This window comes from Globicephala melas, chromosome 9 (assembly GCF_963455315.2).
Source record: "Globicephala melas chromosome 9, mGloMel1.2, whole genome shotgun sequence".
Lineage (NCBI taxonomy): Eukaryota > Metazoa > Chordata > Mammalia > Artiodactyla > Delphinidae > Globicephala > Globicephala melas.
Genome location: NC_083322.1, coordinates 75180612 through 75455193, shown reverse-complemented (window position 1 = coordinate 75455193; position 274582 = coordinate 75180612). Strand labels below are relative to the sequence as shown.

The 274582-nt window shown below is 37.1% G+C and overlaps 3 protein-coding genes, 2 long non-coding RNA genes, 1 other non-coding gene and 2 pseudogenes across 20 annotated transcripts; 4 read left to right on the top strand and 4 right to left on the bottom strand.

Moving 5' to 3' along the window:
• Positions 1-33226: 33226 nt before the first annotated feature.
• Positions 33227-180902, top strand: RUNDC3B (RUN domain containing 3B). Of its 6 annotated transcripts, none has more exons than XM_030857039.2 (12): positions 33227-33739; positions 57121-57236; positions 93064-93114; positions 98958-99091; positions 106000-106085; positions 116817-116906; positions 119296-119376; positions 133377-133545; positions 139549-139706; positions 154803-154949; positions 162797-162915; positions 178429-180902. In XM_030857039.2, exons 1-12 carry the CDS (start codon positions 33618-33620, stop codon positions 178572-178574), a joined length of 1419 nt encoding a protein of 472 aa, XP_030712899.1. In that variant the 5' UTR covers positions 33227-33617; the 3' UTR covers positions 178575-180902. The 6 variants fall into 6 exon arrangements, with proteins under 6 accessions (XP_030712899.1, XP_030712901.1, XP_030712900.1 ...); XM_060304714.1 differs by lacking the exon at positions 33227-33739 and adding an exon at positions 93940-94079 and having other exon boundaries at positions 57119-57236; positions 93064-93192; XM_030857041.2 differs by lacking the exon at positions 154803-154949.
• LOC115853584 (sugar phosphate exchanger 3 pseudogene) lies at positions 71943-73420 on the bottom strand (annotated as a pseudogene).
• SLC25A40 (solute carrier family 25 member 40) lies at positions 174159-237045 on the bottom strand. 8 transcript variants are annotated; one of them, XM_060304721.2, is made up of 14 exons: positions 236812-237032; positions 220093-220299; positions 219672-219978; positions 214241-214306; positions 211489-211609; positions 210148-210207; positions 208321-208427; positions 196547-196614; positions 194733-194857; positions 193895-194068; positions 190028-190137; positions 187525-187606; positions 185092-185172; positions 181208-184728 (listed from the first exon to the last, which is right to left on the bottom strand). In XM_060304721.2, the coding sequence occupies exons 5-14, from the start codon at positions 211583-211585 to the stop codon at positions 184616-184618; spliced, it is 1017 nt and encodes a 338-aa protein (XP_060160704.1). In that variant the 5' UTR covers positions 211586-211609; positions 214241-214306; positions 219672-219978; positions 220093-220299; positions 236812-237032; the 3' UTR covers positions 181208-184615. The 8 variants fall into 8 exon arrangements, with proteins under 8 accessions (XP_060160705.1, XP_060160704.1, XP_060160702.1 ...); XM_060304719.2 differs by lacking the exon at positions 214241-214306 and adding an exon at positions 223756-223873 and having other exon boundaries at positions 236812-236935; XM_060304722.2 differs by lacking the exons at positions 181208-184728; positions 214241-214306 and adding an exon at positions 174159-174646 and having other exon boundaries at positions 236812-237045.
• LOC132597793 (uncharacterized) lies at positions 182979-223017 on the top strand. Its single transcript, XR_009565114.1, has 3 exons — positions 182979-183032; positions 185398-185525; positions 219653-223017. It is a non-coding gene; the product is annotated as an uncharacterized lncRNA (long non-coding RNA).
• Positions 237046-237244: 199 nt separating the features above from the next.
• DBF4 (DBF4-CDC7 kinase regulatory subunit) lies at positions 237245-260493 on the top strand. Of its 3 annotated transcripts, none has more exons than XM_030857035.2 (12): positions 237245-237521; positions 238767-238939; positions 245479-245658; positions 247683-247733; positions 248440-248509; positions 248712-248788; positions 249456-249492; positions 250703-250745; positions 253604-253732; positions 254256-254370; positions 257422-257546; positions 259358-260493. In XM_030857035.2, the coding sequence occupies exons 1-12, from the start codon at positions 237476-237478 to the stop codon at positions 260349-260351; spliced, it is 2040 nt and encodes a 679-aa protein (XP_030712895.1). In that variant the 5' UTR covers positions 237245-237475; the 3' UTR covers positions 260352-260493. The 3 variants fall into 3 exon arrangements, with proteins under 3 accessions (XP_030712895.1, XP_030712894.1, XP_060160696.1); XM_030857034.2 differs by having other exon boundaries at positions 250700-250745; XM_060304713.1 differs by lacking the exons at positions 237245-237521; positions 238767-238939; positions 245479-245658; ... (2 more) ...; positions 248712-248788; positions 249456-249492 and adding an exon at positions 249934-250290 and having other exon boundaries at positions 250700-250745.
• LOC132597792 (uncharacterized) lies at positions 238940-264408 on the bottom strand. The gene is made up of 3 exons (XR_009565113.1): positions 264326-264408; positions 262481-262602; positions 238940-238957 (listed from the first exon to the last, which is right to left on the bottom strand). It is a non-coding gene; the product is annotated as an uncharacterized lncRNA (long non-coding RNA).
• On the top strand, positions 256471-256577 carry LOC115853954 (U6 spliceosomal RNA). The gene has a single exon (XR_004039798.1). It is a non-coding gene; the product is annotated as a U6 spliceosomal RNA (small nuclear RNA).
• Positions 264409-271268: 6860 nt separating the features above from the next.
• Positions 271269-273524, bottom strand: LOC115853587 (ATP synthase subunit alpha, mitochondrial-like; annotated as a pseudogene).
• Between the last annotated feature and the right edge of the window lie 1058 nt (positions 273525-274582).

The following is a 274582-nucleotide window of genomic DNA, read 5'->3' as shown; positions in this document are numbered from 1 at the left end:
TTATATGAGAAGAATAAAGTGAATGAAGCCAGAAAAAAAAAAAAAATTAACCTCTTCTGAAACATACCTTTTCACCCTACGTCAAGCAAAACTAATAGGCAAAGATCTACCAAGCAACTCAATCTTTTTTTATTGAGATGTAATTGACACACATCATGTATTAATTTCAGATGTACGACATAATGATTCAATATTTGTATATATTGTGAAATGATCACCACAATTAGTTAACATCTGTCACTATGTATAGTTACAGAATTTTTTTTCTTGTAATAAGAACTTTTAGGCTTTACTCTTAGTAACTTTCAAATATGCAATACAGTATTATTAACGATAGTCAGCATGCTGTACATTACATCTTCATGACTTATTTATTTTATAACTGAAAATTTGTATCTTTTGACTCCCTTCACCCATTTTTCCCACTCCCACCCCCAACCTCTGGTTACCACCAATCTACTCTCTATCTATGAGCTTGTTTTTTTGTTTGTTTTTAAGATTCCACATATAAGTGAGATCAGCCAGTATTTGTCTTTCTCTGTCTGACTTAGTTCACTTAGCATACTGCCCTCAAGGTCATCCATGTTGTCAAAAATGGCAAGATTTCATTCTTTTTTATGGCTGAATAATATTGTGTTCTATATATATATACCACATTTTCTTTATCTATTCATCCATCAATGGGCACTTAGGTTGTTTCCATATCCTGGCTATTGTAAATAACGCTGCAAGGAACATGGGCGTGTATATATCTTTTTGAGCCAGTGTTTTTGGTTTCTTCAGGTAAATACCCAGAAATGGAATTGCTGGGACCATATGGTAGTTCTATTTTTAATTTTTTAAGGAACCTCTATACTGTTTTCCATAAATTTACATTCCAACCTTTAGTACACAATGGTTCCCTTTTCTCCACATCCTCACCAACACTTCCAGACAATTCAATTTTAAATGTAAAGTGTATTTGCCATATAAGTCCCATAAATGGTGAGTTTCTCTCAGTGCATTGAAATATTAGATATTAGATGTGAAACCACCAGTATTTTAGCTACTTTCATTAGTTCTCTTTATCTTACAGCCTATTAAACTACTCACAAATGAATCTTAATTCCAATTCCTTGCTTTTTAATTTCTATAAATGTGTTAATAAATATTTTTATTTCTTTAATGTAGAATTTTCAGAAGTTTTAAATTCTGCCATTAATAGAAAATCCGTTATATGTGTTTCTGTCAGTCAACAAGCATTGACTAAAAATGTATTCTGAAGAATGTAAAGGCTCTCTGGTTGTATATTTAGATGAACATTTATATCCTAGCTCCCTTAACCCTTCATTATCTTTTCAAGCCACTCTTACATTTTATCTATTATGCTTTCACTTACTTTTCCTTCTTCTCCTAAGAAGAGAATTTTTAATTCTTCAGGAGGTTCTTCTTCCCATGACTCTTTTGTTGTAAATCCTGTGTTTTTCTTTCCCTGCTCTCTCCAATAATTCATTTCCCCTATTTCTCCTATCTCTTCTATTTAGCTAATCTGAGCCCGAAATCAAGGTTCACTAGTCTATAAAAAGGAATGCAAATTCACGTTGATGTACTCCATTGACCTGAGCCAGAGAAAGAATACACCTGAAGTTTCAGTCCAAAGAGCAAGACAAATGACAGCTGTGGCAACAATAATCAAGGATCCACACACTCTCCACCCATTTGTGTGTAAGTCATTTCATGCACAAAGGATGTATGACTATCTTAATGACAGGGGACATTGAATGACTGTACCTGCACTCACGCTAGATTACATCAGATTGTTTCTATGCACGCATGCACTTAAAACAGAAGTTCTTAATGTGAGTATATTGCTCTCTAAGGAAGTTATTTTTCCTGACATTGTTTAACCAATGGATGCAACAGCCTTAACTTGGGTGAAATGGTGATCAGAAGACAACGAATTGACTTAATTTAAAACTAAGTGACTGGGGGCTTCCGTGGTGGCGCAGTGGTTGAGAGTCCGCCTGCCGATGCAGGGAACACGGGTTCGTGCGCCAGTCCGGGGAGATCCCACATGCCGCGGAGCTGCTGGACCCGTGAGCCATGGCCGCTGGGCCTGCGCGTCCGGAGCCTGTGCTCTGCAACAGGAGAGGCCACAGCAGTGAGAGGCCCGCGTACCGCAAAAAAAAAAAAAAAAAAAAGGTGAAGAATGGTTGTTTCATAGTGATGAAAGTTATGTCAGTTTTTTTCTTTAAACTTTTCAGTATTTTACAAATTTCTATACTAAAAGTGTATTATTTTTACAATGGAAAAAGTGGTATTTTGTGTAAAGCGTGGAGATGGGAGTAAAGAAGAGGTTCTAGGACCCCAGCTATTGTTATCCATCTTTCAGGGGACGATTGCTGTTTATTAAGGAGCAAACGGCCACATTTAGCGAAGGGCAAAATTAACTGGCTAAAACAAGTAACATGGAGAACTCCCAATATTCTACATTTCTTCAAAAATGTCTATTTCTGAAAATTCCTTTAATGTTTTTAAAGAAAGAGAGAAAGGGGCAAGGGAGAAAGACAGAGGTAAAAACGGAGAGATAGTTCTTTAAGTGGTAAGAAAACATATTGTAGACTGAAATAACTAGCTTTGGTTTTGCCATCCACTCTGTGTAACATGGCTACATTTTATCTAATTGCTGCTTCACTATCAACATCAAAGTGTCATGGAGAAGGTCAAAGACCTAGAGGTACTCTTCCCAACTAACCACCATGTACCTTGACCTGAGGAAGGTAATAAGGAGGAAAGACCATTTAGGGACTTAATTGTCATTCCCCTGAAGAGTGGAGCTCCATGAGGGTAGGAGTCTTGTGTCTTTTTTTTTTTAATTGAAGTATAGTTGATTTACAGTGTGTTAATTTCTGCTGTACAGCAAAGTGACTCAGTTATACACATATAGTCATTCTTTTTTTATATATTCTTTTCCATTATGGCTTATCACAGGATATTGAATATTTTTTTATGCCATACAGCTAGTGCCTAGTACAAAGCACAGTACAGATAGTAGGTACTCAATTTCTGTCTGTTGAATGGACTTAGAGAAATCCCCATTAACAGCATTATTTGACTTTGTTTTGTTTTGTTTTCGGTGTTTTTTTTTAAATTTTTGACCGCACTGCGCAGCATGCGGGATCCTAATTCCCCAACCAGGGATCGAACCCGTGCCCCCAGCAATGGAAGCATAGAGTCCCAACCACTGGACTGCCAGGGAAGTCCCTATTTGACATTTTAAAACATAACCAAACAAATAAAGATAGACGTAACTGGAACAACTATTCCTTTCTTGAGTCTTCTTTTCTTTACTTAAAATTTGTATTGAGCATTGTGTGGCCGGGGCTTTGCTAGATGCTGGTGATGGGAAGAGGAAGGAGCACAGAGTCCCTCAAGTTGTGTACATGTGTTTCCAGGGGTGAAAATTGTTAGCATAATTTTAGTATACACGACGGATGCTTTGTTTTTGTTTTTTACAAACAAACCTGAACTTTGGCATTTAAAATGACCACTATCCTCTTCAAAGCAGGTACCTAAGGAGACTATGAACCAACTTCAATGATGCCTGCCAAGAAATAACATTGTTTGAACTTTGGGGGGGATTTGTCTTCAGATTCTACTCACATACGCTTTGCATGTCCTCAATAGTATCAAATATTGTCTTATGCTGATAAATTTAAGTTTTAGAAACAGGTCATTTGACACTGGACAATGTATTTATTCTTACTGCAACAGAAATTCCTCATTTTTAAAATTAGATAGTGAATGTAGAGCAGTTAGCTTAGTACCTGGATGTCTAAGTTCTGAAGGTTTACTTCTGTTATTCTCATTATTAGTAAGTCAATAGGTGACTTCCTTGAGAGAAGTTTCAGCTAAAAATAAAATACGGCTATAAAGTAACGAGCCCAATTTTCTTGTATGCTTAGCAAATTCGTTCTGAAGATTATTCCTAAATGTAAATCCCTTCAATGTTCAGTGCTTATTTGGTTGAATCACTCCTAGTATATATCCATTTAATCATTTTCTTATTCTGTAGCCAAAGCTTTTGCCCTCAGGCATCAGTGCTGAGGAATTCCTAACACAATAATAATGTTACCTTAAATGGTTTTTGAACTTGCAGAGTTCATAAAAAATGTCACTTCTTTTTTAGTTTTGTAATTACTTTATGATTCATTGACTTTGAACTTGCCTGATCTTAAATGAACTATCTCCTGGGAACAAGGTCAAATCAGTTCAACAAGCTGATGTTCACTCACTTATTTTTTCAAAAAGGTTTTGTATTATTTCGAAAGACAAATCTACTTAAAATATACTTCCACATGGAAGGAGCATGGTGCTAACAGACTGATGGTAATTGGTTAGATCTGATTTTGCAGCTATAACTTAAGTTAGGAAATGTTTCATTTTACATTTGTATGGAGAATTCACTCATGCATCCATTCAACAATATTAACTGAGCACCTTCTGTATGTCATGTGGTATTAAATGTGCTTGGCATCCATCCAGGAACAACAACAAAATCCCTTCCCAGGTAAAACTTACATTTGGTGGAGGGGTAGACAGATCAACAAAAGCATAGAAAATGAGTGATTTAGTATGTTAAAAGGTGGAAAATGCCTTGGAGGAAAACAGAGCCGAGGAAGGAGACTGTACCGGTCAGGGAAAGATTAGAATTTTAAATAGGATGACCTCATGTGACCGAGACAGGATGAAGCTGAGGAAGGTTTTCAGTGATGCAGTTAAGATCTTGGGAATCCTTGAATATTAATGCTTTTAAAATTATTTCTATAAAATAGTTTCTACTCTAGGGTAATTTTCACACTCCAGTGTTTCTTTCTACATTCATGGATGTTTAGGCTTGTAAGAGAATTTAGAGGTCATCTTATGCAGGTCTTTTATGACACTGAGTCTCTGAAATGCTAAGGAACTGGACTGAAGTCCATATAATCAGAAAGAGGGCCATTAACAACATAGGTTTTCTGACACTGACTTTGCTGTTCTTTCTATCATACTGAAAGGGAATTCTAACGGTGAGGATTCAGACAGGCTAGTGTGGGATACGTGTTAGTGGGACAGGTGCAATCAGACTCTAGCTGTTTTACTTCAGCTTTGTGTGAAGTTTCTCCCACTTTGGTTTTATTTTTGTCCTTGACCAGTTATGTTACCGACCAGGGTTCTTGCCCTCCTTAATCAATAGAAATTGATAAGAGGCCCGTCAAGAAATTCAAGCAGGGACTTCCCTGGTGGTTCAGTGGTAAAGAATCCACCTCTTACAAGGCAGGGGATGTGGGTTCGGTCCTTGGTCAGGGAACTAAGATCCCACATGCTGAGGGGCAACTAAGCCCACGCGCCACAACTACTGAGCTCAAGCGCGCATCAGCGAAAGAGCCCACGTGCTACAAACTACAGAGTCCACGCGCCCTGGAGCCTGCGCGCCACAACTAGAGAGAAGCCCGCACACCAAAACGAAGAGCCCAAGTGCACACACACACACAAAAAAAAAAGAAACAAAGAAATTCAGGAGGGGCTTTATTGGAGCTCATGCTGCAGCAGAGGGGAGCGAAAACAAGTAACAGCTTCCCTTGCTTGCTCGCTTGCTCCCCGAGGTGGGGGGAATTGATTCCTTACATGGGGTGAGGGTAGGGATGGGTCCAGGGGTTGGGCCGGAGGGGTGGCTTAGGTAGTTTGCCCACCCTTTTCGTGGCACTGTGTGCAATACCCTGCTTTTGCTTCCGACCCTTCCGAAGTGGCAGCTGGGTTTTTGGTCTCTTTGTATCATGTTTTCTGTAATTTGCCCCAACTGCACATGCACGCAGTTATTTTTAGTCCCTTATAGTTTCTTTGTATTTTGTTGCTCAAGAAGATGTTTGTCCAGGTGCAAACACTGCAGCAAAGTGTCCCAGGTCCCAGGTCCCAGGTCCCAGGTCCCAGCCTGTCTCAGATAGACTTGCCTGTTTTAATCATCATTTTTCAGGACCCAGGAGAAGGGCTATAGGTTCTAGAGTACACTCTTTTTTTAATTTGTTTATTTATTTTGTTTGCATTGGGTCTTCAATGCTGTGTGTGGGCTTTCTCTAGTTGTGTCGAGCAAGGGCTTCTCATTGTGGTGGCTTCTCTTGTTGCAGAACACGGGCTCTAGGTGTGTGGGCTTCTATACTTGTGGCTTGTGGGCTTCAGTAGTTGTGGCTCGTGGGCTCTAGAGTGCAGGCTCAGTAGTTGTGGCACACAGGCTTAGCTGCTCCGCGGCATGTGGGATCTTCCCAGACCAGGGATCGAACCCATGTCCCCTGCATTGGCAGGTGGATTCTTAACCACTGAGCCATGAGAGAAGTCCCCACTCTATCTATGTGCCTTAGTACTGTCTGAAGTCCAATTATCTGGGATTCTAAAGCTGGCCGACTGAGGCCCAGGGTTTATTTTACTGTGCATACTTAAAAATGCATGAAAGAAATATTGCTCATTACAAGTTGTATGTTTGTTGTAATTCATAATTAAATTGTCTATTAAAATACCTTAAATGATATTAACATTTCTAATATTATTAGAAAATGCGGACATAATGCTAACCACACTAGTGTAAAAGAAATTGTAAAACTTGTAATTTATTGCATAACATTTCCTTGAGACACTGATGAATTCTGATTCTTATCTTTTAGTTGGTTTCCCTTGTGTTAGTCCTTCCTAGTGAGGAATTCTGTAATTCTGCCAAACATGTGACTGTATTTTCTCTGTTGCTTGACATAGCATGCCATGACCTTGTAGCTATTGTATTGCTTTTAATTGCCATCATACTGCAGTGTTCTTTTCCAGGAACTGGAAGTTTAATTTACAATTAATATTCTGCTATCACCTCTAGCTTTGTTCCTTTTATTTTATTGATTACTATGCATTACAGTCAAATAGTGCTCACCCAAGCCAAGCATATTATCCTATTACCATCTCATCACATGTCAAAGGCGAGCCTTCTTGCTATCCTAAGTCCAGTTTTTCTCAGTCTCCATCATCTTTGTTACTCTTAAAGACAGTAAATTCTAAAGATGATGCTTTAGAATTGCTACCTGGGTGGCTCAATTCATCTCACATTGAGCCCTGAACTGATCCTGTCCCCAGATTGGCTTCTCTTTCAGATGGGCATATGAGTACCCAGCACCACCATTTACTTCGTATCAGAAACCTGGGGAGAGGGGAGGAGTCAGCGTTGTCACACACACATGCAAACACACACACACACACACACACACACACACACACACACATGTCTCCCTTACTTTCTATGCCAGAATTGAATCCATTTTCTTCTCAACAGTGATAATAGCCTTGTCCAAACCATTATAGCCACTGTACTCTCTTACTTGGGCTACTATGAAAGCTTCCTACCTAGTTTCTCCATATCCATTCTAGAGCATTTCTAATTCACTCTCCATACAACTGCCAAAGTAACTCATAACAGTGCACATATGGGACTTCCCTGGTGGCACAGTGGTTAAGAATCCACCTGCCAATGCAGGGGACACGGGTTCGATCCCTGGTCTGGGAAGATCCCACATGCTGCGGAGCAACTAAGCCCGTGCGACACAACTACTGAGCCTGCCCTCTAGGACCCATGAGCCACAACTACTGAGCCCGTGTGCCACAACTACTGAAGCCCGCATGCCTAGAGCCTGTGCTCCGCAGCAAGAGAAGCCACCGCAATGAGAAACCTGTGCACCACAGTGAAGAGTAGACCCCGCTAGCCGCAACTAGAGAAAGACCCCGCGCAGTTGCAATTTTTGCTCGTTACAAAATGTGTCTTTCCCATTGAGATATAAGCTCTATAAGGGCAGGCCGTCTCTGCTTTGTTCTTCTGTTTCCCAGCAAATGAAGCATAGTGAGCACTCAGTAAATATTTACTGAATGAAGGAATGACTAAATTAATATCATTGCTCGTCCCCTTGCTTTTTCTCTCATTATATTGGGCACTCCTCTTTTTGAATCATCATTCCACATTTGCAGAACAAGACTGCAAGATCTTAGCTGGAAAGCATCACGACGTTCATTTGACATTCTCAGAAAGATTCCTTTAAAGATAAGGAAACTAAGACTCAATGAAGTTAAAAGATTACCATCTTTCTGAGACTATGAAGAAAATAGCACATTAATATATTATTAAAAATGCTTAGGGCATGTCTGAAATTCTTTGTTCTATGTAGATTTGATTCTCAGTTTTGTGTACATGTTGCAAATAAAAACCAGGACATTTTAATTTTATTTATTTATAAATAAAATAATTATTCACGAAAGAATAATTTTTGATTTATGACTCTTTGTATATAAAAATGTTACCAAGGGGGAATTTCCTGGCAGTTCAGTGGATACGACTTTCGCTGCCATGGCCTGGGTTCAATCCCTGGTGGGAGAACTAAGATCCTGCAAGCCATGTGACGTGGCCACAAAAAAAAAAAAGTAACAAAAGTATAAATTAATCAAGTTTAGTTACGCATAGAGCAAATCACCTTTACCGAAGAGAAAGGTTTGGAAGTTTTTGGAGAGTCTTATATGATCAAGATTCTTGACTATATTAGAAGGAATTCCCTGCTCTCTGTCACCACATGCTATGCCCTGGTAATCTGGTGCCACAACAAATACATTATTCACAAAAATTTTAATAGCAGTGCTACAGATGTTTCCCTCAGATTTAAGAATCCCGTAACAACAAAACTTAACAAATATTTATTGAGCAGTTGTATTGAACACACTAGGTATAAAGAGAAATGAGTTAACCCTTGCCCTCAAAAGAGCTCCTAATGTATTGGAGGAAAGCAGGTAAAAATAATGACTAATATTGATTGAGCTCTAAATCAGATGTTTTCACACTTAATCCTGACACAAGTAGGGCTACAGTTATATTTATTTTAAAGAAAAGGAAAATAAGCCTCGGTGAAGTTACAAAGCTATAAAATAGCACCCAGTGGCTGGCAGGACAGAAATTTGAATCCAGGATCCCATATCGAAATTTGAACTTTAGAATCCACATTTTTAACCACTTTTCTATGATTCCTCAGGTTCAGAATGACATTAAGTGTTTAAAAAGCAGAACTGAGATTTTTCTCAGGCATCTATTGTGCTACTTAAGGACATCCTTTTTCTTTTCTCTTTTTTGAGAACCTATATATCCACATTTGATTTTTTTTCCCTAAATAAATCACATAGGTTAATGCTAAATGAAGCTATATTAGAGTTTGAGAGGATGAATATTTGAGGGGCATGTTTCGTTGTTGGAAAGGTACTTAAAATAATCTCCATCGATGTGCCAAGGAAAGCAATTCAAGTTCATGAAAACTTCAAACCAACCTGCACCAGCGATCGTTATATATTGTCAACAGTTTCTTAAAAGTAAAATCAGGCCTGTTAAAACTAGGCAGCTGGAGTGTGTTTGAATGATTTGGTAGGCAGATTTCAGAGCTAGTTTCTGAATGACATGGCTCTCAGCATAGCCTTGGGACATGGGAAGATTGGCAATTAAATCCAGAAGGGTGTTGTCATAGCCTCTATGGGTGGAGTGTGTGTGAGAAGAGTTTTTAATAATTGCTATTAGCTTGAGAGTGATGGCAGGAAACCTTAGTTTATGTGCCTGGATTGTACAATTCCATGTGTTCCCTGATGTTTATTTTTCTCTTCCATATGGTTTATTACAGGATATTGAATATAGTTCCCTGTGCTATACAGTAGGGCCTTGTTGTTTATCTACTTCATGTATACTAGTTTGTATCTGTTAATCCCATACTCCTAACTTCTCCCTCCCGCCCCCGCCCCCCATCCCTTTCCCCTTTGGTAACTGTAAGTCTGTTTTCTATGTCTGTGGGTCTATTTCTGTTTTGTAAATAAGTTCATTTGTATCATATTTTAGATACCACATAGAAGTGATATCATATGATATTTGCCTTTCTCGCTTGATGTTTTCTTGAATGTAGACTCCGAGAGTATCTTGTGTACTGATTCTAGGATCGTGAAGAAACACCAGTATCCTACATGATGAAATTCAAGAATTTAGAAAGGATGGATAAGAAACAAAATCCTGGAGACTTAATTCCCAGTGGATGTCGGTTTACTCAGGGTATTCTTCCTAGAGTCCTTCATCCATAATGCTGGGCTCATGGCAGGATTCATAAGCAAGTATAAAGGAGCTCGCTCTTACACTATGTGGCAGTGAGAAATTTCTACTCCAGGAATCTCAATATTATAATAAAACTTCATGAAAATTTGCCTGATCTGTTCTGATGAGGCAGTACAAACCAGGATATAAATTAAATTAGACTTTAAAAAAGAAAAATACCTCTCCTTTCTAAAGAAGTCTTGTACATCAAAAGGATTTCAGGATTTATGTGGTTATTTCCTTTAAAGGAAGCAAAGGAAGTGTCTAGGGAAATGGGGATAATTGGAAGAATGAGGAAAGACATGGATGCATGTATATTAAGACCTTTTCTTTTTTTTTTTCTTCAACATTCAAATGTTCCTTAAGCCCATAATTTTCACTAATGAGTTGATGGAAGACAATGTTTTTACATAATACAGTGAAGAATATCACTGTCCCAAGCATGGTGTATAGTAAAAAGGAAAATTTCAGCCAAAAGTATAGACCTTTTCTCAAGGTATATATATAGATAGATAGATAGATAGATAGATAGATAGATAGATAGATAGATATAGATATAGATATAGATTCTCCTGGAAATTGGTCTTAGAAAAATAATCCTAAGTACAAAAAGCTTTATGACAAACTTGATTATCATAATGTTATTTGAAGTACAAATAATACACTGGCAAATAATTATTCAACAATAGGGGAACAAAAGTAAATTATGATTTGTGACCACTTTCATATATAAGAGGACTGTGGAATAACATAGCAAGAGTTTACCGTATAAATAAGGAAAAACACAGGATACAAGGTTGTTTTTACCATGTGATTACAATTGTATAATACTGCTTGCACATAATGAAAGCCCTGAATATTTGGGTAAAGAAAACGTGAGTTATTATTTCCAAAATTTAAAAATATGTATGTTCTACTATTCTGTAAGTACAGTAGCATGATGTATCTCTATAATAAGTATGACACTTTTTTCAGACTTTACTGAAAGTAAAACTTGCGCTTTTAGTTTTTGACTTCTACAAAGTTTTATCAGAATACAAGGGATTATCATTTAGAATAAAGAATTTGTATATTTTTAAAAGTCTCTATAATGTCATGTTTTCCATTTAAATATTTGCTTGTATGTTATGTGCAAGGCATTGTGCTATGCACAATGGAATAAAAGAATAAACATTTGATCTTGGCTTTAAGAAGCTCACAAGTAGTGAATAAATAAAATCTTGCCATACAATAACATTTATGTTTTATAGTTAAATTTAGTACAGGGTATACTATGGACAGCCCAGATAACAAATTTTTTTTCTGAGTTATTGAAACATAGACTAAATTTTGCACAGTATAATGGGTGATTTGTCTACTTGTAGATATCAGATCAAGACTTATAGGGATACGTGGAAGTTATTACATTTATGTTTGGTGGAAACTCACATATCCTATGTCTATGTGCACAGTGGAGAATTACCTGCCACCAGAGGCATAGGGGCACCTTGGCCGAGGACACTCCTCCCATGAATGGGTCTCCACTCGGCACTGCCAACGCTTACTTACAAAAACAACAGGATTTTATGGCTGATCAATCCAGACTCTTCTAGTTGATCCCATTTTTTCCCTTAGATTTATTACTACTTTTACAAATATTGACTCTGTGTCTTGCTTTCCTAGCCATATGTTTTAAGGTATTTTGGTATATTTGTATTTTGATCCATTATATATAGGTTTTGAAATTTAACTATCAGAGGGTAATCTGATTTCCAGGTTCAGTGAGAAAACTCCATCACAGCTCTTGAGAACAGACAGCAAATACTTCAAATGCAGCTATTCCCAGTGAATTTTCTCTATATTTTTCTTCTCTTTCTTTTCATCTTTTACCATTTATTTCTCAGAGGTAGCTGAATTATATTAAAATGACTTTATTTTAAAAATTCTTCCTTCAGATATTAAAACCTGAATTTCTTTAATCAAAAATTGGATCTAAGAAAAAGAAGATTCTTTTTTGTTTCTTAACCTATAAAAACTTCTGTTAAATTATCCTTTGGGTTCATCATAATATTTAATAGCATCTATTTGCTTGCTCCCCATTTTAACCAAACTATTCTAAATGGTTTAATAACCTTTTTCTTTATGAAGTTAGTTCTCTACTTAAACCAAAAAAAATTATATTATGATGAAAGGAAAAATCCTGACTGATATTTATGTACTATAGCTTATGGCACGGCCCGGTTTATAGCATTTCAAAGTTCATGCATGACCTTGCATTACAAAGCATTAGATCAAATAAAAATACTCTTCAAGGTGAATGTTCATTGTGTAAGAAGAGTGTTGCAATCTAAAATAAAGCAAACTAAAATGTGCTAAAATTCACCAAGTGTAAATATAATAATTACTATTGGCTTTGCCTTTTATGTTTATAACTTGTTTGTTTCCTCCTGCTACACTGTAAATTCATTAAGGAAGGAGCTCTGTCTATCCTGTCCGCTTCCATAATCCCCAAAAATCTGTGCCCAGAGAAGGGGCTTAATCTGTATGGGTTGAATTAATGAATAAATAAAGTTGGGCTGTGTCGTCCACTGAGAGTTAATGAGAGGCCTAGGAATGAAGAAGGCAAAAATGAGGAATTACTCTAAGAAATTCCACCTGCTCTTTGCCTCTGATCTCAATTCCCTCCCACTCAAATTCCAGAGTGATCTTTCTAAAGTTGCCAGAAAAACAGATCTGACTGTGACACTTTCCTGACTAAAACCTTTCAGTGACTCTCAACTGCCTAAATAATATAGTTCAAGTTCTTTTGCACACAAGGGCTTCCAAATTCTGGCTTGTGTTACCTTTTACAGCCTTCTCTCTTGACACCTCTGCTCCAGTCTTACTTAACCAACTGCAGTTCTGATACCCACATCCTTACTCACCACAGATTTTGTTTAGGCTGTACTCTCTGCTTATAATGTTCTTCCCTCCGAAGCCCACTCACTGAATACCTACTCAGCAAGTCCTTTCCTATCTCCAGCGCTCAAGTAAAATTACTTGTTCCCCCTTCGATGTTCTAATATGTATTGTACCAGGTTTCATTATGAGAGTGCCTATCAATGTGGTTTTTTAAATTAATTTTTATTGTAGTATAGCTGATTTACAATGTTGTGTTAGTTTCTGCTGCACAGCAAAGTGAATCAGTTATACATATACAAATATCCACTCTTTTTTAGATTCTCTTCCCATGTAGGTCATTACAGAGTACTGACTAGAGTTCCCTGTGCTATACAGTAGGTTCTTTTTTTTTTTTCCGTACGCGGGCCTCTTACTGTTGTGCCCTCTCCCATTGCGGAGCACAGGCTCCGGACGCGCAGGCTCAGTGGCCATGGCTCACGGGCCCAGCCGCTCTGCGGCTTGCGGGATCTTCCCGGAGCGGGGCACGAACCCGTGTCCCCTGCATCGGCAGACAGACGCTCAACCACTGCGCTACCAGGGAAGCGCCCAGTAGGTTCTTATTAGTTATCTATTTTATTTTATTTTTTAATAAATTTATTTATTTATTTTTGGCTGCGTTGGGTCTTCATTGCTGCATGCAGGCTTTCTCTAGTTGCGGCGAGCGGGGGCTACTCTTCGTTGCGGTGCGCGGGCTTCTCATTGCAGTGGCTTGTCTTGTTGCGGAGCATGGGCTCTAGGCACGCGGGCTTCAGTAGTTATAGCACGTGGGCTCAGTAGTTGTGGCTCACAGGCTCTAGAGCGCAGGCTTAGTAGTTGTGGCGCATGGGCTTAGTTGCTCCGCGGCATGTGGGATCTTCCCAGACCAGGGCTTGAACCCATGTCCCCTGCATTGGCAGGCGGATTCTTAACCACTGTGCCACGAGGGAAGTCCCTATTTTACGTATAGTAGTGTGTATATGTTGATCCCAATCTCCCAGTTTATCCCTTCCCCTCCCCCGCCCGCCTGCCTCAATGTGTTATAATGACTGGTGTGCGTGCAGGTGATCACTTTGACAGAAGAGGTTGTCATTCATTTCTGTAACCCCAGCATAATACCCAGAATATAATGTGTTCAATAAATGAGTGAATGAATAAAAGGGAGAAAAAGTAGGAAAAGAAAGCTGAGGCTGGTTTCACCAATTCAAAAATAATAATTAAACACCTATAATATGTCAAGCATTGTTTTATATCAGTGAACAAAACCTACAAAAATTTTTTGCACTGATGAAGTCTTACATCATTGTAAGAGGAGATAGAAAGTGAACAAATGGATGAGTGGAAATTATAGTATTAAGATGGTGCTATAGAGACAAACAAATCAATGAAAGAGGATAAGGAATTCAGAGGAAACAGGTTTGCAGTTTGGAGTGGTATTGGGAAAGGCTTCACTGAGTAGATGATTAAAGTAGGTAAGAAAATGAGCCCTGCTCTTATCTGGGGTATAGCAGTGCAAAGGCCCTGAGGCAGGAGCATCCCTGACATGTCCAAGGAGCTGCAGGAAGCCAGTGTGGTCCGAGCAGAGTGACCAAGAGGGCTAAGCGGTAGGAGATGATGTCAGAGAAGTGACAGTGACATATGATTCGGTTCTATAGGGCCTTTTAGTTGGAATGAGAGAGAAAACCATTGGAGGATTTAGAGCAGAGATGTAACATAATCTTATCATTCTGGCTGCTAAATTGAAATCAGACTATAGAGAGGCCATGGGAAGAAGCAGGAAGCCAGTTGGGAAGCTCTTCCAATAATCTGGGTCATCCCAGAGGAGCAGCAGTAGGAGTAATGAGAAGTGTTCAGATTCTGGGTATACTTTGAAGGTACCAACATCAAGATTGTAGACGGCCCTTAAATGTCATGATAACATAATTTGTAGATGTGTGTCATAAAGTTGCTAAAATAGTCTATTAATAAGAAGTAATCAAGGGAGGAAAGGGTAGGAGGGCATGAGGTCATACCAGAAAATCCACAGTTTATAAGTTTGAAAAGGCACATTTATCTAATTTTATATTGGAAAAAACTGATTTTTCAGTACAGATTACAGAAAGTAAAGATCTGCAAAGTCTTCTTGACTGGTGGGGATGGAGAACCCTCAGAAGATTAAGGAAGATGGCATTGAGAGAGAGTCTAGCAATTATCCTTGTTCTTAGCTTTGTTCATGAGTAAGTTCACAGTCAGTAGAAGGTGTAATTTATACCTCTTTGGCTATTGCTTCAGGTAAGTATAACATATTTAAAGGAGAGTAGATTTTTATAGTAATGGGGTAAAAGAACAAGAAGCACCTGCCCTGTAAAATTATGTACCTGAGTGTTATTTATATTTTATATTAGTATCGTCTATTAGAATAATAATGCATCTTAAGTGTGATCATATTCTGGGCTGTTACTGAATTTTTTCGGTTTCTGTATTGTGAAGCCTTGGAAGCCTTGTGCAGTATCAGAATGTAGAAGAAAAGGACGAAGATCATTTGAAATACCCTATCAGACAAACCTGAAGAATGACAGAGAATTCTTTTTATTTATTTATTTTTGGCTGCATTGGGTCTTCGTTGCTGTCCATGGGTCCTCTCTAGTTGTGGCGAGCAGGGGCTACTCTTTGTTGCGGTGCCTGGGCTTCCCATGCGGTGGCTTCTCTTGTTGCAGAGCACGGGCTCTAGGCACACAGGCTTCTGTAGTTGTGGTGCACGGGCTTAGTTGCTCCGTGGCATGTGGCATCTTCCCAGACCACGGCTTGAACTGATGTCCCCTGCATTGGCAGGTGGACTCTTAACCACTGTACCACCAGGGAAGCCTCGACAGGGAATTCGTTGTGAGAAAGAAGAAATGCCTGATAAGGAAGTATAGATATTCTGCGATTTCCCTGATGGCAACATGGTTAAGAATCCGCCTGCCAATGCAGGGGACATGGGTTCGAGACCTGGTCCGGGAAGATCCCACATGCCGTGGAGCCTGTGTGCCACAACTACTGAGCCTGCGTGCCTAGAGCCCGTGCTCTGCAGCAAGAGAAGCCACGGCAATGAGAAGCCCACGCACCACAACAAAGAGTAGCCCCCCGCTCACTGCAACTAGAGAAAGCCTGTGCAGAGCAACGAAGACCCAAGACAGCCAAAAAATAATAATAAAATTAAAAAACAAAAAAAAAGAATCACTTTGTTGTACACCTGAAACTAAGATAATATTGTAAATCAACTATACTTCAATTGAAAAAAAAAAAAACCTGTACATATTGTTAATGAGGAATGGGTAGTGTGATGGTTGATTTTATGTCAACTTGACTGTGTATATGGTCCCCAGGTTAAACATTATTTCTGGATGCGCCTGTAAAGTATTGTGGGTGAGATTAGCATTTGAAGTGGTAGACTCAATAAAATAGATTGCCCTCCTCAGGGTGGGTGGACATCATCCAGTCCACGGAGGGCTTAAATAGAACAGAAGGTGGACAAATGAGGAAGTCACCTCTTTTTTTCCCTGCGTCACTGATGAGCTGGGACTTCTCATCTCATCTTCTCCTGTTCTTGGACTGAGATTTACACCATTGCCTCCTCTAGTTCTCAGGCCTTTGGACTGGGAGTGAATTACTCCACTGGCTTTCCTGGGTCTCCAGCTTGCAGACAGCAGATTGTGGGACTTAGCCTCCATGTTTGTGAGTCAATTTCTCATAGTTAATGTCTGCGCGCACACACACACACACACACACACACACACACACACACTATCATTTCTGTTCCTCTCAAGAGTCCTGACTAATACAGGTAGGGAATGTATATGTGTGGCAAGGTAGAGCAGAGGACAAGCCCACAGGAACAGGATATGGGCAGATTTGGGTTATATGTTCTATCTAATCCATCCCATCAATTAGAGTTCTGCCTGACCCTGCAAACTGGGAGTCAAAAAATTAGTAAAATTAGATTATCTAGAGCTGAAACAGGAGGGAAGGGGGCAGGGCACAACATTTGAAATAATGACATAGCCCAAGGACATGACATAAACTGATTAGAACCAAATGGGTCCAAGATGGCAGACAAGTCAACTTCCACTAGACCTTGAGCCTCAGTATACGCTCACTGTAACACATCAGCAAGCTAAATGACACACCCACAGGCACCATGACAGTTCCAAGACTGACCATAAGGATCAAAAAGTGGACGGTGGCCCAATTCCAGGAAATCCCCACCCCTTCCTGAAATAGCTGGAATACTCCTCCCACTCATTAGCCTATGAAATTACCCACCCCTATAAGAACTGGCAGCCCCTTAATCTGGTGCCTTTCTCACATTCTGAGGTGGCCCCCCACTCTGTCTGTGGAGTGTGTTTCTCTCTAAACAAATCCACTTCTTACCTATCACTTTGTCTCTCACTGAATTCTTTCTGCAATGAGACATCAAGAACCTGAGCTTTGGGCTTCCTTGGTGGTGCAGTGGTTAAGAATCTGCCTGCCAATGCAAGTGACATGGGTTCGAGCCCTGGTCTGGGAAGATTCCACATACTGTGGAGCAACTAAGCACATGTGCCACAACTACTGAGCCTGTGCTCTAGAGCCCGAGAGCCACAACTACTGAGCCTGTGTACTACAACTACTGAAACCCGCGAGCCTAGAGCCTGTGCTCCACAACAAAGAGAAGCCACCACAATGAGAAGCCTGCGCACTGCAACGAAAAGTAGCCCCTGCTCTCCGCAACTAGAGAAAACCTGCATGTAGCAACAAAAACCCAACACAGCCAAAAAATAAATAAATGAAAAAATATATATAAATAAATAAATTTATTAAAAAAAGAAAAAGAACCTGAGCCTCATTAAGTCCTGAAACCAGGTGTGTGATCGCAGTTGGAAGACTGTGGGTTTTGGCCAGGTTCGAGCCCCGATCTGAGTTGAGGCTGGGTTCAAGTCCTGGCATGTGGGTTCAAGTCCCAATCTGAGGTGCACGGTTTCTCCACCACCTAGGAGAGTGTGTCTCACATAGTGGGCAGCTGTGATGGCTAATTTTAACCTGTCAACTTGACTGGGCTAAAGGATGCCCTGATAGCTGGTAAAACATTCTTGTTAGATGTGTCTGTAAAGAGTGTCTACAGAAGAGATTAGCATTTGAATTAGCACGCTGAGCAAAGAAGATTGCCCTCACCCATTGGGCATTATCCAATCTGCTGAGGGCTGGAATAGGACAAAAGAGAAGGAAGGCGAATTCAGTCTCTTTGCTGGAGCTGAGACATGTGAGCTTCTTCCTATAATAAATCTCCTCTTATATCTATCTTTATATATACATATATATACTATTGGTTCTGTTTCTCTGGAGAACTCTGATTAATACGGCAACTAAAAAAATATTTATTGAATGAACAAGAAAGACAAATGTTGCTTTCCCAAGCTATGGAGACCACCAGTTGATCAAAATTCCTATAAGGATTTCAATGGAAATGGTTTGGAGTGGGGAGGTCAATGCCAAATTAACAGACATTTAGCAAAATAAATCTTTTAAGGATTATATTGTTTCTTTCACCACTGCAGTGGGCAAAATCCTGAGATGGCCCTTATGATATCTGCTCCCTGGTGTCACTCCTGGGATTACATTATTGTATGTGGTATTGATGAAAAATTAATCAGTTGACCTAAGAAAGAAATGGAAAATTTTATTCCAGCCTGGAAAAAAATCTGAGGGTTTTACCCTGGGAAGTGTGTCTTAGAAAACTCTGAGAACTGTTCAGCCCTTTAGAAGTCAAGGCACGATTACACACGTTTTCTGAGACAGAGGGCTGTACATTAAATGACGTTTTATTGACAGTTTACACAACCCAGATATGAGCGTCATCATGGCCCTTTACAAGATCATGAAGGAATGTTATCTTTTAAGGAATTCTCTTACTGCTGCTAGGAGAATGTTGCTGTTTATGGTTGAGCAGGTATTTCTGCCGATGGGGAGATCTGGTCGAACGCATGATGCAGATACACAGTGCACAGTAGAAGGGACATAGGAGGCCAAAGGGCAGAGAAAATTTTTTATGTTTAAATTTTTTGGTCTCACCATAAAATGTGAATTTTATTTCACAGTGACATAAGGGATGTTGCAGATACAGTTAAGGTTACTAATCAGTTGACCTTGAGTTAGGGAGATTATCCAGTTGGGCCAAACCTAATTGCATGAGCCCTTTAAAAGCAAAGTTTTCTCCGTCTAGTGTCAGAAGAGGACATCAGAGCTTCAAAGCATGAGAGGGCTTCAGTGTCTGTTGCTGACTTGAAGATGGAGGAAGCCATATGAAAAGGACTTGAGGGACTTCCCCGGTGGTCCAGCGGTTAAGACTCCACACTTCCACTGCAGGGGACACGCGTTCCTTACCTGGTCGGGGAACTAAGATTGTGTATGCCGCGTGGCGCAGCCAAAAAAAAAAAAAAAAAAGAAAAAGACTTGAGAGTGACCTCTAAGAGTTGACAGGAATCCCTGGCCAACAGCCAGCAAGAAAACAGGGACCTCACTCCTACAATGGCAAAGGACTGGATTCTGCCAGCAACCTGAAAGAGCTTAGAATTAGATTCTTCCCAGAGCTTCCAGATGAGCACACAGCTTAGCTGACACCTTTATATCAGCCTTATGAGACCTGAGAAGAGAACTCCGTCATATCGTGCCAAACTTCTAAACTACAGAACAGAGAGTTAATAAATGCATGTTTTTAAGCCAGTAATAGTGTGGTAATTTGTTATCTAACAATAGAAAACAAATATAACCACTTAAACTTTGGCTTCCAAACTCTGCCAACCGTATCTGAGCAGATATTAACCTCTTTATCAAGATGATTTATATGAAACACAATAAATTAAACATAAGCTTGGTAAATACCTGAATGATAATCACAACATTCTTCTTCTCCGTATGTTACTGAGCTCAGGTTCAGCTGCTCACCGCTCAAAAGCCAATAATTGCGGGACAAGTGTCGGTAGAAATGAAAGGTGCTTTATTCAGAAAAGCCGGCGGTCCGGGGTAGAAGGTGAACTCTTCTCCAGAGACCAACTCCGAAGATTCTGCGCAGCCATGACAATTTTTAAAGGGAAAGAGGTGTAACAATCTCAGTTAATCGTTAAGGTAGGAGGTCAGATTCTTCATCATCTTTCCGTTGCATGCAGACCTGCTGACTTCTCCTGATCTCCCTTTGGACACTACCTTGCTCCTGTGGTCTGCCTGCAACTGGATTCTCTCTTGCCACTGTAGTCTGCTGGCACCCATGGGGTCTGCGTGCAAACTTACCAAGGGGAAGCAAGGGATAGACAGCTTAATTCTTCTTAATTAACTACTTAATTCTTCATTCTTACTCCTTCTAATCCAGGAAAGGAATCAACAGGTTAGGCAAGCAATTGTGTACATTCAGTAAAGCAAAAATCAGGAGCTAGGTTAAATATTACCTAGTTACCTAATCATTTTTATGATTAAGGTTTAAGGGGAACAGAAATAGACAAACAGGCAAGGGGCAAAAGAGCTGCTTACACATATGGGCAGAGCAAGCTACAATTATTCTAATGCCCACAACGATAGATTATTATGAGTAGTAGTGTTAATCTCATTCTTTTTTTTTTTTTTTTTTTGCGGTACGCGGGCCTCTCACCGTTGTAGCCTCTCCCGTTGCGGAGCACAGTCTCCAGACGCGCAGGCTCAGCGGCCATGGCTCACGGGCCCAGCCGCTCCGCGGCATGTGGGATCTTCCCGGAGCGGGGCACGAACCCGTGTCCCCTGTATCGGCAGGCGGGCTCTCAACCACTGCGCCACCAGGGAAGCCCTAATCTCATTCTTTTATCAGTCGCTGAGTCTCTGACTCTGTTGTCCTAATCATTAACTGCTTGGGCCTGTTCCTTTGTGACTCTGAGAGGCCTGGGAGACTTCAGCTTTTCTACGAAATCGAGGCAGGAGACATAGAGGGGTTTTGTACTTGGGAGTGACCATGCAGTGTACTGCTCGGTTCCACTTAACTTTAGGTTCATTGGTTGGCACAGGGAAATATACTTGGCTAGAGCTGAAGTATGCAGCTGTCCAATTTTTGAACAACAAGCAGCGATCTTAGTGGTCATAAGGTAGTATATATGTATATATATAATAATATATATTATATATATATATATATATATATATATATATATATAAAATGAAACCGAGCAGGACCCTGTGAGGCCCTCCTGGGTACAAATCCTTTCCGTGTCCTCCCCACCCCCTTTCTTGTTTGTTGAAAATAGGCTTCATTCAGCCTCCTTGACCTTCCCTGAGTTCCAAAGGGCAGATCCTAACATATGCTAATTGGGGAAGGGAGGGAATGCAGAAACAATGGAGGAGCAGTCAAGAAACAATAGTGCAGCAATAAAGCAGGGTCCTGGTTCCTCCTCAAGGGATATATATAATAATACCTTTGAGTTTTTCTGCAGGAGCTAAGGTCCCACTCAGGTGGAGAATGGTAACTTCAGGCTGAGTACAAGATTCCTAGAACACCGCCCTGTTACTTCACCACCAACCAATCAGAAGAAAGTCTGCACACAGTGGTAGATAATGAAGACTCTGACCCCCTCCCCAAATGAATCTCCCTTTAAAAACTTTCATGGTCGAGCAGAATCTTCAGAGTTGTTTTTTGGACACAAGTCTACCTTCTCCCCAGATCGTCAGGGAAAAAAGCAACTTTTCTTTTCTAACCAACATTTGCCTGTTTAGTATTGGCTTTTGAGTGGTGAGCAACCAGATGTGAGTTCAGTAACAATATAATTAACGTGACCCTGAAAATTCAGGGAGGCAATCATTACTGTCATTGTCTTTTTGATATATTTTAAACATGTTTACACAGAATTCAACTGTGGACATAGTAAACTGGTACCAAAATGTATTTTAATTCTCTTAACTTTAAGAATCTCTCAAGGAGAACTTCCCTGGTGGTACAGTGGTTAAGAATCCACTTTCCAGTGCAGGAGACATGGGTTCGATCCCTGGTCAGGGAACTAAGGTCCCACAGACTGTGGGGCAACCAAGCCCATGCGCCACAACTAGAGAGAAGCCTGCTCGCAGCAACAAAGAGTCGGCATGTGATCCTACGTGCCTCAACTAAGACACAAGGCAGCCGAAAATAATAAATAAATAAATTTTTTTTTTAAAAGAAGCTGTCAAGGAGAATTTTCCTGAAAATTGTTTTAAACTTAAGAAGTCTCACTTAGTCTACCTGCAGAAAGAATTAAAGCAATATATATTTTTTTATATCCTTGACATCGTAGTTTAAAATCCTATTTGGAAGTTTGTAAGTAACCCGTTTCTCACTGATGTTTAGCTTTTGCCAAGTATCCCCAAGATGATTATTTTTAAAGATCTTACATTTAAATAAGTTAGATAACTTGCAGAAATATACTTTATAGAATTGGCATTCACACAGTTTTACCTATGAAAATGAATTCTTGATATTAAAGAGATTTGTGTGTGTACTTCACTAACTTCTCTATTAATCTTTCTGTTTTTGAGCTAGTATCTTGCTATTTTATAGTATGTTTTTATATACTTTACAATAGATTTTAATATCTGATAAAGCAAGTCTTCCCTTGTTACTCTCGTTTTACCCAATGATCTCGGCTATATATGCATGTTTATACCACCTTTAGATGAAACTTAGAATGATTTTGCCAAGATCCAAAAATATAAGCCTACTTACTTCATCATGGACAATTTAGTCTTTCTAATAACTTACTAATATAAATAGTAATAATCATAATAATTATATCTAGTGGTTATTGCATATGTACCAAGTGCCTGTCAATATTGTTAGTGCTACATGAATAAACTCAGATGATATAACTGTTTACCTGGAAAACTAAGAGAATCTACTGAAAATATATTAATAACAATAAACACACTTAAAAAGATAATTGTGCAAAATTAAATATCTTTCCTATGTAAAAATTATAACTAGTTAGACATATAATGAAAGAAAAAAAACTAGTCATACTATCACTGGAACTTTACAACAAAAGCTCCACAAGTGAAATAAAAGAATATGCAAGGACATGAAGACACATACCTTGGTCTTAGAACATTGTGAATATTGCAAAGATGTTTATATTTTTTAACATAATCTATTAATGCAGTGCATTCTTATCAGAATTTCTATAGCCTTTTTGGGGAGAAGAATGTGTCAAAATGATTCTAATGTTGTGAAGAACAGACATTCTAAAATTGCCTAAGAACCTTCTGAAATATATTAATTAGGAGATAAGCCCTACTAGATATTTAAAGTAATTATAAGGCTTCAGTACTTATGAAATTTTGGTACCAGTAGCTCACAAATGATAAATCAGAGGATCAGAATAGAAAATCCAGCAATAGACTCAAATATATATAAACATTTAGAATCTAACAAAAGTAGCATTTTATATCAGTGGGAAAGAATGCATTATTTAACACCAGTATCAAACTATCGGTCATTTGGAAAAGTTATGCTTTTTTACCAAATGTCTCTTACACCAAGATAAGTTCTGTAAGTATCAAATATACAAATGCAAAAAATAAAGAAAGAAAGAAAATTAAAAAAGGAAAAACACACTGCAGAAAGATAGGTAAACATTTTTATAATCTAAGCATAAAGAAAAGCTTTTTAAAGCATGAAAACCCAGAAAACATAAAAATAAAAATACATAAATTTGACTATAAAAATACAAAATTTTTGAAAGGAAGAAAACTTTGTAAACAAACACATACAAATAGTCACAGGTGGTGAAAATATATATTGACTGTATGTAGCATGAGCCCATCTGGATAAAATTCAGTACGTATATTTGTATTGTGTGTCTGGAGAGATATCTAGAAAAAAGCTGCTGTGAAACATTTATGCAACATAAGTTCATTGTCTCTGTGGATTTATTATCATGAGCACAAATCTTTATTAGAAATGTAAAATTCTTATTAAAATTATTGCATGATAAATTTAATATTTCAAATCAGTAGGGAAAAGATGAATCATTTAATAAGTAGAATTGGACAAATGGCTAATCATTTGGAAAAAATAAACATATATCCTAATTTCACACCTTCATGTATTTCAAATAGATGAGTTATCTTTTTCATTCAAAAAATATTTATTGAATTTTAAAAACAATGTGCCAGATGCTAAACATAATGAATGTGATATCTGTCTTCCTGGAGCCACAGTGTATAGAAATTTTTACAGAAATACGGTTTTCTGGTTTTTTTGTTTTATTTTTTAAATTTTATTTTATTTATTTTTTTATACAGCAGGTTCTCATTAGTTATCCATTTTATACATACTGGTGTATAGACGTCAATCCCAATCTCCCAATTCATCCCACCACCACCACCACCCCCCGCCACTGTCACCCCAGAAATACGGTTTTAAATGAGAACAATAGATGAACTATTTTTGATGTAAAAAAGAAACCATAAAATATCTTTATAATCTTGGGGGTGGCAAAGGCCTTTCTAAAATGACCAAAGGAAAGACCAATAAAGGAAAAGAACGATTAATTTAATTTATATAAAATATTTTCAACATCTCTCTATACAATAACTCTACAGGCACCATAAACGAGGCAACAGCAAGCTAGAAAAAGTATTTGCTATACATACAATAGACCAATATGATAATCACTATAAAAAGACTCACACTCTTAGAAAAAATGGGCAAAGGACATGAATAGGCAAAGACAAAATATAAGTGACAAATCAGCACATGAAATAAATGTACAATTTCACTACTAATAAAAAAAGTTAAGGGACTTCCCTGGCGGTCCAGTGGTTAAGACTTCGCCTTCCAATGCAGGGGTGTGCAAGTTCAATCCCCGGCCAGGGCGCTAAGATCCCACATGCCTTGTGGCCAAAAAACCAAAATATAAAACATAAGCAGTATTGTAACAAACTCAATAAAGACTTTAGAAGCGGTCCACATCAAAAAGAAAAAAATTTTTTAAAAGTTAAAATTTAAACAAGGGACTTCCCTGGTGGTCTAGTGGTAAAGAATCTGCTTTCCAAAGCAGGGGATGAGGGTTCGATCCCTGGTCGGGAACTAAGATCTCACATGCCTTGGGACAACTAAGCCGCGCCAAAACTTGATTCCAACTACTATATTATTTTAGACAACATCAGCATCGCAACATCTGTATATCCACAATTTCTGCTTTAAGACAAATTGTTGCATACAGTTAGTTGCGCGCCTCAATGAGAGAGCCCGGCTGCTGCAAACTACAGAGCCCACACACTGTGGAGCCTGTGCGCCACAACTACAGAGAGAAAACCCACACGCCACCACTAGAGAGAAGCCCACGCACCACAACGAAGACTCGACGCAGCCAAAAAAATAAATATTTTAAAAATTTAAATAGGATATTGCCCTTTGCTTATTATATGGAAAAACAGCCAAAAGAATGATAGTTCCCAGAATAGGGGAGGGTTTAGGAAAGCTCTTTTACGTACTGTTAGTAGACATGTAAATTGGTAAGACAGCTCTAGAGAAAAATTTAATTTCTAACCATTAAAATTTTCATATCCTTTGACTCAGTACATAGCTGAGTGTATGCAACAATTTCTCTTAAAGCAGAAATCGTGGATATACAGATATTGCAATGCTGACGTTGTCTATAATAATATAGTTGGAATCAAGCTAAAAGTTTAATAATGTGGGGTTGATGGAGTAAATTATGATACAACCACACCACGGAATAGTGTTTTGTTATTATGATGGTGTAGAAGAGTTTTTATTGTCATTAAGATGACATAGAAAAATGTTGATGATGTGTGATAGAAACACAGAAGAGGAGGGGACTGGGTAGAAAACAAAGTTAATGTACTGGAAAATGCTGACAACAGTTCCCTTTGGCACAATTTCCTTTGGCGTAAAGTAATTCAGTTTGGTGCAACATGAGGCTGAGTTTCTAGTTCAAAAAGAATGGTAAGAGGGAGGAGAGAAATGAAAGAACTGCTGCCCTCCCTAAGCTGGTCAGGTGACTTTCTTGCTGATTCCAATGGTGAAATGCATTCTATATTTCTTATAAAGCATTATCGAAGCCTGAGCTCTGGTGCTCTCAACTCCCTGGAGACTGTATTGCACAAGGCATGCAGTTGGTCATTGCCTACCATCCTTCTTGATTCTTAAGTACTCTGTGTGCAAAGCAGGGGTTTTATGTTAAGCCTTACCTGGAGCTACTTTCTCAAAAAGATAGTAAACATGTTAGGAAAAATAATGGACCTTTGCATCTAATAGATCAAGATTTCAATCTCAGCTCTGCCACTTATTTTGTGACTGTGTTACTTAGACTTTCTGCTTCCTTGCTTGTAACTGGGAGAATATAACTACCTATATCAGAGAATGGCTCTGAATATTCATTGATATAACCCATGCAGTGTCTGGAGTCTGTAATTTTTGGTTTATTAACACCGCTCTCCAAGACAAAAAAAAAAAAAAAAACCAGAAGAAGAAAGAACCCATATTGCCCTCCTCAAAGAAACTGTAAGACCAAATCCAACTTGTTTTTATCAACCTTTATTCAAAGAGTAAGCCTTTTCACACAGAACAATTTGTGAGAGCTGTCAAGGTACTCTTCAGCATAGCCTGTAATGCCAGCCTCACCATCCACACCAACATGTTTTGCACTTCCTTGCCCTGGACCTTGTCGGCCACCCTCTTCCATCACGCCCTCTGGAACTTTTGCTGTATGACTAAGACTACCTTGTATCCTCCATGGGTACAATGGAAACATGGATCTCCCATAAAGACTCTGCTTCCCTTGTCAAGCTCTCAAATGGATGTTTTTGTTTTGTTTTGTTTTGAATAATTTCATCCCTTTTATACCTCTGGCCCAGAGGAGTCGTGTTTTTCCTGGTTTCTGCTGCCACTTCTAGACCATTATTTCTCCACCTTCTTGTAAAAAGCAAGCAAGCCAACAAAATTTGCTCTCAATGCTTGAGGCTTAGGTAAGTTGACAGTATTGTTATCTACTAATCTCCCACTTATTTTCACTGAATTATTGACGATAACTGGCTACTGTGTATTCTAAATCCTGTCGTAATTCTGGATGACTTCATAACAACATAAATTGCCATTCAACACTCTGACTTACGAATTTTTTTTTTTTAACCTCTTTTCATCACCAGCTCTACTCCTCAACCTCTCCACTGGTACATATGACCATGGTTACAAACCTTGGATTTTGTCATCACCCATAACTGCTCTAATTCTAAAACTGCTATTCAAGCACATCACTCTCTGACCACAATCTCCAATCTCCGCCCCTACCTTGCTTATCCAACTATATCCGTTATGATTATTCTTCGGACTTAATAGATCATCCAGGCCTTTGATCCTTCTTCTCTACTCCAACCCATCATTTCTCTCTTTTCGTCTTTCCCTCTGTGTCCAACCTAACGTGCTTTAGAATCACACTGTTCATATCCCAAACTTCCTTGTATTTTTGTCTTTTCCTTTTACCCTTTCATAAAGATCTCATTCCTGCATGAAATCAACATTTTCCTTATTACCTGCATGCCAGCAGTCTAATCGTTCTGGGCTGAATGTTGTGTTCATCCCAAATTCATACATTGAGGCACTATCCCCCGCCCCACCCAGTGTGATGGTATTTGGAGATGGAGCCTTTGGGAGGTGATTAGGGTTAGATGAGGTCAGGAGGATGGGTCCTAATAATGGATTAGTGCCCTTCTAAGAAGAGACACCAGAGAGCTTGCTCTCTCTCTCTCTCTCTCCCCTGCTACCCCACCTTCTGCACACAAAGAGGTCTTGTGAGCACACAGGGAGATGGCGCCACCTACAAGCCAGAAAGAGAGTTTTCACCAGGAACCAAATTTGCACCTTGATCTTGGACTTACCAGCCTCCAGAACTTTGAGAAAATAGATCTATATTATTTAAGCCACCACACTATGGTGTTTGTTACGGCAGCCTGAGATGACTAATACACTAATAGTATCAAGGAAAGTCACACAATAGGATGGATATGTCCATTGTAAATTCATCATCGCCAGTCTTAAATAGGTCCTTAAACACTGACCAGGAGTCCTAAATTTCATTAGTCAACTCATTCTACTATTCACTGTAAGATGGACTGTTTGAATCTTTCAGCGGGTGACTTTGTCTTTTAATTTGCAGATAAAGCAGAAGTTACCAGATGGGAACTTCCTCAACCTCTTTTTTTTTTTTTGCGGTACACGGGCCTCTCACTGTTGTGGCCTCTCCCGTTGCGGAGCACAGGCTCCAGATGCGTAGGCTCAGCGGCCATGGCTCATGGGCCCAGCCGCTCTGCGGCATGTGGGATCTTCCCGGACTGGGGCACGAAGCCATGTCCCCTGCATCAGCAGGCGGACTCTCAACCACTGCACCACCAGGGAAGCCCTTCCTCAACTTCTAATAATAAATGCTTAAAACTACTTATGTTTGCACCTGTGCTCCCACCCTTCTCTTACGGTTACAAGTGAGAATTAGTACCTTTAACCGAAGCTCAATCCATGCACCTGTGCCTTGGATCCCAGTGCTCTTCCACATTCTCACTTCTGGTCATTTTTTCTCTCTCTTGCATTTCTAACGTATCCCTCCCAGTGGATTCATTCCATCAGCTTTAAAATGTGCTGAAGTCATTTCCATGAAAAGTAACAACACAACGATAGGGATAAAATACCAATATCCCAAGTGAGGGGTGTGATTCCCACTTCCCACTCCTTTAGTCTCTCCTATTTGGCTTCCACCTTCATCATTCTACTGAAACTGTGCTTAAGGATCTGCAGGAACATTGTGTATAAAAGGAAGCTAGCTATTTGTCCATGATGAGAATGTCAAATATGTTTTCTCGGTCTGTCATTTTTCCTTTGTGTTTATGGTGAAACTTGCTTCATGGATTAAAAAAAATGTCTCTTCAATTTTATCAATCTTTTCTGCTGGGTTTGGGCATACACAGGAAGTCCACTTCTTTGAGGGACTTCCCTGGTGGTCCAGTGGGTAAGATTTCACACTCCTAGTTCAGGGGGCCCAGGTTCAATCCCTGGTCAGGGAACTAGAGCCCTCATGCATGCCACAACTAAGAAGCTCGCATGCGGCAACTATGAGCCTGCATGCCGCAACTATGAGCCTGCATGCCACAGTTAAAGATCCCGCGTGCTGCAATGAAGATCCTGTGTGCTGCAACTAAGACGCTGTGCAACCAAAATAAATACATAAATGTATTTTTTTAAAAAAAGAAAGTCCACTTCTTTGAGATTATAAATGATGCTTTGGTAATCTCTCTGGCTTGTAGTATTGTAGATTTGAAGATATTTTATATGTCACAGTTGTAATTTTGTCTTTTTTTAAAAAAATCTTTGTCTTTTTTGATGGGGAGAACAGGTGATTGGGAAAATGGCGAATGAGTATGATCTGCCCATTCAGTTCTACAGAATTCTTGTAGGTTAAATTTGGCATCTACTGTTTTCATTATTATTATTGTGTATTTTTACCTCTCTGAATAACCTTTGTGCAAATTCTTGGATAAATAAAGAATTGCAATAGGTGCCCAAAAAAGTTCAAAAAGTAATGTGAAGGTTCATGTGGCTGTATAGTATTATTTTACTCTGCACTGCATATAATTGTTTAGTTATCACCAGATTAGTAATCTGGAGAAAGAATGAGACCCAGGACCTATAGCTCAAGATAATTAAGAAAAAAGCTTTAGCACATAAGGCCCCCATGTGGCAGTTTAATGGCACACTGTACATAGAAAAGATGGTTTAAGGCAAAATCTTGTTCAGCAAGTGCCAATGTCAACTGAATCCCCCTAAAAGTAGCATTTGAAAAAATAACATCATCACCTAATCATCTAAGATGGAGTTTTACCAAGTCTTCAGTCATAAATATAAATTCATAGTACAAAAAACATGAAAATGTACTTGAAAGGCTAGAAAGCCAATTTTGAGAATAATGACACCTCACTTTTCTCTATTTGACATGACCACTCATTTTTGTCTTCCTGATAAATGTTTCAGACATATGTATTCTCTGACTCCTGCAGGACAAACCAGCATGGAATTTTCTTGATAACTGATGGCTTTCCACTCTCTTTTCTATGCAGTTTTCTTTTTTTTTTTTTAAACATCTTTATTGGGGTATAATTGCTTTACAATGGTGTGTTAGTTTCTGCTTTATAACAAAGGGAATCAGTTATACATATACATATGTTCCCATATCTCTTCCCTCTTGCGTTTCCCTCCCTCCCACCCTCCCTATCCCACCCCTCCTGGCGGTCACAAAGCACCGAGCTGATCTCCCTGTGCTATGCGGCTGCTTCCCACTAGCTATCTATTTTACGTTTGGTAGTGTATATACGTCCATGCCACTTTCTCGCTTTGTCACAGCTTACCCTTCCCCCTCCCCATATCTTCAAATCCATTCTCTAGTAGGTCTGTGTCTTTATTCCTGTCTTACCCCTAGGTTCTTCATGACATTTTTTTTCCTTAAATTCCATATATATGTGTTAGCATACAGTATTTGTCTTTCTCTTTCTGACTTACTTCACTCTGTATGACAGACTCTATGTCTATCCACCTCATTACAAATAGCTCAATTTCATTTCTTTTTATGGCTGAGTAATATTCCATTGTATATATGTGCCACATCTTCTTTATCCATTCATCCGATGATGGACACTTAGGTTGTTTCCATCTCCGGGCTATTGTAAATAGAGCTGCAATGAACATTTTGGTACATGACTCTTTTTGAATTATGGTTTTCTCAGGGTATATGCCCAGTAGTGGGATTGCTGGGTCATATGGTAGTTCTATTTGTAGTTTTTTAAGGAACCTCCATACTGTTCTCCATAGTGGCTGTACCAATTCACATTCCCACCAGCAGTGCAAGAGTGTTCCCTTTTCTCCACACCCTCTCCAGCATTTATTGTTTCTAGATTTTTTTGATGATGGCCATTCTGACTGGTATGAGATGATATCTCATTGTAGTTTTGATTTGCATTTCTCTAATGATTAATGATGTTGAGCATTCTTTCATGTGTTTGTTGGCAGTCTGTATATCTTCTTTGGAGAAATGTCTATTTAGGTCTTCTGCCCATTTTTGGATTGTTTTTTTGTTATTGAGCTGCGTGAGCTGCTTGTATATTTTGGAAATTAATCCTCTGTCATCTATGCAGTTTTCATCTGTGTTTAAACAACAGTTTCAACTTGAGTAGGGTAAACCTCCTTACAAGCCTCTATGTCACCACAGAGCCAACAAGAAATGTTTGGCAACAAGTGCACTGACCTGGAAAAACCTCCTACTTTTTTTATGTGAAAGATAATGTTTAAAGTCTGTCTGAATTGTTTCTTATAATTTTAATATCTGAATATTTATCGTAGTAAATTAGTTAAGAGAGTTTTTTTTCTACATGTATTTTCATTCTACTATGATTAGGATGAGTGGATGAAAGGGCTCAGTCTTTGCCCTAATGATTTAAAATTTTTTACAACCTTGGAAATTAGTAACCTACAGCTTTAATATACATAACTCTGTTTTAAAAGCATTCCACATAGAGTAACAGTAACCTCCTGTAGTACTTTGTATAATATATAAGAAGTACAGAGGTATCTACACTATATCTATATATCTATTCTATAATATTCTTTGACAGGAACGTCAAAACCAGAGCTGGAAGTTTAATGGATTTTAGAACCACCCAAACTGTAAAATTAGAGTAAAATAATTCCAAATGTGACTTCCAGTTAAATTTAATGAACATTTGCGAACCTGTTCTATGCACAGCACCGTGCTAGGCTCCACAGGGATAGCTGTCAATGAGGATTTCACTCTAAAATCTGCACATATTCATTTGCAGCAACATGGATGGATCTAGAGATTGTCATACTGAGTAAAGTAAGTCAGACAGAGAAAGAGAAATATGATATCCCTTATATGCAGAGCCTAAAAAGAAATGATACAAATGAAGTCATTCACAAGACAGAAACAGACTCACAGACTTAGAGATCAAACTTACGGTTACCAGAGGGGAAGGGGTGGGAAGGGATAGTTAGGGAGTTTGGGTTAGACATGTACACACTGCTAAATTTAAGATGGATAACCAACAAGGACCTACTTAGAGCACAGGGAACTCTGCTCAATGTTATGTGGCAGTCTGGATGGGAGGGGAGTTTCGGGGAGAATGGATACATGTATGTGTATGGCTGAGTGGCTTTGCTGTGCACAAGAAACTATCACAACACTATAATGGTCTATACCCCAATATAAAATGTAAAGTTAAAAAAAATCTGGGCATATTGATGCAAAGAGAGGTGAACGGCCGACCTAGATGAGCACCAGAGAACTCGGGCCGAAGCCAGGACCTCCCTGCTGGTAAGGCCGGAGGGGTGGAGAGGCTCTGGAAAGTGGGCGCTAGGTTCCAAACACTGCCCGGAGGCTCACCGCCCCCCCCCCCCCACTAATTCCGGGGGCACTGCCCAGGACGGGAGAAGGGTGAAAGGAGCAGAGTGTACACTCGCACCGCTCTCGTTCTTCTGTGGGTGGTCAGTCCGGGCTGCAGGCCTTGCTGGGGGCTAGGGTAGGAGCGAAGTGGCGACAAAAATCCCACCACCAGACGCCGCAAGAGGGATGTTCTGCGGGCAGTTTCCCTCTTTGGGCTATCTGTAGCTGTCTACTAGGCCAGGGGAGGGCGGTAGGACAAAAGAAAATCCGCTCCCTTCCTGGGAGTCAGCCCTGGGTCAGGTGCGGGAGCCGGCGCTGCTGCTGGCTTGGCGTTGTAGCTCCGGATGCCACTAGGCTGGGGAGTCGGATTCTGGGAACGGGATCAGCCGTTAGAGCTAGCGATCCCAGCCGTTAGCTGAGCTCCTGGCAAGGGTCGTCAACACGCCCGGAGCAATCCCGAGTCCCGCATCCCACAATCCCCAGGCCAGCTGCGGCGCTGCTCCCCTGAGTGCGGACTGCCTGCGGCTCACCAGCTGAGAGCGCGGGCCGGGAGTCTTGACAGCTGCCCACGCGCCTGGGCGGGGCTCTAGCAGATTGCTTTAAAGATCTGCGCGGCCAGCCCCGCCCCTCGCGCGCTGCGATTGGCTCCAGCTGGGGCGGCGTTGGCCCGATAGAGGCAGGGAGGGCGGGGCTGCGCGCGTGAGGCCCGTGGCTCTCTGCGGTGCCCGCAGCTGGGGAGCCAGTGGCGGCCGAGCGCGGGTGGTTGGGCCTGCGGGGCCGGCGGGCACGCGCCTGCGCGGCCGCCGAGGTCCCTGGGGGAAGTAGGGGAGCTGCTGACGCCGGCCTGCACGCGCCTCCCGGCGGCTGGCGGCGCGCGCAAGGGCGGGGGTGGTGCGTGCGTGTGTGTGGTGTGTGTGTGTGTGTGTGGAGCTCTGGCGCCGAGCGCCAGCCACTAGTCCCCGGGTGCGAATCCCCCACCGTCCTCCACACCCTCCCTCCGTCCCCCCCTCCTTCCCTTCCACCCTCCCGCGGCCCCACGGCCGCAAGCAGAGCGAGAGCCCGGGGAAGCAGGTGTGGGCAGCGGGCGGGGTCGCACGAGACAAAAGGGGCGCGGGGGTCAGCCCGCCATGGCCTCCCGGAGCCTGGGGGGCCTGGGCGGGAACCGCGGCGGGGGCGGCGGCGGCGGCAGGAAGAGCCTGAGCGCCCGCAACGCCGCGGTGGAGAGGAGGAACCTGATCACGGTGTGCAGGTACGGAGCGGCCCGCCGCTTGGGAGAGAAGAGGGGGGGCCGCCGGCGCCGCGGGCTCAGGGTTGGGGCGAGCGCGAGTCCCTGGGGGTCCCGGAGATAACGGGCTGTAGCCCCGGCCGCTACTGCGCCGGGTGTGTCCGCAGCGCAGAGCGTCCAGAGGGGGGCCGGTCTGGGTACCGCCAAGGCCCCGGACTTTACATCAATTTCAGTGCTGGGAGCAGCTGAGGGTAGGGCTTGGGGCGGGGCTGGGGGAGGATTTGTTTCGAATGTGCAATCTAGTGCCTGAGTAAAAGAGGAGGGCAGGGAAAAAGAGCTCTTTCATTTAGTGCGCGTTAAGCTGTTGGGCAGCTTTTAGTAAAGTAATCTTTACTGTGATTGTTTACTGTATTGCCTCAGAATCGGAGTGCGTTTTGTTTGTGTTTTGGCTTGTTTACATATATATTGTCCTTTCGTGCCACAAATATTAAGTGCCTACTACATGCTAGCTAAGTGTGTGTGTGTGTGTGTATCTCCGTCCGTGTCCTCTCCACTCTAAATTGCAGTGTTAGTGCTGTTTCTGCCGTTGAAAGCAAGAGTGGGACTGTCGAGGATACCTAGTCAGTGATTTATTTCAAGATCTGCCTTTCTTTAGTTGTTTTCTAACTGTAATTGTAGTATTCCCTTACTTTAGAAAATGTAGAAACATAAGAGGCGTAATGACTTTCAGCCAGCCCAGTATTCAGAAATAACTAACTTTTAACATGCTGACATTTTCTTTAAGTCTTGTTTCTGGGTATTAAAAAAAATTGAAGTCCTAAGCATTCATTCCTTAGGAACTTCTTTAAACCATTAAGTTGCTGTAAAATTACGTTGTTCCATCAAATCCCTCTTCATCAGCTGTCGCAAATCTTGTAAGATGAGAGAATGATGAGACCTTTTCCTCCTTTGCAATTTATATCTGTATTTTTTTCTTTTCCTTGTGTAAATAATGTCTAGCATCTTAAGCAGAATATAGGTATTTATACGAGGACTATATTCAATAACTTTCAAATATATATTCAAACTTTCAAAATAACAAGTGATTTTTTTGTTTTTTTACCTTAGACTATTACAGCTGTTTGCCCATCTAGCAGGAAGACCTGCCTTACTGACTTATATGGCACTTGGAGTTATAAACAGTAAAATATTAATATGGAATCTGTTGAATTTACCATTTGTGCTGTCTAGCATGCAACCTTTGGAGGAAGATAGGTTGTATGAAATTTTTTTTACATCTAAGCAAATTTCTAAAAATTAGGTAAATAGAACAGTAAGCAAGGCTGATTTTCTTACCTTTACAGGTATTAAAAAGAATTATTTTTTAAAAAGAAGACGTTTTCAGGCAGACCCCAACATATACACTGATTCTTGGGGTGATGTATTTCATAAAGGCTCCATAAGTGTTAAGCTTCACAGGGCAGCGACCATGTCTGCTTTTTGCTCAGTTTTCTTTTTTCTTTCATTCTTCCTACCATAGCATCTGACACTCAGTAAATATTTATTGTATGAGTAAATCCAGTGGAGGGTAACAGTTTCTGTTTTGGGGAGTTTTGTTTTGTAGTAGTGGCAGCTGAAGTGATTTTGAGTGTTTGCAGCATGGTGTTAATTAACCAAATGTTTCAACCTAAAACTTTAAACACCTGGGCTGACATATATTGCTCTGAATCAGTGTGGCCATCTTTGGAATGGTGGATGTTGAAGATTTGGGGTAAAACACAGTACATGGGAAGAGGTTTTATGCTCCACTCATTTTTTAAGACAGAATAAAAACAGATGAGAAAAAAATATCAGTGGAGGGTACTATTCCTTTTGCATCTCCATTTTTGTCACGGCATCAGAGGCAGTTCAGGAGAAGAAAGGGACTTGTACCTCAACCTTATTTAAGATACATATTAAGTTATGTTTTAAGAAATTTCAGTCACATCACACTGATTTGTGTGGACTGTTGTCTGGGCTAGCTGTATTTTTGTTACGTTTATTTGCCTAATTCTTGTTCTCTACTCTGAAGTGAGTATAAGTGCTGACTTTAGTTACAGTTTACATGTAAATTTAGTATTGTAGCTAAAATAAATTTTAATTTCTGTCTTAGATTTCAACTTGTGTATTTATTTATGTGGATAATACTACAAACACTGTTCTTTACATCCAGATAGTTGATGGTGCATATAAATTATTATCCTTGTGTAGTAATGGGATGTATTTGATAGGCTTTGTCTAAAAGCCTTCTATTTTTTGGAAAAAAGTCACTGTAGGCCATTTGGATGTTTTAAGTATCCCCACCTAAATTCAGCAAAATGAGCAAATCAGTATTTATGCATTTCTGTCGGTTTTCACTTTCAGAGTTAACCAAACCCTGGGTATCTCACCCATGTCCCTTAATGAATTTATTTAAAAATTTTTATGTAGCAGATCAGACGTGATTTGGTATTTAAGTTGGGAAGAAGCTGGTTTAGTGGACATATAATTGAGTTCTAAGTTTACTTTGTCATTAATTGTGTGTCCTTTAATAAGCCCATTTTCTAGTTTTCTCATCTGTAAAATAAACTTGGACTAGATCATTGGTAATCTTCAATGATAGCCCTGAAACTAATAATAGTCTTCAAGCAGAATGAGTTTATATTTGGTTTTGAATTTCTCCAAACATGATCAGGGTAATGGTAGACATATGTTTAATGGTAGCTGGATGAGGCATGTGCATTTTTTTCTGTAAACAAAAACATTTTGAATTGTGCCTTCCGTATTGTGACTCTCTGCTGATATTCTGGAAAAATGGAACAGTATAGAAAGCCAAACCAAACCAAAACAAACTCCCCCCACCCCCTGACTATCATTCTATCATATGTATTAATACTTATAGAGTAATGATTTTCATTACCCCTTAAACAGTTTAGGCATACTGTACTCTCAGTTTAGGTTTACAAGCTTATTATGTAACTACACAATTTTTTCAGTTTAAAAACGCCTTATATAAGAACAATATTATTACAGTTTAAACTTTGGAAGTGAGTTATTTTGTTAGGTGGGATAGTCAGGAATTGAATTTTGGTTCATTGTGATTGTGTATGTAATTATTTCATCAGTTGTATTTTTTCATGAACATTTATATATTATAGACTAAGAACACATAGTACTTCTCTCAGCAAATAAGTACTCCTTTATCATATTTTTCACAGATTGTGGTGGAGAGAAAGTAGGTCAGTTGAGATCTCTAAATGTTCCACGCTCAACTCCAAAATATTCATAGACTGACTTTAGTTCTGTGTACCAACTAGTATTTTCCCTGCATATTCTCTACCATTTAGAAAAATTAAATTGTTAAAGTCCTTCAGGATGTTTTTTAACCTTCATTTTTCATCCATAGAAAATCAGGTACTACTCATTTTTTTCTATCATTTTTAAGCTTCATAGGTTATTGAAAAACGTACATATTCCTTTGATTTTAGTTCTGGTGACAAGGAGAATTAAAATATAAATTCTCTTTCTGTGGGTTAACATCAGTTTATGAAAAATAAATTATTAAGATAAACATTTAAATATACATGGATAAATATTTTAAAATAACATTTGTTAAATGTTCAAACCAGTTCTTTAAGAGAAACTCCCCAGACAAAGTCATAAGTTTCCCGTCTTGTGCATGGAAAGGATTGATGAGAGATTGAAAGAGGTAGTATGATGAGCTAAGCACAGTGGAGACCAGTGATGATTTTCAAAATTAAAGTACTTTTAATAACATGTACATAGTTCTTAGTTTTCTATAGGTCAAGATATTATTTCATAACATGAATGTTAATTTAAATAACAGTAGCACCTCATTTTCTCAGTGTTTTTGGGAAATGAGATGCTCATATTTTTCATGTAACTGATGTTTGAGTTAAAATTCTCCTATCAACTGCAGTGCTTTACTCAGCATTTATTGTGGGGTGCAATCTTCCGTATAACTGAAGCTTATAAATTAAGTGTTCCGATTTAAACTACAATAAAGAATATTTTAAACATTTTGGATGAACTCCTTTTAAAAAAGGATTATGCAGGGACTTCCCTGGTGGCACAGTGGATGAGGCTCCACGCTCCCAGTGCAGGGGGCCTGGGTTTGATCCCTGGTCAGGGAACTAGATCCCACATGCATGTCACAACTGAGAGTTTGCATGCCACAACTAAGGAGCCAGCGAACTGGACCAAAGGAGCCAGCCTACCGCAACTAAGACCTGGAGCAACCAAATAAATAAATAAACATTAAAAAAAAAAGGATTATACATTTCCCTACCTTATTTAAAAAAACTCTACGTAGTATAATATAATCCTTATCAGTGACTTTACTCTGGATCTGTTTCCGTGAATATACCCTGTGTAGTGGTTGCCCTTGGAGACTCTTGAGGCATAGAGCTGTTTGCTACATGGCCTCAGAAGATTGTGTGTTTGGAGTTCTTGGTCTGTTTTTGCATTTACTGTCTCCTCCTACCAAGTTAGCTGTTATTTCTTGCAACTCTGCCTGTTTCTACCAGCTTTTTTCTTTGTGCTTCTCATCCTGACTTGCTCATTATAATTGGTTGTGAACTAGGAAAATAGAGAAGTAATTTTATTTATTTTTTTGTTAAAAAAAAAAAAAGTCACTGAGAGGCCTGAGTTCAGTGAGTGAGCTTTAGCACTCTGAACTTCTTAACATTCTGGTTGCTGAATAATCGGGAAAAAAATGATCTATTCCTGTGTTTAAGCAGGGTGGAGGCTTTGCAAATATGTGAAATATTACTGAGTATTATTGGTGGTATAAACCTCTAAATAACTTTAAATTCAGTGACTTACTTTCCTTGTTACTATTGATATTTGCTTGAGAATGCCCTTTTAAGACTGTTCATACCTTGCCTCTCGTGATTATATTTTTGGCTAAAGCTCTTTTAGTCATGCTTTACATAGTAGAACTTTGGGTTGGGACTTTGAGCAACATTACCTGAACTGTATTGCTTCGGAGCAGATTCAGTATCATTTCTAAAGATTCTTAGAGCCCTAGTAGTAGGTTTTCACAATGGAGGTAGGATGATCATCTTACCAGTCAGAGGTAGGCTTCTCAGCATTCACAGAAGGTCATTATCTCTTCCCCTAGCTTAACTGGGTTCATATTCAACTGACAACAGAGAATAGCTCTCCCCTACATGTTTATTAGAGGGTATTATCTTCACTGCTGACTGATAAATGTCAGAAGTCAGGTGAGAGATATGATATTGAGGGGGGAGATATGTGAAGCTTATCCACTATTATATGCAGTCTTACAGGTTTATAAAATGTATCTCTGGATCAGTCCAGATCATCAGAGAGCAGTTGAGTATGTAGACTGCATTGCTTTGCTCTCTCCTATCCCAGTTGCTTTTGCCCCTCTCGTGCATTGATAAGATTCCATCAGCCTACATTGAGGGTCAGCAGAAGAAGCAATTACAGAGGATCTTCTTGAAATTGTTGTCAAGAACATTGTTTATTATGTCAAAAAGTATCTTCTTTGTGAAGATTTTTATGAGAAGTATCTGTCTTTTTTTAGTGCCAAGAATTGTAGCTTTAGGTAGTTGATTTATTTATATCTACTGGGCATGAATGTGTAACTGACAACTTCTCTTTTTCTCATACAGCTATTAGAAGTCTTAGTGTTAAATCTGTGGCCAACCTCTAAAACACGTGTAGAGCATCATAGTGATGTATCAGTATTTAGTCTCATTTCTAGCTACAATTTTTCTGTATGCATATAAGTCAATTTTTATTGACTTATATGCATACAGAAAAAAAGTACACACAGCATAGGTGTATAATGAATTGTTTTTGCAAAGAGAACACAACATTGTAACCAGCACCTAGGTCAAGGAAAAGAGCATTACCCCGAGGAAATGAAATCACTATGTCAGAAAGGTATCTGCACCCGCATGTTCATTGCAGCATTATTTCCAGTAGTCAAGACATGGAAGCAACCTAAGTGTCCATCGATAGATGAATGCATAAAGAAGATGTGGTACATAGATACACAATGGAATATTACTCAGCCATAAAAAAGACGGAAATCCTGCCATTTGCCACAGCATGGATAGATCTTGAGGGCGGTATGCTAAGTGAAGTAAGTCAGAGAAGGACAAATACTGTATGATCTCACTTATATGTGGAATCTTAAAAAAATCATACTCATAGATACAGAGAACAGATTGGTGGTTGCAAGAGGCAGGGGGGTGGAAGGTTAACAGAAGGGTGAAGGTGGTCAAAAGGCACAAACTTCCAGTTTTAAGATAAATAAGTTATGGGAATGTAATAATAATAATAAAAGAGAGTATTACCCAAATCCCCAGAAACCTCTTCCTTGCCTTCTTTCATACTACTCCTATGAAGGGTAACCATTCTCCTAGCTCTCAACACAGTTGTATAGTTTTGCCTTTTTCTGAATTTGAATGTGTTGGGTCTTTGTCGCTGCACGCGGGTTTTCTCTAGTTGTGTTGAGCGGGGTCTACTGTTTGTTGCCTTGCGCGGGCTTCTCATTGTGGTGGCTTCTCTTGTCGCGGAGCATGGGCTCTAGGTGCTCAGGCTTCAGTAGTTGTGGCTCGCGGGCTCTAGAGAGCAGGCTTAGTAGTTGTGGAGCACGGGCTTAGTTGCTCCGCGGCATGTGGAATCTTCCCCCACCAGGGATCGAACCCCTGTCCCCTGCATTGGCAGGCGGATTCTTAAACACTGTGCGACCGGCGAAGTCCATGTACCTTTTTCTATTTAGCTTATTTTGCTCAACATTATGTGTGTGAGAGTCACCCTTTTTCTTGCACGTAACTGTAATTTGTTAATTTTCATTGCTGTATCTTTTTCCATTGTATGAATATACCGCAGTTTATCCATTCAGCCTAATGGACATTCGAGTTGTTTTCACTTTTTGACTATTACTAATTGAATATTCATGAATATGTATTTTGGTGAATATATGTACATATTTCTGTCAGATATATACTTATGAGTGGAGTTCCTGGGTTATATGGCATGCATATGTTCAGCTTCAGTGGATATAACAGTTTTCCAAAGGCGTGGTACCAGTCTGCATAGTAGTGAGCAGTGTACAGTTGACCCTTGAACAATGCAGGGGTTAGGGGTTCTGACCCTCAGCGCAGTCAAAAATCTGCATATAACTTTACAGTGGGCCCTTTGTATCGGTAGTTCTGCATTCTCAGATTCTACCAACCGGTGATTGTGTAGTGCTGTATTTATTGGAAAAAAATCTGCGTAAAAGTGGACCTGTGCAGTTCAAATCCATGTTGCTCAGTGGTCAACTGTAGAAGAATTCCAGTTGCTCTACATGCTCACCAACCCTTGAAGTTTTGTATTTCCCTGATGTCTATTGAAGTTAAGCACCTTTCCATAAGTCTGTTGTCCATTTGGAGAGTCTCTTCTGTGAAGTGCCAGTTCAAGTCGTTTATCATCTGGAATATCTGACTTTTTGTTTGTCTGATGTGTAACTCTTTGCACGTTCTATGTGGGTCTTTTGCTGGATATATTTAAGGCAAGCATCTTTTCCCATTTGGTGGCTTGATTTTTCATTCTCTTTGCAGTGTATTTTTATGAATAGAAGTTCCTAATTGTAAAGTAGTCCATAACTTTCCTTCATGGGTTGCTTATTGTGACCTGAAATTGGCAGTAATGCAAATATTATTCTATTTTCTTCTAAAAGATTTATTGTTTTGCTTTTTTACATTTATATCAACAATCTACCCATACTTGATTTAAGTATTTACCTTAGGAAAATCAGTTTGACCTGTTCCCATTTATTAAAAAGACCATGCTTTCCCCACTACACTCAAGTGTCACATTTATCGGAAGTCAGGTGACTGTTCTGGACCCCCTCTTGTGTTCCATTAGTCTATTTGTCTGTCCTTGAGCTAATATCATACTGGCGTAATAACTATAACTTTATAATATATCTTGATGTTTGGTAATGTAAGTTCTTCAGCTTTGTTGTTCAATATTGTCTGTTCTTGGGCTTTGCAAACTAGATTTTAGAATCAGCTTGTCAATTTCCATTAAAAAATCTGCTGGATTTTTATTAAGATTGCACTTAATCTATAAATCAGTTTTTGGAATTGTCATTTTTATGAGACTTAAATGCAATCCATGAATATACTATATCCATCCCTTCATATATTTAACTATTCTGAAATTTTTCTCGAAGATGTTTTGTAGTTTTGAACATATACATATTATATCTCTTTTTAGATTTGTCCTTCCATATTTGATATGTCTGTATTATTATAATAGATCGTTTAAAAACTTTTTTGGGCTTCCCTGGTGGCACCGTGCAGGGCACATGGGTTTGATCCCTGGTCCGGGAAGATCCCACATGCCACGGAGCAACTAAGCCCGTGTGCCACAACTACTGAGTCCGCACTCTAGAGCCTGCGTGCCTAGAGCCCTTGCTCTGCAACGAGAGAAGCCACCGCAATGAGAAGCCTGTGCACCCCAACAAAGAGTAGCCTCCGCTTGCCGCAGCTAGAGAAAAGCCCCTGCGCAGCAACGAAGACCCAACGCAGCCAAAAATACATAAATAAATTTATAAAAAAAAAAAAAAAACCTTTTCATTTTCTTTCTTTTTTGCTGATACATAGACATGGAATTTACCTTTTAAAATACTGGTCTTGTAATCTAGCAATTTTACCAGATTTACTTATTAAATCTAATAGATTTTCTGCAGTTTTTTGTTTGTTTATTTGTTTTAGCATTCTGAGTACATTGTCATGTCTTGTGCCTGTTTTATTTCTTCCCTTTTTAAACTTTATGTCTTTTCTTTTTTGTCTTACTGCACTGGCTAGGACCACAGTATTACAGAAAGCATTAATAGTTTTACCTTTAAGGAGGATGTTTGCAGTAGGTTTTTTTTTAGTTCCCTTCTACTTGTAGATTGCTGAGAATTTTTATCATAAGTGGATTCTGAATACTCTGTTAACAAATATTTTTTCTATCAAGATGAACGTATGATTTCTCTCCTTTTTTCTTTTTATGTAGTGAATTACATTGATTGACTTTTTAATGCTAAACTACCCTGGAATAAAAAAACTGGGTTGTGCTGTATTATCTTTTTTACATATATTTACATTCAATGAGTTGATATTTTATTTGGGATTTTTGCATATTTGTTCATGAAAGTGATTGGTCTGTGATTGTTCTTTCTTATAGTTTCCTTGTCTCGGTTTGTCGTTAAAATTATCTGACCTTACAAAACAAGTTGGGAAATGTTCTTTTGTGTTCTGTAGAATAATTTGTGTAAGATTAATATTATTTCTTTCTTAAACTTTTGGAAGAATTCACCAGGGAAGAAATCTGAACCGCAAATTGTCTTTGTGGGAAGTCATTTAGTAACAGATTCAATTTATTTAATAGATACTGAACAATTGAGATTTCCTGTTTCTTCTTTTATCAGTTTCAGCGAGTTCTTCAAGGAATACACCGATTTCATGTATGTTATCAAATTTAAACTTAAAACTTTTCTTAATATCCTCTTAATATCTTTCTATTGTTTAAAAATCTGTAGTCATTTTCCATTTTTCTCTCCTGATATTGGTAATCTCTGTTTTTCCCATGTTTTTTTTTCTTACTCGGAGTATATAAATTTTATTAATATCTTCAGAGAACCAGCCTTTGGCTTTGTTAATTTCCTCTGTTGTATATTTCTTAATTTATTGATTCCTCTTCCTGTCTTTATTTCCTTCCTTCCACTTTTTTTAAAGTTCATTTTCTTTTTCTAATTTGAGATGGGAGTTTAAATCATTGTTTTTCAGCCTTTTTCATCTTTCCGTTCTATACATTCTAAGACTGCACATTCCCTTGTTTGACATTGCTTTGAGATAGCAAACAAGATTTAAAATTTGTATCTTCACTATTAATTAGTTTAAAATGTTTTCTACTTTCTGTTGGGATTTCTTTTTTGACTCATGGGTTATTTTAAAAGATGTTTAATTTTCAGACAGCTGAGGATTTTCTATTTTTAGTTATTGAATTCTAACTTAATTCCACTGTGCAGAGAATATTCTAAAAGATTTTAAAGTTTTGAATTTTTATTTATGCTTTTATGATGCAACATATGGTTAATTTTGATAAATATTTTATATGCATTTGAAAAGAATATAAACAGCCCTCTGTATCCACTGGTTCCACATCCGCCTATATGGAGGTCCAACTTTAAGGGACTTGAGCATCTGTGGATTTTGGTATCCTCGGGGTCCTGGAACCAATTCCCCACAGTTATCAAGGGACGACTGTATGCTGTCATTGTTGATTGCATGTATGCCAATTAGGTCTAGTATGTTAATTGTGTTTATATCTTCTGTATCCTTACTAGTTGTTTGTGTGCTTAGCCTGATATTAAGAGAGATGTGTTAAAGTCTATCTCTGTGAGTGTAGATTTGTCTTTTTCTCCTCTTAGTTCTGTCATATTTTTAAAAATTTATTTTCTTTATTATTGTTATTATTTTTCTTTGGCTGTGTTGGGTCTTCGTTGTGGCATGCGGGTTTCTCTCTAGTTGCGGCATACGGTTTTTCACTCTTTAGTTGTGGCGCATGGGCTCCAGGGTGCATGGGCTCTGTAATTTGTGGCATGTGGGCTCTCTCGTTGAGGTACACGAGCTCAGTAGTTGTGGTACGTGGGCTTAGTTGCCCCGCGGCATGTGGGATCTTAGTTCCCCACCAGGGATGGAACCTGGGTCCCCTGCCTTGGAAGGTGGATTCTTTGCCAGTGGACCACCAGGGAAGTCCCTGTCATTTTTTTTGTTGTTGTTGTAAGTATTTTGTTGCTCGATTACTAGGTGGGTGCAGATTTAGAATTGTGATCTCTTCCTAGTGATTTCATTCCTTTGTTACCATGAAATGTCCTTCTTTATCTCTAATACTGTTCCTACCTTAAAGTCTATTTTTTCCCTGCTATTAACGTAGTTAAAACAGCTTTCTTGTTGTTAGCATTTGTATGATGTACTTTTTCCATTCTTTTTTTCCCCTTAATATTTATTTATTTATATAGGCTGTGCCAGGTCTGCGTTGCAGCATGTTTAGTTGCAGTATGTGGGATCTTTTAGTTGTGGCATGTGGACTTCTTAGGTTGCAGCATGCATTCAGGATCTAGTTCCCAACCAGGGATTCAACCTGGGCCCCCTGCATTGGGAGCGTGGAGTCTTACCCACCGGACCACCAGGGAAGTCTCTACTTTTTCCATTCCTAAATTTCAGTATTTCTGGGTCCTTAAATGTAAAGTGTCTCTTGTAGGCAGGGTAGAATTGAATTTTGAATTTTATCTACTGTTTTATTTAGAGTATTTAGTCCATCTCTAATGTTATTACATTTGGGTTTATGGCTACCATTTTACTATTTATGTTCACTTTTTCTCTCTTCTTGTTTTGTTATATATCAGTATTTTTTATTATTTCATTTATTCCACATAGAGTTTTTCTCTCTATGAACTTGTTGGTCATATATTCTTTTCTGTTTTCTATACAGTGGACCCTTGAACAATGTGGGGGTTGCGATGCTGATCCTCCACAAGTCAAAAGTCCACGTGTAACTTTGCAGTCAGACCTCCATACTTGTGATTCTGCAGCCACAGATTCACCCAACCGTGGATCATATACTACTGTAGTATGTATTTATGGGAAATAAATGGTCCATGTATAAGTGGACCTCTGCAGTTCAAACCTGTGTTGTTCAAGGGTCAACTATTCATATATTTGGTTTCTATGCTTTGGGCAGTTACCCTTGATTTATTACATATAATGCAAATTTAAATTTTATTGCCTCTCCAGTAGTGTTAGAACCATTTATCCCCGCTCATCCTAAAACATACTTTTAAATAAATATGGCTCTCATTATGCTGTAATCTAATTATCTTTTTGTCTCCTATTAGATTGTGCATTTCTCAAGTCCAGGAATCATAGTTTATTCAGCATCTGTTTTATTCCCAGCATCTAGTATGTAGTGGGCATGTTTATCAAATGAGGTAATTCTCCCTAACTAGTGAAGAATAATAGCAGTGGACATTTCCAAAATAAGGTTGAAGGTGAATTAAAGAACCATCCTCATTTATTTTTAAACAGTCACCCTAGGGACTAATCTCTAATGATAGTAGAGTTTTAAACATCTAATAGCTTTAGACTCACAGATATAGAGAACAAACTAGTGCAGTGGGGAGAGAGAAGGGAGGAGGAGGGGCAGTATAAGGGCAGGGGATTAAGAGGTATAAACTATTAGGTATAAAATAATCTATAAGGATATATTGTACAACACGGGGGAGATAGCAAATATTTTATAATAACTATAAATAGAATATAACCTTTAAAAACTGAAAACAAATAAAAAGCTTTCAAATTTAAAAAAATCTAATAACTTCAGTAGTAGAATTGTCTATCTAGTTACTGGATAACTTACCTATGTTAAAATATATTACTTGAATATTTTCACTTGTCATTGAGTAAAGAAGAATTGGGTTCCAAAGGGATATGTGATCCAAGTGTACAGTGAAAGTATTCTTTATTAAAATGATTTTAATTGGGAGTTATTTCATATAAGAAGTCAAATGAGATATTTTAAGATGAGAAATTTTCTTGGTTTGAATACTTTGTAATTTTAAATAAATTTTTTAAAATTGTCCTTTTTTTTGAAGATAGTGCTTCAATGTTATTTTTCATGTTGTGCAATCTTGCTCTCATCAGTCTGCTTATACAGCAGGACAAGATGTTAATAATATACTATCTCAGCCTTAAGGTACCTAGATTAACAATTCTATTTTGAAAGAAATTTTGACAGTAGAGGTGGGGAAAATATTTTAAAATATACTTCTCTCCCTTTTTTTGATTTTTACATTGAGCAAAAGTTAAAAAAATGGTAAACACTGCCAAAATAGACTTTTGAGTTTCACAGTATATATTCCAGATGGTTGGAACTTTTTTATTCTGTGTTTCAATAAAACTTTATTTACAGAAACAGGCAACTGGTTGGTTTTGGCCTGTGGACAATCGTCTACAGACTGCTGCTAAATGGATCTATGAAAAGTATTTTTTTCTCCTTACCAAGGAATTTAAAGTATAGAAAAAAATAAAGGGGAAAATACACATGATGGTTGGGAGTTCTTAACTTGCATAAAACTTGAAAAAAGAAGGCAAATTGCTGATTCAAAAAGATTTGGGGGGGGTTCTTTTTTTTTAAATTTAATTTAATTTTATACAGCAGGTTCTTATTAGTTATCCATTTTATACATATCAGTGTATACATGTCAATCCCAATCTCCCAATTCATCCCACCACCACCCCCACCGCCACTTTCCCCCCTTGGTGTCCATACATTTGTTCTCTACGTCTGTGTCTCAATTTCTGCCCTGCAAACCGGTTCATCTGTACCATTTTTCTAGGTTCCACATATATGCGTTAATACACGATATTTGTTTTTCTCTTTCTGACTTACTTCACTCTGTATGACAGTCTCTAGATCCATCCACAACTCTACAAATGACCCAATTTCGTTCCTTTTTATGGCTGAGTAATATTCCATTGTATATGTGTACCACGTCTTCTTTATCCATTCGTCTGTCGATGGGCACTTAGGTTGCTTCTATGACCTGGCTATTGTAAATAGTGCTGCAATGAACATTGGGGTGCATGTGTCTTTTTGAATTATGGTTTTCTCTGGGTATATGCCCAGTAGTGGGATTGCAGGGTCGTACTTCTATTTTTAGTTTTTTAAGGAACCTCCATACTGTTCTCCATAGTGGCTGTATCAATTTACATTCCCACCAATAGTGCAAGAGGGTTCTCTTTTCTCAACACCCTCTCCAGCATTTGTTGTTTGTAGATTTTCTGATGATGCCCATTCTGACTGGTGTGAGGTGATACCTCATTGTAGTTTTGATTTGCATTTCTCTAATAATTAGTGATGGTGAGCAGCTTTTCATGTGCTTCCTGGCCATCTGTATGTCTTCTTTGGAGAAATGTCTATTTAGGTCTTCTGCCCATTTTTTTGATTGGGTTGTTTGGTTTTTTTAATATTGAGCTGCATGAGCTGTTTATATATTTTGGAGATTAATCCTTTGTCCGTTGATTTGTTTGCACATATTTTCTCCCATTCTGAGGGTTGTCTTTTCACCTTGTTTGTAGTTTGCTTTGCAAAAGCTTTGAAGTTTCATTAGGTTCCATTTGTTTATTTTTGTGTTTATTTCCATTACTCTAGGAGGTGAATCAAAAAAGATCTTGCTGTGATTTATATCATAGAGTGTTCTGCCATGTTTTCCTGTAAGCGTTTTATAGTGTCCGGTCTTACATTTAGGTCTCTAATCTATTTTGAGTTTATTTTTGTGTATGGTATTAGGGAGTGTTCTAATTTCATTCTTTTACATGTAGCTGTCCAGTTTTCCCAGCACCACTTATTGAAGAGGCTGTCTTTTCTCCATTGTATATCCTTGCCTCCTTTGTCATAGATTAGTTGACCCTAGGTGCGTGGGCTTTCTATGCTGTTCCATTGATCTATATTTCTCTTTTTGTGTCAGTACCATATTGTCTTGATTACTGTAGCTTTGTAGTATAGTCTGAAGTCAGGGATTCTGATTCCTCCAGCTCTGTTTTTTTCCCTCAAGACTGCTTTGGCTATTGGGGTCTTTTATGTCTCCATACAAATTTTAAGATTTTTTGTTCTAGTTCTGTAAAAAATGCCATTGGTAATATGATAGGGATTGTATTGAATCTGTAGATTGCTTTGGGTAGTATAGTCATTTTCACAATATTGATTCTTCCAATCCAAGAACATGGTATATCTCTCCATCTGTTTGTGTCATCTTTAATTTCTTTCATCAGTGTCTTACAGTTTTCTGCATACAGGTCTTTTGTCTCCCTAGGTAGGTTTATTCCTAGGTATTTTATTCTTTTTGTTGCAGTGGTAAATGGGAGTGTTTCCATAAGTTCTCTTTCAGATTTTTCATCATTAATGTATAGGAATGCAAGAGATTTCTGTGCATTAATTTTGTATCCTGAAACTTTACCAAATTCATTGATTAGCTCTAGTAGTTTTCTGGTGGCATCTTTAGGATTCTCTGTGTGTAGTATCATGTCATCTGCAAACAGTGACAGTTTTACTTCTTCTTTTCCGATTTGGATTCCTTTTATTTCTTTTTCTTCTGATTGCCGTGGCTAGGACTTCCAAAACTGTGTTGAATAATAGTGACGAGAGTGGGCAACCTTGTCTTGTTCCTGATCTTAGAGGAAATGCTTTCAGTTTTTCACCATTGAGAATGATGTTTGCTGTGGGTTTGTCTTATATGGCCTTTATTATGTTGAGGTAGGTTCCCTCTATGCCCACTTTCTGGAGAGTTTTTATCATAAATGGGTGATGAATTTTGTCAAAAGCTTTCTCTGCATCTATTGAGATGATCATATGGTTTTTCTCCTTCAGTTTGTTAATATGGTGTCTCACGTTGATTGATTTGCGTATATTGAATCCTTGCATCCCTGGGATAAATCCCAGTTGATCATGGTGTATCATCCTTTTAATGTGTTGTTGGATTCTGTTTGCTAGTATTTTGTTGAGGAATTTTACATCTATATTCATCAGTGATATTGGTCTGTAATTTTCTTTTTTTGTAGTATCTTTGCCTGGTTTTGGTATCAGGGTTGATGGTGGGCTCATAGAATGAGTTTGGGAGTTTTCCTTCATCTGCAATTTTTTGGAAGAGTTTGAGAAGGATGGGTGTTAGCTCTTCTCTAAATGTTTGATAGAATTCACCTGTGAAGCAGTCTGGTCCTGGACTTTCGTTTGTTGGAAGATTTTTAATCACAGTTTCAATTTCATTACTTGTGATTGGTCATATTTTCTGTTTCTTCCTGGTTCAGTCTTGGTAGGTTATACCTTTCTAAGAATCTGTCCATTTCTTCCAGGTTGACCATTTTATTGGCATAGAGTTGCTTGTAGTAGTCTCTTAGGATGCTTTGTATTTGTCTGGTGTCTGTTGTAACTTCTCCTTTTTCATTTCTAATTTTATTGATTTGAGTCCTCTCCCTCTTTTTCTTGATGAGTCTGGCTAATGGTTTATAAAGTTTGTTTATCTTATGAAAGAACCAGCTTTTAGTTTTATTGATCTTTGCTGTTGTTTTCTTTGTTTCTATTTCATTTATTTCTGCTCTGATCGGTTTCGTTTGTTCTTCTTTCTCTAGTTCCTTTAGGTGTAAGGTTACATTGTTTATTTGAGACTTCTTGTTTCTTGAGGTAGGCTTGTATTGCTCTAAACTTCCCTCTTAGAACTGCTTTTGCTGCATCCCTTAGGTTTTGGATCATTGTGTTTTCGTTGTAATTTGTCTCTAGGTATGTTTTTTTTTTTAATTAATTTATTTATATTTATTTTTGGCTGTGTTGGGTCTTCGTTTCTGTGCAAGGGCTTTCTCCAGTTGCAGCAAGCGGTGGCCACTCTTCATTGTGGTGCGTGGGCCTCTCACTGTCATGGCCTCTCCCATTGCGGAGCACAGGGTCCAGATGCACTGGCTCAGTAATTGTGGCTCATGGGCTTAGTTGCTCCGCGGCATGTGGGATCTTCCCAGACCAGGGCTCGAACCCGTGTCCCCTGCATTGGCAGGCAGATCCTCAACCACTGCGCCACCAGGGAAGCCCTCTAGGTATATTTTGATTTCTTCAGTGATCTCTTGGTGATTTAGTAACGTACTGTTTAGCCTCCATGTGTTTGTGGTTTTTTTACGTTTTTTTCCCGTAATTGATTTCTAATCTCATACCATGGTGGTCAGAAAAGATGCTTGATATGATTTCAGTTTTCTTAAGTTTACTGAGGCTTGATTTTTGACCCAAGACGTGATCTATACTGCAGAATGTTCTGTGTGCTCTTGAGAAGAAAGTGTAATCTGCTCTTTTTGGATGGAATGTCCTATAAATATCAATTAAATCTAGCTGGTCTATTGTGTCATTTAAAGCTGTGTTTCCTTATTAATTTTCTGTTTGGATGATCTCTCCATTGGTGTAAGTGAGGTGTTAGAGTCCCCCACTATTATTATTTTACTGTCGGTTTCCTCTTTTATAGCTGTTAGTAGTTGCCTTATGTATTGAGATGCTCCTATGTTGGGTGCATATATAGTTATAATTGTTATATCTTCTTCTTGGATTGATCCCTTTATCATTATGTAGTGTCTTTCCTTGTCTCTTGTAACATTCTTTATTTTAAGGTCTTTTATGTGATATGAGTATTGCTTCTCCAGCTTTCTTTTGATTTCCATTTTCATGGAATATCTTTTTCCATCCCCTCACTTACGGTCTGTAGTGTCCCTAGGTCTGAAGTGGGTCCCTTGTAGACAGCATATATATGGGTCTTGTTTTTGTATCCATTCAGCGACCCTGTGTCTTTTGGTGGAGCATTTAATCCATTCACATTTAAGGTAGTTATCAATATGTATGTTCCTATTACCATTTTCTTAATTGTTATGGGTTTGTTTTTGTAGGTCCTTTTCTTCTCTTGTGTTTCCCACTTAGAGAAGTTCCTTTAGCATTTGTTGTAGAGCTGGTGTGGTGGTGCTGAGTTCTCTTAGCTTTTGCTTGTCTATAAAGCTTTTGATTTCTCCATTGAATCTGAATGAGATCCTTTCCAGGTAGAGTAATCCTGGTTGTAGGTTCTTCTCTTTCATCACTTTAAATATATCATACCACTCCCTTCTGGCTTGTAGAGTTTCTGTTGAGAAATCAGCTGTTAACTCCTATGGGAGTTCCCTTGTATGTTATTTGTCATTTTTCCCTTGTTGCTTTCAATAATTTTTCTTTGTCTTTAATTTTTGCCAATATGATTACTGTGTGTCTCGGCATGTTTTTCCTTGGGTTTATCCTGCCTGGGACTCTCTGCGCTTCCTGGACTTGGGTGGCTCTTTCCTTTCCCATGTTAGGGAAGTTTTCGACTATAATCTCTTCAAATATTTTCTCTGGTCCTTTCTCTCTCTCTTCTCTTTCTGGGACCCCTGTAATGCGAATGTTGTTGCATTTAATGTTGTCCCAGAAGCCTCTTAGGCTGTCTTCATTTCTTTTCATTCTTTTTCTTTATTCTATTCCGTGACAGTGAATTCCACCATTCTGTCTTCCAGGTCACTTATCCGTTCTTTTGCCTCAGTTATTCTGCTATTGATTCCTTCTAGTGTATTTTTCATTTCAGTTATTGTATTGTTCATCTCTGTTTGTTTGTTCTTTAATTCTTCTAGGTGTTCTTTAATTCTTCTAGGTCTTTGTTAAACATTTCTTGCATCTGCTCGATTTTTCCCTCCATTCTTTTTCCAAGGTCCTTGATCATCTTCACTATCATTATTCTGAATTCTTTTTCTAGAAGGTTGCCTATCTCTGCTTCATTTAGTTGTTTTTCTGGGGTTTTATGTTATTCCTTCATCTGGTACAGAGTCCTCTGCCTTTTCATTTTGTCTATCTTTCTGTGAATGTGGTTTTCCTTCCACAGGCTGCAGAATTGTAGTTCTTCTTGCTTCTGCTGTCTGCCCTTTCGATTTGGGGGGTTTCTGATGTGAAATATAAGAAAAGAAATAAACCTTCTTTCTAATGAACATATACCTGAATACTGTGCTCATTATCATCCATAGTCACTATTTTACATTACATTTGGGGTGGACTGTATCATATCTCCTTGTTGATTATTAACGGTAGGTATTATATTAATGGCAGAGGATCATTACCCCCACACCTTGGTAAAGACTGATAGTGATAATAATATATTATAAGGAATCCTGTAAATTTGGTCTGAAGTAGTGGAAAGAATTCTCTCTTACAACTTGGATACTTATGTTCTTTTAAAAAATATCACTCTTATGAATGACTGTATACTTTTCTGAACCCCTTTTAGTTTAGGTTTTTTTGGCTGTTTTGGGTCTTTGTTGCTGCGCGCAGGCTTTCTCTGTGGCGAGCGGGGGCTATTCTTTGTTGCGATGCGTGGGCTTCTCATTGCGGTGGCTTCTCGTTACAGAGCACGGGCTCTAGGCACGTGGGCTTCAGTAGTTGTGTCATGCAGGGTCAGTAGTTGTGGCTCGCAGGCTCTAGAACGCAGGCTCAGTAGTTGTGGCTCACTGGCTTAGTTGTTCCACGGCATATGGGATCTTCCCAAACCAGGGCTCGAACCTGTGTCCCCTGCATTGGCAGGTGGATTCTTAACCACTGTGCCACCAGGGGAGTGCCCCCCCTTTAGTTTTGAAATGTGATGATGCTGTATGCTTTTATGTACTTTACTTATCTTAAGGTATAATTCCATGTAAAGGGATATAACAATATAGATAAGAAAATCTGGTTTTTGTGAAATGATTTTTTTCCTGAAGCATGTTTGATAAATGGTTAAGATTACATAAGCTTGTTGTAAAGAGATGGGAATACATTTCTTTCCTACTCGATTGCTCTGTGTATATGGGACTATATCTGTGTATATTACTAATGCAGGGCCTAAGTATTAAAGGTGAATCTTCATTCTTTAAATAGTTTCTTTCCAGTAAAGAGTGTACATATTTAACACAGTAAGTTATTTTGGCCTGCAAGAAATTCTTTTTTTATTATTGAAGTGTAGTTGATTTACAATATTGTGTTAGTTTCAGGTGTGCAGCACAGTGATTCAGATATATATATATTTAGATATATATATGTGTATATGTATCTATATATAGATATATACGTATTACTTTTCAGATTGTTTTCCCTTATAGGTATTACAAAATATTGAGTATAGTTCCCTGTTCCCTGTGCTATACAGTAGGTCCTTGTTGGTTATCTATTTTATATATAGTAGTGTGTATATGTTAATCCCAAACTCCTGATTTATCCCTCTGCCCACCCCCTGTTCCTCTTTGGTAACTGTAAGTTTGTTTTCTATGTCTGTGAGTCTCTTTCTGTTTTGTAAATAAGTTCATTTGTATGATTTTTTAAAAATTTCATATATAAACAATATCATATGATATTTATCTTTCTGTGTCTGGCTTACTTCACTTAGTATGATAATCTCTAAGTCCATCTGTGTTGCTACAAATGGCATTATTTCATTCTTTTTTATGGCTGAGTATATTCCATTGTATATACATACTACAACTTCTTTATCCATCCATCGATGGACATTTTGGTTTACTTCCATGTCTTGACTGTTGTAAATAGTCAAGTTAATAGTGCTGCTATGAACATTGGAGTGCATGTATCTTTTTGAATTATGGTTTTCTGAGGATATATGCACAGGAATGGGATTGCAGGATCATGTGGTAGCTCTATTTTTAGCTTTTTAAGGAAAAGTAATTTTATTTTTGACTTTATTGTCACATTTTTTGCTTTTAACTATTTGTTGTTACAATTATGTTACAAACTTATGAGCTGTGGAAGGAATTGATATGGGTGTAATGAATATTGTTTTAAACGTAGTTTTGGTAACCATCTCACCTTTCTTGGTATGTTTCCAAAGGGAAAAAGGTAGTTCCTGCTTTAAGTTTGATGGTTTTAGTCACATTTTTTCTTATTTCTAAGCTAACAAAAATTTCCTTTGGACATTGAAGGTGGGAAAGAAAATCTTTTAAGAGAGAGACATTTCAAAAACCACACTTAATTAAAAGACCCTTTCATGTAAATTTTTGACTTTTTAATTCTTATGTAAAAGCTGTTACTTAGACTTGATTTGGTATTTTTAGACATTCATCAAATTGTCATTTCATTATTTTAAAATCAGTCCTTTTTGGGAAATAGATGACTAATATTGTCATCATTATCAGGAAATAGCTCAGCATCTGTGTGGTGTTTTTTGGATGTATTGAAATTCTTTTTACAGGTTTGGTTTTTATAGCATGTCTTAGTTACTGTGTTATGGAGGAAAAGCTTCTCACTCTTCTGGCATGATGGAACTAGCCACATGACTAGAGAAGTAGATGTTGAGTGGGAAGACCTGGCTAGCTAGAAGTAAAACATGGACTCTAAGGAACTAATTTGCCTTCTGAAGTTTTGATTTGTGTTGACAGGAGGAGAGTAGGCTATAAATGATAAAAGCAATGCTGGGAAACATTATTTTTCTTCATTATTAACCTTGTTAAAATAGAAATTATTTAAAAAGCTTTCTCACCCTTAAAATAGCTTCATGCTTAGAAATAACAGAAATTGTGTCTAATGATATGCTTTGGGATATTTGCACCTTTGTTTTAGTTTTTAGCCAGATACTGAGTTACAAGTAATATAGTGCTCTGAGGTTCACCATTTTAGGTTTTCATCATGCAGATAGTGTCTTCTAGAGGAGACGATGCACTAATAACATGATAGAAAGGCATGTTTTATTGACTACTGATTGATCTGTACATGGCTCTTGATGCTACAGAGATATATGTTACTCTCCATGGCTTTTCCTTCCTATTACATTTACAAAGAAGAAAATTTCTTAGGTGATTTTGTGTTATTCCTGGAGGACAGTAGTGGCTAAAATCTTACCAGGCTGTTACAGGTGGAAATTGAGTTCTATCCTAGCTCGTTTTGATGAAATAAGCACTCTATTATTTTTATCTTTAAATGTCGTTTTCAGTTCATTTCACCTATGTGCTTACTATCTTAGATGCCATGCTTTTTTGAAGTGGTAGATTACTCCTACCTCGGGTGTGATTGCAGAGTTAGATTTCCCATTCCGTTCTATCTGTTAAAGATTAGAGGGAAACATTCAGAAGTTTCCTTCTTTTTAGGTCAAAGGTGGAGGTGGAGACTGTATGGTTTTTGTTTATTCATTTTAGGAACACTTAGCGTTTCATTCTTTTACTGAATAAGAACGTTATACTTATTTATTCTTATTAGAAGTTTGCTGCAGATTGGCAGCACTTTTCTAGTGTATTGTCAATGAAAAGGGCATAGGACACAAAAATGAATTCTTAGTATTGCTAATGTTCTAAATTACAGTGTAGTAAATAAATACGTTTGACTGTTTTTTTCCATTTCCCTATACATAATAACTGGCAGTGAGAGAGTTTTTAATGTTTTGACAAAAATTTGTAAAGGGCACAGAATAATTGTAATTCTTTCCATTGATTATTGGGATCACTTTGCATGATTTCAGCTTGCACAGTCATTTTTATGTGCAAAGGGAGGACTGCCTGTATTTTAGACATTACTCAGTTCTAATATAGTAGTAAATGTTGATAGATATAACTCATATAAACAAATCTCTTTATATTTGCGTTTATACTTGTCTCCTATATTTTTTTGTCCTGATTGAATAAGCATTGCCAATAAGCCTAAAACCTAAGGAACAATTTATACTCCTTTATCTCCCTCATAGTTTACATTTCTAATGATTTAACAACTCTCATCGTTATCCCCTTCTCTTCATACCCTATTGATTGTCTTTACTTAGGCACTCACATATCACCCTTCATAGGCTATGACTGTAAAGGGATGGTATGGTTATAAAGGGATAGCATGAGGGAAATGCTAGGGGCAACAGAACTGTTCAGGATCCGGATTTTGGTGGTGGTTACAGGAAGGGTATACATGTTAAAAATCATAAACTTCCTTTTTGTCTTGCTGTGACGTTGGCCTTTAAATGTTTCTTTGCCACGCCTTCAAAATAGATCTTAAAAATAAATCAACAAGTACTTACAGAGTACATCGTTCAAGGCATTGTCCTATGTGCTGAGGAAGATATAAACACACAGAAGCAATGTTTCTGCCCTGAAGGAACTTATATTCTAATAAAATAGAGTTAGACCACACAAGTAACAGCAGTAAGATAAATTGTACTCATCTCTTAAAGGAAATACCAACAAAATGCTACTTTGTGCTAGGAATCTGTAGGAGGATAATTCTTCATTGAAGAGATGGCATTTAAGCTGAGTCTTGGAAAATGCACTGGTACTTGGCAGTCAAAAATAGAGACAAAGGACGTTCTGAAGAGAAGGAAAAGTATAGTGCACTTTACAGAGTTGTAAGTTTTCCTATTATAGCTCATAAAAACTTGGGATCTACACCTCATGAATACTCACAACCTGTTTTATTCCATTTTGTGCTCGAAACTCTTAGAAACATTTTGGTCTGACGCTGCAGTCTCTTACAAGTAGTATTATGGCTTTCAACTTAATAATTTCGTTCATCTTTCTTATTCTGATTTTACTGGTTCTGTGGACAATGAACTATTTCTAACTCTTAATGTAGTCAACAGATAGTAAATATATAAGTGAAAAGTCTGATATTTCTGTAAAATTTTCTATTGACAGAATGAATTTGAGTAAATGGAGTTTTCAGAATATATAATGTTATAAAGTATTTCTGTAATACTTCTCTCAATTGCTTTCCTCTAGTTTTTCCTATTTAGGTGAATGAATCAAGTCTACTTAAAAGCAATCGTAATCTCTTTTTTTCCATAGGTTTTCTGTGAAGACCCTGATTGATCGGTCCTGCTTTGAGACAATTGATGATTCTTCTCCTGAATTTAACAATTTTGCCGCTATTTTGGAACAGATTCTAAGTCACCGGCTGAAAGGTAATAGCGCTAATGTATTATTTATTCTGCCAACAGCTCTCATATTAACAAGGTTGAAATTTTAGAAACCATACAGTCTGCTGTGTGTAGCAGCCAAGCAGCATCTTGAGAAACATAAAACTGATTTTAGAAGGTCTAATCTTTTGGCTGTGTTCCTGTAAAGAATCTCTATTCTTGGATTTATACCCATTTCCAGGATGCATTAAAAATATTGAATATATTAATTGACACATACAAGAAGCAGGATCACTTTCTATATGTAATTAAAATAAAAGTTTAAATTAAAAGGTAGCCCATCTTCAAAGATTACTAGTTGGTATTTTAATTAGTTTACAGAGAAGCATCCAGGCATTAAGTTTGTTTGCTTAATCTTTTCTTCATTAAACTCAGAATCTTTGAAAATTTTTTAGCTGTAAGTAGGTTAAAAAAGAGCTATGTAAAAGAGATGCTGGACTTTAAAAAAAATAAATCAGTAAATGTATTAATGTCAGAAATGTAAATCTCTTAAAATTTAAAAGGGAAGATGGGAGCTGTGTTCTCTCAGAATTATAAAATATTTTTAAATTAAAAATATACATCTGTAAAACATAGCTGATAACATCAAGAAATATTATGTAGTATAAATTTTCGTAATAATAAATAATAACTTTATCACAATTCCATTATCTAGTTTTCCTAAAGGAGACTTGATCTTAGATGTTTTCACTTAAGTTTTTATTATCTTTACGATCTTAATAGTATAGTAGTTTCAAATAAGTAATCTGTGTGGTAATATAATTTATGAGAATCTCAAATTTAATCTGAAGGTTAATCTGTTTTGTGCTTTTTGATGCTGAAAGCATCAGTTGAGCAGTCCTGTGGGCTTATAACAAATGGTTGGATTTAATAAATGGGGAAACAAAATCTGAATTCATTCAGCCCTTTGCAATTTAAAATGAGATCCGTAAAAATCACTGGTGCTTTTCTGTTAAAAGTTTGTTGTTCTGTATTTTTAAAGGGTTATTTATTTTTCTTATTTTGCTGTTCTGTATTTTCTAAAATTTCTGTCATTAGTGTGTTACCTTTTATGAGAAAATAAGTTTTTATGAATGCAGAGCGTCTGAAAGTATTTTGAAATATTGTCATGGTTACTATATTGTGTGGTGATCGTATTTTAAAATTTTATACATAATCTTATAAATAATACTTTAAAACACATCAAGTACAGCAGAGCTTGATGTATCCTAATGTTCCAAGGATTTTATCATAAGACCTCAATTCCCTTGATTTGGTGTACCATTTAGCATTTAATTCGCTCACAAAATACGTAAACAACTCTAACAGAAAACAATTAGACCGTGTTGATATAGCCGTGCTGAGTTGCGGGGTTGACTAACTACCGCATAAGTGGACCCCTCCTGCATGCCTGTGTGCCATCTTCTGAGTCATGCCTCAGCAAAATACAGATCATAGGCCTTTAGACTTACTTCATCACCATGAATGTTATTTCTGAGAAGCCAGTGAACTACTGTGTTGAGAATAGAATCTCTAGTTGATTTATGGATAAGAATTCCACGAGTATGACAGTAAGACAGTAAGAAAGATGATCCAATGAGGTTTGTGTGAATTTTTTACGCTAGGTAAGATTAATAATTCAAAACATGCTTTTTAAAAAAAGTACCTGTTGGGACTTCCTTGGTGGTGCAGTGGTTAATACTCCACACTTCCACTGCAGGGGGCATGGGTTCGATCCTTGGTCGGGGAACTAAGATCCCGCATGTCAGACATAAATTAAAAAATTTAAAATAAAAAAAAAGTTCCTATAGGCCGACTATGGTGGTCACTGTTATTACTATAGATATGAATTATGAAATGATCTGTAACTCTCAAGATGAGGTAGTTTATTAAAGATTCAAGTGTCTAGAAACTTCATATAATATTGCCCATTTTTTGGTATTCTAATATGTAATAAATTGCTTTTACTTTTGGAGACGTTATGTAATTATTTGGGAGGTTTTTTTGAGTTTTTTGGTTTTTTAAATATTTATTTATTTGTTTTGGCCGCGCCGGGTCTTAGTTGCGGCAGGCGGGATCTTCTTTGCGGCATGTTTAGTTGTGGCATGCAGACTCTTAGTTGCAGCACGTGAACTCTTATTTGTGGCATGCATGTGGGATCTGGTTCCCCGAGCAGGGATTGAACCCAGGCCCCCTACATTGGGAGCATGGAGTCTTACCCACTGGACCACCAGGGACGTCCTGAGAAGTTATATAATTATTTCAATAGTACAGTGTGTTCACTTAAAATTTAGTTATTTTTTATTTTTTTGCGGTACGCGGGCCTCTCACTGTTGTGGCCTCTCCCGTGCGGAGCACAGGCTCCAGATGCGCAGGCTCAGCGGCCATGGCTCACAGGCCCAGCCGCTCCGCGGCACGTGGGACCTTCCCGGACCGGGCACGAACCCGTGTCCACTGCATCGGCAGGCAGAGTCTCAACCACTGCGCCACCAGGGAAGCCCAAAATTTAGTTATTATAACAACTCATTTTTTCAATGTTTTTCTTGATAGAAGTACAAATTTAAAGTGTATAACTTCATGGGTTTATAAGATTTACTTTTCTCTAGCTACTTTTTATTTTTGAAATAAAAGGGTGTTTAGTTTATCAGTTTTTTTTAGAGAAAACCAAAATTCATCCCCAGACACAATGTAGGCTGTGCTGACACAGGTAACGGGGAGAGCTTCATTCATTCTAACAGCCCCATTATTGAAAAAAAAGGAGGCTTTTAAAACCACATATATTAATCTTGTTTGCAGTAATTCCTTAATAAGATGATGATCTTACTTTTCTGGACTATATTTGAGAACTAAGAATTAACACACCACCAAATGTAAAATAGATGGCTAGTGGGAAGCTGCTGCATAGCACAGGGAGATCAGCTCGGTGCTTTGTGACCACCTAGAGGGGTGGGATACGGAGGGTGGGAGGGAGATGCAAGAGGGAAGAGATATGGGGGTATATGTTTATGTATAGCTGATTCACTTTGTTATACAGCAGAAGCTAACACACCATTATAAAGCAGTTATACTCCAATAAAGATGTTAAAAATAATAATAATAAAAACTATTTATTTCCTTTAAAAAAGGAAAAGAAAGAATTAATCACAGAATATAAAATTCAAAGAGGCCTTAGTTCATGTCTTCAGTTCAGTCATTTTTGGACTTTTACTTTAAAGCATACTCCTTCTCTCCAGCCCACTCCCACCTCCCCTAATAAAAGACACTGCAGATGCTAGACATGTAAGCGGAAGGTCTGGTTGAAGCTGAGTAGGGAAATCGGGCATTTTGTCAGCTCGGCAGCAGTCACACCCCAGTTCCACAGCACCACTTCAGGCAGCGCTGTGAATCATAGCTTAAAAATCACTACTCCAGTTTCCCTCCTACTGAAGCCATCCACTCAATGATATTTACAACCTGTGGACATACAGTCTTTGTTTTAATACTTCTGATATTGGGGAACTTAGGACAGTAAAGTAGGGCCATCAATTTTGGGGCAGTTTAGATTGTTAGAAAATTCTTATGTATAAGAAGCCAACTTATATGACTGTGCTTTTCTGCCTCTTTAAAATTGTGGGCCTCATAAATATTAAACGATTGCTATTCTATAATTCTTTCTCCTTAGTTACCCTTTTTCTTTCTTCCAGGTAAAGTGTCTCTAGTTATTTCGATCTTCTGGAACCACTATAGTCTTAGTTATTCTTCTGGTTTATCACTGGTTTACCGAGATCTTAAAATGTGGTACTCAAAGCTGAGTAAAGTGCTTCAGATAGGCTAACTTCTGTAATTTGAGATTACAGTGACTTTTTGATTCCCGCATCACACTTTTGCTCACATTGAAATTAAGGCCAAGTAAAATCCCAAGGCTTTTAAAAAATTGCTTGTTTTATGTTTTAGATTCTCTAAATTAGTTGCCTGAGATCAAGTTTGAAAGGAATAAATGAAGTGTTATTTTCTTCATCATTCACTTTAGAGATAGATGAGGTGGCTATAAAATTGAAATTCTACTTCTGGGAAGATAAAGTGAACATACTTTCCCCTATTTCTCCTACTTACTGTAACCCAAAACCCTGGACCTATAAAACACAAGACTCTGAAAGGTAGGGAGAAGTCTAGGGACTTCAGGACCTTAAGAATGGCATGGTGGTGGGTTTCTTGGATTTTCTGGTTGCTTTACATCTGACACTGAGTACTGGATACGCCAGTAGCTTGCAGACATCAACAAGCACATGTACACACACACAAACACACAGTCTGACAAGGACCTGCTCTTTCTAGCGAAAGGACCAGGAATAGCACAGCCTGGCAAGACAGAACACTTTTAGACAGTATCTGCTCTAGTTTAGTCAAATACCACAGAAAAAGTGTGGCACTACCCCTAGCCAGGCCTGAAGAGGCTGAATGGAGAACCTAGAAGTCCACCCTCATGAGACTGTAACAGGGCACCTCAACACCACCACAGTGTGGTATCAAGAAAGACCAAGCAGAGAGCTGGCACTTCTTCCCTTTTCAGTGGTTGTGAGCCTTCTCTTCCCACCTGCCCCCACAGTGTGTCAGTGGAGAGCCTGGACTTTCATCCCCACCCAGCAGTAATGAGGTTGTGTCAGAAGAGGTGTATTGGAGAGTTATATCTTTGACCATCACCCAGCGGGTGACAAGGCTACCCTCAGTGCATTGTCAGTCAGCCTGTACTCCCACCTCCACCCAGCGGTAATGAGGACCCCTCCTTCAAGTGTCAGTGAAGGCCAACTAGGAAACTTGGACTTCTCCCTCCACTTGCCAGGAATGAAATGTGGTGCCCTCCACCCTCCGACCTTCCCCTGATGGAGCAGTGTCATAGAATGCCAGTTAAAACAGGTTTAGGGACTTCCCTGATGACGCAGTGGTTAAGAATCCGCCTGCCAATGCAGGGCACACCGGTTCAATCCCTGCTCCAGGAGGATCCCACACGCTGCGGAGCAACTAAGCTCGTGTGCCACAAGTACTGAGCCTGCACTCTAGGGCTTGTGAGCCACAACTCCTGAGCCCGCTTGCCCCAACTACTGAAGCCCACGCACATAGAGCCCAGTGCTCCGCAACAAGAGAAGCCACTGTAATGAGAAGCCTGCGCACCACAACAAAGAGTAGCCCCCGCTCTCCACAACTAGAGAAAGCCTGCACGAAGCAATGAAGATCCAACGCAGCCAAAAATAATTATTTAAAACAAACAAATAAACAGAAGGTTTAAATAAGATCATAGTCTCATAACATAGTATGAACATATCCAGGTTTCATTTGAAGATCACTTTTCATACCAAGAACCAGGAAGATCACAAGTTGCGTAACAAAAGACAATAGATGTCAACACTGAAATGATAAAAGGTGGTAGAATTACTGACAAAGATCACAGATCAGTCATGATAAAAATGCTTCACTGAGCAATTCCAAAGACACTTGAAACAAGTGAAAAAGTAGAAAACCTAAGCAAAGAAATAGAAAGTAAAAAGAAGAAGCAAGTGGAAATTTTGATATGGAAAAGTACAAAACTAAATTAAAAAGCTCAGTGGATAGGCTCAACAGGAAAATGGAGGGGAAAGAAGAAAGAATCAGTGAACTGGAAGACAAAACAATAGAAATTTCCTAATCAAATAACAGAGACTCAAAATAATCTAAAATTAGAAATAAGAGACTGAAAAAAAAAAAAAAAAAGCCTCAGGGATCTGTGGGACCGTAAAAAAAGATCTAAAATTCCTGTCATCAGAGTCCTGAAAGGAGAGGTGAAAGAGGAAAAGACTGAAAATGTACTCCAAGAAATAATGGCTGAAATTTTCTCAAATTTGGCAAGAGAGGTAAACATACAGATTCAAGAACCTAAGTGGATCACCGAGTAAATCCAAAGAAATACATGCCACAGCACATTATAATTAAACTTTTTAGAAATAAAGACAGAGAAAATGTTGAAAAGTAGCCAGAGGGAAATGATATCTTGTCTATAAGGGAAAAACGATTTGAATGATAGCAGATTTCTCATCAGAAACCATGGAAGCATTTCTGTCAACTGCTGAAAGTAAAATGTCCACACAGAATCCTATATCCAGCAGAATTAACCTTCAGTAATGAAGGGAATATCTAGACATTCTCAGATGATGGAAAACTAAGGGAATTTATCGCCAGCAGACTTAACTCTAAAACTGTGGCTAAAGAACCCTCTTTAAGCAGGAGTGAGTCATAAAAGAAGGAACTTTTAAAAGGAAAGAAGAAACATGGTAAACAAGAATGTGGGTAAATACAATAGGCTTTCCATTTTATTTTGTAGTTTTCTGTTTGTTTCCTCTGATTTTGGTTTCTCTGTTTCCTTTTTCCTATTTTCCTGTGAGTTACTTGAAAATTTTTTAGAATTCCATTTTTATTCATCTCTAGTCTTTTTGAGTGTATTTCTTTGTGTATATTTTTTAGTGGTCGCTCTAGGTATTACATTATATATACATAACTTGTCACAGTCTGTTAGTGTCATCATTTTCCAGACTGAAATTTAAAAACCTTACCTTTCTTCATAGACATTACTCTCCCTCATCTATAATTGTTTTAGATATTTCCCCTACATGCATTTAGAATTAGTGTTATAATTTTTGTTTCCACCATCAAATTTAATGTAGAAAACTCAAGAGGAAAAGGCAAGTCTGTGGTTTCAGGTTGCTGCTTTGTCCAGCACACAGTCTGGGATAGACAAGGCAAAGGGACTTAACTGCTGTGTCATTTCTTGAGTTCCAAGGTCCCTAGACAATCTTCCTTTTATTCTCCACCTTCAGAATCTTCTTACAGTTTTTTTTTGCGTATAATATCCAGGATTTTTGGTTGTATTTAACCGGAGGAGAGTACATCTACTTTATCTTTTCCGGAACCAGCAGTCTCCTTTAATTTTGTAATGTGAAGAATTGCATCAATAGTTTTTCTAATGTTAATTCATGCATATATACTTGGGAAAAATCTAACTTGAACCTCATGTATTGTTTTAGTATACTTTATTTAGGATTTGGTTTTGATTCTGAGTTTATGAGCAAAATTTGTCATTTTTCTGTTTGGTACTTGTTTTGGTTTTTGTTATCAAGATTATATCACCTCATTAAACAAATGAAGGTGTTTTGTCTTTTATTATTCTTTGGAAGAATTTTGCATGAGCTTGCAATCATCTGTTAGGGAGAATTTGCCAGTAAAAACTGGGTCAAGCAGGGCGGGGCGGTGTGCATGCACAAGTGCACTTTAACAGCTAATTTACCTCCTTTAATGCTTATAGGTCTGTTTAGGTTGTTGATTTCTCTATTCTATGTTCTGTTCTACAGTTGTCAATGTCTTCTATATCCTCTTAATTATTTACTCTCTAGTGAGTTGCCATTTTTCATTTCAGTGTGACACACTTAAAGTAGATGAATTCAACTGTGAATGGTTTAAAAAAGTCAAAGCTCACTGAAGAGATCTAAAGATAAGTCACATATTCATCCTTATGGCATTGTTAAAAGCTAAGATTCTGCTTTTTAAAAAAAACCCACTCCCTACCCTCATTGTTTGCCAGCTGTCCCCCTCCTCTGAACAATAGGGTATACAGTTGTTCTTCAATATCCATGGAGGATTGGTTCCAGGACCCCCTGGATACCAAAATCTGCAGATGCACAAGTCCCTTATATAAAATGGTGTAGCATTTGCATATAACCTACGCACATCCTCCCATAGAGTTTGAATCATCTCTAGATTACTTGTAATACTTAATACAATGTAAATGCTATGTAGATAATTGCCAGCACCTGGCAAATTCAAGTTTTGCTTTTTGGAACTGTCTGGAATTAAAAAAAATTTTTTTTCCGTTCATGGTTGGTTGAATCCATGGATGCAGAGGGCCATCTGCATTTAATTCAGTCTGCTGTTAAAGAACGAAACAAAAGCTCCATTAGTGAATACCTGGTATTATTTTCTACACAGATGTCCCCTTTTGCGTCCCTAATATTGATTATTAGTTATTTTTCTCTTTTTTCATGAGCACTATTGCCAGAGATTTGTTCATTTTATTAGTCTTTCAAATAATTAATTTTTGGCTTTGTTGATTTCCTTCTCTCCAAATACTGCTTTGGCTACATTTACAAGTTTGGATATGTATTATGTTTACTAATATTCATTTTTAAGTAATTTCTACTTTTCATTATTATTTCTTCTTTGGCTTAGTGTTATTTGGAAGTTTAGTTTTAATGTTTCTGAAAATAGCTTTTCATTTTTACTTCTATGTTAATTGAATTATGGTCAGAGAATTTGTTCTGTATGGCAGATTTTTTTGAAAGTTGTAAGATTTGCTTAATGGCCTAGTTTATGATTAGTTTTAATAAATGTTCCATATTGAGAAGAATGTGTATTCTCTAACTGTTGATTATGTTTTTCAAATGCTAGTCACATTTTTGTCAGTTTGATCTGTTGATAACTTAGAAATTTTGAACTATTTTATTATTCTGATGGATTTATCAGGTTATTCTGGTAGATATGTCTCTTTTTGCTGTCTGTATTTTGAGTCTATTTGATGCATTCAGTTTCAGGGTTTTTGTAAATTCCCTTATTTTCTGTTTATTTTTCATTTTTGGCCTCTTAAGTATTTCCGTGGGGTTTTTTGTATGCTTGCTATGTTTAAAAGTGTATCTATTATATTTTATCCAGCATTTCTAATTTCCTTTTGTTTTGTGTTGGGAGGAAAGATTTTCCTATAATTACATGTTTCCCACTTGAAAGACAAATTCTTGCTATTGCTAAAGAGAGTTCTAAAACTTTTTCTTTTCTTTGAAAATTATCATTGCCCTTTGTTGTTGATTTTATAGTGAACAGTTAAACTTAATGGTCAAAATGTATAATGTTGAGGTAAAACAAGTCTGGCACCAATAGTAAGTATTCATTATTTCCTTTTAGATAGTTTCGATTGTCATGTAATTAAAAAAAATTTTAATTAAAAAATACTCAGGTGTATATATCTGTATATTATATATCACAATGCTATAGTAATATATAATCACTACATTATATATATTCATATTTAGGTAATACAGTATATAATGTATTACATATTTTTTTAAGTTTAGATCCTTTTTCCTATTTCCCTTTTTATACATAAATTCACCCATTTCCATCCTCTAGCCCTGGCTTTTAAATACTTTTTTGTTCCTGTAGATACAAGGTTTTTTTCTACTTGACATTGAGGTCTATTTCTGGTTATTACCCACTGAAACTATTACTTGAGTAACCATTTCAATTTCCACTTCAGTGGCGCTCTTCTGTTTCCTCTTTATTCCCTTCTAGCCAGTTCCTAATAAGCTTTTCCTATAGGTGGATTTTCTCCTTCCTCTTCTATGTATTACTGCGTTCTAAACTATCCATTTCAATTTTCTTAGCTCTGGAAATTTTTCTAAGAAAACTTGCCTGATTTTTCTACTGTATCCTTTTTCAGACAGCATGGGTTCTGTTTATCTTATGTCTTTTAGTATGCCGTACACTTTACCATACTATAGCCTTCAAAAAGTTAACTCAACTTATGATGCTAGAGAAGGTGGAGTAAGTCCACTACTACCCTAACTCTCTGTCTTAGCATGCTTGGGCTGACAGGACAAAATGCCACAGACTGGGTGGCTTAAACAACATAAATTTATTTCTCACAGTTCTGGAGCTTGGCAAGTCCAAGACCAAGGTGCTGGCTGATTGAGATTCTGGTGAGAGCTCTTTTCCTGGCTTGTAGATGGTTGCCTTCTTGCTGTGTCCTCAGACGGCAGAGAGAAAGAGAATGAGAGTGCTTTGTGGTGTCCCTTCTTATAAGGACACTAATCCTACAGGATCAGGACCCTACCCTTATGACCTCATTTAACATTAATTACCTCCTTATAGGCCCTATCTCCAAATATAGTCACATTGGGTGTTAGGGTTTCAACGTAAGACTTTGGGGGGAATCAGTTCAGCCCACAGCACTCTTCTACCGATTGCAGTTAAAAACTCTGGACAGAATGCAACAAGCAACTACTTATCTACTTTGGAAAGTAAACAATAGCAGCCAGGTTGGGGAGAGAGATCAAAATCTGAAGAAGAACCATCATAGGAATGAGTGTCCTTTGTATTTTTTTCCCTCCTATATCCTCAGCCTTAACCTGAGGGGCCCTTTGTCTTTAATTGTGCTATGGATGCAGACAACAGCAAAGTCTCCAACAGTAACCTTCTCTTTCTGGCCAGAGTATCTGGAAAAGGTCCCTCTGTGAGCCAGAGAGTATTGAGGCTTCCCATTTTTTCTCTTTTTTCTTGCTGCTTTTCCCCAAGAGCTGCTTGAGTTGCCCAGGATTGTGCCGTAGTGTGAGAGGCTAAAACTCTAAAACTTTTTATTTACATTAATGTTGCAGGAAAAGGAAGGATCTGGGGGCTGGAGTCTATCAGGGAAGAGAGCCCTGGAAAGGGGAATGCCCTAATTCTGTATGTAATGACCAGCATAAGTTCTGGCCTCACACCCAAGAATGTGAGGACTGAGCTAGGATACAAACCACCACCCAAATCCCAGAGCGGCATATATATCGGTAAGGCCCAAAGAAGCATAGCTAAGGCTTTACAAACTGAACTTAAATTGTAACCACTGCCCACATAAAGCAAGAAAGAACTTGGCTATCTGAATCTAACTGGGTCTATTGCCTACCAAAAAAACCCAAAACAAAACAAAAATCAACATATTTTAGGGATTTTAATAGGATTTAGAGTGTCAAGATAATATTTAAAACATCCAATATAAAACTTAAAGTTACTTCACGTATAAAGAACCAGGAAAATATGACCAATTGTCAGAGGAAAAGACAATCAAAGATGCCAATCCCGAGATAAGTTATCAGGCAAAGATGTTAAATCAACCATTAAAACCATGCTCCATGATGTAAGGTAAATATTCTTGAAATGAATAGAAAGATAGAAGTTCTGAATTGAGAAATAAAAACCTCATAAAGGACCACGTGGAAATTTCAGTACATAAAAGCAAAATATCTGAAAACATTTACTAGGTGGGGTTCTATAGCAGAGTGGAGATAATAGAGCTGTGTATGAATTTGAAAATAGATCAATAGAAATTATCCAAACTGAAGAACCAGAGCCTCAGGGACCTGTTGGACAATAGCAGAAGATATAATGTTTGCATCTTTGGAATCCCAGAAGGAGAGGGGCAAGAGATTGGTGCAGAAAATACGTTAAAAAAAAATAAAGCTATAAGTTCCTGGATCTGGGAAAGGAATAAACTTATTGGTCCAAGAAGCTTAGCAAACTTCTGAAAAGGTAAACTCAGAGTTAAGCACTCCGAGATACATCATAACTAAACTTCTGAAAATAAAAGATAAAAAATCTCGAAAGCAGACAGAGAAATATAGTACATTATGTACAGGGAGGAACAATTCAAATGACTATAGGTTTTTCATCAGGAACCGCAGAAGAGAGTGGAAGAACATCTTAAAATTCTGAAAGCAAAGAACTGCCAACTCAGAATTCTGTATGCAGTGAAAACATACCTCAGAGATGAAGGCAAAATAAAGAAATACTCAGATGAAGGAAAAGTAAGAATTGTTACTAGTAGACCTGGTCTAAAAGAAGTGCTAACTAAAGTTCTTCAGACTAAAAGGAGATGATACCAAGGAAACTTAGAACTTTGTGAATGAAGAAAGAGCAACAGAAATGAAGAAAGAGCAACAGAAAATATAGCAGATTTTTTTCCTTCAAGATTTTTAAAATATAACTGTTGAAAGCAAAAATTACAACATTTCTTGAGAGGTTTCAGTGTTTGCATATATAGTGTAAATGACATTTAAAACAAAGAGGGGAAAGTAAAGGGATCTATGTGGTCATATATTTTACTTGAAATGGTAAAATATTAACTGTAAGTAGACTGTTAAAGGTTAGTTTTTTTTTTAATTGGAGTATAGTTGATTTTACAATGTTGTGTTAGTTTCAGGTGTACAGCAAAGTGAATGTTATATGTATACATATATCCGTTCTTTTCCCATATAGATTATTACAGAATATTGAGTCGAGTTCCCTGTGCTATACAATAGGTCCTTATTATCTATTTTATATATAGTAGTGTGTTTATGTTAATCCCGATCTCCTAATTTATCACTTCCCCCGACACTTCCCCTTTTGTACCATAAGTTTGATTTCAAGATCTGTGAGTCTGTTTCTGTTTTGTGAATAAGCTCACTTGTATTTTTTATTAGATTCCACATATAAGTGATATCATATGATATTTGTCTTTTTCTGTCTGATTTACTTCACGTAGTATGATAATCTCTAGGTCCATCCATGTTGCTGCAAATGGCGTTATTTTGTTCTTTTTTATGCCTGAGTAATATTCCATTGTATATATGTACTACATCTTCTTTATCCGTTTCTCTGTCAGTGTACATTTAGGTTACTTCCATGTCTTGACTATTGTAAATAGGGCTGCAGTGAACACTGGGGTGCATGTTATCTTTTCGAATTACGGTTTTCTCTGGGTATATGCCCAGGAGTGGGATTGCTAGATCATATGGTAGTTCTATTTTTAGTTTTTTAAGGGACCCCCATACTGTTCTCCATAGTGATTGTACCAACTTACATTCCCACCATCAGTGTAGAGGGTTCTCTTTTCTCCACACCCTCTCCAGCATTTATTGTTTGTAGATTTTTTGATGATGGCCATTCTGACTGGTGTGAGGTGATACCTCACTGTAGTTTTTTTTTTAAGGTATTTAAAATTTTTTATTTATTTATTATTTTGGCTACATTAGGTCTTTGTTGCTGTGCGCAGGCTTTCTCTAGTTGCGGTGAGCAGGGGCTACTCTTTGTTGCGGTGCATGGGCATCTCATTGTGGTGGCTTCTTTTGTTGTAGAGTATGGGCTCTAGGCACCCGGGCTTCAGGAGTTGTGGCTCCTGGGCTCTAGAGCACAGGCTCAGTAGTTGTGGCGCATGGGCTTAGTTTCTCCACGGCATGTGGAATCTTCCCGGACCAGGGCTTGAACCTGTGTCCCCTGCATTGGCAGGCGGATTCTTAATCACTGCGCCACCAGGGAAGCCCCTTATTGTAGGTTTGATTTGCATTTCTCTGATAATTAGTGATGTTGAGCATCTTTTTGTGTGCTTTTTGGCCATCTGTATGTCTTCTTTGGAGAAACGTCTATTTAGATCTTCCACCTATTTTTTGATTGAGTTGTTTGTTTTTATATTGAGCTGCATGAATATATTTTGTATATTTTGGAGATTAATCCCTTGTAGGTCGCTTTATTTGCAAATATTTTCTCCCATTTTGTGGGTTGTCTTTTCATTTTGTTTATGGTTTCCTTTGCTGTGCAAAAGTTCTTGAGTTTAATTAGGTCACATTTGTTTTTTAGTTTTTTTTTTATTATAAAAGTTTATTTTCCCTTTCTGTGTTTTGTATTTTCCCTTTTTGTCAGTAATGAGCAATTAACTGATTGGGAATCTGCTTGGTTAAATAAATTAGCAAGTTCATAAACACACCACATTTAAGAGTATAGAGCAAGAGGTTGAAAAATATTCCGTAACCCAATGCAAATTAGGCAGTCCTCAAAATTGAACATTTTTCGCCTGTTAATTTCCATAATTTAAAATATATATACAGTATGACCTTAAAATATTGATAATTAGTATAAAATTCACAGCTTTGAAGACATATATTCTACAAACTTCTAAAGAATAGATACCTAGGTATGCCTCAGGCCTTAGTAATCCATTAATGTGATTCAGTGTCACATACTTAACGCTTACAGGGCCAAAAGGTCTTTCTTCTTTCTCTAATTCTAGTCTTCAGCTGAGGTAACGCAAGGAACCCGGTTGTGACACAGATCAATCCTCTGAAAATAGGGCTAAGCCAATTACCTTCCTAGTGGATCCTAAAGTTCCCAGAGAACAAATCTGGGGTTGAGTGCTTTGGTTGTAAGTTACACACTGGAATGTTCACAGTTGAGGTACATTATGGTCCTTGAAAGGAAGACTAAAGACTTCCAGGAGTCAAAGGGAATTCTGAATGAAGACAGAGGAGAGCAAGTTGGCAATCATTTGAAGGTATTTCTGCTTCTGGAGCTGAATGACTTTAGAGCAGATACAGAGTGAGAGCCAATCAGCATGTAGTGTGATTTTTTCCCCACCGTGGTTAACAAAGGGATTCTCTGTCCAAGGCATGCATACACTGGACCTGGCTGGAGTGCTTTATCCGGATTTGATGCGTCAGAGATGAGCCACTCTCTGCAAACTCGTGACCAAGCAAAATGCAACGATCCTTTCTATTTGTGGAGCATGTCGTTGGTACAAACCATGCATGAATGCCTCGTGGTCACTTGGCTTTCCAGGCTGGAGAACTAGGTCCGAGTCCAATATAGCATTTACGGTTAAAAGGATAAACCTTCACAGGCCACCAAAGACACTGGCAGGTTCATAGGCCATTCAGTACATTCAACAATAGCGATAAAAATCATTAATTATTCCTGTAGTGTAGAAAAACAGCCCAGCCTTCACTTTGGTCAGCATCTACGGTGGCTGACACTGTTGAAAGAGGCTTGACAGTCTGAGGTTATGTTGGAGCTCTTAAGACAACCCCAAAGTAAGGTGAATGAAAAGGAATAGTCCTGATGTGTCTCCTATTTTTCTTGTTCTTTTGTGGGCACTGGTCAGTCACTCAATATGCGAGCTTGTCGTCCTTGCGTAAGATAGCATATTTCCCTCACTATTAATGGTGAAATAAATAGAACTGTGCAAATTGTCATAAGAATGAAAAAGTAGAAAACCCACATCCATCCTGGGTTGTCCTGGACCAAAGACACTAAATACTGGCTCACCGCAGCTCCAGTGCTCCCGGTTCCATCAGCTATTCTGTGATGATCGCCAAAGCCTCACTGCTCCCTTGGATCAGCTCTTGATGACCCAGGTCCTCAGAAATAGCAGAGCTAATCATATTAGAAGGTCCACCAATAAAAAATCCTGTGACAGCCGTCAGAAGTGCATTGATAGACTTATTGTTTGGAGAATAACTACATCCAACGAGGGACCCGACTGCCAGAAGCAGACTGAGAGCTAACACCGGGGCTCTCTTCTGTAGCACATAAGAGATGAAGCCTTGCAGAGTTCCACCTATAATTCCTCCAACATTGTATCAAATGGACAGCTTGTCGGCTTCAGCCTCCTTCCATCCGAAGTTATTACTCAGATAAAAGGGCAACCAGAAGAAGAAGGAGTAATTCACTAACTTCAAGCAGGCACAGGCCAGTGAATATGCTATAACTCCGGGAAGGCAACAAGCTTGGTAAAAGCTTATCGCCTTGACTTGGGTAACAGACTTGCCTTCTTGGATTGAGTAATTAGGATCAGCTTCATCTTCATTTTCAGCACCATTAATTAATGGCCTGTGCAAATCTTCTTCAAAATCTTCTGCCTCAATACCTGGGAGACCAATTTCTTTGGGTGACGCGAGGAGTCTAAAGAAGATGATGATCCCACCAGCAAACTGCACAGCCGCTGTCACCACAAAGCCATACTCATAACCATACTGCAGAACAGAAGAAGCTAGACACGGTCCCAAAATATTGCCCACTGAGGCACAGGCACTCCAGAGACCAAAAACAACTCCTCGTCCAGCTTTCCCAAACCATTTGCCCATAACAGTAACCACACAGGGCCAACCAGTGGACTGCAGCAGGCCATTCACGATCCACAGGCTGCAGTACAGCCCCTTGCTGTAGAAATGCAGCCATTCTGTGAGAGTACCAGAGACAAACACCACGAATGCAGAGGAGCACATGCCAAAAGACAGAACCCATCACAAATTAAGCTGATCCCCGACGATACTGCTGATGAAAAGGCCCACAGCGTAGGAGAGGAAAACGGTGTCGAGTGTTCCGAGGAAAAGAATGGCTTCCTCTGCACTGGGAAACAAAAGGTTGCTGCTCCAGATCTCTACAGGCAGTTCAGTTGACTTGTTAAAAGCACTTGGGGTCCACTGCTTAGAGATACTGACTTTGACATTGCTAAGTGTTTTTCTTGATGCATGGAGCAACGAGTAACTGAAGAAGGTGAGCAGGAACATGAGCACATGATGATGGCTGAACCGGGAGAGCAAAGTTCCTCTTTGAAAAATATTTGGCCAGGCCATGTTCCTCCTGACCTTCCTTCTCACCTTGACCTTAAAGTCAGGTGAGGCCAGGCCATGTTCCTCCTGACCTACCTTCTCACCTTGACCTTAAAGTCTGGATAATGAATGGTTTACATCGTTTCTTCTTTCCGAGTCCTGCAGTAGTCGTCGTGCTCCAGCCGGCTGCTCTGCTCACTCCACTGCACCTGCAACCCCGCCACTCACAAGTTTGTTTTTGTTTTTATTTTCATTACTCTAGGAGGTAGATCCAAAAAGATATTGCTGTGATCTATGTCAAAGAGTGTTCCGACTGATTTCCTCTAAGACTTTTATAGTATCTGGCCTTACATTTAGGTCTTTGATCCATTTTGAGTTTATTTTTGTGTATGGTGTTAGGGAGTGTTCTAATTTCATTCTTTTACATGTAGCTTTCTAGTTTTCCCAGCACCACTTATTGAAGAGACTGTCTTTTCTCCATTATAAAGTCTTGCCTCCTTTATCAAAGATAAGGTGACCATAGGTGTGTGGATTTATCTTTGGACTTCCAGCATTGTACATTGATCTATATTTCTGTGTTTTGTGCCAGTACCTTACTGTGTTGATTACTGTAGCTTTGTAGTATAGTCTGAAGTTAGTTAGCTGATTCCACCAGCTCCGTTTTTCTTTCTCAAGATTGCTTTGGCTATTCAGGGTCTTTTGTGTTTCCATACAAACTGTAAAATTTTTAGTTCTAGTTCTGTGAACAATACCATTGGTAATCTGATACAGATTGCATTGCATCTGTAGATTGCTTAGGGTAGTATAGTCACTTTCACAATATTCTTCGAATCCAAGAACATGGTATATCTCTCCATCTGTTTGTGTCATCTTTGATTTCTTTCATCAGCATCTTACAGTTTTCTGAATACAAGTCTTTTGCCTCCTTAGGTAGGTTTATTACTAGGTTTTTTTATCCTTCTTGATGCAGTGGTATACGATATTTTTCTCTTTCTGACTTCAGATGCATTGGTAAATGGGATTGTTTCCTTAATTTCTCTTTCTGATCTTTCATTGTTAGTATATAGGAATGCAGGAGATTTATGTGTATTAATTTTGTATCCTGCAACTTTACCAAATTCATTGAGGAGCTCTAGTAGTGTTCTGGTAGCATCTTTAGGATTTTCTATTTATAGTATCATGTCATCTGCAGACACAGTTTTATTTCTTCTTTCCCAGTGTGGATTCCTTTTATTTCTTTTTCTTCTCTGATTGCTGTGGCTAGGACTTCCAAAACTATGTTGAATAAAAGTGACAAGAGTGGACATCCTTGTCTTGTTGCTGATCTTAGAGGAAATGGTTTCAGTTTTTCACCATTGAGAATGATGTTAGCTGTGAGTTTGTTGTATATGGCCTTTATTATGTTGAGGTAGGTTCCCGCTATGCCCACTTTCTGGAGAGCTTTTATCATAAATGGATGTTGAATTTTGTCAGAAGCTTTTTCTGCGTCTATTGATATGATCATATGGTTTTTATTCTTCAGTTTGTCAATGTAGTGTATCACATTGTTTGATTTGTGTATATTGAAAAATCCTTCCATCCCTGGGATAAATCCCACTTGACCATGGTGTATGATCCTTTTACTGTATCGTTGGATTTGGTTTGCTAGTATTTTGTTGAGGATTTTTGCATCTATGTTGATCAGTGTTAGTGGCCTGTAATTTTCTTTTTTTGTGGTATCTTTGTCTGGTTTTGGTATCAGGGTGATGGTGGCCTCATAGAGTGAGCTTGGGAGTGTTCCTTCCTCTGCAATTTTTTGGAAGAGTTTGAGAAGGATGGGTGTTAGCTCTTCTCTGAATGTTTGATAGAATTCACCTGTGAAGCCATCTGGTCCTGGACTTTTGTTTGTTGGAAGATTTTTAATCACAGTTTCAATTTCATTACTTGTGATTGATCTGTTCATATTTTCTATTTCTTCCTGGCTCAGTCTTGGAAGGTCGTATGTTCCTAAGAATTTGTCCATGTCTTCTAGGCTGTCTGTTTTATTGGTATATAGTTGCTTGTAGTAGTCTCTAATGATCCTTTGCATTTCTGTGGTGTCATTTGTAACTTCTCCTTTTTTGTTTCTAATTTTGTTGATTTGAGCCCCCTCCTTTGTTTTCCGTGATGAGTCTGGCTAAAGGTTTATCAATTTTGTTTATCTTTTCAAAGAATGAGCTTTTAGTTTCATTGATCTTTTCTATTGTTTTCTGTGTCTCTATTTCATTTATTTCTGCTCTGTTCTTTTTTATTTCTTCTACTAACTTTGGGTTTTATTTGTTCTTATTTCTCTAGTTGTTTTAGGTGTAAGTTTAGGTTGTTTATTTGAGATTTTTCTTGTTTCCTGAGGTAAGACTTTATTGCTATAAACTTCCCTCTTAGAACTGCTTTTGCCAGGAGCCATAAGTTTTGGATCATCGTGTGTTCATTGTCATTTGTCTGTAGGTATTTAAAAAAATTTATTTATTGTATTTATTTTATTTTTGTCTGTGTTAGGTCTTTGTTGTTGCATGTGGGCTTTCTCTAGTTGTGGCAAGTGGGGGCTGCTCTTTGTTGCGATGCACGGGCTTCTCATTGCGGTGGCTTCTCTTGTTGCGGAGCATGGGCTGTAGGCACATGGGCTTCAGTAGTTGTGGCATGTGAGCTCAGTAATTGTGGCTTGCGGGCTCTAGAGCGCAGGCTCAGTAGTTGTGGCGCATAGGCTTAGTTGCTCCGCAGCATGTGGTATCTTCCTGGACCAGGGCTCAAACCCATGTCCTCTTCATTGGTAGGTGGATTCTTAACCACTACGCCACCAGAGGAGCCCTCTCTAGGTATTTCTTAATATCCTCTTTGATTTCTTCAGTGATCCATTGGTTGTTTAGTAACATACTGTTTAGCCTCCATGTGTTTGTGCTTTTTACAGTTTTTTTCTTGTAATTGATTTCTAATTTCACAGCATTGTGGTCAGAAAAGATGCTTGATATGATTTCAACTTTCTTAAATTTACCAAGCCTTGATTTGTGACCCAAGATGTGATCTATCCTGGAGAGTGTTCCATGTGCACCTGAGAAGAAAGTGTATTCTGCTTTTGGATGGAATGTTCTATAAATATCACTTAAGTCCATTGATGTAATGTGTCATTTAAGGCCTATGTTTCCGTATTGATTTTCTGTATGGATGATCTGTCCATTGGTGTAAGTGGGTTGTTAAAATCCCCCACTATTGCTGTGTTACTGTTGATTTCCCCTTTTATGGCGTTAGCATTTGCCTTATATATTGAGGTGCTCCTATGTTGGTTGCATATATATTTACAATTGTTATAACTTCTTCTTGGACTGATCCTGTAACCATTATATAGTGTCCTTCCTTGTCTATTGTAACACCTTTATTTTAATATCTTAAAGTCTCTTTTGTCTGATACGAGTATTGCTACTCTTTCTTGTGATTTCCATTAACATGGAATACCTTTTTCCATTCCCTCACTTTCAGTCTCTGTGTGTCTCTAGATGTGAAGTGGGTGGCTTGAGAGCATATATATGGGTCTTGTTTTTGTATCCATTCAGCCAGTCTGTGTATTTTGGTTGAAGCATTTAATCCATTTACATTTAAGGTAATTATTGATAGGTATGTTGCTATTGCCATTTTCTTAATTGTTTTGGATTTGTTTCTGTAGGTCTTTTTTCTTCTGTTCCTCTTTTTGTTCTCTTGTGATCTGATGATGGTCTTTAGTGTTGTGTTTGGGTGGGGTTTTTTTGTGTGTATGTATCTATTGTAGTTTTTTGGTTTGCAGTTCCCGTGAGGTTTTGATATAGCAGTCTATATATATACAAGGTTGTTTTAAGTTGCTGGTCTCTTAATTTCAAATGCATGTCCCATTTCCTGCATTTGTACTCTCCTCTTATCATGGCTGTTGGTTTTGATATCATATTTGTGTGTGGATGATTTCCTACTTTTACTGTATGGCTGCCTCTACTGGTGAGCTTTCACATTTGTGATTTTCTTGTTTTTAGTTGTGGCCTCTTTTTTTTTTTTCCTGCCTACAGAAGTTCCTTTAGCATTTGTTCTAAAGCTGGTTTGGTAGTGCTGAATTCTCTTAGCTTTTGCTTGTCTACAAAGCTTTTGATTTCTCTATCGAATCTGAATGAGAGTCTTGCTGGTAGAGTTTTCTTGGTTGTCGGTTTTTCCCTTTCAGCACTTTAAATATATCATGCCACTCCCTTCTGGCCTGGAGAGTTCCTGCTGAAAAATAAGCTGTTAACTTTATAGGGATTCCCTTGTATGTTATTTGTTGCTTTTCCCATGTTGCTTTTAATATTTTTGTGTTTAATTTTTGTCACTTTAATTAATATGTGTCCTGGTGTGTTCCTCTTTGGGTTTATCCTGTATGGGACTCTCTGCACTTCCTGGACCTGAGTGTTTCCTTTCTCACTTTAGGCAAGTTTTTGGCTATAATCTCTTCAAATATTTTCTCAGGCCCACTCTCTTTCTCTTCTTCTTTTGGGACCCCTATAATGCAAATGTTGGTGCATTTAATGTTGTCCCAAAAGTCTCAAAGGTTAGGTTTTACATTGTAATCCCTAAAGCAATGACTATAGAACAGCTAAGAGATCCAGTAAAAATCCAATAGATAAATTAAAATGGAATGCTGAAAATATTAAAATTACCCAAAGAAGGCAGGGGGAATAAAGGATAAATGGAAAACAATGAAATGGTAGACCTAAATCCAATTGTATTATTAATTACATTGAATATAAATCATCTAGACACACCAATTAAAAGAGATTGTTTGGATTAAAAAAATGTTAATTTTTTAAAAAAACGTTTAATATAGTGATACAGATAGTTTAAAAGAAAAAGATATTTTTATAAAACAGAGCTTTAGGGCTTCCCTGGTGGCACAGTGGTTGAGAGTCCACCTGCCGATGCAGGGGACATGGGTTTGTGCCCCGGTCCGGGAAGATCCCTCATGCCGTGGAGCGGCTGGGCCTGTGAGCCATGGCCACTGAGCCTGCGCGTCCAGAGCCTGTGCTCCGCAATGGGAGCAGGCCACAACAGTGAGAGGCCCGCGTACCACAAAAAAACAAAAACAAAAAAAAACCCCCCAGAGTTTCAAAGAGCAAAAGCTGGTAGAACTGACTGGAGATTAAAGACAGAAAAATCCACAGTTGTACTTATCAACTACAGCACTCTTTTCATGATAATCAGTAGGTCAAGTAGACAGAATATCAATAATACAAGAGATCTGAACAGCATTGTTAACCAACTGACTTGATTGACATTAATAAAACACTCCACCCAGTAACAGCAGGTTGTATGTTCTTTTCAAGGGCAAATGGGACATTCAAAAATATCTTATTCTGAGCCATAACACCAACCTTAACACATTTGAAAGAATTAAAATCATTCAAAATATGTTCTCTGACTGTAACAGACTTAAACTAGAAATTGAGAACGGAAAGATCTGAAAAATCACCAAATATTTGGGAATTTAAAAAAAATTGTAAGTAACTCATGGGTCAAAGAGGAAGTCTCAAGGAAAATTAGCAAGTATTTTGAACTAAATGAAAAATGAAATGCATCATATCCAAGTTTATGGGATGCAGTTAAAGCAGTGCTTAGAGGCATATTTAAGTCATTAAAAGCTTATGTTAGAAAAGAAGAAAGGTTTAAAGTTAATAAGCTAAGATTCCACCTTAAGAAACTAGAAAAATGAGAAAACTAAACCCAAAGCAAGTGGAAAGAACAAAACAATAAAGATAAAAGCAGAAATTGATAAAATTAAAAACAGTAGATAAAACCAATCATGTGAAAGGCTGTTTTTTTTAAACATCAATAAAATTCATAAACCTCTAGTTAGAGTGACCAAGAAAAAGAGAAGACGCAAGTTACCAGTATCAGGAATGAAAGTGGACATATCATTATAGACCCTATATTCAAAGGATAAGTAAATTCTATGAACAGCTCTTAACATAAATTTGACTTGGATGAAATGGACCAATTTCTTCAAAGACAAATCCTAACAAGAGTTACAAAGAAATAGATAAGTTGACTAGGCCTATATCTATTAAAGAGATTGAACAGGTAGTTGAAAACCTTCCAACAAATGAAACTCCAGGCCTACATGGTTTTACTGTTGATTGTGACCAACAACTTAAGAAAGAAATAATAATAATCCCACTCAATCTTTACCAGAAAATAGGAGGGGAGAGAATATTTCCCACTTCATCTTATGAGGTCAGCGTTAGCCTGATGCAAAACTAGACAAAATATTACAAGGAAAGGAAACTGTATACCACTACCCCTCATGGAAATAGATACTGGAATCCTCAATTAAATATTAACAAATCAAGCCCTGGATGCAAGGACATTTCAGTATTTGAAAATCAGTTCATGTATTTCATTTTATTGACAGACTAAAAACATTAATTCATGATAAAACTACTCCGTAAACTAGATATGAGAAGAGAACTTCCTTAAATGGTCTTAGTGCATTTGGATTACTTTAACAGAATACCATAGACTGAATGGCTTATAAACAACAGAAATTTGCTGTGTCTTCACATGGTGGAAGGAGTGAGGGCTCTTTCTCGGTCTCTTTTATAAGGCCCTAATCCCATTCGTGAGGGCTTATGATGTGATAACCTCCTCAGCACCCCACTTCCAAATACCGTCATCTTGGGGATTAGGTTTCAATACTGGGGAGACACAAACATTCAGTAAGATACAAACATTCAGTAGCAGGCATCTACAGATGTCTGCAGCAGGGTTTCTCAACCTTAGTACTATTGACATTTTAGACGAGATAATTCCTCTAAAACTCAACATTGTTAAGATGTCAGTTCTTAACATTGTTAAGATGTCTGTATTGATCGATAGAGTCAATGCACTTTCATAATCTTAGCAGGTTTTTTTGTAGATATCAAGCAGATTCTATAAATGGCTAAACAAAGTAAGTAGAAAAGGCAAAACAATTTCACAAGGGAAGAACAAAGTTGGACACTCAAGCTCTCTGATTTCAAGACGGTCAGGATACAATGATTAAAAGAGTGTGTTATTGGTGAAAGCTTTTACATATAGATCAGTGGAATGGAACAGAGTCCAGAAATAGAGGCACACAAATATGCTTGATTGGTTTTGGCTAAGATGAAGAGGCAATTCACTGGTGAATTGATAATCTTTTTCAACAAATGGTGCTGGAACAATGGGATTACTGTATGTAAAAAATGAACTATGAGTCATACCTCACACCACATACAAGAATTAATTCAAAATGGATCATAGACTAAATGTAAAAGTATAAAAACCTTAAGAATATAAAACATCTTTGTTACATTCAATTAGGCAAACAGATTTTAGATAAAACAATAGAAGCATAATCCATAAAAGCAAAAAATAATGAAGTGTTGACCTCATCAAAATTAATAACTTTTGTCTTCCAGAAGACATTGTTAAGAGAGTAAGACAAGCCATAGGCTGGGAGAAAATAGTTGCGAATCACATATTTGACAAAGGGCTTGTGTCCAGGATATCCCAAGAACTATAAACATGTAATATTATGAAAAGAACTAACCCAATTTAAAAATGGGCAAAAGGTTCGAACAGATACTTCACCAGTGAAAATACACAAATGGCAAGGAAACACATGAAAATGTGCTCATTATCATTAGGTACTTGAGAAGTGCAATTAAAACCACAATCAGGCCCTACTGCACACCTATACTAAGTTCTAGTGGGGATGTGGAGAAACTGGAACTCTCATGTGTTACTGGTGGGAATGCAGAATAGTTTCCCAGAAATCTCACTCCTTTATTCAAGAGAAATGGAAACTTATATTTACACAAAGACCTGTTCATAGCAGCCTTATTCATAATCACTAAAAACTGGAAACAGCCCAAATGTCCTTTATGTGATGACTAGATAAACCAACTGTTATATATCCATACAATGGACAAAGTGAGCGATAAAAGGAAAAAACTTCTTTCTACACACAACAACCTGCATGAATCTCAAATGTATTATGCTAAGTGAGAGAAGTGAAACTCTTAAGGTTAGATACTGTATGCTTCCATTTATATGACATTCTAGAGAAAGCTGAACTATTGTGTCAGACTTCTCTGGTTATCAGGGGTTAGAGTTTGGGGGTGTTGATTATATAGTGTCAGCATTAAGGAGGTTTTTTGGGTGGTTGGAACTGTTATGTGTCTTATGGACATGGTCACATGACTGCTTGCATTTAAAAAAAATCATAGAACTGTATACCAACGGTAAATTTACTGTAGGTTAAAAAATATATTTATAGCTCCCTCAAATTTTATCACTTTCCATTAAAACATATTAAAATGGCAAGGATCCCGCTCTTTCATTGTAATACTTAAAATTACCCCTTATTGATCCCGACTTACTTTAGGAAGTTGAGTAGTTTTTCATAAAGCAGAGTAGAAGGAAACCCCAAGGAAAATTCCTTTACTATCAGCCCTTCACATGTTTCTTGGCTAAATGTAACTCACTTTTCCTCTGCTTTGGAAATGAGTCATAGTGTGAGTTCCCTATACTTTTTCTGGAGCAGATGCTTTAAATTTGACATTGTACTAATGCCCTCCTCTTTTGTCCGTTTTCCCCTAATCTTTTCCACACATACACACCCTATTCTCTTTATCCCTTTCATTCTCTTATTTAGCAGTCCATGTAGGCCCTGTGCTAGGGGATGGGATACGAAGATTAATCAGGCATGCTTTCACATGAAACTCAGTTTTGGAGGGCAAAGGGAGGATACATTAAGAAATAATGATGTATAATATTGTCGTTGAGTCATAGTAGAACTATTAATGAGGGTGATGTAGTGCAAAAGGATGAATAATCCTTTCCGCTTGGATGGGTCAGGGAAGGCTCCACACAAGAAAGGGGTATAAAAGTACCTCAAATAAAAATTAAAATTTCATTTTTTATGGGAGATTGAAAAAAATAAAAATAAATTAAAAAAAAAGAACGACATAATGGCATTTGCAGCAACATGGATGCAGCAAGAAATTATCATACTAAATTAAGTAAGTCAGAAAGAGAAAGACAAATACCATATGATATCACTTATGTGTGGAATTTAAAATATGATACAAATGAACTTATCTATGAATCAGAAACAGACTCACAGACATAGAGAACAGTCTTGTGGTTGCCAAGGGGGAGAGCATTGGGGAGGGGATGGAGTGGGAGTTTGGGGTTAGCAGATGTAAGCTATTATATAGAGAATGGATAAACAACAAGGTCCTACTGTATAGCACAGGGAACTGTATTCAATATCCTATGATAAACCATAATAGAAAAGAATATTAAAAGAATGTATGTATGTATAACTGAATCACTTTGCTGTACAGCAGAAATTAACACAATATTGTAAATCAACTATATTTCAATTTAAAAAAAGAAGCTCGTTAATCATTCTTTTTAAAAATTTGTTAAACTTATTTTCAAGGGAAATGTTATATTTATGTCTATTCACCACCTCTGGACACTAGGAAAATGTTATGTCTATTCACCATCTCTGGATGCTACTTTGGTAAATGCTGTGAAATAAAGTCTGCTTCCTGTAAAAAAAAAAAAAAAAAATCTTGCCCACACATACTGAATTCTTTGTTGATTAAATTACTCTAATCTCCCTTAAAAATGTTAAGCATAAGATATATGTAAATATCAAGAAGGATATCACTTTTCTGGAAGAAAGAACATTTGAAATATTCCAGTCCACCAAAAAACTAATCAAGATAGTGGTATAAAATATCTCAACAATCATTTACATATAGAGTTAACAGTCATTAAAATGCTTATAAAATACAGCAAATGTCTAAAAAATAATTTCATTTTTTAAAATGTCATCTGTGACTTTGATTATAGTAGTGTATTGTAGACCAGACAGTTTAAGAAAAATATGAAATTTAGCAGTAAAGTGGTCAGAAACAATCTTGAAAACAAAAGGAAACAATCTCGTAAACTTCAGCTAGGTGGTGTGGGGATGGAATACAGTAGCGAATTTTGTAAAGGTTATATGGAAAATAACTGATTAAAATGAAAAATCTTCTGAGTATCGTAGAGGACTAAAGCCTATCAATTAGCAATACACTACTAATTGAAGAAAAAATGACCAAATATAATGACATACTATTGAATATATCAAATTTCCTATGAATTAATCTGCTAATTATACTTACTAACATTGGGCTTGCTGACTCACATTCAGTTTAGATTTTCGTCTTGATTCCAAACATTGTTTCCGCATTATACTTATGTACAGAGAATCCTTTTTTTGTTTTTAAATTGGTGTGCTCTAGCCTCATGGGTCTTTTCCTTTTTCTTGACTATACCAGACACATTGCTGTCATAGAGCACCATTGCACTTCTCCTAGATATCCAAATGGTTAACTCCCCATCTGTTTCAAAACTGCTCATTGAAGCCTAAACCCTTCCAGCATATTTTATTTTATTTTATTTTTTAATATCTTTACTGGAGTATAATTGCTTTAGCAGTATATTTTAAATTATAACTCACCTTTCCTCCTTTCACCCCAAGCACTTCTGACCTCTTTTCCCTGTCCTATTTTTTTTTAATTAATTAATTAATTTGTTTTTATTTTTGGCTGTGTTGGGTCTTTGCTGCTGTGTGTGGGCTTTCTCTAGTTGCGGTGAGCAGGGGCTACTCTTCATTGCGGTCTGCGGGCTTCTCTTTGTCGTGGTTTCTCTTGTGGCAGAGCACGGGCTCTGGAGCGCAGGCTCAGCAGCTGTGGTGCACGGGCCCAGCTGCTCTGCAGCATGTGGGATCCTCCCAGGCCAGGGCTCGAACTCATGTCCCCTGCATTGGCAGGCAGATTCTTAACCGCTACGTCACCAGGGAAGCCCCGTCCTACTTTTTTTTTTTAAGTCTTAGCTTCTAACATATTACGAGATTTACTCATTATGATTATTGTTTATTATATTCCTTTACCTCTGCTAAAATGTAAGCTTCGTTAGGGTAAAGATCTTTGTCTGTTTTGTTCATTGATGTATCCCACATTTCTATAACAGTGCCTGGGATATGGTAGGCACATAATGAATATTTGCTGGAAAACAGAACTCTGAGAAATTCCTACTTCTTGAGCCCCAGAGTACTGAACTCTGGGTTGGTTTTTTTGGGCTTTTTTGTTTTTGTTTTTTTCTCTGATAGTATCTGGATTCAGACTCTTAAAATAAGGTAGAACGCCTGTGACTTGACATTTTAGAATTTCTCCAATCCAGTTGAACTGTTATGATACCTAAGCATTGTTCAGGAACACTGGCTTGAACCTCAAAGCTCTTCCTGACTTAAATGATAAACAGTTACCTCCCCATGAGGCCACCTTTTGAAGTGTAGTAATAACACTTTTAGAAACAATGGGTAAAGATAAACCTATCCATTTGGCTTTTGAATTTTCTTTGTTCATTTTTGAAGGTTTTCCAACTTTTGATTCTTGGTTTGCACACAAAATGAGACTTGAATTGTTTCTGTTGTAACATAAGAACACAACTCACCCAATAAAACCCACCTACTCCGGCCAAAAAAATATGATACAATAGATAAGAAAGTGGCTCTGACGGTTACCAAAATTTGGCTTTTAGACAGTGGACAAGGCCACTTTGAACTTGGAATGTACTTCCATTATATACTTGGAAATGTAGGAAACCTTCAGCAGATTTTGTATCTCAGGAAATCATAATATTCAAAAAATTCTTGAAACATCCAGGGTTATATGTAGCATGGTAAATTTGGTTCAGTGTCTTAAATTGTATAGGAAATAAAATTAACCTATATATAATATAGTAAATTTAAGGTTTGGTAGTAACTAAACAACTATGTAGATTCTAAAAACAGAGAACTTTAGTCTCTAAAGCAAGTATGGTTAAAACAAAAAAGGTAACTGGAAAAATTTAAGTGTCACTCAGATTTCCATATTCCTCATGTAGCTTTTTTGATTAAAATCATATTCCTAAACTTTTATTTACTTCTAAGCTTATAGCCCTTATCATTTCTTGTTTTTCTGATGCCTTTTGAAAAACCTCTTTCTTCATTTTAAGATTTTAGCCCATACTGGCCATGTAGACTACTTGACTTTGTTTGTATTCTTGTTAATGTTCTACTATGTTTTAAAAAAAAGAAAGAAAGAAAATTATAAACCTCTAGCACGATTCCTTAATTTAACCCCTTTCTGTATATATATACTTTTTGTGTTCTTGGACTGCCAGTCTTTTTTGGCCTTCCCTCTTACCCCTACTCCATGTAAAAATAACAAGAGGATCAAATATAAAGCCATAGGAAGTATTAATAAAAACTTCCAGAAATACCAGATATAATTGCAGCTGGCAACTTTTTGTATTTCTGTCATGTAAATTATCTGCGTATATACATATGAATGTATATACATAGACAATATGTGTATTTTCTTCGTTATGACCTGTATTTTGCCCTTAGTATTGGCCATATTATATTTTTCCATTTCATTTTGTTTTATTAGTATTTTAAGACTTGAAATTAAATTCAAATAACATAAAGTTCACCATTTTAACCATTTTAAAGTGTACAATTCCTTGGATTTTAGTATTCACAGTGTTGTGAAACTATCACTACTGTCAGTTCCAGAACATTTTCATTACATTAAAAAGGAACTCTAGGGGGCTCCCCTGGTGGCGCAGTGGTTGAGAGTCCGCCTGCCGATGCAGTGGACACGGGTTCGTGCCCCGGTCCGGGAAGCTCCCACATGCCACGGAGCGGCTGGGCCCGTGAGCCATAGCCGCTGAGCCTGCGCGTCCGGAGCCTGTGCTCCGCAACGGGAGAGGCCACAACAATGAGAGGCACGCGTACCGCAAAAAAAAAAAAAAAAAAAAAAAGAAACTCTAGGGACTTCCCTGGTGGTCCAGAGGTTAAGAAACTGCCTTACCATTCAGGGGACGTGGGTTCGATCCCTAGTCGGGGAACTAAGATCTCACATGCTGCTGGGCGACTAAGCCTGCGCTCGGCAACGCCTGAATCCTCGCGCTCTGGAGCCCGTGCGCCGCAACCAGAGAAGCCCACACACAGCAGTGAAGAACCTGCACGCCGCAACGTAGACCCAGCGCACCACAACGAAGACCCAGCACAGCCAAAGTAAAAAAAAAAAAAAAGTACAAAGAAAAGAAAAGAAAGCCCAGTTCTGATTAAATCCCTCTATTTCAAATTCTTAGAATAAAATTAAATTTCTTTACAAAAAAATGTATACCCACTAAGCACTCACTTCCTCTGCTCTCCTCCCCACCATTTCCTGGAAACCACTAATACACTTTTGGTCCTTATGGATTTATTTTTCTAGACATTTCATGTAAATCAAATCATAAAATATGTGGCTTTTATGTTTGGCTTCTTTCATTTAGCATGTTTTTAAGGTTCGTCCATGTTGTACAGGTACGAGTACTTCATTCCTTTTTATGGCTAATATTTCGTTATATAGACACACCACATTTTGTGTAACCATTAACCATTTTAATTAATTTATTATTAATATTATTTAATTATTTATTTTTGGCTGCATTGGGTCTTCGTTGCTGCGCGCAGGCTTTCCCTAGTTGTGGCGAGCGGGGGCTACTCTTCCTTGCGGTGTGCGGGCTTCTCATTGCAGTGGCTTCTCTTGTTGTGGAGCACGGGCTCAAGGCATGCGGGCTGAGCACGGGCTTAGTTGCTCCACAGCTTGTGGGATCTTCCCGGACCAGGGATCAAACCTGTGTCCCCTGCATTGGCAGGCGGATTCTTAACCACTGAGCCACCAGGGATGTCCCTCCATTAATCATTTAATGGACATTTAGATTGTTTCCATTTTTTCTCTTATAACTAGTACTGTTGTAACATTGATGTACAAGATTTTGAGCATCTGTTTTCTATTTCCGTGTGTATATTTCCATTTCATTTTTAAACAAATATATAATATTCCATTGTATGAATGAACCATAATTAATATCATTTTTGCTTACCAAAGTTTTTTACCAAATTTCCCTTTCATAAACATACTGTCATGTATCACTGAAAATTTTTTTACATAGTTTTCTAATTTCTTTAAAATTATTTTATATTAATGATAATAGCTAATGAATTCTTAGAATTGTAATTACTGAAATTAAAGGGTATGCACATTATGATATATATGCTATGTTATGTTTAATATATGTTGCTATATTGTCTATCAGAAAGGTTGTACCAACAATAATATATGTGGTTATTTTTCTCATATCCTCATTATATTATTATATTAATATTTTTAAGTTTTAATTTGGTAAGGGGAAAATATCTTTTTTTGGTCTTCTATTAATATGAAATATATAAAACATTTTGTTATTTTAATTTGTTTTTATTTACAAATGAGATTGAATGTAAGTTCATGTTTATTCATCTTTTTTCCTAATATTTTTATTATGACCTTTGCCTGCTTGTTTTTTTCTTTTTTTTTTTGCGGTATGCGGGCCTCTCACTGTTGTGGCCTCTCCCGTTGCGGAGCACAGGCTCCGGACGCACAGGCTCAGCGGCCATGGCTCACGGGCCCAGCCGCTCCGTGGCACGTGGGATCCTCCCGGACCGGGGCAAAAACCCGTGTTCCCTGCATCGGCAGGGGGACCCTCAACCACTGCACCACCACGGAAGCCCTGCCTGCTTCTTTTGTGGAGTGAGTTTTTTTAATTAGTCTGGAATAGAAAAGCACTAATTATTTACATCATGTGGAACTAGTTTTTATATAACCCATTTTGATCAGTGACCTTTTTTCTCCCTTGATATTAGTCTTCTTACATGATTAATATTGGTAGTTTATTATTTTACTCTTATTTTTCATTTGAGAGTTTATTTCTGTTTTGAAACGTCTGAAATACTTTTCTTATCTTAGTTTTGTAATACTTTATATGGTTTTGAATGTCTAAAATTCTGAAACAGACTATTCCCACATACTTGGTTATTTGCTTCTCTTTGGAGCTATGTGATTGTCATAGTACTCTTAATAACTGTATTTGTTGTAGGCATTTTGGGGTGAAGAGCAAGAAAAGTATCTCAAATATTTGTACTTATTAGGAGAAGCAGACTAAACAGTTTTTATATTTTGTAACCAAACCATAATTTTCAAGGAGTCATTTTAACCTCCAAATTTAAATATTTTTCTTATTTATAGAAGGAGAGATTTATTAATGGTTTTAAACTTTGTTATCCCTGGAGAATTTTTCAAGTTTATTTTACATGAACTTCACTTTCAAAACCCCTTCAAGAATTCCAATTTAGATTTGGCTTCTGAGAGGGAGTACTACATAGAAAGTATTATGAAAAGATTAATTAAATAATAGCTACTATTGATAAAATTGCCCAGGATATTTTTAGTGTTTTTTTTAAATATATGAGAGAGTTAAAAAATTTGTGATTCTACCAGGTAATTCCGAATTCTTGGATTTAGCAGGAATTGATGGTCTCTGATGGTAGTTCATGTTTGTTTATCTGTGTTTGTAGCCCTTTGAGTTTCCGCCAGAAGAATAATGGGACATTTCCAGTTTGACCTTATGATTTTTGCAAATTAGCATAGAGCAACTTACAGTACTTGTAATAATCAAATCATAGTTTATTTTCAGTAATGGAAAGTTGTTTTCTTGAGAAAATTTTTTGTTACATAATTTCAGCAACAGTTTTGATCACTTTAAATGCTCAAATATTGCTCATTTAAAGGAAGTAAATATTTCTCATTTTATAGAACATGGAAAAGATTGCACAATTTAATGGACTTTAATTCATCTTTGGAAAGCATCATAATTTCAGTTCCTACACCTTTCTGATTTTCTAATCTCAATGAGTTGTTGATGCATATAATCTAATATTTTTATTCTTCGTACATTCCTTTTCTTTCAAGTCACTATGACTTTTCAAATGTAAAATATTTGCATGATTTTGGTGCTCAGTTTTTAAAAATTGTTGAATCAAATAGCCAAATACTTTTTCTAATGTACCTAGCATCTACCTGTAAATGGCATTTTAAAGTAAACTTATAAAAAGTTTACGCTGTCATATATAATATTAAATTTTAATTTCAGAAGCTATTAAAAAATGGAAAATGGCTACATAGAAAAGAAGATAATATTGTTTCATTGTTAGCTTAATTACAGTACATAATGCAGTTGTAAATATTGCTTCACTGAATGATTTTTCTCTTACATATAAATACATGGTTGAAGATTCAAAATGTCAAACAATAAGAACTTGCACATTATTATTATCAATGACAGAAGAGAGTATATGCTATCTGGTATTGCTAGTTTAAAAAGAAAACTTGTGAAAATTCTGACTTACTATCTGATCATTTATAATCAGTTTTGTTATTTGCCTTATAAATAGCAGTCAGTTTACAAATCACTCCATCTAGGGATCTTTTCAGGAATCCATCCTGGATCACGTAAAAATAAAGTCATCTACCTGTAGCCTTATTAGCAGAGTATATACACAGAGAGAAAGAAAATTAGACTAAATACAACAAAGGCAAAAGGCTCACCTTCTACATAGTTGTCAAATTTTATCAATCATGATAATGTAGCTCAGTCGTCAAAGAAATCAAAATAATTAGAAAGCTGAAGTTATAACAAGGGCTAACATGAAAAAATGGAATAAATGTCATATTTATGGATTAGAATTATATTCAGTCTTATCACCAAGGCTGATTCATGTGTTTAAAGCCGTGGTCAGGGGGCTTCCCTGGTGGCGCAGTGGTTGAGAGTCCGCCTGCCGATTCAGGGGACGCGGGTTCGTGCCCCAGTCTGGGAAGATCCCACATGCCGCGGAGCGGTTGGGCCCGTGAGCCATGGCCGCTGAGCCTGCGCGTCCGGAGCCTGTGCTCCGCAATGGGAGAGGCCACACAGCAGTGAGAGGCCCGTGTACCGCAAAAAAAAAAAAAGAATAAAGCCATGGTCAGTCATCTTTTCTGTATGATGGCCATTTTCCACCTTAATATAAAGATTATAAAGTTGATTTACTTTCATTTATTTGTTTTTGAAAAGTATATACTTTTTGAGTCAGAAGACACGGTATCTTCAGTATGATTAAGCATTCTTTCATTGCATATCTATTTCTTTTTTAAAAAATATTTATTTATTTATTTATTTTGGCTGTGCTGGGTCTTAGTTGCGGTATGTGGGATCTTTGCATGCAGGATCTTTAGTTGTGGCATGTGGACTTCTTAGTTGTGGCCTGCGGACTTATTAGTTGTGGCATGCATGTGGGATCTAGTTCCCCAACCAGGGATTGAACCCAGGCCCCTTGGATTGGGAGCGTGGAGTCTTACCCACTGGACCACCAGGGAAGTCCCCGCATATCTATTTCTGAGTAGGTTCTTCTTTTGGCTGAAATTTCAGAAACTAACACCTAATATCACAGTATATTATATAATTATAATGGTACATTTGAATGAATTTTGTTCTTGAACAAAACACTTTCAGTTTATTTGGTCTTGTCTCAACTGTCTTAACATCATATATTTTAAATATGTAAAGAAATTTTATGTATTTTATATATTAATATCCTATATTTATATGTGATATTATTTATTTTATGTTATAAATATATTTAAATAAATATTTAATATTGTATACTTTAAAACAAAAGTTTTAATTTCAACTGCAAATGAGAACGTTTTCTAACAAGCACTCCTTGAGCCACTTTGAAATAATGTAAGCTTTGTCGTTCATTTATATATATATTTTGGGGAGCAACTAAGCTAAGACTTTAAATTTTATATGAAAAATGTTTACCTCATTCTCAGTGCATGTTTACTGCCCCATTATTTTTCCTATTTCTAAGGCTGTAGTGAGAACTCATATCCAACCAGAAAAGCCAGCTGACTGATTCTCTCCATGTGTCAGATCTTGTCTGTAGCCAAAGGAGTAGATCAGTATGAGGCTACAGGGAACAGGGGTGTGCTGGGTCTAGGCAGGCTCTCTCTGGGCCTCTCCTTTCCCATCTACAAAATGACAGTGGTGTTGAAATTTGACTACAGATAATTTGGAATCTTGTGGATTGTCATTTGGTCTGGATGCTTCTTGTTGCTTATAACTGACCTAGAGTGAGATATTAAATTATGATTAAAGCAATTAATGCCTACAAATAAGTGAAAATGTTTTAATTGTTAAAATTTTCACATGGTGTTCCATAGCCAGGATCAAAATAACATGCATAACCAGGGCATAAAGGCTAACATATTAAAAGCTTAAAAAAAAAACTAAACTATAAATTGAGCTTCATAATAGATTCAGTAGTTGTTTCCCATTTTGTACCAAGGATTGATTAAGCCATGACATAAATCTGGACATGATACATTTTACTTGATACATTTTTTGAAGTAAAATTACTTTAAGTACAGTTTTCCTGGAAATTGTTTTTACTTTGATAACTTTTGATTACGTAAATGACTACAAGTAAGATACATAACTTTCAAGGCAGAGCTAGTAAATATGGTTTAAACATTAAGAATTGGTATTCTTAATATTTTGAATGAAAAGCATTCTGTTCTGATTTACATTTAATGCGGAGAGATTTTCATTTTGTTTGTTGTAGTTATAGAAAGAGCATTATGTTTTAACATGGGCTTAACTAGGGTACCTTTTGGTTATAGATCCTTTTGGATATGTGTTTCCAAATTTAATATTCATTTACAGTGATACAAATAGGAGGATAGAGGTGAATAGTAGAGACATAGAAGTGACCAATAGCACAGCTATATATATATCTCCTTCCTTTCATTTTTTTTATACACTACTGACTGTGTTTGGTTGGTTGGTTTTTGTTTAGTTTCATAAAGTATTTGGAAAGGTGTGGAACCATGTCCTATGGGAGATTTCAGTGTTTGCTTATGAAACAAAAAGATATCATCTGTCGGGAATATGACTTCAGAAATTTGGCTTTGGAGTTTTCCTGTATAGGAATTGCCAAACAACATAGGCAAGAATTTATAGTACTTTTCCAGATGGTGATTGTTAAACAATAATTGGAAGCTGTAGGAAAAACAGTATTTTGCATGAAGTAGGCATTTAGTCAACGTTGGTTAAACTGAAGAACATTTTACTAGATATTTAAGTGCTGTTCTCATAATTCTGAAAAAAAAAGACATACAAACTTTAACTCTGCTTAGACCAAAAAAAGAAACAACTGCTCTTCAAAATGAATTTTATAACTTTTAGAAAAGTTAACAGTAAAAAAAGTATATTTATTTTTAAAGTTGAAACCTTTCTAAGCCGTATAGTTCAATAAGTGAGTAATTTTTCTAACCAATCGTATAAATTTTGAGGTGCAAAGCTAGCAGATTCAGTCAGGCTTCTTTATGTTTGTCTAAGAATAATGGAGGTGAAAGTAGACAGGGAAAAATAGCTTCTCATTTATTTCTGTGACTTAAAGACATCCTATCATCTCCAATAGAATAGGCTACAGGAACCAACTTGATTTCCGTGCTGAGTAGAGCATGAGCTCAATTCATCTTCATTGAGTTCATTTTATTTATTAGGTAAAAGTGATGTTTACTGCATCAAGATTATGTGTAGCCATCTTATTGGGGCCGTTCAGTTTGCTATTGTAAACTTGATGTCAGGTTTCTTAAATATCTGTGTGTTGTTGTTGTTTATTTTTTTTAAAGAGATTTCCCAAAGTTGCCGATGGCTGGCTCATCTCCAAATACCTCTTCAAGGTACTCTATGCTGGTGATGCCTCCTGCCACTGAGCTGCACGGCAGCATGGAATTGACTTACTGGGGAGGGCTGTATCAGTTAAGTGATCTTTCTTAGTACATTGCATGGGTTTTGCAAAGCTTTCTATTTTTGTTTTTGTTAATCCAGAGGGCAGAACTATGCTTTATGCTAATTTTTAAATCAAAAGCTTTTTGTGAATCCACACAATATAATAATCCATTTGCTCTCCTTCTCCTACATGACCCCTCTATATTTCTATTAAGTTTCATGGTTTTAAGCACAATTTTATTAATCATGCATCTCTGTGTTATTTATATTTTATTATAATATAAGACTTATTGGTTATTTTCTCAGTTTTATAAGTGCTGTGTAGTAATATTTGTATTACATGCAAACTGGGTCTCAGGGAAGCTGTGTGAATTTCTAGAGTTACTCAGTAAAACATACATGGGTGCTGTCAACAGTAACTGTTTCACTGTTCTTGAACCACTAGTGGAAGTATATTTCTTAGTTTCCTTTCTTCCAGGTAGAATATATGCCTTTATTCACTTACTCAAAACTTTTTTATTGAGTTCCTGTTGTATGCAAAGCACTGCTAGGCCTCTGTGCTAATGACCTAGCCTTTTATTATATTTTTCACTTAGAAAAGAAATACATAGTTATTATTTTTAAAGATTACTTATAATAAGAAAGGTAGAAAGTAGAAAACAAATGTCTTCTCATTTCCTCAATCCTGATCCCCACAAACAATCCTTTAAACAATTTAATGTCCCCTATGTATAACCTTAATCACTACTGAAACACATTATTCTTGATTTCTTCAGGGCTACACGTTTATGCGTGGCTCTCTGTGTGGACGTCAGCCCTCGGTACTCTAATTCAGTCTACTGGTATTCTAAGCTTTATGTTAAAAAATGCTGGTGGAAGAAAAAAACAAAACCTTTGAACTCTGCTTGGAAAGATGGTAAAATTACCTGGATAAAAAAGCCTATGAAGTAAAATTCAGTTTTCAGATTTTTGGTGAACCTGGTTATCTTAATATTTTTTTGTTTTGGAAGATTAAGAATTGACTAATTTTTATGGTGTAGATACATACTTTAGATGTTTGTTTGTGATCAATTCCTTACCAGTGAACAAGACATTAATTGTCAGTACCAAAGCGTAGTAATTACATTTTATAGATTAGTGACTGTGATTCATAGTTGCTAAATGATTTACTTGAGGCACCTTGTAAGTAACCTAGTGAGCTAGCTGTATTAAGTACAGTTGAGTATCTAATCTAGACTCAGACTTCTTCAGATCAGCTGAAAGTGTAATTAAAGGGTTTTTTTTAAAGTGTTTAAATTTGTTCTTTTTTTAAAAACATTAACATGAGACTTTATCTAGAAAATTAATCAAGGTCGTAATTTTACTTTCAAACCTGGGTTGTCTGATAAATATAAGCTTCAACTAATAGTAGTACTTTTTAAAAGGAAAAGATTCTGACCTTTTGTTGACATGGGAATTTTCTCTATTCAGTAAAAAGATAGTAGAAAATATTAAACTAATTTTCATAAGTTAGCAGTAAGAAATTTAGGATTGCTGCTATAAAATTTACAGTGAAAAATTAAGTACTGAAATATTAATATATTGGCAACAATAAATCCATAAGTAACCAGTTTCCTTTAAGTATCTGAAACTTTTGCAATATCAGAGTAGCTTATTAAAATTAAAATGGGACTGTATTTTATTGCTTGTCTAGATGAATAGCAGCTCCAAGGTAATAGTCTTTGTTGTTATCATCTAGGTGATATATTGTAGCACTAACAAAACTTAAGCTTGTGAGACCAGTCTTACATTGGCTCTTTACATAGCGAAGTACTAATACAAAGGGTGGAGAAAGGAAGTCACTTAACAGATTCATTTATATTTTATATTATCAAACGATGATGTGTCATTAGCCACTACTAAATAGAGAACCACTTTGGAAAGTTTAGTTCTTGTTTTTAGAAGGTCTCATCTTGCCATAAAATAAGATAAAAGCAAAACACGAGTATATTGCATGATGTGACTATATTATTTAAGTTAGATATCTTAAAAAATATTAAGGTAGGTATCTAAAGTAATATTAAGTTAGGTGTCTAAGTTAAATAAAGAAGAGTAATTTTAGAATAACATTGGATCTTAGAGATCACAGGCCATTTTAAGTTGCTGAAAATGAGGCAGTTTAGTGGGAAAGACATCACGTAGCTGGTTAGTAGCAGATCTTTTAGTCTAGCAAACTTTCATCATTTATTTCTGTGCTTAAAATGCATTAGAGTTGGATTGATGGGTTGGGAATAAGTTTTGAAAAGCTTGTTTAACTTTGTCTTTGGTAAAAAGTCAACTACTAAAAACATATAAAATTGAAAGCACTTTATACACTTACACTTGTCAGCAACGTTAAAAAGAGAATTGTTAGTGACAGCATAATTCTTCTCCTGAATAAAATTTCTTCAAAATGTAGGCTAGTTAGCTTCTTGCTATGTGATTTGCTTTTCTGGTTCTTTTTAAAGGAAATGAGAATATCTTTGGAGTGGTTATTTATTACCTCAATAATTATTTTTAAAGGCATGATCACCCTGTAGCTTTGTTTTTTAATTTTCCTGTTGAATACTGGTTACAGACTAATAGCCCAAGTACATCTTTTGCTAGCAGTTAATCTGTGTTTAAGTAAAAGTGATGTTCGAGTAATAATATCTCAAATAACCAATTGAACACTTCCATTATTTTTAATTAACTTCAACCTTTTTCATAGATGCAGAAATTATTTAATTATTTAAATAAAACCCTAGGATACATGGACAATTTACATGAGAGTTCATTTGGAGGTTCTAACAAGGGACTCTTAACCCACATCCTTCTGAATGTGAAAAATTCAGGGTCTTGATTTAAAAACTTCATTTTGGAAATGATGCACATGAAAGAGAAAGGAAGGCAGAATCAAGTCAAGTCATCCTCTCATCTAGTTTGTTGAGTAGGTAGCAGTGTTGGGAAGATACTACTGGTATACTTAAGGCCCTGCAAGTCATGGCAACATGTCATTTTGTTAATTGTTTAGTTTCTCAGTTCGTTAGCTAGGAAATCTTGTCATTGTCTCTTGGGTGAACGTCTTGTAGACAGCATATCCTACACATAGCAGGAATCCGAAGGATTTAGCGCCCATTCCTTTTCTGTTTAACCTAAGCCTAGACTTTTAGTTTCTCAATATCTTTGTTTCCTCTCCTCCAAAAGGGGGCTCTGTTATATTCTTTTGGTTTTCAACAGCTCTACTTTGAAACGTCTCATAAATTAATTTACTCAGTCATGCCAAACTCATGAGAAGATTTAAAATAAAGTCACCAGAGAAATCTTGTGACTCTCCTTTTGAGGTCCCTGGCAGTGTATGGTACTCCATTTCTTGAGGGAAGTGTGGTAGCTATTCCTCATTTTTAAATTGCGGGACAATCCCAATTAATAGAAGCCAAGGAAAATTAGTCAAGACTAGATTTTAGAGAGGTAAATTTAGAATGGTTGATATGGTAAAAGGTTGGATTAGGGAGTAAATTTTAAAGATTTTTCTAGATTCTAAGCAAGTAATGGGAAAAACTTCACTGTGCATCTCATTCCCACTTTGGAATGCAAGGGGACCTTGGGTCTCTTGACTATTTGTATGATAATAGTAATAACAGTAGTAATCATTGTTAATATTTGTATTAGGCTGTATACTAATTGCTGCACATACATTATTTAATCCTCACAGCAGTATTATCATGTAGATACCACCATTATTGTCAATTTATAGAAGAAACTCAGATTGGTAGAGTGAAGTTAAGTCATTTGCTTAAGATTGCATGTCTAGAAAGTGATATAATTCTGGCCCACCAGGCTCAGAAGCTCATATTCTTACCATTAGGCATCTTGTTTCCTCTCCAAATGGCTAACAAATTGACAACATGAAAATTGCCCCAAAGACAGACTATACTGAGATCCTGTTCTAGGAACTTTTTTTAACTAAAGAAGAGAGGGGGCAAAGAAAAGTGATGGGGAGAGATTGAGAAAAAGAAGGAAGATTATAAACATTCCTATAGATTTGTATTTTTTGGTAGTAAGATTTAATTTTTAAGGAGACATTTGAGTTATATAGATGTTTGAGTAAAGATTTCTAGATGTTTTTGTATTTTTAGTTATTTGTAGACAAAGCTAAATGTATTTGTCCAGAATATTTGATATCTGTAATCTAGCATGCAGACATCTTGATACCAGGTTGTCACTGAGCTGTTTCTGTAAAAAGATACTAATTAGATTTTTTAAATTCAAATTTCTATATGCATTGCAATTAAGATTTTGTTTTGTGCTGATTAACCAGTCGATTTGTTTAGTAAATATTTATTAAATGCCCACTATGAGCCAAGCACTGTGTTAAGTGCTGGAGATAGAATTGAGGACAAACAAGATACAGTCCTTGCCTTAGTGATCTTACCACCTAATATGTGAGACAATCAAGTAAGCAGATAATTATAAGGGTAAGTAAGCTCAGGGTGATATGCCAGCACATAGGGAGGAGTAACTTACTGCAGAGATCACACGTGGCTTACCAGAAGAGGAGCCCTTGGAAGTGTCCTCCATGATGAATAGGGGTTACCTATCATGATATGTGAGCTTTCTGTTGGTTGAGTAACCATACTATTAGAAATACCAGGGGGATCTTTTAAAAAATACCAGTGTGTAGGCCCACCCCCAAAGATTCTGATTATTTAGTTTGGGTGGAGCCCAGACATGAGAACTTTTTAAAAGAAGCCCAGTCATTCTTATGGGCTGCCCTGGTTGGACACCACTCAGATATTTCAGACGTTGTTCCTAAAATGCTGCTTGTGGACGAGAACACTTTAACTCTTTTTGATGTTGCTTAGAGAGAACGTGTTACTGGGGAAAAGAAGATTGAGATAAATATTAACTGAAAACAAAGAAGCAGAGATTTTAAAATATAAAAGCTAATCTTTCTTCATTAAGATTGAACAACTTCCCTAGGTAAGAATAATTATTCCAGACACCTGAAGAAATATTAAGATGTCTCTCATGTCCCATTTAAAAATATTCAGAGTAAAAAATTGTTCCCCTGGACCCACTACTCAAAGTCCTGCATAGAAATATTAATACTAATATAAGATACACACAAAAGAACATTTGTTCTTGAACAATACATAATTACCCAAATCTGGAAGATTAGAATAGTAAATGCCTGAAGGACTTCTCACAGGTTGGTGACTAGAAGAGAGCAGATGAATGACAGTTAGATGAAGGTTTGGTAGAATGGTGGTGAATGGGTGGGGATGATTAGTGAATGTAGGAGTCTCACTGATTATAGGTACTTACAGACCACACATTGTTTCATTTCTTTGAAGTATCCCTCTGAAGAGGAGAAAAAGTGTTGCCTTTTAAGTTTTTTCTGTTTTTCCAAGAAGAGGAAGCTTCAGGATGCAACTGGTGAAGTTTAAATTAACGCTTAACTAGAACCACAAAGAGGCATACCTGTGTGCTCTCTGAAAGACTGTGTTAGAATAACAGGATATTAACCTATAAGAGATTTTTTAGTGTCTAGACCCTTTTTACTTCATTTAATTTAATTTTATTGTTGAGAAAACTATGATCCAGATACATTAAATAAATTGCCCAAAGTAACACAACTAGGTAAAGGTAGAACGGGACCAGACTTAAGGCTTTTTGACCCCAGGTGCCCTTTCCACAATCGCACACTCTACTGACATTTATTTCTCAGAGTTTTATTCTTGAGTTTTGAATTTCTAGTCTAGTTTTATTTTGTATTACAATTTGTCTCCTGAAGGTCAAGTAACCTGGTTTGGTTATGAAAGTCCTCGTAGCTTCTGGGACTATATCAGAGTGGCTTGCCGGAAAGTTTCACAGAACTGTATCTGCAGCATTGAAAATATGGAAAATGTCAGTTCCTCTAGAGCTAAGGTAAGGCATAAATAATAATGTGCAGTATGTGTAATCTAATCCTAAACAATTTTGACCCAAATAGAAAATTTTGAGCTCTTTGCTATATAAAAGCTTTCTTTTCTTTGTTGGAATTAAGCACTTGACCAAATTTAACATCTTTCAGAGGCTTGTTTCATTTTTTATTTTTAGTAGCATGTAGTTATTTTAGAATGCTCTTGAATCTTCACTGTTGCCTTATAAATAGCAGGAAGGTATGAAGCTAGTAACTATGAATTTCTTTTTTGAGAAGCACAGTAAAATATTTCCTAGTCTATGAAGTTTCTACATTTCTTGAATTACCTAAATCAGTGACTCTTAGTGTCCTGCGCTGGCAGTCCATAATGTCAAAACTATTTTCACATAGTACCAAATTGTTACTTGCCTTTTGCACCGGGTTGATACTTGCACTGCTTATGCAGAAGCAATGGTGGGTAAAATTAACTGGTGCCTTAGCATAAATTAAAACAGTAGCATGAAACTACTAGTAGTCATTGAGTTCTTCCTCACCATACATGCAGTCTTAAAAACAAAAACAAAAACCAGTTTCACTTAATGTCCATGATGGTGAAGTAAACATTATTAATTTAATTAAATCTCAAGCTTTGAGAAGCTGTCTTTTTAATATCTTGAGTGACAAAATGGGAAGTATGTATACAGCGTATTGACATGTGATGGTTGTCTCAAGGAAACGTACTCATGCAGTAGTTTGAATTGTTAACTGAACTAGACACTTTTGTCATGTAATACTATTTTTACTTGAAAGAAAAACATTCAAACTATAGCCTTTTTAGACGTAGGCATTTTGTAGACATTTCATAAGTAAAGATGAATGAAGTAAACCTGTTCCTTCAAGAAAAACAGCTTGAGAGTATTTGTTGCCAATGGTAAAATGAAAGCTTTCCAGTAAAAATTAGAATTTTGGAAAACTTGTAGTGTATTCACCATCTTAACTCGATAACTTCCTAGTACTTAAATGCTTTTCTAATAACACTGATGTTGATATTAACAAAAATATATATTATTTAATGGAATGTGTCAGTATTTTGTAGACCTGCATAACTTATATTTTTTATTTTTTTAACATCTTTATTGGAGTATAACTGCTTCACAATGGTGTGTTAGTTTCTGCTTTATAACAAAGTGAATCAGTTATACATATACATATGTTCCCATATCTCTTCCCTCTTGCGTCTGATGTGTGGAATAATAAAATCATGCATGGGTAAAATATCCATTCAAAGTGTAAGAATGTAATACAGTATGAAACATTCATTGATATGGTTATAGAGTCCATGTTGCAATTAACCTTTAAGAAATTATCACTTACTGAGTTTCGATTAGAACCAAAGGAGAATATCATCCACAATTATCTGAAAAGGCTATTAAATGATTCCTTTTTCCAATTATGTATCTGTGTGAGGGTAGATTTTCTTCACATGCTTCAACCAGAACGACCCATTGCAACAGATAGAATGCTGAAGCAGATATCTAGTTCTCTTTTATTAAGCCATACATTAAAGAGATTTGTAAAAATGTAAAACAGAGGTCTCTTCTCTCTAATATTTTTTTTAGGGAAAGATATTTTTTCATAAAAATATGGTTTTCAGTGTTAACATATAATGAGTTCATTATTTTTTTAATAACTATATATTTTTAAAGTTTCCAGTTTTGACTTGTAGTGCAGTGAATATGGATAGATATAACCTATGTAAAAACCCTTTGGAGTCCTCAAAATTTTTAAGATTGTAAAGGTCTGAGCTGGTGACATAAGGTATGTTAGCTTTAGTATAGTAGTTTATTTATTTTTATTGGTTTGTCATAATAACTTTCCTTACCATTTTTGACACTTAAGAATTACAGAATGAAATAAAAATGAAGTAGAAAATAAAGGTTGAAAATATTAGATAGTTTTAAGTCGACATAATTTAATTCAATTCATTATTTGACAATCATAACCTAATAAATTACATGTCTGTATAATACACAAATGTATAACAATCATCTTTCAACAGTGTAGTTTCTAAGTTTATTGTTCCTGTATCCATTTTTATTTAGAAAGATTTTTTTTCTTATGGAAAATTTTTGGTTAGCAAAATTGACACATATATTGAAATTAAATATTTTGTAAAACATGGACCAAGTACCTAAATTTTAAAACAATTTATTTTTACTTTTTTTAATATAATTTTTAAAGGTTACTTTCCATTTACAGTTATTACAAAATATTGGCTCTATTCCCTATGCTGTATAGTGCATCCTTGTAGCCTGTCTTACACCCAGTAGTTTGTACCTTCCACTCTCCTACCCCTATACTGCCCCCCCATCCTTGTTAGGATAAGCAACCTTATCCCTTGTTCCTTCTATGATGTAAATTTAACATATTAGACCAATTTCTGAATATACTACTCACATCAACCATTTACATCCATGCATCCTTCCACCTGATAAATTTTTATTGAGCACCTATACCATGACAGAACTGTGAGTGTAGTCTTTAATACATTCTTATGACTTATGTCCCTAATCCTTCCTAGTTATTCCTGGTCTCATCTTCTTGTTTACTTTTTCCTTGTTCAGAAGCTGGCCTTGTCAGTGCTTTGTCCCAGAGGCTGGTTAGCCAAATTTTCTACTGAAAGAGGCAGAGACAGAGAGAGGGTGTTAATCACAGATACACCAGAATTACCAAATACTAGAACTTTGCAATAAGATATAGTATTGCAGAGAGGTCATTTTTATGTTCATTTTCTATTACTGATTCACAAATCTACCTCCTCTTTTAACTACCACTCGACTTTTCCTATCCCTAGTTCTTTAGTGTGATGGCCCCAAACCTGGAAGTGACACAAACTGGAGGGGCCCTGTAAACACTCCAGGCTTTTATTTGTGACCCCAGAAAGGCTATACCTTGGGAGTAAGGGGAATTCAGATGAAGACTAGCCTTCAAAAGACCTAAAAGCGGTGTCCTTAAGTGGTACAAGTTGATTTTCAAGTACACTGTCTGTCTACCAGAAGAAAAGCAAATCTACTCTAGAGAAAGGTAGCACTAGAGTTGCTACAAATTTTCCTCCACAGTGTCCATTATTTAATCAGAAATCACCAGGTATATACGGAAACAAGATTAAATGAATAAAACTAAGAAATATAAAAAAGACAATTGAAACAGACCTATGGGAGATGCAGATAATGAACTTTTAAGTAATTATGATATAAATAAAGAATAAAGATTAAGAATACTAGAGAACTGGAGTATATAAGAAAATCCAAATAGGAAGCTACAGGATATTCATTCTTATAGAACTTGTACAAAAATCGGTCGTTTGCTAAGTTGTAATTCACCTCAATGTATTTCAGAGGATTGAAATATAAGTATGTTCTCTAACCACAGTAGAATCAATAATAAAAAGATAACTAGAAAATGCTTATATAAGTTGAATTTGAGAAGAATTTCTAAATAACTCATGGATGAAAGAAGAAATTACACATGAAATTGAAAAATATTTGGTAAGTAATGATAATGAAAATATATAAAAAATTATGCTTAGAGGAGAATAGATAGGCTTAAATAGGCTTTTATGTATTTTTTTTAAAGAAAGGCTGAAAAATCAGTGATCAAAGCTTTCATCTCAAGAAGCTTAAAAAAAAGTAATAAACCCAAAGTAGAAGGAAAGAAATAATGAAGAGCAAAAATTCAATTAAATTGAAACAAATGTACACTAGAAGCATATCAACAAAACCAAAAGTTGGTGTTTTTTTAACTAATTAATTAATTTATTTTTGGCTGCGTTGGGTCTACGTTGCTGTGTGCTGGCTTTCTCTAGTTTCGGCCAGCAGGGGCTTCTCTTCATTGTGGTGCGCAGGCTTCTCGTGGCGTTGGCTTCTCTTGTTGCAGAGCACGGGCTCTAGGTGCGTAAGCTTCAGTACTTGTGGCAGACGGGCTCAGTAGTTGTGGCTCACAGGCTCTAAAGCGCAGGCTCAGTAGTTGTGGCACACGGGCTTAGCTGTTCCGTGGCATGTGGAATCTTCCTGGACCAGGGATCAAACCCGTACCCCCTGCATTGGCAGGTGGATTCTTAACCACTGTGCCATCAGGGAAGTCCCAGTTGGTGTTTTTAAAAAGATTAATATAACTGTTAAGTTTCTAGCAAGGCTACTCAAGAAAGAAAAGAAAAAGAGAGATTATAAATTACCAGTATCAGTAATGAAGAAGAGGTAAAACCCATCGACCCTACAGACATTAAAAATCCTAAAAGAAAATATTATGAATAACTTCACACCTATAAATTAAAAAATTTAAATGAAATGGGCAGATTATTTGAAAACTGTCACTTACAAAGCTAACACAAAAAGGAAGAAAGCCTCTGAATATTCTGATGTCTACTAAAGAAATTGACGCTATAATTTAAAATCTTCCCCTTGCAGCTCATTTTTAAATTGAGTTATCTTTTTCTTATGGATTTGTAAGAATTTTTGGCATTCTACAAATGAGATTCTTTTGTCAGATACATATAATGCAAGTATTTTTGTCCACTCTGTGATTTGTCTTTTTACTATCTTAAATGATTACAGTTCATCCCCTGAAATAGGAGGGAAGGTAGAGTGTATGGGTATTAGTTCAATTAGGTTGGTTGGTTTGGTGGCATGAGTTTCCTGTCTTCCAGTTGTGTCTATTTTTTGTTTCTTCATATAGTAAAGTAGGGATAGTATTGTAACCTGACTCACACACAGTTCTTGTGAGGATTAAATATCTTAATGTGTAAAACGCTCTTAAAACAGAGGTAAGCATGTATTAATTACATTCTTAAGAAGTGTTGACTATGTTTATTTTTTGGAAAAACCTTTAGTGGCAAACAAACAAATATTTATGTCTCCCAAACAATAACAGCCACCTTCAGTGGTTCACCATTATCTGATAAAGTCTAAAATCTTAAACCTAATTTTCAGCTTTTCCCCCTTTATGGCCCCAACAAGCTTTGTATCTTCTGTTTCTTTTGTTGAAAGAAAAGAAACTGTTAAAATCAGCACCATTTATTATGACAATATAACAAAGAATTCTACAAACATCTAAGGACAGGAAACTAGGTGCAGCCCAGTTCTGTGTGGATTGAAATTAATAAATCAGGAAGCAGGACTTTCCCCCATATTTCTTATCTTAACAATAGCACAGTCTCCTGTGTCTAACTTTCTCTGGAGAGCAGCTTTTCCCGCTTCTGTTTTAGAATGTAGCTTTTTGATTCAAGCCACTACTACTAGTCTCTGTGTCTTTTAGATGAAATTTTAAGAAACTTGAGACTGGGAGCTCATGCTTGCCTCTTCCTTCCTCTGTTCCAATCTGCTACAACTAACTGTAGGTTTCCCTGGGCTGACTCAGCAGAAACAATGGACTGAGCACAGGGCAAGCTAAGGGATTTTTAGGTTAAAAAAGGTGGGCAAACTGACTGGCATACTAATCACACCCATATCATTTCTTTATTTCCCAACAATACTGCTGCTTGTAGCCTGCTAGGTTGTTCTTTTTTTTTTAATTTATTGTAATTTTTTTTGGGCTGCATTGGGTCTTTGTTGCTGTGCGTGGGCTTTCTCTAGTTGTGGCGAGCGGGGGCTACTCTTTGTTGCGTTGCGTGGGCTTCTCGTTGCGGTGGCTTCTCATTGTGGAGCACAGGCTCTAGGCGCACGGGCTCAGTAGTTGTGGCTCGCGGGCTCTAGAGCACAGGCTCAGTAGTTGTGGCACACGGGCTTAGTTGCTCTGCGGCATGTGGAATCTTCTCGGACCAGGGCTCAAACCTGTGTCCCCTGCATTGGCAGGCGGCTTCTTAACCACTGCACCACCAGGGAAGTCCTAGCCTGCTAGGTTTTTCCACGTCTCGATTAACTCCGTTTTCATCCTTCTGTCCGACAGTTTTGGTGAATTCACTAGAGTTGTAGACACTTCTACAACTGTAGACATTTCAGTGCTTCTTTTTCTATACTGGTAGTCGACCATCATATATATTGGTTAGCGACACCTTTATTCTTAGCTGCCATTGCAGTGTTTTGAATTTCTATATAGTTAATCTTCATAGATTTTCTGGAGATGTGTGAAAGGGTTGAGTGAAAAGGAAAGTAATTGAATTATAAAATTCCCACTAAAAAATATAATCTTTATAGTCTTTCATTCTAAACAAAGAATCCAGAAGAAATGCTTTGGATTATAACAAAACTGGCTAGTCCCAACTATTGAATGATGTTATCTCTTTTCAAAAGTAAAATTAAATTTTTCATATTTTGTTAGAATTGTGTGTTTTCTCTGATTTTGTTCTAGAGTATGCTTCTGGGTGCTTTTGTTGTGCGTTTGTTTTTTCTGGTTTAAATTTTCGGTAATAGTCTTTAGAATATGCTCTGGAGGCACCAAATTCAGTAACTCATGATTTGGATGCATGATAAATAATGAAATTTGGTTGTCTGAAACGTTCCTCTGGAAAGACTAAACAAGTGGTGTGAAGGTGATTATTAATGAGAACGGACTCTTTTCTTCATGTTTTATAAGGGGGCTCATTTTAATTGGCATGTTGATTTGGGCATTGAAGTAAAGAGATATGTCTTGTGATTTCCTTCTATAATTCACAAGAAGTCTGTAACCCAAGTTAAGTCGATATTAATGGTTATGTCCCTTCAGATGCTAGAAAGTTAATCTGACATGATCTACCCTGTACCTTCAGAGAACAAAGTATATATTATATATAATTAAAATTTACCTCATCTTATCTACTTATTTTTTAGTCTTTATCAAATGCATATTTTGAGTTATTCTTTGCATATTAAAATGTTTATATTTTTATGACATAGCAGGCAAAATATATTTTAACTTCTAATTTTTTTTTTCATGTTTGATTCTTTCTTCTTCCTTTTAGGGTAGAGCCTGGATCAGAGTAGCACTCATGGAAAAACATTTATCTGAATACATCTCTACAGCTCTGAGAGACTTCAAAACAACCAGGTTTAAAAGTCCTTTTAATTTTCAATATATATTTAAAAGATTTACCAGAAGACTTAGCAGTAAGAATAGATGAAGACGCATTTGTTTTTAAAGTCCTTGCCTATTTTATTTCCTCCTTTTTGTACTTCTCAGATAAATCCACTGTCTTCTCAGGAAAATGCAGTTTCTCAACTAAACATACATCTTACCTTGGTTTGTCTTTTCAGGCCTCACATTCTGCCTGGAATATCTTTTTTCTGAACAATTTCTGATTCTTACTTTTTCAACACGTGAAGTTTCATTTTCTCCACAGACTTTTTTCTAACCAATTTGGAGAAAAATCTGTGAAATTCCTATAGCATTCTTTCTCTTTCCACACCACAATATTTATTTCTTTAATTCTTATATAATATAATTAATGGTTGCTCAATTGTCTTTTTAGGGCAGTCTATACCAGTGTTCTTCTTGGGTTGTAAGATGGTACATTGTGCAAAACAGGACTTTATTAATTTTTTATGATGGTCAGGAAAAGGTTCATATTAGGACAACAGTCATTCCTACTCAGCTGTGGTCTGCTAATCTATATTTATAGCTTTTGTTAAAGAAACCATTTTTTTTCCATTTCAGTAGTATTTGTAAATGAAAATATTCAATATTTTCAATATCCTAGATATGTACTATTCAATACAGTCACCACTAACCACATGCCACTGTGTAAATTAAAATTGAAATTAAGTAAAATTACTGGGTTCCCTGGTGACGCAGTGGTTAAGAATCCACCTGCCAACGCAGGGGACACGGTTTTGAGCCCTGATCCAGGAAGATCCCACATGCCGCGGAGCAGTGAAGCCTGTGGGCCACAACTACTGAGCCTGCACTGTAGAGCCCACGTGCCACAACTACTGAAGCCCGTGCACCTAGAGCCCATGCTCCGCAACAAGAGAAGCCACCTCAGTGAGAAGCCCGCGCACCGCAATGAAGAGTAGCCCCCACTCGCCGCAACTAGAGAAAGCCCACACGCAGTAACAAAGACCCAGCACAACCAAAAATAAATAAATAAAATAAATTAATTTATTTTTTAAAAAAGTAAAATTACTGATTCAGTTCTTCAGTTGCTTTATCACATTTTAGGTGTTCACTGGCCTTCTGTGGTTAATGGCAGCCAAATTGGACAGCACAGATATAGAACAGTGCTTCATAGCAGAAAGTTCTATCAGACAGCACTGCCTTAGACACTTCTAAATTACCATACTTATTGCTACCTCGTTAATTGTATTTCTTAAAGAAGAGAGTGTCTGTAAACCAGTTTTGACAGAAAATAAGGAATATATATACAGAAATCATGTATCTGGAATCTTAAGTTCATGTCCTGATGCCATATTTGACATTTTGGATTTTGAGAAAATCTGGGCCTTTATTATGACACATTCTTTTAGCTAACTAGCTAATATAGATTACAATATCTTTACTTAGGTGTCTTTATGTTTTTAGGTAATAAAACAATAAATTTTTTATTTGGAAGATACAAAGAGAAAATTATCATTATAAATTTGACCAGGATATAAAGACTTCTAACTCCAAGAAGCATTTGCATAAAGTAAATCTGATATATGCTTATTGAATTCTTTTAAAGCAGTATGATACTCTTGAGATATTTCTAAAGATAGACAGTGAGATGATGATAAACTCTTAGACATTTGAAATAAGTCTTATGCAATGAAACATTTGTTTTATTTATCATCACTAGTAAATACGTTTAATTATGGAAGATAATAAATATTGAAGATAATAAGGCTTCAAAAATAAAAGTAGTATCAGAATCTCATAGATCAAACCTAAAAATCCTAAATTAATGAAATCAAAACCAAGTTTATACCATAATTATCTCCTGTACAATAACAAGATAGTCTTTTCTAAATAGAAATTAAAGCATTAATAATCTCTCTAGGGTTTCCCTGGTGGTGCAGTGGTTAAGAATCCACCTGCCAATGCAGGGGACACGGGTTCAAGCCCTGGTCCAGGAAGATCCCACATGCCGCAGAGCAACTAAGCCCGTGTGCCACAACTACTGAGCCTGCTCTCTGGAGCACGCGAGCCACAACTACTGAGCCCATGTGCCACAACTACTGAAGCCCACATGCCTAGAGCCCGTGCTCCGCAACAAGAGAAGCCACTGCAATGAGAAGGCCACGTACCGCAACGAAGAGTAGCCCCCACTCGCCGCAACTAGAGGAAGCCCGCGTGCATCAACGAAGACCCAGTGTAGCCAAAAATAAATAAATAAATTTAAGAAAAAAAAATCTCTCTAAGTTGTTAGTCTTGTTTCTTAGTTTACACAATTGGGTGGGGTAGAAATAGTACTTGAATAGACTATTTTTAGAGTGAGTAGCTTAAATTTTTTAAGGGAAATCCTTTTTGCCTTGTTTTTAGGTATTAGCTGGGTTTTTTTTGAAAAAAGGAAGTGATTCAGCTGTAAAAAGTTCATGAAGTAAAAATATTCTTGTAACAATATATAAACATATATTACTCAAATAGAAACATGGCTTAGTATATGTTTATACACGCACAGAAATACATCATATTTATATACACAGATACACACACAGTATTTAAATGTGACTATGATGGCTCTGTAATTATCAAGAAATGAAGTAAGTAGTTACTTCAGAACTCTCATCCTAAAAGTTAACTAAAAAAGGCAGTTGCCAGAAGACGAAGTCTTTTTTTTAACTATTTACACTACTTATTTTTTATTAACTGAAATCAAACCAGAGAAACTTAATTATAAATAAATTTGATTGTGAACCCATAGCGAAAACATATGTATTTGGAAGATTACGTTTGTAAAATAACAAGCGTACTTTTAGAAAGAAGAGTTATTCCTTACCTTTTGTCTGGATGCTCCCTGACATAAGCGCTTGTAGAACAATAAAAAATGATCTCTAATTCTTTAGGAGTCTTGAGAGTATCTGAATCAAGTGATTTCTTCTTGTTCTACTCTTCACAGATAGAGAGTAATGAGGTCTTTTAAAATGGTGATACAAGTGTTTACCCCAGTACAGAAGGAGGAGCTACATGAGCTAAGACAGGCAGCTTGAAAGTACTGATCAGTGAAAATCCAAGGATAAGGACTGGGTAGAGGAACTGTGGGGAGCACAACTACGATAAATCTTCTGACGTACGTGACGATCGCTCCAAAGTATTAGAGAAATTCATGTGATCTTTTTGCTATGGTGGAGGATATCTTGGTGAGCAATTGAAAAAATCCTTGAAGAGTTTCACGGTTTACGGATTGGGGTGTTGTTGGGAAAGAGCCAGAGGTGGGAAGTTGGCAGACTCAAGAAGAGAATCCAAGCAAAAAAAAAAAAAGGAATTATTTTGGTAGGTTACTGGGAAAACCTAGAGATAGAGAAGTAAGGTAGAAACTGAATAATTTGCTCAAAGTTTTACTTTCTCCTCACCCGTGGCCTGAAAAATAATTAGAAAAGTTAAGCTAAAGAATACAAATGTGACATTTGAAACAAGATCGAAAATATTCTGGTAAGATTTTGAAGTAACAACTGTGGAAAATATAAAGTAGAGAAAAAATTACTCTGTGGAATCCTGTTTATTACCTTGCAGTTGCACCACAGTACTTCATTTATGATGACAAAAGTAGTGTTCAAAAAACGTTAATCTTCTCGATATGATAGTAGGAGTAAGAGAAGAGGAACGTATAAAGTAAAACTTCAAAATTACTCAGCTGTCACAAAGGGGGAAGAAAAAGGAATGGATAAACACTTTTCTAAAGGATAGAAGAGTAGATGGGGTAGTGATAAATTACCACACCTTTCAAGAACTAAGAAGGTCTTTAGGAATTTGAATGTTTGAAAGTTTTACATTATTAAGATGAAAAAAATACACGTGATTAAAATGTGCTTGTGGACTGCTGCCACACAGCACATATAAAGTTAACTCAAAATGGCTCAGACCTAAAAGTAAAGCTCTTAGAAGAGAACATAGATGTAAATCTGCATGACCTGGGATTAGATAGTAGTTTCTTAGACATGTTACTAAACACCCAAGCAGCAAAAGGAAAATAGATAAATTGGACAGAATCAAAATGAAAGCTTATCGCTTTGAAGAATATCTTCAAGAAAGTGAAAAAACAATCCACAGAACTGGAGAAAATATTTGCAAAGGCTATATCTGATAAGAGACTTGATTGTGAAATATATATGAAGAAGTCTTACAACTCAGTAATAAAATATTTTTAAATTTTAAAATGGGCAAAGAATCTGAATAGACATTTTTCCAAAGAAGGTACACAAATGACCAAGAAACACATGGAAGATGTGTAACATCAGTAGGCATCAGGGAAATGCAAATCTAAACTGCAAGATACCGCTGCGCACCTGCTAGGATGGCTATGATCAAAAGAACATATATGGGCTTCCCTGGTGGCACAGTGGTTGAGAGTCCGCCTGCCGATGCAGGGGACACGGGTTCGTGCCCCGGTCTGGGAGGATCCCACGTGCCGTGGAGCGGCTGGACCCGTGAGCCATGGCCGCTGAGCCTGCGCGTCCGGGGCCTGTGCTCCGCAGCGGGAGAGGCCACGACAGTGAGAGGCCCGTGTACCGCAAAAAAAAAAAAAAAAAGAATATATAATAACAAGTGTTGGCAAGGATGTGGAAACATTGCAACAATTATACATTGATTGTGGGAAAGTAAAATGATGCAACCACTTTGAAAAACAGCCTGGCAATTCCTCATAAAGTTAAACGTAGAGTTACTATATGTCCCAGCACATGAATCCTAGATAAATAGATACAGATATCCAAGAGAATTAAAACCATGTGTTCACAAAAAAAACATGTACACAGATGTTCACAGCAGCATAATCCATAAGAGCCAAAAAGGCGAGAGAACCCGAATATCCATCAACTGATGAAGGGGTAAGCAAAATGTCCATTCCATGCGGTGGAATATTATTCAGCCATAAAAAGGAATGAAAAGCTGCTGCTGCTGCTCTCCTGGTGCTTGCTTATGTGCTTGTTCTGTGGGACCCAGTACCTCATTTGTGAAGTGGTAGCTGAGGAGGATCTGGACCTCGCCACAGCCGATGAAAAGCCCAAGGAGTCAAGACTGAAGACAACAATCATATTAACAATCAAGACAATCTTTTTTTTTTTTTTTTTTTTTTTTGCGGTACGCGGGCCTCTCACTGCCGTGGCCTCTCCCGTTGCAGAGCACAGGCTCTGGATGCGCAGGCCCAGCGGCCATGGCTCACGGGCCCAGCCGCTCCACGGCATGTGGGATCTTCCCGGACCGGGGCACAAATCCGTGTCCCCTGCATCGGCAGGCGGACTCTCAACCACTGCGCCACCAGGGAAGCCCAAAGACAATCATTTTTGTTGTGATGGAATGTGTCTCCTGTCAGAGGCTGCTTTCTTCTAGATCCTATCCCCATTCAGTTCTTCCTTTAGTTATCACCTCTCTCTTTCCTCATCCTCAATCTCTTTCCCATTGCTGGATCATTCCCACCCACGTAGAAGCATATACTGGTATCTCCTACCTTAACAGCAAAAACTTCTCCCTTGAACCTGCATTTCCCTCTCATACTGCTCATTTCCACGTTCTGCTTCATCACCAGACTTCTCAAAAATCTTTATACACACTTTCATCTCCTTACCTGAGAGTCGCTCTTTATTCTCGTCCAGCTTCTGCCTCTCACCACTCCACCAAGGATAATTTTAAAAGAATACCAATAATCCACAAGCTACCCAGACGTAATGTGGACATTTCTCTGTCCACATTGTACTTCCTTGTACAGCTAAAATAGTTGAAAACTTCCTCTTTCTTGAAAAACCTCTCTGCTTTTAACTTATATAGCATTCCCTGGTTTTTCTTTCTCCCTCTGTAGTTGCCCTTCCTCAGGCTTCTTTTACTCTTCACAGCTTCTTAGTGTCAGTATTCTCTGGGCTCAGTCCTCTGTTGTCTACTCTTCTCAGAATTTCATCCATCTCCCTGGAACTTTACCAGCTGTATGGTGGCGGCACCACATTTACCAACTTTACCACCATACCTGCTGTATGGTGGCGGCACCACATTTAAACCTCTAGCTAGATAGTTCAGATTTCTTGATTCCGTGCCCCACCCCATCCTACAACCCCGTTGACCCACTTCTTGGCAAATGGTTTCGCTGCCCTACTTACATGGCTGACGAAGTCAGAATCTGAAATTCATGTTTGATTCCTCTTTCTCCTTCATTTTTTTAAATATAAATTTATTTTATTCTGGCTTCATTGGGTCTTCGTTGCTGCATGTGGGCTTTCTCTAGTTGCGGCGAGTGGGGGCTACTCTTCGTTGCAGTGCGCGGGCTTCTTATCGCGGTGCTTCTCTTGTTGTGGAACATGGGCTCTAGGCGCGCAGGCTCAGTAGCTGTGGCTCTCAGGCTCAGCCGTTGTGGCGCACGGGCTTAGTTGCTCCACGGCATGTGGGATCTTCCCGGACCGGGGCTCGAACCCCTGTCCCCTGCATTGGCAGGTGTCCCCTGCACTGCGCCACCAGGGAAGCCCCTCTCCTTCATTCTTTCCAGTCGTTCCAGTAGCAACTCTTTTCGATCCTATCTCCAAAATTTATCTCGAATCTACCCATTTACCTTTATCGCCATGGCTGCAAGTGTAATGCATACCTTTCTCATCTCTTGCTTATACTCCCCTATTGTCTTCCCAACTGAGATTCCGGTTTGCCCCCTCCCAGTAGCCACCCAGCTTCCAGCCAGTCTTAAAAGTAAAAGGGATCCTGTCAATTCCCACTTTAAACATTGAAATGGTTTCTCATTACTTTAGCCAGCAGGCTCTGCAAATACATTCCCTGGAGTCAGACCCTGGATTCGCCACTTTCTGGCTGTGGAATCTTGGGTAAATTGCTTACTCCCTCCATGGCATAGTATTTGGTGGTAAAGTTAAGCAAGATAATTCACGTAAAGCACTTATAACTGTGCCTGGCACTCAGTAAATGTTTACAATTATTGTTAATGTTATGTGGCCTACAGAGCCCTGGGTGATCAAACTTCTCTGGGCCTAAGGTCTCAGACTAAACACTTGAGAATGTCTTTCCTAATGACTTTCTTCAAAGTTGGGTTCTCCTTTATTTTTTCTCTACCTCAACAACTTATTTATTTACTTTATACTACTTACCATCTCTGATTATCTTTTTTCAGCCTGTCCTCTCCCCTAGACTATAAGCTCCATAAAGAGGGGTCATGTTTACCTTGTTCACCATTTTATCTATAGGATATATAGCACAGTTCTTGCTATATTATGTATTTATTGATAAATATAATTAAAGAATCTCACATTCTTAGCAAGACCTTTTGGAGATTTATTTTTTGGCCAGTTTTTCATCCTGATTCCATTTGACTTAGAATAGAACATTTCTTTATAATGCTGTAATTTGTTTTGTATGTCATGAGGGAGAATCTTCTTTATCTCCTCCCTTCAAGTTTCTTATGTAAGGGCTAAACTGGGGAAGAGAACAAGATGTTGATAAAGAAGTTTCTTTGGTTTATAAGATAAGCTTTCTCATATTTTAATATTGCACTTTTAGTGTGTGGAATAACTTATGACTCAAAAAAGGAAATTTTGAAGCATGATATTGTGCAGTATCAACATCATCTATTCTGATTGTTCACTTTGGATCCCACCCAAAGGATATTTGTTATTGAAGTACCTGAAAGGCCTTAAAATAGTCTTTCAGAATGAACACTAAGGATGGCATTATAGACACATATTTCAACTAAAATTAAATTATATGTGTTAATAAAAAGTATTATTCTTATTAGGGTATTATTTTAAATACTTTTTCTAGTTTCTAATATATTTCTAGTCAACATACAAATAATTGGAAAGAGTATACCTAATAGAAAGTGGGAGCTTTTCTTCCAGACCACAGTAATATCAAATAGTTGCTCACAGTTTTCCTTTGCTTCTAAAATACAAAACTTCTTTAAAGATATAGTCTACTGTATAAATCTTTAAACAGAAGTATTTAATATATTTTTCACCTTGGTACTTTCAATATTTATAATACATTTTTGCAAGTCAGTATGCTCTTTTGGTTAGATCCTGCTCATAAAAATATTTTCTTTAGAACAAAAAATATTTTCAACAAAAAAGGGAATTTTTTTAGTATATACCTTACTATTATTGGATTAGTCATCTTAGGCTTTGCTCTTGGCTCATTGGTTACATAATCTTGGTTATATAAGCAAACTTTATTAATGTTCCAATTTTTCTATGAGATAAAATGAAGAAATTGAAAGCTTACAGTCTTTAGAAGTCTTTGAAAATATTGATAACAAGAATCAGATTTTCAGTCAAAATTATTGATATGTTGGTTTAAGGGAATATAAAATAAATTTTTCCTAATAGCTTCTACCTCTCTAATATACATGAATGAGTGTGTTGTCTTTGATTAATTCTTTGATTAAATGATAGAAATATAATCTTTTGCAGATCACTTAGTATTCTTTTAAATATTGTTATTTTAAAAATTTGTTATCTCAAAGTTAGAAGTACATTTACTGAAAATTTTTTGTTTTTTTAACCAGGACTAATAATGAAAAGTTCAGCATACAATGGACAATTCTCTTAACTAGCCTTTCCTCTTCCATTTTTCCTCCCTTCCCTTCTGTTGCAGTGAAAACTGTTAAATTAAATCAGGTCTTTGCAGCATTATGCTTCATGCTTGGTTTTATTTGAGTGGAATTATTGATTTCACGTATAGCAAGCACTTCACTTATATAGGTTAGCTTAAAAAAATCAGTAGTAAAACAAAAGCCAAAAAACCTCAGTAAAACAATATGATATACACACACATAAATGACCTTTAGGCTTAAAATTTTTTCTAAAAACCAGTTAGTTTTTGTTTCAGGTATTTTTCATTAGTTCCTAATATAATATTAACATTAGGAAACAAGCAAGAATAGTTTTGATCTGACTCCTAGAATGTACTTTAAAACATGGTGGGCTCAAGGTAGCAAATAAAAGTATACCTTTTCTTATATAGGGAAGTACTAGGAATAATGGGTGATTGCCAGTGTCAAAAGCCAGAACAAACACCTGTGTCCCATAGAATGTGGTGGTCTAGAACCACTGGAATCATAGTTCTTCCAGGAGTTGATAAAATATTCAATCAACGGCCGAATTAGCCATTGGGGCAGAGACAAGATCTCAGATATATAGATTTGTCTAAATATCTTTTAGACAAATCTATATATCTTAGATTACCTTTTTGTGGAACACCTCAGTTGAATATGTAGAAATTACTTCCATTTATTTTACTAATCTTTGTTAGGCTGGAACTTTTAGTTTTTCTCCTTTTATGTAAATGAATGAAAACAATTCCCATATTTCCAAGGAAACAGAAAACATCTAATCCAAGCTAGTCTTCCCACCATGTTTGTTGGCAGCCTTACATCTGTCAGAGGGTAAAGAGTCTTTTATTTTTCTTTGTACTCTTTATTCATGTAAAATTCCTTAAGGTCCGTAACAGAGGTTAAATTCTCTTTAAATATTTTTGTTTTAAAAGAAGTATTATGGTTTAATAGAAAATATGCAGAACTTAAAGTAAGAAGGATTGGTTTTCCTCCTTGATAAGTTTATCCACATAAGCTTGGGCAAATTGTTTTAACCTGACTCACTTCTTGGTGGTGAATTTGAAATGAATGACAATTCCTTCAGCATTTACTTCATGGGCTTTGCAATTATTAAATAGTATGATTGTAAAAGTATTTGGTAAACTGTGGACTGTTTCAGTATTGATGCTAGTATTATAAACTTTACATGCAGCCTTTATAAACTCATGAATATGGAAAAGAGCAAGACAAATTTCCTTTAATAAGAAACTTTCCTTTTAGTTAGTGGGGTGTTACAGAGTGGTGTTGACTATGTGTAATATAAATAGTTATAATAATTTAATTATCCCTGTTACTGGACATAAACTAGTTTTTGCATACTATTATTCTTAAAAAGAAGTAAATTCAATGATCTTACATTCTTTTGTGGAAAAATACCTTAAGCCCATATTAAATAATATTTTTTTCAAAATATTTATTTTAAATATTTTAAAATAAAACTTTAGTATTTTAAAAATTAACATTGATCAAAACAGAAAGCTTTCAAGGAATTAGCAAAATAGATTCATATTCACTTTTTGTCAAAGATATGATGAATACTTTTTTTCCATAGGCAGCCACCTTGCTAGCCCATCTGCCCTATTAGTATTGTAGTGTTAAAGGTTATCATAAATTACTATTAATCACACCTTCCTAGTTCTTAATTTAGTTAATAACCTTTGGAATTACAGAAAAACAGAATGTGTGTTTGTGTTTGTTCTATGTATAGAATAATAATCTACCTAGTATTGAAAATAGACCAGTATAAATGACTGTGAATTTACCACCTTTCAGTTGACATTTATATTGCTTCACTCTTAGAGAAAAATGCTAGACACTGTAGACCCCTTGAATGAGTCACTTTGGGGATTCTTTTTAAGAGAGGTATAAGCACTTAGAATGATTTTCTTTGTTACAGTGGCAGCTTTTTTTCCTAAGTATCTGCAAGACTTGAGTGATCCAAGTTTGTTCTTGTTGTGACAAATTAAATAAAATTTAGTTCTTTCTACTTGAGCTTGGGCTCTAAGTGATTTCTGTAGATGAAACTTCAGTCCGTTTTTAATATTTATGTGTTCACCTATGTCATTTTTTAGGAGATTTTATGAAGATGGAGCAATTGTCTTGGGTGAGGAAGCAAATATGCTTGCTGGCATGCTGCTTGGACTCAATGCTATTGATTTCAGGTATTTCATCTACCTATATGCATTATGACTTAAAGTTATTCTACCTCATAATAGTTTCCACTTATGATTCTTTTCTTTCAGTTTTCTAAGTAAAGCACACTGTTGGATATTGATTTGATTTATGTTGTTCCCTTTCGAATGAGATCAGTTTTCTAAATAGGTTTGCTCTCAAAAAAGAGGCTGTCTCAAACTTAGGGAATGAACTGACAACCTTGCTCTCTAGTTTGGGTAAAAAGAAAGCTTGGACCACATCCTGCCAAGCAGAGAAGTCATGCGCTCTGGTAGCACTGAAGGAAGGTTTTGGATCTCATCTCTTAGTATTTTTCAACTACTGCTTTAAAATGAAAAAGAAATACACTAAAAGAAGATTCAAATCCAGAAAGATTTTCATTGTCTCATGTGGTGAGATAAAGAGGATATTGACAGGCTATCTTAGGTATGTTATGTTTCTTGTTTTGTATCTAAAATATTAAAAATTTTGTTAATATTTGCTTTTATTATCAACAAGATGAATTGATTTCAGAATAAGATTACAAGTACTAAAAATGGACATTGTAAGTTCTTTTTAGGTTGATGGCAGCATCCTTTTGCATTTCTTTAATTGATCTAAGATTTTACATTGTACTAAAAGTAAAAGGTTTGTCTAGAATAAGAACTGAAACATGAGAATGAAGGAAGTATTATATGTATATATATATGTGTATATATATACACATATATATATATTTTGTGTGTGTGTGTGTGTGTGGTATGCGGGCCTCTCACTGCTGTGGCCTCTCCCGTTGCGGAGCACAGGCTCTGGACGCGCAGGCTCAGCAGCCATGGCCCACGGGCCCAGCTGCTCCGCAGCATGTGGGATCCTACCGGACCAGGGCACGAACCCATGTCCCCCGCATCGGCAGGTGGACTCTCAATCACTGCGCCACCAGGGAAGCCCTATATTTTTATTGAAATATATCACTTAAATATATCATTAAATATATCACTTAAATATATCACTTAAAATATATCACAAGAATGTTAACAAATAAGTATAAAACTTAAATGAAAATCTAGTTTTCATTTTTAGTTCATTTTTTGAACTAAAAAATAATGCTACCCAGTTTCACTGAGGTTAACTTTTTCTAGTAACTCACTTCTTTTTCAAAATACTTTTCACTTTGTAAGTGTAACTTTCCTCTATTTAAAATTTGATAAGTGGGATTGGGTTAATTAGCTTAATTCTTTATGATGAATGTGATAGATGCAGTTTTGAAGGTTGTCTTTATGATCCCTCTAAGGGTGTTAACTTTTTACATGGCATGTTGCTGGCTCTGTCCAAATACTTTACAACTTCATTTAGTTTTTGGTTGGGAAAAAAAAAACCTGGGTTAAGAATCTAAACTCTTGGCTTATTGTAACCCACTGATAATGTATAGAGAGAAAGTGTCTTAAAGATGCATTAGTAATGTTTCTATAAATGAAGGAAAACCCATGTAAAATGTTGCCACTTTGATTCTTTCCTTAGTCAATTCTGGAAAAATACATACTGCACCCTTGATATTAACATATTAGAACAAGTATTTCAACAGGCACATTTCCCAAAGAAACCAGAAGGTAGTGGTTCCTATATGAATTTTTTTCTTTTTTTTAAATTAATTAATTGTATTTATTTATTTTTGGCTGCACTGGGTCTTCGTTGCCACTTGTGGGCTTTCTCAAGTTGAGGCTAGCAGGGGCTATTCTTCCTTGCAATGCACGGGCTTCTCATTGAGGTGGCTTCTCTTGTTGCAGAGCACGGGCTCTAGGTGCGCGGGCTTCAGTAGTTGTAGCAGGCGGGCTCGGTAGTTGTGGCTTGCGGGCTCCAGAGCTCAGGCTAAGCAGCTGTGGCGCACGGGCCCAGCTGCTCCGTGGCATGTGGAATCTTCCCGGACCAGGGCTCAAACCCACGTCCCCTGAATTGGCAGGCGGGCTCTCAACCACTGTGCCACCAGGGAAGCCCCATGAATTTTTTTCTAATTAGGCGATTTTCTTTTTAGGAGATATTAAGTATCACCTGAGAATTTGTAAATGTGAACAACAAGGCTTCATCTGAAAATTCTCTAGCGATGTCTTAAGAATTTAGTAAAGACGAGGATAGTATGAAATAAATAATGTTTGAACAGATTTCTCAGTAAATTTTACTTTTGCATGATATATTTATGTAACAGTGTTATTAACTCATACAAGCTTTTGTTATTGATATGGAAGGTAGAATATCTTTATGAGGTGTTTATAACAAGTCACATTTAAATTACAAATAAGAAATTCACCTGCAATTTGATGAAACAAATGTCTCTAACAAGAGATTGTTTATAACACTTTGATTTAAATTTTAATGTATTAATATATTTACTGTCTATTGTCTTAGCTTCTGCCTGAAGGGAGAAGGATTAGATGGCAACTTTCCTGCTGTAATAGACTATACACCATATTTGAAGTTTACCCAAAGGTATTTGACATTTTGAAATATGTTATTGAAATCTTAATTTATAATTGAATGTCTTGTGCAATATATTCATCTGATTAAAACTACTTTTTATAAAACATTTATTTCAGTATCAGAGATCATTCAAAAATATAAACTCCAGTTGTGTTTTTAGTGTATATATAAATATATAGTTTTTACATAATTGTAATCCCAGTGTAAATATAGTTTTTAAAAAATAGCGTGTATTTCTACTGCTGTAGTCAATATAATAACTTTAATAGCTCTGTAATAGTCCATTGAGATTACAAAACTATAATTCATTATTTAAATTGTTTTTCATTTATCTCCATTATAATGAAAAGAATAATGAACATTTTTGTGCAAATAAATTTTCCTTTTGTTTCTGTTGTGCATTTATAGAGTTATTCAGGTAAGTACAGTGAAAAATTTTGTGGCTCTTAAAGTCTGTTCTTAGAGTTGTATCAATTTATCCTGCTACCAGTATTTTGTGAGAGTTACGGATTTTCCATAATCTCATCAGCATTGAAAATTAATCAGATGAAATCTATTCTGAAGATCTTCTTGCATAATTGACTTCCCAAATAGAATAATGATCTTTATATACTTCTTTCTTTTTCACATCTTTATTGGAGTATAAATGCTTTACAGTGTTGTGTTAGTTTCTGCTGTACAACAAAGTGAATCAGCTATATGTATACATATATCCCCATATATATCCCCATATTCCCTCCCTCTTGCGCCTCCCTCCCACCCTCCCTATGCCACCCCTCTAGGTCGTCACAAAGCATCGAGCTGATCTCCCTGTGCTGTGCAGCAGCTTCCCACTAGCTATCTACTTTACATTTGGTAGTGTATATGTGTCAGTGCTACTCTCTCACTTCGTCACAGCTAACCCTTCCCCCCTTGTGCCCTCAAGTCCATTCTCTACGTCTGTGTCTTTATGCCTGCCCTGCCACTAGGTTCATGAGTACCACTTTTTGAAATGCCATACATATGCATTAGCATATGGTATTTGTTTTTCTCTTTCTGACTTACTTCACTCTGTATGACAGATTCTAGGTCCATCCACCTCACTACAAATAACTCAATTTTCTTCCTTTTTATGGCTGAGTAATATTCCATTATATATATGTGCCACATCTTCTTTATCCATTTTTCTGTCAGTGGACGTTTAGGTTGCATCCATGTCCTGGCTATTGTAAATAGTGCTGCAATGAACATTGTGGTACATGACTCTTTTTGAATTATGGTTTTCTCAGAGTATATGCCCAGTAGTGGGATTGCTGGGTCATATGGTAGTTCTTTTTTTAGTTTTTTTAAGGAAACTCCATACTGTTCTCCATAGTAGCTGTGTCAGTTTACATTCCTACCAACAGTGCAGGAGGGTTCCCTTTTCTCCACACCCTCTCTGGCACTTATTTTTTCTAGATTTTTTGATGATGGCCTTTCTGACCAGTGTGAGCTGATACCTCATTGTGGTTTTGATTTGCATTTTTCTAATGATTAGTGATGCTGAGCATCTTTTCATGTATTTGTTGGCCATCTGTATATCTCCTTTGGAGAAATGTCTATTTAGGTCTTCCACCCATTTTTGAATTGGGTTGTTTGGTTTTGTGATATTTAGCTGCATGAGCTGCTTATATATTTTGGAGATTAATCCTTTGTCCATTGTTTCATTTGCAAATATTTTCTCCCATTCTGAGGGTTGTCTTTTCGTCTTGTTTACGGTTTCCTTTGCTGTGCAAAAGCTTTGAAGTTTCATTAGGTCCGATTTGTTTATTTTTGTTTTTATTTCCCTTACTCTAGGAGATGGGTCAAAAAGGATCTTGCTGTGATTTATGTCATATAGTGTTTTGCCTGTATTTTCCTCTAAGGGTTTTATAGTGTCTGGCCTTATTTAATCCATTTTGAGTTTATTTTTGTGTACGGTGTTAGGGTGTGTTCTAATTTCATTCTTTTACATGTATCTGTCCATTTCTCCCAGCACCACTTATTTAAGAGGCTGTCATTTCTCCATTGTATATTCTTGCCTTCTTTATCAAAGATAAGGTGACCATATGTGCGTGGGTTTATCTCTCGGCTTTCTATCCCGTTCCATTGATCTATATTTCTGTTTTTGTGCCAGTACCATACTGTCCTGATTACTGTAGCTTTGTAGTATTTATAGTCTGAAGTCAGGGAGCCTGATTCCTGCAGCTCTGTTTTTCTTTCTCAAGATTGCTTTGGCTATTCAGGGTGTTTTGTGTTTCCATACACATTGTAAAATTTTTTGTTCTAGTTCTGTAAAAAATGCCATTGGTAATTTGATAGGGATTGCTTTGAACCTGTAGATTGCTTTGGGTGTAGTACAGCCATTTTCACAATATTGATTCTTCCAATCCAGGAGCATGGTATATCTCTCCATCTGTTTATGTTATCTTTGATTTCTTTCATCAGTGTTTTATAGTTTCCTGATTACAGGTCTTTTGCCTCCTTAGGTAGGTTTATTCCTAGGTATTTTATTCTTTTTGTTGCAATGGTAAATGGGATTGTTTCCTTAATTTCTCTTTCTGATCTTTCATTGTTACTGTATAGGAATGCAAGAGATTTCTGTGCATTAATTTTGTATCCTACAACCCTACCAAATTCATTGATTAGTTCTAGTAGTTTTCTGGTGGCATCTTTAGGATTTTCTATGTATAGTATCATGTCATCGGCAAACAGTGACAGTTTTACATCTTCTTTTCCAATTTGTATTCCTTTTATTTATTTTTCTTCTCTGATTGCTGTGGCTAGGGCTTCCAATACTATGTTGAATAATAGTGGCAAGAGTGGACATCCTTATCTTGTTCCTGACCTTAGAGGAAATGGTTTCAGTTTTTCAGCATTGAGAATGATGTTCGCTGTGGGTTTGTGATATATGGCTTTTATTAGGTTGAGGAAGGTTCCCTCTATGCCCACTTTCTGGAGAGTTTTTATCATAAATGGGTGTTGAATTTTTTAAAAAAATTGTATTTATTTATTATTTATTTCTGGCTGCATTGGGTCTTTGTTGCTGTGCGCAGGCTTTCTCTAGTTGCAGCGAGCAGGGGCTACTCTTTGTTGCGGTGCCTGGGCCTCTCATTGTGGTGGCTTCTCTTGTTGCGGAGCATGGGCTCTAGGCACACGGGCTTCAAGTTGTGGCACACGGGCTTCAATAGTTGTGGCTTGCAGGCTCTAGAGCACAGGCTCAGTAGTTGTGGTGCACAGGCATAGTTGCTCCGTGCCATGTGGCATCTTCCCAGACAAGGGCTTGACCCAGTGTCCCCTGCATTGGCAGGCGGATTCTTAACCACTGTGCCACCAGTGAAGTCTCTGTGATTTCTTTCCTTCTACTAACTTTGGGTTTTCTTTGTTCTTCTTTCTCTAATTGCTGTAGGTGTAAGGTTAGATTGTTTATTTGAGATTTTTCTTGTGTCTTGAGGTGAGTTTGAATTGCTCTGAACTTCCTTCTTAGAACTGCTTTTTCTGCATCCCATAGGTTTTTGGATCGTTGTGTTTTCGTTGTCATTTGTTTCTAGGTATTTTTTAATTTCTTCTTTGATTTCTTCAATGATCTCTTGGCTGTTTAGCAGCACGCTGTTTAGCCTCCATGTATTTGTGTTTTTTACAGTTTTTTTTCCTGTAATTGATTTCTAAACTCATAGCATTGTGGTTGGAAGAGATGCTTGATACGATTTCAATTTTCTTAAATTTTCCAAGGCTTGATTTTTGTCCCAAGATGTGGTCTATTCTGGAGAACGTTCATGTGCACTTGAGAAGAAGTGTATTTTTCTGCTTTCAAGTGTAATGTCCTAAAGATATCAATTAAGTCTGTCTGGTCTATTATGTCATTTAAAGCTTGTGTTTCCTTATTGATTTTCTGGCTGGATGATCTATTGGTGTAAGTGGGATGTTAAAGTCCCCCAGTATTACTGTGTTACTGTCAATTTCTCCTTTTATGGCTGTTAGCATTTGCCTTATGTATTTTGAGGTGCTCCTTTGTTGGGTGCATAAATATTTATAATTGTTACACTTTCTTCTTGGATTGATCCCTTGATCATTATGTAGTGTCCTTCCTCATCTCTTGTAACAGTCTTTAATTTAAAGTCTATTTTATCTGATATGAGTATTGCTACTCCAGCTTTCTTGTGATTTCCGTTTGCATGGAATATCTTTTTCCATCCCCTCACTTTCAGTCTGTGTCCCTAGGTCTGAAGTGGGTTTCTTGTAGATAGCATATATAAGGATTTTGGTTTTATATCCGTTCAGCCAGTCTGTGTCTTTTGGTTGGAGCATTTAATCCATTTACATTCAAGGTGATTTTCGATATGTATGTTCCTATTACCATTTTCATGACTGATTTGGGGTTGTTTTTGTGGGTCTTTTTCTTCTCTTGTGTTTCCCTCTTAGAGAAGTTCCTTTAGCATTTGTTGTAAAGCTGGTTTAGTGGTGCTGAATTCTCATAGCTTTTGTTTGTCTGTAAAGCTTTTGATTTCTCTGTCAATCTGAATGAGATCCTTGCTGGGCAGAGTAATCTTGGTTGTAGTTTCTTCCCTTTAAATATGTCCTGCCACTCCCTTCTGGCTTGCAGAGTTTCTGCTGAAAGATCAGCTGTTAACCTTATGGGGATTCCCTTGTATGTTATTTGTTGCTTTTCCCTTGCTGCTTTTAATATTTTTTTGATAGTTTGATTAATGTGCGTCTCGGCGTGTTTCTCTTTAGGTTTATCCTGTATGGGACTCTCTGAGCTTCCTGGCCTTGATTGACTATTTCCTTTTCTATGTTAGGGAAGTTTTTCACTGTAATCTCTTCAAATATTTTCTCAGTCCCTTTCTTTTTCTCTTCTTCTGGGACCCCTATAATTCAAATGTTGGTGCGTTTAATGCTCTCCCAGAGGTCTCTGAGAGTGTCCTCAATTCTTTTCATTCTTTTTTCTTTATTCTGCTCCCTGCCAGTTATTTCCACCATTCTGTCTTCCAGCTCACTTACCTGTTCTTTTGCCTCAGTTACTCTGCTATTGATTCCTTCTGGAGTATTTTACATTTCAGTTATTGTGTTGTTCATCACTGTTTGTTTGCTCTTTAGTTCTTCTAGATCTTTGTTAAACGTTTCTTATATTTTCTCCATTCTGTTTCTGAGATTTTGGATCATCTTTACTATCATTACTCTGAATTCTTTTTCAGGTAGCTTGCCTATTTTGTCTGCATTTATTTGATCTTGTACGTTTTTACCTTGCTCCTCTGTCTGTAACATATTATTTTGTCATTTCAGTTGTTTTTTTTGATGGTTGGGTTGGGGCTTTATTCCTGTCTTACTGGTTGTTTAGCCTGAGGCATCCAGCACTGGAGTTTGCAGGCAGTTGGGTAGAGCCAGGTCTTGGTGCTGAGATGAGGACCTCTGGGAGGCCTCACTCCAATTAATATTCCCTGGGGTCTGAGGTTCTCCGTTAGTCCAGCAGTTTGGGCTTGGCACTCCCACCACAGGAGCTCGGGCCAACCCTCGGCCTGGGAACCAAGATTCGGCAAGCTGCATGGTGTGGCAAAAAAAAAAAAAAAAAAGCAAGCAGTACAATAACAAAGAATAAAAAATAAAATAAAATTAGAAAGATAAAAAATATATTAGAAAAAATAAAAATATAATTGAAACAACTTCAACAAAGTAAAACAAAACCACAACAGAAAAAAGAAAATAAACAAATAAATAAATAAATTTAAGAAAAGGGAGGGAACAAGCCAAAAGGAGCAGAGCAGTAACAAAGTGTAAAGAATACAATAAAATTAGAAAAATAAAAGATTTATTAGAAAAAATAAAAGTATAAATGAATCAACAACAGGGTAAAATAGAACCCCAACCTAAAAGAAGAAAAAAGAAAGCCTTGACTAAGTGGGGCAGAGTTCAGGCAGAGTTTGGAACATAGGCAGGGGTGGGGTTTAGGGTGGGGCGGAGCCTAGGTGGGGGGTGACATTTCAGCGTGAGGCCTGATGTTTCAGTGTGGGGCAGGGTCTAGGCTCAAGACCCACGCCAGCTGGAAAAGGCTTTGTGGGCGGGGCCTAGGCTGGCGACGTTCAAGTGTAGGGCAGGGCCTCTGCTTAGGCCCCGCCCAGAAGGGGAGGAATAGCACGTCCAAAGAAGGGCCTCTGGCGTGTGGGGTTCCAGAGTTTGGAGGTAAGGTTGTGGGTGAGGGCGTGTGGGTGGGGTTTAGGCCCAGCACGTTGGAGGGGGTCTCTGAGGTGTCTCCAAGCGTAGAGGTAAGGCCCTGGGTGGGGGTGTAGGGGCGGGGCTTGGGTTCTGCGGGCAGGAGGGAGGCTCCGAGGGCAGAGGATTAGGCCCGGGAGCCCAAGAGGCTCCCCGGTGCCTAAGTGGACAGGGAAAGCCTGGCCCCGTTCCCTTCCATTCCTTCACGCCCCTCCCCCACTGTCTCCCCCAGGGTCTCCCCCATCTCGTGGGTGGGTCCCACTGGGTGTAGGAACTCCTCCCCTCCCCCAGCCGCCCCTCAGGGCCGCCAGTCCAGGGCTGCCAGTACTTTCCCGCCTCCACTTCTCCTCCCCCGTCCCTTCCACCCAGGCCCCATGTCCTACCCAGTCGCTGGGGGTTCCTCCCGTCCCCTTAGGTGTCTGTGGTCCCCCACCGGTGCCAGCTAGGTGCCCTAGTTGTGCGGGAGATGCGAATTCCGCGTCCTCCTAGCCTGCCATCTTGACTCTGCTCCCCTCTCTTTATATACTTCTGAAATGTTATGATCAGGCCAAAGCTGTAAGGGAGATAGAGTGAGTAATATATGTATATATGTAATATATGTATATGTACACACAAACATACACACACACCCAAGATACATTTATTGAGTGCCTAAAGAAACTTTCCTAGGGATACATACATGTCAAGACTATAGGAACTCTGTGAACTTCTAAAAAGGAATGCAATCCCTGTATCCAAGATAATCACCATCTAGTAAGAGAAGTCACTATGATTTCAGAGCTAGGAGTGTGAAGATATTTTAGGTGATGAAGGAGAAGGAGGAATAGAGTATTATGGTACAAAGATTTCTAACTTAAGTAAGTAGATCCCTTGGGAAAAGGGATAAGTCTGTTACATTAGATCTAGAAAAGAAATACACCAAGAAGATGTTTTTAACAGGCATAAAATTGTACTCTTTTGGGATATGTTTGGATTATAGGACATTTTGTGAAGATAACGGATAGTTCAAAACAATACTAGTAAAAATGTCAATACCATTTATTGCATGTTTATTATATAGCAAGCATTGTTTTAAGTCATTTACTTCTATTAACTCATTAATCTCCTCAGAAGCCAGTGAGGTAAGCACCACTGTCCTTATTTTTAAATGAGAAAACTGAAACACAGAGAGGTTAAATACCTTGGCCATAGTCACACAGCTAGTTTGTGCAGAGTGGGCCTCAAGTCTGAAATTAAAGAGCAAGATGACAGTTGGAGAGAGGAGTTTGGTCATCAGAATGCAGTTAGAAAGGCTATTTTTAGCGATTTAGGAAATAATTTAAATTAAAATATGAAGAAAAATGTAAATACAGATTTTTCTCTTTTCGTACCTAAGAGACTGTAGTAATTATTACAGTGCTTTTAAAAAGATATGATAATGAAGCCTTCTCATCTGGTGCCCTCAGAATGAGTTTAATGACCTATATTCTGTGTCCCCAGCTGCTTAGCCACTTTTGTCTGATTTTTTTGTGCAATTTCCTCTTTCTTTGATGCACTAATCCAAACATATATGTATAGCTTCCTCTTCTTTGTATACTAAAGGATTCCTACCATCTTGTTATATAAACAAGAAAGGAAATACCAATTCAACCTAGTCGTAACCCAGTTAGCATTACAGACCATGGAGCTTTTCTTTTTAGAAAGATTTAAACTATCCTAATAGTCATAAAGAGCCAATATTTTAAAAATTGAATTACTTCCACCCAAATGTACCTGTAATTAGACACAATTTTTAAAAATTCTATTTGATGCCTCATTTAAGAAACCATAAGAGTCTGTCCCTCCCCAAATTACTGCTTTTAACTTATTTGGAAAATTAAGTGTTTATTGTAGAATAGTTGGAAAGTACAGAAAAGTAGAAAGTAGAAGAAAGCTTAAGTCACTCATCTTACATTTAAGGAGCAACTGCTAGAAGCATTAACATTTTGATGGATAGCTTTCAGCCTTTTCTGTACATAGGAATATTTTTAAATTAAAATGGAAACATAATATACATGTAACTGTTTCCCTTAATACTGTATAATGAACATTGTTGCACGTCTTTAACTGTCCTTCTATAGCATCATTTCCTAAAATAAATAGAATTCATTGTTAGTATAGTATGTTAACCCAGTTATTGTACTTCTGGAGTGCATTTAGTTTCGTCGTATATAGTATTGCAGTTAATATCCTTGTCACTACATCTTTTTATGCAGAACCATCATTATTTCTTTAAGTTAAAATCCTGGAAGTAGGGGCTTCCCTGGTGGCACAGTGGTTAGGAATCTGCCTGCCAATGCAGGGGACATGGGTTTGGGCCCTGGTCCAGGAAGATCCCACATGCCACAGAATAAGTAAGCCTGTGCACCACAGCTACTGAGCCTGTGCTCTAGAGCCTGCGAGCCACAACAACTGAGCCCGCATGCCACAACTACTGAAGCCCGCGCACCTAGAGCCCATGCCCCGCAACAATAGAAGCCACTGCAATGAGAAGCCCTCACACCTCATCGAAGAGTAGCCCCCGCTTGCTGCAACTAGAGAAAGCCCACGTGTAGCAACGAAGACCCAGCACAGCCAAAAATAAATTTAAAAAAAAAATCCTGGAAGTAGAATTTCTAGTATATATGTCATTGAAACTTTTGAAACATGCTGTCAAGAGAGCATGTCCAGAGAGGCCATACTAATGTAGATCCTATCAGCAATATGTGACAGTGCCTGCCTCCACAGTTTCCAACTTAAAGGTGTGGCTAATTCTGTAAGTAAAAAATGATATCCTGTTGTTGTTTCGGTTTGCATTTATTTGATTGCTGGTGAAGTTGAACTTTAAAAAATATTTATTAGCTATTAGTCTTTTGAAATAGAGTTTTATCCTTCTGAAGCTAAATACATGAAATATGTTAAGAGAAAACATCCTAAAATATATTTCATATTTAAAATTGGTTTAATTAAGTTTTAGGTTGTGTACCAGTGAGAAAAGAAAAGTTTTTTCTGAGTTACTGCTTGGTGTAACTTTAAACATTTTTTCCTTGAATGGATTTTAGGCCAAAAAAGTCTAGTAGTAGCCAATGATTATTGGTCTTTTATGATGCCTTCAATTTTTCACTTTAAAGTATAATATTCTAGTAGCTAAGTCTTTATACTTAGAATGATTATTTCCTAAAGAGGTAAATTTCTGCAAACAAAATTGCTGAGTTAGAGAGACCGTAAACGATCCAGCATGCTGTTCAATTGCCCTTCCTAAGCGTAGCATTCCATGTACTGTTGGCTGTCCATATCTGCAGGTTTCACCTCCATGAATCAACCAGCTGTGGATCAGATGTATATGGGACTTGTACATATAAGGGACTTGAGCACCCATGGACTTTGATATCTGGGGTGGCTCCTGGAACCAGTCCTTCATGAGTACTGAGGGACCACTGTACTCTGCCTTTTCCCCCTCTTAGTAGGGAGACGCTAATCATTTGCTACCAAAGGCCAGTCTTTTCGCCTGTGTACTGCATCCCATCCTGTCTTTTCTGTTTAAGGTCTTAGCTCCAGCGGTTGTCCCCTTCCATTAATTTTTCCTTTTCTAGATCTTCCCACACATCACAGCATATAAGCATGTTGTTATTTTCCCCATCTTAAAAAATCTTATTTCCTAACAGTCTCTCTTAGGAAAGAGAGACTTTCCTAACCCCACATTCACTTCTAGCTTTTTCTTAGTACCCCTTCCTTTATTACAAAACCATGCCTCCCTTTTTTTTTTTTTTTGTCTCCATTCACTCTTGAACTATTCATATGAGCTTTAATACCTACCACTGAAACTGCTATTTTCAGAGTCACCAGTAATTGTCTTGTTGCGAAATCCAGGGGTTAGTTTCCTCACCTTACTTGACCTTGGAGCAGTGTTTGATACACATGACTGCTCTTGTCAGCACTCTTCTGCTTTTCCTCCTTTTTACTCCCCTTCACTGCTTTCTCCTCATTTCCCCAACCTCTAAATGTTGGACTGTTTCAGAGATCAGTCCTGAATCATCTTCTCTGTCTGTACTAAGTAGTTTCATCTAGTTTCATGGCTTTAAATACTATCTATGTGCTGCTCTTTCCCAAATATATACTTCCACCTGGAACACTACTCTAAACTCTGAAACTCATACATCCAGCTGCCAAGTTGACACCTCCACTTGGATGTGTAATAAGCACCTCAGATATAACAGGTACAATAATGAACTCCTAATCCCATCACCCCACACCCCCTCACACAAAACAGCTTTCCTTCCTTTAGTCTTTGCCATTCCAAGAATGGTAGTTCTAGCATTCCAGTCATTTATGCTCAAAAACTTTGGAGTCATTGTTGAATTCTCTCTTCCGTAATCCACATACGATCCATCAGCAAATATTTTTGCACCACCATCACCTCCTAAATTTAAACCTGGAGATTTGCAAGAGTCTTCGTGCTCCACCTCTTGCCTCCTGTAGTTTATTTCTCCATAGAGCAGCCAGAGTGATCCTTTTGAACTATAAGTCAAATCACTTCATTCCTCTGCTCACAACTTTCCAGTAGTTTCTTTCCTTCTGACCCGAAGTGAAAAACAAATTCCGTAGTTGATCTGGCCTTCAGTACCTCTCTGACCTCATGTCTTACTCCCTGCCCTGTTACTCACTGTGCTTCAGTAACACTTGCCATCTTGTTATCCCTTGAGCACACCGGGCACACCTGTGCATCTTTCTGTCCTCTACCAGGAGCACAGTCTCTCTCAGATATTTGCATGGCTAGTTCATTCATCTTCTCTAAAACTCAGCTTAATACCACCTTAGTAATGAAGCCTCCACTGAATGTTCTGCCTAAAATAGTGATACCAGTTCCCCTTACTGGTGTGACCTCAAGCATCTGCTTATCATCTCATATTCTCATTTTCTTCATTTGCTGAATGAACCTATTAAATAGTACAGCAGTACCTCATGGGGATATCATGAGGATTAATGAGGTGATGTATGTGAAGTGTTTATATAGTTCCTTGGACCACCGTAGTTAGCATTTATTTTCTTCCTTGTCCTTATAAGGAACTTCCTTGTTATCAGTTCTCCCTTTCTACTCTTGGATTTTTTAATTTATTTTTTGTTTTTTAATTTTTTTGTGTATTCATTGCTTTTTTTCTTTGTTTCCACAAATATATCTATTTATTTATTTTTACTTTCGGCTGTGTTGGGCCTTTGTTCCTGCACACAGGCGTTCTCTAGTTGTGGTGAGCGGGGGCTACTCTTTGTTGCGGTGCGCAGCCTTCTCATTGCGGTGGCTTCTCTTGTTGAGGAGCACGGGCTCTAGGTGCATGGGCTTCAGTCGTTGTGGCACACAGGCTCAGTGATTGTGGCTCACAGGCTCTAGAGCACAGGCTCAGTAGTTGTGGTGCATGGGCTTAGTTGCTCTGCAGCGCGTGGGATCTTCCCAGAACAGGGATGGAATCCATGTCCCCTGCACTGGCAGGCAGATTTCTAACCACTGTGCCACCAGGGAAGTCCCTCTTGGATGTTTTTAAAACTTACTGATTTATTTATCATCTTTCCAGTTTCTATTATTGGTTCAGTTTTGGTAAATTTTATTTTGTTAAAATTTTCAGAATTTTATATCATGATGTTCAGAGAATTTCTTTTAATATCTTTTAAATCTCTTTTCATCTCTAGTTATATTATCTTTTGCTTTTTGTTATTGTAACTTTTATTTTTTTGTCTTTTAAATCATCCTTACCAAAGCTTTATCAATTTTGTTAGTCATTAAGTGTTTGTTTTTCTTTGTTGATCCTCTGTTGTACCTTTGCCATCTAGCTCATTAATTTCTGTTTTTATCTATATTATTTTGTTTCTTCTACCTTCTTTGGGTTTGTGATGATCTTTTCTTACTCTTTTGTAAAATCAGCTTTATTGATGTATCATTAACAAATAAAATTCTGAGATATTTCAAGTGTACATTGTGGTGATTTGATACCGTATTTTGATAATGTATACCTTGCGGAAGGATTTCCCCCGTGTTGTTAATTAACATATCCATCACCTCATGTATTTATCTTTTTGTGTGTGTGTGTGAACATTTAAGTTATACTCTCTTAACAAATTTCAGTTATATAATACAGTGTTATCAACTATAATCACCATGTTTTACAGTAGATGCTCAGACTTTATTAATCTTACAGCTGAAAGTTTGTACCCTTTTACCAACCTCTCCCTATTCCTCCTCCTCGCCCCTGGGAACCATGTTCTAGTCTCTATTACTATGAGTTTAACTTTTTTTTTTTTTTTTAAGATTCTACATATAAGTGATACCTCCAGTATTTGTCTTTCTGTGTCTGGCTTATCTCACTTAGCATAATGCTCTCAGGATCCATCCATGTTGTTGCAAATGGCAAGATTTCTTAACCTCTCATGGCTGAACGGTATTCCACTGTGTATATGTATACACCACATCTTCTTTATCCATTCATTTATTGATGGACACTTAGCTCATGTCCATATCTTGATTACTTGTGCTGCAGTAAACATGGGAGTACAGGTATCTCTTCAAGATTCTGTTTTCATTTCCTTTTGATACATTCCTGGAAGTGGGATTGCTGGATCATATGGTAGTTCTATTTTCAATATTTTGAGGAAACTCCATTCTGTTTTCCATAATGACCGTATCAGTTGACACTCCCACAGCAGTGCACAGGGGTTCCCTTTTCTCCACATCCTCATCAACACTTATCTTTTTTGTTTGTTTGTTTTTTTGCAGTACGCGGGCCTCTCACTGTTGTGGCCTCTCCCGTTGCAGAGTACAGGCTCATGGGCCCAGCCGCTCCGCGGTATGTGGGACCTTCCCGGACCGGGGCACGAACCCATGTCCCCTGCATCGGCAGGCAGACTCTCACTGTGCCACCAGGGAAGCCCAACACTTATCTTTTTGATGATAGTCATTTTTTTTTTTTAAGATGATAGCCATTATGACAGATGTGAGGTGATATCTTGTGATTTTGATTTGCATTTCCCTGATGATAAGTGATGTTGAGCACCTTTTTATGTACCTGTTGGCCATTCGTATGTCTTTTTTTGAAAAATGTCTATTCTATTCCTCTGATTATTTTTCAATCACGTTTGTTTTTTGGCTGTTGAGTTCTCTATATATCTTGGATATTAACTCCTTATCAGATATATGATTTGCAGATATTTCCTCCCATTCAGTATGTTGCCTTTTCATTTTGTTGCTGGTTTCCTTTGCTGTGCAGAAGGCTTTTAGTTTGATGTAGCCCCGCTTCTTTATCTTGCTTTTGCTTTTTTTTTTACTTTTTTTTTTTTTTGGTGTCAAATCCAAAAATCGTTGTCAAGATTGATGTCAAGGGCTTACCCCCATGTTTTCTCCTAGGATTTTTACAGTTTCAGGTCTTACATTCAAGTCTTTAATCTATTTAGAATGATTTTTGTATATGGTATAAGATAGGGTTCCAGTTTCATTCTTTTGATCTACGTGGGACAGTAAAAAGAACACAGCTAGACAGGTCTTCTCAGCACATGTGGAGTTTCTGGTTCTCTTCTTTAGAAGTGTTTTCTCTCTCCTCAGGACATTCTCACAGTTTCTGTGTTAGTGCCCTTAGGTCTGTAAACCTCACTTGAACTTCTGTAGCATCTCTAGGCTTGATGATAATATCATTATTATTGTATAGTCAGTGATGAATATTTTGGAGCTTGCTCACCAGTAGCTTGCAAATACAGAAGTGTTTCTAAAAAATCAAAGTGGAACATATTATGAATTTAGTTTCTTTAAAAATTTTTAATCTTCTCAGTTCTGACAGCATCAGCAGTGATGAGGAAGAGCTGAGGACTTTGGGAAGCAGTGGTAGTGAAAGCAGCACTCCAGAGAACATCGGGCCTCCTTTCATCATGGATGAGAATAGTTGGTTCAACAAGTGTAAGAGAGTTAAACAAAAGTATCAACTAACACTGGAACAGAAGGTATTTATCAGTTGTCAAAAGTCATTTAATTTGGTTCTAGTACTACCTTTAGACTGTCACTACCAAAAGACCTTTTAGCTGTATAGAAGTATTTACCTATTGCTACTTCCTTTCTGTTCTTGGATTGTCCTCCTTTTAATTAAAAATCAGGGCCTGGGCTTCCCTGGTGGCACAGTGGTTGAGAGTCCGCCTGCCGATGCAGGGGACACGGGTTCGTGCCCCGGTCCAGGAAGATCCCACATGCCGCGGAGCGGCTGGGCCCGTGAGCCATGGCCGCTGAGCTTGCGCGTCCAGAGCCTGTGCTCCGTAACAGGAGAGGCCACAACGGTGAGAGGCCCGCGTACCGCAAAAAACAAACAAACAAAAAAATCAGGGCCAGTTTTAGGAGAGGCTTTTGTTTCTTAAATAATTTTATGTTTTAATATATATAATAAGCCATTTATTCTTCTGTATGCAGTTTCATTTGTCTGAGGTATTAGTTTCTATGATTAATTTTATAAAGGATTATTTGGTTTATGAAAATGCAGTAATTGCCTAAGAAATTCCATATATGTGTCTCACTCTTTTTTTTTTTTTAAATCAGGTATTTTAGCAGCTCTTGTGGGTTAAGCGCTGTAGTAGGCAAAGTGGGGTACATAACAGAATGGAATATAAACTCTATCATCTTGAGTTGTAACCTCTTCTTTTTCACTGTATGATTTATTTTCCTTCCTACCCTTCCTTTCAAATTATCATTATTCATAGATGAGCTGTGTAGGGAGAGCCCAATTGAATTATCCATAGAATTATCAGAACAATAAAAAATACACTGAGGAAAATGGTTACAAAGGAAATTTACAAATATGAAGAGATTTCCTGTAGACAAACAGCTGCTAGTTAGAAATATAAAGAAAACTTTAATACCCTGTTAAAGGAGAATTCTGGTACCAGCTACCAGCCGGAAGTCACGCTATGGTAACTGAAAGCCTTTACATTGCGAAAATCTGAAAATGCCAAGTAGGATAAAATTTGAAAGAGTTTCATACAGAGCTGCTCTCTCAAAGAATAGGAGCTCACTAAGGACTGTAAACAAAGAAGGGCCTAAAAAATAGGAGCTCACTAAGGACTGTAAACAAAGAAGGGCCTCACTAAGGACCGTAAACAAAGAAGGGCCTGGAATAAGTCATGAGTTACAGTCACTGCAGGCTTCTGGGGTGGGGGTGAGGGGCCATTCCCTTAACCTAGGTACTTGTGTTTTAATACCAACCGGGGAGCAGCAAACCTAGGCCCGCTATCATTCGAGTTGGAAACTGAACCTAGAAGGCAGGATGCGCTGCAAAATGGCAGAGTAAGCACAGAAATTGACAAATAAACCTTGACTACATGAAACAGCAACAGCAATATTAGTGACCATTATGGGGTGGCAGTGTTGTTCTGGGATATGATTAACAACTTGCTTTGCAGAGGAATTAGATAAGCCCTGATTTGTAGCATTTGCTGATTTCTCTGGGATGAATACTCCCATCATGGCCAACTTAAAACTACCAATTTGATGTCACTGAATGTAGAATCAGGAAGAGAGGCACAGTAGCACACCATACCAGGCAGACACAGTAAATATAAATGACTTGAAGAGCACAGATTGTAATAGTAAAATATAGTAAAACACTTGGGAAACGATAGGTTTTGTAGTTATTCTGTTTTTTGATATAATTTACTTAATGGTAAGTTTATAAAATTTAATTTTTTATAATAGCAGTGTTTTAACAGCTGAATTACAAAATATCTGAAGCTTAACAATTAGTTCAGGCTTCAGCCTTCTCTGGGAAGTAAAATGGAACTAAAACACTATCTAATAGTGTCAGAAAGAGAGAGAGAGGGTGATTGAAGCTAAAGCCTTTTGAGGTCTTTGTATTACAGCAAAGGAGTATAGACATATTTTTTAATGTGTATTCCTGTTTCCAAAGTTGCAGTTAAAAGAAATAGAATATTTAGCTTTTAAACTAATAATAAGAAAGAAACAAAATAAGGAAAATTGATTAACACAATAGCAAAGAGCAAATGAGAAAAAATAAGGATGGTATAAAGAAAACACAAAATAAAGTGGTAGAAATAAATCTCAATACAACCAAAAGAGTCAACATCACCATAAAAGTAAATGGTGTAAACTTGCCAGTTAAGACAAACTCTTGGGAATTCCCTGGCAGTCCAGTGGTTAGGGCTCTGTGCTCTCACTGCCGAGGGCCCGGGTTCAACCCCTGGTTAGGGAGCTAAGATCCACAAGCCTCATGGTGAGGCCAAAAAATAATAATAATAATTTTAAAATTAAGAGAAAAAAGACAAACTCTTAAATTTATGTTTTAAATCATTAATTTTAGTTATATGCCGTCTGTAAGAGGCATACATAAAAGAGGGACACAAAAAAGTTGAAACTAGGAGTATAAAAATAGAGTAGGCAAATACTAACCAAAATAATTCTGTATCAGTATCATTCAAGATAGACATTAAGGCAAAAAGCATCATTAAGACTAAAGAAAGAATTGCCTTTTTAAAAAAGAACAATTCATCAGGAATGTTGTTTAACAGTGCTGAACTTACATGCATTTAACAATGTAGCCATGAAAAATATGAGATAGAAATTGTTAGAATATCCATGAGAAATGGATAAATCCATAATTATAGTAGAAAATTTTAACATCCTAATAATTACAGATTAAACAGACAAAAAATTGATAAGGATGTAATGAACAACACAGCTAGTAAGCTCAATCTAAAATATGTTAAATGCTAACAATTAGAACACACATTCTTTTCAAGCACACATGGGACAACTATTCAGTTTTTATGGACTATGCTAGATCACAAAACAAATGCCGTTAAATGCCAAAGAAATGATGTAATAGTGATCACAATGCAATAAAGTTAGATTCAATAGAAAAATTTTACCACACCCTGAAGTACACCAATGGGGATTTAAAAAAAATAAAGTCTTCTAAATTTTGGGTCAAAAAAGAAATGTGGAAATAGTTAGAAGTGAACAGGAATGAAAACAATGCATACTCTTAGTACTAAGTTGCAACTTGTTCAGTGCTTGGAGAATTACTTATCTTAGAAAAGAAAGAATGAAAATTAAAGAGCTAAGCATCCAAGAAGTAAAAAAACCAAACCAGTTCAAAATAAGAAAAATAAGAGCAGATATTAATGAAATAGAGATACAGAATTAATAAAACCAAAAGCTGATTATCTGTAAAAACTAATGAAATATACAAATCTCAACCATAATTAAATTTAAAAGAGTTAAGGCACAGATAGACAATTTTAAGAATTAAAAGAGACTAGACAGGGACTTCCCTGGTGGTCCAGTGGTTGAGAATCTGCCTTCCAATGCAGGGGATACAGGTTCAATCCCTGGTTGGGGAACTAAGATCCCACATGCCGCAGGGCATCTGAACCCGTGCGCCACAACTAGAGTGCCTGTGTTGTGCAACTACAGAGCCCACGTGCACTGGAGCCCGCATGCAACAACTACAGAGCCCACATGCTCCGGAGCCCGTGTGCCACAACTACAGAGCCTGTGCACCCTGGAGTCCGCGCACCACACAAAGCCTGCGAGCCGCAACGAAAGATCCCGTGTGCCACAGCTAAGACCCAATGCAGCCAAAATTAAATAAATAAATATTAAAAAAAAAAAAGAAGAGGCAGCATAACTATAAATGCAGTGGAGACCCCCCATAATTATTAACGAATAATTTTACCAATTTTATGTCAACACCTTAGAAAACTTAGATGAAGAATTTTTATAAATATTACTTCTCAAAACTAATAGACCTATAATCATTGAAAAAATTAAGCAAGTAGTTTAAAATCTATTCCCTCCTCTCCCCAGAATCACCACACTTGTTTGGTTTTTGAGGTAAATGATACCAAATGTTCAAAAGGCAGTAATTCCTATTTTATACTGACTGTTCTTGAGAATAGGAAAAGAAGGGATATTTTCCAATGAGTTTAGGAAGTCAGTATAACTTTGATACTCATGTAAAGTCACGTGAATTAATACAGGATGTGATTAATATAAAAACCATAGTACGAACCATTTGGTGTTATCTAGTAAATGTGGAGATATGTGTGGCCTGTGGCCCAGCGACTCTGCTCCTAGTCCTGTCTCCTAGAAACTCTCAGATGTGTGTCCCAGCTGTCTCATAACTGACTGTTCACAGGAATATTGTTTATATTAAGAAAAATCTAAAATGATCCATATGACCATTGATAGGAGAGTGAATAAATAAGCTGTAGTATTCATGCAGCAGAACGCTGTCCACGATTGAGAGTGACGAGTGAGCTACAGTTAGACTCATCACTGTAGACGAAAAAGCAAGTTTCAAAAGAATATAGATAAAACCCATCCAAACTAAATATATTGTTTTTTTTGTTTTTTTGTTTTTGTGGTACGTGGGCCTCTCACTGTTGTGGCGTCTTCCGTTGCGGAGCACAGGCTCCGGACGCGCAGGCTCAGTGGCCATGGCTCATGGGCCTAGCTGCTCTGCGACATGTGGGATCTTCCCAGACCGGGGCATGAACCCATGTCCCCTGCATCGGCAGGCGGACTCTCAACCACTGCGCCACCAGGGAAGCCCAATATATTGTTTAAGATGACATACATTTGTGGTAATGCTAGAAGGGAAAGCAAGGGGATGATAAACACAAATCTCAGGGTATTGTTATCTTTGCAAAGGAGGCAGGGGATGTGATCAGGGAAAGACATTATAGGGGCTCTGAAAGTATTGCTGGTTGATCTAAGTGCTGGGTATTTAAGTATTGTTTAATTACTGATGTTTATAAATAATCATATTTATATAGTTTCTGTTAAGCTGTGTATACCTACCGAATTTCATTTGTAAAAATTAACTTTAGTTTTTGAGATTTTTATTATGGAAAAAGCAAATATTTGAGAATTGTCAGGAAAAAAACCTGAAAAAGAAGTTCGGTAACAGGAACAGTGTTAGTTACTATTAACATGTATCATGAAGCCAAAATAGCTAAAGCAGTTTGTTAATGGCACGTGAAAAGGATAAGAAATGGAATAGAAGAATACTCTAAGAAAAAAAGATTCTAATTGATATCCTGAGAGGAATTTTAAAGCACACTGATCTAAAAAGAATAGGATGCCATGAGAAGGGAACAGTCAGAAAACACACAAAAAAAACTGGAAATGAAAAATAAGATTCCCTGAGTTCAAAAATTTAGTATAAGGATTTGGAGGATAAATCCAGTGAAGACTCCCAGAAAGCAGAGCAAAAGGACAAAGAAACAATAAATGGGTGAAAAGATAAGAGAGGATCTGTTCAAAAAGTCTCATATCTATTAGGTGTCTGCTGATAATAATAGCTAGGAATTATACATTGCATACAGGGTACCAGCTAGTATTCTAAGCACTGTATTAATTCATTTGATCTTCCCAGCTAGGTACCCTTATTGTTCCCACTTTTTTAGATGATGAAAATAAGGCACAGAGAGATTAAGTAATTTACCCAAGGACACTTAGTTTATAAGTAGTAGAACTGAGTATGACACGATATAATCCCTAAGCCTGCAGGCCTAACCTAGACAGTATACTGCTTCCCACTAATTTGTTAATGCTAAAATGTTAATAAGTGTTTTTGAACAATAATCACAGAGAGGCAGCTTTATAATTGATCATTCTGTAATTAGGTCTGTATTTTGAAGCTAGGAGGCATTGAGAGTGTTTATCACTGTTGTGGAGCTTAGAAATTATAATGTTTTAATGAAGTTTTACCTTAAATTACAAACATATTTTATTGAACTTTAGAGAAGAGCTTTAAATAATGGAAAACATATATTAAATTTTTAATTCAATTAAAGCTTTTTTTTCTATTTCTTCAGTGATACTTTGAAATTGTTTCATTACAATATAGATAAGAATAACATTTAAGCTACTCAGCATTTGTCTTCAAGATACATATTAGAGTTTTGCACTTGCTATATCTTGGTGATCTGTATTTCCAGGGTTATCTTGAAGAACTCTTACGACTTCGAGAGAACCAACTGTCTGAATCTGTCGCTCAGAATAAAATACTACTACAGAGGATTGAAGATTCTGATCTGGCTCATAAATTGGAGAAGGAACAACTAGAATATATAATTGTGGAGCTTCAAGATCAGCTGTAAGTGAGTCCTTTTGGAAAAATTTTGGCAGTAAAGTTAAGCAAAATGGCATGTGTGGCATAGGATTCAGGTTCCAAGAAGTCTGATTGCCTTCTGTTTAGTTCTTTTTCACTTACTCTTTTTAAAAAGTTTACTTTTTTCTTATAAAAGTAATCATGGTCACTGTAGAAACTTTACAAAATATGGGAAGAAAATAAAAATCACCTGCAGTTGTGCTATCCAGAGTTAACGCGATAACTTGGTGTGTATTATTCCAAATGCACATGCATATTTTTAAAGTATTTATTTAGTGATTGATTGATTGATGCAAAAAGATGGTATATAAGGTCATCTATTCGAAGTACACTGTACTATTTAAGTACAGTGCCATTATAGAAACTGTTTGTTACCAGGTTGTGCCAGGATGTCACTAAGCACAGTTTAGTAGAGCTGACTTTTTTTCATAGCAAGACTTTTTTTGATGAAGAAAACTGTGTATTGATCTACATTCTGGTACAGCTCCTTAACTTATTACTGTTCAAATCAGTTGCACTAACCGTACCATTTTGTCAAACTTAATTTTATCAATTAGTTGTTTATGGTGAAAATCTTCTCATATTAATATTTACTTAATCTTAAGGATGACTTTTAAATTTTTTACTTTGAAATAATTTCAAACTTTCAGAAAAGTTGCAAGGATAGTACAAAATAATTCCCACATGCCCCTTCTTAGATTCACCGATTTTCAGCATTTTCCACATGTCATAATTCTCTGCCTCTGCTTGTATATACAAACATTATTTTTTGAACTACCTGAGAGGTTGCATACATCATTATCTCTTTACCCCTTAGTACTTCAGTGTGTTTTTCCTAAGAACAATGGCATTATCTTAAATACCCACACTTTGGATCTGATTTTAAGAAATTTAAATCAGTAAAATACTTCTTTTACCTGTAACTCATATTTCACTTTCATCAGTTGTCCAAGTAATGTTTCTTATTGCTTTTGCTTTTTTGGTACAGGATCCAATCCAGGATCACATTTTGCATTTGGCTGTCATTCTCTTTAGTCACTCTTAACTTAGAATAGTTTTTCAGTGATTGTCTCACATGAGATTGTTATTTCTGAGAATGCAGGCTAGTAATTTTATAGACTATCCGTCAATTTGAGTTTGTTTGCTTTTCCTTGTGATTAGAATGAGCTTATCCATTTGTGGCTGGAATATAGCGTAAGCAGTGTGTCCTCAGGATATCACATGCAGAGGTCAATGAAGTCTGTTGGCCTTTTATTAGTGATGTTAATTTTAGTCATTTGGTTAAGGTGTTTTTCTCTTCTGTATAGTTACTGTTGTTCCTTTTGTAATTAACAACTAATTTGCAAGGAGATACTTTGAGACTAAAAGCATAAAAAATGATTTTTTTAAGTAAAGTTTTATTAAGGAGCATAAAAATTAAATGTTTTCTGGGAATTTGTATCTTGATAAAAAGAATTATGTTCGCATATTGTTTTTTACTTTTTTTCTAATTTTTTAAACATATTTTTAATTTTATTTTATTTTTTGGCTGCATTGGGTCTTTGTGGCTGCATGTGGGCTTTCTCTATTTATGGCGAGCGGGGGCTACCCTTCGTTGCGGTGCATGGGCTTCTCATCGCAGTGGCTTCTCTTGTTGCAGAGCACGGGCTCTAGGCACGCAGGCTCAGTAGTTGTGGACCCGGGTTCTAGAGCACAGGCTCAGCAGTTGTGGCGCACGGGCTTCGTTGGTCTGCAGCATGTGGGATCTTCCTGGACCAGGGATCGAACCCGTGCTCCCTGCATTGGCAGGCAGATTCTTAACCACTGCGCCGCCAGGGAAGTCCCATTTTTCTAATATTTTAAAGAGAGTGTGTCGTATGGGGTATCAGTCACTGAGGGGCAGATTAATACCTCCCGTAGCCCCTCACTACTATAAGCAGAGAGAAGAATATTATGAAGCAAACAGTAGAGATTTCTGGTTATTTCTTTACAATTAAAAGATTAAGAAAATAATTTTTCTTTTGCAAATAATACTGGTAGTTTGTCTAAATGCTTTTAACTTATAAATAATTATGTCGTCGGTTTTTATTTCATCACAGAGATATTTTCATTTGAAGAATTAAATCTGACTGTATCACATTTATTTTGCTTCTGATAATTTAAAGGAAACAGTCTCAAACTTTTTAGCTTGAAAAAGAATCTACGAGTTATGGTTTTATCTTACTTTTGTGATACAAGTGTCATTGATCTTCCTGATTTTGCAAAGAAACCTTAGAGTTATTTTTAATCTCTTTAAGTTAATAGAGCAAAAAATAAAAAATTAAGGCCACTGATGAGAATTAGACTATTGAGTTTAGAGGTTAAAGATTTATTTTCACATACCATGGCTACAATCTCTGGCTAGGTTGTAAATTGGTGTCTTACAAGGTTCCTTTGTACAAAAACCATTACAAGAATACTTAATGGAAGAGTAAGATATATGCCTTCCAGAATGTTTACGATTTACTTCGTTATCAGAATCATATTTAAGGTGCAGATAATCTCTGGGCACCTTGAAACTATAGGGAGAGAGTGGACATTTTTTCCTTCCTGATATTTTTTTTACCAACAGTTAGGAAGGCCTGCAGTCAAAGTTGGGCACTGAAGTTCCCTTTGTTAATCCAGAGGAGATAAAAGTGGCCTTGAGAAGATTAAAATGTATAATGTATAAAGAAAAAGGTCAGAAAAGGAGCATTAAATAGAATATGAAGCATGAAGTATTTGCTTCTACATTATGTTGATTAGCTTTTCCTGGGTGATTTAAATAATTTGTCACTTAGCTTTTTATATATTTCTCAACGGTTATCTGTGTTGTTGAATTACTGTTAAAGTATGCTTTAATAATGTCTTTGAATACTCATAAAATCTGAACATCTTGTAGTTTGGGCAGTAGAGTGCACAGTGTGATATGGTAGAGGAGTACCCCAAAGCTTTCTTGCAGATCAGGACTGTGTTCAGATACTGGCTCTGTCCTTGCCTAATATGAGCTCAATCTTGATTAATATCTTGGAGCCTCTGTTTCCTTATTTGTAAAACTGAGATAATATTCACCTTGTGGATTATTATGAGTATTAAGTGGTATCATGTTTAACACAGGTAGGACAAAGAAGGTAGTCAAGATTATTAGCCTGTTTTGGCTTACAGAAACCTTAAGATCTCCTTGATAAATTCACTCGGATAAATAGTGAGTTTAAAATGCTTTACCTTATCATGCCCAGACCATGAATTTGGACTTGATTGTATTATTCCTGAGTATCACTTTTGAGATCTAGTTTCTAAATGGTAGTTGGATTAATATTTATAATAATATTATGGATCTGTGATAGACCTTCAGATAGATGTTCTACTGTACAAAAGATTCTTTGTAAAACACTGATTGCAGACCTCAAGAATAGACAGCTTCAGAACAGTATGCAAAAGCTAAATTCTTTGTCATGATTAATACCAATAAAATGTGTAATAGGGAGTCTTTTATATTTAGTTGATGAAATTTTTCTATTCATGATTTGAAGAATAGGAATAGTAAAATGTCTTACAGGGCTTCCTAGAGAAGGGACTGAAGAGTCTAAATAGTAGAGTGAAGAATCATGCATTGCTAAAACTAAGCCATTGTCATAGTTCAACAGCCAGTTTGGTGTAGTTCATGGTGAGTAGTGATGGTTTGATCTGTCGGCCTGCAAACCAGAAGCCAAGGATGCTGTGGCATCCTGGTTCACAAATTTTAGGATGAGTGGTATGGATTCTAACAGGAGAATGCAGTGATGTCATCATAGCCCAGTTAATAATGGACAGATCATGACAGTTGCTGGTCATATATATTTTTGGCAGGTAACAGTTATTAAAATAGTAAATTACAATCATGCTAATATATATTACATACTCTATTATCCATATAAGAACAGAAAAGTCAAGAAAATGCATCCAGAAGAGAAAAAGGCCAGGTACCAGATAGGTAGAACCATTTCTATTGTATTTTCTTGGTATTAGTAAGAAATTATATATTACAACAGGAAAGGGGTACTTATTTGATATGAATGGCATTCCATTGCCTTTATAGTCCTGATGTTAGATTAAAAGTGCTGGCAGAGTCTCTTATATCTGAGCAGATGTCCTTATATCTGGGCCAGGGGCCTCCAGCAGTTAGAACTGCCCTACAGATTTCATGGAGAAGTGACTCATTTTATTTGGCAAGTGTTTTACATTGAGTACATGAAAAAGGGAAGCATCCCTAAATTACAATTTATAAATAGGACAATATCACTATTAACATATAAATATTGTTTTGTTTAGTTATTTCTGTTATTTAGCATTTAATACTTATAAAATTATAATTAGCATTTAAATTCTGAAGCTATTATTATATTTTTAATTTTTTATTAAGAAATTTTCAAGGGACTTCCCTGGTGGGGCAGTGGTTAAGAGTCCACCTGCCAATGCAGGGGACATGGGTTCGAGCCCTGGTCCGGGAAGATCCCACATGTGGCAGAGCAGCTAAGCCCCTGCACCACAATTACTGAGCCTGTGCTCCTGCACCACAATTACTGAGCCTGTGCTCTAGAACCCGCAGGCCACAACTACAGAGCCCACGTGCCAAGAGCCCGTGCTCTGCAACACGAGAAGCCACCACAATGAGAAGCACATGCACCACAACCAAGAGTAGCCCCCTCTCACTGAAGACCCAATGCAGCCAAAAATAACTAAATTTATAAAATAAAAAAAAAAGAAAATTTCAAGTATCCACAAAAGAAAGAATTGTAGAATAAACCCCTGATTGCCCGTCACCCAGATTGAACAGAATTTGTCACATTTGCTTTACTTGTCTTTTTTCTTTTTCACTTTTTGCTGAATGATTTTGAAGCAATCATGCCCTTTGATTCCTATGTACTTCATTGTACATCTGTAAAAACTATGGATACTTTCTCACATAATTTCATAATCACACCTGATAAAATTAGGGACAATTGTTTTTATCATCGAATGTGCTTTCATACCAAGTTTCCGTAATTGTTTTAAAAGAAACTTTTTTGTAGTTGATCTTTTTCAAATCAGGATTCACTCATACTTTACGTATAGTTATGTCTCATAAGCCTCTTAATTTAGAACAGTTTTCCCCACTTTTACTTTTCCTGTCATTGTCTATTTGCAGACTTTTCCTGCATAGCATCCAGCATTCTGGATTAGTTCTTTGTAGTTTATTTACCTTGTTCCTATATGCCTATGCCTCCCAGTATGTAGCCATTAGCCACATGTGACTGTTGAGCACTTGAAATGTGGCTAGTCTGAGCTAAGTTATGCTGTAAGTATAAAATCCACACCGGATAGTGTGAAATAAAGAATGTAAAATGTCTCCTTAGTAACTTTTTATATTGACTACCTATTGAAATGCTAATGTTTGGGATGTATTGGGTTAAATAAGTGCATCATTAAAATTAATTTCACCTGCTTTTTAAGGTGGCTACTAGAACATTTTAAATTCCATATGTGACTCTTCTTGATTGGTGCTGGACAGCTGTATTCTCTGTACTATATCCTCTCTTCTCACAGTGGACTGGCTACATTTGCATCATCTGGGAGCAGATTCTCAGGCCCCTCCCCAGACCTGTGGAGTCAGAATCTGTATTTAATAAGATCCTCAGGGGATTAATTGACACATTAAAGTTTGAGAAATCACTGCTTTGTACTGTTTGTTCTGTAAAGTATATCCTCTTAACTCTGGATTAGTAGTTCTCAATCTTGGTTGCACGTTTAGAATCCTTCAGGGAGCCTTTTAAAAGTATATTTTGAAAAATGAGGATGCCTGCCTGAGCCTTACCTCAAGAGATGTTCATTTAATTTGTCAAAGGTGGGACCCAGGCAAGTGTACAAGTGTTTAAAAGGCTTCCCAGGTGTTTCTGATGTCCAGTCAGCATTGAAAACCACTGCTCTGAGGTGCTGGGCTAAATTTGAGTTTAATTTTATGACAAGAATATTTTATAGGTAGTGCTCAGTACTTCCTATCGGGAAGCAGACAAGTTGTCCCACTTTTATTGATCTTAAAATAGGACAGTGGATTTAGGTGGTTACAGCCGTATTTCTCCTTTGTGGAGGTTCTCATCAGCCTTTCATCTAATGGCTTGACCATGGATAAGCATTACTTGGAGCAGTTGGTTCATCAGGATTTGTAAAATGGTGATTTCCTAATTGTTATTCCCTCCGTGCTTAAAGGCTAGAATCATCTATAAAGAACTTTTCCTTATTAGGGCTATTTGGTGGTTACCATGACAGTTCTTACAGGGTATTATTAATTTTCAAAGTAAGATGCTGATGTCCTACTTAGCTCCTAATGAAGTGAAGATTTTGCTTTGCTTTCTCTCTTCTGAGATTATGAACTTGTTACATATAATCTCTTCTATAATGTGAATTAGCGCATACAAGGTTCATAAGTAAGGGGATGATGTTAGTATAGCAAAGAAATCGCCTTGATTCATAATTGATTTTTTCCTAGAGGTTTAACATTTCTCAAAAAAGTAACACCAGCAGGGACTTACCTGGTGGGTAAGACTCCAAGCTCCCAACACAGCAGGCCCGGGTTCGATCCCTGGTCTGGGAGCTAGATCCTACATGCACGCTGCAACTAAGAGTCCACATGCCACAATTGAGAAGCCCGCAGTGTGCAACTAAAGATCCCGCACGCCACACCTAAGACCTGGCAACAGCCTAAATAAATAAATAAATAAATAAATAAAACACCAGCAGAATGCAGAATACATTAATACAGGCAAATACTGAAGGCCACCAACAGATGGCACTCTCTCACTGTACATAATACTCTCTCACCGTGCTTTCCTCTAGCTCAGTTGAGCTAGAACTTGGAGGTGCTTGTTCTGTAGTTGTCCTTGCCCCCATGGCAAACCTCAGCCTCAGCAGCCTTGACCCTTCCTTGCACCCTCTTCCATCAAATGGCTTTTACTTTTTTGTTGTTGTTAAAGCTGTTGTCGTTGTAAAGTTATTGTAATATTTCTTTAATTAATAGGAATTTAACAAATATTTTAAATTGGGTTTGAAGTTTTGTTAGGTTTGTCACAGTTTTTCTTAGTGTTGTAGTTGGAAGGTTGAATAGACTTTGAGTTGTCAGCCCCTAACCCTGTTCTCCCCATAAGGCCAGCTATTTTCAGTGTGTAATTGCAGAACGCTGTTTTGTTTTGTTTCTGCACTATAGCAGAAATGCCTATATTCAGGGTATTTCTGTCCCATAAATTTATTTTTCTTTTTGATGCTCCAATTGTCCTATCTTTGACTAATGGAAATGCCTTTATATTCATTCCTGTGTCCTTCTGACATGACACATTAGTCTTTGCTAATTTTCTTGCTTTCTGGTACAAGATATCCCAGGCTCATCTTCTATATTTCCTGTCCTGGAATCATCCATTCCTCTAAGGATCCAGGGTTTATCTTATATTATAAAATGAGAGGGAAAAGGAAGCATTTGAGGGAATTCCCTGGTGATCCAGTGGTTAGGAGTCTGCGTTGGGGGCCTGGGTTCAGTCTCTGGCCGGGGAACTAAGATGCCACAAGCCACACAGCACAGCCAAAAAAAGAAAGAAAGAAAAGGAGGCATTTGAGTGTTTTTCGAGGTTCTAAATTACTCATTAGGGCTTTCCCGGTAGCGCAGTGGTTAAGAATCCGCCTGCCAATGCAGGGGACACGCGATCGAGCCCTGATCCGGGAAGATCCCACATGCCACGGAGCAACTAAGCCCGTGCGCCACAACTACTGAGCCTGCGCTCTAGAGCCCACGAGCCACAACCACTGAGCCCACGCACCACAACTACTGAAGCCTGCGCACCTAGAGCCCATGCTCCGCAACAAGAGAGGCCACCGCAATGAGAAGCCCGCGCGCCGCAACAAAGAGTAGACCTGGCTCGCCACAACTAGAGAAAGCCCGCGCGCAGCAACGAAGACCCAGCACAGTCAAAAATAAACAAATAAAATAATTTTTAAAAATAAATAAATAAATAAATTACTCATTAATGTTTCTTTCTTTTCAAAAGATACTGTCAAGTTAAGGTCTAAAGTGCAACCAGGATAAAATAAATAAGATACAAGGATGTAATTTATAGCAAAGGGAACATAGCCAACATTTTATAATAATTTTAAGTGGAGTATAATTCATAAAATATCGAATAACTACACTATATACTTGAAATTAGTATACTATTGTAAATCAGCTATACTTCAATTTTTTTTAAGTGTAAACAAGGTTGAAAAGCATTTAAGAGACTTTGATTTGGGGTTAACTTTTTGGGCAAGAATACTTCATAGGTAAATAATTTAAGATTTTGGGGTATGTGGCTCCTTTTTAGGCTTCTTTTTTCAAAATGTTTTATTTGAAGGGAAATAATTGTAAAGTGATACAAAGTGAGTCTTTATCCCATGGCTGTGTCTAAAATTAACAGAAAACAAAACGATTTATTTTTTAAAAATATTTATTTGGCTGCGTTGGGTCTTCATTGCGGCGTGCAGGCTTCTCTAGTTGCAGCGCTTGGGCTTCTCTAGTTGAGGCATGTAGGATCTTAGTTCCCAGCCAGGGATTGAACCCGCATCCCCTGCATTGGAAGGTGGATTCTTAACCACTGGACCACCAGGGAAGTCCCAAAGAAATTTTTATATTAAAATTATGAAGAAATTAGGATATTCACAAGCTATGTGAGCATTTTCCAATTCTGGTAAACTTTAAATTAAGATGAGTAGGGACTTCCCTGGTGGTCCAGTGGTTAAGACTCCATGCTTCCACTGTAGGGGGCACAATTTTGATCCCTGGTCAGGGAACTAAGATCCCACATGCTGTGCGGCACAGCCAAAAAAAAAAAAAAAGTAACTCTCATTATTTCTTTTGGTGCTAAATTGCTTTTGTAACTTCTCTGGCCTTTATTCATTCATTTGACAAATAAATATTGAGAATGCCATGAAGAGCCAGGCCCTGCTCTAGGTGCCGGTGATTCAGGAGTGAATAAAACAAAGTCCCTGCCCTCATAGAGTTTACACTGAGTGGATGGCAGCCACCAACACCGACAGTAAACAAATAGTGCCTGAGTGGTGGTCCTCTTCCTCTTCCAGGGTCGTCAAGAGAGGCTTGGAGGCCGTAACTCTCTTACCCTGTGTTCCTAGGAGAGTGAGGTGTGGAGTGTATCAACACCTGGTGTTCGGTGGCTTTCCCTTTCTGGAACTTCAGTGCTCTTTACCTCATTCTCATTATTCTCATTATGATTCTCAATATTACGCTCATGAGCATAAAATTTTGCACTCCTGTAGTCCTGCTAGATTAGGTCCTTTATTTTCATGAAGGTTGTAGCCTAAGATTTTCTCAGTGTGCCCTGTCACAAATAGTAGTGGACTATATCCTGAGAATTACAGTACATCAGGAAATAAATAGTAAGTGGAAAGTAACGGAGGTGTGCAGCAGGGGTGTTGGGCATTTTCTAGACTCACTCTCAGAACTTGCCTTGTAGCCATCGGCGTCCAATGTATTGCCTCATCAAAATTGAAAGTTGCCTCATGCCATGGACCTTTGGGATTACTTAGGAGCACGTGGAGTCACAGATATTAAATGCTAAGTGCCAAGGGCTATATGCCTTATGTATCTCTAGAGGCTGAAAGTAAAGCTTCATCATGAGCATCAGCACAGCATCTGCGGTAGGTGGGAAAGGAGCAAAGTGAGGGAGAGAGGATAACCCTCAAGTTTGGAGACACAGGATAAAGAATCAAGTAAGTGAACAGAATAATATGGACAGCTTTGAATTGACTAAGCACTGCTCTCAAAATATAGAGAATGGGATTCTACATCTTTTTTTTTTTTTTAACATCTTTATTGGGGTATAATTGCTCTACAATGGTGTGTTAGTTTCTGCATTATAACAAAGTGAATCAGTTATACATATGGGATTCTACATCTTTTAAAAGAGCTTGTAAGTAGCAGTAGACTTGAGCCTAATCTCTGAAAGGAAGGAAAGAGACCAAACTGTGGAGATTTCATCTTTTTGTCTTTCATTAAAATAATGAATGTAATATTGAGGGCTCAAAAGAATGTAAGATCTAGTTTTTGAAGCTAGGGTGCTCTGGCTGAAACCCTCACCTTAAATACCATCTTCAGCTAAAGACAAAAGAGGGTAGGATGTTGGAAGTAGTGGTTTGGGACTTCACAGTGGAGGGATGAAATTTACATGGAGATGAGAAAGTAAATGTTTGGTAAACAAATGTTTGCTTGACCATGCAGAGATAGTGAGACGCAGAGTAGACTCTGATCTCTCCCTTACCACACCTAGCCCATATTCTTTGCAGGTGTCTTTGGTGATAGCTCTGTTCCTGGAACCAGACCCATTATCTAAATTCTTTAGGTAGCTAAGGGGATGGTAAAAATAAAGACTTCTGAGTCTTCTTTTTCTTAAAAACAATCATTCTAAATTAATTCTTATGCCAAAGAGACGTATTTTGGGGTGGCAAACATTGCTCCCTTACAGAGTTAATATCCAAAATATATAAGGAACTCGTACAACTCAATAGGAACAAACAAACCAACCAATTAAAAAATGAGCAAAAGATTTGAATAGACATTTCTCCAAAGAAGACATACAGATGACCAACAGGTACATGGAAAGATGCTCAACTTCGCTAATCATCAGGGAAATGCAAATTACAAGTACAATGAGCTATTACCTCACACCTGTGAGAATTTCTGTTAGCAGAAAGACGATAGATGATAAGTGTTCGCAAGGATGTAGAAAAAAGGGAATCCTTGGTCAATGTTGTGAGAATGTAAATTGGTGCAGCCTCTTTGGAAAACAGTATGGAGCTTCCTCAGAAAATTAATAGAACTATCGTATGATCCATCAATCCCACTTCTGAGTATTTATCCAGAGGAAGGGAAGTTAGGATTGTTGTCAAACCCAAGTTCATGTGCCCCACGCACAGTGAGGCCAAACAAACTGAAAAGTTGGAGTTTGGAGCAGAGAAAGGTTTATTGATCGAAAAGGGTGCTGAAAAGATGGGGAGACAAAGGTTTGTCTCAGATCTATCTTACCAGCTGGCCAGGGCATAACGTTTTTAAAGGCAACATTTGGGATGAGGGTTGCAGGGGACTTGACTTTCTTCTGATTGGTTAGTGGTGAGGTAACAGGGTGGTGTTTCAGGAATCTTAATCATCAGGCTTCTTGTTCCACCCAGTCTGGGGTCCCGTGCTTGTGCCCAGCCTGTAGTCACCATCCTCCACCTGGGTGGGGGGGCGGGGTCTTAGTTCCTACAGAACAGCTCAAAGATCTGTGTCAGATTGTTTTGTATATGCCTCGAGGAGGAATTCAGACTCTGTTTTATCACTGAGCTCTTGTTTCTCAACTGCTTTTCCTTTGTTTCTGCATTCCCTCACTTCCCTAATTAACAACTGCTTGAATCTCTTCTTTGGAACTCAGGGAAGGCCTAGGAGACAAAGCCTTTTTCTACAAACAAGAAACTGGGGACACGGAAAGCCTTTTGTACCCAGGAGGACCCCTCAGGGTCCTACTCTTTTTCAGAATCTTGAAGAGATGTCTGCATTGTTATGTTAATTTCAGCATTATTAACAGTAGCCAAGAGGTAGAGGTGACTTAAGTGTCCATGTGTCCATGGATGAATGGATGAAGAATAATATATATATAAAGACCCTGTGTCTGTATACACACATAGAGGCACAATGGATGATAATTCAGCCTTAAAAATGAAGGAAATCCTGTCATTCATGACAACATGGATGACATTATGCTAAGTGAAATAGACTAGATGCAGAAAGACAAATACTGCACGGTCCCACTTATATGTGGACTCTGAAATAGTCAAATTCAGAGAAACAGAATAGAATGATTGTTACCAGGGCCTGCAGAGAGGGGAAGTTGGGGAGATATGGTTCAGGAGTACAAAGTTTCAGTTATGCAAGATGAATAAATTCTGGAGATCTAATGTATAACAATGTGACTATAGTTAACAATATTGTATACTTGAAATTTTCTGAGAGGGTAGATAAGTGTTCTCATCACACAAAAAAGAGGTTAACTATGAGGTGTTGGATGTGTCAATTAGCTTGAGTGTGGTTATTATTTCACATTGTATATCAAATCATCAAGTTGTACACTTTAAATGTATACATTTTAAATTGTCAGTTATACCTCAGTAAAGCTGGGGAGGAAAAGATTGAATTATATTTGTGTGTGTGTGTGTGCGTGGCCAAATTCCTACATAATTCCTACTGAGAATCTAAAGAGAAAATAGCTGACTGTCTCCCAGTTTAGAGGTAGATACTACAGGAAAGTTCTTAAAATTAGCTGGAATACATATATGATTTCTACTTTCTTAGTAAATTAAACAATTTCCCCTTAGTGTATTTTTCTGTAGAATTATTACTTTAATGAGAGAATGTTAAATTGACTTATAGACATAAGCGACAAGTAGTATCTGTCTCATATGGAATGATTTAGTTTTTAGATTAGCTCAGTAATGTTAGCGTTGGTTAGAGTTTTAATTAGTTAAATGCTAATTATCACATAGTTTCACCTTTAATTGCCCTTGATTTTGCACTATGAAATAACAGTAATTGTTGAGTAATTTAAGATGAACCCATTTTTAAACTTGGCCAAATGAGAAATTTCTTCATTCTTCGTATATTAACATCAGTTGGATTACCGTTGAGTAGGTCTTGAAGTTAACTTGGTACGTTTTGCTTGTTCTAAGGTAAGTAATGGGATTCTTTGATTGCAAGCCGTCACAACCAACTCTTAAAGCACAAATGGAATTCATTAGATTGATATCAATAACTCATGGAATGGATAAGATACTGGGAAAGTAGGCCTGGAGAGAGGTAGGCTGAGCTACTTCAGAGGGTTGGGAAGTAGGAACATCTGGAATATCTCTTTGCTGGTACATTTTGGTCAGGACCTCACTGCAAGAACAAATAAACTGCTTCGTCTATTTATCACTCTAAATGGACTCAGGTCAAGATTCAAAATTCAGGGATGGGGTTTTCAACCTAACTTAATTCACTTGCCTGCCCCCTAGTGTACTGGAGTGGTGAGAGAAGAGGCCTGCCTTACACAGCATCCTCCAGGAGGCTTTCCTTTTCATAGTAGCAAGGCAAGTGCCAGGATTTACTGTGTCCACATTCCTCACAAACGGTGGAACACAGATGTGGCACGGATGAAAACTAGGCCTATTCAATACGCTGAGATTTCTTATCTCCTGTTTCAGAGGACCAGGCAGCTTCCCATAGAAAAAGGCAGTACCTTAATTTGTCATAGGGCAAAAATTCTCCACAGGCAAATAGTGTGTAAAAACTCTTGTGAAACTTCAGTTCCTTTTTCCATTTTATATGCTGTAAGACTTTTCGCTTTCCAGAAAGAATATATTCTGAAGTGGAAGATCGTTCATTTACTTATCATTGAGTTCTACCAATGGCGTTTCCTCAGATGCACATTTGCCTTTCTTCCCTTCTGCTCTGAATATTTCCTGTAGGCCAGTTATGACATTGGAATTGAGTTCTCCAGTGACATTCACTGGGAACCCTAAAGAGGGAATATGTGAAAGAGAGAAATCTAGTAAGAGAACCCAAAATAATGGTAGTTTATTATAATAGATTCTCTGGCCAGTGATCCCCATTTCTGCTTTATACTATTTTTCTGTCAATCTTAGAAGATTTCTAATCACTCTTTACTGTTTTCATAAAAACCGATGTTAAATTACCTTAAAAGCCTTTTAAAATTTTTTCATTCCTTTTCTAGTGAAATGAAATCGTTGGACCTAGCCTGAAGGAATACCTTGATGGGAGACATTCTCACTGATTCTGCCTATTTCACTTGTAGTATTTCCATTGTAAGAGAGAATCTAGTGTTGACATCAGATAATGTTTCTTTATGGACATAGTGGAGCAAGTATTTATAAATGCACACAGATATTCCGTAAAATAAGAAATATTTGTATGGAGCTTGCTAGAGACATTAAAAAAAAATGGGATTATTCCATTAGAATCATGGTTAATAGCCAGAGGTGTTGCGCCGGCGGATTTTCTCCAGGGTAGGAGCGTCTTGCTAGCGCACCACTGACCCTCTGCCACCCACAACAAGACTATGATCTCTGAAAGTTAGTGGCAGGCACGTTTTACTTCCTGCTTCTGAGCCGGTGGGTCAGGACCTTGGGACGCTAAAGTCGTGGACTCCTGTTTGAGAATGCAGGTTGCCTAGGTGGTATTTTAAGGCATTTTAGAGGTAGAATAAGAGCTTTCCAAACAGAATTATGCTTTTAAACGAACTACCAGTTCAAATGTTGAATTAGTCTTGTGACAGTTGGTTTGTGAAATTGAAATCTTGGGAGAAAGCTAGTTCTTTTGCAACTTGTTACTGACAAGTAACAGCTCTACAAAAATGGAAGTAAACCATGAGTTGTTATAATGGCTTCGTTCTGTGGTTGAAATATCTCCAGTAGATTATATTGTTCAATGTAATTGTCATTGATATAATTATGTTCATGAAGATTTATTAGTAGTCACTTTTATCAAAAACAATTACAGGAACCTCATGGATTTTTTATTTTATATTTTTCTGTATTAGTTTTATTTTTATTCATTTTAATTGTGTTTGTTTGTTTACTGAGTTAAATTACTTCAACAGATTGTGAATTTTGAAGCTAGAGAATCATACACGTGGACTCTTTACTCTCTTCTGTATTTTAACTGGCGTCTGATCACCTGTAACTCTAAGATATCACCATTGTTCTTTAGTTAAGATGTAAAATGCATCTTGAGTCCTTTAGTAGTATCTCTGGGGAAAAGATAGGAAGTCTGAATTTCACAGGTAGTGATTTATTGTAGCAGTAGAGAAAGAATGAAAAACACATATTGCAGGAGACGAAACAGTCATAGCCCCAACTAGCCTTCCTGTAGTTCTGGTCACATTCTGTTAACATACCATTTTAAAAAGGTGAATTTGGGGGCCTAAGTTGATACCATTATCAGGTTCCTGTGCCAATGCAGAACAGTGAAGACAAAAGCACTCACCATCTTAATATTCACAGGACTGTGCTAAAGAATAATGATTTAAGATCAAGACAAGAGTTAACTGCCCACCTCACCAACCAGTGGCCTTCCCCAGGAGCTCTGGATGTCAATGCTGTTGCCTTGGATACGTTGCTTTACCGAAAACACAATAAACAGTGGTATGAGTAAGTGTGATACTTTTTTTTTCCAACTAATTACGAACTTAGTTGTACCAAACACATGGCTATCCACTTTGGTTTCTCATTCTTTCTGAATTCGTTATTAGCTTAGAGCAAAAGTAGGATTTAAGACTATTGTGGCTTAGTAAGTTTAGATTAAGGCAGTGAATGTGGTAATGTTATGAAGCCAAGGCACCCTGGAGAAGTAAAAAAAATTTGAGAAATCCACCAGCTACCTACTTCTCCTCTAGTTAATCTTCAAGCAGTCCTTCAGTGAAATCTGTGAGCCTGTATTTTATGAGCCATCTATTTTTTTTTTTTTTTTTTTTTTTTTTTGCATCACGCGAGCCTCTCACTGTTGTGGCCTCTCCCGTTGTGGAGCACAGGCTCCGGACGTGCAGGCTCAGCAGCCATGGCTCATGGGCCCAGCCGCTATGCAGCATGTGGGATCTTCCTGGACCGGGGCACGAACCCGCGTCCCCTGCATTGGCAGGCAGACTGGCAACCACTGTGCCACCAAGGAAGCCCGAGCCATCTATTTTTTAATTGTAGCTTTGGTGTTTGTGTTAGGACTAATTTTCATGCTTGTTATAAAACATAAAATTCCATCTCATGAAAGGGTAGAAAGAGATTTACTTGTTCTTGATGGGTCTGGAAGACTTTTGTTCATTTTCAGTAAATCTAATATTGGGGGGATATTGAAGATATAATCACTCCACCTATAGGCCACAAGATCCTTCTCCTGTTTCTTTGTCCCAGTGTTCAGGACTATTTCGTTTCTTTATTGTTTCCCAGTGTTGAGAGAGCAGCAAAATTTTAGGATCTCTTTCTTTAGGTAGTCTTCATTTTGGAACGTGTAAATTGTATTACCTTCTTTTGGCTTTTAGCCATTTCCTATCATGGTAATTTTTTTTCAATATCTTTATTTTCCTATATGTCTTCAGCTAATTTTCTGATTATTTTCCCTGCTCTCCCTGCAACTCCTTCTGTTCTTTCCCTTCCCTTCCTCCCTTTCTTCTTTTGTCCCTCCTTCCTCTCTTTCCCTCTCTTCTCTTCTCCCTCTTTTTCTCTCTTTGTTTTTCTCTCCGCTTTTCTTTTAGAGCCCTTGCTTTAAATTTCACTGGTAGAGCAACACACTTCTTTCCCTGCTTCACAGGGTGCCTTTCACTAGGTAATTAGTAGCCAGACTGTTTCTACAAGGAATGTTTTAGCATAGACATAATTTCTGCCTGCTTTACTCTGTGATTTTTTTCATTTATCGGAGGTAGAACTCAAATTTCACCTTTCGTTGTTTAAAAAAAATGGCTAGAGGCTTTAATGTTTGTTTCACTGATTGTTAGAGATGCGTAGGGAAACATGGCCAGTTATTTACAGAATGAATGGGTAGAACTCTCTTCAGCATCTCCTGCACCGCACTTAGTATGATTCAAGGTGTTGACTGGACCTTTCATGGATTGGAACTGAATTCCCCTCACATCCTTAAGAAAGTCATAAATAACTGGAATATATCTTATTATCCTAGTATACAATTTTATCTTTCTGTGACATTGAATGAATGGAAGAATATTAGTTTATTTGTATTTCTGATTTATAGTTGAAAAACTGAATTTATAGCAATACTTGGTAGACTTATCCATGTATAACATAAGATACTCCAGCTTTTTTAACTGCAAAAATACTATAATATTATATCCTGACAAGTTAAAAGACTAATAACTATGTCTTTTTATTGCAATACCTACATGGTCACTTTAGACAGTGGGAGGGAAAATATTTTAGCCAAAAGACATGTATGTACCACTGCCTGCCCATAGAGCTACCTATTGAAGAACGAATAAGGACATCTAAGTGGAAGATTTATTTCCAGATTACCTTTGCATGCAGTAATAGTGACTTTTTTTACAGAATATTGTAGCAGCAACAAAAGTTATTGCAGTCTCAGAAAAGAATGCAGTGAAACTGCCTGTTTGTCTGTTTAGAATGGATCTAGATTTTATACCTCTTGACTCAGTTACTCCATTAGTTTAAGAAGGGGCACCCTTTCCTTCCCAGCATCATCCTTTAATCTAACCTGCCCTCAGATGTTGGTATTGCTTTTCTGTGGCCCTATCGCCAAATTGATATCCCTGAACAAAAAGTATGCACGAGGGGGTAGCTCTGAGATCCCTGGACCTACAGTTTAAAGTCAGGACTTAAAAGTATCTCTGCTGCTTCCTTGCTGTGTAACACTAAGCATCACTTCCTCTCTCTCTCTTTTTTTTAAAATATATTTATTTATTTGTGACTGCGTTGGGTCTTCATTGCTGCACCCAGGCTTTCTCTAGTTGCGGCAAGCGGGGGCTACTCTTCGTTGCGGTGTGCAGGCTTCTCATTGCGGTGGCTTCTCTTGTTGCGGGGCACAGGCTCTAGGTGCGCGGGCTTCAGTAGTTGTGGCACGTGGGCTCCATAGTTGTGGCTTGCGGACTCTAGAGCACAGGCTCAGTAGTTGTGGCTTGAGGGCTTAGCTGCTCCACAGCGTGTGGGATCTTCCTGGACTCGAACCTGGACTCCAGGGCTCGAACCCGTATCCTCTGCATTGGCAGGCAATTCTTAACCACTGTGCCACCAGGGAAGTCTCACTTCCTCGTCTTCCCTTCTGTTTCTGCACATGTAATGTTGGAGGGTAATGCCTATTTAAACAGAATTGTAAGTCATATGAGGTAATAAATTGCCTGAAACCTAATCATTTCCTGGTAAATATTTATTTATAGCCTATATAATCTTTTTTTGTTTATACTCTCACATAACCTTGTATCTTTCATGTTTGGAGAATATACACTCACCCAACATCCCAAGCTCTACTTTCTTAGAGAGCTTGTAAAACCCTATATAAAACTAAAATGACCAGCAAATCCCCAGTTGTTCAAAATACATAATACCAACTTTTTCATGTAAAAATGGAGACTTCGGATTTTCAGAACAGAGTAGTGCTGTATAAATCATGTTTGAAACAAATCATAGCTTTTCATCGGGATCCAGTTTTTGCTCTCTTCAAATTCATAATATAAGCCAGAGCTCTCGAACTGACTTGGTAACTAATTCCTCTTCATTTGACCAGTATCTTAAATAAGTCCAACACATGTTTCTGAGAGACTGCACATTATGGAGGTGGTAGCCAAAGCCTCTTTAGTAAGGAGTACTAGCTCTCTTGATAATATGGAGAAAGAAACTGGCCCTATAATGAGTCATCATAATTTTCTGCTAAGAGTATGGGATGTCTATAGTTATTTCTCTGGGGCTCTGGAAATTTGTTCGCCCAGTTGGCTTTGAGAAGAAAGAGAGCGCACTGTTTGATTTAATGAATTTCATGGATTTGTTGACATTTCTTAAAATGAGCCAGATAACTTGGCTATGGTCACCTGGTCGTGGAAGGATCCCTTTCACAATAGATCTTAAATTTATTTCCATTTAATATACTGTTTATAAAACTTTAAAAATATCATTTCCAGTTTATTTCTTTATTATTTAGACCTGGCAAGATTAGTTATGATGGATTTTACTATATCTTTTCCTTTATTTCAAACATAGGAGTATCATGTTTGATACTATAGCATTATAGGCTCACTGTAGAAGCTCAACAATAAATAAATATGTAAAGCACACTCCCAGACACACATAGAGCAATTGATTCTTTTTTGTCTCCAGTAAGTTCTGTTTTAATATGTATCTTTTTATGTAAAGTCTAGGTTACAGGAGCTTGTTAGATATTTGTTATATAATCTTGTTAGATTATCCGTTACATAGCCTTGTTAGATTATTGCCTAACACATCATTCCCATCCCAAAAGATGAGATTCATTGTCACTTTTTTGCGGTACGCGGGCCTCTCACTGTTGTGGCCTCTCCCGTTGCGGAGCACAGGCTCCGGACGCGCAGGCTCAGCGGCCATGGCTCACGGGCCCAGCCGCTTCGCGGCATGTGGGATCTTCCCGGACCGGGGCACGAACCCGTGTCCACTGCATCGGCAGGCGGACTCTCAACCACTGTGCCACCAGGGAAGCCCTACTTAAGCTTCTTTTAGTCTTCTAAATTTATCATTGTCTTCCAGTTTGGCTATTATTCACAAAATTATTAAGAATTATGAGCCTTTATGTGCCCTTTATGATCTATCATTTAGGCCTACTTTTCTTAATGACTCCGATGCATCAGATATAATCACTTCAGGTGTATTAGAGGTTCTCCTTCTCTTGTGTGTCTTTCCAGTCTTTTTAGAATAGGACTCCCTAAGGCACTGAGGCTGTAGAAATCTCTTTAAATAAGTTTTGCATTGACCTGACTCACATGTATCCTTTCAAGCTCCCTTGCATCCTTCCATTTTGTAGCAAATTGAGACTTTATAGATGTTCTGCTCTAACAAATGCTTAGTTTGTTCCTTTAACATACTTCTATGAAAATCAAACCAAGAATAAAAAGAATGGCATATTTCTGTTTCCACACACAGTCATGTGCCTCTGTGTAGACAGTGCACATTATTTGTTTTTATTTTGTACATGTGGATAGTTTCTTCTTCTAGCTCTCTGTTGCCCAATGACTACCAGATAATGTGAATTATCATTGACCTCCGTATGTCTACTGGGCGAATAAGTAATGTAGATTATCCATATCATTGCATCTGCATTGATATAAAGTATAAAATTGTAGAAAATTTTACTTATAATTGAATTCAGCCCTGTTGCTCAGTTTCCTTTTAATTTGCCTTTATTTGGTACCCAGTTCTATGTATATAAGTCTAAACTTGAATGATTTTATTTTTTTATTTTTTATTTTTTTGGCTACAACACGCGGCTTGTGGGACCTTAGCTCCCCGACCAGGGATCAAACCCATGCCCCCTGCAGTGGAAGCGCAGAGTCTTAACTGCTGGACCGCCAGGGAAGTCCTGATTTTGAGTGGTTTTAAAATGCTTATATAGTAAGATATTGAATGCAGTGGATTTTATTATATCCCAGGTACTCATGACAATTCCTACAAGTTTAATTTAAATTATATTTAACAATGTAATGGCATAGATTAAACTGCAAACTTTTATATAGTCATAATGCATGACTCTTACTATCTTGGGTTCTTATTTTGATTAAACTCTTGCCGTTTAAAACATTATACTCTGTGAGAAACAGAGACATAGATGTAGAGAACGAACGTATGGACACCAAGGCGGGTAAGGGGGCTGGTGGTGGTGGTGGGATGAACTGGGAGATTGGGATTGACATGTATACACTAATATGTATAAAATAGGTAACTAATAAGAACCTGCTGTATAAAAAAATAAATAAAATTTTAAAAAAATGTATCAACCCCCAGCAACACATTAAAAAAAAAAGAAATTATACCCTGAGAAATAGGAACAGACCGTTAACTGGTTTGACGTATCTGGTGGGTTACACTTAAATCTTTCAATGTGTTTAAAGTGAGTCTAGAATTCTAAGATAGGACTTAGTGATGACCTTTTGAAGACAGAACTCCCATAGACAGGTAGTTTGCTCCATGACAACAAAACGTTTGTCAGATGGAGCTGCCGGTCGCATTGGAAATATGGTAAAAAATGAGGAAACCAAAGCCATTCTTTGTCATTACTGAAAGCAGCTGAACTAGATTCCTACCAGGTGGTGGGAAATAGTTTCGTGCAAGGAAGACATTGTATGGTACTATTCTTAATATCTTATGAATAATGTGCTTAGTTTTGGCTTGGAATTTTTACTTCAGAACATCATTGTCTACCAAATTTTATTTTTATATTCATTGACATTTGGTTAAGTAAATAAAGCCAATAAACTCAGAGTTTATTCACTGAAGGGTAGAAAGGTCCCTAAATCACTTTGGGCTTAGAAGTGTGGTATTCTAAAAGGTACTTCAGTAGGTCACACAGAAAGCTCATTTTGTGTTGCCATTACCATAGGATGCTTTCACATGCTTTCCTCCCTTGAGAGTCTGTAAATGTGTGCTGTCAAGTTCTCAGTCCTCACTCGCCAGAGTCTTTTTTGCTTCTGGGTATTTTGTTGTTTGTAAATACTTCTACGCATAATTTTTTAAATTTAATAATATTAAGTTTCCTATAGTGAAATATCAGTGTCAGAAACTCATCTTAAGCCCTTCATTTTTAAAAGCAAGTCCTCTGCCTATTAGGCACAGAAAAATAATTTGGAAAAGAAACTTATTTATAAATAACTTCCTTTATTCAATTCCTCTGTTCCTGATTTCTGCTATAGCTAAAGAAATAAGATTTTACTGGAAATCAAGTGAAATTTTCAGTGATTTGATTAAATACAGTATAATTTACATGGTCTATCTCAGCAAACAAGGCTATTCTTTAAGAAGGGTTTCTAATAAAATAGGAAGACATCTTTTCTTCTTACACTAGAGAGGAGATAGCATAGTAGTTAAGGGGATAGAATTAGAGCTAGGCTACCAAGTTCAAATCTCATCTCTTGTGCCCCAGTTTCTTCTGCTGTAAAGTGGGGATAATAATAATTCCAACCTCTTCTGGTAGTCGTGAGGATTAAATAAGTTAATGTATATAATATATGTAGAACAGTGCCTAGCGTTTGGTAAGTGCTATATAAATATCGGTATCATTTTTTTGTTACATGTTGTATAGCTTATATATGTGTCATCTATTATAATTATCAGAAGTTTCCTACAGTAGACTTTCCTGCTACTTAAAATTATAATTAAGAACTTTTATACTCTCACCATTTAAAAAATGATGTTATAACGTGAGAATGCTGCTCGCATTGTAGGCTGGGAAGGCTATTCCATCACCTCATCCTTCACCTCATTTCTTAGAGGAGAAAACAAATAGATGCCTGCTGTATATATTCCCCTTAATATACATACACCTGATAAATTTGTAAGTCTACTCTTATGTGTATGAATAGAGAGTAGCTATGTAATAGATATATGTTTTCTATAACATTATCATAGACTATATAACATTTCTAGGAAATTAGATAGGGTTTGGTTACCTTGGGAAATAAATATTGAACCTGAAAAACATATTCCCTTTCCTGGATCATTTATATTTAGAAATAAAAATGAATTTTGTTCACGTACTTGAAATGTCAGTAACATGAAAGCTGCATATATCTCTTGAGTTGGTTTTATGTTGACAAAACAAATATGAGGAAGGTTTAAACATTTGCACATAAACATTCATTAACATTTAAACATAAATATTTATTAACTTTCCATTTATAGCTGAATTTTTTCATCTATTATAATTTATTTCTAGTGAATTTGTTTACTAGAAAATGAGCTCACAGTTATAAATAGATGATGGAAGGAGGTTAATTATCTTGATGGTGTATTAACACAAGTAGGTATTTTACTACCCAACATTTTTTAAACTTCTCAGTTACAGGAATTGATAACAGTAATTTGTTATTATTTTTATGTAATAACCATCTGTAACGGTATCAAGGCACTGTGCTTAGGAGATACACAATCATCACTAAGTTATGTCAGTTTTGTTTCTGTATTAGGAGAGATGTAAGATTTTCTGCACCTTTGACAATTAATAATGACCAGAAGTCCCTATTTCTTAGCTAACTTGATCATCAAAAATTGGTGTAAGGAATTAAATTTGTTTGACAAGTTATTTCTCTTTTCCTTTTTTTAGTGGATTAAACAGACCTCCAGAGAGGGTGGAGGGAAAAGGATAACGGAAATTCTATTGCTGCCATGATAAAGACAGTTTAGGGGAGAAATTGGGGAGAAATTAACCAGAAACTCAATAAGTTGGAGAAAACCATTAAAGACTATCTCTAGAAATTCTTTATTGTGAGAAGAAGGTAAAGTAGTATCTCACCCTTGTTTTACAGAAAAAGTTGTCAAAGTCTTGACCAGTTATCAGCTGAAGTTAGCCTTTCTCAGACTTCACTGGATCCAGGTCAGTCACAAGGAGATGGAAAACGAGACACATTAAATTTAATCAGTGAAGGTAAGAAAAAAAAAATCTATTTAAAAATTGCTTTTTCCTGAACTATACATATTTTGGTTGCAGAGGATTGCTAAAGAATAATAGTGACATTTCTGTGAAGCATGCTAGGAATTAAGCTGCCATTATGATTAAAAATAGTCTGCTCTTGTTTTTTTCTCATGTGTTTGTAGCTAACCTTCTCGATAGATATTCTGTAATTGTTACCTTTATTTCCTCATTTCCTGTATTCTTTTTTACCCACTCCGGTTTGGCTTTTGTGTCTCTACCACTTATTAAAATGACTTTTATCAAGGTGATCAACCACTGCAGTAGTGCTGACATTGGTCCTCTGTCTTCATTCTTTTAAACTTCTCAGCAGCTTTTGATCCAACTGATGATTTCCTCATTCTTGAGTCACTTTTGGTACTTCATTTTCTGAGTATTCTGAAAAACTTGGGGAATAAACATAAAAGAGTTTTCTTTCCCTGTTACTGCTTTCAGCTGTGTTCTAACCACCCCTCTTTCCAGTGGGTTGCATCTTCCTGAACAACATATTGATCCAATTTCATAAGTTTTCAGGCCACTTTCAATTATATGATCACATTTCAGTTTCTAAGACACAGTCTATTCTTTTGTTTTTTGGTACGTGGGCCTCTCACTGTTGTGGCCTCTCCCGTTGCGGAGCACAGGCTCCGGACATGCAGGCTCAGTGGCCGTGGCTCACGGGCCCAGCCACTCCGCGGCATGTGGGATATTCCCGGACCAGGGCACGAGCCCGTGTCCCCTGCATCAGCAGGCGGACTGTCAACCACCGCGCCACCAGGGAAGCCCCAGTCTATTAATTTGTAAACTTCAGTAAAATAGCTGGTTCAAAATCTTTTCTTCCCGTCCCCCCCTCTCCCCCAGTATAGGCTAGATCTGTTACTCTAGCACTTTGGATTGGACACCTGGCGCTGATATGATCTCATGCTCACATATTTTACCTCTCCTTCTTCCCAGTTCCACACCTGCTGGTGTGTGTGAGGGCTAGGGAAAGACAGACAGTTCCTTACCTCAGAGGAACCTGTATTCCTCTATGCCTCCTTTCTTCTCTTGTCTTCTCCATTGCAATAAATGACCACCGTAGACATTATCTTAGACACTGCTCTTTCGCCTTATAACTGCAAGTCAGTTCATTAGCAAGTCCTGTCAGCTTCCCATACAACACGTGCTGTATACATTGATTCATCATCTCCATTACTACAACTCTAGTCTGGGCCACCTGGGTCAAGCCTCTTGGCTGGACTGCTTTCGTCTCTCCTTCCTGCCTCCTCACAAGTCATTCTCCATGTGGTGAACAGTGATCTTTGAAAACATAAATCAGAATCTACTATACGCCCCCCTTAAAATTCTCCAGTCGCGCTCAGTGACAATCAGAATAAAATCCAAACTGCTTATCTTGGATGGCTTCCTTCATAATCTTGTCCTTACCAGCTTCTGCCTCATATCATACCATTCTTTTGTTTGTTCTCTACACCGCAGCAAACTGACCTCCAAACTGTTCTTCCAAGCTGGTTTCTGCCTCAGCTATCTTTACACTTGCTTTTCCCACTGCCCTGAAACTACTTTCTTAAGGTCTTTGCATGGTAACTTCTTTATCAGGTCTCTGTACAAATATCAGCTCTTTAAAGTAGTTGGGTTGTTTTTGTTTTTGTTTTTGTGGTACACAGGCGTCTCACTGTTGTGCCTCTCCCGTTGCGGAGCACAGGCTCCGGACGCGCAGGCTCAGCGGGCATGGCTCACGGGCCCAGCCGCTCCACGGCATGTGGGATCTTCCCAGACTGGGGCACGAACCCGTGTCCCCTGCATCGGCAGGTGGACTCTCAACCACCGCGCCACCAGGGCAGCCCTAAAGTAGTTTTCATTGGCCGCCACACCTTAATTAACCACCCATGTCAATGCCCACCCCATCCCAGGCACCTTACCATACTGCCATACATTATATTATGAGTCTTGTCTATAACTCCCCACTAAAATAGAAGCTTCATGAGGGTAGGGTATCTTATCCATATTTTCGCCAGCATATTATTAGAGTCTGACACATAACAGACAACCGTTAAATATTTGTTGATGGAATAAGTATATAATGAATAACTGTCATAGAATATGAGGAACAAGTTACAGGTAGTATAAAGTAAAAATTCAATTAACCAGAAGTCTCAGGCAATGGGAAAATTGTGATAAGATGAATTCTGCTTCCTTTAAGATGGTTGTTGAAATGTTCTCAAAGGACCTTAATCTGTTTTACGAGCTTAGTAAATAGTGTATATTGACTACAGATAAATCTTTTTTTTGATGATGTGGAAAATAAAAATAGCATATTAGAGTGTCTTAGTGGCACTAATATAAATGGGAAAGAGTAAACTGATTGTCATTATTTAGAATATGTATGTTTAAAAAAACTAATCCATACTGTGAGTGGATTTCTTTGTGATGACTTTTCATATAAAAATACATTTATTTAGGATTTTAATCTAATTTCTAATTATATGCATTTTAATATCAATAAGACAAGATTAATAATGAATACTTTTATACTATAAAAACAAATGTGGGACTTCCCTGGCAGTCCATTGGTTTAGACTCCGTGCTTCCACTGCAGGGGGCACAGGTTCAATCCTTGGTCGGGGAGCTAAGATCCTGCATGCCGCCTGTCATGGCCAAAAATAATAAAATTTGTTTAGAATAAACAAAGGTATGGAGGAGGAGGGAGGGATGAATGGGTGGAACATACAGAATTTTTAGGGCCATGAAATGGCTCTGTATGATACTAAAATGGGGGACACATGTCATTGCACATTTGTACAGCTCACAGAATATACAACGTTAAGAGTGAACCCTAATAGGGACTCTGGGTGATAATTTTGTGTTCATGTAGGTTCATCCATTGTAACAAATGTACTCTCTAGTGGGGGTGTTAATAACAGGGGAGACTATGCATGTGTGGGAGTAAGAGGTATATGAATACTCTCTGTACCTTCATGCTCAGTTTCTTTGTGAACCTAACTACCCTAAAAAATAAAGTATATATACATATACATATATATATATATATATATATATATATATATAAAAAGTACTGGCTTTAAGAATTCAAGCTGGTTCTTCAAAAAGGTAAACAACACTGATAAACCTTCAGCCAGACTCATCAAGAAAAAAAGGAAGAGGCCCAAATCAGTAAAAATCAGAACTGAAAAAGAAGTTACAACTGACATCACAGAAATACGAAGGATCATGATAGATTACTGTGAACAACTGTGTGCCAGTAGAAGGGATGACCAAGAAAAGATGGACAAATTCCTAAATGCACCGTCTGCCAAGACTGAACCAGGAAGAAATAGGAAATAGATGAATTACCAGTAATGAAATTGACTCAGTAATTTAAAAACTCCCAACAAACAAAAGTCCAGGACCAGATGGATTCACAGGTGAGTTGTACCAAACATTTAGAGAAGAGTTAACACGTATCCTTCTGAAACCATTCCAGAAAACTGCAGAGGAAGGAACACTTTTGAACTTACTCTATGAGGCCAGCATCATCCTGCTACCAAAACCAGACAAAGATATCACAAAAAAAGAAAATTACAGGTCCATATCCCTGTTGACCATAGTTGCAAAAATCCTCAACAAAATACTAGCAAACCAAATCCAACAATCCATTAAAAGGATCATATACCATGGTCAAGTTGGATTTATCCCAGGAATGCAAGGATTTTTCAGTATCCACAAATCAATCAGTATGATACACCACGTTAACAAAATGAAGAATAAAAAGCATATGATAATAGATACAGAAGAATTTTTTTTATAAAATTCGATATCCATTTCTAACAAAAACTCTCCAGAAAGCAGGCATAGTGGTAACATACCTCAACATAATAAAGGCCATATATGACAAACCTGCAGCTAACATCATACTCAGGGTGAAAAGCTGAAAGCATTTCCTCTAAGATCAGGAACAAGGCAAGGATGCCCACTCTCACCACTTTTTTTTTGGCTGCATTGGGTCTTCGTTGCTGTTGTGGGCTTTCTCTAGTTGCATTGAGCGGGGGCTACTCTTCGTTGCGGTGCTTGGGCTTCTCATTACAGTGGCTTCTCTTGCTGTGGAGCATGGGCTCTGGGCACACGGGCTTCAGTAGTTGTGGTGCGCGGGCTCAGTAGTTAGGGTGCATGGGCTTAGTTGCTCCGAGGCATGTGAGATCTTCCCCGACCAGGGATCGAACCTGTGTCCCCTGCATTGGCAGGCGGATTCTTAACCACTGCACCACCAGGGAAGTCCTCTAGAAATTTACCTTGAAGATATATACTTAAGTAGTACAACTGTGTATGCACAAGGTTATTCTGCCCACTTAGTATTCGTTCACATTCTGTACTTTTCCGCGATTATCACTTTAAGGAATTTTTCTAGCTACCTCCTTTTTAAAATTTAACTTTTTATTTTGAGATAATTATAGATTCACATGCAGTTTTAATAAATAATACAGGGAGATCCATGTACCCTTCACCCAGTTTGCCTCAGGGGCAACATCTTACAAAACTGTAGAACAGTATCACATCCATGGAACTGACAGTACAATCCACTGATTTCACACAGATTTACATGTACTCAGTAGTGTGTATGTTTTTAGTTCTGTGTAGTTTTACCACATGTGTAGGTCCATGTATACCCCACCATAGTCAAGACATGGACAGTTCCATCACTACAAGGATCCCTTGGGCTGCCTTTTTATAACCATACCCACCTCCTTCCCAGCCTTGCCCTATCTCTGCCCCTTCCCTAACCCATGGCAAGCACTAATCTGTTTCCCATTACTGTAATTCTGTCATGAAATTATGAAGAATATTATATAATGAAATCACGAAGAGTGCTGAATAAGTCAGATAGTATATGGACTGTTTGGATTGGATTTTTTTACTCAGCATAATTCCCCTGAGATCTTTCCAAGTTGTTATGTGTATATTCATTCCTTTTTTATTGCTAAGAATATTCCATGGTATGGATGAACTATATCATTTTTGTTTTGTTTCTGAACCAGTCACTGAGGAACATTTGGGTTGGTTTACGTTTGAGGGCTGTGAAGCTGCAACTATTGGCTGAAAGTCTGTGTCCCCCTAGATTCATATGTTGAAATCAAATCTCTAGTCTGATAGTATTAGAATGTGGGCTTCGGGTGGTGATTAGCTATGAGGGTGGAGGCATCATGAATGGGATTAGTGCCCTTAAAAAGAGGCCGCAGAGAGCTCCTTTACCCCTTCAGTCATGTTAGGACACAGTGAGAAGACTGCTGTCTGTGAACCAGGAAATGGACTATCACCGGACAGTGAATCTGCAGGCACCTTGATCTTGGATCTCCCAGTCTCCAGAACCGTGAGAGATAAATTTCTATTGTTTATAAGCCACCCGATTTATGATATTTCTGTTATAGCAGCCCAAAGGGACTAGGCTGCTATGAACATTTGTTTATAGGTTTTTGTGTGAACTTAAGTCTTCATTTCTCTGGGATAAATACCTTAGGAGTACCGTTGCTAGGTTGTGTGGTAGTTGCATGTTTAGGTTTTTAAGAACCTGCCAAAATATTTTTCAGAGTGACTGTACCATTTTGCATTCCCACCAGCAATATATGAGTGATCCAGTTTCTCCACATCCTTGCCATCTTTAGGTGTTGTCACAATTTTTTATTTATTTATTTATTTATTTAGCGGTACGCGGGCCTCTCACTGCTGTGGCCTCTCCCATTGCGGAGCACAGGCTCCGGACGCTCAGGCTCAGTGGCCATGGCTTACAGGCCGAGCCGCTCTGCAGTATGTGGGACCTTCCCAGACCGGGGCACGAACCCGCGTCCCCTGCATCGGCAGGCGGACTCTCAACCACTGCGCCACCAGGGAAGCCCACAATTTTTTTATTTTAACCATTGTGATAGGTATGCAGTAATATCTCACCATGGTTTTAATTTGCATTTGCCTGATGTCAGATTATGTTCTTCATCTTTTCACGTGCTTATCTGTATCGTCTGGTGAAATATCTCTTCGTGTCTTTAACCTGTTCTCTAATTGAATTACTCTTTTTTTAACTGTTGAGTTTTCAGAGTTCAATAGATAATTATAAAATTGATACACTCAAACTTGATGGGTAAAACTATACATTTTTTCATGCTCTCGCAACATAGGTTACTCTTTCAAAAAATATTAACTCTTGAGGAAAAAAATTTTATTGGAAGTTCAGCATTTCTTTTCCTAGCCTTTTCTTATATTGCATTCCAGTAAAAATAAAATGAAACTTTTAAATTAAAAGACATTCATGACATCATCCCAATTTTATAATATTATGTATACCTACTTTTCTGTTTGAATGTAAGCTGGATGGTAAGTTCATTAAAATTTCTTTTGTGCTTTGCTGCACTGATTAAATTTTTATAATGAACATGTCATTTTTACAAACATAATAGATGTGTTTTCCCTTCTGAAAACAAACACGAAGTCAAATACATCAGATGTATTCGAAGTGGTTAATTTAATGCTAGAACTGTAAATGATTGTTACTTTTACATATTTTATGCATTTTTAGTTAAAAGTGTTATTAACATCTTCGTTTGAAAAGTCTTAAGAAATAGAGCTTTGATACTTACTACTTGAAAAAAAGAGATTTATCCTTGTACTCTAAAACTTGGTTCAAGTAGAAAAACCTTTTATGCCTTTATATAGTACCTTACATTCCTCAAGGCTATATTTTAATGAATGGTATAGTAAAAAAGGTATAAAACAAAAAGCAATTCTATATTCCTACTGATTATTAAAAGAATTTCAAAAAATGTCATAAGTTAAAATGCACCATAATTGTTGATAGGAAGGGTGAGAAGTTGTCATTTTTCTCAAGAAGCATGTATTAAGCCTTTCTTATGTGACAGGTATTACGCTAGAAACTACTAGCAGATACCATATTTCATCAAATCTAATCAGATGCCTTAGGTTTTAAGATATACTCATTTTATGTACCACCAAAAAAAAAAAAAAAAAAGAAGAAGAAGGGGGGGTGGGGAGGAAGGAATATGCCAACAGTTAAACTATAACACATTGTCTCCTTATCCTGTAGCACTTTTGTTTATCTTAAAAGATCTTTTAGACTTTTAAAGAACTGTTTTATTATAATTCTCATAACATAAAATTCACCATTTTATAAAATAAAATTCACCAGTTTAAAGTGTACAGTTCAGTGGTGTTTAACATATTCACAGTGTTGTGTATCCCTCACCACTGTCTAATTCCAGAACATTGCCAGTAAAGAAACCCTGTTGTACCTATTAGCGTTCAGTCCCAGTTCCTCCCTCCCCCTCCCTTTGGGTAACTACTAATCTACTTTCTGTCTCTTTGGATTTGTCTATTCTGGACATTTCATAAAATGAAATCATACAACGTGTAGCGCTTTTTTTTGGTCTGGCTTCTATGGCTTAGCATAGTATTTTCACAGTTCTTCCATGTTGCAGCATTTATCAGTGCTTCATTCCCTTTTATGGCCAGATAACATTCCATTGCATGGATATACCACAGTTTGTCCATTCATCGGCTGGACATTTGGATTGTTTCCACTTTGGGGCTTTTATGAATACTGCTGCTGTGAACATTCATGTACAAGTTTTTGTGTGAACTGTAGTTTTATTTCTCTTGGGTATATAACTAGGAACCAAATTGGCTGGATCATATGTTTAACCTTTTGAGGAACTGCCAAACTATTTTTTGAAGTGATGATATGTACCATTTTATAATCCCACCAGCAATTAGGGTTTGTTTCTCTATACCCACAGCAACACTTATTATTGTCTGTCTTTTAATATAGCCATCCTAGTAGGTGTGAAGTGGAATTCCATGGTTTTGATTTGCATTGCCCTAGTGAATAATAATGTTGAACATCTTTTCATGGGCTTATTGGCCATTTGTATATCACCTTCAGAGAAATGTCTGCTCAGATCCTTTGACCATTTGAAGATTGCGTTGTTTGTCTTTTTATTGTTGAGTTGTGATAGTTCTTTGTGTATATTCTGGATGGTAGACCTTTATCAGATACACGAATTGCAAATATTTTCTCCCATTCTGAGGCATGTGTTTTCACTTTCTTGCTAGTGTTCTTTGACTCACAAAGCTGTAAGTTTTGACGAAGCCCTGTTTATCTAGTTTTTCTTTTGGTTGCTTGTGCTTTTGGTGTCACATCTAAGAAACTGTTGCCCAATCCAAGGTCATACAGGTTTATTATACATGTTTCCTTTTAAGAGTTTTATGGTTTTAGACCTTACATTTAGGCCTGTGATCCATTTTGAGTTAATTTTTTGTATATGGTGTGAACTGAGGTTCCAATTTCATTCTTTTGCATGTGGATATTGAGTTGTCCCTGGACCATTTGTTGAAAAGACTATTCTTTCCCTCACTGAATGGTCCTAGAACTCTTGTTGAAATCCATTACCCCTACACGTATGGGTTTATTTCTGGATTTTCATTTCTATTCTCTTGGTCTGTGTGTCTGTGACAGTGCCACATTAACCTTGCTCCATACCACACTGTCCTAATTACTGTAGCTTTGTAGTAAGTTTTGAAATCAGGACATGTGAGTCCTACAACTTTGTTCTTTTCCAAGGTTGTTTCAGGTATTTGGGGTCCTTTGCCTTTCCATATGATTTGAGAATCAACTTGTCATTTCTGAAAAAAAGGCAGTTAGAATTTTGACGGGGATTACATTAAATTTGTAGATCAATTTGGGAAACATTGCCATCTTAACAATATTGTCTTCCAGTCCACAGAAATAAGGGATGTTTTTCCATTTATTTTGACCTCGAGTTTTTTTCAACACTATTTTGTAGTTATCAGTGTACAGCTCTTGCATACTTCTGGTTAAATTTATTCCTAAGTATTTTATTCTTTTAGGTGCTATTGTAAATGGAAATGTTTCTTGATTTTATTTTCTGATCATTGCTTCTTTTAGACTTTAAGCATAGGTTTTAAAAATTAATTTCACTCCTCTGTAGCTGTAGAAGGGAGAATAAAAGTGAATTGAGTTGTCAAGAACTTCTTCATGTTCAGAGCCCATCTATTCTGAACCATTTCTTAATCAAAATTGTCAGTAGCTATGTCTTTCCTCACAGTATCATCCTCTGTTCCAACAGTGAACCATTTCCTAAAATAGTACTCCACTGCTGTAGGGATTTTCTTTCAAATTATCAACAAGTATCCTGCACATTTTTAATGCAGACACTTTCCTGTTTGCCTTAGTTTCATTTTCTTCCTCAGTTAGATCAGATGCTTCTGAAAGTTAAACAGTGTCTCTTCAAAGACCATAGGAATTCCATGATAAACTGATGTTTGACATTTTAACAGAAATCCTGCATGATTCATGAATCAGTCACATCAGTTGCCTATGCTTCAAAATTTTTTATCTGTTCTGAGGGGTTTCTTCTGCCTTCAGTTACATGCCTGGCATGTGAATAAGCAGTTCCTTTGCATATGTCACAAAGCTTCATCAACTTCCCTGGTTTTTCTCTTTATTACAGATTTCTTTTTTTCACAAGCACTTTTATGCTGTTTTACAAGAAATTATGAATTGCACTGATTCCTGTAATGAGTATTTGTTTTACTGATATGAAACTTATATCCTGCTGTCTGTTTGTTTTCATGCTTTTCTTTGAACAAACTCTTAATTTTAAGGGCAAATTATACTACAATGTTTTTGAAGGCATTTTAAGCGACATACAAACACAACTAACTCAAAGTGATATCAGTACGAATACCTGTGACCAAGTTCATGTACGTTCATGCAAAAACAACTATGTCAAAGCTCCCTCTTGGCTAGCTACAACCACAACACACATTGGTTCTAATATTTTGAAATTCTATTGCATAAAATTATGACCACCCATTTTCTTGACTGTTGATCTCAAAAAAGGTGACGTCGTCCTTGCACAACAGTTTAATGTAACATTTTCTCTATATTTATGGGTGTATGATAGTGGCTAAGTAATCTCTTTAGGCGTTCCTTAAAATTAGGATATGTATTTACCTCCTCTTCATTTCTTCACTGACCCCTTTCCTCCCTACTCCAGACTTCTCTTCCTTATTATAATGTTGATGATCTCACCATTCACTTATCACTTCTCATAATCTACTGAATCGTTCATGGCTCCTCCCACCTACGTTTTGCCTTCACCAACTCCTACCAGTTTAACTTTCTGAAGATCTCTGCACGTGTTCCATTCTGTGTCCCTTCTACTGCTAACATGGTTCAGGTAGCTGCCATAGCCTTCTTACTGGTTTCACTATATCCATTTTATTTCCCTCAAAGTCATGTTTCACAGAGTCCTCACGTATTTAAAATACAAACTAAGCATGTAATTCCCTTATGTAAAAGTCTTCAGTGGCTCACTTCCGTCTAAGAGTACGATGAAGAATGTAGTCTCTGAATTTGAAGACTTGATTTCAAGTCACAACACAGATGTATTGTTATGATTACAACAAGATCCTTTCCAGGCTCCATAACATCACCTCTCAAGTCTCCTGTGGCCTTTGTCTATTCTTCTAGTCTCATTTCTTGCTTGTAGCTCCCTGTACCTTGGGTGCTGCTTCTTCCCTCTCTGCCTTTGTTCATGTTGTCCCTCTGCAGAGCCTCGTCTGATTTTTGCCTCCTTGGGCATGAACGTCCACTAGGGTTCAGTTTAATGGTCACTTTTTCCCTGAAACTTCCCAAATTACCCCCCAACCCATACCTTCTGATTTGGTTTGGACACTTGTCCTTTGAGCTTCCATAATACCCTTTACTTATTATTCTTACACTTACTGCATTTGATTATAATTTTCTGTTTGTATTTATTTCTATCATATACTAAGTTCCCTATGGGCAGGAAGTGGGTTTGATCACTTCGGGATAGAGGACACATAAAGAATACCCAGTAAATTGGGCTGAATGAATGACTTCTCATTTAATGATGTTTGTATTATTACCATCTGAAGACTTGTATAGTCCAGACTCCATATCAAGACATTTAAAACAAGACTGATCTTTCTTGGTATAAAACAAACATCCATTTTCTGCTCCTGATGACTAACTTATTTCTGCTAGGAACTACCACTCTCCCAGCCGTCTGGGCTAGAAAGTTTCATTGACCCTGACAAGTTCTTTCCTCCCCATATCAGTAAATTGCTTTTAAAATATCACTATTAACTCACATTTTAACATGCTTGTTATTTTTAATCGACTGTAGTAATTTTACATGCATTTAGGTCTATGCATATATATATACACATACATTAGCTGCTGTTGACATTGCAACAATATTGAAGAACATTTTGGAATAATCACCTGTCATCCTCTACCTTAATACAGTTTTGCTTATTTCCTTTTATAAGCGTAGTTGCATAGCTGCAGTCACAATGAACATAACCATTTTGGATCCTTATGCACCTTTTTAAAATTTTTTATTTTTAAATGAAGTGTTGGAATGAAGCTTCTTTTGGGGTTCCTTGAGGGCACCACACTACCCTGAAGGCTCCATAGCATCCGTATTTTCAGAGGTCAGCTGTCGGTCTTGGAAGGCTGGCATCTGTAGATCTCCCCATGCTTTCCTTGCTATGCCACTCAGCTCTGCTGTATGGTTTATTTCCTTAAGGCATAGCTGAGGACTTCATGTACCTTGCCTTCTTTCCCCACTCCAACTTTTTGTTTTGGGTAATTTCAAACCTACAGAAAAAGTGAAAGAAAAGGAGAATGAACACCTATATATGCTTTACCTAGATTTGCCAGTCGTTAACATGTTACCACACTGCTTTATCTTGCCCGTGTGGGCACATGCTCCCTCCGTTTACTCGTGTATCTGTGTTTTCTGTTTTGCTCAACCATCTGAAAGTAAATTGCAGAGACCATGACACTTTAAATACATCAGCATGTATCTCCTAGGGATAAGGATGTTTTCTTACAAAGCCACACCATTATGACCTCAGGAAATTTTTTTTTTTTTTGCTTTTTTAAAATTTATTTATTTTTATTTTTGCTGTGCTGGGTCTTCGTTTCTGTGCGAGGGCTTTCTCTAGTTGTGGCAAGCGAGGGCCACTCTTCATCGTGGTGCGTGGGCCTCTCACTATCGCAGCCTCTCTTGTTGTGGAGCACAGGCTCCAGACGCGCAGGCTCAGTAGTTGTGGCTCACGGGCCCAGCTGCTCCGCGGCATGTGGGATCCTCCCAGACCAGGGCTCGAACCCATGTCCCCTGCATTAGCAGGCAGATTCTCAACCGCTGCGCCACCAGGGAAGCCCTAGGAAATTTAACCTTAGTACAATATTACCTGATAAGTATTGAATGTTATGATTTCTCCACTTTTCCAGTAATATCCTAGCTTTTTTTTTTTAGGTCCAGTCCAATCAAGGATCCCACAATGCATTTAGTTTTCAATCTCTTTGGTGTCCTTTCATCTAGCAGAGCAATCCCCAACTTTTCTTTTTCTCTCACTTGACATTTATATATTTTAGGCACCCAAGCCAGTTGTTTTGTTAAATGCCTGACAATTTAGATTTCTCTGATTGTTCATTGCTATCATATTCAGGTTAAACATATTTGGCAAGAATACAACATGAATAATGGATCTTTTTCAGTATGTCTCATCAGGAGGTCACTGTCCTTTTTGGACACTGAGAGACCCTTATGAAAAAGATGGCCCCTATGTCCTTTTGACATCCTGGTAGTCTGTCACAGCTTCCTTGCTCTGTGTAAAACAAGATGATCTGAGTTACTTCGGTATATTTCATGCCCATACCCAGGATCAGCTATTTCTCCAAGAAGTCCTGTTTCCTTACACTAGAAAATGATGTTAGAGAACATAATCTGGGCCATAGGGGTGCCTGTTGTGACTGAATTGGTCATCGTTTCTAACCCTCTTCACTAGACAGTTAGGAATTTTTTTTAAAGAAAAATGTACCTTAAATTTATCTTATTTTGTAATTCACACATAAGAGTCCAGGTTTCCATGTACTTGATTTTGTATTTTTATATCTTATGATAAAATATTGGCTCCTAATGTATAGAAACATAATGACTTATTTGCTTTTTTCTATTATATGTTTTAATTTCAAGCTAATAGTATCTATATTACTAAAATAGGGTAAGTTAAAATAGCTTAAGATTTGTTTTTAATTATTTTATCTTGAGAATATATCCCAGAGTCAAAGTACTATGTTTAAACTTCACCTCAACTCTGTTCACTTCTACTTTTGTAAGTAACCATTTTTATTTTTAAATTATCTTTCTATTGATCTTTAAAACATATGCAAATTTAAATAAATTCATATTCCTTTTTAAGATAAAAGGTAACATACTATGCACTATTTCGCACTTTTCTTTTTCCACTAAATAGTACATTCTGGAAATCACGACACAGCAGTAGAGATCTTTCTCGTTCTCTTCTACAGCTGCATATTACTCCACTGTGTAACTATGTTAGACATTTAGGTTTAGTCTTTTGCAATTACTGTGTTATAATCTTTATATTTGAGAAATATGTGTAACCTAAGTATATACTCTCAAAGAACTGAAAACAGGATTCAAACAGATACTTGTGTGCCAGTGTTTACATCAGCATTATTTCCAGTAGTCAAAAGGTGGAAGCAACCCAAATGTCCATACAGGTGAATGGAGAAGCAAAATGTAGTATGTACATACAATGGAATATTACTCAGCCATAGAAAAGGGATGAAGTTCTGATACATACAACACGGATGAACCTTAAAAAACATTATGCTGAGTGAAATAAGCCAGACACAAAAGGGCAAATGCTGTATGATTCCACTTATAAGAATAAATCTAGGATGGGCAAATTCACAGACAGAAAGTAGATTAGAGGTTTCCCGAGACTGAGGGGAAGGGGAGAATGTAGAGTTACTGTTTAAAGAGGGCAGGGATTTTTTGTTTGGGCTGATGAAAATTTTTGGAAATAGCGGTTGGTGATGGTTGCACAATACCATGAACGTAATTAATGCCATTGAATTGTACACTTAAAATGACAGAAATGGTAAATTGTACGTGACATATATATTTACAATAAAGAAAATAGTTATATATACATACATATGTATATGTAATTAGTAGTAAATCTCTTTAAAACATTACAGGTCAGTAATGAATTAGAAATTTGGGAGAGACTATCCAAAGCAGTTGAGTTCCTGGAGCATTTAGCAGGAACTCTAGAGCTCATTTTGGCCTGAAGTAGGTCTCTAAACTTAGACATTAAAAGGGTTCTTGAAACATCTATATCTTTTGATCCTGACATAAGATGATAAAACATTTGAAACCTGAATGTGACAATTACTCTTCTATATCTTTTCCTAACCCGTTGTATTTGCCTGTATTTTTTAGTCAGCAAAACTATGAAGTTAACGTTGTCATCTTTTGGTACCTGTTCTCATTTTACAAAGGAAAGAATAGGCTCACAGAAGATGCCTTTCCCCAGGGCACATAGCTGTAAAGAACACAGGAGTTCGTTCGTGTCCCAGTGCAGTTCTTACTGAATTATCATTAATTACATAATTATTTAATCAGTGTCTACTGTGTGCTAGCACTGGGAATATAATAACGAACACAACAAATTCCATGTCCTTTCTCAGAGTCTATAGTTTAATAAAGGAGAGAGCCCCACAGTTATCATACAGTATGACAAAGTGGGTTAAAGCATTAATACGACAACTATGAGAACAGTGCAGAGGGACTGTTTGAAACAATGTGTAATATTCAGAAACATCTGATATCTGGTTCAGTTTATACTTCTATAACCACGTGAGTAAAACCTAAGCTTTCCATCTTCTTTGGAAAACCGCTAGTTTTCAAAGACGTTATTAGCCTTTCACAGCCTCAGACCAGCCACTCATCGCTGGTACTTGCACACTGTGGGTTGAAACTTACTCAGCTCTGGAAAGAACTTGTTTTCCCCGGCTGCGGAAACAGATCTGCTATTCCTCCTTCTTGGGCCTACTGAAGTCCAGCACTGTGTAACAATACTCCTGATGCAGAGTAGGTGCTGAATAAACATTTATTCAGTAAGTGAATAAAAACTTCCCAGATCAAGCCCTCCAACTGAATTGAAGCAATTCTGCTTCTGCTGTATTACGTTACCTACATACGGATTTCCTGGTATTCCTGTGGCCTGAGCACTGGTATTGTTACTTTAATTTTTTGTTATTCTTTACTAATTGAATATGATCATATTCTCCAAAACAAGGTAAACTTTCTTGTTCCAAAACATCTCAAACTTCCATATCTAGAACTTTTACAAGAAGCACAAATATTCCCTCTGTAATGTTTTATAAGGGTACCACTGAAACTACTGAAAGATCAAACATGTTAACATATAGGTGTTTGATTTTATAGTTAGATGTTTGTACTGTTTTGTAGAGTATGTAAGATTTTAATGGCTTTAGGATCTTTTTGGTATTATGCTTCAAGGGAAATTAAATATTTGTTATTTTATCCTAATTTTCAGGTAAAGAAGATACTCCCTCATTACTTGGTCTCTGTGGGTCTCTAACATCAGTGGCAAGTTACAAATCTCTAACAAGCCTAAAATCTAATGACTACCTTGCAAGTCCTACAACAGAGATGACAAGTCCAGGTCTAACTCCATCCTGAAAAATTTTATGTAAAAGCCAAAAGTTTTTATGTTGCAAATGTTCTATTTATGTAAGTTTGACTGCTGGGAAAACATCTGGAATTTTATATTGCTCTGGCACACGTCTGGAATTCTGTCGCTTATATTAGAGAATTCAGTCCACTCCATGTAAACTTCTAAGTGAAAACAAAATGACTCTGCCACTTTTCATTTTAAAATTCCTATATTTGTCACTGAGGAAGTTTAAAAATGAATAGGCTTAAAAAAAACTTTCAGAGATCCTCTAATCATCCATGGCAAATTGTACACATTTATTATTGAGCTGATTTTCATATATTTAAACGTGTCATAATTGCCAGAGACCGAGTTCAAGGTTTTATTCTAGAGACTTAAGCTAAGTATTTTCTTTTGCTCTTTTATTCAGTGATTAAATTTTCTAAGAATGAGTTACTTCATTTTTCATGAATTTCTTCCCAAGTTCTGATATTGAAATGCCTTGTCTTTAAAGTGAAGAGAAAGGTTCTTAGCTGCAGTTTCACAGTGGCTTATTCAGTTTTTCTTTATCATTTGGCATCAACCTAACATTCCACTTAACATTTTATAAATTTTGTAGGATGTGTCGTTAGGCAGTTACTAAAGTTGTTAGGGTCACAGGGAAAGTGTTTTACAGTATTTTAGACCATTAAGGTAAAGTGAATACATTTCTTGTTTTTGTTTTTCCAAGATTTTCTTAAAAGTTTATCAATTTCAAAATTGATCAAATTTATGTCTCATAAACTGGAAACATTTAAAAATGTAGAACAGATTTTGAAAAAGTATTTTATCAGGAAAGAGTTCAAGTTCATTAAGGATCTGAGAAGCTTTTAAAGTTAAGGATCAGTAGGCTAATCACCATACTTAACAATGTGTCTGACATCCAGTGCTGTTTTTCTGCCTCGTATGCAAGAATGAATTGTGTCATACATGCTTTACAGCTTCCGTCATTAATCATACCATAATCTCATTTTAAAATTGATGTTAATGTTAAAAGTTACTCCACTTCTACAGGTAAAAAATTATTTTTTTTTAAAAAGCCATGAGCCATCTTTTAAATTTTTGCAAATTTTGGAACTGTTCATTTGTCCCTAAAAATTCCACCATGTTGAAAGAGAAAATGTATGAAGTATATTTTCTGTAGTAAGTAATATGAGGAAAACATGATCAGCTGTGCCAAAGAAGTTTTTATACATTGTTTACATGAAGAGGCTACTACAGTACTTATTGGGGACTTCATATGCCATTTTTATTTGTTAACAAAACACTACATTCAAACTTAGTAACTTTGACATATAGAATGTTCCTCCTAAAATATTTGATTGAGAGGAGACAAGAAGCACTTGTTACAGTCATTCTTTGTATTAGAAATGTGGGAGTGTGGTGGTTCTCTGAAATATTTAGAGCTTTATGCTCATCATTTGGAATTTAAGATAATAAATAGTAACAAGGCTAGTCTTATATGTAAGACCATTCAAACAGGGTCATTTCAGGGACAAAGAAGCCCTGAAATCCCTTAAAATAAATTATCTTAGATGTACCAGAACATATTCAGAGCTTTATTCCTTTAGCTTGAGGCTTTAGTACTTGCAGTAATGCAAATAGTGAGAAATGGTACCTTTCTTCTTAATTCTGTACACATTATTGTGAGTGAGAGGTATCTAAAGCAATTTGTAATCAGCCTGGGGGAACAGAAGGAAGGTTTAAATGAGGACAGTGGAAACCTTGGGAGGAGGGAATGAGAATGGTTAAGGAGGGGAACTTCAAAAATTTTAGGCTAGCCTTAAGCACTATTGCTGCTTTCCTAACAGCTATCAGAATGTTTAAATGCTTTCATTCATGGTCCACTCTCAAATGTCATTTATTATCCTTCAGTAATTAAAAAAAAATCATTGTTAAATTTTTTCCATACATTTTTATAATATAGAAACACAAGGTTCCATAATTGATCAAGTTTTTCAGATTTGCCTAATGTGTATAATAACTTGTGCATCTTAACATGCTGCTAAATGCAGATTTAAACATGACATCTGAGGATAATGACTTTTTCTCCTTTCTTGGAGCTCTTGGTATAAAATTCATCTGCTAATGTGACTTCAGGTTTCTACACAGTTCATTTCACACTAGTTATAGAGGTAGTTTGTTAATGTTTGCATGAGGTATGTCTCAATCTTTAATTTTAGGTGGTAGTGTTTCTTGTTCACACACCCTCCCCTAAATAGAATGCTGAACTATATGCTACTATTTCCATGTGTATTTTGTTGCCTTGATGTACGACACTTGTTGCATGTATATTAAACATTTTGTACCATGCAGTAGCAGTCTTATTTTTTTCCTTGACAAAAAGTTACTTTATTCAAGATGTACAGTGAACTTTCGTTTCAACAAATGTGGTAAGTGTATATCAACACCTAAAATACTAATATGAAAATGGTTTCGGAGAAATCCTCATTTTGTATCAAATTAAATACGTTTTATTTTTTTTTTAAATGACATGATATGCTTTAAAGCTGACAACATCTTTTGAAGTGGTACAGTACAGTAGTGGTTTTGGCAGTGTTCTGATTTTATTATGTAACAACCATGTTTGTTTTCTCACCTGTAAAATGGAAACATCACCATCTTCTCAGCACCTGCCTGATGGCATCAGGATGTCAACATTAAATAAAATCATATGTATAAGTTGTTAAGCGGTAAGTACCAAATACAGACTACTATTAATTATGATTGACAGAAACCTTAAAAATCCAAGTAGACTCAGCTGGTTTTTATTTAAGTCATCTTTATTAGATTTACATACAAGTTTTCAAGTGGTTAAAAATGTTTCTCAAATTTACAACTTATGTAAATTCTTTGTTAAATTTCCTGCTGTTGGTTACAGTTTCTAGTTTTGATAAACTAATACATTGGATTACCTTGGAAATGTCACATGACTGATTTGAACATCAGGGCTCCTTATTTTTAAACTAGTCCACTTTGCTCTTCTGTAAGCAAAGCACCTTGTATTTTGCTTTAGCATTTGTTTTTTTTCACTGATAGAAGATAAAATTATACCAATGTCACAGTGGTACCTTTTAAAAATATATTTTAATCCAAACCCAAACTTTTGTTTTTAAATAGATCACCTTATTATAAGTCCTATTTTTCATACTGCCAGTTATTTTTCTAAAACCCAACTAAAACCAAAGTTTCACTACACAGCACTTGGCCTTAACACGTGACACATTCTAGTGTTTTCTGTTCTATAGCTGTGCTAAACTGTGCTACTCTATTTTCTTTCAGTTAAAAGAAAATACTGGTCTTGGGGGGAAAACAAAACAGAACACAACTGTAACTTCTAAAGCTGTGCCAAAAATACTTACTTGGCTCCCTGTTGCTTCTTGTTCCTCCTTTGGCGGACAAGGCCCCTTGGACTCCATCTCCAATCTTATCTCCTACCTCATGGCCATGTATACTCTCCACTCAAGCCACTGGCGCTAAATACCACTGCCTGATTGAAGACTCCCAACCTCCAGGTATGTTTAATTGGATCGCATGTCCTAATCTTAGAAGCATCTCCTGACCAGTCCCTCCACCACAGGCTGAGGGGAGAATTCTTCAGCTTTTCCATCACTCCTTTTGTATACTTGTAGCAATCACAGCTGAAACCTGAAGGCCAGTGAGAGTATCTGAAATGTCATCTTATCTCCAGTGCTTTTTATACTGCCTACCACATAAAAGGTCTCAGTAAGTGCTGAATGATAGATTAAAATATAACAGCAGTAATTTATTTTTAAAAGTTCATTTTGGAAAAAAAATTTAAAGTGATACACTAAACTTTCCCACATCCCTGTAATTTGTGCCCCAGAAAAAAAGAGGTTAGGATTTAAAGTAGTCAAATGTGGCTAAATAAGCATAGTGAATAGTCTTCCTAGAAATAAAAGAAAATTTTACTTTAATTCTATATTACTTTTTTAAAAAGTCAAACGTGTATTATATGAAAGGTAGCAAACATGTAATACTTGCATAAGACATTTTTCTTAAAAGATTTAAATGTGTAGGTTAGAAATTAACATTAACAGAATGAAACTGTTTCCTTTCAGAAACATTACCAAGGACACAATTTGTAACCAAATGCTTTTCAGTTGGTACTGTTAATGCTTCTGGACCACTTAAGTATAGAGAAAGCTTCAGTTCAGCCTTCATTTCATTCAGATACATTGCATGTAATGTATGTTAGAAAAACTGTAGGGAATTAGATTTATTTAAGTTATTCTAGTCATAAAGTAAGAATTTTTCACAACTGCAGTCAGTAGTGTGGGGTGGGGGGAAGATGAAAATTTCCCTTCCGTTGTTTATAAGTGACATTAAGTTGAAATACGTGACCGCTTTTTGAAAGCATTTCAAAACCTAAATTTTTCTGCCTTTTTCTACCAGTTATCAAAAAGAAGCCTAGCAGAACCAAGGTAAATTTAAATTTAATACTGTTAAACATCAGTGTTCAAGATAAACTTTCATGTGTGTGTGTTTTTTATGTATATGTGTGTAGTATAGCATTAACATAATGATTTTATATGAAAATATTTAGCTAGAAGCACAGTGATATTTTAAGAAAGCACAAAATATTTTAATGAAAATATAAGTCAAAGTTATAAATATATTTTTATGGATATATATGTTGCAAACTTAAGGTAACACAGGATAAAATAAACACAAAAGGTTAAATACAAACCCTACAGAGTTTATTTCTGGTGAAACATAAACAGTTTTCTGCTATATTAGAAAATAACATTAATTCCTCTACCAACACTAGAGATTTGGCACTTAAATATATTACTCTATTTTAGGGAAAAAAATGCTTCACATTTTCATAAAATTCACAGAGACTGCAATAAAGTGCTTTTTCTCCCAGGATACAGATCCTGAGAAAAACAAAAATATTAAAAAAGAATATTGTTTCCTGTCTTGAAATCATATCCTTTTTATTTTGTTCTTACATTCATTAAATTATTTAGGCATTAGCATCCAGTGACCAAAAGCTCTTTCTTCAAGGAAACTGCTGCCTGTTTAGTTCTTGGTCTAGCATACTAATGTGAGATGTGTAAAATCAAGGGACATTTTGGAAATACTCTGTGACTGATACTGTAGTAATAGTCTCAATTTTGCTAGAACAAGCCAATAGAAATGACCTAGAGAACTCCACAAATGGTAATATTTACATTACAGGACAGCTGAAACCTGTGCTGACAGAGCATTTTTACTGGTCTGAATATAATGTGGTTTTCCACTGTACACCCAAGTTTGACTGAAGTGAACATCTGATACAGGCAGTAAAAGCTCCCTCTCTCTTGCAGAGACAGTAGATAATACAGGGTCTTCAGTCATCAAAAACAGCAGCCTATCATACAAATTAGTATATTTTTGGTTCATGAAGATAAAATAACCATACACCTCTGATCAGAAAAATCCTAATATTCATGAGGCCTTAGAACAGTAACAAGGTAAAAAAACAAAATACCAAATGCATGTGAATTTAAAAAAATAATAGGTAATATGTGGTATATGTGAATAATGTTATCTGAAGACTGCCTTCCATTATCTACTTTGCTGAAATACTTAAATATCTATGTCCGTGATTTAAATTGTGTAAAAGATTTGCGAATTTTTCTTTTAGACTCTCTACATCATTCAGCACACAATTCAAAATGTTCTGTTGTCTCTGACACACTCCCAATAGGATTAACTTAAACCAAGATTTGTATCAAACTCTGAGATTATTGCTTTCAGTGTAGGATAATTCTTCGTTTCTTTACAAGAATGCTCAATGGTTATGATTTCTGGATTTTTTCAAAATCTCAAAAATTAGGATAAAAAATTTATTTAAAAATTAGGATTATGATTTAAATGCAAAGTAGAAATTTTATTCATTTAAATTATAGATAAGAAAGATATAAAACCACTGTAAGATAATGGTGAAAAAAAGCTCTTGTCTAAGATTCTCCATTTTATTATTTGGCCATGGTTGTTATTTCAGGTTGAAGTAGCATCTCTAGTATTGCTGTCTTCGAGCATTTTGTTTCTGGAAAAAAGACTTTGCAAATTCATATGTACTGATCATAACAGCACAAGCAGGAGCAATTTTAATTAAACGAGGAATTAGGCCTGAAAGAGAATAGAAAAAATTCACAACAAATTTTACCTTATTTTTTTAAATGTAACTTATTTGGTTTCGTTCTGATGATTGATAGTTATCAAAGTAAGTGAAGTGATATATGAAATACTGTCCCATAAACTGTTGTCAAAGAAGAAGCCGAACTGCTCACTCCTCACCTCCCTAGAAATATCAATAGTAAATCTACTGTTACTTAACATTTTTAAACTTTTATAGCAAAGATATTTAGGAGGAAATAGTAAATGTGAAATATTTTCAGTTATTTCCTACTGAAAGGTAATTTAGGAAGGTGATAGATTTAAAGGTAAAAGTAATCATTTTAGTCAATGGTTTGATAAAGGAAATATTTTTACCTGTAAATAATCCGGAAAATCCATTCTTAGCAACAATGTTCTTCATTATAGCCCACGTTGACATTTGCAAAGGCATAGAAACTGTTAAAATAAAGAAATGATGCTATAATAAATTACCACTTAATTTCTAATACAGATAATACACATAAAAGAGTGTTTATGGCCTTTGTGGTATATCGTTTCACTATAGTAAGAACAGATCTGTTTACCTAAAAGAGTGTTTATGGCCTTTGTGGTATATCGTTTCACTATAGTAAGAACAGATCTCTTTACCTAAAGAGCTATTTTAAATCTTATTTTTAATAGTTGGATTCATTAAAAAGAAAAAATCATGAAGGCAATAAGTTTTAAGGTACACAGGACCAGATGCAGTCAAGGAGGAATATACAGAAGACTTCTTCTGAATGGATGATGTCTGTTTCTTAAGCTTGGTGGTATGTATATCCTTTGTACTTTTTTCCACATCTTAACAATCTTTCATAATGAAAACTTTTAAAGATGTACAGAAATCTTCATGGGGTTCCCAAAGCCAAAGTAAAGCCCTGATAACCATTTTTCATGAATTTTTATTGCATACATTAAAAAAAAATTTTTTTCCCCAAAAAGAGGTTTTGAGGAAAACAGTTCATTCCTCTCTAGTGAGGTCCTGCTTTATTAAAACCTTTCTGAATACTAGATGAACCAGTCTTGAAATAAATTAAAGCAGCACTGTCTCCTCCAAAGGGAAGATTTTTCCTGTAACTAACAGTAACATCTCACTTATTTGCAATTACTCAAATATCTGGAACACAGTAAAAACTAATTTATGTATCTTTTGAAAACAACAAAAACAGATGTTACTGAAGTTCAAACATAAACCTCATGAACAAGCTGTTCATACATAAAGTTTGCTTACCTTCATTTTACACAACGATTACAAACATCTGGCTTAGCCCACAGACTACTAGGTGCAACAGGTGAAAAAAGTCGGCCGAGAAGTAGGCATACTACCATGTGAAAACTGTGAAGCTGAAGATTTCAAAGTCGTGGTCTCAGACCACTGAATGTTGGGCAAACACTCCTAAGTGATCCTCACTAGCTTCTGAGAGCTGCATTATGAAACTCTACAGTAATCAATGTGTACAATGATGACAACTCTGTCATGAAGAAAGACTAAAGTGTGTATTATTAAGTATGCCTAGGAAAAGGAAAAATTAGAGAAAGATAGCTTTCAAAAACAGCTTTTTAGAATTTGCCACTTAATGAAGAGGGGCTCATTATCTCAAAATTTCTTTCATATAAAATATCAGATTCTCTGCCTATGAAGATAAATCAGGTCTTGTTGATTTACTTAAGAAGCTAAACTATCAATATAAATAGTGTAAGTATAAATATAGTAATTACATACACATTTTAAAACCAAGAACAAAATATTTATGACTAAAATTTAACTTTCTAAAAAAAGTCAATGACAAAAACTTTACAAGTTGGTAACTTATACTTCATGTTTAAATTATTTCATTTAAATTCTGGAAACAACTGGTAAAAGAAAGGAGGCCAAGTAGCTGGGTATTTCTAATCTTATAGAACTCAAGTCCCAGACTGGTCTCTATTTTAATAGGGTGAAATTAATGTAAAAGAGAAAGAACAGAAAGAGTTATCAACTGGAGGTAAGCCACTGCAGAGCTCTAACAGAACCTTGAAAGTATCTCCTGCCTAAAGATCCAACATCAAAGAGCTAATCCTACAGGTGATAAGCAACTTCTTACAGTGTAAGGAAACACCGTGATTATTAAATATTTCAAGCATAGACAACAATAAAATAAACACTCATCTACTGACCATTCAAATTTATCAAATCCTAACAATTGTATGTTTCAGAAACAATCGAAGCCCCATTTCCAGTGGGCTTGCTATACTTTCTATAATAACGACAGACTGGATCTAGTAGAAGCAACTAACAGTACGCTTTTGTTCTAGAAGAAATTAGAGGTTATAAAGAAGTAGATGGGATAATAGGCAGAGAAAACACATCAAAAGAAGGGAAGCTAAAAAATCAACAACAACAGCAAAATGTGTATGCATACGAATGAAACAAGATGCACTAAGAAAAAAGGTTTCCCAGTAATTGCCTATCCTTCATCCTGGTTTGCCTACATTTATTTGAAAGACTACTTACATAATTTAATCTTCTACATAGCAGGTATGAGACTTAACTCATGGCAGGCAAAATACATAGTCTTTAAGATTTCTTAAATTTTTTGTTTAGGTTTAGAGTATTTTTTTCTGGGTATTCCATTCTGACCGAGTATTAGTTTGAGTTAGATAAAGAGTAAGGTAACAAAGGAAAAAAAAAAGTCTTGTTTTCCCTATTTTAGATATTCCTAACTTAGTATCTGGAAAGAAAAAATTTTTCATGGCATCTTAAAAATGTTGTAAATTCATTACACTTACTTTTCCGACTGTCATACATCCAAAGTTGTGTCTGCTTTTGTGTTTTTACCACATCAAATGGCAAAGTTACAACAGCTGCAAACTAACAAAAAGTAAAACTGATTTAAATCTATTTTTCCTAAAGTATTTTAATATTCTAATTAGCACATTACTTAATAAGGATAGTAATAAAAATCACAGCTAAACTGAAACATAAAATGAAACCAGAGGTATTTTAAAAGAAGCTCTATTAAAGAAAACAGATATATGTCTTACATATTCCTCCCAAAATTCAGGAGTAAGTAAACAGTCTCAGGAAAGTTCCCCTATTCTCCTGAGGTCACACAACTATCAGTGGCAGAGTCAGAATTCCAACCAGACCTCTTTGACTCTGAAACCAGTATTCACATTTTCTGATGCTCCTGTGTGTTCCATTATTCCTTTTCTACATATGAAGGTATAATATTTTAAAGTGGAACTTCTCAAGTATCTAGTAAGCATTTAAAATTTTTCAACAAATGTTTTTAAAATAAATATAATTTAAAATTAAATTTAAATAAAGAAAATGTACTTTTAGTTCTATATACCTTTTCTTTATAGGTTTCAACATATTTATCAAATGTAGCTCACAAGTCACATTTTTTAAAACTTACCTCAAAATGAATCAATTTAACAATTATTTTCATAATGCCCTAATTAAGCAATGAAGGTTTTTTGAAATAATAAATTCCCTGAAGAATGTCTCATAATATTTGATACAACAATCATACAAAGTAAAACCTGGTCTCTATTTTTTGCTTCCCAACTCACATTTGGCCAATATGCTCATAAAATACCCTTTAAAATCATTATATTTATTTCACCTGTCAATGTTAAAAGATTTAAGTTCTTGAAATCAGTTTCAAAGATCTCAGGTAAGATAAAATCAATTATTGTGTCTCCATCTCCACAATCTAACACATACAGTTGTCCCTTAGTATCTGGGGGTATTGGTTACAGATACGCAAATCTGCAGATGCTCAAATCCCTTATATAAAATGGTGCAGTAGAGGCGGCCCTCCATATCTGCGGTTCTGCATCCGTGGATTCAACAATCAGGAATCGAATAGGTTGACTCTGCAGATGCAGAACCTCTGGATAGGGAGGGCCGACGGGAGTATCAAAGGTAGCAACAATGTGGTATGAGCCTGACACTTGGTAAAATGATATGGTTTAGGCTATTTTGTTTTCTGACAGAAAGCCTGGACATTGTCCCACTGATGTGCTTTTTCTGCTGTTATTTGATAACAGTCAAAAGGCAGCAATATTTTCTAAATCATTAAAATTTTTTAAAATAAATTTTCTATGTTAGGCAGAAGTAGTAGAATAGAGAACGTTCCTTCGTATTACTGGAAAGCTGGGACAACAGCCTATAGCCATTATTCAATGGCTATAGGATATATAGCCTTTTTTTTTAAGATATAAAGCATTAAGTACAGAATTGGTTCTATAATTCCAACTGTTATGAATCTCTAAATATAAATAGTACTTGTTTTTCTTCATTCGTGCTGGATTAATATATAAATAAAATAAAATCAAGTTACTTTTAATCACCTCACAAATAAGAAAGATAATGAAAAGATTTTGCTGGTATTCTAACTACTTAAATCGCTAAAAAGAATTGCTCTTTTACCTCAATAGTTTTATACCCCACTAGGCTTAATTTGATAAGATCTCAGACCCGGGAATATTTACGTCTAAATTTTGAGCACAATCTCAGGGGCTTCCTTAGCCTAGGTTTTCTGACACAGTTACTCCAGTATTTTTCTGCAGGTCTCCATGACCTCACTATGCTCCTTCACTCTTGTTTTCATTTGGTTCCAATATGTCAGCACATCACTCTGTGTCATCACAAATTCATTTTCTAAGTATGTGGGTATAAGAAAGCTCTTTGTGAGCAAGATCATGGTGATGAGAATGTGCATAAAGGAAGTCCACTACACAGCTTTTCATTATGTGGAGGGGTGGCAAAAGGTGAACTCTCTACTACCCAAAAATGGTCATTTGAGATTTCTCCCTTCTGACTATAACTTTTATTAAAATTCTTTTAAGAGGTACTCAGCCAAAATGTTCCCAAAGAAACAGGAATTAGCAGCAAAGGATGAAATTCCTTCTATTCAATCCGATTATACATATGAGATGACACTCTATAAAATACTAACTAACCAGATCTACTGGCATTTAATGACCAAACTGCCAAATACCTTGTAAAGAATAAAGTACTATTTAAACTCTTACCATTATCACAACTGTCATCTAACAAATCCAGAAGATTCAGAAAAATATAATGTATTTGCATTTTAAAATATTTAATGGCTAGTAATTTATCTTCAAAATAGGGTAGTAAATACTTATAAAAATTTTAAAGCACTGCAGCCCCAAAGTACTATCTCAATAGACATGAAATGCTACATAATATTTTGTTCTATTTTAGTAAGACAATTATCACTATTGTGGAATATTAACAACAAAAGAATAAACTTACAGAACCAGATAATGCCCCTGAAGTAAAGTTGATCATAAACGTCGGTTCACATAAACCAGATTTTGCACACAACCACTTCTTTAAAACTTCATAGTTATACCAGTACATTGCTGTAAAACAGAGAATGAGATGAACACATATTTAGAAATTAAATGTGGACTTTAAATAGTTAAGGAATACTGTATGTTAAAGGAAAGAGAATTCTAGTCTTGACACACCTTGCTTTCTGCTTAGACACATACTAGGTGAGATTTAAAAAAAAAAAAATTCTCAATTATATTCTAGTCGTCTTCTTATAAACAAAAAAACTATGCATCAGTAAAAATAGGACTTTAATTTCAAAACCTGACAAGGACAGGAGAGGAAAGGAAAAGTACAGTTCCATCTCATTCATGAACATTGATGTAAAAATCCTAAAAAATAAAAAATAATCAGCAACTGAAGCCAGACTATCTCATAAATGATCACATGCTATGACTAAATTGAGTTATCTGATGAATGCAAAGGCAGTAAACATAATAAGCACTTTAGATGCCATATACCACATTAACAGAATTGTATGATCATCTAAAAATGATGGAAAAGCATTTTATAAAATTCAATACACTTTCATTTAAAGCAAATAAATGTCTTAGAAACCTAGGAATAAAAGGGAAATTCTCCAACTTGATAAAGGATATGCGTCAAGAACTTGTAGCAAAAATTATTAATGGTGAAACAACAGAACTATTCCCTTTAGAATGAGGAAAATGATAGGGATGCAACACTATCGCTGCTATTCAAAATTGTACTAGGCAGCACAGGAAGCACAGTATTCATAGAAAAAAGCTGTAACTATTAAAAAATGAAGAAATAAAGTAGTTACAATTTACATATTATTGTCTACATAGAAAACGTAAAAGATAGGCAAATTAGAATCTATAAGAGTTTACAAGTAGCTGAATATAAGCTAACAGACAAGAATTGACGGTAACACTGCAGCAGCCACAAAGATTCAGACAGCTTTTTTTTTAAATAGGTCTTTTAAAATAGGCACTGAAAGTTGTGGGTGAGTGGTACCTATAAATGAATGTTAGAAAAAGAGGTTATATATGTAACCTTTATAAAGAAAATTTTAAATCTCTACTAAAAGACTTTAAGAGTTATAAAGAAAAAGGACATTCCTACGGCAAAAACAAAAAAAGGTATCATGAAGATTTTTTTATTACGCACTTTAATTTAGAAGTACCGTACTGTTAGCACAGGGTTAAACAAATTGGCCAGTGAAACACATCCATGCATATATGAAACTTTGATACGACAGGTGACACAACAAATCCCGGCAGCAGGTGTGGTTATTCAATAAATGATGCCCAGATAACTATCCATACGAAGAGGAAATGAACACTTACTTCAGCCGTAATCCCTAATCAATTATGGATAAATAAATGGCCAGTGAAACATGTCCAGCCTCATTAATGAGCAGGGAAATATAAGTTAAAGTGAGATACCATTTTATATTACTAGGTAAACAAAAATTAAGAACTTTTGGCAATAAAAGTGCTGGTGAGGGTTTGAAATGAAGCAGCAGGAAGCTGGTGGTTGTGATCTGCACAATCACTTTAGAAAAGGGTTCGATATTACCACATAAAATTTAAAATGTGTATATTTACATGAACCAGCAAATCTAAAACTGAAGAGATTCTTACACCCATACACATTAAAAAAAAAATGTTCACAGCACTGTTTTCTCAGACATAAACACGAGTGAAAACAAAACAGTTACACATGAAAACCAAGAATGAATCTTACATTTTTGAGTAAAATAAGTTATAAACCTCAAAAATAGGCAAAAGTCACTAACATTATTTAGCAGTAATACATACATGGTAAAACTACTTTTTAGAAATCAAATAAACGATAAAAATTCAGTGTGAGTGGTTACCACTGAGGATGTAACAGTGGAGGTGGACGTATGTGGTTTCATGATTTTAAAAATTCAATATTCTAATTCATATATTGAAGTGATGACTTCACAGGTGTCCATTTTATTAGTGCACTGCATAATTTATATCTTCATTACTTTTAATGTATCAAATATAATTTAAAAAATGAAAAAGTATTGGTCTAGGAATTTATGATGTTTCTAAAAAGCATAACTGAACACAAAACGTTGAAGAAAAATACTAATGGAAAGGGAAGATGCAGAGATGTGAATGACAGCCCAAGAAAAGGAGTAAGTCAAAGGGAAAAAGAAAGGAATGTTAATACAAGGGTTCTCAATAATTATTTCTTCCAGGTTTTATATTTTATTTTTTTAAGATATTTATTGGAGTATAATTGCTTTACAATGGTGTGTTAGTTTCTGCTGTATAACAAGGTGAATCAGCTATATGTATACATACATCCCCATAACCCCTCCCTCTTGCGTCTCTCTCCCACCCTCCCTATCCCACCTCTCTAGGTGGTCACAAAGCACCGAGCTGATCTCCCTGTGCCATGCAGCTGCTTCCCACTAGCTATCTATTTTACATCTGGTAGTGTATGTGTGTCCATGCCACTCTCTCACTTCTTCCCAGCTCACCCTTCCCCCTCCCCGTGTCCTCAAGTCCACTCTCTACTTCTGCATCTTTATTCCTGTCCTGCCCCTAGGTTCTTCAGAACCATTTTTGTTTTAGATTCCATGTATGTGTGTTAGCACACAGTATTTGTTTTTCTCTTTCTGACTTACTTTACTCTGCATGACAGACTCTAGGTCCATCCACCTCACTACAAATAACTCAATTTCACTCCTTTTTATGCCTGAATAATATTCCATTGTATTCTATGTATGTGCCACATCTTCTTTATCCACTCATATGTCGATGGACACATAGGTTGCTTCCATGTCCTGGCTATTGTAAATACTGCTGCAATCTTCCAGGTTTTAAATGGAAACCTCTGAGATTCACGAGAGAAATACTGGGTTGGCCACGGGATTTTCCCATGTTACCAAAGACCCAAAAGAACTTTTTGGCCAACCCAACACTACTGAAGTATGCACATTCTACAAGTTATTTGTTATTTTTGCACTTCTTATCATGATTTTTCTCCCTTTGTATAATTCAATGATTAGAACTATCTCAAATCTGATTTATTAACAGTCCCTACAGGACACTCAGTGGGGGAGATTTTTATCTTTAATAACTGAAAAAAGTAGGAGTCAATATAATTCACAGGTGGTCTTAAACGTATGTATGTATGTATGTATTTATTGCCACATTGGGTCTTCGTTGCTGCACACATGCTTTTCTCTGGTTGTGGCGAGCGGGGGCTACTCTTTGTTGTAGTGTGCAGGCTTCTCATTGCAGTGGCTTCTCTTGTTGCGGCGCGCAGGCTTCAGTAGTTGTGGCACATGGGCTCAGTAGTTGTCTTGCAGGCTCTAGAGCGCAGGCTCGGTAGTTGTGGCACACGGGCTCAGTTGCTCCGCAGCATGTGGGATCCTCCCGGACCAGGGATCAAACCCGTTTCCCCTGCATTGGCAGGCGGATTCCTAACCACTGCACCACCAGGGAAGTCCCTTAAATGTATTTTATAATATCTTGATTTGTAGTACTTTACTTATCTTACTAATTATGACTTAATTTTAAAGGTACTTTGCATTATCTAACTATGAATACACACCAATTAATGTTTAAAAAGAAATTAAACATAAACACAAAGAGAAAAGAAAGCCAGGCTTGAATTAGAAACTGTTCATTCAATAAATACTTATCAAGATCTGAGAGCCCAACACTGAACTAGGAGTGTGTGGTCACTAAAGAAGATAACTTACCTTTAGCCTTAAAGGGTTTAAAATTTACTTGATTTAAAAGTGATATGTAAGGCAAACCTGCAGATAAACCCTACCTGAGAATGGTACATCTCTAAGAACGGTAGGAGCCCAGCCCTTCCAGAGGGAAATCCAACCATCTTCAGACACTTTCTTGCTGACAAATTGATGCAGTTCCTCGTAAGAAAACTTCTTAGATTGCATCTTGGTTCTAATCAATTCCAGTGGACTTATTACAGTTACTGCACCAACTAGTACAAACAAGCAAATACAACAAAAATAAAGCCATGCATTATGAAAACACACATGCAAAAATTAATATTTCATGCATTTTTTTATTTTAAGCTTTTATTCTGAAATGAAGCAAACCTTAAAATCAAATATCTTATGATACCAACCATACTGGCTCAGATTTTTTTCCTTGATAAAGCTATTTCACATACCTTACTCCTTCTGGTTTCAGCTCTTTCAAGAGCAGTTCCACAACCCTTATACATCAACCAGGACTACTACAAACCTCACTTCCACTGCACAGAGAAAAATGTCCTTCTGTGCAGAGGCAAATTTCCTTATGATTAAACTCTGAATCTCAAAGTCTATAAGGAAAATGATTAAAGACGTTGGCGTTAATTTGACAGCTATTTGTTATCATCCTAAAATCTAGAATCTAAAGTCTAAAATCTCAAATCTCTGTCCAAGATTTGACAGGGATAGGTTGATCCCATCTCATTCTGATAGCAATCACCATACAATATGACTTCTAGAGTATAGATATTAACAAATCAGTACAAACTACAATGCAAAATATATCTTTACCAATACTCTGTATTTTAAACAAATTCTCTATGAATATCAAAATTTTAAAACAAGCGTAAAGCAGAAATCAGAATGAAAATACAGTAATTTATTACTTACGTCTAGCCACAATTCCAGCAACAATTGGTATGTGGCTTTCACTTTCTCCTAATTTAGATCTCAGAAGAACAGTTAATTGATCATAGCAGGTAAAATAAATAACTGTGGCAGGAACTGCCATCACTCTGTTAGAAACACAAAAAGATTTGTACAACATTGTCAAAGGCTTAAGCATATTCTTATTATTAATTATAAGATAAAATCCTTCTATTTTATATAAGCTGAAAACCACAACAAATCAGCCATGAGATCAATTTTTTTTTTAATTTAAAAAATTATTAGTGTTTAACTTAGGCAACAAAAAGGTGTAAAGTAGGTATGTGCTCTCCAAAGGTTTATATTGTAGTTGGGAAGTTAAGTTACAGAGCACCCAGTCAGGTCATAAATAGGAAAAGACAAATGAGGACTTCTCTATCTCCTTGACTTACTCTGTTTCTGGTCTTCCTTCCCAACTACATTACGATAACATGAAAATCACTAAAGTTAAAAGTACAAGCACAATTGTAAAATTCTTTTGAACTGTGGACCATATACCATACCTATTTATAACTGAAAATAAATTACAATTAATGTCGCTGGAATTATATATACTAGAGTTTTGAGGAAATTCCAATGACTTATTCTTTTAAATGAAAATATTAAGAGGGAGTCATTAATTAAACACAAAGTTGCAGGTACTGTCATGTCATAAATATTAATGCAACAAAAAACCGGTCTGTTTATGGCCTAACCAAGGACATTAACAGACCACACATGGAAATGCCTGATGTTCTACGGTGAAGTGTGACGATGAGAATGTAAGAATAAGACCGACTGCTGCTCTTGGATCTACCGCTAACTTTATAACCTCAGGCACTGTTTAGAATATATGCCTCAAAACTGACTAATTTGCTCTATAAAAAGATAAATTAGAAAGAAAGGAGGCAGAGAAAGTCAAGATATTATGGGATTTTTACATCCAGCCTTACTAGCTTGTCATGTTAATTCATATAATAGCTAGTTAGTAGAGAATTATAATTATCTGGAAAAGGAAAGTATACATAGCACAATACCTCTCATTATTTTAGTAAAATAAACAGTCAAATGAACACTAAATTCTTAATTTCTGAACATGAAAAAAAAAGTTATGCTTGTGCACCAAAGTGAACACAGCAGGCCTAGCTGCTCTAATCTGTATCTTCAGGAGGACCTATCTGCCTGCTTGACCTTTGGTCACCCCCAAGGAATTTAGCCCTTGGAATGTTCCCTGTAACAAGGTTTTTCTGTATGTCTGGAGCACTAAACCAGCTTGTCTAGGTTGGTTTGTGCAAATGATGTGATTTTTGGTAAACATCTGCTTGCTTTTTGGGGCGCTGGAGTTTTGGTAATCACAGCTGGTCACAAACAGAATGTGCCTATGTCATCAGCCCGCAATACAAGCCCTAGACTCAGACTCCAGGGCTGCATGAGACAGAAACACTGCGTGTGCTGCTGCAGCTCGGTGCTGGGAGAAGCAGCACACGCTCTGCAGTGTCACACTGGAGGGCTCAGGGTGCCTTTGCCTGGTCGACTCCTGTTGTGTCCTTTCCCCTTACTGATTCTGCTTCGTTTCTTTTGCTGTAATAAACCACAGACATGATTATCACCTTCTTTAGGTCCTGTGAATCCTTCCAGCAAATCATCAAATATGTGGACAGCTGTGAGATTGACAAAAAAATACTCTAGAAAATGAAAAAGCACTAACATTAAAAATGCATGATGTTGTCCAACGAGGCTGATTATAAGGCAAAATAACAACCATCATTTAGTAAGAAAAATATTAAATTTCAACTTACAAGGTGGGAGGAAGGCCACTCCACAGGGATTTAATGCCCTCATTTCGAATGATTTTCAAGAAGGCATCCTAAAATTATAATAGAAAGAAGTGGTCAAAATATATACCTGAACCTTATATACAAAAAAGTTTGTAGTGATAATTGATTGGTAATTTGCTTCTTTCAAGCACTTATTTCTAAAATAAAAAGCTTCTCAGATTTATGTATGCCCATTCTTTAAAAAAAATAAAAAGAATTTTTCTCAACTTTCAAACACAAGTAGAGCATTTCTGGATGATACTTCCTGCTTACAGAATAAAATCTATATTACTCAGCTTGGGATTGTTCTACTTTAGGGCTTAGAAGCAATGTTTTCAAAGATTATTATAAAAAGGAAGTGGACGAATAGCAGAGATTAACTCTCCTGTCCAATTATGAAATCTGAGAAAATATTACTTAAACCCAATATCTGAAATCTCTGGAGAAGAACCAAAAGCAAGTAGAAACTACAGGGAAGCTTACTGTTGAAAGACAGAGTGCAGTGAGTGAGATTTGCAAATATACAGCTTTTTGCCTGTGGGAGTTGCAAGGAAAAGCACATTTACTTGCTTGAGATGGCAAATATTAGAGTTTAGTCTGGTAGACTAATCAGAAAGTTACAAGGGGAATCGTAGGGAAAAAGCCTGCAGAGGACATAAGCCCCCAAATTTAGAGACAAAATCAGCCACAAAACGTGGCTCACCACTAAATTATGCAACCCCAGGAGAAGACAACAGAGTTCTGGCAGAAACAAACCAAAAAAACCCCAGCAACTAAAGGCTGGGCGGAAATTTCAGCTGCAGCCCACCACAATGGTGCCTGAGCGTGAAAGACTGAATCCAGCCAAAGTTAACTGCCTTCTAGAACAGAACCAACTCTTCAGAAGAATATAAAAAAATCCACAGTCTTTACAATGCATTCTTCATAATGTTCACTATCCAAACAAAATTCATTAGACATAAAAAGAAACAAGAAAATGTGCCCATACTCAAAGAAAAAGTAGTCAACAGAAACCAACACTGAGATGATTAAGATGATGCAATCAGCAGACAAGTACTCCAAAGCACCTATTATAAACACGTTCAAGAATTTAAAAGATGATGTATGCATAATGAATGGACAAATTTGTAATTTCAGCAAGGAAATAGTTACTATAAAGAAACTGCCAGGGCTTCCTGGGTGGCGCAGTGGTTGAGAGTCTGCCTGCCGATGCAGGGGACGTGGAGTCGCGCCCCGGTCCGGGAAGATCCCACATGCCGCGGAGTGGCTGGGCCCGTGAGCCATGGCCGCTGGGCCTGCGTGTCCGGAGCCTGTGCTCCACAATGGGAGAGACCACATCAGTGAGAGGCCTGCGTACCGCAAAAAAAAAAAATGCGAAATGAAAATTCTAAACCTGAAACTAAAAATTCACTAAGTGGGCTTAACAGCAGAAAGGAGACATCAAGGAGTCATTGGAGTTGAAGACAGAACTTATTAAATTTGAAGAAGGAAGAGAAAAAGAATGAAGAAAAATGGGAATTTATTGGCAGTCCAGTGGTTAGGACTCTGCATTTTCACTGCCAAGGGCCCAGTTCAATCCCTGATCAGGGAACTATGATCCAGCAACCTGTGCAGCGTGGCCAAAAAAAGAGAATGAAGAAAAATTATCAGGGCCTCAGAGACCTGAGGGGAAATATCAAGTGGAATAACACAGGTTAATGTGGAGTCATAGAGGAAAGGAAACATAATAGAACAGGAAATTACCTGATAAAATGATGACCAAAAACTTTCCCCAATTAGTGAAAGATATCAGAGCCCCAAATCTCAAAAAAATCCCAACTGAATAAAAACCAACAGGGACTTCCCTGCTGGCGCAGTGGTTAAGAATCTGCCTGCCAATGCTGAGGACATGGGTTCGATCCCTGGTCCAGGAAGATCCCACATGCCATGGAACAACTAAGCCCGTGTGCCCCAACTACTGAGCCCACGTGCCATAACTACTGAAGCCCATGCACCTAGAGCACATGCTCCGCAACGAGAAGCCACCACAATGAGAAGCCCACACACCGCTACAAAGAGTAGCCCCCACTCGCCGCAACTAGAGAAAGCCCGCACACAGCAACAAAGACCTAACACACCCAAAAATAAATAAAATTAAAAATAAATTTTTAAAAAATGCTGTGAATTCAGAGCACGATAAAAAATTATTTAAAAAACCAAACCAAAACATACAAACAAAAAGCAAAATGACAAAATACATATAGGGAAAGGATGATAAATGAAGACTAACTTCTCATCAGACACGTGAAATTTTGGCCAAAAGACAATCTAATGACATATTTAAGGGGCTGAAAAAGAAACTAAGCCAGAATTCTATATGCTGCCAAACACACTTCAAAAATGCTTTATAAAGACATTTCTGTAAGAACAAGAACTTAAGAGACTGCACTGCCAAAATACCTTCACTAAAGAAATGCTGTAAAAAGTTCTTCAGGATAAAGGGTCATGATGGCACATTGTAACCACAATCTTCAGAAAGGCAGGAAGTACAAAAATGGTAAATAAGTGGTTACATGTAGAATATGTATTTCTCTCTTTTCTCTTTTTAACTATTTAAAAGACATAAGACTATTTAAATCAAAAATTCTAATTGTGAATTGTGGAATCTGTAAGGTAACAAGATGGACTATCAATGAAGCAATAGCACAAAGGAAGAGGTGGGAGTAAAGGATGTCAAGACTGTAAGGGGTCTGAGATTTCACCCTACTTCCTAGTTAGCTAGTCAGCCTGCCACGGTTATCATGAGAGATGGTAAAGACAAAACTCTCTGGGGTGAGACAAAGTTTATTACTTGCGGCAGTAGCAGCAGAGTATCAGCATTTTGATGCCTGTTTCCTGAGCCCCAATTTCCACAGGGCAGTGTGAAGAAGGATAGATGACACCCAGACACACAGTGGGACTGCATTACAGGAAAGGAAATCTGACCTTAGGGAATCTAAATCCTTTAGAATAGGAAGTAAGGATGCCACCCCCTTGCTCTAGAGGGAAGCACTGAATCTTCCAAGGTTATTCACTCTACAAACATCCTTGAAAAGATGGTCAGGAACAAAGGGCAGCCAATGCCATGCTCACAAGATATGAAGAAATGTGAAACACTTTTGAAGAACTGTCTCCCTAGAAATGGGAATAGAGAAATCCATGTAATATTATTAAAATTCAAATAATCCAAAAAAAGGCAAGAAATGAGGGAAAAAGGGAGCAGTTAAGGGAAAAAAAACCATACAGAGATAGTAGATTAACACCCAACCACATGAAAAATTATATTAAAGGACTAAATTTCCCAATTAAAAGCCACTATATCAACAGGGCTCCTGTAAAACAACAGACGATCACAGCTACAAGAACTGCAGAAGTCTCAGATCCTATCTGAAGAGTCTCTAGGGTAAAAAAACAAGGCACAACTATATCACTGTCTTGGAGTAAAAGAATGGAAAAAGAGGCCATATAAACACTAATATGAGAAAGCTGAAAGGTGGCTATATTACATACAGATAAAAGACTTCAAGATAATGAACATTACGAGTGATAAAGAGATTTCACTATAATAAAAATGTATCAGAAAACATATCAAGTGAATGTTCCTAATGAGAGGTTCAAAACCCATGAAGCAAACCTGACAGAACTAAAAAAGAAAACAGACAAATCCTCAATCATAACTAAAGTTTATTATATCCTCTATCAGAGAATGATAGAATAATTTTAAAAATCTGTAAGAATTCAGAAGATCTAAATGAAGCATCAGCCACCCTGACCTAATGGTTTATAGAACACTATACCCAACAACTACAGAACACAGGTTTGAAAGTGAACTAGAAATAGTCACCAATGGGCTTCCCTGGTGGCGCAGTGGTTGAGAGTCCGCCTGCCGTTGCAGGGGACACGGGTTCGTGCCCTGATTCGGGAGGATCCCACGTGCCGCGGAGCGGCTGGGCCCGTAAGCCATGGCCACTGAGCCTGCGCGTCCGGAGCCTGTGCTCCGCAATGGGAGAGGCCACGGCAGTGAGATGCCCACGTACCGCAAAACAAAAACAAAAACAAAAAAAAACTTCCAACAAACAAAAGTCCAGGACCAGATGGCTTCACAAGTAAATTCTACCAAACACTTAGAGAAGAGTTAACACCTATCCTTCCAAAACTATTCCAAAAAATTGCAGAGGAAGGAACACTTCTGAACTCATTCTATGAGGCCAGCATTGCCCTGATACCAAAATCAGACAAAGATCACACCAAAAAAGAAAATGACAGGCCAATATCACTGATGACATAGATGCAAAAATCCTCAATGAAGTATGAGCAAACCGAATTCAACAATATGATAAACAATGATCAAAAGGGATCATACACCAGGTTCAAGTGGGACTTATCCCAGGGATGCGAGGATGGTTCAATATCCATAAATCAATCAATGATACACCACATTAACAAACTGAAGAATAAAATCCATATGATCATCTCTACAGATGCAGAAAAAGGTTCTGAAAAAATTCAACATTCATTCATGATAAAAACTCTCAACAAAGTGGGTATATGGTTATAGAGGGAGCATACCTCAACATAATAAAAGCCATATACAACAAGCCCACAGCTAGCATCATATTCAACAGTTAAAAGCTGAAACCACTTCCTCTAATATCAGGAACAAGACAACGATGCCCACTCTTACCACTTTTATTCACTATAGTTTATTCAACATAGTTTTGGAAGTCCTAGCCACAGCAGTCAGAGAAGAAGAAAATAAAAGGAATCCAAATTGGAAAGGAAGAAGTAAAACTGTCACTGTTTGCAGATGACATGATACTATACATAGTAAATCCTAAAGATGCCAGCAGAAAAATACTAGAGCTCCTCAATGAATTTGGTAAAATTGCAAGATACTAAGTTAATATACAGAAATCTGTTGCATTTCTATACACTAACAAGCTATCAGAAAGGGAAATTAAGGAAATAATCCCATTCACAATCACATCAAAAAGGATAAAATACCTAGGAATAAATCTAAGGAGGTAAAATACTGAACTCAGAAAATTATAAGAAATTGAAGATGACACAAACAGATGTTCTTGGATTGGAAGAATTAATACTGTTGGGACTTCCCTGGTGGTGCAGTGGTTAAGAATCTGCCTGCCAGTGCAGGGGACACGGGTTCGATCCCTGGACCAGGAAGATCCCACATGCCGTGGAGCAACTAAACCCGTGCGCCACAACTACTGAGCCTGCACTCCAGAGCCCACGAGCCACAACTACTGAGCCTGAGTGCCACAACTACTGAAGCCCGTGCACCTAGAGCCCATGCTCCACAACAAAGAGAAGCCACCGCAATGAGAAGCCTGCACACTGCAATGAAGAATAGCCCCCTCTCACCGCAACTAGAGAAAAAGCCCGTGCATAGCAACGAAGACCCAATGCAGCCCAAAATAAAAAAAAAAATAAAATAAATTAAAAAAAAAAGAATATTGTTAAAATGATCATACTACTGAAGGTAATCTACAGATTCAATGCAATACCTATCACAATACCAATGGCATTTTTCACAGAACTAGAACAAATAATTCTAAAATTTGTATGGAAACACAAAAGACCCTGAATCGTCAAAACAATCTTGAGAAAGAACAACAAAGCTGTAGGTATCATTGTCCCTGATTCCAAACATATTATAAAGCTACAGTAATCAAAACAATATGGTACTGGCACAAAAACAGACACACAGATCAATGGAACAGAAGAGAGAGCCCAGGAATAAAACCACACACTTATATGGGCAATTAATCTATAACAAAGGAGGCAAGAATATACAATGAGGAAAAGACAGCCTCTTCAATAAACAGTGTTGGGAAAACTGGACAGCTACAAAAATGCAAAAGAATCAAACTGGACTACTCTCTCACACCATGCACAAAAATAAATTCAGGGACTTCCCTGGTGGCGCAGTGGTTGAGAGTCCACCTGCCGATGCAGGGGACATGGGTTCATGCCCTGGTCCGGGAAGATCCCACATGCCACGGAGCGGCCAGGCCCGTGAGCCATGGCCGCTGAGCCTGTGCATCCGGAGCCTGTTCTCCGCAATGGGAGAGGCCACAGCAGTGAGAAGTCCGCATACCGCAACAACAACAAAAAACCGGCTTCCAATGCATGGGACACAGGTTCAATCCCTGCTCCAGGAAGATCCCACATGCCACAGAGCAACAAAGCCTGTGCACAACTACTGAGCCTGTGCTCTAGAGCCTGCGAGCCACAACTACTAAGCCCGCTTGCCACAACTACTGAAACACGTACGCCTACAGCCCGTGCTCCACAATAAGAAAAGCCACCTCAGTGAGAAATGAGAAGCTCATGAAAGCCTGCATGCAGCAACGAAGACTCAACACAGCTAAAAATTAATTAATTAAAAAAAATTAAAATGGATTAAAGACTTAAACTTAAGACCTGAAGGCAAAAATCTTAATAGAAAAAAACACAGGCAGGGGATTTCCCTGGTGGTGCAGTGGGTAAGACTCTGTGCTCCCAATGCATGGGGCCTGGGTTCAATCCCTGGTCAGGGAACTAGATCCCACATGCATGCCGCAACTAAGAGTTCCCATGCCACAACTAAGAAGTCTGCATGCCATAACTAAGAAGCCCACATGCCACAACTAAGAGTCCACATGATGGACTTCCCTGGTGGCGCAGTGGTTGAGAGGCCGCCTGCCGATGCAGGGGACATGGGTTCGTGTCCCGGTCCGGGAAGATCCCACATGCCACGGAGCGGCTGGGCCCGTGAGCCATGGCCGCTGAGCCTACACGTCCAGAGCCTGTGCTCCTCAACGGGAGAGGCCACAGCAGTGAGAGGCCTGCGTACCGCAACAACAACCACCAAAAAAAGAGTCCACGTGCCACAACTAAAGATCCCACATGCCGTAACGAAGATCCCGCGTACTGCAACTAAGACCTGGTGCAGCCAAATTAAATAAAATAAATAATTTTTTAAAAAGAAGAAGAAAACATAGGCAGTATGCTCTTTGACACTGGTCTTTGCAATATTTTTTTGGATATGTCTCCTCAGGCAAGGGAAACAAAAGGAAAAATAAACAAATGGGACTACATCAAACTAAAAAGATTTTGCACAGCGAAGAAAACTATCAACAAAACGAAAAGGCTACCCACTGAACAGGAGAAAATATTTGCAAATGATATATCCAACAGGTGGTTAATACCCAAAATATACAAAGAACTTATAGAACTGAACATCAAAAAATCCAAAAAAACCGGATTAAAAAATTGGCAGAGAATCTAAACAGACATTTTTCCAAAGAAGACATACAGATAGCCAACAGGCACATGAAAAGATGCTCACCATCACTAATCATCAGGGAAATGCCAATCAAAACCACGATGAGATATCACCTCACACCTGTAAAAATGGCTATTATCCAAAAGACAACAAATAAACAAGTGTTGGCAAGGATGTGGAGAAAAGGGAACTCTTATGCACTGTTGGTGGGAATGTAAATTGGTGCAGCCACAATGGAAAACAGTATGAAGCTTCATCAAAAAACTTTAGGGCTTCCCTGGTGGCGCAGTGGTTGAGGGTCTGCCTGCCGACGCAGGGGACGCGGGTTCGTGCCCCGGTCCGGGAAGATCCCACATGCCGCGGAGCAGCTGGGCCCGTGAGCCATGGCCGCTGAGGCTGCGCGTCCGGAGCCTGTGCTCCACGACAGCAGAGGCCACAACAGTGAGAGGCCCGCATACTGCAAAAAAAAAAACCACTTTAAATAGAAGTACCACATGACCCAGCAATTCCACTCGTGGGTAAGTATACAAAGAAAACAAAAATACTAATTCAAAAAGGTATATGCACCCTATGTTCACTGAAGCATTATTTACAATAACCAAGATATGAAAGCAACGTAAATAGATGAATGGGTAAAGAAAATGTGAGATACAGATACCTATCTATTGATAGGTCGATAGATAGATAGATAATGGACTATTACTCAGCCATTGAAAAGAATGAAATATTGCTATGTGTGACAACATGGATGGACCAAGAGGGTATTATGCTAATTGAAATAAGTTAGAGAAAGACAAACACTGTATCATTTCCCTTATATGTGGAATCTAAAAAAACAAATGAACAAACATAACGAAACAGAAACAGAGTTACAGATACAGACAACAAACAGGTGGTTGCCAGAGGGGAGGGGGAGGAGAGAGAGGAAAGAAATAGGTGAGGGAGATTAAGAGGTATAAACTTCCAGTTACAAAGTAAAGGATTCAAGGGGATGAAATGTATCTTGTGAGGAATACAGTCAATAACTATGTAATATTTTTACACGGTGACGTATAGTAACTAGAATTATCATGGTAATCATTTTGATATGCATAGAAATATATCAAATCACTATGTTGTGTAACAGGAACATAGTATTGTAGGTTAATTATACTTCAAAAACAAACTCATAAAAAAGAGATGATTTTTCCTAGCAGACATTAAAATCTTTTGTTTGTTTGTTTAAAAACAAGCTCTGGCCAGTTTTATTAAAGAAAATTTGTGCATGATTTGCCTTTCAAAAAAAAAAGAGACGAGATTTGTGGTTACCAGAGTTGGGGGGTGGGGGGAAGGGAGAATTGGATGAAGGTCAAAAGGTACAAACTTCCAGTTATAAGATAAATAAGTACTAATAAATGATGTACAACATGATAAAGATAATGAACATGGCTGTATGTTATACACCGAAGTTGTTAAGAGAGTAAATCCTAAGAGTTCTCATCACAAAAAATTTTTTTTCTGTTTCTTTAATTTTGTATCTGTGAGATGGTGGATGGTAATTATTCTGGAAATCATTTCATGATGTATGTAAGTCAAATCATTATGCTGTACACCGTAGACTTATACAGTGCTGTATGTCAATTATATCTAGAAGAAAAAACAGACTGGAGCACTCAGCACAGTAAATATGTCATTTCTCTCCAAATAAGACATACAGGTTTAACACAATTCCTATAAAAATCTCATCAAGATTTTTTGTAGGTATATACAAGATTATTCTAAAATTTATATGGAAAGACAAAGAAACTTTGGAAATAGATAAAACAACTTTCAAAAAGAAAAATAAGAATAAAGTGGGAGGAATCAGTTTACCTGATTTCAGGACTTATTCTATAGCTACACTAAGACCGTGTGGTATTGATGTAGGTAACAGACAAATGTTACAGAATAAACAACCTAGAAATAGATCCACACGATATGCCCAAGTGATTTCTGACAATGTGCAAAAGCATCTTAATGGAGGAAAGATAGCCTTTTCAACAAACGCAACTGGACAACCACATGCTAAAAAACCAAAAAGGATCAAACTTCAACCTCAAACCCATACATTATATAAGAATGACTCAAAATGGATCAAGGACTTTAAAAACAGGAGAAGAATCTTCAGATCTTAGGGTAAATAAAGAATTCTTAGATTTGACACCAAAAGCATGATCTATAAAGAAAAAATTGACAAATTGGACTTCATCAAAATTAGTAACTTTTACTCCATGAAAGACCCTGTTTAAGGGTATAAGAAGGGAAGTTAGAGTGGGAAGGAATGTTTAGTAATCACACATTCAACAAAGGACTCGTATCTAGATAGTATAAGGAGCATTTAAAACTTAACAGTAAAAATACGAACAGTTAAATTAGAAAATGGGCAAAAGACATGAAGAGCCATTTCACTGAAGAGGATATACTGATGGCTAAAAAACATATGAATAGGTTTTCAACATCACTAACCACCAGGGAAATGTAAATTAAAACCACAATGAGATACTACTACACACCTATCATAATTGCTAAAATAAAAATAGTGATAACACCAAATGCTCGTGAGGTTGTGGAGAAATTAGATCAGTCATACATTGCCACTGGGAATGTAAAATGGTCCTACCAGTCTCGTAAACAGGTTGGCAGTTTCTTAAACCTTAAACATGCAACTACCATATGACTCAACAACTGCACTCATGGACATTTACCCCAGAGAAATGAAGACTAACACTGATATTATGATTAATAATAAGAAATATACATTTTGGCCTTAATCCATGGTTCCTGGCACACAGCTCCAAAACTCTTGTAATTTCCTAATTAATACAGAGCAAAGGAAGCATCTTTTGTTGATAATTTTTGGTCTTTTGTTCTCAGTCCTGAAATAGCTCCAGGAGAGAAGAGGTGAAAGTAGCGTCTTTTGTTATTCACAACAAGCCTCTTTCAACTACACCTAAGTTTATGTTAATGAGGTGATTTTTGGAAAGGCCCTAGAGAACCAAAGGATGGGGGCTGGTTGCCAGGAGGAACCAACCACTTGATTAGAAGGCTGGAACTTTTAGTCCCACCCTCCCCACCCTATCCCAGTCCCCAGCCTCAGGGGTTCTGGGAAGGGAGGCAGAACTGGAGGTTTAGTCAGTCACCAAGGGCCAGTGATTTGATCAATCGTGTCTATGTAATGAAGCCTCCATAAAAATCTCTAAAGAATGGCATTTGGAAGCTTCCAGGCTGGTGAACACAGGGAGGTGCTGGGAGAGTGACACACCTGGAGTGGACATGGAAGCTCCACACCCCTTCCCCCAAGTCTTGCCCTGTGCATCTCTTCTGTCTGACTGTACCTGAGTTGTATCCTTTCATAATAAACTAGTAATCTAGTAAGTAAACTGTTTTCCTGAGTTCTGTGAGCTGTTCTAGCAAATTACTGAACCCAAGAGGAGACCTTGGGAACCTCTGATTTACAGCCAGTCATTCAGAAACATAGGTGACAACCTGGACTTGGGAGTGGCATCTGAAGTGGGAGCAGTCTTGTGGGACCTGACACTAACTCCAGGTAGATGGTGTCAGAATTGAGTTAAATTGTAGAATACCCAGTTTGTGAACCCTGGAGAGTTGCTCGGTATGGGGGAAAAAACCCACATATCGGTTCAGAAGTGTTCTAAGTAGAGTGTTCAGAGAAAAAAACGTGAGTTTTTTCTTACACTTACTTTCACACAGAAACCTGTGAATGAATGTATGTATCAGTTTTATTCAGAGCCAAAAACTGGAAACCACTCAGAAAACAAACTGTGGTACACATCCATACCATGTAATACTAGTGAGTAATAAAAAGGAACAAACTATTGATACATTAAACAATTTGAATGAATCTTCAGATAATTAAGGGAAAAGTGCCAAACCCAAAATGTTCTGTTATTTCATTTATGTAACATTCTTAAAGTGACAAAATTATATAAATAGAAAACAGATTAGTGATTGCCAGGAGTTAAGAAGTAGATGTAGCTATAAAAGGGAAATAGGAAGGATCCTTGCTGTGATGGAATTGTCTGTATCTTCACTGTATCAATGTCAATATCCTGTGGTCTACTGTACTCATCCTGTCACCTGTTACCACTGGGGGAAACTGGAAAAAGGGTACATAGGGTCTGTCTGTATATTTTTCTTAAAATTGTATATGATCTACAAGTATCTCAAAATAAAAAAGTTTAAAAAAACCCACTCCCTAAGCATAAACAGATGAAAATAAAGTTAGCAAAGAATTAAAAGCAAAAAAAGCACTTTCCCTTTCCTGCTTCAATGTCTACTTTTTAACTGTGGATAAGTGTGCCAACTACCTGATGGACATTTTACTCTCCTGTAATCGTTAAATATTTCATATATAAGAGTAAATATTAGAATAGAAAACATACTGTGATTATAAATAATATAATCTCTTTACCAATGTTCCCTGGAAACGTCCTGGCTTCTTATACCATGCTTTGTTGCCTTCCTCGTCACAGACACATAGATGATCCATAAGTCCATTACTATATAAGAAACATTTTCCTAAGAAAGAAGATTCTAACAGTCAGTGATTATTTCACAAAACTGTATTATTTTTACATATGAACAAAATGAAAGTACGATGAGCAGGCTACACAAAGACATAACTTTGTCTTCACCTTTTAGGATGAAACATAAATAATTTGACTTGCTTAATGACATAGCACTGGGCTCTAAACTCACAGTGGTGAAAAGCAATTGAGTAAATTAGTGGATTATGTTTTCAGAACTGCAGTCAGCAAATGCACATGGAAATAAATTCTTTTCGGTTATCTGAGGGAGCGGAGAGGGAAGACAGAGGAGAAAACCTGTTTTGAAAAGACAGCATGGGTGTACGTCTTCTCTATTTGACCAGAAGAAAACCCTGTGGTATGTAAGGGCAATTCAGACAAAAATATATTATGAAATCTAATGTATATCTGAAAGTTGCTAAGAGAGTAGATCTTAAAAGATCTCATTACATGGAAAAAAATTTATTAACTATGTGAGGTCATGAAAGTTGACTAAATTTATTGTGGTAATCATTTTTCAATATATACATATATGAAATCATTACAGTGTACACCTAAAACTAATACAATGTTATACATCAATTGAAAAAAGACTATGAAAAAATGTTTTTCTCAACCAATGTAAATAATGCTGTGCTTTGTCCCTTTCTCTGTATTTATACTGCTCAATCTAGACATTTGTCAGCTCCCTCTTAACTGACTACAACTTTCTCTAATAACAATCCTTCCCATTATTGGATTCATTCTTGCTGCCAAAACTGTCTTCTCTATTCTATCATATATAATTCTGTCAATTTCATAATACATTAGTCTAACTTTAATGTACAGGAAACCACTTTACTTTTCAGTCTCTTCCTACAACCCATCTATCCTCTCATCCACCTGAAACAAAGCTAGCTTTCTCACAGTCTGTTTTCTGCTATTTAAACATGTTTGAAACAGCATTATCTTTATAAAACCGCAAAATATTGATCAAGGAATCACTATTTTTGCCCATCTAATAAAAACATATAACTACTCTTTCTTCTCAAAGTCCACATAAGCTATAATGTCCAGCAATTAACCAAGCTGCCTGGTAAAATAATGACTTTCCTATCACTATTCAAGCAACAATTAGATGACTGTTGGATGAATACTGTAGGATGAGCACAGCTCTTGGACTAAAGTAGGAAGCTAGATTCTAAGATGCCTTACAAGTTTAATTCTGTTCTTACTTGTGAGGCACATACTCAAATATAAAATTGTCCTCTGCTTTAATCAGTAGGTTCACGAAAGTGTTATATGTTTTATATACACATATACACAGGCAGTTGACCCTTGAACAACACAGGTTTGAACTGTGAAGGTCTACTTATGCAGATTTTTTTCAATAGTAAATACTGCAATACTAGACAGTCTGTAGTTGGTTGAATCCAAGGATGAGGAACTGCAAAAACACAGGAACTGTGGACACTGAGGGCCAACTATAAATTACAGGCAGACAACTACGTGGACAGTGGGCAGTGTTAACCCCCTCATTGTTCAAGGGTCAACTGTATTTGTTTTCTGCCTAGACCTCATCATGTACAACTAAGAAATGAGAAAATGTTTCTGCATGAGGATAAAGGCATCAATTTTTAAAAACTAACAAAAAGAATATTATTCAAACAAAAAAGAATACAGTGACATTTAAAAATCTAACATAATGTTTTCAGGATAAGCAGAACACATACCTTTGGAGAATGGGTTGTTTTGGGCTTGGAGTCGAATTTTAACAACATCAAAGGGTGTCACTATGAAGATACATAAATCTCAATTAACAAGTGATACCTATAAATTGTACAGACATTTGTCCAAAGAACACAAAATACACTGAATGATACCTTTCCTCGTGACTACACAATGGGTAAGATTATTTATCTTAAAGTGGTTTTGAGTGTTAACATTCTAATTTCTTGCCCTTGAATTTTATTTAGAGTACCAGTGAGAAAATGTAATTAGTCCTCTCACAAGTACTAAACTCTCATTTATAATATTTCTACAACTATAATTCCATTAGCATTAAAACTAAAATACTAGTATTTATAAGAAAATATGTTATCTAAGGTAAAGAATGAAAGTTCCAAAAGTCCATTTAAATATTTGAGAATAACTTTGTACAAGTAATAACTTTGTACAAGTAATCAATAACTTTGTACAAGTAATCAATAACTTTGTACAAGTAATCAATAATCAAACAATATGTCTTCCTATTCTGTTAAATTCACCTATATCAAACAAAAACTATAGATAATGCAAATTTGAGTAAGCTAGTCATAAATCATCCTTCCTACCACATTGTGTAACTCCATTTGGGAACAGTGAAGCAAAGGAGAATGGTTTTAATTTGCAGGCTGTATTTCCTCTTCTGAGAATGAAGAAGTCACATTAGAAGATCTCTAAAGCCTTTACAACCCTAGCATTCTGACCTAAAGACACTACATTCTAAAGCAATTAGTTTACATTTTTTCTAATCATCTGCTATCTTATTTAAATAAACTAGCCAAGTTAAAGTCATTAAAATGCTAAACTGTCACCTAACTATGTCATTTGGCTGTGTCTACAAGAAATTCATTAAAAAAGACATAAAAATGTGGTCCAGAGGAATTTAAGCAATTCACTGTTACTAAAGCAAAGTAAAATATAATTTGAATTTGTTGCCACTATAAGTTGTCCAATTTCTGTATTTTTCATTATGCTAATATTTTATTCCATCTTCTTACTGTCTATTAAAAAAAGGATAATAGAGTCATAAAAGTTTAATATTGATAGGGACCTCAAAGAACTCCTGATCTAAGCTCCTAATTTTAGAGATGGAAAATTAATTTCAAAGAGAATAAGGACTATCCCAACGTGCATTCACCCTGAGAATGGCAAAGCAAGGACTAAAATTCTGTCTCTTGGTTCTCTGTCCAGGGTTCTTTTCATGTTATCATGATGAAGCATGAATGATAATATTATCATTATTTCACAGATGGTAAAACTCAAATGGAATCAATGATTCATTCAGTTACATGATCTACATATTATTTTACCCATCAGTGATGTCAGTATAGCTCCAGTACAAGAGGCAATCATTTGTTGAAGAGGAGTCACTTTGATAATTGGTGGTCCCTCTGCTTCAGGATTCATATTTTTAACTAATAGAAGAAAAATCTGTTAAAGAAAAGCAAGATGTAAAATAAAAGTGTAATAGAAAATGCCCTTAAAATCAACAGCTAAGAGTTAAATAAACTATAAAAACAATAACCAGTATTACTATCAAAGCACATGTTGTTGGACTTCCCTGGTGGCGCAGTGGTTAAAAATCCGCCTGCCAATGCAGGGGACACGGGTTCGAGCCCTGGTCCAGGAAGATCCCACATTCTGCAGAGCAACTAAGCCTCTGCGCCACAACTACTAAGCCTGTGCTCTAGAGCCCGTGAGCCACAACTAATGACCCCATGTGCCACAACTACTGAAGCCTGCACACCTAGAGCCCGTGCTCTGCAACAAGAGAAGCCACCGCAATGAGAAGCCCATGCACCACAACGAAGAGTAGCTCCCACTAGCCACAACTAGAGAAAGCCCATGCATAGCAACGAAGACCCAATGCAGCCAAAAATAAATAAGTAAATTTACTTAAAAAAAAAAAAAGCACATGTTGTTGACCACTATCAAAAGTAAACATGTAAGTTCTATACCCCAAGGCACTAAACAATCATCATTAATAGAACATGTTCTCTATTTTCCAAAAATGGTAATGTACTTCAGCTAAGCTATGTGAGCAGCATCACATTTGAAAGACAATTAATAGATCATTAAGAAAATGGACCCTGGCCATGTAAAAGAATGAAAGCAGCTGACCAACAAGGCTCAAAATCTGAATTTAGCCTCAAAAGAACTACTCAGGTACTCGAACCTAGTACAGAATTATCAGCAAATATAGCACTATTTTTACTGCATATCAAACACTGTTGCAAAGGTACAAAATAAAATCAAAAACATAACCTTCGTAAGAAGTGTTATCTTAGAAAACTTTAATGAGAAAAGCAACATATATACTCTGTTGAAAAACTCAGTTAACACAAAAGAATACAAAAATCATTTAGAAACTTATTTTTAAAAAATAACCACCTGGGGCTTCCCTAGTGGCACAGTGGTTAAGAATCCGCCTGCCAATGGAGGGGACACCAATTCGATCCCTGGTCCGGGAAGATCCCACATGCCACGGAGCAACTAAGCCCGTGCACCACAACTACTGAGCCTGCGCGCCACAACTACTGAAGCCCGCGTGCCTAGAGCCCGTGCTCCGCAATAAGAGAAGCCACTGCAATGAGAAGCCCACGCACTGCAATGAAGAGTAGCCCCCGCTCACCGCAACTAGTGAAAGCCCACGAGCAGCAACGAAGACCCAACGCAGCCAAAAATAAATAAATTTAAAAAATAAAAAATAACCACTCATGGCCAAAAAAATAAAATAAAACAAGTTTTTTTTAAAAAAAGGGGATTCCCTGGCAGGCCAGTGGTTCAGACTCCATGCTTCCACTGCTAAGGGCCCAGGTTCGATCCCTGGTCCAGGAACTAAGATCCCGCAAGCCGCACGGTGCAGCCAAAAAAATAAATGAAAAAGTAACCACTGGCAACATACAGTATCACCTTTCCAAATGTCTATGTGCATAAAAATACATATATGTATATGTATACACACACGAAGATTACATCTAACTAATCAATTACGTACAAACATTCGTATTATCTGTGTATATGTATTCCTGTATCTGTGTACATGCACCTTTTTTGAAAGACAAAATAGATTACTACTACTCATATTGTTTAGTAGCCAGCTTTAACACTTAAAAATGTATTACAAACATGCCAATAAATAGATTTACATTATCATTTTTAATGCTTACATGGTTTTTAATTATATTTATTTAGTCATCCTCATATTCTTATTTAGGCTACTGCCAATTTATCATTAATTCATTAATTTCATAAACTCTCATATAAATATCCTTATACATACATCTTACTGTAGTGTTCCTACAATTACTATAGAAAAAAAAGTAAGATTGCTAGGCTAAGCTAAAAACTTGAGACAAATTGCCAAAATGCTTTCCAGAAAGATTGGACCAACTTATACTTCCATATTGGCAATAAATGAGTTCCTATTAGCCCATAAACTCACCAAACGCCCTCTCATATTACATATCATTTATTTTTTCTAAACCATTTGGAAGTAGATTGCCATACATCACACCCCTTTCATCCTAAATACCTCAGAATATTCCTATATAATCAAGGTACAATTATCAAATTGAGGAAACAACGTTGACAGTACTCTACAGTTCATTTTCCAGTTTTGTCAATTATCCCAATAATGACCTTTATAAAAATGAATGGTAGTTGTATTGTTTATTTTTTTTTATTTATTTTATTTTATTTTTGGCTGCGTTGGGTCTTCGTTGCTGTGCACGGGCTTTCTCTGGTTGGGGCGAGCGGGGGGCTACTCTTAGCTGCAGTGCACAGGCTTCTCACTGCAGTGGCTTCTCTTTGTTACGGAGCACAGACCCTAGGCATGCGGGCTTCAGTAGTTGTGGCACATGGGCTCAGTAGTTGTGGCTCACGGGCTCTAGAGTGCAGGCTCAGTAGTTGTGGCGCATGGGCTTAGTTGCTCCGTGGCATGTGGGATCTTCCCGGACCAGGGCTCGAACCCATGTCCCCTGCACTGGCAGGCGGACTCTTAACCACTGTGCCACCAGGGAAGCCCTGTATTGTTTCTTTAGACTTTTATTATTTACCTACCTGGTTTAAGTCTTTTCCTCAACTCTATGCTCCAATATTTTGTTTGTAACATCAGTAGCTGAAAATCTGTAGTGAAAAAAGAAAGTAACTGTCTTATCTTTTCAGACAGGAATGGGATAACAAGCCTAAAGGAAAGGAGTATATAAAAACTTTAAAACACAAATCAGCAAATATTTATTAACTATTATTTTTTAAATATTTCTATTAAGTGCTTTGAGGAATATGAAGAGCACTCCACAAATGTTATCATTAGAGTTATGAAAGTATTTTCACAAAAATATCTTCATATTTTCCCAGTAAATATACTCTGCTTTAAAAACAATTCTAAACCTGAACATACGGACCCATCTTAGTTTCAAGAGAAGTTGAACAACCAGATTTTGTGACACTTACAGGAAATTCAGAGACTAAAGTAACATGGTAAAGCTTGCCACAAAATATAGGAGAAGGTGTAATACTCTGGTCTACAGGACTACTGTCTTAGTTTCTTCAACAGGTCAAAGTAGGGTGGGAAAAAAGGTGGCAGGGGAGGTATAACCATTCTAGAATAAAGGAATCCAACCAAACGCATCCTGGTTTGAAAAAACGAACTTTAAAAAGCCAGTCTGAAAGTAACTAAAGAAATCTGAACATGGGCTGGATATCAGATAATATTTTTAAATTTTGATTTTGTTAGTGAGATGTTATTACGGTTACGTAGAAAGTGTCTTTTTTTTTAAAAAGGTTCATACTGACGTATTAAGGGCTGAAGTGTTATGATAGCTGTAGTTTATAATAATTCAGAAAAAATATATTATAATGTTAATGATCTGTTAAATCTAGGTGTTAAGTATTTCACTCTTCTGAATTTTTCTGTATATGGGAAAATTCGCACAATAAATTTTTTTTTTAATTCCTGAAATGTATGTAGAACCTTCAAATCTAAGCACCTACTTCTAACATTTGAACACAGGTCTTTTAAGTGGAAAAATAACACACATATGCTATAATACAGGTATATGCCTCCTCCAGAAAGGTAAGAAGACGTACAGTGCTTTATTTTGGCACCATCCTAGCAAAGTTGGCAACCTGAATATTCTCACCTTAAATTAAGGCCAGGAAAATTGACATATTTCTAGCAATTATTTAGGATGTAAGGGGAAAAATCCAAAAATTAGATGTAATTTTTTAGAACCAAAAATTAAGGTTATTTGAACTTTTATTTCTTAACATATATATATTTCAGAAAAATGTCATATCAACAATCTCTGAAGATCATAACATGAATCTACTTATGAGATCTGAAAAATTAGTCTCCTTTTCAAAATATTGTGGGTCAAATGGATAACATACCCAAAGATTCAGTAAATATGAAGGAAAAAATGGCAAGTTATATATATATAATCTTAGTGGAATGTCTAGAACTCAAAATGTATTCTCCAGTGCTTTAAATTCCCTCCAGTCCAGGGGGACTTCCCTGGTGGTCCAGTGGTTAAGAATCCATCTTGCAATGCAGAGGACGCCGGTTCGATCCCTGGCTGGGTATTAAGATCCCACAGCTACTGAGCCCGCGCACTGCAACTACAGAGCCCACGCACCACAACTAGAGAGAAGCCCGCACGCCACAACGAAAGATCCCGCGTGCCGCAACTAGGACCCAATGCAGCCAAAAAATAAATAAATATTAAATAAATAAATTCCCTCCAGTCCAATCAACCTACTTATCTTTTTTCTTTGTATCCACTCTTTTATGGGCAGGTACCATCCCTTTTTTAGGGAGCACACGGACTAGTGAGAAAGATGACTTTAACATTAATATCTCCTTTAACTTTGTGAGTCATAAACAAATCTTCTAGAAGAATAGCTTCCTTGCTCAACTATACAAAATTCCTATACAACTATACAAAATTCCTCTTTTCTATACTTTTTCTGCATTCTGTACTCTACTTAAGTTAATATTAATGATTTGCTATACCTGGCCAAGGTGGACTTCAAATATAAATGGCAAACATTCTTAACATGAAAAATCAATGAGCCCCTGTTGGGGGAAGAAAGCTACCTGATGACAAAATCTACTCAATCAAGCGATGAATGGAGATGCTTTAGTAAAAGGATTAGAGCAATATCCAAGTCAGAAAATAGTAAATCAATATATACTTAGTATCATCAGAACTTTAAATTTTTTCCATCAAATGTGTGTTAAATGCTATCTTATTATAGTTTTATGTTCCCTGATCATTAACGATGCTGAACATCTCTTCATATTATTACCAGTATGTATTGCCTCTTCTGTACTATGTCCATTCATATCTTTTGTCCATTTTTCTCCTGGGGCATTTACTTCTTTTTATTGGTTTGAGGAACTTTTTATTCTTAGTACAAATTATTTGCAGGCTGTGTGAACTGTCTCTTCTCAGAGTCTATGATTTACTTTTCCTCTTTCTTTAAAGTATCTTTTGATAAAGTTCGTAATTATTTTTTGTGGTTAAAAAAAAAACACAACATGAAGTCTACCTTCTTAACAAAATTTTAAGTGTACAGTACAGCACTGTTAACTATATGCACATTGTTTTACAGAAGATCTCTAAAACTTTTTCATTTTGCATGACTGAGACTCGATACCCATTAAATAGCAACTCCTATTTCCCCCTTCTTTTCAGCCCCTGGCAACCACCATTCTATGTTCTTCTGCTAAGAGTTTGACGACTTTAGATACCTCTTATGATTAGAATCATGCAGTATTGCTCCTTCTGTGACTGCCTTATTTCGTCCAGCATAATGCCCTCAATGTTCGTCCATGTTGTAGCATATGACAGGATTTCCTTCTTTTATAAGAAGTATATAATACTCTATTGTATGTATGTACCACCTTTTCATTATCCATTCATCCACTGATGGACATTTACATTGTTTCCATTTCTTGAATTATGCATATTGCTACAATGAACGTGGGAATACAAATATCTCTTTGAGATCCTGATTTCAATTCTTTTGGATAAATATCCAAAAGAGGGATTGCTAGATCATATAGTTGTTCTATTTTAAGCTTTTTGAGGAATCTCCACACTGTTTTCCATAGTACACCATTTTACATTCTTACCAACAATGCACAACGTTCTGATTTCTCCACATCCTCACTAGCACGTTATTTTGTTTTGTTTTTTAATAATGGTCATCATAACAAGTGAAGTGATAACCCTTTGATTTTGATTTCATTTGCTTGATGATTAGTGATGCTCACCGTCTTTTCATATTCCTGTTGGCCATTTGTACATCTTCTTTGGGGAAATGTCTATTAAGGTCTTTTATCCATTTTTAAATCAGATTATTTGTTTCTTTGTTGTTGTGTTGTAGGTGCTCCTTATATATTTAGGATACTAATCCCTTATTTGATATATTGTTTGTATATATTTTTCTCAACCCATAGACTGTCTTTTCACTCTATTATTTACTTCCTTTGGTGTATAGAAGCTTTTCAGTTTGATACAGTCCCACCTGTCTTTTGTTTTTATTGCTGTGTTTTTGGTGTTACATCCAAGAAATCACTGCCAAGATAAATGCTATAAGGTTATTCCCCTGTTTTCTTCTAGGATTTTTTAAAACTGTGGGTCTTATATTTAACTCTTTAATCCATTTTGAGTTGATTTTGTATATGGTATAAGGGTCAAAATTCTTAATGTAGCCAAATTCATTGGCCTTTTCCTTTATTTTTTTAAAATAAATTTATATATTTCTTTGTTTGTTTATTTATTGGCTGTGTTGGGTCTTCGTTGCTGTGCACAGGCTTTCTCTAGTTGTGGTGAGCAGGGGCTACTCTTCACTGCGGTGCGCGGGCTTCTCATTGCGGTGGCTTCTCGTTGTGGAGCAAGGGATCTAAGCGCACGGGCTTCAGTAGTTGTGGCACGCGGGCTCTGAAGTGCAGGCTCAGTAGTTGTGGTGCACGGGCTTAGCTGCTCCGTGGCATGTGGGATCTTCCCGGACCACGGCTTGAACCCGTGTCCCCTGCACTGGCAGGCAGATTCTTAAGCACTGCACCACCAGGGAAGTCCCGGCCTTTTCCTTTATGGATAACACTTCTTTTGTGTTTTCTTTAAACAATCTTGCCCTACTCAAAAGTCCAAAAGATATTCACCTATATTTTCTCCCTAAAAGTTTTAAACTTTTGCTATTGACAAATTTTAAGTCCTTAATCCACGCAGAAAAGTATTTTAATAGCAAGTGAAGTAGTGACCTAATTTCATCTTTTTCCATGTTAAAATAGATAACTACTTTATCCAGCTCCAAGTATTAAATAATCCCTCCTTTCTCCTTTCAGCTGACATACTACTTGGTCATAACTAAGTTCCATTCCTGTGTGGAACTGTTTCTAGTCTCTCTATTCTATTGGTCAACTTATCCATCCTTAAACTGTACCACACTGTATTATTATTGTGTCCTAATAAGTCCTCATATTTGGTAGGGCAAGTCTTTCCTCCCTGTTCTTCTTCAGAAGTGTCATGATTATTCTTGGCCCTATGGTCCTTCATGTAAGTTTAAAAATCAGCTTACCATTTTCCTTGAAAAACCTCTTTGGGATTTTGGTTTGAATTGAATTGAATCTACAGATAAAACTGGAAAGAATTATATCCACAAATAGTCTACTCCTTCATTTATTCAGGTCTTCCTTAATGTTGTTCTGAAAAAATTAATTTGTCCTATAGAGATACTGCATATTTGTGGCAAATCTAACTCTAGATACTTGATAATCTCTAATACTAACAGTGTCTTCCTTTTAATTACACGTTCTCCTTGTTGCTAGCACATGCAACTAATTTTGTATATTCAACATGTATCCAGCCAACCTTGCTAAAAAAAATCCTCTATTATTTCTAATTATTGACTTATAGACTCTTGAGTTTTTCATGTTGTCTGCAAAAGCATATATTGTAAGTTTATACTGTTTGCAAACAATGACATTGATATCTGCCATTCCCAATCATTATGCTACCATTTTAAATTTTCTTACTGCACAGACCAGGATCTCCAACACAGTATTTGAGAAAGAGTGGTGAAAATGAGTATCATTGTTCCATACCTGAATTTAAAAAGAATTCTTCTAAGATTCCCCATTAGGATGATGTTTGCTCTAGACTTTTTATTTATCTATTCATTTTTAAACGAACACTCTTCATCACATTAATGAATTTTCTTTCCAATCCTAATTTATTATACTTTCTTTCCTTGATACTTAGTTCCTTTCTACTACTAAGTAGTATGCCACTGTATGGATATACTACAATTTCTTTATCCATTCACCGGTTGATGGAAATCTGGGTTGTTTCAAGTTGGGGGCTAGTACAAATAAAGGAGCTATGAATATCCACATCTAAATCTTTTTTTTTTTTTCTGGTTTTAATAGATTTTTTTTTACTGTTCCATTTTGATCCCTTACAGTTCTATTTCACATACTTACTGTCATATGGCGCTGTGCCTGGGGCGTGGAGATAAGTCCTCGTAAACTCTGGCATCTATCCCATGGTCATGGGATAAGCCTGGGCCTTGGACGTGGATTCAGAGCCGTCACCAAGGAATCAGTCCGACAGACCATCTCCTCGGCAACTGACTGCTTTTGGGAGGTCTGAGGTCTTCTGCCAGCCTTCAGTAGGTGTTCTGTAGGAGTTGTTCCACGTGTAGATGTATTTCTGGTGTATCTGTGGGGAGGAAGGTGATCTCCGCGTCTTACTCTTCCACCATCTTCCCGACTATTCCCACATCTAAATCTTGAGCAAACAAGTAGAAATAAACTGGCTGGATCAAATGGCAAATGCATGTTTAAATTCTTAAGAAATTGCCAAAGTATTTTCCAAAGCAGTTGTATCATTTTATATTCTCACCAGTAAGTTCTGGTTACTCCACATCCTTAACAACACTTGGTATGGTGATTTTTAAAAATTGTACCCATTTGAATAGCTGAGTAGTGATATCTCAATGTGGTAGTACTTTGCATTTTCCCAAGGGAAAATGATGTTTTACATCTTTTCACAGGGTTATTTGCAATATCTTCTTTACCCAGTTTTTTCCTTTTGTTCCTTGTGCCACTTCTAAAGAACAGAATAGGACAGAGAGATAAAATGTCACTTTTAAGATTATGTTATAAATGACTGTGACATTCATCCTACTTGACTCTTTGCTCTCTCTCGCTTGCTCTGATAGAAGCTGTTATGGTGTGAACTGCCTGACGGAGAGGCCCACTTGGGCACCAAGGGCCAGCATGGAACTAGGGCCCCTCCAGTCCAACAAGTAATAGGAAACTGAATCTTGCTAACAAGCACATTTGTGAGACTGGAAGCAAATCCCTCCCCAGTTGAGCCTTGAGATGAACGTAACCTCAGCTAGCATCTTCACTGCACCCTTGTGAAAGGCCAAGTTTTACCCACTTGAGCCACATCCAGATTCCTGACACACAGAAACTGTGAGACAGTAAATAATTGTTGCTTTAAAGCACTATATTTTGGAGTAATTTGTTACACAGCAACAGACAGGTAATATAGCATCTATTGGGATGATTGTATGGCCTTTCCTTTTAAGCTGATTATATGGCAATTTACATTGCTTGACTTTTTAATGTTTAAACTTCTCTGCATTCCTAGGATAAACACCACTTGATTATGTTTTATCCTTTTTGTATAGCATTAGTTTTGACTTGTTAAATTTTTGCTAAGAATTTTAGTATCATGTTCATGAGGGATACTGGTGCATAATTTTTTTTTATTAATTAATTTATTTTTAGCTGTTTTGGGTCTTTGTTGCTGTGTGCAGGCTTTCTCTAGTTGCAGCGAGCAGGGGCTACTCTTCGTTGTGGTGCAGGGGCTTCTCATTGTGGTTGCTTCTCTTGTTGCGGAGCATGGGTTGTAGATGCACGGGCTTCAGCAGTTGTGGCTTGCAGGCTACAGAGCACAGGCTCAGCAGTTGTGGCACACGCGCTTAGTCGCTCTGCAGCATGTGGGATCCTCCTGGACCAGGGCTCGAACCCGTGTTCCCTGCATTGGCAGGCGGATTCTTAACCACTGCGCCACCAGGGAAGTCCACTGGTGCATAATTTTCTTTTCTTGTATTGTTTTTGTCTTATTTTGATTAATATTGGACAGAATTGAGCCTGGGGTTTTCTTTAGGAGATATAAGGATATTTGGGTTATTTCTTTCTTCTTGTGTAAGTGTTGGCAGTTTGTGTATTTCAAGGAATTTGTCCATTTAAGTTGTTAAACATATGAGCATATGATCATAAGGTTGTTCATAATATTGCTTTATTGTCCATTTAATGGCTATAGGCTCTGTAGTTATGTTGCCTCTCTTTCTTTATATTAGTTAATTTGCATCTCCTCTTTCTTTCCTGATCTATCTGGCAAGAGAGTTGTAAATTTTATTGACCTTCGCAGAAAACCAAATTTTGATCTCATTTCCTACATTGTTTTTGTTTTCTATACCACTGCTTTCTCACATCATCTTTATTTCTTTACTTTTTACCTTGGGTTTGTGGACATTATTGATTTAATATCTTTCTTCTTTTTAAGATAGGCTTTGTAGGGCTAAAAATTCCCTTTCAAGCACTGTTTATATTGCATCTCACAAATCTGGATATATTGTGTTGTCATTTTTATTCTGCTCAAAATATTTTCTAACTTTCTGGTATTTCTTATATCATACCTATTGGGTTTTAGTATCAAGGCTATGCTAATCTCATAAAATTAGGTGGAGAATATTTTCCTTTAGAAGAGTCTGTAAGGTTGGGATTATTTGATCCTTAAATATTTGATAGACTATAACTGTGAATTATAACTGTATCTGTGAATTTTATTTTGTGTTTTCAAAATATGCATAATTTTATTATTTGTTAAACAGATACTCAGAAAAATCCATGCATTTTTTTGGTGATGAAAAGGCTATGATTATTTTGTACATAAACAATCACCAACCTTACCACAAAAATATAATAACATATACTAAACCAAAGAAGAAGAGAAATCTTCATTGAGTTTTATAATTTTTGGTCATTTGAGTCACTACAATGTAAACTAACCACTGTAACATAAGAGATACAATATTATTCACTATATACATGAGTTTCTCATAGCCACAAGTATTCGATTCCACAAATCACTGAAAAGTTTAAATGCATAAATAACACTCTATTTGGTAGTAGCTACTTCCATAGGGAATTTTGGACGGGCTATCTAACATTCATTCTTTAAAACACCCTCAAGTACGAAACTACTCTTGCTACTGGGAAAATCAGACACACACAAAACCAATTTACCACGATAGGCTTCAATCTGGGCCATGAGAAAAGTCTCAATGAATTTAACAGGTTTTAAGTCATATAAAGTATGTTCTGTGACAACAATGGAATTAAACTAGAAAACAAAAACAGAAAGGTATCCGGAAATCCCTAAATACTGGGAAGCTGAATAGCACACCTCTAAATATCTCATGGGTCAAAGTAGAAATCAAAAAGCATTCTTACACATAATAATGAAGTGTTGAGGGGACTTCCCTGGTGGTCCAGTGGTTAAGAATCCACCTTCCAATGCAGGGGACGTGGGTTTGATCCCCGGTCAGGGAAGTAAGATCCCACATACCACAGGGCAACTAAGCCCGTGTGCTCTGGAGCCTGCACACCACAACTAGAGAGCCTGCACTCCACAACTACTGAGTCCACACCCTCTGAAGCCCACACACCACAACTAGGGAGAAGCCCACACGCTGCAACGAAGACCCCATGCGTCGCAATGAAAAATCCCACATGCTGCAACGAAGATCCCGCATGCCACAACTAAGACTCAATGCAGCCAAATAAATAAATAAATGAATATTTAAAAAAATAATTAAGTGTTGAAGGTTTCCTTTTGACATCAAGCACATGATAAAAATACACATTACCGCTACACATATTTAATATTTTATTAAAGTTTTTCTAGCCATCTAGGTAAAGCAAAAAGTATATATAAAGTTTAGAAAGAGAAAAAAATCAATATTTGCAGATGACATAATTGTGAACACAGAAAATTTAAGCCCATCATTGAATTATTAAAACGAGTAAGTTAGCAGTGTTGCTAGCTATAAAAACCAATATTCTAAGTTAAATACATTTCTATATACCTGTAACACATAGCAAATTAAATTTAAAATAAACAGCATGTACAGGAGCATGGAAGAATTTCACGTACTCTGGCAATAAATCTCACAACATATTCTCAAGACATCTGTAAAAAATATATATAAAATTTAACCAATTTAAAAGTATTTATAATTCAAAAAGATACATGCACCCCTATGTTCATAGCAGCACTATTCACAATAGCCAAAACATGCAAACAACCTAAATGTCCATCAACAGATGAATGGATAAAGAAGATGTGGTACATATATACAATGGAATGCTACTCAGCCATAAAAAAGAACGAAATAACGCCATTTGCAGCAACATGGATGCAACTAGAGATGATCGTATTAAGTGAAGTAAGTCAGAAAGAGAAAGACTAATATCATGTATCACTTACGTGTGTAATCTAAAATATGGCACAGGGACTTCCCTGGTGGTCCAGTGGTTAAGACTTCACCTTCCAATGCAGGGGCTGCGGGTTCGATCCCTGGTCAGGGATCTAAGATCCCACATGCCTTGCGGCCAAAAACACCAAAACATAAAAACAGAAGCAATACTATAACAAATTCAATAAAGACTTTAAAAAATGGTCCACCTCAAAAAAAAAAAATCTTTAAAAAAAATAAAATAAGGGCTTCCCTGGTGGCGCAGTGGTTGAGAGTCCGCCTGCCGATGCAGGGGATGGGTTCGTGCCCCAGTCTGGGAAGATCCCACATGCCGCAGAGCGGCTGGGCCTGTGAGCCATGGCCGCTGAGCCTGCGCGTCCGGAGCCTGTGCTCTGCAGCGGGAGAGGCCACAACAGTGAGAGGCCCGCGTACCGCAAAAAAAAATAAAATAAAATAAAAAATAAAATAAAATATGGCACAAATGAACCTATCTACAAAACAGAAACACACTCACGTACATAGACAACAGACTTGTGGTTGCCAAGGGGGAAGTGGGTGGTGAAGGGAAGGTCTGGGAGTTTGGGATAAACAGATGTAAACTATTATATATGGGATGGATAAACAAGGTCCTACTGTATAGCACAGGGAACTATATTCAATATCCTGTGATAAACCATAATGGAAAAGAATATAAAAAAAAGAACGGGGCTTGCCTGGTGGCGCAGTGGTTGAGAGTGCACCTGCCAATGCAGGGGACACGGGTTCATACCCCGGTCCGGGAAGATCCCACATGCCGTGGAGCGGCTGGGCCCGTGAGCCATGGCTGCTGAGCCTGCGCTTCGCAACGGGAGAGGCCACAACAGTGAGAGGCCCGCGTACCGCAAAAAAAAAAAAAAAAAAAAAAAAGAACGTCTATGTGTATAACTGAGTCACTTCGCTATACAGCAGAGATTAGCACAACACTGTAAATCAACTCTACTTCAATTAAAAAAGTAAAATTTTGTTAAGAAGTCTTAATATAAAAAAAAAATACGATTTCGGACTTCCGTGGTGGCTCAGTGGTTAAGAATCCGCCTGCCAATGCAGGGGACACAGGTTCAAGCCCCAGTCCTGGAAGATCTCACATGCCATGGAGCAGCTAAGCCCATGCACCACAACTACTGAGCCTGTGCTCTAGAGCCCACAAGCCACAACTACTGAGCCCACATGCCACAACTACTAAAGCCCGCGCACCTAGAGCCCATGCTCTACAACAAGAGAAGCCACCGTGATGAGAAGACCGCACACCTCAACAAAGAGCAGCCCCCGCTCACCACAACTAGAGAAAGCCCGCGTGCAGCAACAAAGACCCAACACAGCCAAAAATAAATTAATTAATTTAAAAAAATACCACTTCATGAACTGAAATAATGAATGCTATGAATATATCAATTCTTCCAGATTATAAATTCACAGGAATCACAACTAAAATCCCCAATTTTTTTTCATTTGTGGATTTGATAAAATACTTCCCCAAACCTATATGGAAGTAGAAAATGACAAGAATTGCCAAAAATTGTGAAATGCGCTAAAGCAGAGCTTACAAGGAAATTTATAGCATTATATGCTTATATTAGAAAAAATCTAAAAACCAATGATCTAAGCACCTCCCCTAAGAAACCAGAAAAAGAGCAAATTAAAACCAAAAAAAGCAGAAACAAACAATTAAACTAAAAACTGTAACAATTCACTAGAGAGATTCAATAGCATATATGAGGGGGCAGAAGAAAGAATCAGCAAACCTGAAGAAAGATCAATTGAGATCACTCAATCTGAGAAATAAAAAGAAAAAGAATGAAGAAAAATGAACGGTCTCAGAGACCTGTGTGACATTATCAAGCATACCAACCTACACATAATGAGAGTCCCAGGAGAGGATAGAAAGGGAAAGAATACAAGCCAAAAACTTCCCAACTTTGATTAATGGGGGGGGGGCTGGGGGGGAGAAGAAAAAGAAACTATACATCCAAGAGGCTCACCAAATTCCTGGTAGGATAAACTGAAAGAAAGCCACACTGAGAACCTTATAATCAAACTGCCAAAAGCCAAATACAATGAGAATTCTGAAAGCAGGGAGAGGAGCAATTCATTATATTAAAAGGATCTTCAATGATTAAAAGCTGATTTCATATCTAAAACCATGGAGACCAGAAGGCAGTGGAATACCATTTTCAAGCAGTGAACAAAAAACTTAACGAAGAATTCTATACCTAACAAAATTATCCTCCAAAATTGAGAAAAAAGTTAAGATATTCCCAGATAAACAAAATCAGATAGAACTTGTCACTACTGATCTTGTCCTACAAGAAATACTAGGAGGAATCCAGTCAGGATAAAATGAAACACACCACTAGGTAGTAACTGGAATTCATATGATGAAACAAAGAGCACTGGCAAAGGTAACAACATAGATGAATATAAAAGAAAACTGGATAAAGCAATAAAATAAATCTTTATTGATAGGCATTCAATATTATAAAGATGTAATTTGTATGACAACAATAGCACAAAGGAAGGGGGAAGGGAATGGAGCCATATACTGTTGAAGTTAAAATCATACTAATCTGAACCAGATTGTTATAAATTAAAATACTAATTATAATTCTGTAGGCAAACACTAAGAAAATAACTCAAAAAAATATAATAGAAGAGACAAGAAAACTAAAATGGTATATGAGAAAACATCTATTTAAAACAAGTGAAGGCAGTAATAAAGGAAGAATGTGACTATACAAATGTACAGAAACAAATAGAAAAATGGCAGACATAAATCCTTTTAAATGTAAAATGGATTAAACAATCCAATAAAGGGCAAAAATTGGCAGAATTTTGAAAAAATCAAAGTATACCCTATCTATAAGAGACCTATTTTATATTCAAACACAAAAACAGATTGAAAGTAAAAGAATAGTACATAAGTAAAGGCAACTACATACATAAACATAAAAGTCTGCATTAATGGATTTTTGGTTAGTAATTCCTCTTTTTCCCTTCTAATGACTTAAAATACAATTATATAAAACAATAATTAAGGGCTTCCCTGGTAGCACAGTGGTTAAGAATCTGCCTGCCAACACAGGGGACATGGGTTTGAGCCCTGGTCCGGGAAGATCCCACATGCCGTGGAGCATCTAAGCCCATGTGCCACAACTACTGAGCCTGTGCTCTAGAGCCCGTGAGCCACAACTACTGAGCCTGCGTGCCACAACTACTGAGCCGACGCACCTAGAGCCCGTGCTCTGCAACAAGACAAGCCACGGCAATGAGAAGCCCACGCGCCACAACCAAGAGTAGCCCCCGCTCACCGCAACTAGAGAAAGCCCGTGCGCAGCAACAAACACCCAATGTGGCCAAAAATAAATTAATTAATTTTTTTAAAAAATTAAAAATCTATGTTAATCACTGCCATTTATAACATTGTTATTTGTAACATACAATGTCATTAACATTGCATATTTATTTATATGTTATATGTTTACTATATATATCAACATAACATATACAAATATAATACTTATATTTATTACATATTTATAATATACACATTTAAATGCACATTATATATGTGCTTATACATATTGCATACATTATATATGTTATACATACAACAGTAACAATATGTCATTTATAACAATAACAACGTAAGGGGGTTGGGGGAATGGAGTTATACAGGAGTGAAGTTTTTGTATATTATTAAAAACAAGTTGTTATTAATCTGAAATCACTGTTATAAATGTGAATTGTAATCCTCAAGACAACCACTAAAAACATAACTAAAATATATACAGAAAAAATGAGAATGCAATCAAAACAGTACACTAGAACGTCTAACACAAAAGAAGGCAGTGAAGGAACTGAGTAACAAAAACATATGACATACAGAAAACAGAGCAAAATGGCAATGCAAGCCTTCTATTTGAATAATTTCATTAAAGATAAATGGATTAAACTCTCTAAGAGACAGAGACTGGAAGGTTAAATATAAAAAGTGATCTAACTATATGCTGTCTACAAGAAACTCATTTTAGTACCAAATACACAAATAGGTCGAAAATAAAAGTGTAAAAGATATGTTATGAAAGTGGTAACCAAAAGAGAGCTAGAGTGACAATACTAATATCAGACAAAATAAATTTTAAGACAAAAATTGTTAAAACAAAGAAGAATGTTATATGATGATATAAGAGTCAATCTATCAAGATAAAAAAATTATAAACATATATAAACATATATAACACCTAACAACAGAGCCCCAAATTATATGAAGCAAAAACTGACCAGAAGATGGCCCAACAATAGTTGGAAGCTTCAATATATTTCACTTTCAATAATGAACAGAACTAGACAAAAGATAAACAAGGAACTAGAAAACTTAAAACAATACTGTAAGGTCGGATCTTAACAAACGGCACCGCGAAACAGAGGAAAGCTTCAAGTGAGCTTTATTAGGGAGCGCTCCCGGGCAAGGTTCACTGGTCCGAGAGAAAGGGGCCAGAGAAGTCGCACCTGGGCGAGGGTTGGGCAAGATTTTATAGGGAAAGAAGGTAAAGGGGTGTGGTGAATCTGGGAGGGCGCAGGGTATTCCTTATTTGGTGGTCTTTTCGGGTATCCTGGGGGACCGTTAGTCCCGCCCCTCGAAAGGCGGGATGGCTGGGCTGGGTTCAAAGTCCCCAGGTCAGTTCCTGGAACTGGGTGGTCCGGAATGTCTCCAGGGCAGTTTCTGGAACTGGGTGGTCCGGAGAATTTCGGTCTGATGCAACCTGTGAATCTGATTGTGTTCCCCTGCCTCGGGCCACTTGGCCTTACAAATACTATAAACCAACTAGACCTAACAACACACAGAATACTCCACCAAACGAGAAAAATACACATTCTTCTCAGGTGAACATGGAATATTCTCCATGACAGATCGTACGTTAGGGCACAAAAAAAGTTTCAAGAAGTTTAAAAAGACTAAAATAATACAAAGCATCTTCTCTGACCACAGTAGAATAAGAAATCAGTATCAAAAAGAAATTTGGAAAATTAAAAAATGTTGAATGAAACAATACACTCTTAAATAACCAATAGGTCAAAGAATCCATTACAAGGTAAATTAGAAAACATCTTGAAATGAATGAAAATACAACATATCAAAACGTAGGGAATGCAACGAATGCAGTGCTAAGAGGGAAATTTATAGTTGTAAAAGCCTACATTAAAAAAAAAGAAAGATCTCTCAAATCAATGGCCTAAAATCCCCCTTATGGAACCCCCAAAAAGAAGAGTTACCTAAACTCAAAGCAAGAAGAGGAAAGAAATAGTACAGATTAGAATGTGAATAAACAAAATAGAAGAAAAACCATAGAGAATCAATGAAACCAAAAGTTGCTTCTTTAAAAGGATCACCAAAGTTAACATTCAGCTAAACTGACCAAGAAAAATGAGAAGACTCAAATTAGTAAAATCAGGCATGAAAGTAGAGATATTACCACCAGCTTTACAGAAATAAAAATTATTATAGGAGAATATTACAAACAAGTATCTGTCAACAAATCATTTAACCTAGATGAAATAAACAAATTCCTAGAAACATACAAAGTACCAAAAGTGATTCAAGAAGAAAGGGAATACTTTCTAACTCATTCTATAAAACAAATATTACTCTGATACCAAAGCCATAAAAAGACATCACTTGAAAACTACAGACTAATAATGTATCATATGAAACAGGAGGGAAGAGGGCAGGGCACAACTCTTAAAGAATGACAGAGGGCTTCCCTGGTGGCACAGTGGTTGAGAGTCCGCCTGCCGATGCAGGGCACACGGGTTCGTGCCCTGGTCCGGGAAGATCCCACATGCCGCGGAGTGGCTAGGCCCGTGAGCCATGGCCGCTGAGCCTGTGCGTCCGGAGCACAGGCTCCGCAACGGGAGAGGCCACAACAGTGAGAGGCCCGCGTATCGCAAAAAAAAAAAAAAAAAAATTACAGAGCCGTTGAGGATACAACATAAACTGGTTAAAACCAACTAGGTCCAAGATGGTGGAAGATTCCACTTCCAATAGACCTTGAGCCTCATCATACTGTCATTGTAATACATTAGCATGCTAAATGACACACCCACGGGTGTCATGACAGTTCCGAGGCTGACCATAAAAGGACAAAAAGTGGGTGGCAGCCCAATTCCTAGAAATCCCCGCCCCTTCCCCGAAATAGTTGGAATAATCCTATGAAATTACCCGGGCCCGTAAAAACTAACCTCCCCATATTCTGGGCCACTCTCACCTTTTGAGACAGACCTCATTCTGTCTATGGAATGTGTATCTCTCTAAATAAATCCACTTCTTATCTATAACTTTGTCTCTCACTGAAATCTTTCTGCTACGAGACAGAAAGAACCTGAGCTTCATTAAGTCCTGAGACCAGGTGTGCGATCTCAATCAGAAGACAGTGGGTTCCAGTCCCAGTCTGACTGAGTTTTGGCTGAGCAAAAGTCTCAGCCTGTGGGTTCAAGTCCCAATCTGAGTTTTGGCTGGGTTCGAGTCCCATCTGAGTTGTGCAGTTTCACATAGATGCAAAAGTTCTCCACAAAATACTAGTAAACTAAATCCAGCCTTATATTAAAACAATTTACACCATGACCAAGTTGGATTTAACCCCAAACATGCAAAGGTGGTTCACCTTACGAAAATCAATCAATGGAATTCACCATACTAATGAGATAAACAGAACCACATGATGAACTGTTATTACAGTAAAAATTGAAAAAAAAAATCCAACATCTTTTCATGATACAAACGCTCAAAAATGTAGGAAAAGAAGGGAATTTCATCAACATGATAAAGGGCACCTAAGAAAAACCCACATATAACATCATACTTAATGGAGAAAGACTGAAAGCTTTCCCCCTAACATTAGGAAAAAGACAGAGACGTCTGCTTTCTTGCTAATCATGGAAGTTCCAGCTAGCGGCAATTAAGCAATAAAAACAAAGACATCCAGACTTGAAAGAAAGAAGTAAAACTATCTCTATTCACAGATGACTAGATTTTATCTCTTGAAAACTCCTAAGAATCCACCAAAAAAACCTATCAGAGCTAATAAATAAATTCAGCAAACAAAATCAGCATATAATAATCAATTGTAATTCTATATAGCAATTAACAATCTGGAAATGAAACTAAGAAAACAATTCCAGTTAGAAAGCACCTGAGCATAACTTTATAGTTATGCCCTCTGGCCTCCTGTATCTGAGCTTCCTTGGATTCAAACAACTGCAGACCATGTAGTACTGCAGTACATATTTAATGAAAAAAAAAATCCACATATAAGTGGACCTGCACAGTTCAAACGTGTGTACAATGAAAATTACGGAACATTGCTGAAACAAACTAAAGCGGACTTAAGTAAGGGGGAAAACATCCTGTGTTCATGGATAGGAACCCATAATACTGTTAAGATGGCAATACTATACAAATTCAATGCAATCACTCTCAAAATTCCAACTGCTCTTTTGTAGAAATGAATAAGCTGACTCTAAAATTCATATGAAATTTCAAGACCCTTTCAATAACCAAAACAATCCTGAAAAAGGAGAACAAATTTAAAGGACTCAGACTTCCCAATTTCAAAACTTACTATAAGGCTACCAGTAATCAAAGCAGTGTGGAAGCAGCTTAAACATATAGATCATGGAATAGAACTGATAGTCCCAAACAACCTCATACATCTATGGTCAACTGATTTTCAACAGTCTTTTCAAGAAATGGTGCTGGGACAAATGGATATCCACATGCAAAAGAATGAAGCTGGACCCTTAGCTCACACAATATACACAAATTAACTTAAAATGGGTCAAAGACCTAAGCTACTACAAAACTCTTAGAAGATGAAGTAAAGCCAAATGACCTTGGATTTGGCAATAGTTTCCTAAATATGACACTAAAAGTACAAGAAACAGAAGAAAAACATAAAATTGAATTTTATCAAAATTAAAACTTTTGTGTATCACAGGACACTGCCAAAAAAGTGAAAAGACAAGCCACAGGATTGGAGAAAATTTTTGCATATCTATCTGATAAGAGTCTAGTATATAATGGCCACGTTCCCTGCATCGGCAGGCGGACTCTCAACCACTGCGCCACCTGGGAAGCCCTACAAAATCTTTAAGAACACTTACAACTCAACAACAAAAAGACAAGAGCCCAATTAAAAAATGGGCAAAGGACCTGAAAAGACACTTATTCAAAGAAGATATACTAATGGCCAAGTAACACATGAAAAGATGCTCAACATCACTGATCATTGGAGAAATGCAAATTAAAACCACGATGAGATACCACTTCACAGCCATTAGGAAAGCTATAATTAAAAAACAAAAAGGAAATATAACAAGTGTAGGTGAGGATGTGGAGAAATAGGCAACCTTTTACACTGCTGGTGGTAATGTACAATGATGCAGCCACTGTGGAAAAGCTTGGCAGTTCCTGAAAATGAAAGAAGCCAGGCATAAAAAAACACTTATTTTATTATGCCATTTATATCAATATGAAATGTCCATAATTGGCAAATCCATAGAAACAGAAAGCAGATTAGTAGTTCCCACAGGTTGGGGGGTGGGGGGGGATAAGGAATGACCGCCTAATGAGTACTGGGTTTCTTTTTGAAGTATTGAAAATGTCTGGAATTATATGGTGGTGATCGTTGCACAACACTGTGAATACACTGAAAGTCACTGAATTATACACTTCAAGATAGTTGAAATGAATTTTATGTTAGGGAATTTCATCTCAATTTTTTAAAAAACTACGTGAGATAACCAGTTCACACCCAGTGAGTGACAAGGATGTTTAACAACTGGGACTCTCATACATTGCTGCAAGGAACAGTTACTAAAAACTTCTGTAGTTTCTCACCATGTTAAACATTCAGTAAACATATGATCTATCAATTCCAAGACAAATAAAAGCCTATGTCCACAAAAAGACCTATATACAAATGTTCATAGCAGCATTATTCATAATAGCCCCAAATTAGAAATAACCCAAATACCCATCAAGAGGGGATGGGTAAACTGTGGTATATTCACAGAATGGAATGCTACTCAACAATAAAAAGGAATGGACCACTGATACATGTAGCAACATGGATGAATCATGAAAATATGTTATGCAAAATAATGGAGATGCAAAGCATATAAATTACATGATTCCATTTATATGAAGTTGAAATACAGGAAAAATTATTTATGATATTAGAAATCAGAAGAGTGGTTACCACTGGTGAAGGGAGATTGGAACAAGGAGTGAAATAACTTTCTGTGGTGACAGAAATGTTCTTTATTTTGATGGGGGTTGGTAATTACATGGATATACATATTTGTTAGAACTCATCAATCCGTACGCTTAAAATGGGTGCACTTTATTGTATGTGGATTATAAAACATACTAGAAATTTTTAAAACTTACATGATGAGACTTCAATGGGAGTCTTAAAGTAAACAAGTCTCACTGGGCCTAGCCCACTGCAGGTGCTCAATCAATATAAAAGGAAAAAAAAAAGTGGGCTAGGAAGGTAGATTGTTTTATAACCATGGCTGGGAGTTCCCTCGTGGTGCAGTGGTTAAGAATCCGCCTGCCAATAAAGGGGAAACGGATTTGATCCCTGGTCCGGGAAGATCCCACATGCCGCGGAGCAACTAAACCCGTGCGCCACAACTACTGAGCCTGCGCTCTAGAGCCCGTGCTCTGCAACAAGAAGCCACCGCAATGAGAAGCCGCGCACTGAAGAGTAGCCCCCGCTCGCCGCAACTAAAGAAAGCCCACACACAGCAATGAAGACCCAAAAAAGTCAGAAAAAAATCACTGCCAAATATGTATTGTGTAATATCCTAAAGGAATTTACAATCTAGTTCAGAATGTAATACAACCTATGAACCAACTCAGTATTCTTAACAGCTCCGACAGGTACCACAGCAGCCTCTGAATTATACTGTCTCAACGTGATTCACTCTCAAATTTTGAATTTTCCTGTCTTGCTTATTCTCCATTTTTGACCCTTCTCTTAGGTTATGTTCAGGGACTTGATATGCTGAATTTTCCTTGGTTTCCCAGCCCAGCCTCACCTGAGACACGGACTCCAGCGCCACAGCCACTAACCAACTCTATCCCTTCATATGCTTAGCTTCCAAAACTAAGAACTTAATCTCAGAAAAACCTTAGACCCTCCAATTCACCAGGGTAATGAGACTCTAAAATATGAAAATTAATTAATAACAATAGCAACAGAACACATTCCAGGAAATAATATATCAAGAGCTGGCAAATAAATCAAACTGGACTATTACTCAAGTCCCCAAATGAGCAGGAGATAAAGGCTAAGTCAGGCTTGTTATGAAAAGGAAAGAGGAACACCTGTGAGCCAGGTGGAGAGGCTTAAGGAAAAGAAATAAGGAAAGTGGTATTGCAGAAAAATGAATAAATCCATTTGTCTAGACTCTAGAATAAAAATTATACTTGTATATTCATGAGGCAGTCTGAAAAAGCAAATTAAGGCCTCATTGGATAATTACAGAAAGTTGTGGAGTAGATAGAGCACATTATTTTCATTTACAGATGAGGAAATTGTAGTATGGCAAGGTTAGTATTTGCCCAAGGTCATAAAACTACCTAGGAATAGAGCCAGTACTGAATGAAATTCATTTTCTCTTGATTCACAGTCAAACATTCATTTACTTAGACCATGATTCTACTCAATGTTTTCCAACTTTGTTTAATAGAATTCTTTAAGCAACTTTTCACAAGTAACGCTGCCCCCATTTATTTCTTCTTGCATGTATACCTTTCACCTGAAGCACATCTCAAGACATACTTTAAATAAATCTTATTCTTTGACCAATAGCCCTGATTATTTGCATGATAGTAAGGAGGTTTCTATGTTTACAGGCCATAGATATATGACCACATCCTTCTTCTGGTGGCTACTACAAGATTTGAGTTCCAATAATAATTTTTTTTAAATTGTCCTTGGGTTACAGATCAAAAAATTTCTAACACTGTCCAGCAAAACAAACTTTCTGCTTATTCACAGCTTGACATTATCTCCTGCAGTGCAGTCAAGGGTGTGTCTAAAAGCCTAGGGTGCCACTATGTTACTGTCCTTCCTCATTGTAGTAAATAAGAAAGGTACCTCATCTTTCACTGGAACATAAAATGGGCTTCCTGTTTTTATTTTCTTCAACAGAAACCTATCTTTCCCATATCCCCTAAACCTTCCAAAGACCCTATCTTCCCTTCCTATCATGATAATTTCCTACACTGACAAATTTTTTGCAAGAGTATAGTCAACCCATCTCCACTTCAAGCCTATCTTTTTTATCTAGTACTTACCTTAGCCATCTCCTGAAATTCTCACTAAGGAACCAATGACATCTTAAACACCAGAATCGAAGGCCTATTTTTCAAGTCTTAGCCTTTTGGAACGCTTGAAGATGGAGAGAGGCTGATATATAGAGTTCACCAGAATGACAGCACTAACTCAGCTCTCACTCTGTGCCAGGCACTGTACTAATTAAGGTTCCAAAAATGTTTCAATTAATTCTCACAACGTCTGAGAAGTGTTTATTACCTCCATTTTCAGATATTAAAATTTAGGATCAAAGTTACCCAAAACCATATAGTTAGTGAAGCCTGCACGATCCCAAAGTTTGTAATTCTGTGACATTTGAAGATTAGTTCCCAGTTCTCTTCCTAACTCTGTGGCCTTTTCTCCGTCTCCTTCACTAGCTCATCATCCTCCGCTCACCACTACCTCTCTTATTTCACATGCTCTCCTGGGCAATTTCCATTTCCTCCCGTGGCTTTAACTACCTTCTACACTAGTGTTTCTCAATCTTTTAAGACTTTTTATAAACATAAAAATCATGTGCTCTTTTGGTAGCTTACATTTTGAAAAGATTGTTTTTCCCAAATAGAAATTCTAGTGTTGTTCAAACTACACCTCCTGCCTTTTAAGATCTGATAACCTCTTAGGCATCACCCCATGACTGAGAATCAGCGACTGGTCTGTATGACGTCTCTCAAATCAGTCTTCCCTCTCCTGACCATCCCCACTCTCTCCCAGACATCTCTCCTGAATTACAAATTATTACCCGGTGTCTAATAAAAATAGATCCATTATCGTCTCCCCAAACTAAGATCATCCACAGCAAAACTCATTTCCCTTACCAAACCTGAACCACCTCTTTATGTTCTCCATTTTGGCTAAAGGTATTACAATCTACCCTTTTCTATGCTTTTAAGGTACCTATCTGTGAAACGGTAACACTGGCACTAACTTCCCTTAGCTACTAAATTAAAAATCAACCATCAAACAACGAGACACTATCGTGTCCACGAGGTAAGGAATGTAAAGCATAGTACAAGATTCAACGCTTTTACTCCTTACGAAGTTTACGAGAAAAAAACACACCAAAATCCATTTTTTTTGTGTGAAGCGTTTCCCACTTACCAAACAAAATTAATTTACTTTCCAAAACATTTAAATGTAATCCTTACTACAAATCCCATTTTAGAGATGAAAAAACCTGATATTCAAAGGGATTAGGTAATTTAACCCAAGTTTTACAGCTGGTCGGTGCAAGGTCCAGACCCTAAACCCTAGACTTGAGATTTCAAATTCCCTTTCCTGTTATTGTTGAAATAAACTTCTACACAATAAAACGAAATCTCGGGTGTGCACAACAGAGGTCAACGGAGCAGCGCACGCAAATACCAGAAAGCACAAGGCATCCTGGACGCGCTCTAGGCCGGGGTCCTCCTTGCCCAACCCTCGCTCCGACGCCCCCCGGCCACTCTTTCCCCGCCAAGACCCTCTGCGGCCTGCCTCCAGCCAGCCCGGTGACCGCGGGAAAACGGCGCTCTGAGACTCGGGGCGCGCTGGGTAGAGGCTGCCGCCGCCGCCAACCGCCCCACCCCAATCTGCGTCCCGGCTCGGCCGTAGCCGCCGCGCCTCCAGCCGCCGGGACAGCCGACCCGGGGGGAGCAAGCGTACCTGGTGGAGGAAACGGCTGAAGGGCAGGCGGTCCCGGCAACCTTAGAAGGTGGGAATGACCTCGGAGGCGAGTTGGTCTGGCTGGCGGCGCTAACTGCATTCACTCCCTTTGGCCACCTCGGGGCCACAAAGACTCTTCAAACCAGTACCGGGTACAGTACACCGGCGACGAGAACCCGGGGCGGATCTGAGGGCGAGAAGGCGTAGCAGTGGGTAAGGCGCAGGGGCGGAGACGCGGCCCGTGGGGGCGGGGCGCAGGCGCGAGGAGGCGGGGTGTGAGGGGCCGGATGCGCAGCGCGAGGAGGCGGGCACCAAGGGGCTGGGCGCGCGACGCGAGCACGTGGGGGAGAGCGAAGGCGGGGCGCGCGGCGTGAGAGGGGGCGGGGCGCGCGTATCGGCGCCGCGGCCGCGTGACGCGTTTTCAAATCTTCAACCGCCGCAGCCCACTCGTTTGTGCTTTGCCACTTCCTCCTTCGCGCCCGGAGGCCGCATTCCGCCCCCGGAAACTCGGCGGGCAGACGCGGCATCTCTACTGCGTGGGTGTGGTGGCCCGCGGAAGCGGAGAAGCTACCGGCCGGTCAACGGGCCTTGAGGAGCCGTGTTTCCGCGGCCGCCCGGCGCGACACCCTCTCCGGACCCAGCATGTAGGTGCCGGGCGGCTGCCATGAACTCCAGAGCCATGAGGACCCACAGCAGAGGACATTTCCAGGGTACGAAGCCCCTCCTCCGGCTGCAGTCCCTTTAATCCTTTCCTTCCCTCATGGTTCCATAATTGATTCTTCAGAGTTCTCACGCTGGGTCTCTGCTTTTCTCTTCTGACACGTGCATCCTGCTCTGGCCTGAAAGAAGGCTTGCTTCAGGGTTTTGCCGCAGGAAGGGAACGGATCCCGGCCCGGCCCCTGGCGCTCTCCACGCTCCAGCCTCGGCCGCAAATTCCCGGTAGCGCTGTCGGTTATAAAACTAGAAGACAATGCGGGACCCGGGAACCCGCCGGGGCTCCCACAGATGCTGCGACCCTTTGAGGCTGCCGCTTGAGCCTCGATTTAAATGCAGATGTGCTCGGGGCTTTTCGCTTCCTGATTAAACTGGGTGATTATGGGTGGATTTTTGGTCTTACTCATGAAGTTGAGGGAAAGTGTTTGTATTTCAAACACACCGTTGCTGTTTTCAACATTACAGACAGAAACAAGAGCAAACTTTCATTTTCAATCACTTCTATTTGGTAAAGCATTCCAGCCTGTTTTTCTTTTTAACATGTATAGTGTGTGTGGGTATATATTGATATGTATAGTGTGTATATATGGTCTCCTACTTATGAACAGATTGAGTTCTTAAAGTTAATTTTTAAGCAGCTGTTTGGATCTGATGTTTTCAAAGGAAAGAATGAAATGAATGGTGATTTGGTTCTTCAAATGGACCGCCGAGTTCTTCTTAATATACACACTGACTCTATGTGAAACTCAACCTTGAGCAGTCAGGAACCTTTGAGGTCTAGGTCATTCTGAGTAACAGGTTTCTTGCATTATTAAATGTTCAACATTTTAAGTACCAGTTGTGAGTGTTCAACAGAATGGCAGACGCTCCATGAGTATTTGTTGAGTAAATACTCCATGCAGTTTACATACTAGGAAAACTCTTTCAAATTGGTTTTACATAGTTCACTGCCTTAATGCATAAAACACGGATAAACACATGAATATTTCTTGCAGAGTCAACTGTTGACTGTGAACAATAGTCGTTTTGCGACATATAATATCTGTTAAAATAGAGTATTTTGCCTTTATCTTAAGTGATACCACAAAGAAATATATTAAAATGTTAATGACTGCCTAAACTAGTAGGATTATAAAGATTTTTCTCTCTGTGATATTATCATATAAACAAATATTTTTAAAACAGTAGAAATTTTCTGTCTGCGTAAAACATGATCTAATTCTAAATTTTTTAAACAATAGGTGGAATCCAAGTCAAAAATGAAAAAAACCGACCGTCTTTGAAATCTCTGAAAACTGATAACAAACAAGAAAAATCCAAATATGAGCCACTCTGGGGTAAAGTATTTTACATTGACTTACCTTCTGTCACCATATCTGAAAAACTGCAAAAGGACATTAAGGATCTGGGAGGGGTAAGTCAAAACCATACACTGTAACAAAAAAGGAAAACTTGTTAATTTGTAATCATTTAACATTTTCCTTTTGGAAAAAAACTTTTATAAGCACCAAGCTTAACATTTTTAACAGCTGTTTATCATTAATGAACAGTCATTTGTTTTAACCTTTTGTAGGCTGACAAAACTTTCAGGTTTCTGTGATTATTAGTCTGGTGTGAAGTTCACAAGTGTGAGAAATGAGACTCCCATGTCCTGAAGGAACTGCTGATTGCCTTCTCATGGTAATGTTGGGATGTCCTCCAGATGGCAGAAACTCCTTGATTATGATTATTGGGAAGCTACATGAAAGTAAGATGTTATTTACAGAACAAGGAAAACCTGTTCAAACCACAAAGAGTTAAAATTTCTCTTGACTGATACAGTCTCAACAGAATGAATGTCATTAAGGGAACGATTTTGGATTATAAATATGGAAAACGTGCTTCTTTCCTACCTTATACATTGAGTAACTGATTAGGAAATTAGAAAATTTGGGTAAAATTCTAAGACTTTCTTAGGATTAAGGGTAGTACTGGGTAAATTTTAGCAAGGTTAAGATTTTATTCATTTATTTCCTGATTATTCCTGTTTCAAAGATTTCTGCTGCACTTTGTCATGGTTAACATTTTTTGAATAATATGAACAAATCCTGCCATTACTGGAATAGAAATTTGCAGAACATGTAACAAGTTTTTTGGAATCATTTTTTGATATGATATTTTACTTAACTGTCTTTGAAAAGCTATTCTACGTTTTTGCTATTCATTTTCTTAAAATAAAACATTGTTACACATTTGTCATAGTAGTAGCATGTACCATAATGACCATATGACTGCATTACTAAAGTTCATGTTTTATAACCTGCCATCATTGAGTAAAGATCCCTTATTTTAAAAATTAAGTACTTAAGTGTCCAGAGAAGTAAGTGACTGACCCAGGGTAGAATCAGCCTAATACCTGGACTCATGCTACTGCACCATTCTGTTCCTCTAGCAATCAGTGGCTACAAAGTAGCTATCTGATATGGTTTGAGAGCTTTCTTAAATATAATGGAAAAACTTATTAACCCTTCTAATCTAAATCATTAATTTTAGATTTGTGCTTTTAGCAGTGGAACCCTTCAAACAAAATCATGTTCAGAAGTCCAATGTGTAAAGCCAATAAAGAGGGAATTGCTGTAGCTAAAACAGCAGTATAGAAGCTAGTGCAGGGACTGCCTGCCCTACCCCCTTTTTCTCTCTTCTCTCATCCCCATAGCAGTTCCTGAGGCACTTGCAAGAAACAAATTTTGAATTCACTTATGTGTTAGATAATAGCTGAGAAAGAGCTGAAAGTTGGTTTTATACACTTCAAATTTTTATCCTAAAATGGTTTGAAGTAGGTCAATGAAATGAGGAGCATATTAATGTCATAAGTTTCCAAATTTTTCCCCAAAGCTGTGGATTTTCAACTGAATTTGATTTACTGACTTTATTCTTTTAATTTCTCCTAAGATTTTTTATCAAATTCTGATCTCCCCCCACACTATCTTTCCAATAATTCATGATGTCATGATTTCTGTCTCTAGCACAGTACTATTTCTATCACTGAAAAAGACTGTTACGAAAATCTCGTATGGCAGCTATAAAGGAACTTTGATTTCTATACACTAATTTAAGATTCAACTTTAAGAAACGTGTAGTTAAATATTGATAGATCTTCCTCAAAAGGACTGTGCTTATTAATTTTTAGGATTACTTAGATCCTTTAACCATTTGTAATTTATTTTGCCTCAGGTTATTAACAGTGTCATCTTTTTTTGAACTGTCCATTTTATGCATTTGCTTTCTCTAGTCTGAATGAAAATATCTAAATACACCTTTTATTTGGAGAGTACACTTCTGAAGATTCAGCCACTGAGAGCACATCAGTGAAGTGCTGACATAATGGGGGAATATCTCTAATAGTGGCAAGAAAGGTTGCTGTTGTAAAACCAACCATGCTTAAGCCCATATCTAAACAGTTTGGGCTAAAATAAGACAGCTGGAGAAGAAAAGAGATGTAGGGTCAGATACCTTGGCATAGTTCTGTCCTCATGAACTTGAGGACAGAATTACTTGTTTTGGATGTTCAGTGTGACCTTGAAATCAGAAAATAAGTTTTGAGTTTACTCTTTTAAAGACCTAGATTCCACAGTAGCTAATAAATTAAAGGCCATGATAAAACTAACTCAACAGTACAGGACACAGTATTAAGTACTTTGGTAGATTCAAAAATGAATCTGATGTCCATCCCACCCTCAATTTCTAATCTAAGCAGAGATGGCATTGGTACAATTAATTGTAATATAGAATGTTATAAGAGGGAAAGATTGCTTCCAACTAAGGAATCTTGGAGACCATTGTACAGACACAAGTTGAACTCAGCTTTGAAGAATGGTTATGATTTGGGCATATGGAAATTCATTCATAAATTATTCCACCAGTGTCTCCCATATGCTAGCACTATTTTAGATGCTGGGGAATGCAAAAATAAGATGTAGTCTAATCCTCTAGGAATTCTCAGTCTATGGGAACATCAGACACCTAAATCAATAAATTACAGTATAGCATTGTCAGTGCTTTAACAGAAGTTATGTAGAAATTGCCATTAGAATATAGAAGTGGAAATATTAACTCTGCCTTTTGGATTTATAGCAGGAATAAAATTTGAGCTGAGTCTTGAAAGCCTAGTAGGAATATACCAGGTAAAATGAACAAACTAAATAGAGGAAAGAACATATTTAAAATATAGGTCTGTGTGGTTTGTTTGAGCAACTGCTAATATTAAGAATATGACTTGAGCTTGGGATTTAGATGGGGGATATGGCAAGAAACAGTGTTACATTGGGACCAGATTGTAAAAGATATTTTTCATTATTAAAGACTTGTAATTTGAGGTACAGGAAATGGAAAACCAAGGGAAATGTGTCATATTAGCATAAGGACAAACATGTAGACCAATGCAATAGAAGAGAGAACCCAGAAATCCTCTCATATAGTAAGTTGATTTTCAACAGGGGCACCAAGACCATTCAGTGGGGAAAGGATCATCTTTTTAACAACTGATGCTAGGAAAACTGAATATCAACATGCAAAAGAATGAAGTTGTACCCTTACTGTACATTATGTGCTACAATTAATTAAAAATGGATCAAGATCTAAAATATAAGAGCTAAAACCCATAGAGGAAAGTATTGGGGAGAATCTTCATGACGTTAGATTTGGCATTGAGTCCTTGACTATGACACCAAAAGCACAGACAGCAAATGAAAAAATAGATAAATTGGACTTAGTAAAAATGAGAAGATTTTGTGTATCAAAGGACACTATCGAGAGGGTGAAAAGACAACCCACATAATGAGAAAAGAAATATTTGCAAATCATACATCTGATAAGGGATTAATATCTAGAATATAAAGAACTACTACAACTCAACAAAAAACAATCCAATTAAAAAATGAGCAAAGGACTTGAATAGACATTTCTCCAAAGAAGATATATACGTATAGATGGCCAATAAGCACATGAAAAGACGTGCAGCATCACTAATCACTGGGAAATACAAATCAAAAACATAGAGACAGACATAGAAAACCAACTTATGGTCACCAAAGGGGAGAGTGGGGGGAGGATGTAAATTAGGAGTTAGAGATGAGCAGATAGAAACTACTATATACAAAATAGGTAAACAAGGTCCTACTATATAGCATAGGGCACTATATTCCATATCTTGTAATAAACTATAATGGAAAAGAATATGAAAAAGAATATGTATATATATGTATAACTGAGTCACTTTGCTGTACACCAGACACACAACATTGTAAATTAACTATATTTCAATTAAAAAAAAACACACACTGAGGTACCATCTGACATCTGTTAGAATGGCCACTATCAACATAGGTGTTGGTGAGGATGTAGAGAAACTGGAACCCTCGTGAACTGTTGGCGAGATTGTAAAATGGTGCAACTGCTACGGAAAACATTATGTAGTTTCCTCAAAAAATTAAAAATGGAATTACCATATGATCAAGCAATTCCACTTCTGGGTATATACCCAGAAGAACTGAAAGCAGGGTCTGGAAGAGATACTTGTATACCCATGGTCATAGCAGCATTATTCACAATAACCAAAAGGTGGAAACAACCCAGATGTTAATCAGCAGGTGAATGGATAAACAAAACGTGGTTTATACATACAGTGGAATATTACTCAACCTTGAAAAGGAATGGAATTCTGATCCATGCTGCATCATGAGTGAACCTTGAAAACATTGTACTAAATGAAATAAACCAGACACAAAAGGACAAATACAGGATTCCACTTATATGAAGTACCTAGAATTATCAAATCCATAGAAACAGAAAGTAAGCATCAAAAGGGGCTGGCAAGGGACTCCCCTGGTAGCGCAGTGGTTAAGAGTCCATCTGCCAATGCAAGGGACACAGGTTCAAGCCCTGGTCTGGGAAGATCTCATGTGCCACAGAGCAACTAAGCCCGTGCGCCACAACTACTGAGCCTGCACTCTAGAGCCTGCGAGCCACAACTACTGAGCCTGTGTGCAACAACTACTGAAGTCCGTGCACCTAGAGCCCGTGCTCTGCAACAAGAAAAGCCACCGCAATGAGAAGCCCGCGTACTGCAACCAAGAGTAGTCCCCGCTCGCCACAACTAGAGAAAGCCCGCGCACAGCAACAAAGACCCAGTGCAGCCAAAACTAAACAAATAAATATACTTTAAAAAAAAAAGAAAAGGGGGGCTGGCAAGAGGGGAAAATGGGGAGTTATTGTTTAATGGGTACAGTTTCAGCTTAGAATGATGAAAAACTTCTGGAAATGGATAGTGGGGAAGGTTATACAACATTGTGAATATACTTAATGCCACTGAATTGTACACTCAAAAATGGTTTAAATGGTAAATTTTATGTTACGTATTTTATCACAATTTTTTTTTTTTTTAATGGTTGGGAGATTGGGCAGATCTCTTGAAAAACTGGAAGCTCTGTCAGTGCTGGGGCCACATATTTATGAAGATGAAAAGAGTATTGGACATGTAATCGTTCATTCGTATTCTTGCTGGCCCTTGTAGGCATTTGAGTCCGTCATCCTTAGAATATATAAATGTACTTTATTTACTGGTGGATGAAAATGTTACTCAGAAAAAAAGGAACTAGTGATTTGCATTTAACCAAGGCAGCTGGTGGTCTTAGCAACAAATTGTGCTTAATGCTTAGATGAAATTAATTACATACTTTGCTTCATTTTTTATTATCTTCATTTATGTTGTGAGACCCTACAGAAATTAGATACAGCTGCTTAAAATACTTTGAGTCTCTCATTTATGCAAATAGTTAATGATTAATAGTATTTTTTCTACTTAGTTTAATTTTCCTGCCTTTGGATGGCAGTGATTTTCAACACTGACTTATTGACTTTGGTACATGTGTTTATAAATTCAGACATTTAAGCAGTGGTTTTCAAACTAGGGAAATTCTCTTCAAAACAGTCATACACTTTTTTTTGGGGGGGGGTTGCTATGTTGGGTCTTCATTGCTGCATGCAGGCTTCAGTAGTTGCAGCATGCTCAGTAGTTGCAGTACAGGGGCCTGAGAGCCCTCGGGCTTCAGTAGTTGTGGCGCACGGGCTCTAGGGCCCCCAGCGTTGGTAGTTGTGGCACTCAGGCTCAGCTGCTCCGCAGTATGTGGGATCCTCCCGGACAGGGATCGAACCCGTGTCCTCTGCATTGGCAGGCAGATTCTTAACCACTGCGCCACCAGGGAAGTCTCAGTCATACACTCTTAAAAGTAAGGGTTTCCTACCTTTTAATAGTTTAAGTCTTAAGGAAAGATGTTATAACTTTATAAGTTTGAATTGTGCTATCCAGTGTTATAGCCATTCACTACATGTGCCTATTGAAATTTAAGTTAATTAAAATTAACAGTTTAAAATTGTTGCTCAGTCACATTAATTACACTTCACGTACTCAGTAGTCACATGTGGCAGTTGTTACCATATTGGACAATGCTGATAAAGAACATTTCCATCATTACAGTGAGTTCTATTGGACAGTAGTGCTTTAGAGCATGGATATGAAACAGAATACCTATGTTCACACAACGTTGTAAATGAACTATACTTCAATTAAGAAAAAATTAAGGTTAAAAAAAAAAGAGTACCTGTGTTCAAATTCTCTTACTACTGGTGTAACCCTCAAGGCAAGTCACTTAACTTCTGTTTTCTTCTCCACAAAATAAGGATAATATTAGTATTATGGGTTGTCATGTGGATTAAACTAATTACGATATATAAACTACATGCTGTTGTTGTGTTATTAGAATTCTCATTGTACTTTCTCAACTCTAGGTTCAGAATAATACAGTATAGAAATTTAGAATATTAAAATGCATCAAATTGGCATTTTCTACTGTGCCTAGAATATGAAACAGTTTATGGTTTATATGACTTACTTAAAAATACTTTGTTTTCCTTTAGCGAGTTGAAGAATTTCTCAGCAAAGATATCAGTTATCTTATTTCAAATAAAAAGGAAGCTAAATTTGCACAAACCTTGGGACGAATTTCTCCTGTACCAAGTCCAGAATCTACATATACTGCAGAAACCACATCACCTCATCCCAGCCACGATGGAAGTTCATTTAAGTCTCCAGATACAGTAAGTCTCTGAAATATGGTTTGAGACTCTGGGAAAGGCTATAGGATTTTATAATTTTCAAGAGTGGGCTGATAGCAGAGTTCACTTAGGTAGAATAATATCTACACTAAGTGTGGCTTTCCAGTCGTTAATAAGGTTGCTGTTGTATATAGAAAGGTGATTTTTCTCCTAACAGTGCTTGTGTAGTCACACTGATTCCTAAAATATGCCCTTGCATTTAGTGATGGCTTTTATTTTTAGAGTAATTTACAACTAAAGAGTGACAGCAGATCATTTTTTAAAGAAGGAATAGAAACCTTTTGTTTGTTTCAGAGCAGGGGTAAGCAAACTATGGCCCATGGGCCAAATCCATCCTGCCACCTGTTTTTTTTTTTTTTTTTTTTTTGCGGCACGCGGGCTTCTCACTGTTGTGGCCTCTCCCGCTGCGGAGCACAGGCCCAGCGGCCATGGCTCACGGGCCCAGCCACTCCGTGGCATGTGGGATCCTCCCGGACCGGAGCACAAATCCACGTCCCCTGCATCAGCAGGCGGACTCAACCACTGCGCCACCAAGGAAGCCCCAAGCCTGCCGCCTGTTTTTTACAGCCTGCGAGCTAAGCATGGATTTTACATTTTCAAGTGGTTGGGGAAGAATTCAAAAGAATACTTTGTGACAAGTGGCAATTATGTGAAATTCAAATTTCACTGTCCATGAGTAAAGTTTTATTGGAACAGAGACATACCATTCATTTACATATTGACTGGTTGCTTTACTGCTGTAAAGGCAGAATGGGATAGTTGCAACAGAGACTATATGGCCTGCAGAGCCATATAAACATGTACTATCTGGCCCTTTAAAGAAAAAGTTTGCCAGCCCCTGTACTAGAATTACTAACATCATATCCCTACCACTCAGTTGCCAGTAAGTTGTAAGATACAGTGAAGGATAAATTAAATTGATTTAATTGGGTATGAAAAGGGCAAGAGGTTGAAAAATAGTGTTTATCTCATTTTTAGATTGAAATTAATTATTTAAAATTATCCTCCCCGGGGCTTCCCTGGTGGTACAGTGGTTAAGAATCCGCCTGCCATTGCAGGGGACACGGGTTCAATCCCTGGTCCAGGAAGATCCCACATGCTACGGAGCAACTAAGCCCGTGTGCCACAACTGCTGAGCCTGCACTCTAGAGCCCGCGCGCCTAGAGCCTGTGCTCTGCAGAAAGAGAAGCCACCATAGTGAGAAGCCCGCGCAACGCAACAAAGACTGAATGCAGCCAAAAATAAATAATAAATAAATAAATTTTAAAAATAAATTTAAAAAATATCCTCCCCAACTTATCTACTGCAGCCGTTTGGAAAACAGGGAAAAATGGGAGCGGGGGAGAACAGGTAAAAGAAATGATTGTTACATAAAAGATATCTCTTGAAAAAAAAGAGACAAATACAAAGAAGAAAAAACGTCAAAGAAGAAGAGACCAAGGAAGCCTCATACATTCTTTCAGTTAATGCTTTTTTGGAGGAACACAGTTGTACACCAGTGACTAGTTCCAAATTAACTGCTGCTATTAGCATTTCAACTGCTTTTCCTACTGTTTTGTTTAAAAAATGAAATGCTATGTAAAAACAGTATATATGGTTTACTTATATCCTTAGATCTTTGGTTAAATAGGAAATTAAAATGTAAACTTACTATTTAATTAGATAGAATTTCAGATCAACCTATTTTATTTTTCATGTTGAATAACATTTACTACAGAACTGACCTTTTTTTTTTAAGCTGAGTTTAGGCTCTACCAAAAAAAGAAACAAACTTTTTAATAGATCTTACTACAAACAAAGACCCTAAGGAAATCACTTTTTACGGTACATTTATTATGTTGATGGTCATTAAGACTTGTACAAATAAACTTTATGTATTTTAAATTTCATATTTATATTAAAATTCATCTTTAAATTTTATCTACTTGCTTTAGCTATTTTATCTTTTAAAAATTTTTTCCAGTGAGGCACTATGTTACAACTATTGTTCTCTGGTCTTTTTATAGGTGTGTTTGAGCAGAGGAAAATTATTAGTTGAAAAAGCTATCAAGGACCATGTAAGTAGGAATTTTAAAAATTCACAGTGTATATTCTATTACTAAAAACTGAAATGTAAAATAGAGATGTTCTTGAAATCTTTTCCTCATTTTTAATAGGAAAAGCCTAAATATCAGCATGTATCTCATAAAGAACAGAATCTGCTTTTCATGAAGAAACGCCTCCATCTTGTGGCCTTTTAAAATATTACTGGCCACTTCTGAAGCCTGTGGCATTTTTGTGTCTTTAAAAGAAATAATTTCTTGAAACTATTAACTGTAAGGCTACAGGGTACATTAATTGTCAAGAATATGGGAGTAAGGCTTCCCTGGTGGCGCAGTGGTTGGGAGTCTACCTGCCAATGCCGAGGACACGGGTTTGTGCCCTGGTCCGGGAAGATCCCACATGCCGTGGAGCGGCTAGGCCCGTGAGCCATGGCCGCTGAGCCTGTGCACCTGGAGCCTGTGCTCTGCAACGGGAGAGGCCGCAACAGTGAGAGGCCCACGTACTGCAAAAAAAAAAAAAAGAATATGGGGGTATATTAAACAGAAATGGTTTTAGAAATTTCAGAAGAAAAAAACTGATGTCCTCAATGCTATTGTAACTGTATAGGGTCTGTTCTGAATAACCATCTCAGTGACATTAAGCTTCAGATAATATTTTTAATTTAGCTCATTTAAAAGAGTAATTTCCTAGAAAAAACTATCAAACTTTTTTTTTTAACAGGATTTTATTCCTTCAAACAGTATATTATCAAACGCCTTATCATGGGGAGTAAAAATTCTTCATATTGATGGTAAGGATTTTATTACTGCTTTTGACAATATTTGTTATAAGTGTCTGTCTCTTCATTCCTAATTTTAGATAGAATTCTGATAGCAAGAGATACCTCTAAGGGTAATTCTTTCATCTAAATTTACTACAATTATAAGAAAATAGCAGCATTTAACTCCAAAGGTAAAAATGCTAATCTTAAACCCTTCTTTCTTTTAATAAAGACATTAGATACTACATTGAACAAAAGAAAAAAGAATTGTATTTACTCAAGAAATCAAGTACTTCTGTAAGAGATGGGGTATGTTATTTTCCTTAATTTTTAAACTAATTAAAGAAAATGGTAAGCTTGGTTTTTATTTATGTATTTATAAATTTTTTTGCCAAGTGGAAAATATTACTGCCAGAATATCCTAGGGGTAATCCTGTGTACTATATGCATGTTTCTGTCATTTGAATAAATTGTTGCATATCATTTTACTTTAGGATTTACTCATGAGGTAAAAGTTGTTCCACCTTTGATGAGTTTATCACAAAGGTTTTGCTGAATGAGGGCATAAAAATAACTTACATGACTATTTTTAGATTATTTTACTAACCATGCCTTTTCTCTATTGGTTGATTTCTTTCTGTGAAGACATAGCTAAAATGCAAAATGTTTGTTGGGGGTATTGTAAAAGTGAGCTTGTATTACTAAGTTCCATACCACTGGATAAAATCTTTAATTCCTGAATGATCTTTGTTTCCTTTCATTTCTTTGGTTGAGCTGATTTTGAAAAGCAGCTTTTTCTCTTTTTTCCCCATGAAACTGCAATAATCACCCTTCCTTTATTTAGTTGTTTTCCTATATGATTTTTTAGTCTTGAGGATATTGAGCAATTGCAATAGCTGTTTTCACTGTACTTTCAAGCCCAGTGTTTTTACCATGTATATGTTTTTTTATATATATATATACATTTTTTTTTTAGGGGAAAAGAGTAAGTATTGGCACACAGAAAGCAAGAAGTAAGTATTTTGATTTCCTTATGTGTGTTTGTTTTGCTTTTAGAAAATAGAATAAAACATATAAAAATCTTCTAACATATCATGTAACCAACCCTTTAAATGACTTTTTCAGTGGTTCTTAGCCTTTTTTTTTTTCTTTAGAACATTGACCCCTATTGGCAGTCTAGTAAATTCTACGGACCTTTGTTAGAATAATGTTTTTTAAAACATTTTTTCTTATCATTATATCACTAAGAAAATCAATTATATTGAAATTCAGTTATCAGAATATTTTTCAGTATAAAATAGTTATATACTTGTTTTTATTACACATTAAAAAGTTCTAGCAGTGATTATAATTGCTACTGTAATTTTGTTTTGAAGTGATGAGTATAAATGATGCTTTGAGATATTTGTAGTAACTAATATGATATGAAAATATGTTTCAACTGATATCAAAATTACAAGCACTGGGCCTCCTTGGTGGCACAGTGGTTTAGAATCCACCTGCCAATGCAGGGGACAGGGGTTCGAGCCCTGGTCTAGGAAGATCCCACATGCCGCGGAGCAACTAAGCCTGTGTGCCACAACTACTAAGCCTGTGCGCCACAACTACTAAGCCTGTGCTCTAGAGCCCGTTAGCCACAACTACTGAGCCCGCGTGCTGCAACTACTGAAGCCCGCACACCAAGAGCCCATGCTCCGCAGCAAGAGAAGCCACTGCAATGAGAAGCCCACGCACGGCAACAAAGAGTAGCCCCTGCTCGCCGCAGCTAGAGAAAGCCTGTGCACAGCAAGGGAGACCCAACACAGCCAAAAGTAAATAAGTAAAATAAATAAATAAATAAAAATTACAAGCACTGCTAATACTACTGTGATTCTTTTGCTTATATGCAAAATTGAAGGACATGTTACATTTCAGTTAGAGAGTAGTGAACATAAAAGTTAAATTTTTTTTCCTGTTCTAGCTCAAAATCCTCCGGAATTCTGCTTATAGATCCTTTAGGAGATCCATTCCATTTAAGAATCACAGAATATAGACAGAGCTTCTGTCATTTTGGAAATGGATTTATAATTGCAGGATACCTTACCTGAGGCTAAAAACTTCAAATTGAAATGAAATGGATAATGGATACATAGTTGGATTATTTTAGCCAGAGTAGTTTTATTTAAAAAAAAAAATTCTGGATTTGTAAGCATCTAATATCATGTTTTGTATATTCCCAAGCAGGTAGACTCAAAAAGCCTTTTGTAAAGGTGGAAGATATAAGCCAGTAAGTATCTTAAATTCAATCTGTATGATTTAATACAATATTAAAGGAGAAAATCTAACTAATTAAACTGTTCCCGCTAATACTGTTAGGTCCCTTTACGTTAGATTTATATGATATTAATATGCATGTGGCACAGTTTCAAAAAGTAGCATTACTTCGTGCTCAAGGACTGAATTAAGTTTCAGTAGGTTTTAGATAATAATTCCTTGAAAATCTACTTTAGAGCAATCACGAGACCAGCTCATTTTTCAGTATTTCAAATAACCATTCTCTAGCTAAAGGTAATACCATATGATTTAGAACTACTACTTAAAGACTGCATCTACATTTGTAAAAAAGAAATTATTAGTTACTACTTGGAAATACAAAATCTGAGTATAACATCTAATTTGGTAGTTTCGCAAACTCATTCTGAAGCTCTATAGAATAATCTTAATGAAGACTACAGATATAAGTAGACTAATTAGGCATGGGAGAATTAGATTTCTTTCCCTACACATTCTAGTTACTCATTTAGACATGTGTGATTAATTCTCTTGGGTGCTCAATGAGGTGACAAAGATGTGTTGAACGCTTCTTTTTTTTAAATGTGCTACTGTAAGGAAAAAAAAGTACAATTTAAAATTAGGCCTGGAGGGACTTCCCTGGTGGCCCAGTGGTAAAGAACCCTCCTTCCCATGCAGGGGACACAGGTTCAGTCCCTGGTTGGAGAACTAAGATCCCACATGCTGCGGGCAGCTAAGCCCTCGCACCTCAGCTATAGAGCCCGTGTGCTGCAAACTACAGAGCCTACATGCCCTGGAGCCCACGCACCACAACTAGAGAAGAGAAAGCCTGCATGCCGCAAGAAAGAGCCTACGTGCCACGACTAAGACCCGACACAGCCATAAAAATAAATACTTTAAAAAATAAAACTAGGCCTAGAGAAGCATCAATAAGTGGAAAGACAGCCCATATTCATGGATTGGAAGACTTCATATTTTAAGATGTGAGTACTACCCAAAGTGATCTACAGATTTAAAGCAATCCCTATAAAATCCCAATGACTTCTGTTGCAAAAAGAGAAAAATCTGTCCTAAAATTCATATGGAATCTCAAGGGACGCTGAACACCCAAAGTAATTTTGAAAATGAAGAACAAAGTTGGAGGTCTACACTTAACCAATGTCAAAACTTACTACAAAGCTGTAGTAATCAAAAGTTTGGTACTGACATAAAGACAGATATATAGACCAATGGAATAGAATAAAGAGCCCAGAAGTAAATCTTCATATATATGATCAAATGATTGCTGACAAGGATGCCAAGAACATTCAGTAGGGAAAGGACAGTCTTTTTTAATAAACAGTATTGGGGGCTTCCCTGGTGGCACAGTGGTTGAGAGTCCACCTGCCGATGCAGGGGACATGGGTTCGTGCCCCAGTCCGGGAAGATCCCACATGCCGCAGAGCGGCTAGGCCCGTGAGCCGTGGCCACTGAGCCTGCGTGTCTGGAGCCTGTGCTCCGCAATGGGCGAGTCCACAACAGTGAGAGGCCCGCGTACCGCAAAAAAAAAAAAAAAAAAGTAATAATAATAAACAGTATTGGGAAAACTAGATAGCCACATGCAAAAGAATGAAGTTGGACCCTTACTTTATACAATATATAAAATTAACTCAAAATGAGTCAGAGACCTAAAACTATACAACTCTTGGGGAAAAAAACATAGGGGGAAGCTATATGACATTGGAATTGGCAGTCATTTCTTGGATATGACACTAAAAGCAGAAGCAAAAAGATAAAAGAACTAAATTGGATTACATCAAAATTATAAATTTCTGTGCACAAAAGACATAACACAGAAGGCAACCACAGAATGGGAGAAGATAGTTGCAAGTTATGTATCTAATAAGATGGTAATATGAAGAACTCAACAACAGAAAATCAAATGACCCAATTAAAAAATGGGCAAAGGACTTGACACTGCTCCAAACATACCCAAATTGCAAACAAGCATATGAAAAGATGTTCAACCTTACTCATCATCAGAGAAATGCAAATCAAAACCACAATGAGAAATCTATTACCTCACAACCATTAGGATGGGTACTATTTTAAAAAGAAAAAAGTTGGTGAGGGTGTGGAGATATTGGAACTCTTATGCACAGTTTGTGGGATTAGAAAATGGTGTAACCACTATGGAAAACCATATGGAGAGTCCTCAAAAATTTTGAACTGCTTGCTGTATGATCCAGCAACTCCACTTCTGAGTATATATCCAAAAGAACTGAAAACAGGGTTTAGAAGAAGCACTTGTACATGCATGTTCATAGCAGCACTATTCACAATAGCCAAGAGGCAGAAGCAACCCAGATGTTCATCAACAGATGAATGGATAATATGGTATATACATAAAATGGGATATTATTCAACTTTAAAAAGGAATGAAATTTTGACACCACAACATGGATCAACCTTGAGGACATTATGCTTAATGAAATAAGAGGAAAATACTACATGATTCCACCTAATGAGGTACCCAGAGTAGTCAAATTCATGGAAACAAGGTAGAATGGTGGTTGTCAGGGGCTGGTGGGGAAGAGAGAATGGGGAGTTACTTATTTTATATGTGGGTACAAAGTTTCAATTTTGAAAGATAAAAAGAGCTCTAGATATGGACAGGTGTTAATAGTTGTAAAACATTGAATATACTTAATACAACTGAACTGTGCACTTAAGAATAGTAAATAGTAAATTTTAACTGATTCCTATTGTTTATTTCAGATTCCAGGTGAATTACATGATTTTGAAATATAAGACTTCAAACATGTTTTCTTTCATCATAAAGATTCTCATGTATTTGTCTTTTTATTCTTTTAGGCTTTATAGGCCATTTTATCTTCAGCTGACCAATATGCCTTTTATAAACTATTCTGTTCAGAAGCCCTCCAGTCCATTTGATGTAGATAAGCCATCTACCACCCAAAAGGAAACTCAGGTTAAACTAAGGTTGGTTTAACCATCAAGTAATTTTTTATCTTTTTAAACAAATATTTAAAATAATTCATTTAACGCCATGGTGTGTGTGTGTGTGTGTTGGGGTGTGTGTGTGTGTCTGTGTGTCTGTGTGTGTCTGTGTGTGTGTGTGTTGGTTTGTGTGTGTCTGTCTAATCACTGTTGTGCTTTCTCCCCTGGATATTTTTAATGCCCCTTTGCTAGATTTAAAGTCTGAATCTCTTTTTCAAGTATGTCACATTTAGCCACTTTAGATGGGGGCTCTGGGGAGGAGCTTAAAAATATTTGCAAATAATTCAAATGTGTTGTTTCTTTTCAGTGATCTGAGATATTCTCCAGAATAATCATTACATTCTCAGTTTGCTTCTCAATTTCTTAAAAAGAAAAATGGCTAAAAGTATTTGTTTATATAAATCTCTGCAAATTATGGCAGATGCTGTTTGATAGCTGAGGAGTAAATTTTTAAAAATTATTCCTTACGTTCAGCGGTTAATCTTTTACCATATATTTCTATCAGGATCCAAACAGATGGTGATAAATGTGGTGGAATCCCAGTTCAACTCCAGTTAAAAGAGAAGAAAAAAAAGGGATATTGTGAATGTTGCTTGCAGAAATACGAAGATCTCGATACTGTAAATGTGATTTTGTATTTAGAGGGTTGATATTTCTAAAACTATGAATAATATTTGCTGTTTAAATTTTAGTTTATTCTTTTGATTGTGGTTTACAACTTGGTAATTATTAAGTAGTAGATACTTCTTTTTGGTAGAATTATCTTGAATTTTAAGAACCCAAAGTGGGGAAATGTGTATTGAAAAATCATTTTTATCCATTCAGCAAATATTTATTGAGCACCTGCTGTGTACCAATTACTGCTCTGGGTGAACAGCATTGAACAAAAGTGACCAATTCACAACCCTTGTGAAGATTACATTCTGTGGAAGGCGAGGAGAGAGAGCTAACCACAGGATAAGAGAATAGTGAAGTATATAGAGAGAACATTAGATCAGTGCTATGAGAAAATAAAGCAGGAATGAAGGTGTTGTTGCTATTTATTTAGACTAGACAAGGAATACCTAACTGATGAGGTGGTATTTGAGTAGAGACCTGAGAGAAGTTGAGGGAACAAGACTTGTGAATGTTGAAATAAGCAATGCAAAAGTGCTAAATGAAACTGATTGCCAGGATCAAAGAACAGATGTTGGTGGACTGAGCAATGGTGGTAGAAGTCAGCTTGCGGATATGATTGTAAAGGCGAGGCCAAGAGGATGTGCAGTGGATGGGATGTTGGGAGGGAGAGAGGGTGGGTCATGGGTCACTGCATGCTTCAGGCCTTAACAATTAAAAAATGGGCAAGTGATTTACTAATGGGAGGATGAGAAGAAAGTGGAGACAGTTCTTTGAAATAGCAGAAAAAGAAATTGTTGAAAATATATATGGGATGAAGAGAAAGTTTAAAAAATGGGAACAATTACAATTTGTAAACTGATAAAAAGAGCAAGAGCTTTGGATCCAGGCTAGCCCAAGGTTGAATCCTGGCTTCCTGTCTATGAGACTTTGGACAGTACCTGGCACTGTGCTTATTAAATATTAGCTGTTATTGTTTGAATTGTTAATTTTTAAAATACTGGGACAGTCTGTTTTGGTGCTTGGTTTTGGTAGAAGATGGTGGGAAAGTTGAGAAAAAATATTTGAAAATATCTGATCCATAAACTACCTCTGTCTTCAGTTTCTAAATTGGAAGTTTGTTTTATAACTGAAAGTTTGTGTCAGTTTTTTGTGTTCAGTTTATATAATAAAGTAGAAAAATAGTTAATTTTAAAGTTAGTTTAAAATTATTTTTAATCATAAGCTGAACTTTCTCAGAAATATTTGCCCTTCTCAAAAATCATTTTGAAAATTTAAATTGTAGATTGGTCCTGAAATTTTACTTTGCTTTTGCAATAAATTAATCTAAAATGGATGTTTTCCTTAATATCAGTTTGTGGATCCTAATTTGATGCTCAGAGGATGTTGGGGCTAAAAATCAACCACAAGAAAGGAAAATCAAAGTAGAGGCTGTGATGGATATTTTTTAATTTTTAATTTTTTTTTTTTTTTTACAGTTTTTCATGTATATGATCCCTAGTCACTAAGAATATAGAAAATATTTTGTTTTTTGAAACTTTGATTTCACAGTGATTCAGTTCCACCTGTGTCGAGGCATTCATTTAACAAATCTGATCACAGGAAATTAAGCAGCAAACAAGGCAGATATATTCCCTACCCTTTTACCATCTTACGGTCTGACAGAGGAAATAGATATGAAACATGTATTTGCAAGTAGGATGAAAAGTGAAGTATGAAGTGCAGTGGTAATAAATAGAGTACTGAATGTAGAATGAGGGACAAGGAAGGCTCAACTGAGAAAGTGACATTTAAATCAAGACTTAAAGGATGAAAAAAAAGAGTTAGGTGGAGGTAGAGAGGAGCTACACAAAAGTTGGAAGTCGTTTTTCTTAGTTCAGTTAGTACTTTTTCCTTCCAAGAACATGAATAAACAGAATCTGAACTTACAAAGTTAATGTTTCGTTTCTCATTAGTTTTAACATTACTGAGCATACATAATTTGTATATGGTAAATTTTGCAAGCAAGGAAGGAATACGTTTATATTCCAGAATACTGTATTTTTTGTGACCAGTGAAGAATTTCATTTTTGGAATTAAAATCAAATCATCGCAAGTTAAAATTAGTGCTTGCTTCGGCAGCACATATACTAAAATTGGAATGATACAGAGAAAATTAGCATGGCCCCTGCGCAAGGATGACACGCAAATTCGTGAAGTGTTCCGATGTTTTTAATAAAGATGTTAAAAAAATAATAAAATGGATAACCAAAAAAAAAGTTAAAATGATATGAAACTAGGGAAACAGAAATGAGGTTCTTCCATGATCACCTTGATACAGGCTTCTAGTTACAATTCCCTGATCAGCTGATAGACAAATGATAGAATTAGCCTGGAGATTCCACCTATTCAGAAGGAACTTTGTTTCCTCTGAGTTTTATCCCAATACACTGAACTTGTTGACTTTTGTTCTTAACCACCCTTAAGATTGAGAAAAGCTTCTCGGTACTCAGTTATAAGCACTGGGTAATTGAGATCATTTATTCCCTCATTCTCAAAATTTTTTTTATTCTTCACAGCATTAGTTGTACTTCATCTTTTTTTACTTAATCTCTCTTCTAGATTCTTGTTTTAGATTCTTGTATGTTACATAACATTTCATGTATTTAATATTTTATAAGCCCTACCTTACTTATTACTTAGTGGTAATTGCATAAGGATAAAGTAGTAAAGAGAAGTGTTTTCAAAAATATCAGCACACTAAATGCTATATGTTACGGTTTTTCTTCAGCTTTATCTTCATTTTCTGATGTAGCTCATTGGTTTTCAGTTCCCTTAAACTACTAATTAATTAGTACTTGACTTTTCTGATTGAAAAACAGAAGACTAAAAACCAAAGTACTTTTAGTGGTTTCTCAGCAGTTACTTTTATTCTACTTATTTTAAGTTCTGATAAAGGATATTTCTTTGGAGTAGTTATTAGATACTTAATTTTAGGGGCATAAGAATATTAGAAAAAAGTATCTATTACTTTTAAAATACAATTATGATTTATGTACTTTTTTGTTTTATTTTAGCATCTTCTAAGTGAGCAACACAGAAACTTTGCACAGAGTAATCACTATCAACTTGTTGATGACATTGTATCTAAGTTAGTTTTTGACTTTGTGGAATATGAAAGGGACATGCCTAAAAATAAAAGGTAATTATCAACCCAAGTTTTAAATTTTACAAGAATATTAAACCATTAAACTAAAAATAAATCCAATGTTTTCTGTTCTTAGAAGGATTATATTTTCAGCATAGAAATATGGTTAAGAACTGATTGCTTCTTTTCTCTCCCTCCTCCACCGCCACCAAAGACGCTTACCTAATTATTACTTTTAAGGCTCTCTTCTTAACATAGTCTAAAAGGGGAGTTGGCAAACTTTTTCTATAAAGAACCACATAGTTAATATTTTGTGAACCACAAAAAATAAATAGATGGCAGACTAGATTTGGCCCGAGCTGTATAAAGTGTGAATACAGTGATGTTCAGTATACAGTAACTGTACATTGACAAAATGAGCCTCATTAAGATTATTCCCATAAATCTAAAATAAAAAGACATGCTTTCATATGAATATACCCTAGAATTGGTAATAACTCAATAGGTTGTTTAGTCCTTATATCTGTTTTTAGACCAATCTTAAGGCATAAAGAAGACTATAAAATGATACCAAGCTACAACTCCTGAAAATTAACTAGAAAGTTTTTTGGCTATATCTGGGTAGAACAGTTCCTAAACCTCTTATTTCTGTAACATTCAGAATGATTGTTCATGACTGATGTAATATTTGGAGAGGAAGCATATTTCCAACTATTAAAACTTATATGGGCTACTGTAAGAATTTAGAATTCCCTAAAAACTCATTCTGCAGCAAAATTCTGAACTAGTACTTATATATAAACTGGTTTATTCCTTAATTATCTTATCATCTGCACAATTTTTATCTCTATAGACCAGTCACTTAAACATCTCTGGACTTTAAAGAAGAGTGATGTTGGACTAGTGTTTTTACATTTTATATCCTCCATTTGTTCAAGAGGAGTCTTAAGTGAAAGTATCAACAAAATAAATAGAAAAGTAACCATTCTGGTTTTGAAGGGGCAGGTGGAATTCTATATTTCTCTTCATTATCTGTGACATGTATAACATAAAACATAATTAGTGAGCCGTTAAGTTTTTTTCTCTTTGTAAGTAATTTAGGATTGTCTAATACAAACTAGCATCCCAAGGGTATTAAGAGACTCCATGAAGAAGAGAGTTTTAAGTCAAAAATGTGTGTGAAACTTAAGGATTACTGACTTGTCATCTTTAGAAGTATAATGATATAAGGTTTCTGGCTTACTATAATATTGGATTGTTTATTTTTAAATATAAATAAATATCCATTTCTGCCTTAGGTTTCCCAATACTCATTCTCCACATGCTAAGTCAACATTAATGTAAATCAAAGCACAGAAATTAAGAAATTTTTCAGGATAGTGAAAAAATTAAGAACAGACCCAAATCCCTTTACTATCATCTTTCTTTGATTTATATGATCAAAGTAGTTTTAAATACCAAAGTCAAGAAACTGCTTACCTCTGGGAGGAAGTGGAAGAATGTGGATGAGGAATGGTACACTAGAGTTTTTAGCTATATCTGTAAAGTTTTATTATTTTAAAAACATCTAAAGTGGACTTCCCTGGCAGTCCATTGGTTAAGACTCCCCACTTCCACCGCAGGGGGCATAGGTTTGACCCCTGGTCGGGGAACTAAGATCCTGCATGCCACGTGGCGTGGCCAAAAAAATAAAGGCATCTAAAGTAAATGTGGCTAAATAGTAAAAGTTCTGTATTTTTGTAGTGTTTTCTAAGTTAAATAAGTTTTATACACAGTTTTTAAAGATTTTTACTAATTTAGTTTTTAAATACTCAGGAATTTTTGATAGCAATTTTAATTTTTTTTCTTTTCTTTTTCCTCTAAAGAATAAAATACAGTGTTGGTTCCCTTTCTCCTATTACTGCAAATGTTTTGAAAAAGTTTGAACGTAAAGAAAAGATGGAATTACAACATACTTCTCAGAAAAACTCCAGGGAAAATGTACAGGTGATGGAGCACGGTTTCCTGGATAAAGAAACCCAGGAACCTGAACAAAAGTTTATGTCTACTTCAGAACACATCCCACACCCTTCAAGTGAATTAAGAGGACATGATGATAAAACATCTAATAAATGTTCCATGTTAAATCCAGCTGAAAATGACATAAAAGAAAATTTTATATCTCTAAATTTTATATCTCTATCTCCACATAAAAATAAACAGGAATGCATTCTTAATGTTCCTAAACATAAATTAATCATAAATGAAAATGACTTAGAAGTAAGGGTGGATCACTGTCCACATAGGCAACAGGCATCTGTACAAGTTTCTCATTTCAGTACGGATAATAGTGCATCTCAACCAAAACAAAAGTCAGATACTGTACTTTTTCCAGCAAAGGATATGAAGGAAAAGGACCTTCGTTCAGTATTTCATCGTGATTCTGATCTGTTAGCAATAAACAGTTCACAGAAGCACCTAACAATTCAGGCAAAGGCTCCATCCCAAAGCCCTACTGAGGAACCCAACCCATGTGACATCAAGAATATGGATAGTTTACCTTCTGGTAAAATCCATCGGAAAGTGAAAATACTATTAAGAAGAAATAAAAAAGAAAACCTGGAACCAAATGTGGAGTTAGATAAGAAAAGAACTGAATTTCTTACTACACAAGAAGAAAACAGAATTTGTAGCTCATCAGTACAGTCTCTACTGGACTTATTTCAAACCAGTGAAGAAAAGTCAGAATTTTTGGGTTTCACAAGCTACACCGAAAACAGTGGTATATGTGATGTTTTAGATATTTGGGAAGAGGAAAACTCAAATCTGTTATCAGTGTTTTTCTCTTCCCCTTCAACTTCTACATTTTCTGGTTTTTAGATTTAAAAAAATAAATACCTTTCAGAAGCAATGAAGATCATATTCTTGAAATTTTTAAGAATATGTATAAAAATTCTTAGTTTTGGGGGTGAGGTTTTGCCAATTTTGTTTACAGGATGAAATGTAAATATTAACAATAAAGGTGACTGCATTTTTCTACAGAATTGAATATTCTAGAAAAATTGTAGAATAAATTGTGACTCATTTTGCATACTATGTTCATAACTGTTTTCTAAGAACTATTATGAATAATAAGTTTGCTTTATGTCAGTGAAAACTAATTTCAAGGGAAATTTTGAGAATATCAAAATTTAGCATTATAAATTTAGATATTCTAGTTATATCTATTGTCTATTAAAACAGATTTCCATGATAACATGATAATATTGCTTTTAAAAACCTAATTTTCATACAGAAAGGAAAAATTGTATTTCAGTGTCTGAGTTCTGGAAATCATTATTACCAGAAACATTGACACATGAGGGTGAACTAGTTGGACCATGCTAGGGTGTTGGCACTGAGGAGTTAGGTTATTTGTGGAGATAAATAGAAGCCATGAGGGAAGAACTTAACCAGGCTAGCATATGGAGTGAAATAATTTTTCCACTGTTCTTATTTACCTTTGGAAATAATTTCTTCCAAAAATGACTCTTTAATCCCTAATTTGGTATCAAGAAAGGAAAGGGAAAGGATGGCAATGAACTAGATATGTTTTGAAACATGCAGATTGCCTTTGATCAGTTACTTGGCGATTCAATAATTTAGAGAAGAGAAAATTCAAATATCAGGAAAATTTCAACTCTCACCGGTAGATGGTTCACAATAAAAATTAGTGCCAATGAATATTATATGAACACACTGTCAACTAAAATTAACAGTTTTATTGTTCATGCCAGTACTTAAAGGAGGATCACTGAAATATCCTTTATAGTGCATACGTGCATTTATGTTTTAAACAAAAAACCCCTTGGAAGATTTTTATGCAGGACAGAAAATTCCATTTATAAGTAGGAGGGTTCTTATAATGACATATCATTTTCAGTAGTAAACTCATGTAACAACAGACAAATAGCCATTTTCAAAATGCTCCCATATCGTGACCATTTCAAAAGCAGTTCCTTCTCTTATTGTTAACAAACATCTTTAACTTTGAAGGGACAAATTAAGTGGTTGGTTTTTTGTTTTTCAAAAACTCTTTGAGGTCCCAAAGACTACATTAGTTACCCCTAATAGTAATCCCATAAAATCTTTTCCTTTACCTTGTCTTAGCACTTTCAAACAGTATAAAAACTGAGTTGTAATGGCAACTCATCACAGGTTGGGTTCCCACAGGAAGTAAACTGTATGATGGAGTTTAGCATGTAGGATGTTTTCTAACGACTGCCTTTGGACATAGTTGGCCCCACAAGAATCTCACAGTTGCTAGGTGAAGCTGACTGGTAAATCACTGAACGGTTCAATGACCACTCAGATGGGGCATGACCAGGCGACGAGGCTCTGCAGATGAGAATGCCTTCAGGAGCTGACAGCTGTAAGCTGTCTACTGCCTGTACTCCCAGCAGCTAGGGCAGCACCTTCTTTATTAAAGATGGATCAGAATCAATTACTCCTACCAGGATGGTGACTCCTTGTCTGGGGGTCTCTTGGAACAAGGAACCCAAAGGGGCTAGGTGGTAATTGCAGCTTATAATTCAACAGGAATTGCTAAAATGGGAAGCACAAATTACAACAGGGACACAGGAATAATAATGGCAAGTAGGGACACTCAGCTTCCACCTGTTGGTTCCCAGACGCATGTATTCTTGTATCAGAGACATAGCACCATATAAATGTTTTGAACTCAAAAGTGTATCCTGCATCCTAGGTTGATACCCCATCCTCAAAAATATCTCCTCCAAGCTAATGCTACAGCTGTGCCTTTAACAGGCCATTCCAATACTCTATCATTTAGGAAGCTTCTGGGTGATTCTATATGAGTTAAGACCGTGGACCACCTGACCGTGGGCACACTCCCAACACCTTCGCCATAAAGTCAATCCCCTGGTGTAACATGAAATTATGTATGATTCCATGCCAATAAATCAAATCCTCAAAAAGTGATGGCGTGAGCAAGAAAGACAATCTCCTACCTGGAGTATGTCTGTTACTGTGCCTAGCGTGATCAACTTGTCATCATGTGCCAGGCTGGTCTCCTGGAGGGATTGTGCCGTATCAGGAGCTCAGTGTTGGTCGCTGTTTCTGGCAAGTTGAACTTCAGGCAAAAGCAGAAACACTAGATCAACCTAAGTGAATAGGAGCCCATACCATTAAGCCCATACATGGCTTTCATCCCTGCCACCGTAGCCCTTTTTCTTATGTACCCATCGTGTCAGCATTAGGGTGGTATTAACGTATGATATGGAGATGCTCACACTCCATGCCCACTCCCATATGCCACGTGCCTCTACCCCTTACATGTAATCTTCCAATCTGTCTCTCCACAAATCACTTAACAGCCAGTCATTTCTCACTGCCCAAGAAGAGTTCACATATATTCTGAACTCAGGCCACTTCTCTCTCCACACAAAGGGGGTGACTTCAAGCCTCACCTCTTGAAGCTCTGCCCATTGGGAAGATTTTCCCTTGTGACTGGCTTTCAGTACCACCCCTGAGTGGAGCTGTACGGAGGATGCTATCTATTTTCAGCTTGCAACCACAGAAGCAACTAGTCCATGAACCAAGTTTGGGTTTTTCCTCCTTTTTACATCTGGTCTTAAAAGATGGCCCATACACCTGTAGGTGTGACATGGGGGTCTGGGCTGCCTGCTCGTGCAATTTCCATGAACCCTCGGGTCCTGCTTTTGCTCAACCCTGTATCTACCAGTTCCATCTTACCATGGATTACTGCTGCACCTGCTGCAAGTTATGACTGGATGGTTCTGATAGAACCCCAGCTCAAGATTGCCAGTTGTAACCACATGGTGATTTTGCCCCATGGTCAGGTAACTCATCTCTCATACATCATCATCTCATACAACAAACTAGCTTCATTTTTCATAAAGTATATAATTCTCCACTGAAGATGGCATGGCCTTATCCTAAAACCCCCAGGGCCTCGGTTGTGATTCCCTATTGACGGTGGCCATAAACTGCAACTTTCCTACCACTGATGTCTAGAACCTTTGAACCTGCCTGGTTACATGACTGCAGAGCCCTTTTCTGCTCATAGCTGGCAGCCTTTCATGCCACTGGGTGGAAGCAGTATTCCCAGTTGGAATATACTGCCTCCAAGATCTGAAGAGGCCTACTAGGCATTATCCTTCCTTTTTCATGTTTAGGAAGTTCAGGGTGCAATAATTTGTCCTTTACTTTGGATGGCATGTCCTGGAATGCCCCTGACCAATGGAACTCTAAAAATATTACTGATGTGACAAGGTCCCTGAATCTTCTTACGGTATCTCTCTCACCCTCTAGGGAGGGTGTCTTATCAAAGCTTCCAATATGTTAGCGACCTCTTGCTCATATCGTCCAATAAATATGTTACCATTGATATAATGTATTAATGTGATGTTCTCTATGGCATCCTCTTCAACTTACTGGATGACAAAGGACAAGAACGTTTAAATAGCCCTGAGGTAAAACTACCGTCATCTTTTCCCTGTGAATACACACTGTTTCTGATCTTTTATTTTCCTAACAGGGATGGAAATTATGCATCTACCCAATCAATGTCTGCCTACCAGGTACTTGGGAGTATATTCATGTGCAATGGAAAGGACACCACACCTGGCACTTCAACTGCAGTTGAGCCTATGACTTAGCGCAGTTTGTGGCAGTCTGCTGTCATTCTTTACAGCCCAGATGATGGGAATCAACCATCTTTTAGATACTTAACAGGCTCACTAATCTCCTCCACCACCACCCCAGGTTAAGATGGTGTTTTTGATTTATTATTTGGCTGAGGGATAGAGGCAGTTTCAGAGATTACCACTTACTTGGTGTTTTCCTTTTCTTTTCCTTTTCTTCTCTTCTCTCTTCCTTCTTTCTTTCTTTTTTTGTCTCTCCCACTATAATGATTCTTGTCCTGTAGGTCAGGAACACAACGCGAGGGATTTTATGAAGTACTAAGTATTCGCTCTAATAAAATATTCAGAGGCTCAACAAATGACATTGTTGACCCACTGTGAGCCAAACCTTGGCCAGGACTCCATTTATTACCTGGCTGCCATATGCATCCATTATACGAGGTGCTTTGGACCCCAGGTATCACTGTGAATTCAGACCCTGCATCCAACAAATATTGGGTTATTCTTACCCTTTTCCCCAGTGCAATTACTCAAATACCTGGAGGTAAGTCCCTTTGGGGAAGGACTAGGGGAATCATTACCACGTGTATTTGACATGCGTTGCAGTGTCCTTCTCCTGGGGACATAACTTTTCCTCAGTCAATGGTTTCTGGGTTGAGAAACTGACTCAAGTTTGGAAACAGAACAAGAGAGCGTGACTTTATTGGAGCAACTCCTCTCAGCCTCCTGAGGTGGATTTATTTTAATGATACATATTGAGTAAATTCCTTTGTTATTGTCCATCCATTTCACTCCTAAAGGAACTGTGTTCTATTAACCAACTCCACAACTCTCTGAGGATCAGGCCTCCTCTGGCTTAACCTTGCCAATTATTATTATGGTTATGTGCACATGGCATCTGTATATGTGATGGGTTTCATTCAAATATATATAATTATATATAGATATATAGAACAGGCAAGATGTGGCCAGAAGCACACACCTGCAACAACAGTCAAAGGAGATTAATATGATACATCACACAACAAAATGAAGGTTAAAAATTGTATGATCATCTCAACAGATGCAGAAAAAGCACTTGACAAAATCTGAAATCCATTCATGATAAAAACTGTCAACAAACTAGGCACAGAGAGAATGTTTCGCAACATAAGAAAGGTCATATATGATAAGCCCACAGCTAACATCATACTCAGTGGTAAGAAAGTTTTTCCTCTAAGATCAGGAGCAAAACACACATGCCCACTCTTGCCACTTTTATTAAACATAGTACTAGAAGTACTAGCCAGAGCAATTAGGCAATAAAAAGACATAATAAGGATCCAAATCAGAAAGGAAGTAGTAAAACTGTCTCTGTTTGCAGATGACGTGATATTATATATAGAAAACCCTAAAAACTCACCCCCAAAACTGTTAGAACTAATAAATGAATTCAGCAAAGTTGAAACATGTCTTTGAGAGCTCCAAGCAAAGTCCTGAGCTAGTTTACTTAGCTGAGGGTTCTAAAGAATGCATCAAGAGTTCTGTAAAAAAGCCTTCCTTGTCTCTAGTCTATCAGGGACATTGTAGTAATCAAGGAACTACAGGAATTGCTCCAAGTCCTTCCAAGGCAGGGAAACCCCAGCCATTTTCCACCACAGGGGCTGTAGAGTAGACAGCAGTGCCTCAGATAGGTCACCCTGCGTGTCTTATCAAAAAGATCCTGGCTTAACAACTAGCACTTCAGGGGTTCTTTCCAAGTTTTATCTCCATTCGACTCTGAACCCACTAGCTATATCTGGCCTGGCAGATAGCAACAAAGGAGTAAGATAATGATTCTGGGCGATGTAACCCAACGAACAGAGAATGTTTCTGTTATGGTGGAGAGATATCTCACTGGCCTTTACCAGGACCTAGGACAAATATTCTATGCCGATTCCCAGCAAACAACTTTCTGATTCAAAATTTAGCATCTCAGGCATCTTAATACCAAAAAAGTAGGACCTAGGAGACTCTTAGCACCATGAGAAAAGAACAAAGTTCACTCTAAATGAACAAAGTAGCATTTTTGTTTAAATACTAGTCTCAAGTAATACTAGTACTTAGTACTTATACAGAGCTTCCTATGTACCAGGCACTATTCTCAGAGCTTTGTATCTATTAACTTCTTTTATCCTCGTAACAATCCTATGATGAAGTAGGTTCTGCCATTATTGTTCTCATTTTCCAAATGAAGATACTGAGGCATAAAAATGTCTGGTAACATACCCAAGGTCACATCCGCTGGTTAGAAGTGGCAGAGCTGCGATTTAAACCCAGTCTGGCACAAGAATTTGTTTTCTTAGCCATTCTGCTATTCAGTGTGGAATCTACCCCCAGGAGACCTGCCAAGTTAAGGCCCAAGCCTAGGACGTGAAGTTCTAACCCATATGCTAATACGAACAAGCCCTGCCAGCACTCCAGCCCTTGATAACTCAATCAGATGATTCCTCATTGCCTAAGCCAGATCTTTGTTTGAATATGGAAATACAGAATGTGTGGTAGATGATGAATAAATCAAAGGCTTATAGAAAAGTTCTCACTAATGCTCAAATCATTTCAGAGTTCAATGTCTTTGCATATGCTGGCAATATTCTCCACTCTTCACCATGCAAACTCCTCCCTACCTTTCAAATTCAGAACAAGTATCCTGTTCTCTGGAAGGCTTTCCTCATTCCCAATTCCAAAGGCAACCCTTCCTCTGCACCCTTTCTTTATTGTAGCATTTAGCACTTTATATTCTATCTACTGCTATTCTCATCGCTCTACATGGCAAACTTTTTGAAAACAGAACTCTTTGGAAAGCCTCTATTCCCTCATTGGAATACTGAGAGTAATAAAATTACCTCTTTTGCGAGGATTAACTAAAATAATCTCTGTAAACTTACTTGACATTTAATTAGCACTCAGTGAAGGACAGCCACTCTGAAAGTATAGTTTTGTAACCTTGGGTAGTTGGTACAGTGTTGACATACAATATACAGTTAGTAAATGTTTGTTAAACAAGCACAAAATAATATTCCAAAATATCACTGAGGAAAAAACAAAAAAATCACTGAGGATGTACTTCAAACGTCTTAGTTAAACGTCTTTAATATAATGCTAGCCCTGATTCGTCAGTTTTGCCTATTGAAATTTCACAACTCAAGTTGTCACATACCTTGTTGGTGTCATTTCATTTTTCCTGTTACAGTTGAAGGGATGCTGTGACCAAGACTGTTTAAAATTAAAATAGAATTTGCAAGTATATTCAGATAAGGAAAAGATATCCTTGCTTTTAAATTATTTCATTGGTACATTTAGTCATCTTATATTTTAAAATGAAGATAATAAATTAAAAATATTCCTTTCTCATTTCTCCTTTTTTTGGTTCCTTTCCCTCCTTCATAGTTTTAATTTTAAATAAAAAACAATGGCTGCCTTCAAAAGTTATTTTATAAACAGAGCAAGTTATAATTACTAACACAAGAAAAATTTCAGTGTATCCAAAAAAATTTCTAAGCTCCTTGACATAGCCCACTTTACTGGGTTACCATGAATACAATAAAAATGCCAGACTAATAAGAGAATTTGGAAAACTCCTTGGAGAAACTGGATATTATCTACTGGATAAAAAACATTTCTGACCCTTAAGTAAGTCTTGGTCTGTATTTTGTTTACTTTCTTGAATATCTCCTAAGTATCTCTAAACTCTCCATCTTACTAATTATACAAATACATAAAAATTATTTAGTATAAGGTTATTTTACCTTAATTCCTTTGAAGGGAATAAAGTAGCTATCATATCATTTTATAAAGCATCTGTTTCCTCATGCAGGGAATTTCATGTAGTTATAATTAAAGTTTATTTTACTCTAATAATTTTTACCCTTTATATATTTAGGAAACCTGAACCTTATTGCAGAAGAAATCAGTATTGAACTTAACATAATTACTTGCACAATCTATAGACATCCATTCCACAAACTGTTACCAAAAGCCCTACGCTGTATAAGCATTATGCTAGGTGCTCAGGATACAGGAATACAAATTAACAAAACACAAGTCAGTAGTGATAAGTATTACAAAGAAAAAGAAAGCAGATTAAGGGGAATAGAGAGGGAAGGGGATGAGGTGTTATACAGATCAGGTAAGTATCTCTGAAGGAAACAAGAGAGTGAGTCACAGGACACTGAGAAAGGGACCTCCAGGCAGACAGGTTAGCAAGTGCAAAGGTCCCGAGACAGAAATGTATTCTGCTTGTTCTAAGCAGAGAGATCGGTGTGGTTGGAGTGGTGTGAGCTAAGGAGAGGAAAAGGCACCTCCCTGGAGGTCTAGTGGTTAGGACTCTGCGCTTCCACTGCCGAGGGCCCAGGTTCAATCCCTGGTCGGGGAACTAAAATCCCACAAGCCGCGTGGCCAAAAAAAAATAAGGAGAGAGAAAAACGTAGGAGATAAGTTCAGAGAGAAAGCATGGCCACAGATCCAATGGAAAGATGATGTGAGCCACATACAAAGATCTTCTAGCAGCCATATTTTTAAAAATACAAAGAAACAATTTTTTTTTTGCCACGCCACTCAGCTTGTGGGATCTTCCTCGACCAGGGATTGAACCCGGGGCCACAGCAGTGAAAGCACCAAGTCCAAACCACTAGACCACCAGGGAAGTCCAAAATGAAATTAATTTTAATACTGTATTTTATTGGAAGCACCATATCCAAAATATGATTTCGATACATAATCAATATAACAAAATATTAATGAGGTATTTTACGTTTTTTCCTTCTTAAGAAGTCTTTAAAATCCATTGTGTATTTTATACTCACAGTACATCTACATTCAGTCTAGCACATTTCAAGTGCTCAGTAACCACATGTGGCTAGTGGCTACCATATTGGTGCAGTTACAGACAACTGTAAAGCCTTTGAAGAGTTTGGATTTTGTTTTATGTATCAAATGTATATGAAAATAAAAGAAAAATATAATGAATTTAAAGTTGCCATCGCTCAGTTTCAGCGATTAGCAATACATGGCCATCTATACCTCTATCCACCTTCCCCAAACCTAGATTATTTTGAAGGACTGTACTGGAGAGTTTTGAACAAAGGAATGACTTTTAACAGCTTACTCTGACTGCCAAGTAGAGAATACCTTGTAAAGAAGCATGGATGGAAACAGGAAGACCTGTTATGAGGCCATTACAATAATCCAGGTGAATTTACAGCAGCTTAGTTGGGGGTGATGGCAGTGGACTTGGTGAGAAATGGAGGATTGATTGGATTCTTAATATATTTCAAAGGTAGAAGCTGACAGGATATATTGGTGAATTGGGTACAGGATTTGAGAGAAAAGAATCAGAGATGACTTCAAGGTATTAGGCCTGAGCAAGGTGATAGAGTTGCCATTTACTGAAACAGGGGAGACTGCCAGAGGAACAGCTGGATGGAAATTGAGGGCTCATCTTTGGATATGCTAAGTCTAGACGTCCTACTAGACATTCAAGTGCCAATAGTGAATAAAAAGTTGTATACCTAGATCTGCAATTCAAGGAAGAAGCCCAGGCAGAGATATAAATTTGTGAGTGATCAGAAAATAGGTGGTATTTAAAAGCATGGGACAAGATGCATTCACTAGGAAATGAATATAAACAGAGGAGAGGTCCTGGTACACTCCAAAGTTAAGAGCAGGAAGAGGAGGAAGAACCAGGAAAGGAGACTTAATCGAAGCCCCAAGTGAGACAGAAAAAAAATAAAAATAAAATGTAAGAAAAAGTAGTGTCCCAAAAGAAAATTAAAGGAAGTATTTCAGTATAGCAATATATATTATTATATACAAATATAGTAATATTCAATATAGCACAGGGAACGATACTCAATATCCTGTAATAACCTATAATGGAAAAGAATCTTAAAAAGAATATATATATGTACATATATGTATAACTGAATCACTTTGCTGTACACCTGAAACTAACACAACATTATAAATCCAACTATATGTCAATAAAAAAATTTTTTAAAGAACTGCTTCAAGAAGGAGGTAGTACACAAAACACAAAACTAAATTTAAGAAAATAAAAACCAATGCCTAGAAGTTGAAAACTAACTGAAACAAATGAACCTAATGGTATATCAGTTTGGTAACAAAATCACGCAGAGAAAAGAATTATTCCAATTGATCTTAGAACAAAATACTCTGACTATACACTTTTTAGTGCAATACATTCCTAGGACAAAAATATTAAAAGGGCAAACAAATCTTAAAATACCTAATGTCACTTAGTATTCTTATTGTTAATAGTAACAATTGTATTATTATTAACATGAATATATTTTAACATAATACAACTAAGAAACTATGTTAAAGCTGCTAAGGACTAATGTTCAGCATCAAAATGTCAGTTAAAAAACCTTGTAATTTTAAATTGTGGTTGTAAATATCAGTATAAACTTGTAACTTTATTTTTAAAAAGGTACTTATTTTCTAACTGTCCACTGAAGGGCCAATTAACAATGATAATCAAGTAGCAACAAGAATTCCATACTCTGGTCTCAAAACACCTTCACACACTAAAAGGACTCAGGGTTTTTTATCAACAGTCAATTCCAGGAAATGTACCAACTGAGCTTGGGATACCACATTATGATAGAAAGCAAGGAAGCTATCAAAAGCTAATATTGCCATATTAAATAAATACAGAAAAGATCAAAATGTTCCCCCTTGTGGCCAAAATAGAATAATGTGAGTATCAAACAACTGCAACTGATAGAAATACATTGAATGTGTAAAGCCATGAGTTCGTAGTGACATGCAAAAAAGGAAAAAGACAGAGAGAGAGATTCTTTGGACAGCATGGAGGTTGCTAGGTAACCAACACATTACTCTGAAATTGGATAATTTAAAGGAAATAATTAAAGATCTTTCCTGTCTTTTCGGTATGAACAGTATTTCAGGGTAACCAAATAAGCCTAAAGGATGCAGAAAAGTTTTTCTATACAGAAGACTTCTAGCTAATAAATGTAGAAGTAATGATCAAATTAGAAAATCACCATCTTGCAACCCCTATTTCAAAATGAATCAGACAATAGTCATCAATAGATATTAAAATCATTAGTTAAAAGACTGTTGGGAAACTTCACAATGAAGGAACTACGCTGTCACCACCTGAATTAAGCATTACTACAAACGTGAGACAACCTGACACTATGTGGTTCTCCAGGTGATGAAACAATATAAAGTCTGTAACATCACCTACAGCTAGTCTCGTCAAAACTTGAAACAGAATTTAATCGAGTCTTTAGATCTCACTTCTAGACAGCAGGACTACTGACCCACTTTCTTCAAGAAGTAAATGGAGGGGCTTCCCTGGTGGCGCAGTGGTTGAGAGTCTGCCTGCCGATGCAGGGAACGCGGGTTCGTGCCCCGGTCCGGGAAGATCCCACATGCCGCGGAGTGGCTGGGCCCGTGAGCCATGGCCGCTGAGCCTGCGCGTCCGGAGCCTGTGCTCCGCAGCGGGAGAGGCCACAACAGTGAGAGGCCCACGTACTACAAAAAAAAAAAAAAAAAAAGGAGTAAATGGAATAAGGGAGGGGAAAAGGAGCAGTCCTCCAGATGAAAAGAGATCCTAGAGACCCTAAGAACCAAATTCAAGATGTGGACCTTGTTTGGACTCTGATCTGAAAAACATAATTGTAAAAAGGCATTTCTTGAGACAATTGGAGAAATGTTAATAGTTTATATTAAAACCTCAGAAATGTTTTATTTCCTTTGTTAGATGTAAAAATGGATTTGCGGTTATCTAAGGAAAAAAATTTTGTCTTTCAAAGCATAGTGAAGTGGCTGGGTAAAATAGCATGCCATCTAAGATGTGCTTTTAAATACTTCAGCAAAACCAAAAACAAAACACACACACACACAAATAGAAACAGCCCCAGTTACCAAGATACTCACTTAACCCAGCGTAAGAGCTGCGAGTTCTTCAACAGCCATAGAATATTGTCCCTGCTTCAGCAACTCAGATACTCACGACGACTCAAGAGTTGTCGAGTAGAAGCATGGAGGTCAGAACTGAACTGGGCAAACTCAGCAACCTCACCATAGGAGCCAATTTTGACTTCACGGTGCCTGGCCCTGCTTCACAGACCTGGTGTGGGCAGCATTTCTGACGTAGGACACAGAAAAAACAATGTAAATGGTAGGGCAGATACCTTTGTAGAACAATTCTGTTTCCAAGAAGATCTGTCCATCACTGATAGGAACGATATTCGTTGGAATGTAAGCAGACACATCACCAGCTTGTGTTTCTGGTAAAGAAGTCAAGGAGCCACCACCAAAAGAATCGTCCATTATGTCTGCTCTCCTGTAGACGGGAGTGTAAGTAGAACACATCATCAGGCTGGACCTCACGAGTAGCTGAGTGGTCTGTAGACCAGCAGAGGCACCAGCCTGCTTGGATAATTCATCACAGATGATCAAAGCATGTTTGCCATTATCCCTAAAATGCTCTCCCACAGCACAGCAAGAATAAGGAGTCAGGTACTGATGGAGGGCAGTGTCAGCAGCAGTGGTTGAAACCACACTGGTGTTCTTCATGGCATCCACATCTGTAAGTGTTTTCACCAACTGGGCAACAGTGGATCTCTTCTGACCGATAGCAGTGTAGATATAGTATAGCTGCTTCTTTCCATCAGATCCATCACTGAAATGTTTCTGGTTAATAATTATGTCAATCATTGATGTTCTGCCAGTCTGTCAGTCACCAATCGTCAGCCTGTACTGACCACAACCAATCAGCGCCAAGCTATCCACAGCATTAATGCCAGTCTGCACTGGTTTCTGCACAGAGATTGGAGAAATGATGCCAGGGGCTTTCAGGCCAACTCACCATTGGGTCTTGGAACCAACTGGATCCTTTTCATCAGTGACATTACCAAGGGCATCTACTATACAACCCAGTAGCTTCTCACCAACTAGAACATTCACAATGGCTCCCGTCCTCTTCACAGTATCTCCTTCCTTAATTAGTTTATCATGTCCAAACACAACAAAACCAACATTGTCAGTTCCCAAGTTGAAACATACCCTTTAAGCCTGAAGAAAACACTACCATTTCGTCTGCTTGAACATTCCTCAGCCCATGTATTCAACCAATACTATCATCAATACTTGAGACACACCTGTTTCTTCACAGTCAACAGAGGTTTTGGCTCCAAGATTACGCTCTTCAAGAACAGAGGATACCTCAGCAGTGCCAGTCGTCTGAAGACAAGTGTTAAGAGGCATGGAGGTTCCCTGTGGCAATGAAGGATGATCCCAAAGCATTCTGAAGACCAGTCTGGCCTGCCAAGGGAGGGTGCAAGCCACAGTCCAAGGCCACGTGTCCAGACAGCATCTTTGCAGCTCTCCTTGGGTGGTTCCTCTGCAGCTGCAACCTCTGGACCGACTTCCAAGCAAATATTAACCAAAAGAAATTACACCAGTATCTTGAGATACTATGTAAGAGGATTATGAGATAATTACATTAGTATCAGACAAAATGTTTCTAAGAAATAATCCTTAGTATGGATAAAGTCACATGTAAAGATAAAATAATGCAAGAATAACTCACTAGATACATAATATATATGCTTGTATAATTTAATTTTTTTACTTTTTATTATGAAATTTACAAACATACAAAAGTAGAAAAAAATAGTACAATGAACGCCTATAAATCCACTGAGATTCAGCCACTGTTAACACTCTGTCATAATAGCTTTATTGATTTATCAATCTATTTCATTTTTTATTATTCTGGTTGAGTTGTTTCAAAGTAAGTGTCACACATTATGACATTTTATGCCAAAATACTTTACACTTCTAAAAGAAAAAAAAAATTCTATCTAAATACAATGGTATTGCCTCCCCAACATGAAAATAGCTCTCTAGTTTCAACTCACACCCATTCTGTATTTAAATTTGCCCACATCCTCAGTGTTATTTATAGCTCACTTTTTCATAGCAGGATCCAATCAAGGATCATCTACCGTATTTGGTTGTTAAAGCTCTTAAATTTAATCTATAGTTATTGCCCCTCCCCCATTTTTAGGAAATCCCATTTCTAGAAATCTATCCCAAAGATAACACTAGCAAAAAATTTTTTTAATTAATTTTTTATTGAGGTATAACTGACATACAACTTTATATGTTAGGTACATTACATACAACTTAGGTACATAACATAATGATTCGATATTTGGTACATAACATAATGATATTTGATATCATATTCGATATTTGGTACATATCATAATGATATTTGGTACATAACATATGATATCAGAACATATGATATTTGATATCATATTCGATATTTGGTACATATCATAACGATATTTGGTACATAACGATATTTGGTACATAACATAATATTTGGTACATAACATAACGATATTTGGTACATAACATAAC

Coding starts and splice junctions, on each gene's coding strand:
- RUNDC3B (XM_030857039.2), top strand. CDS start 33,618: ATGGCCTCCCGGAGCCTGGGGGGCCTGGGCGGGAACCGCGGCGGGGGC. Junction 57,237..93,063: donor TCTAAGTCACCGGCTGAAAG/GTAATAGCGCTA, acceptor TTTTTTTTAAAG/AGATTTCCCAAAGTTGCCGA. Junction 154,950..162,796: donor CACAATAAACAGTGGTATGA/GTAAGTGTGATA, acceptor CTTGTTTTACAG/AAAAAGTTGTCAAAGTCTTG.
- DBF4 (XM_030857034.2), top strand. CDS start 237,476: ATGAACTCCAGAGCCATGAGGACCCACAGCAGAGGACATTTCCAGG. Junction 237,522..238,766: donor CAGCAGAGGACATTTCCAGG/GTACGAAGCCCC, acceptor TTTAAACAATAG/GTGGAATCCAAGTCAAAAAT. Junction 250,746..253,603: donor AAGGTGGAAGATATAAGCCA/GTAAGTATCTTA, acceptor TTATTCTTTTAG/GCTTTATAGGCCATTTTATC.
- SLC25A40 (XM_060304716.2), bottom strand. Junction 196,615..208,320: donor GACGTTTCCAGGGAACATTG/GTAAAGAGATTA, acceptor TTATAATTTTAG/GATGCCTTCTTGAAAATCAT. Junction 190,138..193,894: donor TAGAGATGTACCATTCTCAG/GTAGGGTTTATC, acceptor TCTGTTTTACAG/CAATGTACTGGTATAACTAT.